The 243793-nt window shown below is 33.1% G+C and overlaps 3 protein-coding genes, 1 long non-coding RNA gene and 1 pseudogene across 14 annotated transcripts in view; 1 reads left to right on the top strand and 4 right to left on the bottom strand.

Moving 5' to 3' along the window:
- Window positions 1-776: 776 nt before the first annotated feature.
- Window positions 777-134963, bottom strand: NEK1 (NIMA related kinase 1). Of its 8 annotated transcripts, XM_039876326.1 has the most exons (36): window positions 134386-134962; window positions 127079-127132; window positions 126234-126388; window positions 125746-125842; window positions 119998-120095; window positions 111577-111660; window positions 108837-108904; window positions 108624-108710; window positions 105735-105789; window positions 103465-103665; window positions 99043-99103; window positions 95370-95521; window positions 87687-87746; window positions 87350-87409; window positions 87209-87256; window positions 86970-87044; window positions 81784-81944; window positions 75935-76037; window positions 67129-67164; window positions 57139-57222; window positions 56620-56703; window positions 56040-56117; window positions 55341-55436; window positions 45664-45792; window positions 43704-43766; window positions 43392-43620; window positions 33291-33443; window positions 30568-30744; window positions 27124-27244; window positions 25335-25423; window positions 24302-24552; window positions 17925-18076; window positions 14707-14915; window positions 13572-13702; window positions 13288-13420; window positions 777-7869 (listed from the first exon to the last, which is right to left on the bottom strand). In XM_039876326.1, exons 3-36 carry the CDS (start codon window positions 126348-126350, stop codon window positions 7856-7858), a joined length of 3756 nt encoding a protein of 1251 aa, XP_039732260.1. In that variant the 5' UTR covers window positions 126351-126388; window positions 127079-127132; window positions 134386-134962; the 3' UTR covers window positions 777-7855. The 8 variants fall into 8 exon arrangements, with proteins under 8 accessions (XP_039732260.1, XP_039732259.1, XP_039732261.1 ...); XM_039876325.1 differs by lacking the exon at window positions 127079-127132; XM_039876327.1 differs by lacking the exons at window positions 67129-67164; window positions 127079-127132.
- A 1560-nt stretch (window positions 134964-136523) lies between these two features.
- LOC120613385 (uncharacterized) lies at window positions 136524-144101 on the bottom strand. The gene is made up of 3 exons (XR_005655690.1): window positions 143534-144101; window positions 143127-143294; window positions 136524-136739 (listed from the first exon to the last, which is right to left on the bottom strand). It is a non-coding gene; the product is annotated as an uncharacterized LOC120613385 (long non-coding RNA).
- Window position 144102: 1 nt separating this feature from the next.
- Window positions 144103-220780, top strand: CLCN3 (chloride voltage-gated channel 3). 4 transcript variants are annotated; one of them, XM_039876123.1, is made up of 14 exons: window positions 144103-144621; window positions 153659-153834; window positions 191432-191589; window positions 194770-194869; window positions 195851-196038; window positions 196881-197003; window positions 198134-198340; window positions 201184-201264; window positions 202199-202744; window positions 205182-205368; window positions 206949-207347; window positions 212245-212461; window positions 215981-216056; window positions 217793-220780. In XM_039876123.1, exons 2-14 carry the CDS (start codon window positions 153675-153677, stop codon window positions 217949-217951), a joined length of 2601 nt encoding a protein of 866 aa, XP_039732057.1. In that variant the 5' UTR covers window positions 144103-144621; window positions 153659-153674; the 3' UTR covers window positions 217952-220780. The 4 variants fall into 4 exon arrangements, with proteins under 4 accessions (XP_039732057.1, XP_039732059.1, XP_039732058.1 ...); XM_039876125.1 differs by lacking the exon at window positions 215981-216056; XM_039876124.1 differs by lacking the exons at window positions 144103-144621; window positions 153659-153834 and adding an exon at window positions 178142-178369.
- LOC120613605 (uncharacterized) lies at window positions 165792-165910 on the bottom strand (annotated as a pseudogene).
- Window positions 220781-223989: 3209 nt separating the features above from the next.
- The window catches only part of HPF1 (histone PARylation factor 1), a 21520-nt gene continuing 1716 nt past the window's right edge, over window positions 223990-243793 (bottom strand). Inside the window, exons 2-8 of the mRNA XM_039876127.1 lie at window positions 241901-242060; window positions 239833-240022; window positions 238552-238650; window positions 232101-232251; window positions 228123-228210; window positions 226059-226231; window positions 223990-224225 (exon numbers count right to left, since the gene is read on the bottom strand). Of these exons, the coding sequence (XP_039732061.1) occupies window positions 224094-224225; window positions 226059-226231; window positions 228123-228210; window positions 232101-232251; window positions 238552-238650; window positions 239833-240022; window positions 241901-242060 (993 nt within the window). The 3' untranslated portion in view covers window positions 223990-224093. The remainder of the gene's footprint in view (window positions 224226-226058; window positions 226232-228122; window positions 228211-232100; window positions 232252-238551; window positions 238651-239832; window positions 240023-241900; window positions 242061-243793) is intronic.

Genomic DNA, 243793 nt, shown 5'->3' with positions numbered 1-243793 from the left:
CCCAAAGATAGGAGACAAAGAGCCCCAACTTAAAGGCTAGACAGATTTTTCAGGCTGCAGCACAGGGAGAGGTAACCTGCAGCCTTGCTGAGTTGAAGAGATGGATCTAGGAGCATAAGGCCAAAGAGGCTAGATCTCACAGGGCGAAGTATCAGAGAGGAGAGAGCTTTAGTGAGACAAAGCTCCAACACTATGTCAAGTGGCCTAACATATGTTAGGAGCCCCAGAAAGAGAGAAGGCAAAGCAAGAAAGAAAAACATTTTTAGAAATAATGGCCAGTTCATAGAGACAGAAAGTAGAATGGTGGTTGCCAGGGGCTGGGGATAGGGAAGTACGAGGATTTAATGTTTAATGAGCATGGTGTTTCAATTTGAGAAGATAAAAAAAGTTCTGGAGATAGATGGTGGTGATAGTTGCACAACAATGTGAATGCACTTAATGTACATACCTAATGTACCACTGAATTGTACATTAAAAAATGGTTAAAGCAGTAATTTTTGTTATGCATAAAGATAAAAAAAGTTCTGGAGATAGATGGTGGTGATAGTTGCACAACAATGTGAATGCACTTAATGTACATACCTAATGTACCACTGAATTGTACATTAAAAAATGGTTAAAGTAGTAATTTTTGTTATGCATATTTTTCCACAACGAAAAAGAAATAATGGCCAAAACCTTTCCATTTGATGAAAACTATGAACCTACAGATCCAAGAAACTCAACCCCAAGTATAAAAAACATGAAGAAAATGACACCGAAGCAAGTAACAATAAAAAAATTGAAAAATCAGTGTTATTCTTAAAAGAAACCAGAGAATAAAGACACAATACAGGCAGTCTGTTGGTAGACTTCTTTTCAGAAACAATGGCAAACCAGAAGACAGCCAAACAGCATTTTTACAGTACCAGAAGGAAAAACTGCCAACTAGAATTCTATAACCATCAAATATATCTTTAAAAAATAATGGCATCAAAAAAAGGAAATCCTGCCATATGCAACAACATGGATGACAGAGGACATTATGTTAAGTGAAATAAGCCAGTCACAGAAGCACAAATACTGTATAATTGCACTGATATGAAGTATCAAAAACAGTCAAACTCAAAGAAGCAATAAATAAAATGGTGGTTTCCAGGGGCTAGGGAGAAAAGGAAATGGGAAGTTGTTGTTTAACAAGTATAAAGTTTTAGTTATGTAAGATAAGTTCCAGAGATTTGCTGTATAGTATAGTGCCTACTATAACAATTATAACTGAAAATTAGTTAAGTGCATAGATCACATTAAGTGTTTATACCACGATTTTTAAAAAAGACTGAAAAATAAAGGCAAAAATATTTTGATACAAATGCTGTTAAAAATTCATCTCTAGTTGACCTTCCAAAAGAAATGATATAATTTTACATATAAAGATACAAATAGAGTAAAAGGATGGAAAAATAATGCAACATGCTAACAGAAACCAAAAAATAGCTGGTAGCCTGAACATGACTGACAATGTTGATTAGAGCAAGTCATTGGTCTTTGTCAATTCTGTAATCTGTTTCTCTAGAGTTAGTATATGTGGTCATACATTCACATGTAAGTGCCTTTGTAATCCTTTGGCTAAATCCAAGACCTTGGCTCACATTTAAGGCAGACTTTTATCTATCTCCCAACAGGGCAATTTCATGTGGCTTTCCTCAAATTCAGTAAGTCAAAACTTAAACACATCGTCTTTCTTGAAAACCTACTTGTACTCAAAATGTCTTTTTGAGCTGCTTTAACTGTTCTCTGCCTCCCAGTATAGGAACTTCCCTTACTCACTGCCAATCGTGCATGGCCACGTTATGTTCCATATAATGCATTTCTTTATCATAGTTGCTTGGACAGGGATGGATGCTCTACCTAAGGCCACAGGATGATCTGCAACATCTCATTATATTTCCAGGCTCAAGGCCAATTATATTCTCCCTCTTTAAGACACAGAATGAAGTAGCAATTATTTGTGGGTACTAAAGCTGAAGATTATGTATAATGAAGTACAAGGCAGCCTTTTTAGGGACTTAGGATTATACTTGATACCAGAGTTTCAGGAGCACACAGACCCATCTAGGAAAGCTTGCGCTACCCTTAGGTAAGTGCTGCATGTCACGAGATGCCAAGAGAGCACAATAAGATAACTAGAGGAGACTTCTGCTGACAAACATCTCTGCATTAGTAGGTTTATTCCTCTTGTCTTTCTGACACGAGAATAGCTTTATTGTTTTTCATGGGACAGGGATTGTTACAATAGTTATGTCCATGGGCAAGGAATATGTGGAATGTTAATGAAATGGGGTAATGAAAATACTGCAAAGTAAGGTGTTTTAAAACAAATAAAATGGAGCCGAAACTACTTTTTTAGAGTAGGGCTTAGGAAATTGCATTGCTTGTAGGAAGTTTCCCTAACCTTTTGCAAACCAGATTTCTCTATGGGACTCTGGTGACCCCATGAAGATGTTTCATGGGAACTGTAGTCCAGGAAGTGATAAGAAGCATTTATGTATAAATGTTTAACAAAAGGTAGTGCCTATCTAAATTAGTGCATTTTGAATGTTATGTAGCATCCTTTCATATGAACATAGTACAATTTAGCTATCCACTTTAATGTTGATGAACATTTGAGTTGCTTTCAATTTGAGACTCCTAAGAACAATGCTGCAATGAACATTCTCAGCCATGAATCCTAGTGAACGTGTGCACACATTTCTGTTGGTCAGATACCTAGGACTGAAATACAGGCAATAAGATATGTACACCTTCAACATTCTACAAGACAATGTCAAATTGTTTTCCAAAAACGATTATACCAATTTATATTCCCAACACAACATATGAAGGCTTATTTTGCCCCACAAAATTGCCAAGAATTGTCGTCAGCTAATTTTTGCTAATCTGATGTGTGTAACGGCTTTCCCAATTGTGGTTACTCTGCATTTTCTTATTTATCAATGAGACTGGCCATAAGGGAGCTCTTCATATATTCTAAATATCAGTCAACAATACTTACTCAGGGCCTTGTCTTTTCACTTTCATCATAGTGTCTTTTTTAGGAATGGCAATTCTTAACTTCGATGTACTTGAATTTATCAATCTTTCCTTTATGGTTAACGCTCTTGGACTTAAGCAATTCTTCCCTACACTGAGGTCCAGAAGGCATACTGATATGTTCACTTCTAAAAGCTTGAGTTTTATTTCTCACATTAATATTTCACCTAGAATTGACCTTTGTGTGGAATGAGTTAGGAGTCCAGTTTTCTTCCTTACTCCTACCTCCCTCCTTACCTTTTCTTCTTTTCTTTCTTTTCTATATACTCTATTGTCTCAGCACCATTTAAAAGACTTTTTCACAGTCCAGAAGTGTTAACCTGTGACATATCAAGTATTCACTTATGGATAAATCTGTTTCTGGGTTCCCTACTCTATTTCACTGGTAGAACTGTTTTTCTCTACACTATTACTTCATATCTTAATCAGTATAGTTTTATAATAATTCTTGATATCTGGTACAGCTAGCACATTTACCTTTTTATTTTCAAAACTATCTCCGCTATATCTGGAGTCATATAGTATCTCACCTTTTGTGTCTGGCTTTTTAAAAGAAATTATTATGGTTCTCTGGAGATTCATCCAAGTTGTTATGTGTATCAATAGTGTGTTTCTTTTTATTGCTGAGTAATATTTCATGGTATGGATGCACCACATTTGTTTAACTATGCCCTGGCTGATGCATCTCTAGGCTGTTTATAGCTTTTGGCTCCTACAAATAAAGCCGCTATGAATATTTCTGTACAGGTTTTTGTGAAAATTAAATTTTAATGGCTCCCTTGATAAATGCCTGAGATATCTGCATCATACGGTAGTTGCATGTTTATTTTATAAGAAACTGACAAACTTTTCCAAAGTGTCTGTAACATTTCACATTCCCATCAACAGTGCATGAGTAATCAAGTTTCTCTGTACCCTTATCAGCATTTGGTGTTGCCACTAATTTTTTACTTCAGTTATTCTGAAAGGTGTGTAGTGATATCTCATTGTGGCTTTAATTTGCATTTCTCTGATGACTAAGAATTTTAAACACCTTTTCATGGGCACATTTGATCCATGAGTCATTTAGAAATGTGTTTCTAAATATTTGGGGATCGTCTAGCTCTTCTGTGCAGCTCTCGCCTTTCTGGTACTTTGCCCTGCAAATTATGGCTCCTCTCACCTCTCTAAATTCTAACTTCTATCTCTTCCATTTAAGGAGAATTCTAGGTTTCATATAGGTCCCCTGACCCCCATGCTATTTCTGTGCAGTAAACTTGGGCAATCACAGGGCTTACCTCATCTGTTTCCCCTCTTTCACAGATCGCTGCTCTTTGTTGTTGTCCACTGTCTGAAAAACAGGTTCCTGTATTTTGTCCACTGTTAGGGATGTTAAAGGTAAGAAGGTAAATTCCTTCTCTTTTACTTCATCGCGGCCAGTATTGAAGGTCAGAATTCATTTTTATACATTTGTGAAACACAATTTTTGCTATATATGTATAATTCTGGATTGACAATGATTTTCTTTTGATCCACTGAAGATACCATTCCACTGTTCCATTATGACTGTTGAAAGGCCAACTAGTCTTTAAACATTCCTTTGAAGGCAGTATGCCTTTTTATCTTCAACTTCTTTTAAGACATTTTTGTCTTTGATTTTTCCAGTTTCACTCTGAAGACACTAAGAATGCATTTCTTTTACTTTATCCTGCTTGAAATTCACTGGGCTTCTTCAATTTGTAGACTGGTGCCTTCCAATAGTTTGGAAAATTTCTCAGCTTTCTCTTTCCACATAACTACCCAATTCTTTCCTCAGCTGTAGGACTCCAATTAAATATACATTAGACATGCTCACTGAATCTGTCTCATACCTTCTTTTTTTGTACTTTCCATCTTTTTCTCTCTCTGGACTATATTACAAATACTTTCTTCTAGTTTTTTAATTCTCTTTTTTGCCATGGATAGTTTGCTGTCAAGCATCTTCACTGAGTTTTAAATTTTTGGTTGTTGTTTTTTTCATATAAATGAATTTTATTTGGTTCTTCAAATCTACATCACTTTTTAGTAGTTCTTTCCTTAGAGATATTTTCAAGTCTGTTGATCACTTTTTAAACACAGTAGTATAATTGTTTTATAATACATCTCTGAAAATTCCAAACCTAAAGTCTGTGCAGATCCTGTTCATGCTATTTCCCACTTGTATGTCTTGATTTCTTGTATACTAACTTATCTTTGACTCTGTGTCCAACATTGCCCTTAAAATTTTATTTATGGCATTTTTCAAGACACAAAATAAATGTACCCTCCTTCAGAGAGGCACTGGAATAGTTTCTGCCAGGTTCATGAAGAACCTTCAGTCATGTTTGTATCTAAAGTCCCCCAGCCCACCGATTCTGGTGGTCAAGATACAAACCACGTAAAGGTTAGTCTATGGCCACAATTTCTCAGGAATATTTTGTCCTTTCTTTTACCTTCCTATAGTCCCTGAGTTTGAGTTAGGTTTAGTTTTAGTTCTCCCTTATTGTGAGGATGCAATTTTTTGGTGTCTCCTCTTAATGTAGGGTTTCTTATAGGATTCTCCAACTTGGATGGACACTTGGCCTTTTATCCTCTTTGCTCCACAAGCTCACTACACCAAAGTGTGAGGTACTGGACATACTCTTAGGTCAAAAGTGTCTTTTATCCAATATTCCACTAATATCTGAGTTGAAGCTTTCTCCAAAGCTTTTACCTTGCAATTCATCTTCTCACCTCTTCCATGTTTTTAGGTGTATATTAAACACACACACAGGCCAAATTTGAAAGCTCCATTATCAATAAAGGTATAACAGGTAGAGTAGATGTTAATTAATAGAAAAAAAACAACAACTTTATTTAGCATTTAAAAATTGTTTTCAGCAAGAAGGTTAATTAGAATAGCGTGCTGTTCCCAGAAACAAGAAATCTGTTGAATTCTTAATGCATTAATGCTAAATATACTTTTTTCTACTGATTCTATTCTTTTTTACTCTCTTGAGGAGATAAATTTTAAAAGAATGTGCATCTAATAGCACAATGTAACACCTTGAACTGGTCTGATTCTGGTCATTTACACAAGTGATTTCATTCATCTCAAACTCAGCATCCTTGCCTGTTAAATGAAGATAATACTAAATTACCTTGGCAGCCCATTCTAGCTCTAACATTCTTTGAATCTACAAATGCTTCACAGTTCACCTCCAAAGGTACAATCTTTCCATAAGAACACTCCAGAGCCACTCACTACCAACTGACTGAAGATGACACAAATCCTATTTGTCATTCCTATTCTTGTATATATGACATCTTCTGAAATATGGCTGAACAACTTTTTCTACTGTATAATACTCTTATTTGCTTTTCTAATAGTTGTAATTGGTTAAGAATTTAAAAATACCTCCCTCTCTCATATCATTCTTCTTCCAGGACAATGGAGAATTAAAAGACAGAATTCAAATATTCTTCCATAAAAAAAGAAAAGGAAAAAAGAAATGCATCAGGTAAAAAAAACGTAAGTGTCCTCAGCTCTGTGTAAAAGCATTCTATTGAGAATAGTAATAATAAATATATGACAATCAATAGTGCACTTCAGGTAGATAATAAAAATTTAATAGTAATATCACAAAATAGACAAACATATAAAAATCAAATATTTAGTTTTAGAATATACATAATAAATTTAGCATAGTACTGATAGTGCTGCAATTTAAGATTTTATTGTTCAAATTACAGATTATGCCAATAGGCTGCTTTGCACTCAAGTTTCAAAAATTCTGCTTTTATTACTAAAAGCATCTGGACTTCAGACATCTCTAATGAAATCATGTAATATCTGGCATATTACAATTGAAGCTGTGTGACTATCATCTTAACGATCTAACTAAATCCTCTCATAATGGAAATAAAAAAGCGAACATTTCCGCCCCTTTGGAATAATAGTTACAAAAACTGTCAGTGTCAAAATAGAAACAATTCCTTTCTCCTTTTTAAATCTCCTACTACCCGTGATGCACATGCATGAAAGTTAAAAACAAAAGGGCAATTTTATGCTCCATGCTAGATCAATGTTATAATTCTCAGACCAATTGTTAAGTATAATATTCCTAGTTCTGGCCATTAAAAACAAAAACAAAAACAAATAATTAACCACCTTTTTGAATATTAGGAAATATAATTTTGCTATTCTTTCATAATTAAAACTTTCGATGATTTCTAAGACTGTCTGTATAGCTTGTTTCCACTGAGCTAGTTCAGGAGACATACTGGTTGAATATAAACTTTAAGGCTAAAATTTCCATCTTCAAAATGTAAAGATTTAAATAGAGCCCTTGAGAAAGTTAATACCTAATTGCTGGCCATGAAAACAAGTAGAAAGAAAAAAGGCCATACTGAAATACTTAAATGAAAAACCACAGGCTTGTCTTTCTCAACGAAAGTAATTCTTTGAGCCTAAAGACATTTGCTGAAAGTAAAAGTTACCTTACTGCACGGTAAATCTTCTTCAGCACCATTCAGTCCAGTTCTGGATCAATGTCTCTTATGCTTACGTTGTGTATATTCTGTAGGAGGCAACTATAGAACGCAACAAACAAAATAAAATGGATAAAATACTAGAATCTCAAATGAAATATGGCATGTTTGTCCATCTTTTTCATGCAATCAGCATGCCTATCTTAAATGTGATATATCATTTATAAAAATTTGCTACATTCCCCACTGACGCCTGTTATTCTGATGAACCAAATTTAAATTCTTTCATACAGTTGAGGATTAAAGAATGTTCTGAAGATTATTCATCATTATCTGTAGAAAAAAGAAAAAAAATTAATTCACTTCATTGCAAATCAAACTATGTATCTACTTGAGAAAAAAACTCATTCTTTTTCATGCTAAAGGAAAAAAGCTTGAATGTACTTTTAAATGTAATTTTTATTATAATATCACATACTCAATATAAAACAGTCAGACAATACAATAAAGAAAAATGTGGGTAGCACAAGTCACTTGTAAAGAAAGATAACAAATGCTAATAATTTTACATAAATCCTCTCAGATTTTTTCCTAAGGTATATACAAATATTTTTTTAAAAATTAAAGCAAAATGTAGTTTTGAGATATGAGTTTTTCTACTTAAACACATAATAGAAAGATGGATTAATAAGTAATAATGCGAGATTATAAAATGTTAATGGCAGAATCAGGTGGTAGGTATATGAGTGATAACAGGAAAGTTCTTTCAACTTTTCCATATGATAAAAATTTTACAATAATTAATTATGCCATATTCATAAAATATGGTGCGACCATTAAAACTGACATAAATATATCTATGATATGTTATTTCTCAACATTTTATTGTAAATTTCTATTTACAGGCATTATGGTAATTTCAAATTTTTCTTTATTATAGAAAAACTCTTCAATGAATTAAACAGCACTTAATTTAATCTTAGATAACAATCACTATTTTCCACACTCTAGCAAAAGTGATCTTTCAATGAAGTCCAAGTGTCATCTCAAATCACTGCTCTGCTTAAAATCCTTCACTGCCTCGGGATAGAACCTGCACCATTACTTGGATTGCAAAGCCCTTCATTATCTGGCCTTATTTCTAGCTTTATCTACTTTCATTCCTTATCTTCCCTAAGCATCCACATAATTTATGCTTTAATAACACTGAATTGTTTATAGTTCCCCTAATACAATATTTTACATCTCTCTGTGTATAAGTACACATACTGATGTAGGGGTAAATTCCCATTGATCTTTCAAAATCCAGCTCTGATGTCTTCTCCCCTAGGAAGAATTATCCTGACACCTTTATTTCTTCCAATATGGCTGGATTATTACTTTCTGCAAACGTACATTTTATTGCTTTCAATGTTACCCTTATCACTCTGTGCTATAGTTATTTTTTATAATTACAAAGTGCTTCAAATAGGGAAGTATAAAAAACTAATGAATATACATGCACCTAAAATAAAAGTTAACTTGTTGCCATACTGGTTTGGATTATCTGTTAAGGAAAAACGTATTAGATAGGGAATACCCTTTTCCAATCTTATTGCCTTCTCTCTCTCCCCAGAGGCATTATCAGTAGCCTGAAACTGATGTGTATCCTTCCCTCCAAGATTTTTTTTTAACTTATATTACACATATGCACACAAAAATAAAATTGCTCTTAAGCATTATACAAATGGTACTATGTACTACTTATTCAACTGGTCATATTTGTGGGGCATATCCATATTGACAGATGAAAATTTAGTTCATTTGTTTTAACTGAATAGAATTTCATTATATAAACACACTATAATACTCTATCTAAAATAAATGTAGAATAAAGGTATGTACTTCCTTTTTAAGAATCTAAGATCAATGCTTTACATGAGGGTTTGGTGGTCTCTGCCATTCTACCATTGGCCCAGTTATACTCCTTCTAAATCTGGGGTCTAAGTATTACCAGTTAGAAAAGCTCTAAAATATTAGTTCTTCTAAATCCAATCATTGTCTAACATTCAGCTGTCTTACATTTAATAATATAAAACAACAAGTTAATTTATTCAAATAATTCAACATACAGTTTAAAAACAGTTTAGTGGGTTGATATATTGATAAGTCGTAATGCTTTAGGGGCTTTCAGAAGATTAAAAAAAAAAAGGTTTCCAGGGTAGGCATTTGGCTTTTTCCCTTTACATTTTTTCTAGGCTGAAGGAATTACTGCCAGGCTTTATGATACAGAACTTAAGGGTCCTCATCCCCTTTTCATTTGCATGGTAGAGAAAATCTGATATTGCTTCTTGAGGAATGTATGAGCCTCACCCGATTCTTGGTGCTTTGGAGGGGAAATGGCCTATTTAGGCATGCAGCTTTTTGAAGCCACTCAGCTTTCAAAAGAGGGTATCATGTCAATTCTACCTTATGGCTCAGTTGACTGTTAACAGTGTTCCACTTAAGGAGCAATACAAAAATGTTCCTCAGATACTTGTCAAGCAAAGTTGAACTCCAACCACACTGTTGTTGATTATTTATGAAAAGCTGTACTGAAACAATACTTATGGAAAACTGCCTGCAGGATGAAAATGTCTGAATATGAATTGAACTTGTTTGATATTGTCCACATATTTACTTAAATGGAATCATTTTCTAGCCTTAGGCCAGTAACTTACTGCATGCCATATTATAAGAGAACCCCATGAAATCCAAATATTGTAAAAATTATTGAGGATATTTTTCAGAACATTAAAATACTGTTCTATAAAATGGGTTCGAGATCACAATAAAATCAGAAATCTGAAAGTTCCAGATAATGTTTAAATTTTATACTTTCATTTTGATGATAATAATCTTTTAATACTTAGGGGAAAAAACATCTGTTTCACAGTAATAATTCACAACTGACATTTTCGACGACTAAGACTTGAGTTTTCCCCTGAGGTCAATTAACTTAGATTCTTAGAGTCTGAAAAAAAAAAATCATACCCTTTAATGGAAGTGACATGTTATCTAAGTTTGAGGAACACTGTATCATAGTCCCCTCTTTTTTAAGAATCATGGGAAAATTTTTCCTTTCTTTCAATACCAGAAATAGCTGTTCTCTGAATGATTGACATGTTTTGTCTCATGAACATTGTGACTCATTTATTTAATTAGGTTTCTTGCTTTGCTAAAAAGATCAGCACCAAACTTGTGATGTATTTTCACAAAATGTAGAGACCATTTGAACATGAATTCTGTATTCTTATTTCAGTCTTGGCTTTATATTACATTGCTTGTACTCATTTGCCTGATATGCTCGCTTTCTCAAATACTTGTTCTTAATTTAATCTTGTACTGTATATATTTTTCAATGCAATCTTAAATTTTTTTGGAACGAAATATAAATAAATCTTATGAAAATTTATATTGTTAAAATTAAGCAATAACATTTTAAATTTTCAATTTTAGTCTATAAATCATACCTTTAAAGTAATACAATTTGTGATAAATATTCTAGAAATAAATTCAAAATAATCAGAATCAGTTTATAAATTTATTTTAAAAACTTAGGCTCCTTATTTCATGGTGAGATACTTAAAAAGACCACATATTATTTATCTTCATACACTAAACTTGATTTTAAGTAACTTTAAACTTTTTCCAAGATAATTAAATGCTCCCAGAATAAAGACTTGCATCAAGAAGGACAATCCAAAGAATCCGGTATGTAAAGCTGTCAGTGGAATTTTGAAAAAGAACTTTCAAGATATTTTATGTAATGGAACATCTTCATTAGAATAAGTCTGTATCTCTATATTAACGAAACAAATACATATTTGTTCTTACATTTTCCCCCAAATGGTGTTATTTTATAGTTCTTTAACAATTTTTTTTAATACAAAAGGGCTCCCTTAAGTTTCTATTGATAGGTTTCATAGCAACCACTATAAATATGAAACCTTATATATATATATATAAAAAAATATGAAACCATATATATATATAAAAAAAAAATATATATATATATATATATATATTTTTTTTTTGCCTGTTTGTGATAATCTTAACTACTAAGGGGGCTAAAGAAAACCATAATGAAAAATAAAGGCAGCACTAATAACTGACTTATAAAAGAAAATGTTTGCATTCAATTCATTACTTGTTGCCAATGACCCTTTTTCTTGACAGTTATTCTATTAAGAAGAATAGTAATGAAAATATAGTGTTTTTTTGAAGCTATAAGATAATAGGACTTATTGTACCTAAATATTTTCTAGTCTTGATTAATAAGAACTGTTAGAATTTTACAAGACTTTTACTTCCATCAAACCAATTTAAAGAAGCATTTTTTTGCTGGGCTTTCTATCATAAAACTTTAGGAAAAAATGGTCAACGTAAATAAGTCTACATAACTGTAAAGCTGCTCCCCGCCCCTGCAAAATTCTTAGATTTGATTTTAGCAAACATAGTTTTTATGAGTCAAAAGAGCAATATTTTTATAAAAAGCATTGCTCTGAAATACTTGAACTGAATTCAACAGCTCTATTCCTATGAACACTAAATCCAGATATTCATCATCTCATATCCAAAAAGATCTATATGAAACAGATCTTCTTATTTTCATCTTTAGTACTCTCCAAACTATCTAGAATACTGCTGCTAGACTGAACTTTAACTTCAGTTCAAAAATCTTCACTGATTTCCTCTAAGTATTTTAAACACTCGCAGTATCTAATCACAAAGACTAATTCTCAACAAGAAGCTTCTAATATGCTCAATTTAATCCTAATATAGATTAATTACTGGTTCATTCTGCTTTCCCCACAAATTATGCCCTCTATATTTCTTTCCATTTTTCAAGGTCCAACCTCCCCTTTCTCTAATTCCTATGCACTGAAAAGTATTTTAGAAGGAGCATTTTTACACAGTTTTACACTTTCTCTCATATATTTATATCTCATCTCCCAAGGAAACTGTGAACAACATGTGAGCAAAGATTATGTGTCTTAACGTCCATAGTAATGAAGTGCTAGGCATGTAAGAAGTACCCAATAAACACATTGAAAACCAATCACAGTACATCAGATTGCAGATCATCTCTTTATTTTATAGCAAAGGAAACTAAAACTTAACACAAAATAAATCACTCGGTGTCATATTACTAGCTTCCAGCAAAAGAGTCAGGACTATAATACCAGTCAGTCTCTTGGTTTCATGTTTAGTGTTCTTGACTAAATTTAAGGAGGAAAGCCATTTTTAATTTTGATAACTTTTAATAAAGTCCTAACATATTTTGAGTGATTTTATAGGTAAACATTTTCCAAATATAAAAATGGTTTACATTCAAATCATTGTAGATAAATGATCTACTTACTCTGGAAGAGATTACATTGGTATTATTTAGGTGAAACTTTACATATTGCTGAAGCATATGTGTCTAAAAGTTTACTACTACATCCTTGATAAGAAAGTATTCTAAGTTCTAGAACTGTCCAATAATGAGCCTTTTAAAAAATCTCATTCAAATAAAAATATTGACTTAAAGGACTTAAGTCAATAAAAGTATATGCCAGAATCAATAAAAGTATAGGACACAATTAATTTTATAATTGCTTAAAAGTACTACATATAGCTCCAACATAGATTTCACCAAAATGCTTCTGATACAAGCTCATCAATTTACATTCGTTGCTTTGTTTTTTGCACATTTATTTAAAACATAGGACTGTGAGGAAATCTTACCTTCTTGATAGGCTCCATCTGCCATAACTAAATGAAGGATCTTGGCATAAAGATGTTGATGTTCATTTCCCAAAATATTCTGAGCTATTGTTGAACAAATCTCAATATTTTCATCTTCATCTTCATGAATAGACTATACCAAAATTCCAAATATAAATATTATTTGATTGGAGACTTTATTATTTATAATAAATCTACTGACCAATAAAGATCACTTACATTGTGCTAGTAATTCAAATAGAGTGTATTTCAAAATTAAATGTTTTAATTGACATTTTACTTACCTTTATTTTTTCATAAACCTCAAAGAACTTTTCAAAGCCTATTTCCTGCTCCAGGTGAAGTCTCAGTTCCTCTAAATGGTTAAAGACACTATCATATTCACATTCACTAGTTATCTCACCATCGCTGTTATCTAAAAAACATAAATAAAAAGATATTTTATGACTGAAAAGAATAAATAATTCTTACTCTAATAGACTAAAATTCTATAAGTGAATATCATTAAATAGACTATTTTGAACTTTAAATATAAAGTTTTTGTCACTATAATTTGTTATTTATATAGGTAATCAATATGTATATAAATCTGTTTTAACAAGAATGTTATTTTGGAAATCTTTTTAAATAACATAAACAGTAAATCAGGTAGGATTAAAAGCTTTCCTAGGGATGTCATCTAATTTAAGTATAAAATAGAAAAAGCACAACTATATGTTCTGCATCATGGCAATCAGTGTAACGAATATTTTTAAAAAGTTGATATTAAATATGAGCCAAAACATAAAAAGCACACAAAAGGCAGGCAACCTAAGATATATACTATAAAACTCTGGCAAAGCACCTAAAAAAGTATTTTAAGTGCTCAATATTTTATGTCTTATACATGCCAGACATACTTTGAAAAATTCTAGTAAAAGATAGAGTTACTGAAGAATTATTCTTTTTCATATTCGCTCCACTTCCCAAATACAGTTATTGAAATAAACAAATTTTCTCTGCATCTTAAAGGTAATGCTAAGAACGAAAAATAGTTTCTAAACAAAAAAAAAGTGTCAAGGTTTTAAAAACTGCTTTTAGTATTAACTCTGCTTGTTAACCACTCTGTGTGGAAGCTCTTTGCAAATATAAAGTGCTAAGAAAACTAAGTTATTATTGTTATTACTAGAAGAAATGCACACTATCCTGTCAAGAAAAAGAATAAAAATGCTACAAAAAAGCATTTCCATAATTCAATGGGAAAGAAATGGAATACCTGTGTGAAAAGAAAAAGAATGAATAAAAGGAAGACACAGAAGTATACTTCAGTTTTATTTAAAGCTGGAAATGGTTCGTATCAGATATCAGAAAAATATACTCTACTTAAGATATCTGTACACACTGAAAAATAAAAAAAGGCCCACAATTATTATCACACACCTGAGTGCCATTCTTCATTTAGAGCACTTTCACTACTGGGATTGTCATCCTCATCTGCCAGATCTGTCCCATTTGCAGTCTGCTCTATGTCACTGTTCTTTAAGACTGATTCTTCCTCCTCACTGTATTCTTCCCCAGGCTGTTCCCTAAGTAACTGCTCCATAGAGGCCTGAAGCTCCTGTAAATCTGTGTCAGTTTCTTCAAAAACACTGAAATTTAAAAAATTAAACCAAAAATTACCAAAACTTTACCTTATTCTGAAATTTGCCTTCAACTCAACATGCATACACTCCTTTCTTCTTAAAAGTACTAACGATGGATAGAAAGAAATCGGAAAAAAACCTAGTTTTTAACATGGAAAATGAAGATTAACACAATTGATAAATAAGGTACATGACATTTACTCTGGAGTACATAAGCCAGAAGAAGACTTGTTTAAAATGGTCCTAATTTTCCAAAAAGAATTATGTAACTATAAATATTATTAGTTGCTTAAATTTTGAAAGAAAACTTCAATATTTTAGGAGGCCAGACTAAAGAGGTTTTTCATTTGCTTTCCAAAACAAATACTTACTATTCAAATGTTTTCCTTTTATGTAACTTGGAAAGTTCAGCAAAATCTTGATGTGGATGTATAATAATAGTACACTATACAAAAAGCTTTCCATATAAATTCTCACTGGGCCTTTAAACTCTCAGAAATGAAAACACTTAGGGAATTACATGTTCAGGTTAACAGAATGAGCTAGTAAATAAAATGGTCACCAGAAGTCTTACCTTCAGAGGCTTATTCTTGAAAATATTTCTAAAGTACATAATAGGTAGATTTTACTGTGTAATTAGAATATATTAACCATAATAATCTTCACTGGGGAATCTTGTTTCCAAGGCATTGCTCAGGATATTAATTTTATTTTCATGGGATTATAGATGCTGAAATGAACTAATTTATGCAAATAATATTATACATTTACATAGTACTTTAGTTCATTAAGCAGTTTTAGCCTACTATTTAAATTTTATTCAGACGAAACTTACTTTAGAGGCATGGAAACTATGAATCAAAGTGTTTAAATGACTCGCAGTAAATAAATGACAAATACAGAATTGAAATCTAGGTTTTCTGACCATTTCTACAATACCCAAGAAATGTACTCATCAATGTTGTCTCTCTTAATTTGCTTCTTTCTCCTAAAGTGGCACGTTGATTAAGGCCTTTCTTAAAGTTTACATTCTAATCAAATAGACAAATATCTACTGAAGAACTAAAATATAAACGATATTGTGTAACGTTGAATAAAATTTCCATTAATGGAAAAATAAAATAATCTTTTAATGTAGAAATATCTTTATTTTGTACTTATGTGTACAAACTCCTACATTTTGACTTTGTAGCAGCTATAGAAAAGCAAAACATTTAATTATAATGAGAAAGAGAGACTTTAATTTTTTGGATCATCTTATGAGTAGCATCTAACTTATTTAATTACAAGACTAACGTACCAGGCACAGCTGCTATGTACCATTACTACAATTATTAAATATTATAACCTGTTGATGAAATCTTCTAGTTGCAAGCCTAGAGGAATTAATGTCCTCCATAGATGGCAGTAAAATAAGCAGGGTTGCTAAGTCTATCATTGTAAGAAAAATATAAGATTAAGATCTTTTAGGAAATGAACACTCAAAAATTTGTCTCAGGTGCTTTAAAACCTGGTCCCAAATTCACTTTTTAGTAAACTTTCTTATTATACAACCTTGAGTAAAGTTTGCATTAAAAAAGTTTTATTTTTCCCCAAAGAAACATCAAGTGAAATTTCCCTATATAGATATAATTAACTCTAAAAATAACAATTTTCAAATTTTAAAAATATTAAAGACTTCTAACTTTAATTTTTAAATAAAATACTCTCAACTTGTAATGAAAAGAATACAAGCCACAAATAAGCTGTAGTTCCCTCAGATAAAAACTCATGACTTTAAAAAAACTCTGAAGAAAAAACTGATACCTAGCACTTTGTCAACCATAAAGGGGTACCGAAATGTTGTATTCTCCAACAGGCTTAATAAAAACAGAAAGTTTAGTGCTTAATGACCACAGCCAAGCAGTTGAAAACAAGTCTAAAAAGGTAACTTTTCCTGCAAATTTTGAGGGCACCAGCAAAATTCTATAGAACTCTATGAAAAATGAGAAAAAAAAGGCAATCTTTAAAAGTTTGGTTAGAAATTTAAGAAGAAAGGGGCAAGGCTTAAGAAAAACAAAGACAAAATAAAATGTACCAGATGTAGTAGCCCTGGCTCAAATATTATAGAAGGAAAATCGTGAGACTGATACAACACTTTCGATAAAAGCAAAACACAAGTTCTTTCTATTGAATGGCAGAAGTAAAAAGAAGCAAATTAATTAAAAAAAAAAATCATACAAATTCTAAAATTTTGTAATAATGTATTTTCCTAGTGACTTGAACACACTGTACCTTCTCAAACACTTTATTCCAGGGTACTCTGGTTTTACTTTCCTAAAAAACTTTGTAACATTTGTCTGAGGGGCTGAGAAGGTTCACTGATATCAAAGGTGAAGCAGAATTACTGTTTAAAGGGCAATCACATCCCACCTCTCTCAAGTGATGGTTAAATTATTCTCCTTGATTTCATATTCCCCACGAATCATGAAGGAATTTTGTAAAAGCAATTAAGTTACATGCAGAATTCACAGGTAAGCACATACATACACATGCAAACCAAACAACTCATTCTATCTGCTAACTCCCCAGTGCCATGCTTCTGAAATCATTCGTGGCAGGAGACAGATATAGGTGGAGCTTTCAGATCATCTTCCTGGGGAATCGTAGAACAGTAAGTATTTCACAAATTTCCATTGCAATTCTTGTATCATGGTGTTGTTAACATTTATTCACGTAATATTTATTAAGTACCTACCATGTGCAAATCATTGTGCTGGACGCTAAGTGGTTTAATAAGACAGAGAGCACCAATAAAAACCATTTTCTTATATTCCTCAAGTGAAATGAAGAGGCAGATATACATATCAAAATTTGTATGATTACTTTAAGAATGTTGTAAAAAGGTAAAGGAGTAGTAAAAAGTTAGCTATGAATCATTTTTTAAAAACTGTCTAGGTAAATCACCATCTCTAGGACATACATAAATTCAGAAATTCTGTTAGTGTTACTATCTATTAATGACATCATGCTCACATGTCTTCAGAATCAGAAGGTCCTTCTTTAATGTGCTCATCTTCAATTTCATCTATTTCAAGATTGTCTTGATGTACATCTCCTATAGTAGGAACATCTATCAGTGTTCTGAACAGCTTTGAGAGATCTGGAAGTGAACATGTCCTTAGCATCTAAAACAAAGCCAACAGAATTCTTATTAAGAGTAAAATAATTAGAAAAATACAAACAAAAAAATTAGAAAATAATAATTTTGTATATATTCAAAGCTAGAAGCTTCAGGACTGACTTGTCCAATGTGAAAACCTAATTCTCTTGAATTTCAGCGTGAAACTAAACGAGTTATGCTTGCGTTTCAACCTATAGGTTTCAACAAAAAGTCCCCTTTAAAAGGTAGGGAAAGGTGTTTGGAGTATGCACATGAAACAGAACTGGAATGTGTCAAGAATCAGGTAGTGCTAGAAACTTCTAATTCACTCCTTCTCACTCATGGCCCATATTGTCCCTCTTTCATGGTTATCTCTACTGTCTTTCATTTTCCTATGGCCAATCCTCCCCATAAAGGTTTGCCCAAATCCTGGAGTTAATCTGAAGTTTGGCTAGGTACCACCATATATAATTGGTGTCCCTTTGTATCACTTTACCACTACGAGTTGCTGGCTAACCAACATTGGTTAATTCGGGGCCCTCAAATTAGTGCAAAAAAAAAAAAAAGCCTAATATTTATTGCTTCTTTGAGCAAGGGACTATGAGCATAGTCCTTCCCACTATGGAAAGCTATAAAGGCCAGATCTTTCATGTTCATATTGCAAATCATTTTTAGTAGCAGTATGAGAAGGAACTCAGCAAATTGAGCTGAGACAAAACAAGAATGCACAGTTGAGGTGTTTAAAATTTGAATTTGTGCTGGATTAGACCAGGGATAATAGGAATAGTTTGTGTCCACCAACATTTCAACAATTAGAATGTGATGGATAGATAGACAGGGCTATGAAATAAGTATCTATTACATAAGTCTCCGGGTTGAGTTAGCCCTAAAGGAATCTGTGAGATTTGAAACATGACTCCTAAGGCCCTGATAAAAACCATATACCAGATGGAAGACTGTGAAGAAAACACAATGTTTAGCATATTAATGAAAATTTATATACTTGGCCAATTTTATCGGTACAATTTGTTATTGAGAATAAAAAAGATAGATCTCTATTATTTGAATAGAATTTACATATTATAGCACTCAAGAGGGCAAAATATGATTACGAATTACAAGGTAAAGATATTTTGGTTGTTAAAATACTTAATAATGGTACTAAAAGTTTTTTTTTTTTGCTGAATCTCCCACTGTCAGCAAAATTTATGCTTGACTTGTTTATTATTTTAATGGTTTGAACCATGTGTATCGTTAACCAGCAGTATGCAAAATATTTGCCCAGTAACGGTTTTTCCAGATACGTTAATCAATAAAAATAAATAGCATATATGCACTACAAACCTAAATACAAGGGGGCTACACAAAAAGATGCAGTATTTTTAAAGCTGAGATAAATTTTAGCCCCAGAAAATCGTCTCGATTTTAATTTATTTCTTTCACTAATTAAAATAACTTTCATAACATAACATAAAATGACACAGAAATTTCATGTGGTATGTAATTCGACAACATTCCTCTTGGAATGGGTTCACACACCTATCAATACAATAGCTATTTGTCCTACATTAAAAACCCTTTATGTTCACAGTCTTCTTTGACAGACTGTTAAAGTTTTCAATAGGATATTCATCTTCAGTCAGAAAAATTTTATATAAGAAATATTCTATAGCTTTAACATTCATAGAAAGAAATCCTCCTGAAAATAGCTGCTTATCTATAACATGTTGCCTGAAATCTTACTTCATTTATAGTCAGATTAATTTTTTTCTAGATTCTTTGTAGTATGATTTTACACAGCTAGCATATTAGATGACACTATAATTCAAACAGAAGAGCAATGTTTTAGGAAACCTTAAAAGTTTTTAAAAAATATATGCTTCCTTTAGGTTTTTTGTTGTTGGTTAAGTTCTATTTTTTTTTTCGCAAAAATTAAGAGTCACATAAGAGGGTGAATAAATTACTATTTGCCCTAACAGAACTTCACATGAAATTCTACTTGGAAAAACTGTCAACTCATTTTCATTTGTAGTATTTTTCATACAAAATTATGAACTAGTAATACTCTGGTCAGACAACGAAACAGTTTATGATGAGCACATTTGTTTAACATCTGCATACTGCAATTAAACCATAACACTGTGTCTTCAAAATAGCTTCTACAAAAATCTGCTCACTTTGACCTACAAACTGGGTTAAAGAATAAATTTAAAACATTAATTTAAAATTATGAACATTTACCAAAGGCAAACATTATGGACATTACCTGAGAACTGATATTTTAGCAAATCAAAAAAAGACATTTAAGACACATCTGCTATTTGTGAATTGTACATTAATATTTTCCCTCACCTTGCATTTGCTATAACAAAAAACAAAATTCTCAAATTTTCAAAGAGATCAGTTTTTCACTCCACCCCCCAGATGAGAAAAGTATCAGTGGAACACATACAGTCTCTCTCCACCCATTATTCATTATCTCCTAAGGTGAGGATGGTCTAAGGGGAAGGACAAGTAGCTTTTTTCATTTGGCAACCTGAATTCTGTTCTTATGTAAGTCGGATCATGAGAAGATCACATCTTTAGACTACTTTATTTTAACCTACTACAAATTTATATTCAGTGATCTTTATTTTTGTGCTACTCTCAATTTTATCAAATTATTATAAATATCTTGTGAAAGTTGTTATACTGTATTCAGTGTTTCTTGTCAGAAACAACGCAAACCAGAAGACAATATAATTCTAGATCTGATGGAAATATCCTTTCAAAATGAAAATGAAATAAAAATGTTTTTATATAAATAAAAGCTGAAAAATTTATTACCAACAGGGCTGTACATGAAGTGATAAAGGAAGAAGTTCTTAAAATGAAAGAAAAATAATACCAGATAGAAGCTGGATTTTCAATTTTTACTCTGTAAAAGATAACTGAATGTTTAAAGCAAAAACAATAAAAATGTTTTGTGAAGTTTACAACATTTGCAGAAGTATATGACAACAATTACCACATCGGATAGGCAGGAGAGTGGAAATCAAAGTATACTGTTGTAAGGTTTTTATATGTGAATTGTTATAATATTTGAAAAGAGACTGCGATAAGCCAAAGATGGACCTTGAACACTAAGAATGACTGCTAAATATTTTTCTAAAGTCTACACTGTAAGCAAATAGTAGAGGTAAAATATAATACAAAAAGTATTCAACCCAAAAGAAGAGAATAAAAGTAAAATACAAAAGTGATGAGACAAACAGAAAATAGCGAAATAATAAGTTTACCTCAATGTATCAAAAATTACATTAAATGTAAATGGTCCAATCACTTTAATTAAAAAATTGGTTAAATAGCAAGACTTGACTATATAACTACAAAAAATCTCCTCTATAAAATAAGTTTAAAAGTAAAGGATATAAAAATATATACTATATAAACATTAAGCATAAAAAGGCTAGAATGGCTATATAGATAGAGTAGATTCCCAAACAGGAAAATATGAGTCATTTCATAATGATAAAGAGGTTAATTCATCCAGAAGACATAAAGATTATTAATTTACATTCAACTGACTGGAAATTCCTCAGTAATTGATAAAAAAAATCAGTAAGGATGTAGAGAATTTGAATAACATTACCAAACAGGAACACTTCATAACAATAAATGTATCAATTTATCTGGAACACATAACAATACTAAATTTTATACACTCAATATCAGAATTGAAAATACATTAAAACAAAATTTGACACAAATCAAAGTAGAAATAAATATACAAGTATGGTTAAAATTTTCATTCTTCTTTTCTCAGCAACTGACAAAGTAGACCAAAAAAAAAAAAAAATCAGTATAGACTTGAACAATTTGATTTACTTCTAGACATTTATAGAGCACTTCACCCAATGAGAGAAGAATACACATTCTTTTAAGGAGATTTGGTAGTAGTAGTAGCTGCCAGCTAGAAAATTGAAGAGCGACTAATGAGTGAGAGGAAAACTATGAAATTATGATATAAAGGAAGCCAACAGATAAAATGATTTTAAAAGGTATATATCAATTCTGTTTAAACAAGGAAAGTCAAGAAAGGTGAGAGAAAAAAGTATAGGGAATCTGATAACAGACTGGTAATTGATGATTTTGACAAGAGCAATTTTAGTCAAGAAGTAGGCTGAAAACCATATTGGAATGTAGTGGGAAGTGAATAGAAGTGGAGACTGCAAAAGTGGAAGTGAAAAAAAGTGGAGACATATTCAAAATGTTTGGTTGTAAAAGGGATCAGAGAAATAGGGTGGTAGCTAGAGAAGAACATGTGCTCAAGGGAAGTTTGCTACTTATGATGGGACTTATTAGAACATGTATGTTGAGGAAATGATTCCCTACAAAGAAAGAAGTTGATGATACAGGTTAGAATGACAAAAGTTAAGATGGATTTCCTTTAATTGAAAAAAAAAACACAAGCCGTATAACTTAACATTTTTAAAAAAGAACTTTTAACAAAAATCTTTGTAAGAGGTTAAATTATCCCATTTTCGTAAAGAGATTGATTATATGAATGCTTATAAATAACTTTTACCTTTTCTTCACAATTCAAGGCCACCATTATAAACAATGATTATTTATTATTTTGGCCCAGTGATGAACATTCATATTTCAGAGATTTATGGAATAGGCAGGTATGGTCTTCTGTCCTTGCTTGAAATGGTTAAAGATTGCTTTGATTTTCTAGTATTTTTTTCTTGCCTTTCCCTCTACATGAAATCTGCTTTGCTGTGCTTACCTCCAAAGTTAAGTGCTTTCAAAGAACTAATAAGATGAAACTAAGGTCATGAAACAAAATCAAATCATCAGATTTATTATGCAATGAGTATTAATTTTAGAAACAAGTTTTTTAAAATCTCTGGGCTAAAGACAGCTATACACCTTTACTACAAAAGAAAGTACATGAATTATATGATAGTCCTTGTCTGTCCCACGACGGATACACCAAGTTTGAAAGTCTAACTGCTCTTAGATAAGTTAGAGAATTTAGCAATATCTACATTTAAGATAAACATAAGAAATATTCCACAAAATAAAAACTTATCTAATTGGAAAATTAAACTGAAAATCAAAATGACATATTTAAAAAACAGTTGAGGAAAAAGAATTCAGGCAATTCATTCATATACAGACAAATATATATTAAAAAAAGCCCTACCACAGTGGTAAATACAGAAATAGAAATTTTAAAAAATTAACACCATTACTCATTCATTAAACACACAATTTCTAAGTAAATAATAGTTGGTGCTATTTCTTGAAGAGAAATTAAGCAATATGTAACTTTTTGACTTATATGTAACTTTTCACTTATAGAAATTTGTTTTATGGAAATAATTGTGAATATGTACAAATATAGAGATGTAGTTGGTAACCATAAGAAAAACTGAAATCTAAAGGCCCAACAATAGAAAAATATAATTTAAAAAAATATAATATAGCAGAATAAACAGAATTTGTGCACATTAAAGATGATGTGACAGAATATTTGAAAATATGACAAAATGCTATTTTTGTAGTAATATTATTTGTAATAATTTATAATACTAAACAGAAAAGCAGGTAACAGAGTATGTATATATCCTATTTTGGTAAAAAGTTATATACATGTAAAAATCACATATATGAAAAGTAATATAACGCATGATATGTGATTTATTTGTATTTTTAAACTTTCTATAGAGATAATGTTCTTATTTCTTAATAAGAAAAAAATTGGTTACATATTTTTAAAATAGCAAGTGAAAAAAGAGGTTTGAAAAACTTTTACCAGAAAGTACATATTAATCTTTCTACAAATTAGGCAATATGGCATTTCTATCCATTTAAGATGTATTGCTTAAGCTTAGTCTTATACTAAAAATGGAAGTTTGGCTGGGTACTGGGAAAGGGAGATAGTGTAAGAGGGTGTAAGAGGGATTTTTTGCTTAATAAAAGAAGGCCTATAAAAAAATTCTGCCCCACCCCTGCCACCAAAAAAAAAAAAAAAAAAAATTCCAGAACCGGGAGCCAATGAAGCAGTCTTTGTCCTAATTCTCAGTACCTCAGAAGAGAAAACGGAGGATTTTTTGATTTTTTTAAAATGGTTTTGATGTGTGTGTGTGTGTGTTGTATTTGTATTTTTAAGGGTTTAAAACTCAATATTTTGGTTTATCAAAGAAAAACAATAAAAATATTATCAAATAGATAACATTTTCTATGAGAGGAGTATACTTGCCTTTGGGTTATTTGCATCAAAAAGACCAGTTGAAAGTCCAATCAGCAAAGAATTCTTGTTTTTATTTTTTGGTGGTGAATCAGAGCGAGATCGAAGTGGCAAGGCTTCTTCTGGTGAACACAGAATTGACTGAATTTGAGAGACTACATTCAAGTGTTCGGAATGAACCACTTTATGGAAAAATGGTTCTGGTTGTATAGATTTGTCTGTATCACATTTATTAGAGTGCTGAGAATCATCTATTCCAGGTTCTGTGATACAAAAAAAAATTATGTAATAAGTCTATATAGTACTGGAAGAAAGTTCTAAGTTATATTGTAAAAGCACAGTATTTAATACAAATTTTAGCAAAAAACTACATATCTCTCAGAAAAACAAAATAAATTTTATAAAGTAAGCCCTCACTTAATGTCAATCGGTTTTGTGACTTCAATGTAACAACATATAACAAAACCAACTTCGCAATAGGCTAATTGACATGAACGAGCTAAGTTCTTATGATGTTGAACAAAATGACATTATTAGAGGACCTGCTGTATATAATTACATTATTTTATAAATAATCTTTAACAGAATATACTGTTTTATTTTCAGAAAGCAGATATAATTTATTATATATTTCCAATTACATTGGTAGTTGTAAAATATACACACAAATGCAAGGAGCTGTGAAAAATACTATTCGGATACTCATTTTAGTTTCAGTTTATCTTGGTTCCTTATAGGTTAGACAGAAAAGAGTATATGTCTTATATTTTAATTAATACTAGAGGGCAACTTATTTAATGTCCTTAGTATACTAGCTTAGTTTTGGCAAGTGATTCTTCTCTTTTCAAATATTTAAAGAACTGATCTAAAAGTTTTATTGTTCACATTGCCAAACAATCCAGGCTTATAAATTCAGAGTCCAGTGCTCTATCAATCGACTGAGGCAACTGATTAGGAATGCTCTCTATTAATATATTGTCCAAATTAAACAGGTTAGTGTTAACACCCTTCTATAAGGTAATTAGACCAATACGATGATGCTTACCTATGTGAACTTCACTAAGTTGTTCCAGATTCCTCAGAAATCCATCTTCAGAATCTTCATTTTTCTGACTAGTAATCCTATCTTCCAATCTGCCAGATAGAAAAACCAGTAAAACAACAACACACAGTTTACTAGAAATAAATGCACTCTCAAATATTTTTCTCACATATACAGATATTTTCTTTCATAAGCACAATGTATTTTTACCCCGTTCAGACCTTCACTGATCATAATCATTCACAACAACCAGCCCCACCATGTCTTACAACAGTGGTTCCCAAAGTATGGCCCCTAGACATCAGTGACACACAGAAACTTGTTAGAAAGCAAGTTCTCAGGCCCCACTCTAGCCCATTAATCAGAAACTTTGGGGACAAGCAATTTATTTTAATAAATCCCAAAGTAATCCTACTGTTTGAGAACAACTACTTTAAGCAATCTAAATGCCCCTTAATAGCAGAGGCTATAAAGCAATTATGACGTAGTAATACTATAAAATATCAGGAAGTTGTTTAAAAACTAGAAATCTGTAAGAACTGATATGGAATTAATAGTCAGGATACATTATTAAGAAAGCAAAGTACATTTTAACATAAATTTTATGTTATATAAATTTCACCTAAATTAAAAAAGTAATGTTTCTTTTAGGACTCCCCTAACCTTCCAAATCCCAGTTGACTTTGACATCATCAGTTTGGTGTACATCTGACCATACTTTAAATTTACATACATATATATGTAAGTACATATACAGTAATTTCTACATAGAATTATCATAGTGTTATTCTAATATATAAAAATGCTTTTTTATTTAATTTTGTTTCATTAATTATTCAATATTTTAGACATATTTCCATATAAACAGAGAACTCGCAAAAAATAGAAATGAAACTTAAATTTGAAAATTAACATATTTAATTTTGTTTCATTAATTATTCAATATTTTAGACATATTTCCATATAAACAGAGAACTCGCAAAAAATAGAAATGAAACTTAAATTTGAAAAGATGTGTTAAATTTTACCAATAATAAGAGATAAACTAAGACCCTAAAAAGAGATACTATTTTTTTACCTATCAGATTGGCAAAAATTGAAACTTTGAAAATAAGTTTGGCAAGATTGTGGGGAAAATAGGATTTCATACATTCTTTCTGAAAGCATAAATCAGTGTAACCCCAAGAGAGAACAAGAACTGAATTACAATTGCAATTTATAAAAATGCAATTGACCCAGTCATTATACTTCCACATATCTATCTTATAGATATACTTATATATAAGCAAAATGACCTTAATAAAAAGTTATTCACTGCAGCATCATTTGTAATATCAATTAATATGGAAGATTTATTGAGTTGTGGTATATCTAAATAATGGACTAAGTAGCTGTAAAAAAGAAGTTCTCTTTGTATTAATATAAAAGAATTCCAAAATAACCGACCAAAAGTAAAAAGGTAGAAAATACTGTGCATATTATACTAACGACTATATTTAAAAGGAAAGTGAACAGTATATTTGTTTTTGCTTATGTACATATTAAAAATATCTGGAAGGAGAAGAGAGTGGAAATTTGCTGAATGGAGACAAAGGTAGGAAAGACTTTTTACTGTATGTCTTTATATATTTGTTGATTTCTCAACCATATGAATGTAATATCTCCTTAAAAATTATTTTATAAGATATCATAATAGGATATAGTACAATATTAATTTATTACAGTATTTATTAAAAAGGTATTACAAAAAGGGACCCAGGTTTTGACATGTAAGGAGAAAGCAGTAACGTACTTAGTTTCCTTTGTTTCTTTTATCTCACTAATCCACACATCCATAACAGTGCGAGGCAAGCTACCATCTTTGTTTGCTCCACTTGACTCTTGTAAAACTTCTGTTTCCAAGTCATCACGTTCTGAAAGGCAAAAACATAACAAAAACATGTCTCAAAGCAAAATTCATTTAGAGAAAACAATAAATTTTTTATAAATTATCATTATCTGGTTTTAGGCTAATATGTTACTTATAACAAAAAAATTAAAAGTTTTATCTTTAGATCTTTAATCTCGTTATTGTGTTAACTATTCATTAGTATATAAAATTTTCCTTAAAATTTCAATAACATGTAAATTGCATTTAAGAAGGTATAAAAACTAGTTTTAAGAATAACAGTATCTGTAGTTATAATTATGGGAGAAAAGAGTGTAATATCATTGATTAGTAACTTACAGGAAAGCTCAATCATCAAAATCTATCTTTCAACCCAAAATGAAAAAAGAATCCTATCACTCAAACTTTTACAATGATATTGATAACATAAACGAAGCACACAAAATCTATTTCCCTAGATCATCAAATAATTAATAGCCAGAGTACCACCTCTATTCTGGCAGTGGCCCATTTTTTACCTGGTTGATATTTTCTGAAAGTAAACAGTGATAAGAAGAGTTTTTCTTCATTTGTTAAACTTTTCTTTTTCCTCTCCAATTCAGATATCAATACTATCTTGTTTAAGCCATCATCACCCCCTCTTTTTTCCTAATATCTAGATAACTTTTCCTTCCATATTTTAAGTTTCCAATTAGCTGTCCTATTTAGAAAAATAATTGATATTATACAAATCATTAAAGTTTTTATCTTTTATTTATATAATATTTTTGGTCACTCACACAAGGTAAGCACTTGGGGGAAAATCCTTTTTAATTTATTTTTTAATGAGTATTTGTTCCCTAGACGTTAGCCATATCAATATGAGACTTCCTACAAACTATATTTATGACTTTATTTTCTACGAAGTCAAAAATATTTACCATGTGTCTCTTTGTAGAAACAGCTTGCTGACTCCTGCACTAGGCTAGAAAGCTGCTATTATATACCTAACAGTTTTTTTTTTTTTTTTTTAAGAAAAGGCTCACAATACCTACTATGATTCTAATGAATAACACTAAAGTTACTGTGGTGAATCAAAGATGATCACACATATAGTAAGGTCTCTGACATTCCTTTCATCTAGAGGGGGGCTGTTTCTATCCCCTTAAATATGGGCCAGCATTATGATTGCCTTGATCAACTGAGTACAGTTGAAATATTGCTATGCCAGTTCTAGGTCTAGCCTTTAAGGGAACTGGCAGCTTCTACCTTGGAATCTGGAAGCCTAAGCCATCATGAAAGAAGTTTAACTATCCTGGAAAGACCACATGGCGAGGCCATGACACTGAAATGAAGGAAAGGAATCCAGCTGAACAGACCCAGCTGAGCCCTATGAAGATATCATACATGGGAGAGACATCATCTTGCATCCTCCAGGTAAGGTCAACAGAGAGCTGAATACCGACAAGTGATACCAGCTGATGCCACATAGAAGAGAAGAATCTTTCCAATTCCTAACCCAAAAAAGTGTAGATAAAATAAAAGTTATTTTAAGGCACTAAGTTATGGGAGTAATTTGTTTTGCATCAATAGATAACAGAAACAGAACTTCATACCTGAAAATAGGGTGCTGACATAACAAAAGCCTGTAAACTGGTTTTAGAACTGGACAGCAGGCAAAAGTTGAAAGGGCTTCAAGGAGAGTTTTGGTGAGACTGGCCAGCGGAAAAAAGTTATTGGAGACTGGAGAAAAGGTGATACTTGTTATGTACTCACAGAAAGTTAGTACCTGTGAAAACAAGGACTATAGAAAATATACTTAATAGATCCAGTGATCTAGCTAAGGAGCTAAGAAGAATATTGAAAGTGCCAGCGAACATCTTCTAGTGGCCACTGATACTAGAAGAGAGAGAGAGATTAACTGAAGAAAAAAACTGTTCAGTTTATACGGAGAATTTAGAAAATAAAGTCCAAGGTAATTCCTTCTAGCTAACAAAAGCTTCAAAAGAAAAGACATGGTCTCAAGACACACATGAAATTTAGGGCAGCCTTAGGAGAAACATGAGTCAAGGGTGTGGCCACAGATATTCTATTATGGCACAGGGAGATTTAAAGGCATGTCTGACAGACTGATGGACAAAAGGATTTCTATGAATCTCAAGTGCATTGTTTCACAGCATCTTCATAAGCAACTAACAAGGTAGAGAAGAGCCAGTCTCCAAACAAAACAAAACAAAGAGTGGTTTTGTCAAATGTAGTGAATATCAATAACATTCTTACAAAATCCACAAAATTATTAAGAAAATTCTACTTGCAGAAGCACCATCAGAAAAAGATGCAGTTTAGAAGAGTACAACCCTTGAAGACACCAACTCTTGATACAAGAGAAGCAAGCAGACAATGCTACTCCTGGCTGGACTTCAGAATTTCTATGAACCAATAATTGCTATTTATTTCCCATTTTCCTTGTTTTTGAAAAGGAGTCTCTATTCCTGTTTTACCATTATATGTTAGGTATATGAAAGGCAAGTAACTTTCTTTTTTACTTTTAGGTCTTCAGATTGAGAGAAACTATACTCAAAGAACTATACCCAAGGAAACTCATCTGTACACAGGCCTGACTTTGATAACCTTCAGACTTTGGGCCAGTGTCATAATAAGATGAGGCTTTGAGAAGTGGTATTTTTCATGTGGGGGGAATGAAAATGATTTTTGGTTAAATGGCAGACTATGGCAGAATTCAGATGGCTACACATTTTTAACACTCTTATCTCTGAAAGTTGGGGTCTGTTTTTCTTCTCTGTGAATCGAAGCTGCCTGTGCTTTGACCAATGAAGTATGGCAGAAGTGATACTGTGCCAATTCTGAGACTGGCTTTTAAGAATACAATCAGCTTTTACCTAGGTATCTGTGAGCCCTGGACCACCATATAAGAAATCTGACTACTTGCTGGAAAGAGTGTATAGAAAGGCCTGGAGACTACATGAAGGGGGAGAGGTGCCCAGCTTTAGCTCAGCTATTTAAGCCATCATGGTCCCATCAGACGAGCCTGGCAGCCAGCTGAATCCCACCAAGCTATCCCAGAGACAAAAGCTCATAGATTTAAAAAAATCACATTAATCGAGCCTTGACTCAATTCCTGACACACAACATCATGAGATATAATAAAATGATTGTTATTGTAACACTAAATTTTGGGGTGATTAGTTGCATGGCAATTAAAAAAATAGACAAGTTACTGAAAGTATAAACCTAATTTAGTGAACCTAATTTGAGATGAATTACCCAAACATTGATGATTTGTTTATAAAGAAAAAATTAAAGTATTACTAAATCAAATACAGCTAATTTTAACCCACTAAAACATACCTTCCAAATTTCCTTCTGGTTTCAATGACATCTGTGGAGATCCCTCACTCAGCTTTGGACTGCTTGTCTCAGCAGAAGAATCGAGAGTAGCTGATAGGTTCATTTCAAGTGAAATACATTTTACTTTTTCTTCTCCAGTGATTAAGGGTTTGTACTTCTCCCCTTCAGAAGAAATATCTGAAATAACAAAAATGAGAAATCATGCTGTTTTTAAAGTGACTTGAATTTTACCTATAACGGAATTTAAAGCAAAGTACAAAAACTGTATTCTTACAACAGGTAATTAATTATTGGTTAAGCTGTTATGCATCAGAAATTAATAAACAACTAAAGTATATACTACCAAATTTCATTTTAATTACACATAATAATTTCTAAGGTGTTTAACATATGGTTTACTTTCTTTTTTCCTTTTGGTGAAATGGTATTTTTTAAATTATTACCTAATTGTTTTTATTTGTTTCTAGTAATTGCTAGTTACTTGTAATTGCTCAGAAACATTCCATACTTTTAAATGATGCCAGGAAGAATGGATGTGCCTCAAAACAACTTACTGCAGTTATCTACAAGACCCCAAGAGGTCATGTAAAATGACAAAAGAGACACCGATGTAAGGATTGGAAGACTAAAGAACATCACAGGTCCCTTATATTTGTCATTTAATCCACAAAACAATCTTTGATAATAGTGTTTCCATTCTACAAATAGAGAAACTGAATGTCCATCAGAGGAACTTGTCCATGGTTTCTGGGCACGTTATGGAACCAGAAGTGGAACCAAAGCCCATTCTTTTTTCACAACATGTAGCTGCTCCCACATACACACTAAGTAACCTTTGTGTATTTGCATGTGTAGAATTGCATATTGCTTGGAATTTCATTCTCTCCCTTTTCTACCCAATGAGCTGTTTTATCTTTGGCAAGCTCAAAACCACTTGCTCTGTGCAGCTTGTCCTGATCCAAAAGGGCCACATTGTCATTAATGAAACTGTACAGCACTGATAACACAAAGCCTCCTCAACTGTGGCTCCACAGCATTTCACACACACTTCTAACATAGACTTTGCCAACATGTGATATCCTTGATGCTAAGAACTTTGACTTCTTTGTCTTAAAATCCCAGCACAAGGTATATTGTTCTAAGTAAATGGAACTAGGAAAAAAATTAAAAAGAGTGCAGGTGACAACTCTGGAAAATATTTAACTCCAAAATAAACTACTTAAACATCTCTGCACTGCCTTTTAACTTTGTGTATACTTTCATTCTTGCTCTTTTCATGCAATATTATCACTTATTTGTTTTCATTTGTTTTCTGAGAGCAAGGATGATCTTTAACTCTTTGCAGTTTTACCACCTAACAGATAACACATAACATATGAGTATTCAATAAACAGTTGGCAAACTGAATTTAAAAAAAAGAAAAATCAGAAAATAATTAAATTACTTCTCAGTTCCAATTCTATGGAGAAGAAAAGCTCTGCTTTCACATTGCTTAAGCATTATCATACGCCAATGACATATACTTAAGCAATAAAAATTTTATGTAAGAGAAATCAGAATCTGATATTTTTAAAGTCATGGGAATAAACATATTAGGACTTTCAGACTACAAAATAATCTGAAATTTTTATCCATTATTGTTGAAAATATTTTAGCCTAGAGGCATTTTTTTTTTTTTTTCTGAATGAAACCTGGAGCATGCTGAGAATAGGCTCAGATTGAGATATAAGAACATTGTTACTTTTTAAAATTAGTATGTGGCATACAACTGCACAATTTTCCAGACATTACAGTGTGAACAGATTAATTACAAATATCACACTTTGTGTACTTGTCCTTTTTTCAAATAAATGATCATATATATTTCTTTATTCAAATTGTTTTCCCCCTTCAGTATTAAAGAAAATGCAACAATGATTAATGGGTGGGGTATTCACCCATATGAGGAAACAATAACCTACTTTTGCCACTTTAGTAACATGCATATAGATCCATTTCACTGGCTGTTTATCAGCAACTCTCTAATTCCTTCATACATAATGTGAACAGCCTCATCCACTATGTTATTTTTCTGTGAGTTTTGGATATGAGTTTCACTCTAAGCTTCAAGGAGAGATAGAGAATGTATGCAAAAATGACATATATACATATTCATGCCTAGACACAAGGTAGAAAATACTATATTCAACTTCCTCTTCCTCTGAATAAGCTCTTAAATCTGAAAACACCTGTTTTATACACAGACACTCTTCTTTATGCATAGCTGTAATACCAAGACCCACAACACTCATGGGTCATAAATGTCTTCCTCACAAGAACTCATCCTTCCCAGTTCTGGGATAATGTCTGTGATACCTAACTACAGAAATCTTTTAGTCTTTTAATCAGCCTAATTACTGAATCCACATTAAAACATACACCACTCATCTCAATGCAATGCTCGTATATCCTTCTTTATGTAAAACATCGTTCTGACTATTCTACTTTTCCAGTTCCCCCACATAAATTTCCTTTTCCTTTTATTCTTAGATCCCATGCAGGTTATATCAGATCAAAACTCAAGACTACCATTTGAGACAATTCCCCAGAAAATAAAACCATTTACCATATCATTGGGAAATTATTGTAAATAAGTTCCTTAAAATAGACATTTCTTAAAAATATAATTTAATTTTTAATATAATATTACTTCTAGTATAGAAAAACAATTAGTTTTTCCTTACCACTTCTAATGGTTGTGTTTCCCAATAGTTCTGTCTGAAGTTGTAGTTCAGCTTCTCCAAGTATTTTTAGAACAGAATCTGTAGGGCTTTTCCCCCAGACTCTTCTTGGAGATCCTCCAGAATCTAATTTAATAACATCTCCCACTGTATGGTCTATAAGAAAAAGATACCAAAAATAATTTTCAATGACATAACAATAATACCACATTATGAGGCAGACTTAAGGTCTTCTATTCAATTGAGTGCTTCATGAGAAAATAAAAGGTTATATTGCAAAGAGCATATGATGATGATGAGTCTTTAAAAAAGACTTTCAGGGGGTGAATAATAAAAAACAGAACAGAAGCAACTAATACTAGTAATAAAAATATATAATTGCCTTTCTAAATACTTGGAATTAAACTCTAGTTTTAGGGAATATAAAAATAAAAAAATATAAATTATGTTTCTATAAAATTTTTATTTGAGAAAAAGAAAAAAAAATGGAAACCTAAGATAATTGAGCAATAATTTGGGGGGGTACAAAAAAAAAGATAAACTATAAATTAATATTTTTCTATAAATTTAAATGCAGAGAAAACAATCCTAAAGTAAATGAACTTGTGAATTAAAGTAGAGAAAAGCATTTTTTTACTACACTATACTTTTTATTGTCATTTTAGAGTATACTTATTCCGCTTATTAAAAAAAAGTTTGCTATAAAACAGCATGCTGCATTACACTGGCAGCAGTCTCATACATCTTGTGTTTCCTACATCTCTTGATTGCATCAGGAGAAAAGTATTTTTAAGAAATTTTGTTTTATTTTATCTTCTATATCTTAAGTAGGCAACTGACTCTTGTGATAGTAATAATTTTGGGTAAACTTTTAGAATGAAATTTAGGAAAGCAAAAACTAGAAAATTATCTATTAAACTATGAGTCTTTAGAATGTGTGTTAGTAATACATTTAGCACATAAGTACCGAGCAATAATAGACAGGCTATAACTTCAAATATTATGGGGTATAAATCATATAAACTTTCAGTGGTAACCAAATACTGATACAAATTTTTGTGTACCAGTTCCATGAAAGTAAGTAACTGCAATTTAGCAGGTAATATTCAGTCTGTACAGACAAAATGATCATCAGTGGTGAACTAGTTTTTTAAAAGACGGTTAAAAAGAGGAAAGAACCCAGAAATAGACCTATAATTTACAGCTACTTGGTGTCTGTCGAAGCTGCCAAAACAATCCAAAGTGGGGAGGTGGGGTGCGTCTCTTATCTCTTTAACAAACAGAACTATAAAACTGAATGTCCATATGAAAATATGTAGACTTCATCCCCTTCGATGCAGGGAGGGGAAAGCAGATGGACTGGTCTCTGAGCAGAGGTGCCAGAACTGAAAGTCTAGGTACGCAAAAGTGGCTACTGCTGGCAGGACAGAGTACTTAAGAGTAGAAAACTACTCAAAGAGAGAACTCAGAGAACTGTAAAGAGCTGCTTCAAGTCTTAAGCTGAATACTGATCAGCACATGTATGAGGAAATTACTGTAGTCCCCAAATAAAAAAACAAACAAACAAACAAACAAAAACACCCAAAAGGAATAGAAAGAGCAATACTCGGAATTTACACAGGGTCAGAAATAGTCCCTATTCCCACAGCTAGAAAAGAAAGTCTTATAATTCACAAGGCATCAAGTAGATTACTCAGAAAGGTTTTTGACTCAGTAAAGTGAGAAAATTTAGCCACAGACTATACATTGTTCTGGTTCCACATAACATAGCTTAAAAGCAAGACTTAAAAGGGTCAAGCTATTTTATAAGTGAACTATGTCTGAGAACAAAGATCAAAATATTTATAGAAACACAAAAATATATAATATAGCACTCTAAACGAAGTTTAGAGTGCTATATTATATATTTGGCCTCTAAACGAAGTTACCAAGCATGTATAGAAGCAGGAGAATTCAACTTATAATAAAGAGAAAAAAAATCAACCAATCAAAACCAACCCAAAAATGAGAGAGAGAATGTAATTAGTAGATAGGGACATTTATAATTGCCATTATAACTGAATTTTATATGTTCAACAAGTCATAGACAGATTGATAATGATAATTAGAGATAAGGAAAACATTAACAAGATCCATATTGAACTTCTAGAAGGGCCAACAGAAAAAAGCTGGAAAAAATAATGGCAAACGATTTTCTAAATTTAATAAAAACTATATACTTACAAATCCAAGAAGCTCAACAAAATCCAAGCAAAATAAACATGAAGAAAATGACACAAAGTTACATCATTATCAAATTTCCTAAAACCAAGGCCTAGGGGAAAAATCTAAAGAACACAGAGAAGAAATAAGACACATTATATACAGAGGAATAAAGAATAAGAATGACAGAAGACTCTCATCACAAGAAATGTAAACTAGAAGACACTGGAGTAACATCAGTAAATACTAAAAGAAAAAATTGTCAACTTAGAATTCTACACCCAGAAAAAATATCTCTGTAAAAGAAAGGCAAATAAACACTTTTATGAACAAACAAACAAACAAACAAAGCTGAAAGAATTCATCACCAGCACGATTGTATTATAAGAAATGTTAAAGAAGTCCTTTAGGGAGAAGATAAATAATACCAAATGGAAGTCTGATTTACACAAAAGAATGAAGACCACTGGAAACAGTAACTACATGGGTAGATAAAAAAACTGTTTATTATTTAAAACTCTTTATTGTAGAGTTTATAGCATAAATTTTTTAAAAAGCACAATGACTGAGAGGGAACATATCTAAGTATATGGTCATAAGGTTCTTACACTATATGTGGAAAGCAACAAATCATGTTAAGACAGACTGTAATAAGTTAAAGATGTATGTAACAGAACAATGAGCTAGTTAAAAACCCAATAAGAGATAAAATGGAATCATAAAAAATAATTCAAAAGAAAGCAAAACAGGAGGGCAAAAGAAACAAAAAATAGAACAAACACAAACAGCTAAATGACATATTTAAATAAAACCATATTAATAACCACATTAAATGCAAATGGTTTAAACATACCAAGTTGAAGTTATAAGAGCAAATCCAACACTATGCTGCCTACAAGAAACCTACCTAGACGTAAAGATACAAATAGATTAACAAGGGGAAAAAAAAGATAAAGATATACCAGACTAACACTAAGCAAAATTGGTAGAGTGACTATTAATATCAAAGTAAATTTTAAGTATTTTTTTTAAAGGAACAAACTATTGATAACCACAACACACACGAATCTCAAGAAACATATGCTGAGCTAAAGAAGCCAGACATAAGAAGATATCAAATGTTAGAGTCTGTTTAAATAATAATCTGGACAGAGAAACTTAATCTAAGAAAAAATTCAGAAAAAGCTGCCTCTGGGAGGCCAGCAACAGAAAATGATGGCAAGAGGCATGAAATTTTTTTTTTTTTTTTAGGTTGGTGATGGTCTATCTTGATAGGGATTTAGATTACGTAGGTACAGGCATTAGTTAAAACACAGCAAATGTACATTTAAGATTTCTGTACTTAAACAAATTTCTAAACAAGTATTGAACTCTGTTTAAAGATACGTATGCTGCAAAGTATTTAATGCAGAGTGTACCGATGTCTGCAATGAACTTTAACTGCATATAAAAATAAGATAGACTAATTGATGGACAGAAGGAATAATAGATATGTGATCAAACAAACATAGTAAAATGTTAATGGGAGAATATGAATGGAGGGCATACAGTGTTCATTGTGAAATTATTTCAATTTTGCCATGTTTGAAATTTTTCATAATACTATTGGGAAATGTAAATCATGTATAATCACACAAAGGAATATTATACAACTATAAAAAAGAACAAGGGAGTTTTTTAATGTAGTGAGATGAAAAGACCTAGAAGACATAAGTAAAACAAATAAATAATAAATAATGTACAATATAACAAATAATGTAAAATAGAGGGAGTAATAACACATATCTTTATTCATATATATGTACATACACATACACGCACACACACACGTAAATGAATTCTGGAAGGATACACAAACTAACATCAGTGGTTACCTGGTAACAGGAAAGGAAATGGTTTAAGTGTTAAGGTAAGAGAGAAACTTCAACTATACACTGTTTACACTGTGATTTTTTAATCACATGAATACTGCCTACTTAATAAACATTATTTTTGAATTCATGAGCTAAAACATTATTTGTTTAATAGTATTCTCAGTCTCATGCTAACTTTCCATATGAAAGTGCTTTTCATAAGGTAATAAGATATCTGATAGATAGTGTATTTGTCTCATATAGTTCTATATGATCATTCAAAATTACCTAATTCCCAACAATCGACAAAGTAAAAACATCTACAAAACTGACCAAATTATTTGCAAACCATATACCTGATGAGGGGTTAATGCACAAAATATATAAAGAACTCATACAACTCAATGACAAAAAGACAAATAATCTAACTAAAAAACAAGCAAAGAACCTGAATAGATACTCTGTCCAAAGATATACAAATGGTCAACAGGTACATAAAAAAGGTGTTCAGCACCACTAATTATTAGGGAATTGCAAATCAAAACCACAATGAGATATCACTTTATACCTGTTAGAATAGCGATCATCAAAAAGACAAGAGATAACATGCTGGTGAGGATGTGGAGAACAGGGAACCTTGTACACTGCTGATTGTGTGATAAACTGGTACAGCCACTATGAAAAACAGTATGGGGATCCCTCAAAAAGTTAAAAATAGAACGACCATATAATCCAGTAATTCTACTTCTGAGAATATATGCAAGGGAAATGAAAACAAGATATAGAAAAGATATCTATATTATCATGTTCATAGCAGCATTATTTGTAATAGCCAAGATATAAAACCAACCTAAGTGTCCATTTATGGATTAAATGGATAAAGATATTGTGGTACATATATAAATGGAATATTATTCAGCCACAAAAAGGATATCCTGCCATATGTAACAATGTGCATGGACCCTGAGGGCATTATTCTAAGTAAAATAAGTCAGACAGAGAAAGACAAAGATTATATGATTTCACTTACATATGGAATCTTAAAAACAAAACTCATAGAAAAAAAGATCAGATTCATGGTTACCAAAAGCAGAGGATGGGGGAAGGGGATCTGGAGAAAGTTGGTCAAAGGCACAAACATAAGTAAGTCCTAGAGATGTAACGTACAGCATGATTATTATAGTTAACAGGCTGTATGATACATAAGAAAGAGAGGAAATGCTAAGATTTTTCATCACAAGGAAAAAAATTTTTTCTCTTTATTGTATCTGTATGAGAGGATGGATACTAACAAAAATTATTACAGTAATCATTTTAAAATATATGTAAATCAAACCATTATGCTATACACCTTAAGTTTGAACAGTAATGTATGTCAATTATATCTCAATAAAATCAGGGAAAAAAGATTACCCAATTCTTGTGTTTTTGTTCTGCATATGACCTTTCTTCCTATTTTTAAAGAGAATATGGCAGAGATTTTTTCATCTATAAAACTTACTTATATTTCTCTACCTTTGCCTCTATCCCCGTCACACTGGCTCTAAATTATCTCCAACCCCGCCAACTAAAAGATCTCACAACATCAGGTGTGTTCATCCTCATATTTAACTATTTAATGACCACTTTATATGAATAAAATCAGTGCTACATGATATGGAACATACCACATGCAGTACAAGTCAAATGAATTTATTTAAAAAGATTATATTATAAAATACACAGACAAAAGATACTTAAATGAAGAAAATAATTACAGCAGGTGATTAGTTCCTTAAAAATAATAATAGAAGAGGTTTACTTCTAACAGTACAGAAAAGTGAAGAAAGAGTTTCAAGAAAAAGGAGGTAGTGAGTGTGGATAAAATTGCTATCGATACATAAAATAAGGATAGCTAAAATAACTAGCCTTTAAATTTACCAACATGACGGTCTTTGTTAAACCTGAAAAGAATAGTCTTCATGAAGTAGTGGGGAATAAAAGCTTGACTGAAGTAGTTTCAGGGAGAATGAAAGGGAAGGATCTGGAGTTGTAAACAGATGATACTCTGAAGAGTTCTGCTAGAAAGAGGACTTCAAAAATGGAGTAAAAGTTAAAGAATAGGGACAGAAAAGAAAAAAGCAGCCATGCAAAGGACTTAGAAAAGAGGGAAGGGGAAGTGCATTGTGAAAAAGAAAGCACTTGGCATGTTTCAAGAAGTGAGAAGTGAGTAGTTGGAAATAAATGAATAGTGTCAATACGCAAGGGAAAACCAGTGGAGAACCTCACAGACCATGAAAAGGACTTTGGATTTTTATTTAAATGATAGAGTGACATAATATATTTTGTCCTTCTAATTAGTATAAAATATTTTCAAGTCTCTTTTTTATAAGGTTACATTGACTCTACAGCACTACGAAGAAGCATCCTACATCTCTCTTCCCCTTTAAAGCTCAGCTTCCTTACAAGGTTCTAAACTCTTTTTTTTACTTTTCACTTTCCATTCACTTAATTCCTGGATTCTGTACCTGTCCCTAGCACTCTAATGAAACTGCTTTTATCAAGGACACAATGTCCCTTTCTGGACAAAACTAGTGTAAATTTTTTAGCCCTCAATTTGTCATTTCTCTTCCTGAAGTACTCTCATCTTCCTTTTAAATCCACGCTACACTCAGTTTTCCTAACTCTGATTGTTCCTTATTTTCTTCTCAAAGTTCTTCCTTTGACAAACTCTTACAAGCGTTTCACGTAAAGCCCTTATAGGTCTGTCCCATACTGTATCTTAAATATGTCCTCTTCTCTTTATTACTTTTTAATAACTTCGTTAAGGTCATCACAGTAATTTTTGTCTAGATTAGTACAAGAGCCTCTAAAGACTGCTCGCAAGGACTTCCTAATTATGAATAAGATGCAATAAGGTAACCAGAGTTATGCTATTACCTAAATAACCAAAACGATTTAATAAAATATATAAAATGACAGTTTCAAGACAATGGATAAGAGGTCATGATGAACATGGATCCCTGATAGGAAAGAAAGAAACAAGATGATCCCTATGATTGCCCCAGCTTACTTTCTTGTTAGTTTCCAGGCAGCAGCTCAGAAGGCAGAACCTAGTAAGAGTCTAGTACACTCTCCAACTTCAAGAGCTAAAGCTAGGATTCTTGGAGACCAAGGCAAGTAGAAAGAATTCCAGAGAATTCCAGAGATTTGCAGAGTAAAGCCCTTTGAGCATTCAGTGAAATAGTGCTCTGAGCAAATGTGTGAGAAAACTACCAAAGAACCACCCAGAAAGATTACAGGGAATGCAGGACATGAAATATTGCTTGGTCCCACCAGCTAGACTGGATAATGTCATAATTCATGGTGCACTAGGTACTCAGAAGGGTTTCATCTCTGTAGTGGGGAATAATTATCACTAAACATGGCTCCGATTTCACCTAACAAATATTAAAAACAAGACATAAATGGATCAAACTGAGTCTAACTTAACTGCATTCCAGAAAAAAAAGCTGCAGAATTACAGAAATAAAAATACCTAAGCACCCAACAAGGTAAAATTCATAATGTCTGACATCCAAACTAAAATTGCCAATTATGCAAAGAAGCAGAAGAATATGACCCATAATAAAGAGAAAAATCAAAAAATCAAAATGGACCAAGAACTGAGACATGTTAGAATTAGCTGGCAAGGACATTAACAAAGTTTTTATAACTATACAATCAAAAGTTAAATAGAGATATGGTAGATATATATATGTTTGTGAATATGAATATATACATACATATATATGTCCAAATCAAACTTCTAGAGATGAAACTCTAATATCTAGATGAAAAATACACTGGATGGGATTAATAGATTTGGCAATGCAGAAAAAAAAAAAAATAAGTGAATTCGAAGCTAGAGCAATAGAAACACAGAATAAAATAGAATCTAAAAAATGAAAAAAGTATCACAGAGTTACAGGATAACTTCAATCTGTTCAATATATATGAAATTACAGTCCCTGAAGGAGAGAAAGGGGACAAGGCACAGAAAAAATATTTGAAGAAATATTAGCAAAGAAATTTCCAATTTGATGAAAACTATAAACCCACAGATCCAAGATGCTTGACAAAGCCCAAGGAAAAGAAACATGAAGAAAACTACAACAAAGCACTTTAAAAATTGCTCAAAACCGATGATCAAGACAAATCATAAATGCAGAGGAAAACAGTGTGTTATGTAGAGAGGAACAAAGATAAGGATCGTATTTCTTGTCAGAAACAATGCAAGTCAGAAGGCAACAGAGTAACATCTTGAAACCATTGAAAGACAAAACTGCCAACCTAGAACTTGGAGAAAATATCTTTTAACAATTATGGTGAAATAGTTTTCATTATACAAAAGTTCAAAGACTCTATCACCGGCATTGCAAGAAATGTTAAAAGAAGTCCTTTATTCAGAAAGAAAATGATACTACATGGATATGTAAATGTAAACAAAGAAATAAAGAACACCAGAAATGGTAACTACATGGAAAATACAAAAAAGATTATTTTTCTTAGTATCTCTTTAATGATAATTAACAGTTCTAATTCCTGGGAAAATGCAGTAAGCACACATCAACCCATGTCTCCCATTGAATAAAGCTCCCATTGAACAAAATGCATGAAGCAACTATTTGAGAACTGAGAAGCAAACAGTATCAGCCAAATTAGAGAAGATGACAAAAATTCAAAGTACCATGAAACCAGTGGTGAGTTACCATTTTCCCCCTCCAGGATTCCCAAGTCAGAATTCAAGTATGTGGTGACAGAAATAAATCTAACTATGGAAGGTGGACATATAATGTAAATATATATATACCTTACTGTTAAAATGTACAGCTGAAACTTACTGGATTTCATTAACCAATAACTTATAAAAAAATAAAATTAAAAAAAAAAAGAATTCAACATGCTAGAAACTCAGAAGTAGGCACACTGTTTTAAGTCTCCTCTCTGCACTCAGAGTTATGTTCATACTGTTTGACAGAGCCAGTGTATAACATCCTTCATGATCTGGCCCTGCTTACTTCTTCTAAGGCTTCTTGCTTGCCATTCTTTGTCTTGAATTCTGAATTTTAGTTGTCCATGCTAAATTATATCCAGTTCTCTTTGCTTTGCCTGCTCTCCCACGTTTGGGTTCTAGTAATTCTCTGCTTAAAACACTCTGCTTGGCTTTTGGTTTAGATAACTTCTTATCCCTCAGCACATCACTTTTTCCAGAAATCATTTTCTTGGCTCTCTCAACACTGATTTATGCCCTGATACATATCCTTACAGTAGCTATTATTATCCCTAGCATATTATTTATCAACTATAATTAATGGCCTCTTTACTTGCCTCCCTTTCCACTAAACCCTAAGTACCTTAAGGTGAGAGACTATGTCTTAATGATTATTATATCCTCCCTGCTTAGGAATATGTGATATATAATGGCACACAATAAAGAACTGCTAAATAAGTAAACAAATAAATGCTATGGAGTCTTCGGGCTTTTCTCCAATGCAAGAAAGAATTCTACAAAAATAGTCCATCAAAAAAATTACTTGAAAAAAAATTAAAACTATTTAGTTAGTTGATGTTCAGACTTGCCTCTTTAGAATGTAAGTACAAATGTTTTTGCTCATTCACTGTTGTATTTCTAATGCCTAGGAAAATGCAAGAAAATAGTAGGCACTCAGTAATCATTGCTAAATAAATGAAACATTAAGTGAGATCTTCTCAATATCCCTGCTAAATCCCCATGGAAGCTTCCTGAGATTTAGTTAAAGTTTACTACTGTGGTTCTCATCAAGAATTATTCCTGATAATAGATTAGAGAGGGTTAAAGTAATACAACTTATGTATGTATCATTAGTTCCCTCTCTCACACTTCTCTCACACTAGCTATTTCTAAGAATGAAGTTTTTCTCATTTTTCACATATATATGAAATCCTTCCAGCTTCTTTCAATTCCTCTAAGTGTTCTTTCTTTCAGAGTGCCCATACAAGTTTATGTGTGTGTTAGAACAAAATAGGATATGAACACTTTTATACCCACTGTCAGTTGCAGAGAAGGATGCATCCCATGCAGACTCATCCAGAGGAATCACGAGCTGCCCTCCTGCCTCCCATTTCTTGCGATCAGATGAAACTGACTTTTCTTTTTCATGTCCTTTGTCATCTTCGTGAACGATTATCTCACAGGTATCAGAGTGACACTGCTTGCCTTTTTCATCTTCTTGAGCTTTAAGATTTTGATTTAATCTACGTAGTATTTCTCGCTTACTCTGAAACAGTTAAAACCCTATACTTTAATATGCATATGATGATTAAGTAATATGATAAAAAAAAAAATGAAAATTGCACCTACCGAAATAGCATTGTTAGTCTTTTGCATTTCTTCTGCGGGTTCCTGGGTACCAGTTAAACTGTCCTTTAAACACAGATAGTTACAAAGTAAGAAATAATGTCATTTTAAAAGTCTACCTTAAAATTTGTGATATTTTTGTTAAGTTTTATTTTTCTTTAAATTGCTCTTTGTGTATTATTTCATTCCTGTAAATGTCAACACCGCTTCCTTCATTATCTGCAGTGAGAAACAGTTAAATATAATCAAGTAATAGGCTTAATATATAGTAGAAGGGCCAATTCTCAATTATTTGTCATATTTTTAAATTACCAATCACGTATATAACTATACACTTTTCCTCTGTGGCATCTGATTTTTTGATAATTTTAAGTCAATAACAGAAATAAAAAAAATAATTCATATACTCTTAATTAAAACTAAGGAAAGTTTTAATGAATAAAGTAATTCAATATAGGCTGTGTTATTTTGAAGCTGTCTTTTGTTTCATGAACAATATGTATTCTTATTAAGCCATACTATTAAACATAATTGAGAATTGGTTTTTCTCTCTAAGCAAAGAAAGTAACAATAATGAATTTGAAGTCCCATGTACTAATAATATAAATTTTGTTTTCTGATTAGTAAAATCATAGCAATCTAGACTACCTAGAATTTTTAAATATATGAAAAGAAATTAGTAGTTATGAAAGCTATGAAAGCAAGGATAACTGGAAGACTCAGACTATGGAAGAGCAATTCTCAATTTTAAATAAGCACTACCTGTCAAGAAAACACATAAAGAAAAACCATTTATTTACATGGATTATCTCAATTTTGTACTATTTGAGAAAAATACAAAAGAGTATAATGGTCGGTTTTAAAGTAATTCATGAAATGAGACAAACAGTATTTTACCCAGTAAAGTAGTCAGGAATTAGCGTCACTACAATCAGAGAGATGAACAGCTATTTGAGATATGAGACTGAGTACCAGGAGGGGAACCCCACAGTGGTATCAAAAGCTGAAGTGAACAATATAGCACAAGCAAAGTCATTATCAAAAAGTAAAAGAGACTAAGCATACTTGAAGAACCATATTTTCTTATATGAAGTTCTTGAGAGTAAGCGAAAAACTAAGTCTTATTTTCAAAATAAACAAAAAGGCTGTAAAAAAATTGTTGTACCAATAACATCAGAGTTGTCTGCAAAAACTTAATGAAACTCAATAATTAAAAGGCACTGACATTAATTACCAGGAAAGGAGAAAATCATGTTAATGTGTTATATTATATGATTCGGTAGACTTTTTCCCTTCTTTCTGTTGAATTGTAGGCTGAAGTTCCACATCATGAGCCCATTTCCCTTAATCCTAAAACAGAGTTTTCACATTTTAGATGGATACCTGACACATACTTCAGAATTTAAACTATCTACTTGCCCACATTGCTATGTCTTACTATCTATTTGGCATGACAGAGATTTAAAAATAGAAGTTAAAAGAAATAATTGATGAATTATGTGCAATTATACTGAGTCCACTAACATCTGTTATGCCAAAAAAATTAAAATAGATGTAAACATGTCTTGGACTTTATTCTTAGAAGTAATTACTCTAAGTACCAAAAAGACATTATTTCTTAAAAAGTGCATTTTTGCTGACTGTGAAAGATGGAATATATAAATGTTTTTGCATGATTTTTAGTATATTTCTATATATATTTTTTATTTATTCAATATTAGTTTAAAGTTAAAGAGAGGGAGAATCATTCCAATAATTTTTATCTACCAGGTGGTCCTAGATATAAAACTTAAGATCAGCGAGGCCCCAATATTCAGAGTAAACATACACAAAAATCTTAAAAAGTAATTTTTTTTCCTAGGAAAAAACCTAACAGGACATTAGAAATTAATATAATTTCATTATATTTAATCTGTTTAATAATCTTTTAACTTTGAAGCAGTCTAAATTTTAGGAAACTTACCATACCCACTTCTTTCAAAGCTGAAGTGACAGAAATAACAGATCTCATCTGTTGCTTTGATGGAGAGCCACCTGAATCATGCTGTCCTGAAGGAGACATATCAGAATTCTTTACTCCTTTAGCCACCAACTGTAATAAAGAATTTAAACACCCATTGAGAAATGTATATTTGCATGAAGAGATTAAAAGGTACTTTTAAGATCACTGTTTGTTTATGCACTCTATCTACAAGTAGTTTTTTTAATTCTTCAATTGTCATAATGCAAGGCAATGTGCTAGATGCTAAAAGATCAGTGGATAAAGAGAAACATCTCTGGCTTCAGATGTAAAAATAATTATGTGTCATGTAGTACTAAATAACTCCTTTCCACTGCATTAACGGTGTTTCATAAAATGATGATAAAAAACAAACTTTCCTAAAAGATTAAATACTAGTACTTTCACTTTAGTTTTAATCCACTACAACATTTGGTGGGAAGAAAAACATATTAATCTTACACTTCAGAAAAATGCTTCTGCAATTTCTGTAAGTTCAGTACAATCTTCGTAAAGTCTGAACATCAGTCACACAACATAAGAGCTCTCATTATAAAAATGCCAACATAAATGAGAATGGAAGAACTGATATATACAGCTAATAAAATTTATATCACTGAGAATACATTTGTTATAGTCACATGTGTGTTCATTTTATCTTGCCATTTAGACTCTAAATTATGTAAATTAAGATTCTGAAGCTTTAATAAATATAAGGAAATGCCATTTACAGGTACGATCATAGTAACATGACAACAAGTCTTCTCCCTACTTCTGACTTTTCTTCAAACCAGTAAATAAGAATTTCTGGTGAGTATACATATCGAATGCAATCTTTACTGATCATCTAGTAAGCATAAGGTAGTAAAAGAATTCTAAATTTGGTCTTCTGGATTTCCTTTTACGCCAATATAGGTTGTTCGAAAGAAGATGGACATATTAACACAGCATTGAAGGAGAAGAACAAAGTTCAAGGAATGACACTACCTGGCTTCAAGCCTTACTATAAAGCTACAGTATCAAGACAGTGTGGTATTGGTGAAAGAACAGACATGTAGATCAATGGAACAGAACAGAACTCAGAAACAGATCACACAAATATAGTCAACTAATCTTTAACAAAGGAGCAAGGGCAATTTAATGGAGAAAAGATAGTCTTTATAATAAATGGTGCTAGAACTGTATCTAGACACAGACCCTACACACTTCACAAAATTAACTCAAAATCTATCGCAGACCTAAAAACTCCTAGAAGATAATATAGGAAAAAATCCAAATGACCTTGGACTTTTTAGGTAGAACACCGAAGGCATGATGTTAAAGAGAGAATATATAAAATAGATTTCATTAAAATTACAAACTTTTGTTCTGTCAAAGACGCTGTTGAGAGAATGAGAAGGCAAGCCACTGGGAAAAATCGACTGGGAAAAATTATTTGCAAAATACATAAACACAAAAGATTGCTAATCAAAATATAAAACAACTCTTAAAACTCAACAATAAGGAAACAAACAACGCATTTACTTACTGGCATATACATGGACATTCAGTGCTCAAAAAAAAAAAAATGAGCTATCAAGTCATGCAAAGACATGCAGGAAACTTAAGTGCCTTTTACTCAGTGAAAGAAGACAATCTGAAAAGCCTACATTCTACATGATTTCAACCATATGACGTTCTGGAAAAGGCAAAATTGTGGAAACAATAAAAGATCAGTGGAACCAGGGGCTAGCAGGGGAGTGGGGTTGGTGGGAGGGATGAATAGGCAAAGCACAGGGGTTTTTTAGGGTAGTGAAAATACTCTGTATGATACTATAATGATGAACATATGTCATTATACATTTGTTCAAACCCACAGAATGTACACCACCAAGTTTAAACTATAATGTAAGCTATGGACTTTGGGTGATGATGTGTCAAGGTAGGTTCATCAATTTTAACAAATGTACCACTCTGGTGGGGGATGTTCATAATGGGGGAGGCTATACCTCTGTAGGGGAAAGGGGTGTATGGGAAATCTCTGTACCTTCTTCTCAATTTTGCTATGAACCTAAAACTGCTCTAAAAAGTAGTCTTTATTAAAAAAACAAAAGATGAAGTACTGCTTTAATCCCATAGTTCAGTGCTGTGGAGAAAGTACACTGATGTTTAAAATATATGATAAATGACTTTTAAAAAATTCTAGAGCTCACACAACTATTATCTCCTTGAAAGATTATGTAGAAATATTCTGAAACTTTATAATTGTCTTACTACCACAGAGTATATTCAAAATAGGTACCATAACTTGAGGGAATAAATACAAGCTCCAATTAGATCTGAACTAATAGCCACATTTTTAGAAGAAATATGTTATTTCCCTAGATGGTTATTTTGAAGAAAACAAATTAATTTGGACATAAAACTGTGCCATTATTATTTAAATCAGTAATATCTTCCTTACCACATATCATATTTCTTAATTGTATTATACCAATTTACTTAAAAATGATTTCTGCTATTTCAATAAATAAATCTAATGTGATTTTTAGGAGAAGACAAATATACAATATCTGATTAAAATTAATCAACATATTCAAAGATATATTAAGTGCCAAGCACAGTGCTAGATCTACATGGTAACTATGTGAGGTGACAGATGTTATTGTGGTAATCAGTTCACGATACATACATATATCAAATCATCATGCTATGTATCTTATACTTACACAATGTTATTTAACAATTATATTTCAGTAAAGTCAGGGGGAAAAACTCAGTATATTATAGACTAGAACTAATGGCAATAAATAATTCTAAACCAAAAAAGTAAAAGAAAAACAAAACAAAATGAATGACAATGGTTTTTCTCAAAGGATTACAAAGTATAAGAGAAAAGAGAACATAAAAATCAATCAGTATGTTACACAGAAATAAAAGTAGATGTGTGCTAAATAATCTGGGGAAAAACAAACAAAATAAAAACTAGAGAAAGAACTGTGTAAAAAGCCAGGATGGGAGATGGTGAGACCAACTTTAATAAAGTATCCAATTTGAATGCCCATTCATTGTTTAAGAAGTTCATAAAATACAGTTGAAGTAGGAAAGTTCTAAACTCAAATTCCAAACGTCTCCCTTACTAGTCTCATGATTTTTTATTGTTTTTTATCCTCTCTAAACTTCGAGCTTTTTCTAAAATAGGAATGCTGTACCCATTGTCTCCTTGCTATAGGGATTAAACATGATAATTTATGTAAGGTGTACAGCTGTGAGGCATTTGTTGTACCTAACAAATGGTAGTAATTACTATGATTTAGCAAATATTTATTTAGCTTTCATTAAATAAGGTCATTTGGTTTAAACACTAAAAGTCTGGTTTTAGTACCTGACAAAATAAAGAAACTTGCACAAAGCAAAATAAAAACAACAGCTACTCATCTATGCAAAATCAAAATTTGAAGTTTTTGTAGTGTATAAGAATTGACACAGACATCAATAAGCAGCAGAAACCGGAAAGAAAATACTTTACATGATAAAATTTAAAAAAACGATATAGAGTAATTTAATTGTATGAATAATTAAACAAGAGAGATCATATAAACTTAACCAATTTCACTAAAGAGCACCAACTTCCCTTTTCAACCTATGATACGATTTGCATTTATGCTTATAAAGACTATCTCAAAAGTCATTTCCAAAATTATTGAGAAGATGACTATGATAGACATATTAAAGAAACTTTTAATAAAAGAAAAAGTCACCTATATAGCCACTGCTCTAATACTTCATTTATCTATATGCTTTTATAATGATTAATCACATACATACATAATTCTTATACAGTTTAAACAAGGAACTGGCACAACTCTCTGAAATTGTAGACATATGGCCTAAGAAAAATTTTAAACATTTTGGGGAATATTTAGCAGGTTATGTCCTTAAAGAATGATAAAAGTCACATAAAGGGATTGAAATTCTTTCTCTTGACCTTATATTCTTTAGATATAAATTATATGTAATAGAGATGTTTCTATATTAATCTCAACTTTAAAAGAAACCTAAAAATCTGTTTATTGATAAAGTGCTATGAGTTGAACAGTAAGAAACAAAAGATAATCAAATTTAGGAAAGTGTTGGGATTATTATACTAAGATATGGATGATCTCGACAAAATTCTGTTCACACTGCTTATCTTTGTACTTACAGAAGCAAATCTTTTAATGAACAGAAGCTATTTCAATGAAGAAAATACTTCACACATTACTATTAAAAACTTATTCCGTGTTGTACAAAAATCTGTATGACTGACTTATACATGGCTAATGACTGGTATACAGTCACAGGTATATATTTTATGATCTAAGATATCTGATCCAATGTTTAAGACACTGGCACTGCTGTAGTAATGACCGTCAGCAGCTTTCGGAAACGCTTGTGTTCTATAATAGAACACATGGTAGTTGCTCTCGGGGCTCCACTAAGCTTAAAAGATCAGAAGAAGCTGAAACAACGAAAAAGCAAAAAAACTCAGACATTTGAAATCTAAAGCGAAGAACAAAGACCAACAGAACATCTACTAATTCTTACAATTGATAATAAAACTAAGTCAGTTATTGAAAATTTAAAGGTAATTCAGTTAACTACTGAGACATGGTAATATTACTAGAAGCCAAGGAATACATATCACTAACCTATTAGTACAGTAGAACTTGGGCCTTCTGAGTAAACATCATATAACCTGAATGTTAAGGCTATTATTATTAAATGTTAACCAGATCTTGAGATAAAAGTTATCACGTAAAATTGCTTCTATTTTATCTGTCAATTGTACCATTTGCTGAAAATTAACCATCTTTGCCACTAAATCACAAAACTCAAAATTTCTCCAAAGAGACCAGGTTTATAAACACACGAACCTATCAGTTTACCTACTCTTGAAGCATACGAAATACAAATACTATTGCCGTTGTACATGCTGAATGATTAATAAGGATTTAATGGATGTTAGAAAAATATTATGAAATGGCCTGATTTCATATTTTTAATAGAGAGCAAATTCACATGTAATTTAATACAGTCTAAAGCATGGCCAAATTTTATCAAATTCATGCTGAACTTCTTAGAACTCTGTCTCTAAAAAACCAAAAATAGAAAAATATTTGTATATGAATAATTTTCTAGTATAATGCATTTATAAGAATGTCTAAGTGTAAGAACAGCACAAGGTCATCAGAAAGAGAAATGTTTCTGCCCTGGAGGAAGCCTACCTGTATGGCAGGTGCAAAGAACAGGACAAAGAGAGAAACAGAAATGAAATAACACAAAACAGTTAAATGCAATGAAATGGGAACTCATCATATTCAAAATACACTCTCTGATCTAAGAATTCCTCTAATTCCATTTTTCATTGAATTTTAATTAAATATGTTGCTATACTTGTTAAAAACTGAGTATCTTTCTTATATATTTCACTCACAATATGAGCATATATGCTGGCCGAGAAAGTAAACACTGTATTATTTGGGAGGAAAAATCTATCATCATACATTAAAATTATTTTTCATATTAAAGTCCTATTTAGTATTACAGTTCTTACCATTAAATATGTCAGAGAAAAATTTATAAAATTGGGTTATACATGCCAAAGAATTAGAATAATTATGGCAGTGATTTTTACCATTTGTCAGATCAAAGATACTTTTGAGAATCCAGTGAAAGATATATGGTCTTACCAAAGAAAACTACAATATACATACAAACTTTTAACAAACATTTCAGATCGTTTAATAATGTTAACTCCAACTCTGAATACCACATTAACGATTCCTGAGTTAGAGTAATGGCCAGCAAGTAAATATTACATTTAGATTATGCTAAATTAGACATTTTGTTGAAATAATTACTTGATAAAATAACTTTAACCCATTTTCTGTAGATTAACCTGGACTTAAGTACATACATTATGAAGAGTATTTTTCAAGGTAATTTAGACAGAGCAACATTAGACATAAAGCCTTTAATTTAGGAGATGAGGAAATAAAGGCCTGAAAATATTAAACCAGTTCTCCAAACAGGCAAATTAAGTGGCAGAGCTGAGAGTAAAAATCAAATATTCAGATTCCTAGCCTCATCCCGTGCACCAGTTTTACTGAGATATAATTGAAAATATCACTGTATGAGTTCTAGGTATACAATATAAAGGCTTGACTTACATATATTGTGAAATCATTACCACAGTAAGTTTAGTTAACATCCATCATCTCATCTATATACAAATAAAAAGAAATGGAAAAAGAATTTTCTCCTCTTAGTAAGAACTCTCTTAAGGTTTACTCTCTTAACAACTTTCTCATATGCTATATCATATAGCAGTGTGTGCTACAGGCATCACATTGTACATTACATCTCTAGTACTTATTTATCTTATAACTGGGAGTTTGTACCTTTTGACCATCTTTATCTAATTCCTTCTCTCCCAACTCCGACCTCTGGTAACCATAAATAGGATCTTTTTCTATGGGTTTCCCCAGCCTCATTTTTTTCTTCACTATACCAGGACACATTCAGTAAACATTTGTTTACTGAATGTAAACAAAAGTATTCAGTAAATATTTTATGCATAATTCTGAAATATCATGAGCCACAGAATTCCCAATTAATTTATTTGTATTACTATTCATCAGGTACCGTGCTGAACACTTTACATAGTGAATCAGTTAAAGTTTGTTGGTTGAAAGCAATAGAAACTAACTCTGAAAAAAGGGAGGAAGTGAAGGAAGGAGGAGGTGGCGGAACAGTAGCAAGTAGGATCACAAAAGCAAAAGGAAGCCCTCTTAAAAATCTGGGTAGCTTTATAGATCTAGGTGGCAGAAACTAATTCATGGTTTTCATGAGGTTCTCTTATTGGATTAAATAAACTCGAACTTCAAATCTTGTGATAGTCTGCTCAAGCTTCAAGTCCTGGGATAGAATTCTATTGGTCTACTTTAGATGACCTGCCTATCCCTCAGCTAGAAGAAGTCTGGACACCTTATTTGACAGTTTTACCAAAAGAATACACAATAAAATAATTCTCCCAAGTGAAAATGAGTTGCTGGCCTATTGGACCTCAAAATCCAGGCTCGCTACCACAGTTTAATGCTGCCACCATAAAAATATTTCTGAAGAAATGTGAGGAAATACAAAGTTTTACCATACTAGCAACTATTATTATCTATCAGTAATACTGTCATAAAACCTATCATTTGTATGCACTTTAGAACTGAGATATATCTACCATTATGAAGGAGAAAACATATACAGAGAAAAAAGTTTTACACTGGTTTTACATAGCTTAGAAAGTAACTTTTAAGGGAGCTTTTCTTAAACTGTACTAGAAGTATATGAATGTTCTTGAAAGTATGTTGCATGAGTATAATGAGGTCTATTGCAGCCTCTGGTAATAGAAAAGACTCCATTCCCACTGGTCATCTGAGGAAACAGAACAATGCTATTATGCAGGTACACAACTGCCCAGTAATAAAAGTATATAGTAAGAATGTAAAACACCTGCTCACAGCTGAATCATGTTGGACATAATTTGTAAAATGCATTCATTGAAATATAAAACTTAACAGTTATTCTAAAGGTACTCCCCCCTCCTCTTCTCCTTTTACCTCCTCCACCACCTGTGAAATTCTGTTCCTGATGCTTAAGGAAAGTTAACTCCATGCTACAAAGACCATCAGAAGAGCGGCTTTAAAATAGTGGCCATCAGCAGAAGTAGAATCCTAATTTTTTTTCATGTTCTTAAATCCTTTGATGTCAAATAAATATATCTTGCAGAGATCTCTGAAACTGTTAATGTCCAGTAATGCCTGGAACAAGGAGCACGATTCCAAATTGAACTCATGATATGTCTATTTAAATGGATAAGATTGGATGTCGAGGCTAAGGATAAGAACATTCTGAGGTAGACAGAAATGGGGAGTGTATGGCAGGTCCAAAGAACAGGGCGAAGACAGAAATGAAACACGCAAAAAAGAGTAAAATGCGATAAAGGAGGAACTCGTCATATTAAACCACAGTCTGCGACCTAACCACAGGAAAGATTTCCACAGATATGCAGCCTGAACTCTGGGGATTTCTTTCACTCGTTCTCACGTAGCTGAACGTTTCTTTTATATTAGGAATCTGGGAAGAGAACTTCCCTGAATATTACATCAATGGGTAGATTAAAAAAAAAAAAGAAAATCACATTAACGAATAAACAAGACATCTGATAAAACTCCAAAAGATATTTCTGATAAAATCTGTAAAATCTAGAGATAAAACTATAGTCCTTACTCTTTTACATACATAACAGAGACATGACTAAAGTACTTCCATTAAAGACAGGAACAAAATATTATCGCTATTCTTATTTAACATTTCCTAGAAGTTCTGGACAATGCGATAAGAATATAATAGTAATAAAAGGCACCACTTAAAGAAAGCAAGGGAAATTAAGGTGTGGTACATAAAAATAAAGACCTCGACACTGGGCAGATCCACATTCAAATATGTGTTCCGCACTTACTGGAAATGTCATCTCATCTAATTGTTTTACCCTTTCTACATCTGCTTTGTAAAGCTATAAAGGTTAAACAAAGCAATACATGTGCAGTAGTTATAATGTGCCTACCATACAATAAACTGTAGGAATTATTGTTATGATGTATATCATGACTACCTGTCAATGATACAGTCTCATGCTACAAACCTATAAAAATTTTATTAAAAATTGGTAGAATAGGTAAACTCATTGTAAAAGAGAGAAGCAAAAACCAACAACTTCTCCAAATATCAGCGATATTCTGTCAAGAAAAAAAAACCTATAAAAGCAGAAATGGAATTATAAACTATCAAGAACTAACCTTTACAAGAAATATAACCAGTATGAGTTAAAAATGATCAAAATTGTATAGGAGATATAACAGAAACAATGAGTAAATGTAGATATTTAGCATGCTCCTGGATAAAGACTTTATAAGCCTATCAGTTCTCCTTAAGCTAATTTGTAGGTTTAAGTTAGTATTGATAAAAATTCCAAAGGATTAAAAAAACACCAAAAATAATCCTAAAATGTATATGGTAAAGAGAGCAAATAACTAAGCATAAAAAATGTAAAAGAAAAATGAGGAATGAACATTATTAGAAATTAAATATTTTCTAAATCCATAATTATTAATGCAATATGGTACTGGCAGAACAGACAGAAAGAATGGAGCGGAAGAGAAACCCTGATACATATATGCTATAGGTTCATTCTTTAGTATATATAATAATTTAATATATCTTAAAGGTAGCACTATAGATCAGTGGCAAAAAGAAGTATAGCCATTAAGTGATGTTGGGACTTCGATTAGCTACTTGGAAATAATAAAAAAATAAAACAAATTAGGTTCTCACCTCAAATCAAACGCCCAAATAACTTTTATCCTAAAATTAATCATTCTAAAATTAAGAGAGAGAGACAGAGCAATAGAAAGAAGGAGAGCAGGGGAAGAGAAGGGAGAGGGAGAATGAATGAGAATTAAAAAATTTAAAAAAATAATTACAAAATTATAATGCCTAATATATACCCAGTAAGAGATACAAGCACGTTAACAAGACCAAGATTAAGAGTATGAGCTAAATCTTACATGCTCTTCCCATACTTTCTTTTCTCTCTCATATGCTTCCTTTCTCTTTCGTTCCAATTGTTCTTTTAATACAGAAGCACGTGCACTTGCTTGGGCCTGAAAATAAAAACAATCAACAAAATTAGTTATCAGGAAGAAGGGCGTAAGGTTTCTTTTTTTCAGGTCTCTAAAGATATTTACTTACTAGCCAAAAAAAGAAGTGTGTGTGTGTGTGCACGTGCGCTCGCGCACATGCAGTGTTCCAGAATAAAAACGTTAGCTCACTTCATAGCTCCAGCATCTAAACCAGGGCTCAGCACACAGCAGCTGCTCCATAAATGTTTGTTGAAAGAAAATAAATGCGAGTATATTCTAATGGAAGTACAAATGTAAAAATTTTAAACTATGATTATTATATACAAACTTCATTGATCTTCACAGAAATGAACCATTATGTTTTTAATTTTTAAGGTTACCTTTTTTCTTTTTAAGGTTACTTATGTGATGGTTTCATGCATTTGCAATGATTTCATCAAATTGATCTCTGTAATATGATATAAAGAGAGAAAGGCTATTTTTCAGAAACCAAAAAAGTTAGAGAAAAATGAGAAAGAAAAATTAAAGCAAGAGAATAAGATAATTTAACTATAAAAGACTTAAGAACATAATTCTCTATCTCAGGCTTCAATTTTCTCTAAGAAAACGATTTCTAGACTATACCTTAAGTGCTTCAACTTTTTTACGCCTCATGTCAGCCTCCTCACTTCCCTCTTGTCCTTCAGAATTATCCACTTCTTTCTGCAAAATAGATAAGCGAACCACTTAGGATAGAATCCCAAATTTAGAGCAGAGCTCTGTGAAGAGAATATGAATAAACTAAAATCTAAATATGTAAAATAGTAAACTGTTCAATTTCACTAATTTTCTCTCACAGCTACGTGAAAACACTTTACACTTACAAAGTCCTATGGACAATGGGAAAAAGATTATAAAGAGAATGACAGAAAATGTACCATTTTACATGCCCATGGGTACTACTTATATTTTACTCATAGAATTCCTCGGCAAAAAATGGTCTTACAAATTTTAAATCATATAAATAAGTTTACTTTATCCCCAAGTATAGTTTCTGGCCTTTGACTTTCACTGTTTTCATCAGATTTTATTTTTTGTTAGTGGCACAGCACTTCTTTTTTTATGGTGGTATGGTGGTGGTGGTGGGTGTGTGGCACAGCATTTTTAATCTTTACTTATTACAATGTCATTCAATTACTTTTTTAAAAATTGATTTTTAACCTGCCTTTTCACCACGAAGTTTGGCTCTAATCTGTTGGCGCTCATTGAAATTCTGCAATCTTATTTGTCTCAGCCTTGCAAGATAAACCTACAAGAAGGAAAAAACATAACATTTTAATGTAAAAGAAAAATTACCAATATTTTAACTCCTATATTTTTTTAAAAAAATTAAAATAAAGCAAAGTGTTAATCTGAATACAAGAAATAAAAGCTTTGAAATCTGGTTAATGGAAATGTAATATTAGCTTTCAAGTGTTTAATTTAGATCAACTTATTTCTGAAAAGAAATACATTATAATTACAAATTTTTAGTTTTATCAAAAGAAAAAATTAAACTCAGAATACTGAATAGCAGTTATGGGGCAAAATTATGACATAGATATGTCAGTCAAAATTCATTAACAGGTCCCTATACACCTACAAAATCTTCAAATAATTGTTAAGAATTTAAACCATGCAAGAAAGGAAGGCATTAAACTCAAAAATGGCTGTGACGGAGGTAGCGAACATGCGGGAAGCATACCTCTTCCTCTTTGTTTCTTGGCTTCCCTCCTCTTGAAGAGCTGGACCTGCCTCCATACATAGCTGCCAGGTTTTGCAGGAATCCCTGTTCATCATTTAATGTACTAAGTTTAAAGAATGACTAAGGCTACATCAGCATCTTACTTAGGAATATCCAGGTGCCACTTTATTTCTTTTGGCTTATACTGATAGTTCCTAGCTGATAAACTGATAACAAACCCTGGCATTTTCTTGTATCAATTTAACCAACAGATTCAGTGACAACAGAAGGAAGCAATTAAACCTCAAACATAATTATTCAAAACCAAGACCAGCTATGTTTTCATTAGCCACACATGTAAACAGGTTTTCAAAACTGTTTTGGAGGTTAGCTAAAACCCAAATCAAATTTTTTCTCTACAAAGGGCCAATCATTTCTCCATGTTTGTTTACACACAAAATAAAAACACAATATAAAATATTTGAGCTTAAACTCTTTTTATTCAGCCACATCCTGTTACTATACTACAAATGATCATACCCAATCACAAACTAATTCATCTTTTAATATAGTTTATCTTATTAAAAATTAATATTCTTTAATAAAAGTATCAGATTGTCAAATTAACCATTTTCTCTTCCTTCAGCACACAACTATGCTTCACGTTCTTCCTAATTAAAAAAAATCCTCATTCCCACTTTCCTGCCTGTCTTTTTATCAGCTTGTTGAGAGCACACCTTTTATGTTCATCGCCTCCAATTTACTGCTTGCCATTTATTTTTTAACCCATTACAATCTGTTTTCTGATCCCGCTATGACTGAAAATTTTCTAAGGTTACCCATGACCGTTAGTTCACAATACAAATTTTGCAATTAAGATTTCCACTGGAAATTAGTTTGAACTAAATCTACTTAATTTACATAAGTATTTTTCCCCTCATAAAAATCATGTATGTTCACTGTAGAAAATTTATGAAATGGAAAAATATGAATCAGTCATAATTCTACCAACTGAGAAACAAAATTTAAGATTACCTTCCAAATTTTCTTCTATGCATATGTATGGATGGATATGTACACATTTATTTTTACAAAACTGTAATTTTACTGTATTCTGATTTTTTCACTTAATATTAATCAACATTAATATTCTGAGTTTCCACATTCAACATTATTAAAAACATTACTCTTAACTGACTATATAAAATTCATAACCCACTAAATAGTGAATTATGATTCACACACACACACACATTCTTCTCTTTCAGTATTTAAAACAGCACTCTCTCCTGGGATCTTCCAATCTTCCCTATTTTTCATAGGCTTTTCTCTTCCTTGGCTCATTGCTAATGTCAATATTTTCTAGAGATTCGTTCTCTGGCCCTCCTTCCCTTTTCATTCTTAGGCTTTAACATATGTTGCCAATTCCCAAATCTAAACCAACCTTGCAGTCCTTTTCTCTTAAACTTTTGTATATATGCAACTGACACCTGAACAACTCCATTCTTACATAGCACAGCTTCCTCAATTTATAAACCTAACTTCATCATTCTTTTTGCTATATGATCTTACTCCTACCTCACTTACTGCTCACAATTGGCCTCCCAAGTCAGCAGGCTGAGAGTTATTTCGCCTCTCTCCCATCTGCCAAATACAAATGACAACTAACCAATTCTACCTTCTAATAACTCCAGAATTCATCTCTTTAGTTTCTGCTTTAGCTCAGGCTCTCTTCTTTTGATTTCTGGATTTCCAAAAGGGCTTCCTAACTTATTTCACCTCTGGTCTTAAATCCCTCCAATCTATTCTCTACAGTCCAGTCAGAGTAACCTTTCCAACATTCTCCTTCACATCTAGCCCCAGATAAATCTTTCAATGGTTCTCATTACATTCAGAATACAACTCGCATTCTGTTGAATGGCAGATAAGGCATTTCTAGTCTCACTTCTGCCACTGCTCATTCATAAAGTCTACATGCAAGCCATGACAACTATTTGTGGTTTGTGGACAACGCCATGACCTTACTCATCTTAAAATGGCTAAAAACACTAATCATTTTCCAAAATGCAAATCAACCATCTATCATCTGGAAAGCCTTGCCCAAGCATTCTCTAGTGCGCTAAGTGTGACCTACCCATACCATTTCTTATACAATTATAAGAAATATATTTTTATGTAAATGCTCCCACAGGAGCACTCATCAGAAGAAGTCTACTACGATAGTGGAGAATGTGGACTGTGACAGACTGTGAAGTCTGAAAGGTCACGTATTCATCAATGCCTCCTAACCACTGCTGACCTTCAGCAAAATTACTTACACTTGCTTTAAGTCTGGCATAAATAATACCACCCATTTTATGGGTGTACCAGAACAAAAAGTATTGTTACATGCTCTGTCTTTCTCCTGTCAGCTTAACAAAAGGCTTCTGCCCACTTAGTTTCTTCCCCTCCTCAAGGAGATCTTGGCATTAGCTTATCAGTTACTTGAGCTTTTGAGATATAGGTCACTGAGTGGGGGAGGTGAGGGAAAACAAGAAATAGGAATGGCTGGGCAAAGATATAAGGTAAACTCTGAAAAAAAAAATAGGAATATCTACAGAGTTACAGGAGAGTGGATGGCAAAATGAGTATTGCTATAGATTTTTATCTTCCCTTCATGGTATTTGAGAAATAAAAAAAAAAAATCTGAGCTACTCTGAAATAATCTTTTTAACATTTTAATATTTAACAAAAATCTTTTATCATTTTAGTTTGAAATATTATAGATTTACAGAAAGGTGAAAAGTAATATACAGAGAGGTTCTTTTATCCACCCTCACCTAATTTTATCATCTTGCATAACTATACTACACTATCAAAACCAGGAAACCGGCACTGGTACAAACCATAAAGATTGGTTTCACCAATTATACACGCACATATTTGTGTATCTGTATTAATGCAATTTTATCACACATATAGTTTTGTGTAAGTAACCACCGCCATAATCAAAAAACTAAACTGCACCATTACTATAACACTTTATAGCCATATTCACTACTCCGATCCCTAACACCCGTCGACTATTAATCTTTTCTCCATCTCTAATTATATTTCATGCATTATATATATATGGAATCGTATAGTATGTATCCTTTTGAGACTCACTGTTTTTACTCAGTATTATTTTCCTTGCAGTCCATCCAAGGTATTAGATGCATGAATCAATGGTTCATTCCATTTTACTGCTGAATATTATACCATTGGACGGATATAGCATAATTTGTTCACACATTCATCCACTTTAGTACATCTGGGTAGTTTTCAAATTTTTGGCTATTAATAGTAAAGGTGCTAAGAACATTCACATACAAGTTTCTAAATGAGTATAATTCTTTTCTCTGGGACATAAGCCCCAAAATGGAATTACCTACTCTTGATAGAGTAAATACATTTTTAGTTTTAAAAAGGACTGCCAAACTATTTTAGATAGTGGCTGTATCGTTTTATGTTTTTACCAACAATGTATATATAGGTGATCATTGTTGGTAAATGATCGGCCTCATCAGCATTTGGTTTTATCACTATTTTTTATGTTAGGCATTCTGATGTGTGTAGTGGGTACATTATTGTGATATAAATTTGTATTTTCTAAATGGCTAACGATGATAACCATCTTTTCATGTGTTTATTTGCCATCTGTATATCCGCTTTAATAAAATGTTTAGCATGTCTTTTGCCCATTTTCTAAGTGAATTCTTTGCGTTTTTAATGTTGAGTTTTGGTGGTTCTTTATATATCCTAGATACAAATCCTTTGCTGAATATAGGGTTTACAAATATTTTCTCCTAATCTGTAATTTGCATTTTCTTTCTCTTAACAGGGTCTTTTGCAGAGCAAAAGTTTTTAATTCTGATAAAAGTTCAGTCTATCAAGTTTTCCTTTTATGGATCATGATTTTGGTGTCAAGTCTAAGAACTGAATTCTAGGTTCTGAAATTTTCTTTCTCTAGAAGATTTACAATTTTATGTTTTATATTAGAGCACATCTGTTTCGAGTTAATTATTTTAATTATAAGGTGTGATGTTTACATTAAGGTTCATATTTTTCCCTGTATATGGATGTCCAATTTTTCCAGCACTATTAGAAAGACAACCCTTCCCCCACTGAATTGCTTTTGCTTCTTTGTCAATAATTGGGCATATTTGTAAGTATCTATTTTTCGTTTCTCTATACTGTTCCATTGATTTATGTATCTATCCCTCCACCAGTTACTACACTGTTTTGATTACTATAGTTATAAGTAAGCCTCAACATCAGGAAGGGTCATTATTCCTACTTTATTCCTCTTCAAACTTGTCTTGGCTGTTTTAAGGCATTTTTCATGCCATATAAATTTTAGAATAAGCTTGTCGATGTCTATAAAAAATGTTTGAGATTTTACTAGGAATTGCATTAAATATATAGATCAATTTAAGAAGACTTGCCATTTTTACTACATGGTCTTCCAATTCACGAACGTGGTATGATTCTCCAAGTATTGAGGTCATCTTTGATTTCATCAACATTTTGTCATTTTAATCATACGAATCTACATGCTTTGTTAGATTCTTTTAAAATTTTCTTTGGAGCAGATATAAAGGGTATTGCATTTTTTAAAATCAGTGTGCACTTGTTCTTTGTCAATGAATAGACAGGGAGGAGGCATGGGATAGATTCTTCCTCATAGCCCTCAGAAGGAACCAATCTTATCAACATGTTGATCTCGGACTGCTACTCTACAGAACTATGAGATAATAAATTTCTGTTGCTTAAGCCACTTTGTAGTGTTTTGTTACAACAGCCCTAGTAGATTAATAAACAGAAAATGCACATAAATTGCTTAACCTAATGTCTGACATTATACTCTTTCAACAAACAGTTGTTATTATTAAATTGTTTATTGTCTATCTCCTCTATTGGTTATCTTAAATTCTCTTGCTGGCACAAAATCTAATATATTAGAGTCAATAAATGTTTGTGTAATACTAAATAAATGCATGAATGAAATAATGAAATATTTACCATGTAACTGATCATTTTTAAAGGCATTTTTCCATTATAAATACAGAATAATTTGAGTTAAGTAACATTTCTCAAGACAAATAATACTTCATTATTTTTTATAAAATTCAGAAGTTAAAAAAAATTTTTTAATAAAATTTGAAAGTTTTTATGTTAAATTATTCAACAACAGCAGCAAAAAAACAGAGAACAAAAAAAAATCCTTGTACATGTGTACTAGAAGGTATGTACAAAAATGTTCAAAGCAGAACTGGAACCAACCTAAATACCTACTGTCAGGAGAATTAATAATTGTGATATATTCACCAACAGAATATTATATAGCTATACTTAACTACATGAAAGAATCTTAGAAAAATAATGTTGAAAGAAGAAAAGCAAGTCCCAATCTATATACAGTATATAATTTTTATAATGCTCAAAATAAGCAAAATAAAAAAATACATTGTATAGGCATATCTACATAAGAGAAAAAATGTATTGAAATGATTCCACAAAAATGAGAAATTCAAAATTTAGGATAATGGTCACCTCTGAGAGAAAACAGAAGAATAGGTTGGGACAAGGGTTGCCAAATCCAGCCTGCCACCTGTTTTTGTATGGTCCATAAGCTAAGTGTAGTTTTTTACATTTTTAAATGGTGGAAAAAATGAAAATAAATATTTCATGACCACATGAAAATTATATGAAATTCAAATTTCATTGTGCATTAATAAACTTTTATTAGAACTCAACCTTGTTAATTCATTTACAGTGTGTATGGTTATTTTTGTGCTACAATGTAGTTAGTAGTTATGACAGACACCTTATGGCTCTGAAAACCTGAATTATTTACTATTTGGTCCTTCACTGAAAAACATTTGCCAATCCCTACTGACCTTATATAGACTAAACTTCTTGTTAGTGTTTCACCTCCTAGGTATATTATTTTGCTTCATAATTTACACATATATTATGCATATTCTTTTCTATGTACCATTATATTTTAGAAGGATAATAAGGGAATAATTTTTAAAGAACTGAAAAAATAATCTTTTCAAATGAAGCAATTTAGTGTTACAGAACTAATTTACGATCAGGAGATTGTATAATAAGAGCCAGCAAACTATATAATCTTCAGCTGAAATCTAGTCTGCTGTCTGATTCTGTAAATAAAGTTTTAGTAGAACACAGCAACACCAACTTGTTTACCCTTTCACTACTATGGCAGGGTTGAGTAGTTACAACAGGACACCATATGGGTTGCAAAGCCTAAAATATTTACTATCTGCCCTTTTACAGAGAAGGCTTGCCTATCCCTGATCTACAAAATTATCGGGTCTACAAGTTTAACCTAAATTAAAGCAAATACTAACAGAGAATTTAAAAAGGAACAAGCAGCATAGTCAAACAGTTGAAAGCATAATTTTAAAAGTCAGACACACAAGGCTTGGCTTGGATCCTGCCTGTGGACATACTATGTGATCTTCAGTAAAATGCTAATGACTCTGAGCCAGTTTTAAACCTGTAACTTTTGAATAAGAATTCTCATTCTAGAGAATTATAGTCAGGTTTAGATTCTCAGTAACTTTAGTTAATTTTTATTAATACTGTTCAGACAAAAACAAACCACTTGGGCTAAAGCTTTTCTTATTAGCTTCCCTAATCTGTATTTTTAAAAATTTCAGTGTTACCCAAACAGGGAAAATTCTGAATTACTACACAAGCATATGAAATCATTTGTAAAATCCATGATTTCTTTAAATTACGATTCAATCTACAACTTATTTCAATTCTAAATGCTTATGCACAGGTCAGAGACTTCGATTTCATTTACCATAGAAAAAATTTATGATTCATTAGAATTTCCCAAAGCAGTTAATAAGATGAACTGATCAAATCATTTAACTACAGCAGTTAACCAATTACAGAAGATTAATCTTTAAGATTCAGAACTTAATTTTAACTGTTTAGGTTTGTTTATTTATAATGTGATTTTTAAAAGTATTAGAAAACACATATTAGGTTTAATATATCTGTCACAATCTCTTTAAGATTGCTTCTCTTCATCAGCAAAATGGAAATTCTGTGAGTGGTTATTAGGATAAATCACTATGTAAATGTATATACATTTGCAAACTGCACAAACAAATCATGAATATTAATATTTATCAATAGATAAGTATTATGTGCTGCCTTAAATTACTAATGTTGATGCATTTTTCTTCAAGAATCAGGGTTATTACATCCATCATTATAGTGTGCTATAGAAAGAGCTCAGCAGAGAAGCGAAAGTTGTCACAGCCCAAAAATACACAGTAATGACCATTATAAAATTAGTACCCACATATTATTCCATTCCCTCTTAACACCAGTTTCTATTCACATTCATCACATCAAAGTCTCTGTTGGTAAATCTCTTCCTGATTGTTGGATGTTGTAAATATCTGACAATATAACATACATTTAACACCAACTGACTGACAAAAATAAATTGCAAATCTTGCCAAAGATAAAGGATTTCATGAGGATGATGACAGTGATATTAGAAAATTGCTCAGATCACATGCAAAATCATCTACAAATACAACAGAATTAGAAAAGTGAATAAAAGAAAATTATGAAGAATTATGATGTTGGTCTTTCAAAATATTTTGGGTATTAAAAAATTAGGTCAAGTTTTCATTAACCAATGTCACCATAATAAATTTTTAAAAATTAAGTAAAGATCTTTGGAAAACTGCCAAAGTCTCTGCCAATTTTGCATAAAATAGCTCTCTTTTATAATATAGTTATGAATGTAAAATATATAAAAACAAGAAGTGAATTAGTGTAATTAGTACAATTACATTAAACACACCAGTTAAAAGACAGAATTTATTAGAAAGGATTTAAAATTATCCACACAAACCAAGAGAGATTCACTACAAAAAAAATCATTACAGGTAGATTAAAAGTAAAAGGATGAAAAAAGATATACCATGCAAACACTAACCAAAAGAAAGTTGGGATGGTTATATTAATATCAAAGAAAGCACACTTCAGAAGAAAAAAAAAATTAACAAGAATGTGACACAGAGACTCTAAGGTGGCCTCCATGATCCTTCCTCTTAAGATTTACATCCTTGTGTAATACCCATCCTTTGAGTGTGGGGAGGAGATGTGATTGCTTCTAACCAATAGAATATAGCAAAGGTAATAGGATGTCATTCCTGTAATTTCAGCAATATTATATTATATATCATTCTGTTTTGCTAGCACACTCCCACCATAGACTACCCTTGCTCAGTGAAGTACGTAGACATGTAGATAAGTCCATGTGGCAAGGAACTTCAGGCAGTCTCTAGAAACTGAGAGAAACCTCTGGCCAACAGCCAGCAAGTAGTTGGGACCCTCATTCATCAAGCCAGAAGGAAATGAACTGTCTCACCAACATGAATGAGTTTGTAAGTAAATCCTTCCTGAACTGGGTCTCCAGCCAAGTAAGACCTTACGAAGAGGACCTAGCTAAGCTGTGCCAAGACTTCTAACCCACAGGTAATAAAAAAACCATAGGTAATAAATGTCTGTTGTTAAAAGCCACTAGGTTGTGGTAATTTGTTATACTGCAAAAGAAAACTAATACAAGAAATAAAAAAAGAAATCACACACACACACCCACAAAAACAACCCTCAAAACTCTAAATGAACTCTTAAAAAAAAAAAAGGAAATATTTGACAACTGCAAGGATAAATAGACAAATTCACAATTATATTTGTAGACTCTGACACTCCTACCCCAGTATCAAACAGAACATAGACAGAATTTCAGCAGGGATCAAGAAGTACTGAAAAATGCCATCCATTAAGAGGATCTAATAGCAACTTATATAATACTCCATCTAACAAAAGCAGAATACACATTCTTTTCAGGTGCATAAAGAACATTCATGAAAGATAGATCCAAAGTACGAACCCTAACAAATATAAAAGGACTGAATGAAATTCTACAATGTATGTTCTCTGACTATAATAAAATAAAACAAGAAAACAATAACAGAAAATAGGAAAATGTGAAAACACTTGAAAATTAAACAATGCACTTTCTAAGTAATATACGCACCAAAGAGGATGCTTCAAAAGAAATAAGAATATATTTTGAACTGAATGAAAATGAAAACATAACATAGCAAAATTTGTGGGAGTGAACTAAAGCAGGGCTTAGAGGGAAATTTATAGAATGAAATACCAGTATTAGTAAAGAAAGAAGGTCTCAACTCTACTATCTCAGCTTCGACCTTAAAAGACTAGAAAAGAGCAAAACAGATATCAAAGGAAAATAACACTGACAATGTACTAATGCCACTAAATTATATATTTTAAAATGGTTAAGACAGTAAATTTTATATTATGTGTATTTTACCATAATAAAAACCTAAAGGTAAAAAGTAAAACTATAAAAAAATTTTAAAGAAAAAAATAGGAGAAAATCTTTGTGACTGTTGGATAGGCACAGAGTTCTTAAACATGACACCAAAGCAAAATCCATAAAGAAAACTGACAAATTGAACTTCATCAAAGTTAATACCTTTGCTTTCCAAAAAATACTAAAAGAATGATAATTCAAGCTGAAAACTTGAAAAAAAATTGGCAAATCACTTATCCAATAAAAGACTTGTATCTAAAATATAACGAACTCTTAAAGCTAAACAATAAACACCAAATGGACAAAGTACTTAAAGAGATCCTTCTTTAAAGAGGTTATAGGGATGACAAGTACATGAAAAGTTATTCACATCATTAACACTAAGAGAAATGCCAATTAAACCACAATAAGATACCCCTATACATGGATTAGAAGGCTAAAATAAAAAATACTGACAATACCAAATGCTGATGAGGCTGTGAAGCAAATGGAACTCTCATATATTGTTGATAAGAATACAAAATGGTACAAGTTCTTTGAAAAATGATTGACATTTTTTAAAATCAAGTTAAATATACACTTACCATACGATCAAGCAAACCCACTCCTGGGTATTTACCCTAGAAAAATAAAAACACTCATACAAAAACTTGGAAATGAATGATCAAAGCAGCACTATTCAACAACCCAATGCCCTTCAACGGATGAACAAATAAACTAATTGCAGCATATCCATACAATGGAATACTGTCTGTTACAAGTCATTGAGTTGGCTCTGACTTCTGGCTACCTTATGAATGAGTGACCAAATGGCCTCTTTTATGGAGTCAATCCATCTCATATTTGGTCTTTCTCTTTTCCTGCTGCCTTCTATTTTTTCCCAGGATTGTTGTCTTTTCCAAAGAATCCTGCCTTCTCATGATGTGCTCAATACAGGATAACTTCTGTTTTGTTATATTTGTCTTCAGCAATGTTTCCGGCTTAATTTGCTCTAGGGCTCACTTTGTTCCTCCTTCTGGTGGTCCAGGGTATCCACAGAGCTTTCCTCCAACATGATAATTCAAATGAATCAATTTTTTTCCTCTCAGCCTTCTTCACTGTCCAACTATTATATCCATACACAGCAATTGGGAATACAAGGATCTAGATGATCTCAGCCTTGGTCTCTAATGACATATCTTTGCTCTTAGTAATTCTTCCATTGCTGCCCTTCTACATCTCAGCTTTTTCTTCATTTTGGCTGCAGTCTCCATTAGAACTGATGACTGAAGCAAAGTATTTAACCTTTTTGATATCTCCACTGGCTATGTTAAAGTTGTATATTTCTTTGTAGACATGATTTTTGCCTTCTTGATGTTCAAATACAGTCCTACTTTGGCACGTTCTTCTTTCATTTTCATCAGAAGTCATTTCCAATCATTGTTATTTTCTGCTAGAAAGATGGTGTCATCTGTGGATCTTAAGTTATTGATTTTTCCTCTACCAATTTTCACTCCTCTTTCCTCTGAGTCTAGCCCAGTTTATAGTATATGTTCTGCATATAGATTAAATAAATAGGGAGATAAAATGTACCCCTGTCTATCGCTTTTGCCTATAGGAAACCATTCTGTCTCTCCATATTGTGTTGTGACAGTGGTTTCCTGTCACAATACAGGTTATGCATTAGGACAATCAAGTGCTAAGGGAAGACCCTTTCTTTCTGAGCAACTGATAGTTTTTCAAGATCCAGGCAGTTAAAAGCTTTATTGTAGTCTATAAAACACAGACTAACCTTCTGAAATTGTATGGAGTACTCCAGTATGCAACAAATGTTTGTGATTAGATCTCAAGTGTCTCTTCTTTTTCTGAATTCAGCTTGAACATCTGGCATTTCTCGCTCCATATAAGGTAGAAGAAATCTTTGTGGCATCACCTTGAGCATCACTTTGTGTAGGAAATAAGAGCAATGATCTTATAATTTTTGCTTTCCTTGACATCTTCTTTCTTAAAAATTGAGATATATACTGAACATTTCTAGCCTTAGGCCACTGTTTTGTTTACCATATTTGTTTCCATATAGGATTTTGACAGATTCAGTCTGACAGTCTCTGTAGCATGAAACAATGGATTACTACTAACCAATAAAAGCAACCAAAAAACTACTGATACGTGCAACAACTTTGCTTGAATATCATTAAGGTGAACGAAAGAAGCTAATTGCAAAAGGTTATAAACCATTATGCAAATGTACACATACATATAATGTAAGACATTCTTGTAAAGAGAAAGCTACAGTAATGAAGAATAGATCAGCGGTTCTCAGGGTGTTAGGGGTTGAGGGAGAGCATGACTATACTGAGAAAGAACATAAAAAGTTTTTGGGATGATGAAATTGTATCTTGATTGTGGCAGTGGTTACATGAATTTATGTATGTGTTAAAATTCATAGAACTGGAAAGAAAATGAAGTTAAATCTTCCTGTACAATAATTTTAAAAATAAAAAGAAATTTTTAGAAAAATGAAGTGCCAATGCAACATCTAGGAACAATGTTCAGAAGGCAGCTAGGTAAAAGTTAGGAGAGTAGTCTGAGTAACTGAAAAAGGTTTTGAAGTCATCAGTCCCTGGTAGAATAAGTGAGATCATCCCAAGATATTATTTACAGTGAGAAAATAACCAAGAATAGAACTCCAGAAAATACAGACATTTAAAGATTGAGACAAAGACAAGAATCCTATAAGAGAAGATATTAAGAAATAGTAATCAGAGAAGTAAAGAATAAAGAAATTTGAAGTAGTAGCTCATAAGATCAAATGTCACAGAAAGGTCAAGTAAGTTAAAGATTTAAAATATTCATTATATTTGGAAAGATGGATATTGGTGACATGTTTTTCAATATGACTATGTGGTGATAAGCTGTGTACATGAATGGAAAACTGAATAGTAGGTAAGCAACCAGAGACAGCAGATATTTCATTCATTTGAGGCGTCTGGTTATAAAGAGGAGGAAAAGGACAGGACAGTGACTACAGAGGAATGTGAGAAACATAAATATATTTATAGGCTATCGGGGGGTACTAGTAAAGAAGGAAAGTTCAGAAAAGAGAGGAAACAATTGAAGGTCCTTAAGTAAACAGAACTGCATAGAAGAAAAGGAAACAAAAGTGTGAGGTATTTAATATCTCTATACCTCAGTAAGATGTAAAATGGAAATAAAACAGAATGTACCTCAGGGCACTATTGTGAGAATTAACTGAGTTAATATAGGCAAAGAACTTAGAACTATGCCTGACACTTAGTAAGCACCCAATAAATGATGAATGTTAACAATTATCAGTATTCTAATTATCAAATTGGATGAAATGAGAAAGATTACTTTTGAACAGAGAAAGTTATGTCCTATGAGACTGGAGAAAATAAAGAAAGATTGGGTACTATGATGAATAAATTATAAGTATGGAGGCAGAAAAGCTGAGGAAATGTGAGTCTATTAAGCTTAATTTTCTCTGTAAAGTAATGATTATCTTTAAAGAGAATGAAGGACAAAATCATTGTGGAAAATTCCCACTGTGGGCAATGGGAGAAGCTTTTGACCATGAAGATACAAAAAGATTACTGAGTAGGACTGACGGCTTGGCAGAAACCAGAGACCATATACTGATCTGATATTAATCATCATAGCTTTAATTTTCCCCAGCAGTGTTCAGAAGCTTGAATATAAAAATGGTCACTAGTTAAGTTACACATAATAAGGAGGGATATATCTACTCAGTTAAAGGGCTACCTAGGGAAGATAGGCTAGTCAATTATAACGGTATTCATATAAATGAGTAAATTTAATTTTCAGGCTATTCTGATGAATTTAAAGACATCTCTTTTGGAAACTACACAGATATCCATCAACAGAGAAATGAATAAATAAATTGTGATACATCCATACAAGGAAATATGACTCAAGAATAAAAAAGAACAGACATTGATACACATCAGCCTGAAAAAGTTATATACTGTATGATTGATAAGTTTACATGAAATTCTAGAAAAGATAACACTATCTAGTACAGGAAGCAGATCAGTTGTTGCCTACAGTTAGTGGCAGACTGATTGTAAAGGGGTGCAAGGAATTCCTCCCAATTTTATTGATATATAATTGACATACGACATTGTATTAGTTTAAGGTTTTAGAGTACATGTATATGTCAAGAAATGATTAACACTGTAAGTTTAGTTAATATGCATCATCTCACATAGTTACAAATGTTTTTTTTTCTTGTGGTGAGACAAGGAAATTTAAGAAATGATGGAATAGTGCTATTCCATGATTGTAGCAGTGGTTAAATTACTATATACATTTGTCAATCATATTGTGACATATACTTAACGTTGATGAATTTCATTGTATCATATCATATCTTAATAAAACCAATTTTTTAAAAAAGTTCTTGTTTGGAGACCTGGGTATGTTCCACTATCATGTATGTTGCTACAGACAGCACTTAAAAGTAGCTCTTTCACCTTGCCTAGTCTACTGTCCCTAAATGTAGTCCCTAGAATTATAGACAAAGGGAGGGTGGTAGGCAGAATTTTAAGAAGACTCCCAAAGTTTCTTGCCATTCGTCCACATTCAACATGTTTACAAACCCTTCATAATCCCCAGGACTGTAGATAAGATGGATTTGACCCCCCATAATTATGTTATGTTAAATGGGATGACTGACATTAAAATAATGGGATTTTCCAGTGGGCCTGACCAAATCACATGAGCTTTTTAAAAGCAGAGTTTTCTCTTGCTGGTTGAAAAGTTATAGTCAGGAGTTTGAAACATGAGAGGAATTTGATACATGGAAAGTTCTTTGTTGCTGACATAAAAGAGGCCACCTGCAAAGACCTAAGAGTGGCCTCAGAATTTAGAGTGGTCCCAGTCAAAAGCTAGTCAGACAACAGAGACCTTAGTCCTACAGCAGCAAGGAAGTGAATCCTACTAACACTCTGAAGAAGCACTGAAGAAGATCTTGCCCTGGTTGAGCCTGCAGATGAGGATACCTTGAGTTCAGCTTTATGAGACCACCAACAGAAGACCCAGTTAAAACTTGCCAGATTCTTGACCCACAGAAACTGTGAGCAATAAATTTGTGTTGCTTTAAGCCACTAAATTTATGGTAATTTGTTATATAGTGAATAAAACAAGTAATATATGATGCACATACCCAAATATACTAAAAAACAGAAATTCTTCACTTTAGCCACATCTTTCTAAAGCAAAGTTTTATGTATACATTTAGTCATCTAGGGAATAAAGAAATTCTACATAGTTTAACAAAATTAATCTTGGAAACTCATAAAAAATCACTGTCAAGATGCACTGCTGATCTGTACTGCATATTTTTTTGAATGATAACACAACGAAATGAAAATACTAATTTCTGATTGCAAGATGGCAGAGTGACACTGTAGCCTATCCTCTTACAAAATCCTAGAATAGAGAAGTGGTCATTTTAAATGAATACATATCAGCACTCAAGAACAAGCAAAGCTCTTGGTAGTCTCAAGAACAGAAGAAATCCAGAGATAAGTACACAAAATCAGTTTAAAGTAAGAAGCTTTACAAGCAAAAGCATGTCAGAAAGACAAATACCACAGAAGGCATGAGCAACACAAAGCACATTCTAAGGCATGGTGGAAGCTAAGAGCATAAGAAGGCCTAATAGCAAACAACAGTGGTTACAATAAGAGGGTCACCTCCAGCACGCTATCTATCTCTACAAAGCAGAGTCAGTTCCCTTCAATAGAAGAGATAAGAAAGAACTTAAGAGTGAAAAGATAGGCCAATGATCTGGATAACTGGTACTACCTAGGAAAAATGAGAAACTTGTAAGTTCAGAAAATAAGGTCTCAAGGTATTTGCTTGGCAGAATAGCAATATGTCCTAGCCATCCTCTACTCTCACTGAAAATGGTACAGAGGGACAGATCGGTAGAGACCTGTCTCCCATTTTGTCGAGTGATCAAACAAAGGCAATGAATAATAAAATAGACACTCCCAAACATAAACACATCATCAAGAACACCAAACAGTTGAGGAATGCCAACACTATGAAATAGATAACAGTTAAAAATGGAAGAAACCGAGGTAACATAAGCAATAGCACACTAAGAACAAGATTTTACAATAACTTTGGTATCAGAGAAATGAGAACACGATCAAGGAGTTTTAGGGGAAAAATAACTAGAATTGATGGACATGAAGATACAAGTTTCTAAAATTACAAGAAACTCATTACATGGGCTGATCAGCAACAGAGTAGACAAAAACGAATATATTAGTGAGCTGAAATTCAGGCCTAGGAATCCTTCGGAACAGTAAAAAAGAAGATTAAAAAAGAATGATGTAAGAGTACAGAAAGAAGGACATTTGATGCAGAGGTTTCAATCTGTCTAGTGGAGTTCTCTTAAGGAGAAAAAGCAGCAGCAGTGTTTGAAGAAATATTGAGAATATACCAAAACTGAAGATAAGTACTCATGTTCAAAGTATCCAGTTAGAGCCTGAGTTAAGTCAATAAAAAAACCCTGAGAAATATTCAAGTGAAATTTTCAGAACATCAAGGATAGAAAAATAGTCCTAAAAGCTATCAGAGAGAAAATAAAAATCCCTTAGAAAGAAACATTAATCAGAACATCGCATGTCTTATTAGTATCAGAAAAAGAAGATAAGGCAGTATCTTCACAGTGGTATGGAAAAGAATTTCAAACTTATATTTCTTTATCCAGCCAAGTTATTATTTAAAATTTTCAACTGTAGCCATGATGGAGTAACTGGGACTAGATCTACTCTCCTACCTTGAACAACTAAAAGTCTGGATAAAATAAATGAAACAATGGTTTATCAAACACTAGACAACAGGCAGCACAGGACAGTGATCTTTGAGAGATAGTAACAAGTGAGGTCAGCCCAGTAACTGTCCAACTTACTGCCTGGAAAGAGTTTCCAGTGTGTAGCATGGGTCCCCAAACAGAACTGAGCAGTTTCCCTGAGCTCAGAAAACAGCAATCAGAGCTTGGGAAGTTGAAGATCACTAAAATTTGTAGGACGAAGTACCAAAGGAGAGTTGCATAGATAGTATAGTAGAGGGTATCCACTGAGTGTTTTCTCTGAGTCTCCTGATGAGTAACAAGCAGCATAATATCAAAAATACCTCAGGATCACTTAGGGCTAGGGATATTTCATTCTTCCAATAGTCATGGTAGAAAGACTTCCATATCAACAGGTACTGCCTCAGCAATGGGCCAAATTAGTTCTAGGCTAAAGGCTATTCTGGACCTGCCTAGTAAAGCTTAAAAGTAGGCCTTGAAAGACTCAAACTATTTCCAAGTAACTTAAAACTGCATCCCAGAATAAAAATCTGACATATTTAATTACCCCTCCTCGCCCCCTGCCAAAAAAAATAAAATAAAATCCACAATGCCTGGTATCCAATTACTAATTACCAGGTATATAAAGAAGCAAAAAAAGATGACCCAATTGAGGAGAAAAATCAATCGGCAAACACAGATTCAGAAATGACAAAGATACCAGAATTAGTAGATAAGGTCATTAAAACAGCTGTTATAATTATATTCCATATGTTTAAGAAGGTAGAGAAAAGCATAAGTATTATAAAGAGAAAGTTTGAAAGTATAAAGATGATCTAAATAAACTTTAACACAGAAAAAAGACTAAAAATAAACAAACAGAACATTAGTTAGCTGTTGAGGGAGCATCACATGGCCTAATATATGTGTGCTGAACATCCTAGAAGGAAAAAGAGAGAGGAGAACAAAAGAACACTTTTTGAAGAAATAATGGCTGAAATTTTATAAATTTGATAAAAATTATAAACCTTCAGATCTGAGAAGCTCAAAGAACTCCAAAATAAACACAAAGAAGACTACACCAAGTACAGAGTAATCAAATCACTTTTAGCAATGAAAAAATAATGTTAGAAACAAAGTTAAAAGCTATCAGAGAAAAAAAATGATATATAGAGGAAAAAGATAAGAATGACGGCAGATTTCTTGTCAGGAACAGACATACCAGGAGATAAGTGGAGACGTATCATTTAAGCACTGAAAGAAAAAAAACAACTTTCAACCTATAATACTATACCCAGAAAAAATTTTTCGAAAAAAGCAAAATGCTTTTTCAGACATACAAATGCTAAGCAAATTTGCCAACACACCACCACTACATATTATCATTTAACAGCAAGGACAATATGGACATTTCCCAGAAAATTTTGGAATGTTTCTCTCCAAAAGGATTACCAGAAAGTATTCTCCAGCATGAAGGAAAATAAACTGAGGAGAAATTAGTATGATGTAAGGAATAATGATGAGGAAAGAAATCTATAAATCTTGATAATTCTAGTAATTGCTTTAAAATAAGTTAAATTAAAATCTATAACTAAAATTCCAGATGCTATTAACATGGGAGGTATGAGTTAAAGGAGAATGCCGGAGGTTTTCTACTATCTACAGGAAGGATACAAACACAGATTAATTCCAGATTTAGAAAAGTAAAAACTGATCTGTGTTAAAAATATAAAGGGTAACCATTAAAAAATCTAGCCATCTTTCTATGACATTATTTCAAAGAAAAAAATATCCTAAATTGTAATAATTACATTAACTCACAAAGATATCACTTATGAACTTGTGTAGATATAAGTCTAATCAAAATATATTACCACATAATTGACCTATTTCCTATGTGAGCACGATGCTTTATGCGGTGCTGAGCTAATAGAAAAAAATATCAGTTGTTCTGTGGACAAAAGGTCAAAAAGCAGTTGTGCACTTCTATAAGTCAAAACTATTAAGAGTTTTAATTATTGAAATGATTATCTAAAAACTGTTAATATTTTCTTGGATACGTGACTTAATTTAGTTAACTGGCATAATTAGAGGCTTTAATACACACTTTGTTTCTAATTTGCTTTAAAGTAAATGTGTAATTACTCATATATTTATCCAAATGTTTATTTCTCATTTTTCTTTAAATTCTCTGCTACTTAAAAGCATTTAAAAACCAAAAGCATATGGGGTGGGAGGTGGGGAGAATGAGCAATGTAGGAACTTATTTATGCAATATAAATATCTTGATTGCCATACCTACTCCAACTTTTTTAAAGGAAAGATACAGCTGTGGACTTACTTCCAATGAACAAAACCAACAAGAAAATTTTACCCTTGATATAAAAGATATAGCAGAAGAGGGTTTAAATAAGTCAAAATACATCACAATTTTATACTCTAAATGTTTAGAGTAAATGTTTGGAAAAGATTACAGTTCTTTTCACTTATACCTACCTTATTCCAGACCTTTGCTTTGAATACAATTATGTTCAAAAACCTCAAAAAAAAAAAAAAAATCATACCATGTGCCCTTCGGCTCGAGCTTTGTTCTGCCTCGCTTCCTGTTTTCGCTGTAAGAATTCTTCCACTTGTTTAGCTCTTTCCATAGCTAGCTGCCCCTTTTGCCTAAGTAATGTGGAAAAGAGCAAAGTCAGAAATTTTGAACATTAAATATTCTAAAAAGTTACAAATTATACTTATTCTAAATACTTTCTTTGTTACAGAATAAGAAGGCTGATATGAAATAAAATATTCCTCTGGAATAAAGAATTACCTACATATATACTAGTATTTACTACCTAAATCAAATTCTTTGCTATTTTAAATACTAGTAAAATCTATGCTTCTATTCCAATCTGAACAAGAAGGTTACCCATACATTTATTTACTCTATTATACTTATAGATACATAAAATTATTTTAGACTAAATTACAGAAGAATCTCAATAGCTTCCAAGGAGTTAAGCTTATTTCAGAACTTTGTATAAAATATATCTAAGATTCTTCTTTAATCAGTATTGAAGTAAAATTAAAGCAGTATAAGAGCAATTTCAAAAATGAACAAAACAAAAAGTTCGTGAAATTTCAAAATTACAGTAAAAAGCAATGTCTGAATTCCTTGAATATTAAAACTATTAAAAAGTAAAATAGATACATTAGGTGAAAATTAATAGCTCAATTACTTCTTTTAATCTTTTCCAGTTATATTTCTGTATCTTTCACTGACAATTATGAACGGACGTAAATGTGATTCTAGACTAAAAGTAAAAAATATTAATAACAAACTTTTATTGAACATCTTTACATATATTGGTCCTATTAACACACTAAGTATAGGAGACACAAAAATAAATACAAGCCAGCCCCAGTAATCACAGAACTCATAGTATAGTATCAACTGCAGTTAATTTTGGAGGTAAAGAACAAAGATGAGCAAGTTACTGCCTCTGCTTCTACTTGGATTTTGGCTACTAAGGCACACAGATTTCTTACAGCCCTTCTTTCGGACCTAAGCTGTGCTCTAAAAAATACATGAAATAAATGCCTTTTGTCTTCCAGTAGGTTTAAACACTTCCTATTTTTATGTCTCAATCATTTCTTTTACATGTTTTACTAACCACTAACTGGGACATAAAAATATTTTAGAAAGGAAATTAAGCTGTAAAAACTTAAAATCTATTTCACCACAAAGCTATGAATGATTGTGCCCTAAGGTTTATTTACCTTTACCTTATGTGACACTTAAAAAATTCTTGTTAAATTTCCATCATTGGAATTTTCTAGGATTAGATAAATCTCTATAGCTGGTTAAGAGCTTTTTATATAACTCACAGATACGTCTAGGTAGCTAAATCTGAATCTAGTTCACATCACCAAATTCAGAAATGCATTCCAGTCAAGCCATGGTAGCTTGAGTAAATCAAGGATAATGAACAAGAAATTTGTTTATGCCTCGGTAGTGCACATGTGCTATCCTCAACTAGTCATATTCTGTACTGCATAATTCTGAGATTAATAAAGTACATCTGGACTGGATGTAACATATGTCCTTCATATATCCAAGCAAGGCTATATTCTGATCTGTTAGAGCCCCATTTATATAAAGCTGGGTCTGAAAAGGGCAGACAAACTTTCAGAGGGTACAATGCTCAGATATGTCATCTGTAACTATATGTCTAATGGTAAGGCTCTTTTGGAGGGTCCTAGAAGCTTACACCACCATCTATAATTAGATAAAATTCCAATCTCTCTGCTGTGTGTCCTGATTGTATCGACTTCCTTCTCTAACCTTTATAGAAGTAGCATGTGCTAGATTTCCCATCCTAAGATATTATGTCCAATGTCTGTCAGTCTGAACCTCCAATTAACATGTTAATACAACAGTTGCACAAAATTATGTTACTAAAAACCTGTTCATAGTATAACTGCTTTGAAATACAGATTTTTCACACCATTTATGTATACATAACACTACCTGTTCTATTCATTTATATTGTCTTTAAGTTTTGCTTCACTGAACAGCTTTTTCCTAAGCTGGCTTAAATAAGCAGGTTTACATAACTGGCTGCTTTCAATCACAAGCTTAAAACAAGTAGCAATTTTTGCTTAACATTATTTCTTTATTCCTGTATTAAACAAATACTGAGTGCCAACTATTTGACAATATTTATTCCCTTCTTCGAAAATATAAAGATGTATAAAATAGAGTTCTGGGAATGCGAGGTTGGTCGGTTCAACATACTAAAATCAATTGGAGTAATATACCTTATTAATAGAATAAAGGAAAAAATTAGTTTGATTCTATGACTTCTTATAATATGTAAAAAAAACCCCTATAAACTGTTTCTTTTTTTCGTGCATTTCTGTTTACTACTTCATAGATATCAAAAAGAAGAACCCATACTCATATTTTTATTTCTCTCTCAAGTAGTAAAACTGTGCTAAACTGTGGGTACAAACTATCAAGCTAGGCTCATGGGGGTAAGAGGAAATAGTCGATTTATTTCTTAAGAGTCATTCTCTTCATTAAACATTGTTAATTCATATGTACTTATTCTGTTTAATGCAAATTAAACAGAATATATTTTTGAGTTCCAAAACTATACAACTTAAAGTCAGTAAAACATAAACCCTATATATAGTAAGAAATTAGGAATTTGGAAAGTAAAATACAGAAACATTAGAATGGGTTAAAAAAAATAATTATTCTAAGACAAACTTTTTTTCATCTTGACAAGAGAAAAAAAAGGAATTATTTTCTTTCCTTTTCTTATTACAAATGCATAAATAAGTGGCAAAATTTGGGTAGGGTACCTCATATCCATGGCTCAAACCCTTTTCTGATAAAGGAAATTTAAAATTTTTGAAGGATGATTATAAATAAATTATTTTAAGAGGTGAAAACATAAACATAGGCAGACACCTAGATAGCAGAAATAATCTGAGAAATGAAAAATTAGTTGACATGGTTTAAAGTAGAAGAGGTGGGAAGTATAGAGTTAATGAGATGAAAAATGGATATAGAGGGTTTATTCATTAAGCTTCTTCCTCTGTTTAAGTGGCATAATGTCTAGCTGATAGAATGAAACTGTTGTCAGCTTTATACAAATTAAATGAAATTATATAGAGAAAATGACTTGGAAAAGCAAAAGCACTGCAAAACACAAATATTACAAGGCACTCAATAGTTTTATAAAATGGTCTTAGATGGCTGAAGTTCTAATATTAAAATGCTAATTGAATGTAAGTTCACCAGTTATAACAAACGTACCACTCTGGTGGGGATAATGAAGAAGGCTATGTATGATTTTGGACAGGGATAATATATGGGATATCTCTGTACTTTCTCACTCAAGTTTGCTGTGAACCTAAAACTGCTATAAAAAAAATAAAGTCTTAAAAAAAAAAGCTAACTGAAGAGGTGAGTTAAGATATGGATATAAATAAAGTTGAACTGGCCAGAGTTCCTGATTAGAAGAGAAGAGAAAAAATAATACCATAAATAAGGAAGAGGCAAATGTGGGTGATCCAAAATAGGAGGAAAAGAGAATGTGAAAGTGTTAGATAACTATAGGTTAGTTTGCTGATTCAGTTTGAAACAGGGAAGAGAACTGATCAGGAATGACAATGACATATAGACTACAGTCATCACTTGGTATCCATGGGAGATTGGTTCAAAGACCACCAGAACTCTCTCTCCACTGCAGATAACAAAATCCCTGGATGCTCCAGTTTCTTCTATCAAATGGCATAAGACAATGCATCCAGTCAGCCCTCCACATTCGTGGATTCCCAAATGCAGACTGGAAATACTGTTTTTGACTAAAGGTTGGTTGAATACACAGATGCAAAACCTAGGGATACACAGGGCTACTGTATTTATTGAAAAAAGTCCACATATAAGTGGACCCACAGAGTTCAAACCTGTGTTATTCAAGGGCCAACTGTATATAAAAGTTCATTCAGCATCTAGTATCATGTTTAATTCTTAAAGTACCCAATATTTTAAAATTTTATAACCAACTAAATCAATAACTTATTAGCCTGTTCACTAGTACTATCTCAAGAAGCTGAGAAATCTTCCTAACAGAGTATTTAAGGAGCTGAACTCTACAGTCAGATAGACTTAGTTTAAATCCCAGGTCTATCACTTACTAGCTGCCTGACCATGCACAAGTTTTAAATCTCTGTAAGTCCTAAAATCTCCATTGTTATTTAAAAAGTAATATCTAATTCAAAAGGTTGCTGTGATGAATCAATACAATTTGGTATATAATAAGTATTCAATAAATAATATCTATCATCAGAACAAGAAGAGCAACAACTTCAATGCAACGTAAGAAAGTGTATATACTATGCTTGAGTATTGCTAAGCCCACCAAAGTCGACAAAAATAAAATGATAAATGATCTTACAACCACAAATAGTTTAAAAACTGAAAATTAAAATAGGGAAACTCTATCTGATGCTCAAAAACTGAAAGGAAGGTGTGGTATAGTAGAAGAGGTAACTGAGATACACAGTCATTTAAAACAATCTGAAATTCAGGTAAAAATTTACGCAAACATTTCAAGGTTATAATAGGAGATTAATGTAAATGGCCCAAAGCAGTCCATTATTTGTCATTCTAGGTGTGAAGAACTAAGAAACATTCTGGAAGATGAACAATAGGAAAAAACATAACAGTTTTCCTATTTTCTTCATACTATACTCATTTTAGATTTGATTAAAATAAAACAAAATAAGGCCAAACCAATTATTTACTACAAAGATCAATAACACCAGAAGGTAAAAACCACACATAAATTTGCTTTGCCATCTCATAAAAGTATGGATATGTGTGAGTCTGTATAGCCTTCCTTTCTCAAAAATGGAGAAAATAAACAATTAGCTTAACACTTCAGGCAACTGTGTATAATTAATAATGCTAATTTATATTCAACTCAATTATTTACTTCTGCTCAAATACCTTTTGATCATCTTTTATAATTGGGGGGATCATAAAGATTTTTATCATACTCAAAAGTATTCCCTTTAAAATGACAAGGAAAAGGCAATGCAACTAAACTTTCACAAAATGATATTCTGATAACCAGAACGTTTTACAGAAGAAAGGGGAATGTCTAAGAAAACGTGTATGCATATTTAAGAAAAAAGGAATTATGCAAATTAAAACTATTGATAGCTATCATACCAAATGAATGCGATGGAAGAAAAGAAAAATTCTGATGAACGGGACCATAGAGAACCATGATTTAGAGATGTATGTGAAGAGAAAACAAATCAAAATAGACAGAAAAGGGTTCTAGGTGACGAGGAAAAGGAAAACAAAGAAGCATGCTTTGTAGTTCTCCATAAAGTGTGATTCCCTTTAAACATATTCTGATTTATTTAAAGAAACTGGATGATGAAGTTATTAAAACTATGTTAGCTCAAAGTTATCACACGTTCCTTTAAATAGTGCATTCAGACTATCACATATAAGATATAAAAATTTGGCTAAACTGAAGAGCTATATTTTTGTTACATTTAATCAAGGGCCAAATTTGCACAAATAGTCTATGTAATCAATGGAGAAAACAGAGTGTAGATACTGAGCTAGACATGACATAGGACAAAATTATACACAAGGATAAATTTACAGATCATCACAGTCCAACCTGTTTTCATTGGGTTGTTTAGGCAGAGCCCTCAATCTTTTCAAAGTTTTTCTAACAGCATCGGCATCCTGGAAATAGTGATGACCTGCTACCCCATTAGGTAATCCTGGATATATTCCAGGTGAAATTCCTCTGTAGATAAATATGCACAATAACTTTTGTTACTTTCTCTGAAGCAAAGCATAAATAACTTCTGCAGAACATGTCCATACCTCTCTGGAAGTCTTCGGCCACGTATTTCTCCTTTCCATTTAGCTTCATTATCTTCTGCTCTTTGTCGCTGCATTTGATCAAAAATAGCATGATAATGTTCATATTGTCCTCGAGAAGGAAATGATGGAGCCACAGCCCCTCCACCGCCAAAAAAGGTAGCCTAGGAATTAAACAAAGAGCTCTCACATGTTTATCTCATAATGCCTAAAAGACCTGTACTACTTGAAAGAAAAAATTTCAACACTTGACGTTTAAAAAGCAATTAAAGTTGAATATATTGATAAACATATAGCCTAAAGCAAAATGTCTCCCTACTATATTATAACCATTAATAATCAAAATAGTATATGTTGTTACTAACAATAAAGCATAATTGAATGTAACAAACAAAAATATAAAATGTCACTTAAATCATGTAAATATGGAAATATCTGGTCTTAGCAGGTTTTGAAACAAGTTTCTAATATACATTTTATGTGATGCCATTCTATTAAGTTTAAATATGTATCACTTTTAAGTAAAACAGAGGTCACTTTTGTATCGCTCAAAGCTCTATTTAACAAAACCATCTGCATATGATATTTAATATACTCCAAATCTTTCAACAAGCAATGAAGAGATAAACATCATTGAAACATACTCTAGGTGTAAATAAAGCAGCAAAACATATCTATCCTTAAGCAGCTTACAAACAGCTTGGAAAACAAAGCACAAAACTAGAAAAAAATTTCATGCCTGTGACAAATGAATGGTAATAGGCACATTCTAAAGCAGTAAGTACTGAGCAAATTCACAAAACAGAAAAAAATTTCCAGAAGTAAAAATCCCTAAAGATAAATTTTTTAAAAAAGCACTAAAGAAAGAAATGTAAAAAACAAAGATTAAATGATTAACTATGAGCCAGGGTATTAAAGCAAAAATAAGCAATTTAAGTATATATTTGGGTGTTGCCAGTAGAGGGAGGAAGAAAGATTAATATAATTGGAAGGAAGGCAAATAGGAACCATTAAGCTTGGTCATAAAATATTGGTGTAAGTAACAGCTATCAAGCCTGGGTATTTATAATAAACAACAGAAATAAAGCATTTATAAACTTTCTAGTAGGAATAGCATACCAAAAGAGTTTTTAAGAAGGTTAATAAGTCAAATTATGCAAGATAAGCAGGACTAAATGAGAGAATAAGGTAGAAGAATTAGAAGGCTTGTTGCCCTGACACCAAGCCAAGAAGCCTAGAATGCTGAAGGGAGTAGTGGGTTCTCCGAGGGAATGACAAAGGATAAAGGCAAAGACATAATAAGGATACAACCTCAGAGACATACGAACTCAAGTGCATAGAAAACTCACATGTAGAAATTAGAGATGTCAGAAAAGGGTAAGAGTTAAAACGAAATAAGTGTATAACGTTACAGAAGTCATGGTGGAAGAATTTCAATGAGATGAGGAAATCGATGATCTCACATGCAAAGGTCAAAGCACCGAAAATAAGACAAACTGATAGGACTAAAGTTGAGGGGTAGTGTTCAAAAAGCCTGTTTTTTTGTGAAATGATGAGAACAGAAGCCAGAAGACTGACTTAAAGGAAGAAGAGCTTCTAAGTGATAACAACTTAAGAAACAAAGAAGTCTGGCTAAGAAAAGATACTACCTACCTATCTATCTATCTATCTGTACATATATGTACTATATGTATGTACATATAAAAGATACTATATATATATATACATATATATAAAAAAAATTTTTAGTGTACTCAAGGAAATAAAATTTGTGTTAACATCTTGAAACAGTTGCACACAGTATTATAAGAAAGAATGATTTAAAAAAAAATCAACTCAAGATAAAAAAAAGATGACTGATCACAGTTGCTTGAATGGCAAGAGATGAAAAGTTACTAGAAACACGTAAAATAATTAATTAGGCAGGAAACTCTTTCAAGGTCACACACACACACACACACACACACACCCCTTCAAAATGTGCATCTCAAGGCAAGAATCAGATCTGATAAAAGGTAGTCACATCTCCTATGAGAAAGTTTACTCTGAATTTAGTCTGGTGCTAATATTTTCTTAACTTGAATTTGAGTGTTCAAATGTTTCTCATGAACAAAAACAAAAGTATAAAAACACCTCTGAAGATTCCTGTACTCGACATAATGTTGAAAATACTAAACCAGAATACTGAAGCAATATGATCTTTTAAAAATCACCTTATTCACCAATCACAAGCATAGGTTGTTGAGTTCTAATATATATACTCGTGTATTCACTATCATAATCAAAAACATATCCATCACTCCAGAAAGTTCCCTCATATTCCTTTGTAGTCAATGCTCCATCACTCCAGCAACCACTGATCTGCTATATTATACAGATTGGATTTGCCATTGTTATAATTTCATATAAATGGAATCATACAATATGTACTCTTGTGTCTGGCTTCTTCCCCTCAGTATAATGTCTTGATTGCTCCATGTTGTTGCATGTATTAACATCTATTTCTTTTTATTGCCGAATAGTATTCCAATATATTTTCAAACAATAGATATGCCTCTTACATATTATGATCACCACATGATCAAACTATACACATGGAATATTTCATAATATTTCTAAAAACACATATAAGTGACACATCAAAAATAAATAAAGCAAAAAATTTCCAGATTTTGCAGATACTAAATAATCAAAGACAGTTGGTTATTTATACTGCGAATAATGTCATATTATTTAAGTATGTAATAATAGTATTAATTTTGAAATATTTCCATTAATATTTAGTTTTTGTTGCATCTTTGTTTGGGGGATCTCCTTAAATTAATTCACATTATACTGAGCCTCCAAGTCCTTAACAACTGTACAGAAATAAAACAGCTTAGGTAGTTAAATATTTTAACCTCTATGGGGAATAAGTATAGAAACTAACATAGAATTTGATTTCAGTCATGGGAAATGAATGGTTTAATTAATGCTCAATGAAAGCATTATAGAATTTATAAATAAAGCAGAAATCTGTTAAGTACATTATATCTAACACTGTTGAAAAACTGTATCAATTATTTATCAAACAACATTGATAAAACTGGACTTTAGGATTGAACACAGCTTTAGACATCACAGGAAAAAGAAGATTTTATTGCATGGAAGATACATGCAAAAGGAGAAGAAAAATAATCAAATTCTCAACACTAATCATGGACTTGATATAAAATGTCTGACAAGATCTGAGGGCCTACACTTTAATTAGTAAGTTTTTATTTTCCAATCAGATAAGATATGGGGTTAGTTATTTTAGAATGGGCTAAAATCTGTCTGAGTCACTCCTTATCATTTAGAAGGTAATAAGTTCTATTTCATAGTAAAGCAGATAATACAGTATAAAAATAGGAAAGTATAATTTTAAGATAAAATTGTATTACTAAAAACTGTGTGGGTCTATATTAATATACAATTAGAAAAAGCGACTCTTACTAAATTACTGATATGTAACATAAAAAATTTGAGCATCAAGAAATTAATCAAGAAAGCCAGGATAGAACATATGTCTACATAAAACAGACAAAGCAAACCTTTATTCAAATCATAACTTTTGGAGAAAAGAAACAAGAGTGGCAATCAATTCAACTTCACAAATACCTATCGGGCACCTAAATTATCAAGTTTAATGAGTATGGGTCAAGAGAATTCAGTTTTAAGACATGCTGACTAATAGTTGACTGTATGGTACAAATCAAAATTATAATAAATAATAACAGTGTGTTCATTTGTATTGCTATGTGACAAATTACTACAGATTTAGCTTAAGACAATATTAGGTCACAGTTTCCCTGGCTGTGGAGTCTGGGTACGGTTAACTGGGTACCCTGCTCAGGATCTCACCAGGCAGAAATCCAGAAAGTTGCATTTCTCATCTGAGGTTCAGGTCCTCTCCCAAGCTCACTGGTTTTTGGCAGAATTCCTTTCCTTGGGGCTGTAATGGCTAAGATCACCATTTTTTTGCTAGTTGATGGCCAGAGATCACTGTCAACTCCTAGAAGGCACCCATATCTCCTTGCCACATGAATGTTTGCTTTTTTCCAGACCAGCAGAAGCATATCTCTGACATTCTTCTCCCTTTCCAGCCTGCCATAAGGGCGTCTTATAAAATGTTAACATAATCGCAGGAGTAACGGTCCCATCACCATTTGCTATATAACATAATCTAATCAAGGAGCTGCTTTACCACCATATTCACAGGCTCCATCAACACTTAAGAGGAGGCAATAATACAAGGTATGTACACCAGGGGTCAGAAATTTGGGGGGGGCCACCTCAGAATTCAGCCTCCCACAAGTACTAAAGAATGCTACAAGAGCAAAAGAGGAAATGCAAGGTAAAGATTGGCAGAACACAGAAAGGAATAGGAAGTTACCCTAGTTAAGCTCTAGGCACTGTTCTTGAAATTTTTCTTTTTTTTTTTAAATGAAGAAGTAAGTCTCAGAAAAGTTAAATAATTTACCTAAGGTTATATAGTCTGGTTCTATCCAAAAGTCTGAATTACCATATCTACATAAATGGTTAGCTAGGTAATTGCTTTTAATAACCAATTAATGGTTAGTTAGGTAGTTGGTTATTTAAGGTTGGAGATGAAAGTGAGAGTGAAGAGGGAGAAGGTACTATCAAAAAGAAAAAGAGAGAAACAATACAAAGACAAAGAGATTCATCAGACTACACACAGTAAGGAAACTACAGTATGGTCTTTAGTTTGACATAACTACAGCATACAATGTGTGGTAGGGAATGGATGGAGATGAGCTTGGAGAGACTGGCAGGGGCCAGATTAATATAGGTCTTCTGAAAACTTTATCTTTAATGCTATGTGAAGCTACAAAAAGATTTAAGGAAGAGATGTGACAAATTGTATTTGATTTTAAAGTGATTCCTCTGGCAGAAATGGTATATCACAGCCTTCTCATCAAACTTTTAAAGTAATTTTAACAGTGTCACATATTAGTTATCAATGCAAGTTATATATCAAATACACGCCGAAAAACTAGGAATTCGTAATAGATGCTGTAGAATTCTAAGTAAAAAGTAAATGTACACCAAAAAAAAAAAAAAAAGCCAATTATATAGATTTTAAAAAGCAAGGTGACACTAGAGGAAAAAATGGTAGCAGTGTAACTATATTGGTTTCGAATGCCTACCTTTACTTCACCACTTCCACCAGCACTTAGCACATTTCTCCATCCTTGTTCCCTGGCCCTATTTATTCTCTCCAACTTTTGGGGAAAAGAAACAAACAAAACACCATTTCAAGTATTTAATATGAAATACATGAAACACATTTAGTAATAAAACGAACATCAGTGTCTTCCTTTAAAATAAAAGTATGTGTGTGTGGAGAGTATGGAATATACCGTAGAAAAACGGATTATCCTCTTACCCTTTCCTTTTCTTGCCTTTTCATCTGTTCAGCCTTCATTAAACTAATCTGAAACAATTTTTAAGACAAACTTCTTAGAGCTCTTGAAACTATTATCATCTATAGCTTGGTAAGAGAAGAAAATTAAGAGCAAAAAACTACCTGATCTTTTTGTTTCTTTTCTTTTTCGATAAATCCCAACCTTCTCTTTCTTGCTCCTTCCTTAAATAAAAAAGAACATTTTTATCAATAATAATTTCTAGTGTTTTAGTTTCATCAGGAAAATTAGTATGCCAATTGTCGAAGTATGCCCAGGAAGGTAAAAAAAGAAAAAAAAAACAAACAAAAAACAAAAAACAAAGAAAAAAGAAAGAAGTTTAAGGTATTTGTTTGAAAGAAATAAGGAGGAAAGGTTTGGAGGTTTTTTTTTAATAGATTTTTTTTTTTCTTATAATTATTTTTGCAAAGCTTTAAAGTAAGCAGACAGGTTTCTTTATACCTCAAACATTTTCCCCCTTTCTTCTCCAGGATTCACTTTCTTCAATGGAGTTTGATGGGCCTAGACAAAAAGTAAAACTACAAATTAGATAAAGATTTGTTATCTACATTTGTTTTCTACATAGATATACTTAAGAAGAGTAGATTTCTAGCTTTTTTTAAAAAAAAGTAACCCATAGCAAGAAATATATTTCACATCCAGACCAAGACACACACACATACATACACACACATGTACACTCCCTAAATTTCATAAAATACCTTTATGTGTAACATAATCTGTCACTCTACACTCTATTACTTAAAAAAAAAAAAATCTCTGCTTGTCCTCCACTAAAATGATTTTGCCACCACTAACACAAAGTAACTCCCACTTTTAAAAGAGTCAAGAGAGAGCTTTGAGGGCACTATTACTGAAGTACATGTGAAAAACAACTAAAGATTACAAACACAAAGTTAACATTTCAAAGTATGTTCTATGTATATAGTTTTAAACTAGTGGGGAATGTTATCCAAGAACTTTGTAAAAATACATATTCCTTACACACAAAGGGATATTTCTGGCAATAAAACGGAAAACAATGACATATGCTAGAACATGGATACCTGCTACAACCTTGTAAACATTATGCTAAGAAGCCAGTCACAAAAGACCATGTATTGTATGATTCCAATTTTATGAAAAGTCCAGAATCGGTATATCTATGTAGAGACATAAGTAGATTAGTGGTTCCCTAGGGATATAGAGGTGGGTGGGTGGGGAATGGGGAGTGAATGTTAACGGGAAAAGAATTTTGGGGGGGATGATGAAAATGTTCCAGAATACTAAAGACCATTTAATTCCAAACTTTAAATGGATGAATTGTATAGTATGCGAATTGTATCTCAATAAAGCTGTTTTTAAACAATATATATCCCCAAGAGTTGCTGAAACATAATTTCTGAACCTGGAGCCCTGAATTCTATTTTTTTACAAGTTCCACAGGTTAACTCTTATGTAGCAAGTACAGCACTGGTTTCAAAATTTGTTAACCAGAACACCAAACAATTTAAAAATATTAATGCGAGTAATATAGCATCTTACTATAAATGACAAGCCTTTAAATAAATTATAGAATAATTTTGAACAAGAAGAGAATGTTTTAATAAGACACCTACATACTCTTAGGTGGTAAATTACATGAAGGCATAAGTTATATTCATCTTTCTATGTCCCGTATGTCCTTACATATAAGATACTCATATATTTGGGAAATAAAAAAAAAACAAAAAACAAAACTGTTTCTCTGAGATCACACAGATGTTTTCAGAGCACTATTTCTACACAGAAGAGAAGAATATGGTAACATAAAACATCAATACTAAGAGAAACGTTTTTTATTTCATTTTTAAAATCAGAGCCAAAATATTGAAACATATTCATGGAGCGCCCTCTAGTGGCTTAACAACCATTCCTTTGTTTTAGCAGAAGCCTTAAAAAAAAACCTGATTACAGGAAACTGGAGCAAAGAAAGTTTTTACGATATGCTGAGTAATAATAACTTAATACGCATTAGCTTAAATTTTTGTGATTGAAAAATGAAAGACAATATCATTAAGCAGTATGGTTTTCCTTATAAACTTCTCATGTTTAAACCTGATAGGAAGTTAAAAATTCCAAAGAGTCGTTATGAATTTGAATCTAAGAGATGCTTTAGATTTTTGGGGGCGGGAAAGCATTTTCAAAAAAAAATAGTCACGTAGAAACTAAAGGAAAAATTGATTTAAAAAATATTATTTAAAATAATTTAGATATTTCAATTATTTCCTTCAATTCCATTGTTAGATTTGAAAAACTTTTCAGACATTTGACTGCCGTTTCTTTTTTTTCCTATTTATCTTCTTCTTAAATATTTTTCTATTTTTTCCCATTGTGGTAAAATACTCATAAAATTTACCATTCTAACCATTTTCAAGTATACAGTTGTGTGGTATTAAATACATTCACACTGCTGTACATACAAATGTAGTTTTAAATAAAATATTTTTAAATAAGCTACATGATATTTCAAATGCTGATTATTATTTAGTTCTCATTGTTCTGGCTTAGAAAATCATATCTATTTGCCTAAAAAAGTTTAAGGGCAACAATCCTGCCTAAAATCCAGAACACATAACTATCATCTGAACCATTTATCTGTCATTCAGAACATTTGATAAAATATTATTTAGAATATTATCAATAGAATCTTAAAATTCTATGACATGCTGCTCTTACATACTGAATAATATTAACTGAAAATGAGGGAAACATTAAGAAAACCAACAATTATTTAATTCTATCAGCCATATGAAAGAATAGATTATACACTTGGCTACAATTCTACCCAGAGGTAACGGGCCTTCTGTTATATCATTAGTTCAGTTTCACCAAGAGTTCTGACCTCTCAATTCAGTCAGGTTAAAACCTGGTTAAGAGACAAGACAATAGCATTTCTATAAGTCCACCCAAGTGTACATTCCTTATTGAACAACAGACATAAAGATACTCACCCCCCAAATGATAGTTTAATTCCCTGGTAGGATAAAGATTCTGCATGTGTATAGCCAAATGTTAAAATAGATTGTAGTTGTAATAACTACCATTTTGGAATAAACATCTCAAAAACTGCCTACAAAATATCTTTACTTTGGAGTCCATATTTCACTGAACTCCATTAGAATAAATAATACACTTCCAAAACAATTTTAATCTAGGCCATGATTAAAAAAAAAGAAAAGACAGTTATAAGAATGTAGTCAATCTGATTTCATATCAATGAAATGTAATCACTGATGATAAATAAAAATGTACAGAAAGCATATATAACATTAAATAAAAACATCAAAATACAAAATCATCTGTACACGATCCTAGCTACATTAAAATATATATATCTGAATAAAAATTGGAAAAGCCTACAACAAAATTAAGTTAAATTAAATGCAATGTTTGAATACTGAGAGTATGTTTCTTCCCTCTTCCATTATATAAAACTGTCGACAATATACTAAAAGACTACGGCAAATTTGTTAAAATACATACTATACAGAAAAAAATTTCAGATCAAAGTTATAGTACTTAAATTACTTCAAAGAACTAAATAACTTAATAGAAATCAAGTTTCTATCTCAAGAATTAGACGTATATAAAGGAACAATTTCAAATGCTCTAAAGCTTTCTCTTCATGATCTCACGCTGAAGTATTAATTGTCTTTAAGCATTAGGAATAAAAGCTCAAAAGCATTGGCCTTATGACTGTGCCTGCAAGCAGGGTTTTTATTTAACCTCTAAACCTAATAACTGCTGTTAAAATATTACTTTACTGACTTGGAATTCACTTTATTCAATCATTTATTCACTCATTAAAAAATAAACTGACTAGATGCTTACTTTGTGCAAAGTGTATAAAACATGGTCCCTAACTTCAGAGAACTGACATTCTACTAAAAATAACATTAAGAAGATGAGGTGCTAAAGCAGTTTAGATATGGAAATTATTTATCTGCTTTTTGGCAGGGGGGCAGGAAAATTAGGGAAGAAACAAAAATCTTATAGAAAAAAAAAGTATTTGAGGTATTTCCTACCTCCCTTAGATCAATGGAAGACTGAAAATCAAAGCCACACTGCCAATGTAACAGTCTCCCAGGCCATAATGCCAGCGTTATATTTTTTAATCTAGAGCTAACAATGTAAGCAGTCATCACACAACTTGATCCTTTTGACTTTTTTCAGGACTTTGCCTCTTTATTTGGACTATAAGATTTGAGAACAGAAGAAATATTGTCTTTACTTTGCACTCTAAAGATTTACAGAATAATCCAATATCAATGTGACATGTACCTACAAGGAAGAGAGACAAAGAAAAAAAGAAGATTTAAAAAGGAGTGGGTACATATGAACAAAGACAAGAAAGAAAAAGTACATGCAGGACATAATCAGTAACTGGCGCTAAATCCAATTTAGCTAAGACCCAGAATTTAGGAGCATTATGGGAGAAAGGTATATTGAATGCAGGTTCGAATCCTGGAAGGTCTTCAATACACAAGCACGAGTATGACGTTTATTTGGTAGGGCAGTATTTTGCCATTTTTTTCTCAATGAACATACCTTATATGTTTTTTATGACAATAAGCCTGGCTCTAAGGATCCTTAAATTTGAAATTTTGGGTTATAACAGAAAGTTGAATGAATTATATTAATTTTTAGTATCTTTAACACTACTATCATTAATAATCTTAGCAGACTGTCTTTCTAACTAAACAAATAGTTACTAAAACTATTTTTTCCTACTATTGACCTTATGAAATAAACACATATTCCAGTGTTCTCAAGAGACTTGATTGTTATTATTTCTCTTGAGGTTTTATTTTTTAAGTTACCCGTTTGCTTAAAAAAAAAAAAAAAAAATGGTTTTTGTAGAGAGTTTTACTAAAATTTTTGGTTGTTATTCATTATTTTAAAAAATTAACATTTGAGTGATTTGACAAAGTCTAAGCTACTACTCACTAATCCATTCATTAATTCATTTATTTGGTAAATATTTACTGAGTACCTACTACTTTCCAGGAACTATTTTCTAGGAACCAGTGAACGACAACAAAAATTCTTGCTCTCATGGAGCTTTTACACTGTAATGGAGGAGACCGGTAGTAAGCAAATAAATGAAAAATACACAGTTCATTAGATAGTGACAATCTGGGGGCGAGGTGCGGGGAAGCAGAATAAAGAGGATAAAGTTGTGGGGGCTATGTGGAGAGATGGTTGTTATTTGGTATACTGGTGATCAAGGATGAAGAATCTACTCATAAACTAGGTAAGGAAGTAAGGAAGAAAACTACAGTTTTCTCAAGAGAAAAATCCTTCAGGAAAAGAGAATATCAAGTACAAATGTGTTTGTGCAGATAAATGCTTGGTATGTTTGAGGGCAACAAGGTTTAGCTAGCATGGCTGGACTGGGAATAGCAAAGAGGGAGTAGAAAATGAGGCTTAGAGAGGCAATAAGAGCATCAGAGGGCTTTGTGGGCCATTTTAAGGGCTCTGGCTTTTACTCTGAGTGAGATGAAAAGCCAGTGGAAAGCTTTGTGCTGGCAAGTGCAATGATCTGACCTTCATTGTAAAGGAAGCATTTAGGCTGCTCAAGTGAGAATAGACTGAGAAAAGTGAGTTTGACAACAGTGAACTAATTCAGGAGATTACTATGATAACCCAGGTGAAAGATGAGGGTGGTAAGACTAAAGTGGTGACAAAAGTAACAAGAAATAGACTGTGAATATATTTTGAAGGCAGGGTTATTAGGATGTGATGTTGAAATGGTAGTCAATGATGACTCCAAAAGGTTCTGATGAGAACAAACGAAAGGATAAAGTTGTCATTTACAGAAATAAGAAAGATCAGTTTGGGGAGAATGTGGAATCTGGAGTTCAGTTTCATACGTTAATTCTAAGACACCTTTTAGAAATCCAATTAGAGATATTAGGATGGAAATGAGTCTGGAGTTCAGAAAAGAAGTCCAGGATGGAGATACCAATTTTAGTGTCAGTTTACAGATGCTGTCAATTAAGAAAGTGAGTCTGGTACAAGAGGGAAGACATCCAAGGACTGAGATCTTAAGCACTTTAATATTTAGAGGTCAGGGACATGAAGAGAAACTTGCAAAAGAGACTGAGAAAAGCAATCGGGTAGGGGGAAAATCAGAAGAATGTAATACTTTGGACTCAAGTGAAGAAAATGTTTAAAGAAGGAAGGGGTAATCGAGTGAGTCAAAAATTGAAGTAGAGAAAGAAGACAATTGACTCCCGGATTGAACGATATGGAAGTCACTGATATCCTTCCCAAGAGCTCTTTCCTAACAGTTATAAGATAGAAGTCCCTGAGTGGAATGCGTCCAAGAGAAAATGAAGAGAGGAGCTGGAGACAGCATAGACAAGGCTTCGGAAAGTTTTGCTGTCAAAGGAAATAGAGATATATGGAAGTAGCTAGAAAGGAGAAAGGGGAAATAAGGTTTGCTTGTTTATTAAGGCTAAAGATAGAACATATATGTTTGCTAATAGGAATGACTCAGTAAAGAGGAACAATATAATAATGCAGATGAGAGCACAATGTCCTTTAAGAGGCAAAAGTAATAATAATAACATACATAAATGGCCGTGTTGACTCTATGAGAATAGATCACCTAAAGTAATAGGAAGAAAGGCAGAATATTTATAAACATATATGACTGACTAGCAGCAGTAGTAGTGTTGAGTATGTGGGGAAATTTTCTTCCAATTGCTTCTATTTTCTCAATGAAATAAGAAGCAAGGTCATTAGCCTTTAGTAAAAAACAAGGAGAAGGCAAAGATAATCATCTATAAAATGTGAGAGTAAATGGACTCAGGAAATATAACAGGGTGGCGAGAGATTCTCACTTGACATTGTTGGTGATAAATTTAAAGTGAGAACAGTTAGAACAGTCATATGTTTTTTCAATTACATTCCATGACCAGATTCAGACATAAAATGGTAGAGAGTTGGATTTCACCAAATTAAGTTTTTGCCAGGTGATTTGTAATAGTGGAAAATAGGGGCAAGAGAGCTGATGTTTTGGAAATTATTATTATGTGAGAACATGGATTTAAGCTGGAAAAGAAAAAGGAAAACTAGGAGGAGACGGGCAATGAAAAACTGGTAAGATCAATGGGTCCAAATAAGACAAAGAAGTTTTGGAGGCAAAGCCTTTGAGGAATGAGCAGGAAACAGAGGAAGTAGTGGTCAGGGAGTGGGATGGTTATAATTGAGACTACAGAATAGATGCTATTATTGATAATATCAAATTTGATAGCACAACTACAGGTGAGCATTCTAAGGTATGGTGGGAGGCAAGATCATTAAAAGAGAACAATTAAGAAAACAACAGGGCCATGTACTATTGGAAGGGTCACTGTTTTGGATACTGGACTCACCAAGAATGGCAGTTTTTAGAAGAGTGACAGTGAGTCAAGTATTAAACTCGTCAAAAACTAGGGTCTGCAGATGACCCTAACATGGAGTGGTAGCAGGTGACATAGTCTAATGACAAAAATGTCAAAGCTTGAGGGGGTGAGTTAGGAAACAGGGAAGAGTCTGGCAATGAGAAGTAAGGAAAACATCTGCCTTATCCTACCCAAGGCTCAGCGGTATAACGGGATTAGAAAGAAAACAATCACACGTTAAGAGCTCCACAACAGTGTGTTCAGCGATAAGCCAGGTTTTAGGATTAAAAAAAGTAAGGACAATCTTTAGACGTTTAGAATACAAGGGCTTTTGTTGATAACATACTGTAAGAGGGCTTTGTGGATATATTTATCTGATTACAAATTCTTAAATACAAAATTTTCCCAGGTTTTTATCAAATGGATCAGACATTTACTTGTTTTACGCACAAAAATCATTCTGCTTAGGCTGTTAAAAAATGATTTCATTTATAGCATCACTTTCTTTTTATAGCACCAACTACTTTACTTAATGTATCTACTTAATGTTAAGGCTTCTTAGTTTTAGAAGACTGATAAAGCAGAGAACAGCAATGTTCTTCAGTAACTAAATAAAAATCATTCCATTAATATCAAATAACTAAATTGAGTTGCAATAAAATAAGATCGAAATTGAATTTGTTACTAATAACAGTTTGCATCATAACCATACCTGCTTAAGTTTTTGGAGTGGCTTCTTTTCCTGCAATTTTTTATCTCCATGTTTCTTATATGCCACAGGCACGCCATATTTAGCAGCAGGCTTTGTAATTTTCTGAGCAGACACAACAGAGGCCAGGCTTTGTCCTGAAGCTGGTCTTTTAGCTGCATGAAAAGATAAAAAGAATTTCTTACAGAATTCTTTATGCTAAATCTTTAATTTCAAAATTCTTCAAGATAGCCATTTTTCATTTTCATAATCGTTGACAGCATTTAGTTTGAAACTTTTTATTCGAAATCTTATTCACTCCTTAGCACATGTCAATGCTTTCATTATAATTATTTCACACTAAAGACATTTCTTCAAAGAAGCAAAAGCCACAGTCCTATAAGATGTTAAAATCTGCCATGATAAAAAAGCACTACCCTAAAACTGACTGTGTGTAATGACTGCACAATATCTGTGAATATTCTTGAAAGTACTGAATGGTAGACTTTAAATGGGTGAACTGAATGGTATGTTCATTACATTTCAATAAAGCTGTTAAAAATAAATTTAAAAAAATTGTTTTAGAAATTACTTGCAAAATCAGAACATAAACTTCAAGAATAACTGTTAAACATTAATTCCATCGCTATGAGCTACTTAATATTTTCTTCATATACAGTCTGAACGTCTATACCTATAGACCTATTGAAGGGCGAATATCTCAGAACAATTGTTATAGCTAAAGATCCCATGAAATAGGTACCTTTAGATACTCCTGGTGGGAATATAAACTGGTCAAACTTTCTGGAGGGCAATCTATATCAAGAACAATGTTTATGAACTGATTTTAAAGACTAATCAGAGAAACAAAAATTTATAGACAAGGATAAACCCTGCAGCATTATGTATTAAACTCTTACTGAAGCCTAGACAAGGTTCTGTGTCAGAAAAATTATAAATTCAAGAACAAACAGTTAAAGGAATTAAAAGTCTGCTATTTACACCTCTCAAAGATAATAAAGGAAGTCAAAGAGTATAGTCTGTATCAATTCTTATCAAAATCCTCTTTCCTCTAACTATTCTCCACATCTCCTAAGGTGCCTCTCTGCCCAAACTGCCCCACAGTCGAAGTAAGAGCTTCTTTCTGCCTCTTCCAGCCTGCAGTCTCAGGATTTTATAAGTTAAATCAATTTAAATCCATCTCTTCCAACAAGTGTTATTTGTTTTGTTTTGATTTTTTTTAGAAGGGGAAATGAAAAAAAAAATACTAACTGGTAGTTCACAATTAAATACTAACATTAAACCCAGTTCTTCAAAGAATATTTGGTTGTATTAGAAAATGATCATCATATAATACTGTGAATTAAAAGAAACAAACCTTTGCTTATAATGCAATCCCAATTTTCAATCATTGCACATGTGTTATCACAGAAAGAAAAAATAAATATAACAGTGTATGTTAAGATTAGAGGTTATTTTTTTTTTCAATTCTTATAATGAACACATAGTATTCACAAATTTAGTAAACTCATATAAAAATAAAAATAATATTATCCATTTGATTGACAATTTAGAGATTCATAATTTGAAGACATGAGATACAGTATTTTGGGATAAGGTTTTCTGAACATATACTCCAACAGTATCCTGACAGGAACAAGAAAATGTGGAAAAAAAATTCTCTTTGAGAGTTAAACTATAAGATCAATCCAGAATGCAGACATACAAAGCCACGACATTGTGATCTGGCTACATGTATTAACATAACCAAAGAAACAATGTGGGCCAGAAAAGGGGCAAAAGGCACAAAAGTATACAAATGAATAGTCCAAAGATACAGATATAAATAGTTCCCACTGACTTTCTAAAGAGAGAATTACTTATCTGATTTTGAACATTTCTCTTGCTCAGAGGCAAGGCTACCAGTAGGATAAGCATAATATAGGGAGTAAGAGCCCACAAAATATTTATAGGCCAATCAGTAATACAACTCGTATTTAGCCACATGCTATTAAACATTTCATTCATTCAACTCTTCTTATAGCAAAATAACTTTCTAATTCCTAGATAGGCTTACTTGTGTGGAAAGAATGTGCTGAGATGGGGTATTTCTGGCCTTATGACAATGAGGCTTTTAATTAAAGACTGGCTGCTGGTGCTGGTGGGACTGCAAATTGGTACAGCCACTATGGAAAACAGTATGGAGGTTCCTCAAAAAACTAAGAATTGATCTACCATATGATCCAGCAATCGCTCTCCTGGGTATTTACCCTAAAGACTTGAAAACCCATATCCGAAAAGATATTTGCACACTGATGTTCACAGCGGCCAGGAAATGGAAGCAACCGAAGTGTCCTACGACAAATGACTGGCTAAAGAAGCTGTGGTACATCTATACAATGCAATATTACTCAGCCATAAGAAGAGATGAAATACTGCCATTTGCAACAACATGGATGGAACTCGAGATAATCATGCTAAGCGAAATAAGCCAGATGGAAAAAATTGAAAATTATATGATATCACTTAGATGTGGGATATAAACCTACAAGCAACAAAGGAATAGGACAGAGACTCATGGACATGGACAATAGACTAGTGGTTACCAGAGGATGAGAGGGAGGGTGAAAGAGGGAGGCAGATGGGATAAAAGGGGTCAAATACATGGTGACAGAAAGAAATCTAACTATGGGACAGGAACACACAATGCAAAATATATATGCCTTACTGTTAAATTGTACACCTGAAACTTACTGGATTTCTTTAACCAATGTTACCAAAAAAGTAATATTAAATTAAAAAAAAAAGAAGAAGAAGAAATGACTTCTCATGAGCCTTGACTTTGCCAAGAGAGACATGCTGATTCTGTCGTGTGTCTGTTTCTGGTGAATTTTGTTTAGAGTGAATTGATTTCCCAGGGACTAATAGTCTCTGCCCACTGAGAAGACAAGTCTAAGAATCTTTAAGAAAACCTAAGTATAGCTGGCCTTCCTGAGAATGCACTGCCACACCACTTCCAGCTTATATGGACTCAGTTTTATGATATTTTATTTTTATGTACTCAAACTCAAAATGGAGTAGAACGTGCAAAACACTATGTTTGGAAAATGATATACTTCTCAAATCTCGAATAATTTCCACTGATTTTAAAAATCCATTCTGAAATCATTCTATGTAGAAATAACATAATCTCTTTCACACAAATATATGCATATACATACATATAGTATATGGATATACATACACGATCCTATAAATATTCTATTCTTGAGGGCCACATTTAAAAGACAATTATCCTTGGCAAGATATCTAACTTCACATTAATTTATTTTTTTAAATTATACAATATAAAGTATTTCTCAAAGAAAAATATTTTACATAAAAATATACACTTAATTAAGATATAACATTCTATGACAATGTTCTCAGAATATCACCTAAACATTTGATAAAGATAGATTTCAAGAAAGATTTCATTTAAATAAGGCAGACAAAAAAATGGAAAATTTTAATTTATCAGAACATGTTATATACCGTCATATATCATAATTTAAATGTGCATTTCTTCTAAATTAATTTTAGGTACAATTATCCCAATTTATTATGTACATATACTTCTAGTATAATAGATATTATTAGTATAATAAATAAATTGATTATGGCAAACAGGTGAAAAAACTCATTAAATTTTATTTACCTGGTATAAGTTGAGGTCCAAACTTGGAAAATGTTTTTAGACAAAATTCTTCTGCAATAAGCTTAGATTGAAAGAGGGAAAAAAAAGTTAGAAAAGATGTTAAATTTCCAATGTAAAAAACTTATCCATTAATCAGAATACATTTTTTTCCTTTTTCAGTTACAATTACGCTGCCAAATAAACTATACTAATTAAATCCAAATAATACATTCACCAAATTCCTCTCATGCTAACTCCCTCCCAATCTTTACTAATTAAATCCAAATAATACATTCACCAAATTCCTCTCATGCTAACTCCCTCCCAATCTTACCAATTTATATTTATGACCTTCTCAAACAAGCATTCTTCTCAAATTAATCTAATGTATCACAAAGGCCCACACACACTGGTTGCCTGTTCTACCTCAGCAATTTAACACAACTGCCTCCTATCCAGAATAATCTCTATATTCCATGTGTATCCATATCCCTCATTCACTTCAAAACTGATAAAGAATCAGTTCATTAACTCTTTCTCAGATTAACTTCTCAGTTATTTCAACTTTACTCTGAATCTTTTCAGCATCTCCAATGAGCTTTCACTCTTATCATTATATAATTATAAACATATTATTGGATAAATATTTGCATATTCTTAATTTAACAAGTGTCTCTTTTTACTATTACTAAAACTATATCAATTCTTCAACATTTATGAACATATTTTCAGAAGCAAGAAACAAGTACTTTGTGCAAGTAATTTTTTCTCCCAACTCACTATATATTTTTTCTCTCTTTCAGTACAAAACTGTAATGTCAATGAAGATTTAACTCAATTGAAGCCTGCTTTCTTTCATACTGGGTGGGGAAGGCGAGAGAATTTTTCCACAGTGGAGAGAATATTTCCACAGTGACAGTGGACCAGAAGCTCCAACAGGCAAAAAAAAAAAAAAAAAACCCACACAAAAACAAACAAACAAAAAAATACATATGACGGAGTTGGTCATCTTTTCCATCAAGAAGCCCTTTACAGCAGTTCTCAAAGTCGCATATAAGAAGAATCAGCATCACCAGAAAAGTATTAAATATACAAATTCTCAGGCTCCACCTAAGAATTACTAAAATAGAAATTGTAGTGGTGGTAACCAGCAGTACCCTTCAAGTGAGTTTTATGTATGTTAAAGTTTAAGAACCACTGAACCATAAGATAAATGTAAGTGAAAGTCTAGTTCACAGGCAATTCAGAGCAACCGTGTCAAAGCGTTTTCTCTTCTAAACATCTGCATTTCTCCCCTTTCTTTTTCATGGAAGAAAATGAGTGTTTTATGATCTCCAGCTTGCTCCATATTGGGTAATTTCTTCCATTGTTTGAATGTGAGTCTTACTTTTCCCCTGTGTGAATGCAAATATGAATTGAGAGGTATAGAATCCAAGAAGATTCTGGAATCCCTATGCCACCCATATGTAGCTATTTGAATTAAAAATTTAAATAATATAATTTAAAATTCAGCTCTTTAGTCACACCAGCTACATTTTAAGTGCTCAATAACCACATGTAGTTAGTGGCTACAATTTGGGCCATGTAGACATAAAACACTTCATCATCACACAAAGTCCTATTGGACAGCACCTATATTCCTAATGAATCAGAGCTTATTCATGATTTGTCAAGCCACATCCAGGGAGAAGTTTCCAGAGGGTGCAAGATTGAGAACTAAGCCCTATTAACCTTGGCTGACAGCACTGAGGATTAGTGGAATAAAAATTATAGTGACACTAAAAATAATAGGTCAGATATTGAAATAAAACTCACAAATTGTTTCAAAGTTAAAGCTTTAAAAAATATATCACAAAATTTCTCATTAGAATACTGAACAAGTGATAACACAGTCATGCGCCACATTACAACACTTCCGTTTCAGCCAACTACAGATCACACATATGACAGTGATTTACCATACATACTAGGTGAGTAGTAGACTATACCATCTAGGTTTGTGGAAGTGTACTCTACAATGTTCACAATATGATGAAATTGCCTAACAGTGAATTTCTTAGAGCGTACTCCCACTGTTAAGTGGTGCATGACTATGTAGCAGAACATAAATCTTAAGAACAAAAGATAAAGGTTTTTGTGAAGGAAATCTAAGTGGTGCCAAAACAGCAACAAGGGGCTATGTATGTACTAAACATGTAATGATGAATACCCCATTTGTTAATAATTGTAGTCTTTTTTCTTTCCATAAGCTCTGCATATATCAGGCTTGACAATTTTCTACCATGGCTGGCTAATCGAATTCCAGTGCTTCAGCCTTGAGACGATGGTATGCCCTAACTGCTGCTCTAGGGTTAAAGGAATCTCAGCAAAATTAAGTCATTCTCTCTCCTTTAGTACTTGCCAAAAAACAATAATATATTGTATCATAAAACTGTCTTTGAAAATGTTATTTATAACAAAGGAATCTTATAAATAAGACACCGGCATTTCAGAAATTGTTGCTATGTCTTATACGAGTAAATTTTAACCCTTGACTTTTAATTGACTTCCTTGCTTATTAATGTGTTCTCCTGGTAGTAATAGTTAAATACTCATTTCTGTTTTCTGAAGACTACTTGTTCACATAGATGTTCTGTTAAGCCAGAAGGTATATGACACTCCCCTCTCCTCTCACAAACATATAAAAGTAATAAAACTATGATTTTGCTAGATGTATGATTGCAAGAAGAGTTTAACAGTGATTACTTAAACTAACAAAGACCACGCAAAACATATAATGGAAAATAATCCCAGTTTCAGGTGATCATATAGTTTATGCTAATTAATTTGATACAGATTTTTTATAAGTTCTGTCAAATTAAAATTCATTCACCTTAACATTTATTATGCATCTATATGCAAGTACGAAGGAAAAATAATGAGTCAACAATTATATATATAAATCCCCATAGAACAATGGTTTCTAATCATTTTCTATAAAACAGAATATAATTAAAGATATAAAATTATAATATATTTAAAGTAACATATTGATAATATTCTATATATTGAATATACTGAACACATTATGTGCTAGCCATGAAGCACTTTACATGCATTATTACTTTTAATTCTCATAACAGCTTCATGATGGAGTTATGTTTATAATCCCATTGTTCACAGGTGAGGGAAGTAGGGCACAGAAAGGTTTAAAAATTTTACAGTTAGAAACCTAAGAAGGTAGAAAGGTGATTGCCAGTATGTGTGGGAGGATGGATAGTTATTAGTTAACTGGTATACAGTCTGCTCTACAAGATCAAGAGTTATAAGAATGGATGGTGATGATGTTTGTACAGCATGATGAACATATTTAATATCACCGAACTATATACTTAAACATAGTTCAGATAATAAGTTTTATGTTATATATATATTTTATAATAAAAAAATTAGAAAAAAGAAACCCAAGAGACAGAGGAATGATTCTGTGTTATTGTGACTTATAATAAGAAATATATATTTGATCTTCGTCAAATTCCTGACATATAGTTTCTAAAACATACCTGAATTTATATTAATAAAGTGACTCTGGAATGCCCCTAAGGATGGAGGCTCATTGCCAGAGAAAGTAACAAGGTGATTAGAGGGCTAGAACTTTTAGTCCCACTCCCTTCCCCTCCAGGAGAGGAAAGGGGCTGGAGGTCAAATCAACCACTAAGGGCCATTAATTTAATTAATTATGCCTCCATAAAAAACCCAAAGGAATGGGTTTGGAGAGCTTCTAGGTCAGTAAACATGACAGGAGGGTGGTGCACCCCAATTCCACAGAGACAGAAGCTCCTGCACTTGGGACCCTTCTGAACTTTGCCCTATGTACCTCTTCATCTTCATCTGTATCCTTTATAACATCCTTACCTAAACTGGTAAATATAAGTAAACGTTTCTATGAATTCTGTGAGTTGCTCTAGCGAATTAATTGAACTCGAGGAGGGAGTTGTGGGAAACTTTGATTTAAAGCTGGTCGGTCTAAAGCAAAAGTGACAACCTGGAATGTCGATGGCTTCTGAAGTGGAGGCAGTCTTGTGGGACTGAGGGATTTGATGCTATCTCCAGGTATAGTGTCAGAACTGAATTGAGTTGTAGGACACCCAGCTGGTGTCACAGAATTGCCTGTGTGAGAAAAAGCCACCATACATTTGGTGATCAGAAGTAACAAAAGTTAAGAATTAACTGTTAAAAAGAGACACGGTTGTAATGTTTTCCCTCCAACAGATTCACAACTAGAAAGCAAAAAGGAAGGGGAAGAGTTATACAAGAATGGAAAGAAAGGTGACTCTGAAGTAATTTGAAAAGAGCACTTCATTCCTCAAAGTTCTGAAGAGCTTTCCTCAAAACAGGAGTGATATCCTAGTTAAGCACCATAACTCTACTGTTCAATTTTAATTCTAAAGTATAAAAACATACCTGAGGTGAGAGAAACTTTTCAATGCGTTTGGCTATAAAACCTTTCTCCAATATGGAGTTGACGGATGGTCTATCCCTAGGATTTCTTTTAAATAACTGAGAGAGCAAACTGCGGAGATCATAAGAATAATGCAAAGACACAGGTGGAAAAGACCCAGATATTATCTTCAGTACCAGGTTTTTCATACTGCCAGCTTCAAACTAAAATCCAGAAAATAAATTAACATATAAATTAACAAACATAAATTGAAAATGGGAATATCGACAATGAGCAATAGTTCTTTTATCAATATAGAACAGAAATACAATCCTCTTCCAAATATTTTAATCAGCATATGTTCTCAAGAGAAAGGCTCACTTGAACATATTTAAAACACAGTATCAGTCCTCATTAATGTTATAACTTGCTATAAAATTTTTACGTATTCAGAATATTAAAAGATATAGGTATTAATTAAAGATTTTATAAAAACATGACAATAATAAGATGGTAAAACAAACAAACTTGGTGGCCTTTATTTAAGACCTGCTTTCTTGTGCCCTGTTGTATAACTAGAACAAGGAATTAACTACAGAACTAAAGCATTTTGGGGAAAATATAATAAATAAAAGTGCTAATTACTTTCCTTGTAAACACTGCTGCTTATTATTATTGTTATTATTATTAAGTGTGTGATGCTCCCAAAAGCCATGGAATGAACTACGTGGCAAGTAGTCCAAAGGAGAATATATAAATGGGAATACTGCATATTTTAGAATTAAACACACTATAAACTCTAACTGAAGTAAAAACAACAACGACAACAAAAAACGTGGGGCGGTTTAAAATCTGAATATTTCAATTTGAAAATAAGTAAAATTAAGCTTTGACATCTCAGCTAAAACAGTACAGAACAGTTGTACATTGTCAACATGTTCATAATACACAGAATAAGTCCTGGTATAATTAGGCATTGGTGATTATTCCAATTATAAAAGAGTTCTGTTCAATGTTGAATTCTCCTAGCACATTTAAAATATGTCACTCAAGTTATTAAAATCTGAATTCAAGTCAACTGCTACAGAAATAGCTACGTACTTAAGAAAGAATCTTAAACGAAGAAAGATATGTTACTCTAGTCCTTCATTTATTTGTCAACTGGCAAACTCTTCATAAGCAAAGGTTAGTGAATTACTTAACTTCTCATGTCCACTTAAGAGTAAACATTTACAAAATACAGAAGCAACAGTGACAGTTAAAAGTAAATGAAAACATTTTTAAAAAAATACACTAATTTAGACCTAAGATGACTGTGTCACAGAAAAACTGACCAATTCCCTCAAATACAGATGTTATAACTACCATCCCATGTCAATTTGGCAGTCTATATATTTTTCCTTAAGAAGAAAAAAATCTAAAGCAATACAGTAGGAGAGTATACAAACATGAAAAAAACACAACGAAGGAAAATACTCCCCAAACAATATCAGGCAATAAGAAACCAACCATAAAACTGCTTATAAAATATAATTAAACTTTTGAGGAAAACAAAAAAACAAAACTCGTTTTATAAATTATTCTAGAAGAAATCCTAGAAGATGACAAAATATTACAAGTAGTAATTACTGGTTGAAAGAATTACTCGATATTTATTCACTTCTTTATATTTTTGTGTTATATTTTCTGTAATGAAAATACTGTTGTTTAATCAATGGGGGATTTTTAAAATGCCAATTCCAAATTCCAAAATGGAAAATGATTAAAATTCAACCTATTTAGAACAAGAACTGCCCCTTTTTGGTGTATATGCCATCTCAAAAGAGTTTCAAAAGTGAAAATTAAAACTGAAGAGCATTTAAACCAATAAAATCCCTTGATAAATATGTTGAAAAATGTTCCTTAGATAATCTCAATTCCAAACTCAAATAATTTGGGTGTTTTTAGAAAAATTGCTAAAATGAAACTAATAAAATTTAGTAAGCTAGAATATCAAATTAATATATGAACTTAACATTTAAAAGATAGCAAATTTATTTCTGTCTTTAGAAATAATTTTCTGGAAAAAGTATATGTGTATTATAACAAACATATAAGATGCATATGTAATATATGCATATATATTAAGGGAAAGTCGATTTAAATTTATACTTCTTACAAGAAATTTAAAATTGACATAAGAATTTCTACTACAAGAGGATTGTCTGAAAGGTGACATGATTTTTTTAAAAAAAGAAATATTATAACCACTTTTTGACATAATTTTAAAAACACTTCAGAAATGTCTACTTACTGCATGTTTAAGTGTGCACATCTCATAAAGGACACATCCAAGAGCCCAAATGTCACTAGAAAAGAGAAAAAATTTTTTGTAAGTATCAGATTTCACTTGAAATTTTTTCATTTAAAGGAAACAATACCTGCATGAAAATGCTTTGCAAAAATATGTGATCCACAAAACATGTCCTTTAAAACTTAAAATGTCATAACCAAATGACAAAAACAGCTATCTCAGATTAGAAAAGTAATGGTTGCTCTAATATTTTAAAGTTTCATTAAGGAAATTTAATATTTTAAAAAACAGAATCAGCAAATTTCATAGATATGCTGTTGTCTCACAAAACTCAAACTACTTTATTCAATTATTTGCAAAATGCCATAATTTTTAACAAAGAAAAATACTACATTAAAAGACAAATACTATTTTAAAAGAAAAATACTACTTTAAAAACATGAAAATATTGATTTACTAAAGTTTTGTCTCAAATAAACCTGTAATAGCCAATTGAAATATTAGGTAAGAATATTTATTCTAATTTAAAGACTTAGTTACACTACCTCCTTTGTATATGATCTCTTCTATCTTAAAATAAACAGATATTTTTATAATAAGAAAAACTACCTCTATTTTTAAAAAGGAAAAAGGAACTCATAGTTCAGAATGATAGTGGTCCTTAGAAGTCAACAAAAGTATAAACCACTGCTCCTGAAAGCTGAACTTATTAGAAAAGAATAAAATCCATTATTGAAATCTTGGGATTATCCATGTTGTTTCAGATGGCAAGATTTCATTCTTTTTTATGGCTCAGTAATATTCTATTATATGTAATGAAATCATTAATTTCAAGATTCAGCTGGGAAAAAATAAAAATGTAACTGAACTATTTAGTAACTTGTACATATTACAAATTAAACAGTATGAACAAAAACATTAAGCTAATGATGCTATTAATAAAATACTTTAAAATACATTTAAAAAAATATGAATTTCAAAGTATAATTGATGATGCTCATCCATTAAATTTTTAAAGCATTTTCCCCATCAAATATATATATATATATATATATATATATATACACACACACACCACATCTTCTTCATCCATTCATCTACTGATAGACACTAAGTTGCTTCCATATCTTAGCTATTGTAAATAATGCTACAATTAACACATGGATGCATATGTCTTTTCAAATCAGAGTTTTGGGTTTCTTTGGACCTAAAGAAGATTATTCTAAGTGAAATAAGTCAGAAAGAGAAAGACAAATACCATATAATTTCTTATATGTGGAATCTAAAAAAAACAACAAGAAAACAAGACAAACAAGCTCATAGATAAAAGAACATGTTGATGGTTGCCAGAAAGGTGGTGGGGTTCAGCTGGGAGAGATGGGTGAAAGGGGAAGGGATTAAGAAGTACAAACTGGTAGTTACAAAACAGCCATTGGGATGTAAAGTATAGAATAGGGACTATAGACAATATTGTAATAACTATGTATAGTATCAGATGGGTACTAGAGTTACTGGGGTGATCGCTTCATAAGTAATATAAATGTCTAATCATATGTTGTACATATGAAACTAACATTGTATATTAACTATAATTGAAAAATAAAAAAATGATTAAAAAAAAATCCTAAGGTTATCTTAACCTTACCAAACTCTAACAAATATCTACAAATATAAACTTGTAACTCCAAAAATCTATTTAATTTTAAGATTCAGCTGGGAAAAGAATGTGAATATAATTAAGCTTTCTAGTAACTTGGACGTGTTACAAATTAAACAGTACGAACAAAAACATTAAGCTAATGATCCTATTAATAAAATACTTTAAAATACATTTTAAAAAATATGTATTTCAAAGTATAATTGATGCTGGTCTGTTACATTTCAAAAGTGTTTTTCCCACAAAAATTGTATATAAAATTCTTTAAAGGATGATTAAATCCATTCCTAAAGATTGATGTATTTTACAGTTGACTTATTGACAAGAAACAGAGGTAACATTAACATGTAAAATTACTTTAGTTCAAAGAAAATGCTATTATCCTTTAGAATATCCACTACTACTGATCATTGTAATATAAATTTAAAGATACATTGTTAGGATAATCAGTTTCTATTGCTCAAGTATAAAATACAGTTTCCTCCTCATCTTCAAAAAAAAAGGGGGTGTGAGGGTGGGGAAGGGACAGATAACAATCATGAGTACATTCATTACTGCCAATTACCACTGTCTTCCTTTTAGCTTCTATGAGTGCTTTCAAAATTAAGTCCATGGTTTTCTGGTTGGGACTTTTCTATTAGAAAGAGTGAGAGAAAATAAAAGATAATTGGAATCCAGTGGCAGAATTCCTCTTCCCACCTATATATACAATCTGGTAACCACAGTATAGCTCAGTAATTAGAAATTTGGAGTTGGAAGCCAAATGCCTGGGACTTGGAAGATAGTTTACCTTTCTCTGCATTTGATTTCCTTGTAAGGAAAGGAGGAACAATTGTTCACGGTTAATACATAAAACTCACAAGGTCATTGTAAAGATTAAGTGTTAATACACAGAAAGCATACAAAACAGTGCCAGGAACAAAAAAAAAATGTTAAAAAAATAAGTATTATAATTCAGTAGGAAGTTTCAAAGAGAATAATAGAAGAAAGCAGTCTATTTCCAAATATAATTTAAACAATAAAGTGATTCTATAATTTCTTTAGCAAGATAGTAAAATAGCCTCTTTACAATTCCTCTTATCATATACTGAAGTGTGTGTGTGTGTGTATGTATTTATATACATATGTTTACATCTGCATATTATTGATTTTAGAATAATATTCTGAAGGCTAATAAATATAATAGAAAGATTTAAAGAAAATATATATATAATGAATATCATTTTAAAAACCTTTTATTGTTGTAAGGTTTGTTTTCACAGATTTCAGGTGACAAGTAGTATGGGGTCCCTATGCAGGTTCGAGCAAGTTCTACGGTACTGGAAGAAAAAGAATTATTGGAGAAGTTTAAAATACTTAAAGATATAAATTACCACATATACATCATCATGAATTAAAATTTCACTAAAGATATATCAAAATAAAGTTTACAATGGATATATTACCTATTAAGAACTCTAGCAATTCCAAAATCTCCAAGTTGTATTGTCCCATCTTTGGTTAAAAATATGTTCTGTGAGAGAGGGAAAAAAAAAAAAATGGAATTATTATTACAGTTCAGTTCTGGTTCAGCAACTTTTTTCATAAAAAATGAATCGGTTGAAAAAAAATAACTGGATAACTGAGATAACTGGATATCCACATGCAAAAGAATGAATGTAAACTCCTATCTCATACCGTACATAAAAATAAACTCAAAATGGTTCCTACACCTAAATATAAGAACTAAAACTATAAAATTCCTAGTGGAAAATATAGAAGTAAATCTTCACACCTTTGGGTTAGGCAAAGATTTCTTAGATATGACACCAAAAGCACAAGCAAAAAAAAAAAAAAAATGGATTTCATCAAAATTAGAAACTAATGTGCATCAAAGGACACCATCCAGAAAGTGAACAGACAGCCCACAGAGTTGGAGGAAATATTTGCAAATCATATATCTGACAAGGAATTTGTATCCAGAGTAAATAACACTTACGACTCAACAACAATAAAAAACAACTCAATTTTAAAACAGGCAAAGGCACATATTAGATGATTCCATTTATATAACATGTCTGGAATAGGCAACATAAAGACAGAAAGTATTTTAGAGGTTTCCAAAATATAAGTGGAGGGGGAATGTAGAGTGACTACTAATAGGTACAGAGTTTCTTTCTGGAGTGATAAAAAATGTTCTGAAATTTGAGAGTGATGATGGTTTCACAACTTAGTGAATATAATAAAAATTACTGAACTTTAAATGGATGCATTTTATGGTTTGTGAAATATATCTCAATAAAGCTTTTAAAAAATGAATCTAGACCTCCTCCTCCATCAAAAAAAAAAAAAAAAAGGCCTAAAAATTCTAATTAGCCTAAATGTAACAAGTTAATATTAAAATTTTCCAATAATGGTGGGGATGAGTTGAGGGGCAGGCAAAATAGGTGAAAGAGAATTAAGAGGTACAAACTTACAGTTATAAAATCAGTAAGTCAAAGAGATGTACTGCACAGCATAGAGGACATAGTAGTATGTAATAACTTTGTAGTGATAGATGGTAACTAGATTTATTGTGACCATTTCATAATGTATATATCAAATCACTATGCTGTACACCTGAAACTAAAATGAAACTGTATGCCAATTATACTTCAATAAAAAAAAAGTAGAGATCCCTGAAAACCATCCAAAAAATAAAAAATAAATAAAACAGCATGATGAAGATTTATTTATTTTAAAATTTCCAATAATTTATGCAATTATTTTGCATTTATAAATACACGACTCCAATACTCTATGAATAAACATTGAAGCCGGGAGTTTGTGGAATAACATGAATTAAACCCCATATCAGCCAGGAGACTTGAATCAGGCACATGCTCACAATCAAAGATGACACAAGGTGGGGTTGACAGGGATAGAGTGAAATGGGGTGAAATAGGATTAGCTGGAAGGGGGTTGAGGGACAGTTCCTCTTCTTCTTATACAGACTATTAGGCTATATAAGAAGTTTCAGGCCTGATGTAAGAGACAGACCCTTGGCCATGACACAAGGAAATGAACTTCCTTGGAACTCCCCACTCTGGGAACTGAGAGAGCATAAGTGAAACATGAAACCTCTATGAAACCTCTATGCAAAGATGAGTGAGTTATAGAGAAAAAACATACATATGAATAAATATAATGCAAAGAAAAGCAGCCAAAATATCATCGAAACAAAAATTCACTCCAGATAGAATTTTATAAATCAGTCCAACAAAAACTTGAAAGTAAAGATGTTTAGAAAATGCAAAAAGGTAAATGAAGGAACAGATATCCATTTAAAAAGAACAAGACATTATGAAATAAGAACCAATAAGAAACAAGAATAGATGTGAAAATCCATAAAAGTCTTAAAGAGAAAAAATCATTAAACAAAAACTAGATGAGATAAGCCCTAGTTTGTACAAAATTAAAAAGAGATTTAGTTAACTGGAAGGTAGGTCGAGGAATTCACTAGAATGTAAAGAGACGAAGAGATAAAATATGAAAAAAATAAGATACTTGAAAGGATAGATTAAGCACCTCCATCATACGTCCAGAAAAAAATCTAAAAGACAACCATGAAGATAATGATAGAGAAATAATATTTTAAAAAATATAGCTAAACATTGTCCAAAACATTCCTGAGGAAATATACATTCTCAGATCAAAAGTATACAATATAATGAATAAAAACTGAACCTCACCAATGCATGACACTAAAATTTCAGAACAATGAGATCACAGAAAAGATCCTAAAATCTTCCAGAGTGAAGAAACAAGGATAAGAAATCATAATGGCTTTAAATTCCTAAACAGCGACACTAGAAGCCAAAGGACAGATGAACCCTATATTCTAGATTCTGTAGGGAAACAATTTCCAACCTAGAAATTTATATCCAAAGTATCATTAAAGTAAGAGAATGGAATACAGTCATCTGCAAACATGCAAAATCTCAAAAAGTATAAGTTCCACACTTCCATTTTTTGGATATTTTCTGTTATAATGAGAAAGTAAATGAAGAAAGAGGAAGATACAGGAAGTAGGCAGGAGATCTAAGGCAAGATGCTGATGAAGACTTCCAGGATTACAGTGAAGGGAGAAAACAGATAATCTGATGTAGATTAGACTGGGGTCAAAAATTCCAGTTCCATGTCCATATCCATTTAGACTAAACATACCTGGGATTTTATGTCTCGGTGAAGAATTTTTCTATCATGTACATGTTTCAAGGCCAAACATATCTGCACAAACCAGTCCAAAATCTAGGGGGGAAAAAAATCAGATTTGTCATGTCTTTTAAAATTTGCATTTCACAGTACTCTTTCCTTGACTACTAAAGGATTCATGAATATCTGGGGCTGAAGGGAAATAAATCCTTAAAGAAAACTTACGCTGTAATTTATTTTTAATTTGTAGTCACTAACATTACATAGCTATTCAAGCCTAATGACACATATGCACATACTAACTTTAAAATGTAAGAGACTGCTACTGAAGCATCTCTTATAAATCACAATAAATATGTTAAGAAAATTTCAAAGAGTGAAAAATGGAAATAATTTATATTTTATGATAGTATGATCATAAAATCATAGATCATAGTGGGTGTTTTCTTTTTAAATGTATCTTTTTTTTATAATGTTTTTTACAACGAATAAAAATCATAAGAAGAAAAAAAAATCAGGCTGGAAATTTGGATGACATCTCTTGAGTTTTTTCTCTCCCCACATTTATCATGTATAAATACACTCTGGAGCTGGCCACTTGAAAGTAAAAAGGCTTCATTTTTTTCTTAGCCCTAATACCGAAAGAAATAAGTCAGACAGAAAAAGTTGAGAACCATATAGTTTCACTCATATGGGAGATATAAAACAGAAAGCAACAAATGAACAAGACAAAAACTCAAAGACACAGACAACAGTTTTAGTGGTTACCACAGGGGAAGGCGGAGGAGATTGATAAGGGTAAAGGGGGTCAAACATATGGTAACAGAAGGAAATTTAACTGTGGGTAGTGAAGACACAATGCAATATACATATTACTGAACTGTACATACATTTGAAACCTATACAATTTTATTAATCGATGTCACCCGTTTAAATTTAATTAAAAAACAGAACAAAAACATATAAAAAGAATTCCAAGTAGATGGCATTTTGAAACATAAAAATTAAACTATACAATAATGAAAGAAAACATGGGTTAATATTCTCCAAGTAGATGGCATTTTGAAACATAAAAATTAAACTATACAATAATGAAAGAAAACATGGGTTAATATTCTATAATTTTTTATTGAAGCGGGACTTTAAAAACATAACAGAAAACCCACAAGTCACAAAAAACACGAGTGACAAAGTTGACTCTATAAAAGTTAAAACATCTGCATGACAAAATATATAAAGTTTAATAATAATTTGAGAAAATATCTGCAACACAATTGATAGATTGCTAATTCTTTAATGTCCAAAAGTGCTTCCAAATCATAAAGAAAAATAATGGCAGCCAAAATGAGAAGTGGACAAAAGGCTGGAAAGGCAAATGACAGAGAGGAAAAAAAGCCAATGAACACATATATAAAATACTAATCTTCCTTCAAATTAAAAAATTAATAATTAAAACAAGATACCGTTTTGACTTGACAAAAACAAAATAATAAACAGTGTTGGCCAGAATGTGGGAAATAAGCCTGCACATACCCTATCTGTGGGAAGTTAATTACAGTCATTTTACAAAGTATGTAAAAAGTTTAAATTCACATACCATTTGAAAGAGCAAACTGCAATTTCCAATTTATCTCACAGATATAGTATCACAAATACAAAAAGATGTGTACAAGGATGTGTACTTCAGCACTGTTTGTCAGAGCAAAAAACATAACCTAAATGTCCAAGAGGCCTGATTAAATATACTGTGATATCACTGTACTAGAGATACCATGCAGCCACTGAAAAGAATGAAGTACTTCTATGTACACTGTTAAGTGAAAAAAAGAAAGTTGTAGAATGGTATGTATAGCATACTCCTATTTTTTTAAGTATATGTTTATGTATATTACATACCCGACTCTATATAATTATATATGAGCATGTGGTGTGTTTTAGAAAGAAAGAATAAAGGAAATATAGATGGATAACTACCAGTTAACAATGTTTACTTCAGGGAAGAAATTTTTCAGAAAACAGAATGAAAGGTAAGTAACAAGCTTTACTTTTTATTCTTATCTCTTCAGTATTTTTTCTAAAGAACAAATATTGAATTAAAATAACCTAAAATTAATATTTAAAAATTTATTTTCTTAAAAAAGCAAGCCTCTCAGTTCAGTTCAATAGATTATTACTAAGGACTACACAAATTTTTAAGTTCCTTTCCACATTTGCATAAGGCACTACAAGTAGAAAAGTGAAATACAGTTGTGACTTTAAGGAGTTCATACAGTGGTAAAAAATAAACAAATACCTATAATAATAATAATTTGTAATATGAGTAATAAATAATACATACAACAAACTTTACACTGAGAGAGCAATTAATTCAACAAGAGAGGGATCAGGAACAAGTACAAAAAGAAGATGAAAACTTTAGTTAAATCTTATTGTTACGCAGTCTACCTGTAGAACTGGAACACATCTAGAAATCACCTACACCTCATTCTACAGATAAGTTTTTTTGTTATCATATTTCCCATACCTATACTCCTTTATAATTTGACAAAAAAAGTATTCGCAGCAATGATATACCTGGATAGGTACAGGAATAGACAAAAATGTAAAGAAAAGAGCTCAAAGAACATGAGTCAGCAAATTTATTCTGCGAAGTAAATATTTTAGGATTTGCAAGCCATATGGTCTGTCTCAACTCAACTTTGCCACTGTAATATAAAAGCAGCCACATATTACATGCAAACAAATAAATATAACTGTTTTAATAAAACTTTATTCACAAAACAGACAACAGACTGACGTCAGCCTACAGGTCACTGTTTGCCAATCCCTAGCAAAGACTATTGGGGAAGATGAGTAAGTTAACCAGAGTGTTGAAGAAGCACAAAGGTGAGTCAGCTCAGCTTGGAAGTGATAAAGTTGGACAGATGTGACTCCAGAGCTAAGTTTGGATGGAAGGTATAAATAAAGCTAAGGAAATCACAACTTGTACAAGTAGAAAGGCTAAACTTCCATCCCTTGTCCATCCTAATATAGACTCATTATATTAGTGTTTGATTACTTGGAGTTGGGATTAGGGAAAAAGGAAAATTCTTAAATTAAAACTCTGCTTCTAATCTCTCCTTTTTATTCCTTGTATATATTAGCTCATAATTTTTACAAAATACTGTTGGGATAATGGCATTCCCTTTCTCAAACGGCTTTCAAATTCAAATGTTTAGAAATGTTGAGCCAGTCCAACCAAACACCATATGGTAGTACTTATACACTTGTCTGAATTACAGTTGTGTGTGTACATCTTATTTTTACTGCTCGAACTGCCTTAGAGCACCAAAACAATACTCCAAAACTCGGGTTCCTTTGCACGATGAAATGTGTCAAAATTTTACCAAAGAATACAGTTTTAATGGGTTTAGTCATTAAGAAGAAAAAAAAGCTTGAGAAACTTTTACTAACAAATATTAATAAAATTTCTCTGAGAACAATAAATTGATCTTAGAGTATCTAAAAAAAGATAATATTTTGCTTACTATATACCTTCTGTGTAATTTGCCTAGAAAGCAGATATTCCATTATAATAATATCCTCTGCTTTATGAAAGAGCTAAGGATCCTTATAATTATATAACGTTCATGTATATTTTTTCAAGTTTTTAGTTGTAGTAAAATACACACAACACAAAATTTACCGTTTTAACTCTTTATAAGTGTATATGTGGGTGTTATTAAACACATTCATATTATTGTGTAACCATCACCATCTATCCAACTTCAGAACTCTTTTCATCTTGCAAAACTAAAACTCTATACCTATTAAATAAGAATTTTCCATTCTCCCTTCCTCTCTAGACCCTTGAAATCACCATTTTACTTCCTGTTTCTTATGATTTTGACTACTCTAAGTACCTCATATAAGTGGAATCATACAGTATTTATCTTTTTGTGACTGGTTATTTACATAACACAATGTTTTCAAGGTTGATCCATATTGTAGCATATGTCAGAATTTCCTTCCTTTTTAAGGCTGACCAATATGAAGAAACTTACTTCCGTCATGTTCCTATTTGTTTTCTATACGTTTTGTAGCTTGTCCGTCCCTCATTTCCTACACTACGGTCTTCTTTTGTGTTGATTTTTTGTAAACATTTAAAATCATCTCTCATTTCCTTTTGTATATATTCTGTATCTATTTTCTTTTCTGTTACCATGGGAATTACAGTTAATATACTACACTTATAATACTCGAATTTGGATTTGTACCAGTTTAACTTCAATAACACAAAAATTCTGCTCCTTTACATCTCCATCCCACTTCTTTCAGTTGTTGATGCCACAAAATCATATTTTTATATAATTATACCTTTGTGTGTCCAAAAACATAAACAGATATTTTTTAAAAAGCATTAGTCTCTTAAATTATGTATAAAACAAAATATGGAGCTACAAACCAGTTATAATACTAGCTTTTGGAATAATGGTTGCTTTTTAGAAAATGTGTTAGTTTCTTAAGTCATGCAGAAAACAAAAAGGAGAGTTACAAACCATCATTACAATATTTAATAACTGCTTATGTATTTACCTTTACTGACCTCCTTACTTCCTCATTTGGCATTAAGTCACTGTCTAGTGTCTTATTATTTCAGTCTTCAAGACTCCTGTTAGCATTTCTTTCAGTGCAAGACTAGCAATAACAAATAACCTCAGTGTTTATCTGGGAATGTCTTAATTTCCCCCATCATTTTAAAGGAGTTTTACAAAATGGAGAATTATTGGTTGACAGTTTTTCTTTCAGCACTTGAATATGTATGCCCCAGCTTCCTGGTCTCCAAAGTTTCTAAGAAATCTGCTGATAATCTTATTGAAGTTCTCTTGTACAAGATGAGTCACTTATCTCTTGCTGCTTTTAAGATTCTCTGTCTTTGCCTTTCAAGTTTAATTATGTCTTGGTGTGAGTCTCTGAGATTAACCAATTTGGAGTTTGTTAAGTTTTATGGATGTTTATATTCGCGTCTTTCAATAAATTTGGGAATGGAAGTTTTTAAACATTTTTCAAATATTTTCTCTGCCCCATTCTCTCTCTCCTCTCTTTTTGGGATTCCCACAATGCAGATCTTGGTCTACTAGATGATGTTTCACAGGTCCCTTACGGTCTGCTTACTTTTGTTTCATCTTTTTCTTTTTTCTGTTCTTCAGACTCAATAATTACCACTGTCAAAGCTTTTTCACCAATTCTTCGAGTTCCTCAAATGAATTTTTCATTTTAGTTATTGTACTTTGTACCTCCAGAATTTCTTTCTGGTTTCTTTTTAGGCTTTCTCTTTATTGACATTTCTATTTTATTCATACATTGTTTTTCTTGACTTTCTCCATGTTTTTTTTAGTTCTTAGAGTATTTTTAGGACAGTTGTTTAAAGTCTTTGTCCAGTAGATGACCATCAGGTCTTTTTCAGGGACAGGATCTATTTTTTTCCTTTAAATGGGCCATACTTTCCTGTCTCTTGTATGCCTTGGGATTTTTTTGTTGTTGAAAATTAGTCATCTGAACCTAATAATGTGGTAACTATTGAAATAAGTTTCTCCTCCTTCCTCAGGGTTTGCTGGTTTTTTTCAGTGCTTTTTGTTTGTTTGTTTGTTTTAATTTTTGTATGCTGACTCTGAGCTGAGGATCAGTCTGAGTATAAATTTAAAATCTTCTCAGGTCTTTTCTAACCCTGAATCTTTCCCTAGGTATGCATGATGACTTTCTAATTTCCTTTGTATATGTGGTTGCTTTTGAATGTAATGTCTGGAAAGGAACAAAGCAGAAAATAAAGGGGCACTGGCCCTTTAAATCTCCTAGAAGTTACTTTAGCCAGAGAGATGGGACTGGTTACAATGAGGTGAAAGTGCAACAAGAATGAGTGCGTAGCTCTTTATCTGTACTTTAGAGATGAGAAATAGCTCAATAATCAGAGCACAGAACAGAGCACAGATCCCCGATATTTGGAGGACAGGGATCTTATTGCCCACTCTAGTTACCACGAGGTGCATGCAAGCTGCCCTGGGAAAGTATACGTGGCTGGCTGCCTTGGGACTTGAGGGATGGGTAGCTGCTACTATAGAGCTAAGGGCTGAAATTAGCTGACATTAACCACAATTTATTATCCAAGCCTTTCCCTGGAAGCTACAAGCCTTCAATAGACTCCAGAGATGCAAAACAGTTACATCACACAGATTCTGCCACTGTAATTGTTGTGCTGGGAGGAAGATGGAGTCCTAGTGCTTCTTACTCTGCTATATTCCCAGAAACCTCTCCACCTACATTTATTTTAAAGTATTTTTACTTTGCCGTAGCTTAATCGAGTGAGCAAATCTCTGACAACTCTTTAGATTTTCACCTTCCTAAGTTTAGATCCTAAATTTAGAAAAAATAAAATAAAAATTTTGAGTTACCTCCATATGTACTAATGAATTAGCTCAACACTGTTATAAGAGCTGCAGTGGAAGACCTGGTTAACATAACAATTACTAAGCTGACAAGTAGAACAAGAACTCAAATTCAAATTTTTTTTGATTTACTCCAAGTTCTGTGCTCTGTCTAGTAGGCTTAATTATGGAAAATTTGAGAATTATAACATTAAATACTTAATAGTACTTAATTAAAATATAACCCAAGATCTCACCTTACCAGATTTCAAGTTACTGCTAAGAACCTAAAAGTCCCCACCTGTACGCTATTACCAATCAACTGCTTAGTTGTGCCAACTTGGTGTCTACCATAGACACAAGTTTCCTAAGCAACCTGATATGACATAAGTAAAAGCTCTGCTCTACAGTAAATTATGACCTAGTTGGAGATATAATTCTGATGTGAAATTATTGGAATATATTAAGAAGGGTACGTGATGCAGGAAAAATAAGTATAGACTTGGATAAATACAATGCAGCATCATATAGCAGTTAGAAGCAACATATGCACACATAGCAAAACGGATGGATCAGAAACATAGCACTTAGGGAAAAGAGTAAAAATAAATAAGCTATTATACAATAGATATGCACTTAAAAATACATGTATACAAAACAATGTTAGCCATTTTGCAAAAATACATAGGGATATTCATTAAAGACACTGGAATAGTAGCCTATGGAGGGGAGGGAAACGGAAATAGAGTACAAAGATAAAAGAGTAGAAAGAAATGAAAAGCACAGGCTTTGCTGGAATGAAATATAATGCAGCTATTAAAACTAATATAACTGATCTATATGGACTAATATGTAAAGATAATCAAAATAATTTTTAAGTGACAAAAGCAAGAAAGAGAATGGTATGTATAATGTTCCATTTCTGAATATGTGTTTCTCAATATTTACATGTACATGTCCAAGTATGAAAAAGAAACTCTGGAAGAATACACCAAACTAAAAACAGTGGGGAAAGACTTTCTGAACTTTTTAATCATTTTACAATTAATTTATGTTTGTAAAAAGAAAATTTTATAAACTTTGGCATTAGGCAGAAGTAAGTTCAAACACCGACTATGTGATTTGGGGAAAGTTACTTAACCTCTGTTAGATTTCTTATCTATTAAATAGAAAAAAATCCACTAATTTGTGGAGGAGGAGTTATAAGAATTAAAAAAGACAACAATTAAAACACTCTTGGCACAGTGTTCCCTCCATTCCCCTAAGTTAAAGCACCCAATTAAAATTAAGAAAAGGTGATAATGAGAAATGCAATTTAGAGAAGGAAAAGATCACGAAAGATTAGACTTGAGCTGAGCTTTAAAGAATGGTAGAATATTAGTAAGAGAGAGGTAGGGGGTAAGTATTACCAAAATAAAGAGACAATCACAATAAGAACATAAGTAGAAGAAAGTGATGTATAAATACGCGCTCAGTGCCTACCACACAATGCATCCTCAATAAATCTGTTAAATAAATGAAAAAAGGTGCACATTAGGAAATAATAGAAAAAAATAAGACTACTTAGGTAGGATAGGGTCATAGTTTAGAGATCCTTGAAATCAAAATAGATATTAGATGTAATGCAGATACCAATGCTAAGCTTCTAGAGCTGGAATTACCTGGCAAAGTTACATGTTAGGAAGATATGGTCTCGTAGCAATAAGCCAGATTGACAGGATATAGATTAACCAGTTATAATAAGTTATTAAGTTATATCCATAAATCTAAGTATTTTATATACATACACACAGGATATAACGTATATTACACATATAACAGTATTACAAACAGGAAATCGCATAGAGAACTAAACTAATATGGGAACTAATTAGAGCAGAAACATGACTAAGATATTAGAATATGATACCAAACTCCCATAGTAATTATAATTAGCATTTGCAGTTATAAATAAATATGTATATAAACAAACCTAGCATTATTTCTCAATAACATAATGGAGGAAGAGTCAATCGCCTAAATGTTAACTCACCTGATCCTCTTGAAACAAAATGCCTTTCTGAGCATTTATTCGTTTAAACAGATCCCCTCCTTCGCAGTAATCCATCACTATGTAGAGAGAGCCATTTTCTGCAAAATATAAATATTTCATTCCATTTTTAAAAATTTGTATCAAAAGCATAGATAAATTAAGAGTACCTAACGGTTTACTAAAAAGTAGCATAATTAACTGTGTCCCATTAAACCAAAAACAGAATCAAACTCAAAAAAATTAGAGTACAAAGTCAAGGTACACTGGTTATACAGACTACAATAACTTGGGTTAACAGGCATCTCCATCATTAATGAATTTTTCTACTAAGAATACACCATCCTATTGGATAGCAGTGTCCACATTGATCCAAACATCTCTGGAATACAGACAAAATGTAGACAGATATACAGATATTCCTTGACTTATGGTGGGGTTACATTTTAATAAACCCATCGCAAGTTGAAAATATCATTAAGTTGAAAATGCATATTTTTAATTTTAACTTATGTGTATAATTCAGTGGCATTTAAAGTATAATATTGGTAATATAGTCAATAATATTGAAAATGCATATTTTAATATTTATTATTAATACTTTCATGACTCATTCCATGGGTAGACAGGACTAGAAAACATTTCTTAGTTCTTCTCTTCATCCTTATTCTTATATAAGAATAAGACTATGCTTATTTGTCTCAAGTAGAGTGACTGACATTACTTCCAACATTTACTAAACCACTACTCACTAGTGAAACTATTGCAACTCAACAGCTTTCCCAGTTTTCACTTCTCTCATTACCCTGTGCTTATGGCCTTATCTCCAGCAGTACTTATTTCCTGCACCTTGTGGCGATGTTATTACTGGTAGTGCTCATATCTCCTTCTGATATACTGCTTCTAATGTAGTATGATGTGCTATGGATTGGGAACCTATATGACTGAGCTAATAAAGAATCTGTTATAAGTTTTTTTGATATGAAAAGATTACCCAAATATATGTGAGAAATCAATGTTAAACAAAATAACTGTAGAATCTATTACTTATAAAAATGTGTATAGGATGTTAATATTTATGTAGCATAAGGGAAAAAAGCAAAAAATTATTTACAGTATGCTATCATTTAATGTATGCTTATTAATGCTTAGAATATTTCTGGCAGGAAACACAAGACAGTGGTACTGGTTAACTCCAGGAAATAAAAATAGGTAGTTCAAAGGTAGGAATAGAAGGCAAACTTTTCACTCTTATGTAACATTTGAATTTTATATAATATGCATGTATCAAAAAAATAAAACCATCAAAACATTGAAAAAGAGTGTGTGTGTATGTGAAAGAGAGAGAGAGACAGGGAGACAGAGGTTAAACAGGGCCTGCCAAAGAGGTGGAGAAGTAATCCTGAAGTAACATGCTTGAGCTTTAGTACATGAACTCTGTAATGTTTGCTGCTGCTTAAACATTTATTATTTATTTTGAGGGTAAATACCACCTAAAATGTAAGGTTAACATAAAAGCCTTTTCTCCATGAGGTAAGTACTAATCTGTTTTGTATCCCTTCAAACACTTAAACATCTGAGTGTCAGCTATGTGCCAGGCACTTTTGCACATGATGTTGGGAATACAGAAATATAAGATGCCACCCATATCACCAATGGGCTCACACACCAATGGAGAAATCGCTTTAAAAAAAAAACGAAACGCAAAACCACCACCACCTAGACACTGCTTGAAGTTGAGGCAAAAAAGCCTGTAAAGCAAGTGATAAATCCTCAATGCATGTTAGAAAACAACCAAGGCTGTAACAGAAAAAGTAATGAGGATGCGAGCTACAATCCCTCAGCAATGCATATGCTGTTAGATGGCTAACCCAAAGCCAGTTCTAACACTCTTCTCCCTTCATCACCTCTCACTTTAGAAGCTGGGGGAGGGAGGAATAACAGATTTTCTAATTTCCAGTCTCCCCTATACTTAGAGGTGGTCACTGACCCAGTTTTGGCCAATAAGATCTAAGAGGAAATCTGAACAGTGGCTTCTGAAAAAGCATGTGCTTATCTGATTACAGGAACAGATCCAAAAGAAGAGCTGCTGGTGCTACCATGCCCCTTCTTTTTGCCTTGGAGGCAGACACGTGCCTAGAATTGCAAGGTTAAAAGCATTAGGCTGAAAACTTATGTACTAAGGATGGCAGAGAAGACAGACAGAGCCTGCATCTTGATAAAACTACTGAACTGTCACATATACCCTATTACAGGGCTGCTTATCTTTAAGAATTAAATATTTTTCTCATTTAGGCCATATTGGTCAGATTTTCTGTTACTCGCAGCAAAAAGGAATCCAAATTTAGCCTCAAAGAAAAGCTTTTTTCAAGTAGATAGAGAAGCTGGATTTGGCAGTACCAACAGGAAACGAGTAGTGCGCCAGCACCTATCATCATGTATGAGATTGAAAAGCTTTCTGCTGAAAGATAGAAACACTACTTTAACAGATAGCTATAGACATCCAAAAATAGTGATATATGAATAACAAAGTAAATAAAAATGTGTAATAGATACCCAAATATACAATGATACAAGACAAACTCCTACATTCTCAGTAAGATCATTTTCTTTGAATTTATAAATGTTTGAGATGTAGATGAAATAGTAAAGTGTCTAATTATAATATTTAAAATTATAATCTAAATATACACTTACATACCTAGAAATGGTTTTTCTCTATTCTTCATATATGAAACAACTTTACCCAAACTTTTCAAGTCTATCTTTAATATCAATATCTTTTATTAATTTATCTATCAGTTTTTCCATATACATGATCTGTATTTCCTTTTAAGCCGACTGAAAGAGAGCACTTTTTAAATCTGTTTATGTTGTCACTGGAATTGGCTTATGTGCACGATTGTCAGGATGTAACGATACTGCATTTTAACTGATTTTAGAAGACTTACTATGATATTTAATAAAGGCAATTATGATGTCAATGTTTAATTTCTTTGATGCTTTTTAAACTAATTTTTCTTGAGCACCTCTATAAGCACTCAAAACTAACTCAGTGATGTCTGCTTCCCCAAAAGGATTTTGTTATTTAGTGTATTAAAATTTTTTGAGAGCATATTGTACAATATGAGACTTTATAAGAAATAATTAGTTTATAAGCTAAGACAACTTCCTGGTAAACACATTTTGGAATATTTTCCCTAATATTAAATTATATGTGGATTTTTTTTATAATAGTGAAATGAAAACTTTCTTGCAACAAAGAAAAACCTGAATCTGCACAAAGAAAAGGTACAAAATATTTCAAGAGAAACAGATTCAGAATTATTAATACAATATCATATTCCAGTGAATTTCAATCCTGAAGAAAGAGTCTTTGGGCATCAAAGAAAGATAAAGCAAGTTACCTCCAAGAGGAAAAACATTACACTGGATTCAAATTTTCTACAGAAACATTCAATGGCGGAAGACATAATATGCTTGTAAGAAGAAAAGGGTTATCAAAGGTACTTATTCACATATAAAACATGTCAGAAACTCTCAGAAATACAAATGTTAATTGTACTGCAGGAATATAGCATCCATAAGCTCTTCACGAAAAAAAAAAATTGATAAAATCTAGCCAAGCGAGAGATGAATTCAAATAACTCAGGAAAGGGGATGCTACAGTATAAAAGAACTAACAATAAGAACTGAATCTGTCTAAATATAGGCCCAAGGCTAAACAACTCTAAGAATTATAATTTCAAAACTAAAGACACATTATTATTTTACCATGTCAAGATGAACAAAAATCATTAGTAGGGAGGAACTGTAAATATACTAATTTCTTCATCTTTCATGGCAGAACTAAAAATAATGTCAAAAACTGACATTTTTTTAAACCGATCTGCTTATTTTTTTAATTGACAGATTTAAAATGTTTACATATGTAAGTTATTTTTAATCATTTCAGAGAATAATTAAATATCTGTGTTTTAGAGTTCCCAAAAGCTCTGTGAGAAACTAAAGCGGTCCGAAGAGTTACATGGATTAAAATTAATGAAAGATCATTCAGGTAAGGCAGAAATAGGGACGGTAACCAAATATACAGAATCACCAGATAAAGTTATACCATATAAATTTTAGAATGAACTTATAAGCTAGAGTTAGAGAGCTTGTGAGACATAGGAACGCTCATTCTCTTTAGTTTACCAATTCCATTCATACAGAAATATTGCTATAGCACACAGGTATCTGTACAAGATGTTCAGTGTAACATTATCTGTAATAGTAAACAACTAAAAACAACCTAAGCATCCACAACACACAACTGGCTAAAGAAATTATGATAGAGACATAAAAATGCATACAAGGGATATACTACAGTTGTTACATGAAAGCTGTAAAGAATGAGGTGCATCAATAAATAATGATATGGAAAGATATCCATGAGATATAAAGTGAAAAGAACAAGATGCAGAAACACATACATATGATCCCACTTGTTTTTAAACATCGAAAGCTATATGGACGCTCGTCTCATATAGGCACAGATAATACAATAAAGAATAAACACTGATGTATTAACAATGCTTACCATCAGGGAATGGGAATGAAGGTGGAGTGGAACAGAGAACTTAGGGTTCATGCATGTCTGTACTTTTTGAGTATGTCTACCATGAGCATTTATTCCTTTAAAATTAAATAGTAGTAATAATAAAATCTTAAAGAATGCGCTACCCCTCTTGAATCATTCAGATGTTTCTATGTGAAGCGTTCGACAAATACAAATATTTGCTGACATATATTTAAGTCTCTTAACTCGAGATATTAAAATTTTGCTGATGAAAGAAAAAAAGAAACTAAATGATAGATGCTATGGGGAAACATAAAGGAAATTCAAGGTCCAGGGAAAAAAGAGATGGTTAACACTGCACTCTTTCATATAAGATATAAATCCTCATTTTGCTGCCATAATAAAATAAATATAAATAATCTGGGTATCTTATGACATAATGCATTAATTGAGTCATATTTTTTTTAAGTATGTTCTTTTAGAAGATACCAAGTTTATCTGGGAGTAAGGATACTTTAGCTCTAATTCAGACTCGGAATCTAGCGTTTGATGTGACCCTGAAACAGCCATCTAAACAATCTTCTACTTTCAATCTAGATTATCTTTTTGTTTTGTAATTTATAGTAATTTTTTATAATAATGGGAATGACTTTGATAGGACTTTGATAAACCACCCTGATCTGTCTTCAGAGAAGCTTTGCCGAGTTTCTGCATTAACAAATATAATAGTATATATTTCCAAAACAGCAATATAGTTATGAAATTTAAGAACTTGAGAACACTTTCAACATACCTCAATATTATAATAATAAAGTATGCAGGAGAGCACTAATGAGTAAGATACTTTCTGAAGATCAGAACATTTTCTCAGTAGTAACACTGGTAGCACTTAAAGGGAGTTTAGTTTAAAAAGATGTAAATTGCTCTTCTTGCTTTGTCTAAATTCTTGTACTTACCACATTGTTTCCTCTTAAGTGATAATAGTACAGTTAGCCAGTATTACACTACACAGAGACAATGTGGTGTATTACCCTAAAATCAGACTGATACTCATATGTATATGTATTGAAGAAAAAACTATATACTTTTATTCCTAAGAATACATTCACAAGAAGATTCCTTGTAAGGAAAGGATCCAAAAGTCATCATATGGCTTAGAAATTTCTGTAACTCTCTTGAAAAACTTATCTGACCTTCAAATGATTCTCTGTACTGGACAATATTTGGATGCTTCATGTTTGCCAATACTGCAACTTCTCTCCTTGATTCTTCCCTTTCTTTATTGGACATCTTAAATGGGAGAGAAAAAAAGTAATAAATTAAACATCAATAAACAACCTAAAAGTCCATCGATAAGAGTGGTTAAAAAATAATAGTAACAATAAAGCACAGTCCAAATAAGATGATATGCCCAGAAGTTAAAAAGAATTGAACTGACAAATAAGAACACTTTCAGATGTTTAAACTAGATTAAGTTACAGGAGACATATAAACACGAGCACATATTATAGAAAAAAATATGAAAAGATATACAGGCTATTCTGAAATTAGTGGTTCTCTCTGGGGTTATGGCAATCTTTCACTTTAGGTATGCACTGCCATATATTTTTTTATTCTCTAACACTAAGACTTTTTGTAACCTGGCTATTACTTGAATAACCAAATGAAAAAATATACTTACTCTTGAAATGTTAATTTCCTTGATAACATACTGTTTTCCATCTTCTGTAGATTTAACAAGAATGGCTTTTCCAAATGAACCTTCTCCAATCTTCTGTAGTCTGACATATTTATCCATGGTTCTTTTTCTAAGTCTAAGGCATCCTAACTAATATGCTAGAAATAAAAAAAAAAAATTAACGGTTAACAGAGATAAGCATATCTTCCATTCAAATTCTAATTCCTTAGTGATTTGCTTACTTAAAAAAGATATTTAATATCTTTACTGAAAGTTAAATAAACTTTATCTCAGTTTTACTCACCCAACCTAGTTATGACTAAAAAGAGAAAAACAGTGACATTTTAATTTTATAAGAATGCTTCATAAAGTCACACACTATATATACTTAATGTATATGGAGAAGTATACTTTTTCCTATATGAATTAACTAACAGCATTACTTTATTATCTCCAATAAGAACACAGATTTAATAAGACTATTTTCCAAAGTTATTTAAGTAATTACCTCTTAGACATTTAAATTGTTTACACTGTTTGCTATTAAAAGAACTTCAGACAAAATTTCCATACTTACATTTTTACGTACATATTATAAAAATTTCCTTAGGATACAAGTTCAAAAAGTATGCACATTAAAGCTTTCAAACACATTGCTTAACTGTCTTACAGAAATGTCTAACTTATATTCTAACGAGCAGTGTCTAAAGGTGCCTACTCCTAGGTAATCTTTTAACACTAGTTATTATTTATTAAAATTTTTGAGAGACAATAAAGGGTAGTAGCTAAAGAGCACTGAAACCTTGGAGTCAGAGAGCCTAGGCTTAAATCCTGGCTTTATCACTTACCTGTTATATAACCTTGGATAAGTTACTTATCTTTATGTGTCTCAGTTTGTTCATCTGTAAAATGTGGATAAAAATGATATGCATTTATAGAGAACTGTTGGGGGGATTAATTTCAGTAACATACTGAGAACAGTGCCTGCTACACAGTGAGCACTATGTCACTAGTAGTTGTTACTCATTATGTTTCATGGAGGAAATGGTGCCTCATTTTTATTTTTGTTTTGCTTACCAGTGAATTTGAAAACTTCCATGTTTATTGAACATGTTGTATTTCTAATCTTTTAAATTACTCATTCATGTTCTTTGTCCATTTTCTACTGAGATAGTCTCTTTTTATATAAATTTGTAAAAGTTCCTTTAATGAAGATATTAGCCTTTCTGTCATAAATTCCTTTTTCCTTCTAAGCTATCTGCTTTTCAATTTTATTTAAATATAAAAGTTTATTTTGATATGAACAAGTTTATCAATCTTTTCTTTATATTTCTGCCTTTGGTATAATGAGACCTTTACCATACCATTTGATTAAGGTCATTAGTAGCTTTAGCAATAGTAATCTCAGGAGACTGGTGGGGACAGAAGCCAGAGTACAATATGCTAGGCAGTGAAAGTTTTAAAAAGTGAAAGGAAGGGGAAAGGGAAGGAGAGGAAGAGAGAAAGAATCACCAAAGCAGTCATTAGCATTGCCTATTGGCAAGATCAGCATTACTATGGAGATACATGCATTCACTATGTTAATCTAAAACTAAGAAATATTTAATTCACCAAACTTAGTCTTTTATATTTCCATTCATAGCAAGTAGGCTTCCTATGTATGAGTCCCTTCTCAGAGAAAATGGGTTTCTCATGAAGACTATATTAAAATTTCTCTAACAGTCTACTACATTTCTCATTTTAAATTAACAAATCCATGTTCTCATTTCATTTATCAATACTAAAATTTAATTTTATTTTGCTTCTATAAAAATGATCTATTTTTTTTAAATGAAAGAATTCATATTCTGGGCTCGTAAGACTAAAGGCCAGAACCTAGCCTGTGATAAAAATCAATGGGATAATTATATCTTATGAAATTTTGTGAGAAAGACTCTTCTTCTACCTTAGAAAACATTATGTAACTATTTTCCATTTCAAAATTTCTGTATGACAAAACTTTTAGCAACCTCTAGAGAAACAAGAAATTAACTATTATGATAGCACTACAGCATTATCAGTGAATTCAAGTAGAAGTCATTCCTAACATATTTTCAAGTCCAACTTTGGTCAAGTGGCATAATATAATGGCTCTCTGGACACCAGCCAGAATTTAATGATTTCTCCAGGGCACGAAAGTATATTACATTACTATGCTCCTTAGAAAAAATACCAATAAACTTATCTTAGAAAACTAAATTTCATCAATCAAATTACATTAAATAATAATCACATGAGATTATTTCAAAATCATCATTATTCTGTAACTTTTGCCCAGAAAGAAAAACACAATTAGTCAATTAAGTCCTGCCTCCAAATTTGGTTGCCAGTTCCTTCTGAAGGACCACGCTAACAAGATGGAAGCTCCGAGTCCCTAGTATTTGTTCTGTTGTCTACCTTATTACTGAGCATTGTGGTTCCAACAACTCAGTAAAGTGGAGGACAATCTACTACTCTGGTAGAGAACAATGATGACTCTAATTGCCATCAAATAATGTCAAGTGCAGACACCTTATGAACAATGACAGACTTGTGGTAGATGAGTCTCAGAGGAACTGACAACTCCTCCTTTTCTACAGAGTCCACACTAGACTAGTGTAGTACACTAGAGGAAGTGAAAGGAAAACATGAATGACAGATTACTTTCTATCTTTGTATTTAACATATTTAACCAAGTGACTTATTTCCTTTTTATGAGACTTCTCAGCTGAATTACAATCCTAGAAGACTTTCGGACCAAATGAAATAAAAGATAACAAAACGTACTATAGGCTTACATACCTCAAAAAATCATCATACTGAAGGAACAAAAAAATTCTATTCTAATTTCATTATTGTAACAAACTCAAATTACAAATAAATGTATTTGCCCTTTATACGCTTCAGGTTCCAACATCAAATGAAAATAACTACCAACTTGACAGCATTCTTAAGGTCTCTAACAATTATATTACTTTAATCTCTATAATACTTATCTTCCATTGAAGATATTTAAGGCACAAAATCAAAAACGTTTTTGATATCTGAGCTTTCCAAAGTTTTATGATATGACAAATAAAGCATGGATTTGGAAAAGAAAAGCTACGAGACCAAAAGCAAACCACCTGACTTCTCTGAGCCTTAGATACCTCATCTAAAAACACTAAAGAATAAAACATAATGCTCTTAAGGGCTCTACCAACTCTAATAGTCTATGACTCAAGGAGAAAAAAATAAAAGAATTAAATGAGTCAGAAAATAGGAAACTTCAACACTGTTTAGAGCTGTACAACTAGCCACACAAAGAGTATAGCCAAAACCTTTCATTCAGAAAAAATAAAAAGCCACAGGAGTAATTTCTTTAGCCTAAATCTTTAAAAAGTCAAAAAAAAAAAATAAACTACAACTTACAGTTAAACATACCAGACGGAACATATATATTCACCTCTACATCTTCCTCAAACACAATTTTAAAGGGATCACAAAGTAGAACATGAAAGAAAGCAACAGCAATAAAATTCTAGAAGCTGACAAACACAAAAACAAGCAGTAACTGACTTGGAAGAAGAGAGAAAGCTGGATCTTACACCGACAATGGGAAATAAGTCAATTCTTTCTACAGACTAACTCAATAACTGAAAGCACCAGGTGTCTCTGAGAGTGAGGATATTAGGACTAAAATAAGATTCGTTGAAAGACTGTGTGAAAGGCAGTTAGACACTCAGTTTGATTCATCCACCTCCCCCAGTTAGGTGGACTACCCCTCTTCTGGCTTGGCAGAAGACTAGCGATGTCTCTAGATTGGGGCCCTTCTCCCAGCGTGGCAGACTAGCGAAATCTCTAGATTGAGGATCCCTGACACAGCTGAGAATGGAAATATATACAGGCATGCTTCACTTTATTGCACTTCTAGATGTTGCATTTTTAACAAATCGAAGGTGAGACCCTCTACCGGTAAAAGGATTACAACTGGCTTTATTGCAGGAGTCTCAAACGAAACTCACAGTATCTCCCAGGTATGCCTGTACAATCTGGGAGATTAAGTGAAAGTCTACATAATAAATTATGAGACTCTGTTCTGATCCTAATGTTATAGCTTGTATCAGACGACCCCACTTCCTAAAACAATCATAAAAGCTGAGTAAAATACATAAAACAACAGATAGCAATTGAGGGGCTATAATCACTGAAAAGTAGGAACATGCTAATGAGTTCCACATTCACCCCAGGCTTTTCCCTGAAGACATTTTCCAAACTGTGGCATAGCAGAATGGAGTGTAAGTGGAAAGCAGTCTTACTAGGCTGAGGAGAGACAGGTCAGAGTTTAGGGCTGCCAAAATCCTGGAGAAAAGGAAAAAGAACACAAGAAGTCCAAAAATCTGCATATAAATTCCTTACCTCTCAGTTAACCCATTGCTAAATTGCATATACACAGAGCAAGACAAAAACAGGTTAGTCCTAACAAAGCCTAAAACTAGTCCTTGACAGGATCAAGGATTCCTGCTGATACTCCATCAGCCTGCCCAGAACAAAATACAACAATTTTTGGAAGAAAAGTGTTCCAGAAACTCTAAGACTTTTCATTTACAACTTCTAGCATCCAATCAATAATGATGAGGCATATGAGTAGTAGGGGAGAGGGGAGGATGAAGAGGGGAAGAGGGGAAAAGGAGAAGAGGGAAGGGGAAGGAGAAGAACCAACTAACCAAAACCAAAAGAGAAAAACAATAGAAATAGACTCACGAATGACTCAAATATGGAGTTACCAGTAGGGGACTTTAAATAACCATAATTAATATGTTCAAGAAAACAAAGGGAAAAGATGAACAAAAGTGACTTTTTTAATTACGGAGAATTTCAATAAAAAACTGAAATTTATTAAAAATTAAATTAACATTCTAGAACTAAAATATCTGAAATTAGGAATCCATTCCATGGGTTTTACAGCAGACAGGATACAAAAGACAGGATTAGTAACCTGAAAAATGAACCAAGAAAGATTTCATCAAAAGAATAGGAAAAAAATTAAAAAACAAAAACACATGAAAGAAAGAAAGAGGGAGAGAGGGAGGAAAATACATAAAACAACAGACAGGAACTGAGAAAAGGAAGAAATAAATTAGATGAATAGATGGATAAAAAGAATCAATATCAGAAATATTTTAACTCTTAAACTCTAAAATTAATGCTGTCCTGATAAAAACAAAAGCTTTGGGGATGAGAGTAATGACATAAGCTGATTTTAAAGTTAATATGAAAAAAAAAGCAACAATGAAGACTTGTTCTACTTGACATCAATACACGTTATAAAGCTGTAATAATTATGAAATTGGAAAATCATAGAAAGTCCAAAATTATATTTTTGAAAAAGTTTTAACTTGGTGGATGGCCCTGGTGACATTTCAAATTGGTAGGGAAAGATGGATTTGAAAGAAATACCATTTAGACAACGAGGTAGCGATGTGGGAAAAAAATAGTTATATCCATTTTATTTCCTTTAAATCAACACGAATTTCAGATGGTAAAATATATAAATGTAAAAAATAAGAACATAATAGTAATAAAATAAAACATGGGAGGATGATTTTTATAATCAGAGTAGAATAGCTTAGTATGACAAACTCAAAAAGCCCTAAGGGATTAATATGACTACATAAAAATCTCACATAACAAAAAATAGTATAAGTCAAAAATAAAATAAAAAAAGAAAAAAATTATATACTTCAGATCACATCACCAAGGACTCATTTTTCTAATAAGTAAAAAGTTCCTACATATTCATAGAAAAAAAAGATCCAACAGAAAAATGGACAAAAGATATGAAGTTAAAAGTTAATAAAAAGGAATATATTTGATGTTACTATGTGTAAAGGTATCCAATCTCTCATAAAAAAATACAATTTAAAAGTACAAAAGAAAAATTTTATTTTACCACACACACACAAAAAAGTACAAGAGATAGTATTTTTACCCATCAGAATGGAAAAATTAAGAAAGTTATACTGTGTTGGCGGGGAATATAAGGAAACAGAATATGGTGAGAATACAAATTGATATAAATACCAAGGCAATAATTTGTAGATATCTACCAAAATTATAAATGTTCAGACACTTTGGCCCAATGATTCCATTTCTAGGAACTTACCCTATAAATATTTCCAAGTGTATGAAAACGAAACATGTACAAAGCAATCCTCTGCAGCACTGTTCAGAATGGCAAAATATAAACATCCATAAACAAGTCAAAGTGAAAGAAGCAACATTTATATTGATATGGATTGATTTCTAAGTACCAGAATAATAAATGTCATACTCCCACTCATGTATTTAAAGGAAATGTGTGTATATTTACACTTACATTTAATTTTATACACACATGTATATTTATATATAACCTTTACATGCACACACACATAATTGCTTATATATGTAATATCTCTGAAAGAATACACAATAAACTGGTAATACTGACTGCCTTCAGGGAAGAGAACTTAGTTGAGAGGATGATTTTTCAATCCCTTATATCTTCTAAATTTTATATCTTCTATTCAAAACAATGAATTAAATTTAAATTTAAAAACAATAATAAATACTGATAGAAAAAACTAGGAAGAATGCTACCTAAATCAATTTCTCTGGTTAAAATATTGAAGAGTTCCCCATTTCCAAACTTCTAACCCTGACATTCAAAAGTTTTTCTATATGGCATCACTATTGTTTTCAAGTATGTATCCATGCTCCAGAAAAAATATCTTGCCTCTAGTCAAATTAGTCATCTTTCCTCACAAAAAGCCACAAATAAGTAATGTTTAGCATAATAAAATTTTGTGCACGATTATGAAAAAAGTCAGAGTATACGAATGAAAAACTTTATCCTCAACAATATGGGACATTAAGTCTCTTCAGCTGTATCAGCTATTTGGTGTTCTAAAGGGAAACATTGGTAAAGGAATGTCCACAGATTTCAAGAAGTCTATGGTACTCTTTGCACCTACAATCTATATATATAGTTCTCTCAAAATAATAAACACTATTTGGAATTGAGTGAGGGAGTCAATTTCTCTTCTCAGTAAGGAAAGTCCCTGCCTGATTGCTCATTACTCAAAAAAGCAGAAAGCAAAAATGGGATTCATACTACTTTTTTTTTTTTTTTCAAAATTTTTGTTTCTTTTCTCTGAAAGTCTCTTCAGGCAACAATTAATGGCTTCCCTAATGGAAACTACCAATATGTAAATAATTTATATTCATGAAATGGTGTCGTGACCATGATTTAGAAGATAGATCAGAATAAAATTTACCTGGAATTCAATATCCATGTATTATTAAAATGACCTCAAAAGAACTCCTGTGGCCAAGTTCCATAACCCTTACTAAACTTCTAATGGTGACTTATTGTGCAAAAACCTGCTTTCCCACAAAAAAGACTCCTTACCTTTCACCTAGAACAATGCCCAATTTTAAACTAGGTAGAGCTGTGGATCCTCTAATACCAGACAAACCTAAACTAGAAACAAAGGACTACTTCTCCCTATATTTGGCTCATCTCCATTATGTCTACAATATTGCTGCATCACAAGAAAAGGCTATTACCAGCACATTTTGGATATTACTTTTAAGCCTTCATAAATATTTCTGATGTTATTTAGAATGGCAATAAAACATTTTTCTGCTTCTTGTAGGTGGATCTTAGAGAATAAAAAATTAGGCCTGCATAAAAAAAAAGTTATGATGAACTGTGAAAATAGAACTTTTAATACTTTACATATGGAAATTTTTCAACTTATGGAAACTGAAATATAAGATTATAGGCTATCAGCTGCTACTCATTTTCTAATTAAAATGTATGTGTAATTTAAGATCAGAGACAACATATAAGCGTGTAGATGCTTATCCACACCAAGATTTCTATTATTTTAATTCCATTATCATTCTAGCTTTTTAAATAATGTCCGAGGATTGCTTTGTAAAACATGCTGTTCTTTGGAGAATTAACATTCTAATGAGAAAAGGATATTATTTTTCCGTGCATTTAAGGTAGGTATCCATGCAATCTCTACGTGAACGAATCTAAGGTTTCCTCATTTACAATATGACTTTACTATTTTGCACATCATTGCTTCCCCCAAGTGCAACTCACCTCAACGACACAGGGCGTTAGTAGGAATGACGGTGACGATCGATAAGCAAAAGTCTAGGTGTGGCAGTCTTCCTATTAGGCTTATTGAGGCAGAAGCATTATCCCGCATTTCGAAAATAACATCTTGAAAGAGAAACTAAGTCTGTCTAACCCGGAGCTCACAGCCCAGTATGAAAGGGGGCAGTGACACTCCCACACCTGACACTAGCCTTTGGCTGACTGCTCAAGCTTGACTCAGTCCTGCCTCGGGCAACGCCCCGTGAAACAGGTATACACTTCCTGGACGAAACAAACTGGTTGCTGAGTCCCTTGGAAACGGCGGGCGGCAGCAGGGGGAGTGCCTCAGTTACCGCCTCTCCAACTTCAGAGGTGGCTGCTAGTGGCCTCAGCGGAGTAGGGGTCGGGTGGGATTTGAGATTGGAAGGCTACCTGCCTGCCACGTCCTCCTGCTTCGCAATGCCCGCTTTAGACTCCGGGTTATGCGGAGAAATGCTTGGGACCCCAGACTGACTCAAACCCTACCGCCCCTAAACCCTTGAGTGAGTACAGAACGTGGACAGGACGGCGCGTCACTGGCGCTGGCGTGTGACGTCAGCGCGCGCGCAGCGGAGGTGGTCGGGATACAGCGGCGGGGCGTGACCAGGGCACTGCTCGCGGTAGATGTTCAGTAAGAAGATGGAAAAAAAAAAGAGACGTTTAAAGGATTATAGCAGAGCGAGATAAGGGCGAGAACTCACTACTGGAAGTTGATTTGGAATAAAGTATATTATAAACTTGTCTCACACATAGATACTGCACAGAGAAAAGGACTTTTTTAAAAAGGGCTATTAGGGGTGCCACATTTTAAAGTAATTTTGCTTTAAAAAGCAAGCCTTTATCTAGTATATTTTGGATGATTAAAGAACTTTTAAGTCTTGAAAAGCATTTTTTTTTTCAAGGTATATTTGTGGTTTCCTACAACTTTACATCTAATCTGTGTATAAATTACTTGCCGGTATATTGAAAGGTTTAGTAATCCAAGTACCTTTTTTCATGGCAGAGCTTTCTAAGAAACAGATTTTTCTGTAATAAGGGAAAATCTGGGTAGCCTTACTTGGAGATGCGGGAAAATCCAAACTTGAAGCTGAAGCGGGATGGTATGGCTCCAAGTTGTACCAGCTGTAAACATGTTGTATGTAGCTCGGAGACCATAGATTTTGCCAGAGATCTCAGGGGTCAAATGATTCAACTTTTTCTTCAAAGAAATCAGCTTCCTTCTCTCTCGACCCCTCCTCAACACACCCAACACCAAGACCTCTGGGTTTTCTTGCCAGTCTTTGGTTTAGTCTTGTTTTATAAGACCAACTTTATTTCTAGCATGGAAATTAAAAGTTTTGGCTTCTTTGCCAGAAGATGGCAGTGCAAGTTATTCAACCTGGCAAACTGGAGAAAATCTGCTTTGTTCATTTATTCCTCAATCTCCAAGCAAGACTTGTTTTCCGCATTTTCTTACTGCCAGCCTAACCTCCTTAGACCCTTCCACCCCCAGTCAGTCAGTAGGAATTTTGGTGTCTGAATGCACAATAACCCTAGTTCTACCCACATCCCTTTATACAGAAAAGCAGCATGAAAACATTGACAATTGCTAATCTAGCAAAATCTTTTTTGCTGCTTTTATAAAGAATGGTTAGTCAGATATCTCCTTTGACAATTCCTTAGGTTCCTGTCATAAACTGTTAGTATGAATATAAACTGCTAGTCTTTGTAGAAAGCATGCTGTTTTCAGAACTCACCCCACGCTTACTCCTCCAGGAGGACAATGTTAACAATTTCATGAATATTATCTACATTTTTCTCTATGCTCATAAAAATATAAGTGAGCATTTATTTATATGTACTTGTTTTAATATTTAAAAATGAGATTATAGTATACATGTTATTTTGCAACTTGCATTTTAACAGTATATCATGAGCATCTCTCTAGAGATCAACTATTCCTTGTTAATGATATCAATATTCCATGTTATGAATGTACCAAAATCTTTTAAGTGAGTTTGCTGAGTCAAAAAGTATGCTTTTTTTCTCTCTCTAACAGGTATTCCTGTGCTTTGGTTATATATGGCTGTGTAACAAACCATCCTAAAACTTAGTGACTGAAAGCAACGATTTATTGTATTATTTCTCACAGTTTTGTGGCCAGGAAATTAGACAGAGTTCTGCTGAGTGGTTCTTTTGCTCCACATGGCTTTGGCTAGGCTCATTCACTTAGTTTCATTGAGCTGGCAACTGTGCTAGTCTGGATGGTCCAAGAAGCTTTACTCACATGTCTGGTGCTTTGGTACTCCTCCACAATTCTCTTTCTCCACATGGGTAGCCTGGGTTGCACAAAAAATTATGGTCTCAGGACAGTCATTACCCTTAAAAGCTGGCTTCTATTAAGGAAGAAATTGAAGGTGCCAGTCCTTTTAAAGGCTAGGCCAGAAACAGATATGGTGTCACTTCTGCCACATTCTTGGTGAAAATAAGGTTAAAGGCCAGACAAGATTTACAGGCGAGGAAGGAATCAATAGTGGTCATATTTACAGACTATCTACTACACCTGGATTACTTTTCAGAAGTTCAAGAAATTCACACTCCCAACAGCTTTATACAAAAAGTGCCTATTTCTACCACCACTGGATGTTTCTTAATTTTGCAAAACTTTTGAATTTCTTCCTCAGTATCTGCTTTTTATATCCCTTGCCCTTTTCTATATATCTTTTCATCATTTTGTGCTGTTTGTAAAATATGGAAATGACTTTGTCATATTATTGAACAAATATTTTCTGGCAGTCTCTCACCAATGTTTTAGTACTTTTTAAGATATCTTTGGCCATGCAGAAATTTGCAAATTTGTATGTGGTCAAATATGGTAGTCTTTTTGTCATTTAGGCTTCTCAATTTGCCAAGCGAATATTTCTTCATCTCCAAAATTATCCAAATAATCTCAATGTTCTTGTTTAATTGTTTAATAAGTTTAATGCATTTGAAATTTGTTTTTGTATGTGATTAACACATAGAGACTAGCTTTATATTCTTTTGGAAGAAAGCTAGTTATGCCAAAATCATTTATTAAATGTGATTTCCTTCTCTACTGATTTGAAATGTAAACTTTATTATATTTAATTTCCTACTTATATTTATATCTATTAATGGATTTCTCTTCCATTTACCTATTGGTCTCATGCTCATGTTGTCTATTAAAAAAGAAAAAGTTTGTTTTAATAATCGAGAAATACTATACCAATATTTCCATTTTGAAAAAGAAATATCAATGCTAAATTAATTTTTAAAATTATAGTAATTATTTGTAAACTTACATGTAAAGTTATACTTGTAGGCCTCCTTTCTAGTAGGAAAATAATAAAATAGTAGTATATAATATGGCAAGTGGAAAGGGACTAGTTATATTACTGAAGTGTTGTTCTACCTGAGATTTTTCAGAAATATAATTTATTAACAATGGACTAAGCACTATGCTAGATGGCAGGAATAGACATATTCGAGGCTCAGACATTTTTATTTGTTCTTTCTAGAAAGCAGGTTACAAGATAAAACAAAACAGAGGATAACAAATTAGAGCAAATAGTTGATAGTAGAATTACACTGAATATTTTCTTTTGCGAAGTTATTAAAAGACTACACATTTATGTAGGTGCATATTTTCGATCAAACTATATGGCCATACAAGCAATCTTTTGTGATTGAAGAAAAAGCCTTAAAACCTTAAGTATGAGGAAAAGGATTCTCTTAAAATCTAGATCTCTTGCAGACATATGATATTCACATCCAAGAGAGAGAAAAAGTGTCTTTGCATTTAGGGCTCTTTCTACCTTCTAAGAGAGGAATTTTTATTTTTAAGCCAATTCCTGAGAGCCATCTCTATCTAGGTGTACATAGTTTGAGCTAACCATTAGCTACGTATAGCTTAGGTTTAAACAGTAACAGCCGGCTGAATTTCTGGATCTTAATCAGGTAGAACTAGCTCAATACAAAGATAAAAGTTATCTTATCAGTTCTTGAGTTTCCAGCTTTCTGGGTTAGGTTACCTGCAAGAGCCCGTAGAATTGTCAGCATTCCGAAGAGGCAGATTTAATCTATTTTTAGTTAGGAAGAATAAAGCAAAACATTGAGCCCTTAGCTGTGCAGAGCCTGAGAAAGAAGTCACATCCTGAGACTGAACTGAGAATGTACTTGGTTGAAATAGCTCAGAGTGTATCAAGTTCCAACGAGGCTTAGACAGGAGTTTTGTAGGAAAGAATCACATGAAACTGGAAGATTGATTGCAATGTTGAAGGCTTCAAATGTAATCAGGGGTGTAAATCTACTCGATAATTTCATGTTCTTTCTTAGGGAAAAAGGCAAAGGATAAGACAAGGTCATTTTCAATTACTTCCCCGATGAAGATGGAATCAGAAGAAAATTCTAGATTAGAACCATATCACTATTTTCCTAGTAGAACATCTACATCCCTTTCACTTCCTCTTGCCAATGTGTCTGAAACACAAGTAGTAAAATCAAAGTTCTTTTTCTGAAACAACTCAGAAACACATGAAATGATCTATACAGCCTTGCTCATTTCCCTGATTTTCTGTATAACTGTTTTTCAAGTATTTAAGTTGTTAACGGGATATAATCCTACCTCTAGATTTTTTACTTCAAAGAAAACTTACATTAACTTGACAAAGGCCAGGGAGTAAGAATCTAAAAGAAACTGCAATATGATTCCTAGTGCTCTTTTTCATTTATTTTGTTAATTCTATAAAATAGCACATTATAACCTGCCACTCCCTAAGTGGTGGAATTGCTGGCAGAAGGCAATGACTTACATCGCCTCCACTCACTGGTAATGTCTACCATCTGTTTGTGTTTATACCTGCCAGGGTACCAGCAAGACTAGTGAACAAGCAGTCCTAGACTTGGTTGGAATAAGTAAACACTTACCACTGTGAATTCTTTCCTTAAGGGCTTAAAAGTTTTGTTGGTTGGTCTGTGGGCGAGCTAATTTGAGTATTGGTAGAGTTTTGTTATTACTGCTTCAATTCAATTCTAACCCAAAACATATGATTTAAAGTAGAATAACCTGACTTGACTCACATAACTCATTTTTCGATGTTTCTAAATACTTCCTGAGAACTTATTTATTTTTGTTTGTTTGTTTCATTTTGTTTCCAGTTTTGAGATGTAACTGACATACAGTATAAATTTAAGGTATACAAAATAATGATTTAACTTATATATAATGTGAAGTGATTACCACAGTAAGTTTGGTTAACATCTATCATCTCATAAAGACATAAAAAAAAAAATTTTTTTTTTCTTGTGATGAGACAACTTTCAAATACAGCATACAACAGTGTTACCTACAGTCATCATGCTGTATATTATATCCTCGGTACTAATTTATCTTACAACCTTTGAACACCTTTAACCAATTCCCACACCCCAGTGAGGGCTTTTTAAAAATGCATATAACACCTATGGTCAAAAGGTGACTTAAGCAACCTATGGTAGGCAGAATGATGGCCACCCAAAGATATCCCTGCCCCCTAATCCCTGCAATCTGTGAATATATTAGGTTACAAGGCAAGGAAGAATTAAAGTTGTCAATCAACTGACCTTGAGATGAGCCTAGATTATCCAGGTGGGCTCAATGTAATCACAAGCGTCCTTAAATTGAAAGAGGAAAACAAGAGAGTCCGAGGGAGATGTGGCTATGGAAAAAAGTTCAGAATGATAGGATATGGAAAGGATTCAATCCATCGTTACTGGATTTGAAGATGGAGGAAGCGGGCAATGAGCCAAGATGTGGCCTCTAGAAGCTGCAAAAGACACAGAAACAGATTCTCCCCTAGAACCTCTAAAAGGAAATATAACTCTGCCAACACCTTGATTTTAGCCAGTGAGATTTATGTTTGACTTCTAACCTACAGAACTCAAAGATAATAAATGTGTTGTTTCAAGCCACTACATTTGTGGGAATTTGTTACAATAGGATACTAATACAAACTTTTATTCTCTTATGCTTCCAGGAGCAGAATATGGAGATCAAATTGATTGATATATTTTTATTTTGTGGGAAAAGCCCACCGCTAGATCGATAAACACTTCTTGAGAATTATCTCAGCCCTAGAAAACTCCCTCTTTATCATCCTCCTCAGTGTAAAGGATCTGTTAAGAACCCCAATCAACAGGATCCCTTCTGTAACACTTGCTGAGAAGAAATGAGATCCAGTTGAAAGTACTCACATTAGGGCACATAAAGGAAATGTTCGAAGGATCTAGCTATAGTCCTTACCATCTGAAACACCCAGATTCTCTAACAGCAATACCAGAGGAATTAGGGAAAATTCTTCCCTAGATGGAATTAATTGTTTTATCACCAAACTATCACATAAGACTTTGTTTAAATAGATTATCCCATGTCTAATGTACTGCTTCTGAGTCCTGCTTATTAACTGGGAATAATTAAAAATATAGATGCTCAGGCCCAAACTTGGAGGAATTAAAACAGAATTTCTGAGAGTGGGGCCCAAGCAAGGGTATTTTTTTTTTTTTGAAGCTCCCTAGATGGTTCCAATGCAAAGTGAAGGTTGAGAACTACTGACAATATGGTTATTTATGTCAGAAATCAAAGATTTTAAAACAGATAAGTTCTCATAAAGGAATAAAGTGGTGCATAATATAAATAATATTACAAAACCAAATATGCAAGTAGACTTCTACTTGCCCACTTATAAGAGAGCCTGGGATAATCCCCATGTAAGAACTAATGCACTACCATAAAAGGATTTAGGATTTATAAAAGGATCATAGAAAGCATATATAATTAATAGACTGACTATTGTCTATTATTCTCAGTCTATGCGCCTCTTTCCAAAATTACGCTACATATGTGGAATGAGAAGAAAACATATAATGTCAATCTCTTGTGAAAAATTCCACTTAGCTAAGAAAAATTTTTGCTTGATTTTCAACATTTTTCTAAAAATTAATCTAAGAAATTCATCCAATAGTTTCCCAAGTAAAAGAAAAGAATATTGTGCTTGGATATTATCATGGCTCCACAAAATATACCTTGATAAAAGTAATAAAAGAATCATAAGAAGTTTGACTACATCATCACCATCACATGACACCAGCTTGAAGCCCAGAACTGTGTTGTTTGAGAATATTCAATTCTGCCCTGGAAGAAATAAATAGGATGGACAAAACTCATGTGTTAAACACAGATAAGTAAGTTACTAACTTGTGAGACATGGTGGACAGATAAGAGGGCATATATTTGTGAACATAGATAGAAAAGCCTGGAAAGACCAAGAGATGCCTAATATTCATGAGGCACTACGAAAGGCACTGATATTCATTAAACACTATATATTTATGACACAGTAAATATACAGGAGATAGTCAACATTCACAGGTCTTAATTCTGCCACCCAGTGGTGACACTCATATTGTGTCCCACCCAAGAAGTATAAAACCTGTACCTGCTCAACAGGTTAATTGGCAAGCTACTGCTGTGGGTAGACATTCTTGCCTTGCATCTCTCCAATACAGCCAGAGTATGTCATTGGCTTAGGTACCTTTCCACCTTCCTTGGACTTCTGCTCAAACATCAACTCTGGTCCAATTACCATTCTATCAACAAGAAAGCTAATGTGCTAAAAAGAGAGACAGGACATATATACATTTCATAACCATAGGTTTCCATTTATGGGTCTTTCCATCTCTCTTGTACCCTATCCTAAGTGTATTAGTTTTTTCTCCTTTGATTCTTTTGGTGTGCTAGCCTTTCTTTCCATGACCTCTGGGATAGCTCGCCTGGTAATGTATTTGGAAGGTATTTCACACATGAAGCAGGTCATATCTGGGTATTATTCAGCAGTGTAAGTTATGAAGAATTAACAGAGTGAAACTCTTTTGTCTGATAGCCCATAATTTCCAATTCCTTGCACTCAAAAGACTGCCTCTCCTTGAGAGAGGATTTACCTGGCACTGAGAGAAAATCTCTAAATTTGGAAGGTTCTAAGATACATCCTTAGAAGACTTTTTAATCTTTAGGCTTTCCAAATAAACCAGATTAACACTTTTTAGAATATTCATTATAGTAGGGTGTAGTTTAATTGCAAGAAGCTGAATTCCTTGATCCTACAAAGGTCACTTGAATGGTCCTCTAATTACTGCACATGTTGGGTGACTAGACCTCATTGTTCAAGGATCAGATAGCAATAACTTTCGGTGTTTTTTGGCTGCTTGTTTAAGCGGCCTAAGATTCAGAGTTAAGGAACTCTGCATAAACGACTATAATTTTATGGAAGGCCTAGTGACAGGGAAGGGAAAGGGATTCTGAAATAAAGTGACAGAGATACCTGATTCATGGGTTGGTGCTGGCACTGAATCAGAAGTGAACGTGAATGGGTGACCTAGCCTGTGAGGTTTGTCAGCTGGTGGAAACATACATATGAGCTGATAAAGCTGGTGTTCAGGCCTAAGGAATAAAACTTTTTTGAGTGAGGGTATCACAAAGGGGATTTTGGGTGAGGGTATCACAAAGGGGATTTCCTTTTCTCATAAAAAACAAACAAACAAAAAACTAATGTAATGAGGAACAAAGAACTCTTTCATTACCTGTGGTTGTGAAAGGTGGCTGTGCATTTGTGCATAGTGACTCCTATCTTTCTTTCTTCTGCTTTTTGAACTGGAATACCTACAACTCTTACCTTATTCCTGTCCAACCATTGGATTTTGGGTGTTGAGGGTAGATAACTTGGCTCTTTAGTTTCACACGTGATAATGGCATTCTGATTGTGTTGGAGAAGTTATTCTTAGTAGATACATGTTCAAGTATCTAGGTGTGAAGTATCATACCTGCTTCCTACTTTCACATGCTGCAGGGAAAAAAATATATATACCTAAATATAAATGAAGCAAATATAGCAGAATTTTTGAATCTAGGTGACTAAGTCTGTCATGCCTACGATTAAAATCCTTCAATATCATATTCAACTGTTTTGAATAGGTTGAAATTAGACTTTAAAAACAAATTTTTACATATTTTCTTAAAAATACTTAACTGCCAAGCAGTTTTGAAAACGAGTAATGGCTACGAGTTAAAGATTTACTTTACATGTATGTTAGGAACATAACCGGCAGCGACAAATAAAGTGAGGTGACCCTTTTGCATTTCCAGCCGATGACCTATTAGCACAGGTAGCACTGTGTATTTGGTCTAAATTCAACGGCCCACATTTCTCTCGATTAACGTTTTAGTTAGTAGCGCCCCTCGACGGCTGCTTTTGCTTCTCCGTTTCGGAACCGATGCTAGCCAGCATTTCACGTGCTGCTTCGGGACGCTGTCTTCGCTCGCCGGCATGTAGCGGAGCTTCGCGATGACGCCGGGGGCGGCGCGCGCCTGCGGCCTGAGACTGCTTCCCCCGAGGCGGCCGCCTCCCGTCCTTTAGCGAGGTCACCACAGGGGCAAACAGCAAAGCGAGAGTGACGCGAGCTGAATCATAGGAAGGGTTTCACAGCCAGCTCGGCCCCTCGGTGCTCGCCAGCACGCCCGGCTCCTCCTCGCCCCCCGCGCCCCAGCCTCGGCCCGCCCACTGTTTCAACATTGCCCAATAGGCGCCTAGGAGGAGGGTTGGGGCGGCCGGACGCTGCACGGCCGTTCACGTCTACGCGGTGACGTCACGCGTCGGTGCACCTGTCGGACTCCGGATTCCTGCTGCTTTTCTTCCTCTTCCGCGGCTTTGGTTCGGAACGTACAGCCTCTTTCTCGTAGTGCAAGTTCTTCCGCGGCCGGAATTGGGCTGCGTGATGAGGAAGGAAGGTGTGGTGGATTGAAAACCGTTCTACTTCATTCCCGAGTTAGAGCATGGGTCAGTTTTAGTCTTTTAGAAGAAAAGTGAGGTTGGAGGTTTTTATTTTCAAATTTGGGTAGAAACAGGTTGACTCTAGGGCCCAAAGCAAGCGGATCTAACTTAATGCTGCTCCCGTGTTTGAAGGAGGCCAAAAAAAGTCTCACTTGGTAAAATTTCCGTAACCTTTTCGGTAGAAAACTCCAGGTGTCTTAAATTGCGGTAGTTTCCGTTGTGTGTAGCTTATTCAGGTGGACCTCCCAAGGTAGCTAGGTTTTTAGGCTTGAAACAGATGCAGAATCCAAAGGCAGCGCAGAAAACAGCCACCGATTTTGCTATGCCTCTGACCTGCAAGGTGAGTAGCTTTCTGAGTGAAGATTTGTTAGCTGTCATGTTCCCGAATTTTGGGTCAGCTGTGATGCCAGGGCTGTCATCTTGGTTTATCTTATAACAAATTTACTTACACGAGGTTAAATTTACCCCGTTCAGGTATATACCCTTGAACATTCTCTCAGATTTCACCTATTCAGGAAGCGTCGAAGGACCTTTGAACAGAATGGAAGTAGGTTCCAGGAAAAGATTAAAATTGAACTCAGAATGGAGTTTACTTTCGCTAAATTTGCCCAAATTTAAAGTAAATATTGGGTTTTTCTTTAGTTTAGACTTACATGTATATCAAGATATAGTTTGTGTATATATAACGTTTTGATCTGAGAAGCTTCCCTAGAATCTCCGTATAATATGCTTAATTTTCCGTATAATATGCTTTATTTGTATAGCATTTAAAAACTGGAGCACGTATAAGGTAATTGCATATACATTATGCATGTTTATGAGAATTGAATCAATAGTGACCATGCCAATCTTTTTTTGTAATTCAGAAGTTCAATTTTGCAAACTATAAACTTCTTTGAACTATGCAGTTTAGTTACTACAGCATCACTGTGGCTTGTGTCATTGATTGTTGAATCTTCCCAGAAATGCTTTTAATCTTTAAAGAGTTAATTTTGAAGATTTTTTTCTTGATGAGGTCGGTATGGAAATAATTTAACCAATGTCAATTTTGGATGCCTTTATGAGTAATGAAAATACCACCTGTGTAGCTCAAGAGTACATACTTACAAGAGTTAAAATGCTAAAAGGTGCTGCTGCTGATTGCACCGAATGGCTAAAAAAAGCCCAGATATGCGATCTACAGATAATTTCTCAAATTAGGTACGCGTTTATGATCTCTGGTTAATAGTAACAGCCATTGTTGGCAGAATACATGACAGATTTCATCCCGCTCCCACATTTTACCTTTCACATTCTTCAAAGACTGATTTTTTAATGGTCTAGTTGACATACAATATTATATTTCAGGTGTACGACGTAACGATTCTACATTGATATATTTTACCATGTGATTACCACATGTTTAGTAACTCGAAGACTGATTCTTTGCTTGAAAAATGAGTCAAATTATTTGAAGAGGTCAATGTGAGTGTTTAGTACCTACATTTTTACATAGAAATTGTGTTTTAGCATGTGTTTTCAATCATATGTAGCTCATAAGGATGTAAATATTTAACTTGGTTTTGGATATATACACTTCAGAGGAACAGAGTGACTGAGGTTATTATTTTGTTAGTATATTGGCTATTTTCCAGGTCATGTTGGTGATAGGCTTTCCATTTCCTGTTGTGACATGTTGGTAATAATTTTCAGACTGCTCAGGAAGCCAGATTTGATCTCTGTGGTGAGTCGGATATCAAAGCAATATCCTATGGGGTTTGGCCACTATCACTGCTTTGTAGAACTTTCAGCTAAGTTTCTAGTCAAACTTGTCAGCAAGAATTTAAAATGTATAATATGACATAATGTGCATTAATACTTATTGAGTGAATTCTATGATTCAGAATCTTTCCTAAGTGTCTTTTGTGAATTATCTAAATTTCACACCAACTCCATGAAGTAGGTAATTTCCAGTTTTGCCATTATACAAATCTGGAAAGTAAGGCATAGGGGATTTAAACTTGCCCAAGGTCCCAGAAAGTGTCAGAACTGAGACTGAAGCCTGGCAGGATGATTTCAGAGTTCTTGCTCTGAATGGCTGCACTATATTGTAGATAAGACTAGTCAAAATGCTAGAAGGAAAGATAGGATGAGGGAGATGGCACCATAGGTTCATTTGTTTTTTTCAACTATAAAAATAATGTAAAATTACAGAAACTCTGAAAAATCTTTTTTTTTTTGTCTTTAAAACTCTTATCCTACTACTATAATGAACTCTTTCTTGGTGCTTCTTTAACTATGAAACCTTTTACTGGACTTGTGTTCTGTGCGCATACTCACCATCTCCAAATGTATTTGTTGCCTTTTTGGTTCCATAGTTTGATTCATGCCTGTACTTTTGCTTCAGTTAACCTCTTCTCCCATCTCCGTTCCATAAAATCTCAGTTACCTTTTAAGGTCCAGCCCAAGTGTGTCTCTTCCAAAGAAGGCTTCTCATCATCAAGTACAGCGGGAGGTAGTCTTTTCTATGAGCTTTTATAACAATTCATGTGTCTTCTGTGACATCTGTCATGTATTGTCTTTTATTATATAGGTATTTAGTAATTTATAGGAAAACATCTCTTTCGAGGACAGTATATGAAGTAACTTATACTGAAGTCTACTGAAAGCTGTTAGCCCTATAGAAATATGGTGTCATTAACCAATAAAAATTATGTTTTTTTAACAATTTCTGGTACATTAGTAGCTATCCTATAAGTATTAATAAATTAATGATCATTAAAATTTATTGTCATTTTAATCTCAACAGTTCTTAAAATATTTATGTGAAAATGTTTTTTACAAAGGGCTAGATCAGTTTCACTTCCCTGCCATTATTGCTTTTGAGACTTTTGTCCATCTCTGTATTTGCTGTTATTTGAGATTTTCGTCTCTTTTTTCACTCAGATTGTACCTACTTTTCTGTCAGCTCACTGGCCAGCCAGATAGCTGACAAACACACCTTTAACACTTAGTCATGGTCCTCAGCCCTAACCAGTCTTCTTTACGAGAGAAGCAAAACTTTGTTGGGAGCTATGAAAAATCAGTGTACTACTTCAGGCTGTCAGTCCCTTATTCACCCATTTCCAAGGTCTTCCTATTTCTATTCCTCACTCCTCCTACCCCCTGAATTCTGGTGGTGTATTAAGTGTTTGCAGTTTGGAGGCTAGATTGGTGTACTGAAGTTACGTTCACTTCGTTGTAGTCTGGCCTTGAGTAGGACTAAACTTGGATGTATAATCCTGCGATTGGAAAGAACACTCTGTTTCTGAGCCTTTTAAGCTATGGGAGACTAAAATTTGTTTCTTCCACCTGTTTTGAATTAACTAGTCATGTCAGAAACTTAGTGGATATCTTAGATTTCTTCTTCACTATTCCCCACGTTTTAAATGTTGCTTCATTTTAAATATTTCTCAAAACTTTTTGTACTCCTCCGTGTTGCTATGTCTTAGTTCATTGTGCCTTCACTATCTTATATTTAGAATTGTTCAAGCGTCTACTAATAAGGATCACCTAACTCCTCTTCCTACCATTAGCCTTTCAATCTCTTGCCCTTCTAATCTATCTTCCACAGTGCTGCTAGCACAGGCCTGCTTAAATTCATATCTGATTATGTGGTTTCTCTTTTAAAACTCTTAATGGTTTCCCATATGTGTAAATGAGATAATAAGTTCCTTAGCATGACATACGAGCCCCTCCCTTCTTGATCTGCCTTATATTCACCTCTCCAGCTACTCTCTAGTACCCTACCTCTTCCATTAGCTCTACCCAATCAGGTTTCGTTACTATGCTGCTCTGTTTTTGCACATATTTTTTTTGACTGTATTGACTTTTCACCTCATAGTTAGCGTAGTCAACTCATCCTAATCATTCAATACTCAGCTAAAACCTTCCCTCTATTACAGTGTTTACAGACTTTCCTAGACAATGTGCTTATTCCTTTTCAGTATTATAAAATACCTGTGTATACCTCTCCCATGGTACTTATCATACCATATTGTAGTTATTTTTATGTCTTTTTTCTTTTACTGCCTTGGGAATAGGGATCATATCTTATTCATTATCCTAGCACATCACTTTGTGCCTGATATATCTAGGTGCTCAGTAAATGTTTGTTGACTAAATTAATAAGTGACTCTGAAAACTAACATTGGCTATTAGGTAGATGGTGATTCTGTAAACTCATATAAGGAGAGTAGGAGGACAAGCAGGTTTGGAGAAAATATTCAGTTTCGGTCTGTTTGAATTTAAATTATTATACAACCTCCAAGGAGAAATGTAGCATTAATTTGTTAAGCATTTGTTATTCATTCATACTATAAATATAAATTTCATAGATATAGACAAGATTATTCTAAGATTTATATGGATAGGTAAAGGAACTAGAATAGCTAAAAGAGTTTTGAATAATAAGAAAGTGTGAGAAGTCAATGTATCCAATTTCAAAATATTATAGAGCTACAGTAATCAAGGCTGGTATTGCTGTAGGTATAGACACATAGATAAGTGGAACAGAACAGAGAATTCTGAAAAGGACTCACATAAATATGCCCAACTAGTTTTTGATAGGGGCACGAGAACAATTCAGTGGAAGGAAGATAAGCATAGTCTGTAAAGGAATAATTGATAAATTGAACCTCATCAAAATTAAATGCTTTTGCTCTGTTATAGACCCTGTTAAAAGGAAGAAAATCAAGCTACAGACTGGGAGAAAATATTTACAAACATCTGACAAAGGATTAGTGTCTAGAACATATATTCTAAAATATCAAACAGCATTTAAAAAGCCATCTAATTAGAAAATGGGCAAAAGATACGAACAGTCATTTTACTGAAGAAAATATGCAGATAGCAAATAAGCACATAAAAAGGTCTTCAACATCATTAACCATTAGGGAAATGCAAATTAAAACAATGAAACATCACTACCCACCTATCAGAATGGCTAAAATTAAAAATATTGACAACACTGAGAGCTGGTAAGGATGTGGAGAAACCAGAGCACTCATACATTGTTGGTTGTAATGTAAAATTGGCAGTTTTTAAAAAAAACTAAACGGGCAGTTACCATATGGCTCACCTATTTTACTCCTTGTCTTTTATTCCAGAGAAATAAACACTTACTTTCACATACACATACAAAACCTGTAAGTGGGTATTTATAGCAGCTTTATTCATAATAGCCAAAACCTAGAAAAGAGCCAGATATTCTTCAGTGAGGGAATGGTAAAAAAAACTGTGGTACATTCATACCATTCAACACTACTCAGCAATAAAAAGGAAGAAACTATTGATACCATAAACAGGATGAATCTCTAGAGAATTAGTAACATACTGTATGATTTTATTTATATGACAGTTTTCAAATAGCAAATTTATAGAAATAGAAAGGATTATGGGTTACCAGGGAATATGGAAGGGCTGGGACGGGGCTAGAAGAATGTGGGTGTGGCTATAAAAGGGCAACAGGGGAGATCCTCCTAGTGATGGAAATGTCCTATGTCTTGACTGGATGTCGATATCCTGATCAAGATATTGTACTATAGTTTTACAAGTTATCATTGGTTACTGAATAAAGGGTACAAGGATCTCTCCATTATTTATTATAATGCACATGAAATCACAATTTTTTTCAAAATAAGTTTAATTAGAAAAAAAATTGAACACATAATATGTGCCAAGTACTGTGCTAACCATCGAGTATCTATGTTGAGCAAAAATTGATGCAGTAACAGACCTCATGATGCCTTCTAGAAGCAAAGGTGGATGCTAATGAAATAATCACATAAGTATAATATTACAACTGTGATGAGTGCTTGAAAGGAGAAGAGATGTAAAGACTAGTAATGAAAATGTGACCTAGTAGGGAAAGATTCACCCAGATAGTAAATAGGTCAAGGGAGGCTTCCCTTCCTAGCTGCATGACTTCGGACAAGTTATTTAAACACTTTGCGCCTCAGTTTTCTGATCTGTTAAGTGCGGATAATATTACCTAAGCTTTAGAGTTGAGATTGTGTTTAACACAGATATTAAATGAGTTAATTTGTTACATGCTTAGGGTAGTGCCTAACATATAGTAAACTCTGTTTAAGAATTTGTTAATGGAAGGGAAGGGGAGGGGCAGGGGAAGGGGAAGGGGGGAAGGAAGGAAGAAAGAAAGGAAGAAGGAAAGAAGGAAGAAGAAAAGAAGGAAGGAAGGAAGGAAGGAAAGAAGGAAGGAAAGAAAAATGAAAAAAGAAAAAAGAAAAGAAAGAAAGGTATACTTGATATGAGATCTGAAGAACAAGTAGGATAGTTGATTAGATGAAGAGGAGAAGGTATGTTCTGGGCCCAGGGAGCAATAATGGCCCTGGGGCAGGAGACAGGAAAGATCCTGGTAAGACTGAGAGGAAGATCAGTGAGTCAAGAGTGCTGCAAGAAATACACACTACAGAATGAAGCGGGAGAAGTAGGCAGAGGCCAAGGCTGCATAGAGCTTTGTCTGCTAAGGGTGGTGAGAAATGGTTAAGACTTTTAATACATGAAGCGGGGAGAGATTACTGATCAGACTTGCTTTTAGAAAAGACCATGCTGGCTGCCCTATGGAGATCAGATTAGAGGCGGTCAAGGTGATTCCACATAGCTCATTTAGGAACTTACTGAAATAAACCAGGCTCTACCTTTGGAGATTTTATAGGTTATCACACTAATCTTCATAACTCTGCAAGAATATATTTGCAAGCTACTGTATGTCCATTATAATCTTTTGAAATGGTTTTAAATATATTTTTGACAATTAAAAAGGAAAAGGTGACTTTGTACTATTTTAATTTTTTTAATATGCAAAATTTCAGCTGTTATGATGTAAATAGCCTTTTGTGGGCAAGCCTGGAAATTGAATTTAGAACCTAAAAAGATTTAACTTTGGTATCCAGTGTTGTATTTCCTTTATGCTGCCATAGAATTTTGAATACTTCATAGCAGTGCTATTCGATAAAAATATTTGTGCTACAAATGTGAGCCATATATGTAATTTTAAATTTCTTAGTAGCCATATTAAAAAGGTAAAAAGAAAATGGTAAGATTAATTTTAATACTATATTTTATTTAATCCAATATATCTAAAATATTATTTTAACATGCATCCATATAACATTAATGAAAATTTTTTTTTCTTATTGAGTCTTAGAAGTTCAGTAGGTGTTTTACCTTAGAGCACGTCTCAATTTGGACTGGCTGTGTTTCAAGGCCAGTGGCTACTGATCAGACAGTATAGCTCTGTAGGTTTCTGGGTTAAGAGGAGGAAGGGTTTTCTTTTGTTGTTGTTGTTAATGTTATTGAATTTGTAGAAATGGTAACCCATACAGGCCTGAGCTTAAGCTTTCGGAACAGAGTTGGTCACTCTCGTTAAAAGAAAGGTGTGGAATCTAGATGTCTCAGAGGCATTCGTGAAATTAAGTTTTGTAAACATTTTGAAAGGAAGTTACCAGTTAACACTTATGTTTTTTGAGGGACTTTTGGGGATAGAATAGACGACATACGTTGGGACTTGCTGACTGAGGTCCTAGTATACAGAAAGTTCTAATTGTTTTAGAGCAATTTCTCAGTGATGTGTAGCCCTGTAACTATTGTTGTATGTTGTCATATGTATTAAGCCTGTCTAGTCTAATTATTAAAGAAGTGAAGAATAGAATGGTTTGCATTCTTTGCAGAATCTTAGCATATATGCTTTGATATATCAAAATTAAAATTATTCTTGAATTATTAATGCTTTTTTTTTTAAGCCTTTGATTATTTACTCAAGAGCCACAATATTTAATTTGGTTGCTTCTGTGGACACCACAAAGTTCTTAGCATAAACAGTTATTTTCATTCTATTCTACATAAACATTTACCTTAAATATAAAACTCTAATTAGTACATTCTAACAAATCTCAGTATGTTATAATAGCCCATTTGGTAGAGGTAACCATAAAACATAAAGTTGCAAAGCCATACACATTTGAATTTTTCTTTATAATTTATGTGCTAGTATTTGGTTATTTTCACAAGACCAGATTAATACTGTTGTATAGAGTATTTGTTTATTGAACACTGAACACATTTTTATTTTTTGCCTCATTGATCGAATAAACAGTATGACATTCGACATTTATTATCCATATATTATGGGTGGGTATATTATCCATACCAGTCACTATGCCAGATATTGAGAATACAGACTCGTTCTCAAGGAACTCTCAGAACTTCTCTAAAGTGCTCTTTATGTTAGGAAATTTATGTACTAAATCTTTTAAAAATAGTAATATTTTTCTAGAAAAAAGTATAAAAAGCTTTACAAATAATTTTTAATTGTTATAGTTCTTTGAAGTTATTTTTCCATGTGGAAAAGGAAAATTTTTCGAGGACAAGAGATTGTCTTAAAACATTCCAAGTCTTCAGTATTAGAATTCAGCACTAGAATTAGAGTATGCTTAATTCCATTTGTCTTTTGTTTTCTTGATGTACTTATTTGACACGTCCAGTAAGTCTTGTTTTACAAGGCTTACTGGCACTACTTTTATGACAATCTTTCAACTCCCACATATGAACCTTTCAAGTTTGTTGCTAATGTCTGCCACACTTACGATGAACTCTCATTTTGATGTTGAGCAAGTAGATAGATGTATTTTTAAAAAAATCAAACTGTGTAGGAGCAATACTGTTTTTAAAATATAGAGTAAGAACAATGAAAATGTATGCTTATTTGGTATTACCTGCTTTGAATAAAACGAAAATTGTTATCATATTTTCCATGGCTGATATTTCAAAGCACATGTTTTGAAAATTCAAATTTAAAAATGATGAAAGGAGAATGAAATTAATATTAAAATTTAAATTACAGTGTTTAAAATTAGTTGTACTTATATCTGCTGAAATATTCAAACGAGACAGTCTCACTTTCAGACCTGGTACTTCAGTCATCTTGTTCCTTTCTCCGATGAGCAACTTTCTTGGAAATAACTCCAGATAGTTCATACACGCACAAGCAATTACACACTGTATTTCCCCATACACACACTTTTTGCGAGGAAAAAACCCACATATATTGTAGTAGACTCTAAACACTTCTCTGTACTTTGTTTTTCAACTTAACAATTGATATTAGAGATTGTTTGATATCACTACACAAAGAAATTCTTCATTCTTTTTTACAGCTGCATAGTAAAAATAGAATTATTAAATCATACCAAAAGACTTAACATAATAGATGTTTAGCTTACAGTGAATTTAGTGTTTTTTTAATACAGAGATCAGAAGTTTCCTTTTATCCTATTAAACTAGATTATTTTATTATATGTTGAGAAAATTTTTAAACCCTTTTTTTCCTTTTTTTTCAGATAACCAGCCAGCTCAATGGAGTCTGAGCAGCTGTTCCATAGAGGCTACTATAGAAACAGCTATAACAGTATAACGAGTGCAAGTAGTGATGAGGAACTTTTAGATGGAGCTGGTGTTATTATGGACTTTCAAACTTCTGAAGATGACAATTTGTTAGATGGTGACACAGTAGTTGGTAAGTTTGGCATTGCAAGTCTTAGAATTTGTAGTCATGCATATCTACTAATCAGTATATATATTGTTTTATTGAGGTTGCATTTTGGGGTAACTTTTTTTTCAGTCGAGGTGATTCATGTAATATAAACTTAGCTTTTGTTAAAGTGTACACTTCTGTGGCATTTAGAACATTCACAATGTTGTGCAACTGCTACATTTATCTAGCTCTAAACATTTTTATTACCCCAGAAGAAAACCTTGTATTTGGATAAATTTAAAACTTAAATATAATGTAGAGAGTTGTAAAACTGTAATTGAAGTTCTCAGAGAAACAGAACTAATAGATATATATTGAAATATATAGAGAGATTTATTATGAAGTATTGGCTCATATCATTGTAGAGGCTGAGAAGTCCTTCAACTTGCTATCTGCAAATTGGAGGCCCAGGAAAGTTGGTGGTATAGTTCTAGTTCAAACTCAAAGGCCAGAGAACGAGGGGAACAAATGGTGTAAGTCTTGTCTAAGTCTGAAGGCCCCAGGTCCAGGACTACTGATGTCCAAGGGCAAGAGAAGATAGATGTCCAAGTTCAAGCATAGAGCAAATTCACCTGTCCTCTCTGCCTTTTTGTTCTATTCAGATCTTCAACTAATTGAATGATGACCATTTTCATCAGTGAGAGCATCTTTTTTCAGTTTACTTTACTCTCTTCTGGAAGGCCCTCACAGACACATACACAGAAATAATGTTTTACCAGCTATCTTCGGATCCCTTAGCCCAGTCAGGTTAACACATAAAATTAACCATCACAACAGTCATCAAATCATAAATGTAGAAATTGATGAATTTCTACAAAGCGAACATACTCATATAACTACCCCTCAGTCAAGAAATAAAGTATTACCAGTTCCTCCAGAATACACTCCTGTTTCCCCTTCCAGTTTCAAAGGTAACTTTATTTTGATTTCTGTTACTGTAGATTAGTTTTGCAGGTATTTAAACTTTATATAAATGGAATTACACTTTCGTGTCTGGCATCATTTACTTAAGTTTTGAGATTTATCTATGTTGTTGCATATAGCAGTAATTTGTTTCATTGCCATTATATAAACATGTTGCAATCTATTCTATTCATCATATATTGTTGATATTCAGGTTTTTTCTTTCATATTTTGGCTATTAATAATGCTGCTGGGAATTTTCATGGACATGTGTTTTTGTGCACATTATATACATAGTTCTGTGGAATTGATATCTTAAAATGGAATTTTTAGATGATAGGGTATGTGCATCTTAGTGTTACCAGATACTGTCACAGTTAATTCCAAAATGGCTGTAATGGACAGTCTCTCAGCTGTGTGTGAGAGTTCTAGTTGCCCCACATCTTCACCAATACTTAATATTATTAGTTTTTAAATTTTTGACTACTTTAGTAGAGGTACAGTAGTCTTGAATTTTGATTTTTATATTTGCCCGGTGGCTTATGAATTTAAATGCTATTTTGTATGTTGGCTTTTTAGATTGCCTCTTTTGAAGTGCTTGTCAATCTTTTTGCCTATTTTGTAAGAGTTCTTTTTTGTATTACATACAAAAAAAGTTATAGATACTCTGGATGATGATATTGCCACCATACTGTTCTGTTTAATTTTTTTTTTTTCTTAGCCTACAGGTAGTCTCGAAGCAAATTACATTGATGTCATCAAAGATTGAGAGAATTGCAGCATGGTTTTAGACTTTCTGAAAGTTAGTCTATTTTTGGCTCACTTTATTTTTAGGGCACAGCCCTTTAGGATTTTAGTAGAAAGCCTAGTGTGTTTACCAAGACTCTTTCTCTTTGGTGGGCACTGAAATTCAGATTTTGTCTCCCTAGTATTTTGAGACTGCTGACAGCTCTGCTTGTCATTTTAGTCTCTTAACCACTTCTTTTCGCTTAGTTTCTCAGTCTCTCTCATGAAGATTAGGGATCATAATATTTTTAAGGGAAAAACATGATAGAATAAACTACTCTCTTTTCTCCAAGGTATTGGCCCATTCAAGTGCTTATTGCCTTGGTGGTTCTGAACTTCAAATTTTGGCTCCTTGACCTCTTGAAACCGCCAAAAGCTCTCAACTTTCTCTTTCTATTGGGCCCCTCAGTCACTGTACTTACCAATCAGGAAATAGCTCAAGGGCAAAAAGTGGTTGAGACTCTTTATCTCTTACTTTTTTTTAGAATCTTGGCACTTCAAGTTCTTCCTGACTTGTATACCTCTGGATCTTTTGGATGTTCTTTGATTTAAAAAAATATACACAGTATTTTGCTACTATTAGTAGTTTGCTCTCTTCATCACTGGTGGGATTATCCTCCTAATTTTAATTACCAGATAAACACATGTGTTATAAACCAGATAAACACATGTGTTCATAATTTGAAAAATCAGGTGAAATTTAACAGCGTACCCATTTTTCTGTGTTTGGGCAGTTCCTTGGCCCTTTATGTGAGGCAGAGAATTAACTCAGAGAAGTAGAAAGACAAAGGAGGAGCTAGCTCTTTTTTATCTTTACACACTGCCATTAAGTATTGGTGTTGTCTTCATTTGTGGTCTTTAGTAGGGTAGAGTGCCAAGTGGGAAGAAGGAACAAAGATATGAGAAAGGATCTTCTTTTGTTGCTCTTTTTCTTATTAAGATAATTTTCCTAGAACCTTATCAATAGACATCCTCTTTTATCACTGGCCAGAATTGGTTACATGTCCACACCTAGACTGACTGATAGCTGACAGAGAGGGATGGGATTACTGACTGGTTAGAACCATCATGATTCATTCCCTGGAGAAGAATTTGGAATGACTGTAGGGTAAAGCAACCATTGGTATTTTCCATACAGATTCTGTCCTCAAGTTAGTCTAGTTGAAAGTACAAGATGTGAAACAGCAGTCGACAACAACTATTTAAGTGTTAAATTGGGTGGTGCAGATTCTGAATGTTACACCTCGAAAAAAAAGGATATTATTTTGATACCCCTTAGTATTGCTCAGAGTGTTCTGGAAGGGGAGATAGTTCATGAAGGCTGAGCAGTAGGAAAAGGTATCATGTTGTGATAGGGAACGTCCTTTCCTAAGATAGTGATATCCTTTCTTTCAGCAAAGCTGATGTGGTCCTTTTAACAGTAGTTGGAAGTGGAATGTCCTAGAAGTGGGGGCCTCAGATTAAATCTGCCCTCATGGGCTGGGGCAGATGTCAGCTGAAGACCTCATTTCTGTGTCTGTATGTAGCATCCTTAGCACAGTAACTGGCTCATGGTAAGGACTCAGTGTATGGTAGCTGCTTCTATTTTCTTCTATGTTCCTTCCCCTTTGGATGTATTAAACTCTGACATCCATCTTAAGCGATTTTCTTTTACGTTAGCATTCAAGTGAGATGTGAGGAATATTTCCAGTAGTATTGAAAAAGGATATAGATCTAAAACTCAACTATGACATCTGCAATAAGATTTAGGTTGTAGGGATAAACCACTTTGGACTCCACTGACTCCACTAGGTAATTGAGTTTGTTGTTGTTGTTGTTTTATAGCTCTTGTTTTCTCAAATAATTTAAAAAGATGGACCTACTTATTTCAAAACAGAATCAACCTTATCCACTCAAAGTTTATACTAAGTAATCCAGAATACACTGTGATTAAAAAAAAAAATAGAAGTTAACTCCAATAATGATGACTCATTAGTAATATCAGTTAAAAATTTAAACAAGTGAAAAGCTGAAAAATTGGACTTGATATGTATTTACATTAAGTATATCTAATTTGAGTGATTCACTTTAGGTCTATAATTCAACTTCCTTGGAAATGCAAAACTTTTCATTACAGGTAGCAGGAAGAGAGGGCCAAAATTTTCTTGTCAGAGTCATCATTATAGAGAACTGTATAGTTCTTGGCTTCATTGAAAATAAAACATGTGCGTTTTCATCAGTACAAGTTTACTATTGTTCTTAGATAGTACAACCTTTATTTGAATTAAGAAAACACTTAGATTGGTAGGGTGAAAACTGGTTAGCCACTTGTTTAGCAAATTAATTTTCAACAATTACATTAATCATAATAATGAGTTCAAAACTTAGATTATTATATCCCTTTTTATCATGTCTGAAATGTGAATAATATGGTTATCAAGAATCACTCCAGGCTTCTAGATTGTGTATAAATGATAAATCACAGACTGAGAGAAAATGTGAGAGGAATGATAGGGCTCACTCCTAATTTCTTCAAATTCCTATCTGTAGATAACCTTAAAAAAAAAAAAAAAAAACTTTGGAAATATTAAAATTCAAATGTAAGGTGTTATTTTTTTTCCAAAATCTTGGGACATGTGGTAACAGGGAATGGAATACAGAGACATAACATAGATTATTATGTTTCACATATGTATCTCATCCTGAGCCTCAGAACTCACAAATCACATAGGGCTGCATAGCATGAGACTAAGAGGTAGGTTGTTCAGTTCAAGGTCTTGTAATCCTTCTGTCTCTGCTAAAATTTACCTTCTCAGGTTCTAGAGATCCAGCATTTTCATTTGAATATCTGTTTTTAGATTTAGCTTTATTCAGTATGTTTCTGATTTTACCCAAACATCACAGATCAGTTCAGGGTTCAGTCTTTAGTTCAGCAGACACAGGAGTATGAATTCATCATTGTGAAACTCAGCTGTCTCTTATTAGTAGTTCATATTAACCAAGATTTTACGTGTTAGGTAAAAAAAAAAAAAAAAGCAAACATATTTACAGTGAGAAATATGCTAATGCTCTACTTCATTTGAAAGAAGGTATGTCAAGCAGCTTACAAAGACACAAAATCTCATAATTATTTGAGAAAGATGAAGCAAAGGGAAAACAACTCAAAGTGACATAGAATGTAGAGATGAATGAGGCAATAAAAAAATATTAACAATATAGTTTCTAAGGAGAGACTACAAAACTTGCCACATTAAAAATTAAAAGAAAATTTTTAATACTTTAATTCATTTAAAAATAACAACTCATTACATTGTAACATTAATATTTTTATGAATAATCATATTTTTCAAAATAAATTTCGGTAAGAAGAGTGGCATTGTTTCACGGTTTTGTAAATACCTCTAACATCTGGCTTAATAGAAAACCCCTAGAGTCTCTGCTGCTTCTCCATTCAATCTATTGTGATGTGTTGTTTGGTTGAAACATAAATATACATTTTTATGTGTATATACATACATACATACAGTTGACTTTTAAACAACATGGGTTTGAACTGTGTGGGTCCACTTATACACAGATTTTTTTCAATAAATATATTGGAAAATTTTTTGGAGATTCTAAAAAACTTGCAAACTATATGCCCTAGAAATATTTAAAAAAGAAAAAGAAAAAATGTATGTTGTGAATGCATAAAAAGTACGTATCTTCTTTTTCTTATGATTTTCTTAGTATTTTCTTTAGCTTTATCAAAAGAATACAATATATAATACCTATAACATTCAAAATATGTATTAATTGACTGTGTTACTGGTAAGGTTTCAGTCAACAGTAGGCTATTAGTTGTTAAATTTTTGGAAAGTTAGATGTTATACATGGATTTTCAACTGCTTGGGTGGGGAGTTGTCTCTGCCCCTACCCCTAACATCCTATGTTGTTCAAGGGTCAACTGTATAAGAATATATATCCTTATGTATAAGAAATATATAAGAAAATTTGGCCTTAACAAATATATAGTTAGAAAAGGAAGACAATTTAAATAACCTTTGATATCATCGCGATATTTTTCTTTGATACTGCACCAAAACTTGACAAATGATAATTTCTTAAAGATGAATTGCACTGTAGAAGCTGAAACCATATTAATGAACGTTTTATCCTGTCTTAAAATCATTGGCCTATCTTGTGCTTCGAATGGATCTACTACCCATGCATGATTTTAGAATATCACGAATTAGTCCTTTGGAAATTATTCACTGATATAGTTTGCTAGGGCTGCCATAACAAAATACCACCTATTAAGTGGCTTCAACAATAGAAATTTATTTTCTCACAGTTCTGGAGGATAAAAAGCCAATATCCAGGTTTGGGCAGGGTTGATTTCTTCTGAGGCCTCAGCTTGTAGATGGCTGTCTTCTTCCTGTATTTTGACATGGTCATGTCTATTTGTGTCCTGATCTCTTCTTATAAGGATACTAGGCAAATTGGATTAGGGCCAATACTGGTGGCCTCATTTAACCTTAATTACCTTTTTTAAAGCCCTATCTCCAAATAGTCACATTCTGAGGCACTTAGGTTAGGGCTTCTATCATACCAGTTTTGCTGGGACACAATTTAGCACATAACAGATCTTGCTAATGTTCACACATTACACAAAATCAACAAAGCCTCATTTTTTAATATGGCCACCAATCTCAACCCTATAAGAAATCTTTAACTATTGGGAAGCTGTCACACTCACAGTTGTGAATACAAGTTTTCCAAATTTAATTTTTGCTTGAAAGTTCAAATTTTATTATTGGCAACAGATACTGTTCATTGTTTTACTTGAAGAGACAAGTTCACTTGGTATCTGCCAGATACCAAGGTCTAAATAATTATAGTTTGTATATCAGTTGTTTGAGTAAAAATAGTGTTCCATGATAAAAGTTCACCCACAACTCAAACATTTAGATAAGTGCTTTTCCTCAAGATGGAACCATTGTTCAATAGTATTAGCAAAAGTGCTGTATTTATTCTTCCCAGTTCATCACAAAGGATATTAAAAGAATGTGTTTTCAAGGGTTCAATTTAGTAAAATGAATTAATTTTTACTTTTTTATGAAGGATATTTGGAAGTGAAATAGACCTTTTGTTTTCTGGGAGTACATGGGGGAAAGAATACAATGACTACTAGTACATTTTGTGCCACTGCTTTGATTTGCACTAGATGCAAGCCATTTTACCTACTGTTGCATTTGTACCACATAATAGGATGGAAAGGTAGAGAATGTTGTGTAGGCTGAATAATGGCCCTCCACATTATAATTTCTGGAACCTGTAAATATGTTATTTTAGATGATGAAAAGGACTTAGTGGTTTTGGTTTACTGAAGAATCATGAGATGGTGAGATTATTCAGGATTATCTGGGTGATCCCATGGTAATCATGGGGTCTTTAAAAGAAGGAAGCAGGAGAATTGGAGTCTGAAGCAAGAAGTTGAAGTTGTAAGAGGACGGGGCCACAAGCCAAGGAATGTAGGTTGTCTCTAGAAGCTGACAAAAGCAAGGGAACCACTTCTCTCCTGAAGTCTCTAGAAGGAACCAGCCTGCAGACCCTTTGATTTTAGACTTCTGACTTCCAGAACCATAATAGATTTGTATTGTTTTAAACCACTAAGTTTGTGGTGATTTACTACAGTAGCAGTGGGAAACGGTTAAAATATTTATTTTCATAATAATACATAAACATATTATGTAATACATAAATGTATTATTATGAAAATATTTTAACCTTAAAGATCCCCTGGAAAAGATCTTAGGGATCTTCAGGGGTCTGTAGAATACACTTAACCACACCTTCAGAGCTGTTTGAAGATGAGGTAGCTGCAAAGTGCATATTGAGTAAATTGAATGAAGTGACTTTCTGTATTGTATTATAAGCTATAAGAGTGCAAATTGAATAAAGTGACTTTCTGTATTGTATTATAAGCTATAAGAGCGGAAGGGCTTATATAAAAAGGATAAAAGCTGTATATATGTTATGATCCCAGTTCTCTTAAAATGTTACATGTGCGTGCACATACACACAAATTTAGAGGGAAATACAAGAAAGTAATGATTTTTCTCTTGGTGGTAGAATTTGGATGCTTTTTATTTTTCTTTATGCTTTTGGAAGTTTTTTCTAAATTGTCACTAAATTTTAAACCTGCAGATTTATAAAACTTAGCCAAAACTTTCAAGTCATTATAAGGTATATTTGTCAATGTAGGAAGCCAGAACATATTAATAACTTGTTAACTTGCTTTATAACTTTTGAATATTTAGTGATATGGAAAATGTGACTGTATTTGGAGATAGAGCCTGCCTTTCTGTTCTTGCTCCGAGCCTTTTAAATGTTAGGTTTGGACTTGCGTCTGGTGATCATATCTCCAAATCTTTGTATGTGTTTTCTTTGCCTGTAATAGCAATTATTACTTGTACATTGCTTCTAAGATTAGACCTCACTTCCTCTAGAAAGCCTTACCTGACATTTCAGGTTTGCCAAGTTGGGGCCCCTCCTATGTAGTAAACTGTATTGCTTCTGTTGCGTTTGCTTTTTTGACTTTCCTTATTTGTTTATAGCCTGCCCTCCTCCTAGATTTAGCTATATTATCTTTTAGTATAATTATCCTAGTAATTCTTGTTTGTAAGTCACTTATTTTACGGTCAAGTTCTGTTTAGAGCTGACCCATTATGTATTGATTACATATTTTAGCTCTTGATGAGCAATCTTATTTTCCTTATTTCTAACCTTTGTGGAGAGGGGACATTAGTATATCATGGACAGCCACATATGCTATTTATTTCATCTTCCCTTCTTATAACGTCTAATATATTGGCATGCACACAATAGAAGCTCATTAAAAGTTTGCTATTCTGTAAAATATTCATCTATTTAAAATATTACTAGTCATATTTTATAATTTTTAGGAGTCTTTTTTTCTTTTTTTTAAATTGAACTAGGATGGCTATATAGAGAAAAGTTTGGGCTTAACTGGACACGTATGAAGCTGATAGAGTATACAGTGGGGTAACAGGAACTGTGTCACTCACCCACATTATTACAACTGTATTGCAGTGGGGCCTATGGAAATGATAGTGTCATCAGGAGGAAGAAGGCACAGGATAGCAGCTGTTGGCTGTATTAACATCTAGCTCCCTGACATTAGTCAGTGTCATTACTCTGTTTCTCAGTTTTCTTATCAGAAAAATGAATGCAAAATATTTATTCCACTCACCCAACTCAGATTAGTTTTGGAAACAAAAGGATATAGTAAATAAGAGTATAGGAAGTGTTACTGTTGTACATGAGAGTCCTTTGTGGCAATCTTGGCGTGGGTGCTTAAAGTTTAAACTTATTTATACTTTGTGTATATTTTGTATAATCAGATTACATCATGATATTCAGATAGATTTTCCTGGGTTCATCTTATATGGTTAACTTCAGGACTTAGAAATTACTTGAATTGTCTTGGAGAAATGCTGATTCTAGAACTGGGGCAGAGAAAATACAGCATGATTCCAGGGTATGTGTCATATCAGAAGTAAGGAAGTATACTCAAAAACAAAACACAACAAAACAAAAAAAGATGAGGGACTGTGAAAGGAACATGAGAACTAACCTGAAAAAGTTCCTAATGGCAAAAACTGGAACAGTTTGAGCAACAAAATAAATAATGTAGAATCAAATTATAAACAAAGTATAAAATAAATATAAATGAGCACACATATATGACATAAATGATATAAACTAATATAAATGATTGAACATAAATAGAGACAAGTCCCCCTTGTAGAAGAATTCCAAAAATTTTGTTTATATTCCACCCTCATGGAGAAGGAGCATAATTCCTTCCTCCTTCTCCTTTGAGGGTAGACTAGACTTAGTGTTTCAGAGAAAGAGGGAAATAGTAATTTTGCAGTGGAGAAACTTGGCAGACACTTCCATAACCAGGTAATGAAGGTTAATATTACCAGTGATGTCATATGGATATCATATACCCCTAACAGATAACAAGAAGGGCACTTTATCTTTGTGATACTTTTGCAAAGACCTATAACCCATGTCTAACCACAGGAAAAATAATAGACAAACCTAGACTGGTCAGGACGGGGCGGGGTGGGGAGCATTATACAGGATACTTAACCAGTCAAGGTATGAAAAACAAGGACAGACTGAGAAACTATTATAGACCAGAGGAGTTTAGGGACACAAGTTAACTAAATGCAATGTAATATCCTTGATTGGAACCTAGAAGAGAAAGAAGACCTTTATATAAAAACCGTTGAAATCTAAATAAAGTCTGGAGTTTCCTTAATAGTAATGTATCAATATCTGTTTCTTAGTTTAGACCAGTGTACCATGGAAGTGTAGGATGTTAACAGTTGGGGAAACTGAGAAGTATTCGGAACTTCTTTGTACTATCTTTGTAACTGTAAATATAAAATTAGTCCGAAATAGTTTATTTTAAAAAATAAGGTGGAAAGAGTTAACTTTTAAATAATAAAAGCAAATGTGCTTATTGTGGAAAAAATGATGAAAATAAAAGGAAGTAAATGAAAATTGCTCGTAATCTTACTACCCGTAGATAACTGATTATTTTGGTATATATTTTTTTCTAGATTTAATCCTATGCATATTTCATTCAGCACATAAGGCTCCTTTCATGCTCTATCCTGAGCACCTAGCCAGACACCATGGTAGGTGCTCAGGATAGAGCAATGAACAAGAATGATGTGAGTCTTTCTCTTATGGAGTTTATACTCTAATGAGAGAGAGAAAACCATTAAAATAAATAATAATAATCCCACAAAAAAAAAACAATTACAGCTGTGCTATAGTAAGTCCTGTGAAGAAGTTTGGGTGTGAGAACATATAAGTGGGGGAATCTAAGATATATCAAAATGTAAAGTCTGGCAGGTGAGGGTAAGGGTAGAATGGGAGTGCTAGGAGCTTGGGTACAGGGTACAGCTATGAGCAGAGGGAACTGCTTGCAAGAAAACCCTTGAAAAGGAGCTTAGAGCTTCAGAACAATGGCTGGAGTATAGAGAATGGAGCTAGAAAGTGGAGAAACAAAGACTGAAGAGGTAATTAAGCAAGTCAAAATCATGCATTTTAATGTTTTGCCACTTTTTTTCCTAGGAGTTATGAGAAACCATTAAAAGGTTTTAAAGCAGGAGAGTAATATGATCCTTGTAATTTTAAGAGCTCATTCAGCCTCTGAGCAAATGGATTGGTAGGAAGGTAAATGTAACTAGTTTAGAAGAGAGATGATAGTGTCTGACATAGTGACAGGGCGTATACTGCTTCCAAATAGATTTAGAGGTAAAATCAGCCTGACGTGCAGATTGTTTGGGTGTGGGCTGGGGTGGTAAAAGAGAGAGTTAAGTGTTAATATTTCTAGCATATGAAGCTGGTAGTGTCATTTACCAGGTAGGGAGTTTGTTACTTAATGAAAGCATTGCCTTATGGTACAAAAACCTATCTTAATTATTTTTTTTTAGCATTGTGATTTTTAAAAATTTAATTTTGATTAAAGTTGACATATTAGTTTCAAGTGTACAACATAGTAATTCAATATTTTTATCCCTTATGAAGCAATCACCACAATATAGTAACCATATGTCACCATACAGTTATTATGATATTGACTATATTTTCTGCACTGTACATTGTATCCTCATGACTTATTTTATAACTGAAAGATTGTACTTTTTAATCTCGTTGCTTTTTTTCCTCATCTTCCCACTCCCCTCTCTTCTGACAACCATCAGTTTGTTCTCTGTATCTGTGAGTTTGTTTCTTTTTCATTTAGTTTTAGTTTTTTAGATTTCATACATAAGTGGAATGATAGGTTATTTTTCTTTTTCTGTCCAACTAATTTCACTTAACAATACTCTCTAGGTTCGTCTGTATTGTCACAGATGGCAAGATTTCATTTTTTTGATGGCTGAGTAATATTTCATTGTTTATATGTACTACATCTTCTTTTCCCATTCAGCTCTCTGTGGATACCTAGACTTGTTCCATATTGTGGTTATTGTACAACGCTGCAGTGAACATAGGAGTGCGTATAACTTTTCGAATAAGCGGTTTTGTTTTTTTGGACGAATACCCAGAAGTAGAATTGCTAGGTTGTATGGTAGTTCAGTTTTTAATTTTTTAGAAAATTATTTTAGGTGAGGCAATCCTTGGTTGACCTCACAGATTGCAAGGACCTTGTCAGTTTACAATCCCTTATTTTTTATTTTTTATGCCTACAGCACCTGGTCTTCCTAGGTGGTCTCCCATCCAAGTGCTAACTAGGCCTGGACCTGCTTAGCTTCCGAGATCAGACGGGATTGGGCTTGTTCAGGGTGGCATGGCCATAGACAATTTTTAATTTTTTTGAAGAATCTTCATACTGTTTCCCATAGTGGCTGCACTAGTTTACAATCTCAACAGTGCAACCAGAGTTCCTTTTTCTCACAACCTCGCCAATGCTTTTTGATAATAGCCTTTCTGACAGGTGTGAGTGATCTCTCATTGTGGTTTTGATTTATATTTCCTTGATTATTAGTGATGTTGAGCATCTTTTCATGTTTCTGTTGGCTGTCTAAATGTCTTCTTTGAAGAAATATCTATTCAGGTCTTTTGCCCATTTCTTAATTGGATTGTTTGTTTTTTGATGTTAAGTTATATGAGTTCTTTATATATTTTTGATATTAACCTCTTATTGGATATATAATTTGCAAATATCTTCTTCCATTCAGTAGATTTCTTTTTCGTTTTGTTGATGGTTTTCTTAGCTGTGCCAAAGCTTTTTAGTTTGATATAGTCCCATTTGTTTATTTTTGCTTTTGTTGCCATTGCCCAAAGAGGCATATCCAAAAAAATATTAAGAACGATCTCAACGAGTTTACTGCCTATTTTTTCTTCTAGGCTTTTATGGTTTTAGGTTTTATATTTAAGACTTTAATCTGTTTTGAGTTTATATTTGGATATGGTGTGAAAAAATGATCTTTTATTTTTTTATGTGTATCTGTTCAGTTTTCCCAGCACCATTTATTGAAGAAACTGTCTTTTCCCCATTGTTCTTTCTTCCTTTGTCATAGATTAATTGATTATATAAGCATGGTTTATTTCTATGCTTCCTATTGTGTTCCATTGATCTATGTGCCTGTTTTTGTGCCAGTACCATACTGTATTGATTACTATAGCTTTGTAGTATAGTTTGAAATCAGGACACATGATACCTCTAACTTTGTTTTTCTTTTTCAAGATTGCTTTGCCTATTCGGGTATTTTGCGATTCCATATAAATTTTAGGATTGTCTGTTCTAGTTCTGTGAAAAACACCATTGGCATTTTTATAGTGATTTCGTTGAATCTGTAGATCGCTTTGGTTGTTGTGGACATTTAGGGATATTAATCCTTCCAATCTGTGAGCATGGTGTATCCCTCTATTTATTTGTGTCTTTTTCAGTTTCTTTCACCAGTGTCATGTAGTTTTATGCATTGATCCTTTACCTCCGTGGTTAACTTTATTTCTAGGTATTTTATTCTTTTAATGCAATTGTAAATGGGATTGTTTTCTTAATTTCTCTTTCTGATTGTCGAGTAGTTTTCTGTCTGGATGATCTATCCATTGATGTTAAAATGGGATGTTAAAATACTCTACCATTATTGTAATACCATCAGTCTCTCCCCTTTAAATCCGTTAATATTTGCTTTATGTCTTAAGTGCTCCTATATTGGGTGCATGGATGATTATAAGTGTTATATCTTCTGTAGTTTTATCCTTTTTTTAATTATTATGTAATACCTTCCCTTGTCTCTTGTTACAATCTTTGTTTTAATGTCTCTTTTGTCTAAGTATTGCTACCCCACCTTTCTTTTCATGTTCATTTGCCTGAAATATCTTTTTCCATCCCTTTACTTTCAGTTTGTGTGCGTCTGTCTGAAGTGGCTCTTTGTAGGCAGCATATGCATGGGTCTTTTTTTGTTTTTAATCTGTCCAATCACCCTGTGTCTTTTCATTGGAGCATTTAGCCCATTTATATTTAAAGTGATTATGGACAGGTATGTACTTACTGACATTTTTTAAATTGTTTTCTGAGTTTTGTTTTATTTTAGTTCTTTTCCTTTCTTGTTCTCTTCTACATTGGTGACTTTCTTTAGTGATTTGTTTGGGTTTCTTTTTCTTTATTTTTTGTTTGTTTATTATAGGTTTTTGGTTGGTGATTACCATGAGATTCACATATAACAAGTTATGTTGATAGCGGTCTATTTTAAGATGATGGTTGCTTAAGTTTGAACTCATTCTAAAAGTACTACATTTTTTACTCACCTCCCCCCCATATTCATTTTTGATGTCATATTTTACATGTTTTGTGCATGTGTGTGTTCCCTTAATTTATTATGCATGCCTTTTAACCTTCATACTATCTTTATAATTGGTTGATTCACTACATTTTCTAAATGTTTGCCTTTATCAGTGAGGTTTTTTCTTCTTATGTTTTCTTATTTTTACTTTGGCCTTGTTTTTTCTGCTTAAAGAAGTTGCCATAATATTTCTTATAATGCCATTTTAGGGGTGATGAACTTCTTTAGTTTCTGATTGGGAAACTTTATCTCTTTTTTAATTCCAAATGATAGCCTTGCTAGGTAGAGTTATTTTTGGTTATAGATTTTTACCTTTCATCACTTTGAATACATATTGCCAGCCCTTTCTGGCTTGCAAAGTTTCTTCTGAAAAATTGGCTAATAGTCATATGGTGTGTGTGGGGAGGGGTGGGGAGAGGAGTGTTCCTTATATGTAACTAGCTGCTTTTCTCTCTTTGCTTTTACGATTATCTCTTTAACTTTGGAGTTTTAATTATGATGTGTCTTTATGTGGGCCTCTTTGGGTTCATCTTGTTTGGAACTCTGTGCTTGTTTCTTTCACCAGGGTAGAGAGGTTTTCCACCATTGTTTCTTCATATAGGTTTTCTGCCCCACTCTCTGTCTCTCTTCTCCTTCTGGGACCCTGGTGATTTGAATATTGGATGCTTGATGTTGTTGATATTGTTGATGTTGTCACAGAGACCCATTAAACTAGTCTCATTTTTATTAAATTCTTTTTTCTTTTTGCTCTTTCAATTGGGTGATTTCTATTACCTTGTCTTCCAGCTCTTTGATTCGTTCTTTTGCATTATCTAATCTGCTACTGATTCCCGCTAGTGTATTTTTCACTGCGGTTACTGTACTCTTCAGTTGATATGTTCTTTTTTATATTTTCTGTATTTTTGTTGACATTCTGAGTTCATTTGTTCTCCTGTTTGTTTGGGTTTTTTTGACCATCTTTATAAGCATTGTTTTGATCTCTTTATCTGGTAGATTGCTTGTCTGCATTTCATTTAATTGTTTCTCTGGAGTTTTGTGCTGAAGTTATCTCTTTGTCTCTTAATTTTGACTTTCTCTTTATGTTTGTTTCTATGGATTAGGCAAAACAGCAACCTCTCCCAGTCCTGAAGGAGTGGCCTTGTGTAGGATCTTCCCCTTTGTAGACTGCATATGCTGGGTGTCTTTGGCAAGCCAACTGGAGATGGAGTTGGCATGAGCCGCAGAGAGACTCAGAGCAAGCTGCACTGGGGCCACCTTGGAAGACCAGTTGGTGCTGTAGCTTGTGGACGCAGGCCTGGGGCATCCCTAGCGGGGAAGCCTGCCCAGGACTGCCTTGGCAGGCTGGTTGGAGCTCCAATGGGAAAAGGCTTGGGACATGGGAAGTTCTGGGGGCAAGCTGCATTGAGGCCGGGAACTATACCTGAAGCATGCAGAAACTGAGGGAACACCTAGGGGCAAGCCTTGCCAAGGCTACCTTGGCAGGCTGGTTGGAGATATAGTTGGAGTGGGCTTAGGCCATGGGGAGTCCTAGGGACAAGCCAAGCTAGTCTGGAGGTATAGTTGGGGCTATGTGAACTGTGGGGAGTTCCAGGGGCAAGCCTCGAGAGGACCATCTTGGCAGGCTGGTTGGAACTGTAACTGGAGTGGGCTTAGGCCATGGGGAAAATGGGACAAGTCGCACCAGGGCGAGAGCTATAGCTAGAGTAGTGTTGAGCCATGTGAGTCCTGGGGGAAAGCTGCATCTGGGCCACCTTAGTGGATGGGCTAGAATCTGGATCTGGAGCAGGCTGCAAGAAGTCCTGGGGACAAACTGCTTTGGAGCCTGGAACAGTTGCTTAAGAGGGCATAGGCCACAAGGGATCCCAGAGGCAAGCTGTGCTGGTGTGGGTCTGGGGCCTGAGGTGCACTAGGATGACCCTGCCAACTGGCTAGAGCTCCTGCACCATGCTCCTGCCCCTGAAGTCAGGGTGATCAGGGTGGGCAACAAATGGCGCTTTGTGGTGCCTCCGAAGCCAGACTTTCTGCCGTTCCCCTCTTGTTTGGCAGATGCTCTTGGGTTAGTAAATGGATTTCCTTCTTCTATAGATTTGATACCCTTTAAACCGCTGTGGTTTTTTGATTTTGTTATTTTTATTTTTATTTTTTTACTGTGCCCCAAGGCAGGCAAGTCCGTGCAAAGGCCCTTCAGCAATCTCTTCCTACTACAGGTCAGGGCGTTGGGGCTGGAGCTCCCTCGATGCTGTATCTCTTCCGTCTCTCCTACAGATTTCTATGTGGCCTCTCTTTCATTTGTTGTGCAGAAGCTATTCAGTTCTTTGGGGTGGATTTTTCAGTCTCTAGGTGTAGATTCGAAGTGTTCAGTGGGAAGAGGTGAGTTCAGGGTCTTCTCATGCCACCATCTTGGACCTTATTTTAACAATTTTTATTTTCATATAATAATTGAATACATGAAAGTATTCTAAATTCCTAGAAAAAATTACTGGGAGGAAAGTATTTATTAATATCCATTAATGTGTAGTAAATACAATGTTTGGAAAATTGATGGTAGAATTGTTGCTAAACAGTCTAAATGCTCCTAAGACAGTTGGAATTGGTTGATTTCTGTCAAGTTCTTTGATATCAACTGCAGGTAGAAACTTTAATAAAATGATCTAAGAGTAGTAAACATTTTTCTTGCATGTGTATTTATAAGCAAAAAGTAATTAGTGATAGTGTAAAGTTGTGGTGTAATGCAGAAATCCAAGAAATGTATTGAGTTAGGATAACTTGACTTGATGATTAGTTAGGAGAACTAAACCTGATGATTTATACCTACAGTGTTTCATAGGTTCTGTTTATGTGGGTTGTCTTTAGTAGATGACAAGTTAATTTTAGTCTTTTTGTTTTATCTGGTATTTACTGGTGACATTGGTGGCATTATTCTGATGAGCGAGGCATTTGGCTCTAAAGTGGAAATTGGAAACAAACTCATAAGCCTTTAAAAAACATGAAATGGTTACATCACGAATCTTCAGTGAAGTGTTTTTTAGAAATTCTTAAAATTAAGTTAAACAAAACATCACCATGCAATAGCTGGCTGTTGGAAAAAAGTAAAAACTCTTTCAAAAGATCATACCCTGAATTATTTTTAGAAATAAATAATTCTAAGGTTCATCTAATACTTATTCTGATTGGCGTCATGTTCTTGATAAATTTGACACCCTTCACCCTTTGTTGCCAACTACCTTGTAAACATTTTCTGCAACTGCACCTTAGATCACTTCAGTCAGATTAACTTCCTTAACCTTAATATGTGTGGAATAGGGTTCTTCCCAAATTTAAGTATTTGTATAAGAGTAAGGTAATGCATTTAGAGAAAACTAACCCATATTAAGTTTATGAAATACTGTAATTCAAGATGTCACTAAAAAACTAGGAAAAAGAACATGGTATTTTAAAGTGATGCCTTGATAAAATTAGCCTAAAATACCAGTGGAAAGCCAATCAGATACTGTATCAATATCATCAGAAAGCTTATTAGAAAGAAGTGAGCTTAGTTTTAATTATTATATATAGAACCTGATGATTTATACCTCAGCTATTACTCTTAATTATTGTCATTGCTCTGCAAAAAGGATTAAATTATTTTTTTAAAGTCCACAGAAAGTGAACTAAAATTATTAAGTCAATGAATAATTTTATGTGTACTCTACTTCTTAGCCTAATGTCATGAAATAATGAATTAACTTTTCTCCTATGCATCTAAGACATACCTGTGAACTATACTGGGAGAATTGAGAAAATAGTTGGTTAAATCATGGTTTGTGTTGTGGTTCCAATTAAGAATTTCTGTTGAAAAAGCTTCAGTAGTTATGAGCTAAGCCTATAAAATAATAAGCTGAAGTAAATACATAAAATCACAGGGAATCTATGGATCCATTAAACAGTTCTAAAATACTAACATTTAGAGGAAATTCCTTGGGAGAGTATTTTTGAATATTAATTTTTAAAAGTTTACAACCTTGCTTAACTCGTACTAATTCTAATAATTTATTGGTGATAGCTTTTAAAATATAGTCATATCATTGGCAAATAGTGACGATTTTGTTTCTTCCTAATCTTTATAGCTTTCTCCTCCATAGCCTCCCTTGCTTTACTGCACTTGCTAGGACCTCTAGTAAACTGTTGAAAGGAAATAGTAATTGTAAACATCTTTTATCATCTATTCTAATCCTAAAGTATTCACCTCAAAGTTTAATCTGGACTTTTTGTGTTACCTATTATTAGATTAAACAGGCTCACATCTATTCTTAGTTATTTAAGAGTATACGATTTGAAATTATCAATGGGTGTTGAATTTATCATTTCCCTACCATCTTTTGAAATGATTACCTGATTTATATCTTTTTTCTGTTAATAAACTTTAGTCGCTTCTCATCCTTATGTGAATCAATTTGATCATTGATATATTAATGCATTTTTACTTTTTTATAAATTGCTGAATTTGATTTGCTTATGTTTTGTTTAAGACTTTTGAATATATATTCATCACTGAGATTTGATGATAGTTTTCTTTTGCCATACTGTTCTTATTAGGTTTTGGTATCAAGATTATACTCCCTTCATAAAATGAGTTGTAGTGATGGCTTCTTTTTCTAGTCTCTGGAAAGGTTTACATAAGGCTGGTATTATTATTTCTTATATTTTGGTAGAATTTGCCAATGAAATGCTAGTCTTAGATTTTTCTTTATATTAAGGTTTTAAATTATGTTTCAGTTTCTTTAATGGTTATAGCACTATTCTGAAGTTGTTTCTAAATGTTTGTTAAGTTGTATTTTTCTCAAAATTCATTCTTTTTATTTAAAAAATTTATTGGCATAAAGTTGTTTTAATGACTGTAGGTTTTGTAGTCAGGTCTCCTTTTCCATCTTGATAATATTTGTGTCCTTTTTCTCCTCTCTCCTGTCCTTCCTCCTCTCTCCTCCTTCTGCCCTTATAATCAGTGTCAGTGTAGATTTAGCAATCATTAGTCTTTCCAATTAATTAGTTTTGCCTTTGTTGTTCTTTTCTATTATACATTTGTATTCTACATCATTAATTTCTGATCTTCTTTTCTTCTACTTTGTTTGGATTTATTTTGCTGTATTTTTTTCCCTTCCAAAAAGTGAATGGTAAGTTACTTAATATTTAAGGCTCTTCTCAGGCGAATCCATTTAAAGCTATAAACTTCTCTCCAGATACTTAGTATTATTGTGACTAATTAAACATCATTTCTAACTTCCATAATGATATCTATGTAGATCTACAGGTTATTTAGAAGTGAGGTTCATAATTTCCAAACATATGAGAAATTTCAGGTTATGTTTTTAATTGATTTGTAACATTATTGTAGTGTTGTCAAACAATATATATTGTGTAATATCAACATGTTGAAATTTTTTGAGACTTACATTGTGGCCTAGGAAAAAGTTTATTTTTGTAAATATTCATATGCTATGGGAAAATATTTAACATGGAGTTTTTGGTTAATGGTATTCTCTGGGTGTCCATTAGGTGAAGTTCGTTAATCTTCTGTTGAACTCTTTTTTTTTTTTTTCCTTACTATTTTTCTCCTTGTTTGTTTCTATCAAGTATTTGATAGTGTTGCAATACAATTTTTCACTTTATCTGTAGACTCACCTACTACTATTTCTTGACATTCTGTAGGTTTTTGCTTTATATACTTTGATCTCATGTTATTAGGTTGTATCTTCCTGTGAACTGAACCATCTTACTTTCATTGTGAAGTGAATCTATTTCCAATTATACTTTCAGATCTCCTTCGATATAAGTTTAGCTCTCCAATTTTCTTTGGGTTAATATTTGCATGCTCCATTTTTTAAAATCCTTTTATTTTCAGCCTTTCCGTGTAGATGGGGTTTTTGTGACTTTTTAAACTATGTTGTTGGACTTTAAAAATACATTAATATTTATCTTTTATTTGTAGTGTTTGGTATATTTACACTTAATGTAAATATTAACATATTTTTACCTCAATATTTCAGAAACTTAGAACTATTAAAGTAGTCTTTTCCTCAGCTCTTATACCAGCTTGTGATCATGCATGAGTATATTTGACAAATTCTTTGAAAAGGAATTGCTTAGCCATTTTTGGTTCTGATTTTGAAAAAGTGATCATTGTGTGATGCTTATAAAAGAAACTTTTTCATGTTTTAATTCTCTGATACATTATTTGGATAACCAGACAGCCCTGTTGATAGCTAAAATATCCTATGTTTGTGAATATTGCATTCTGTTTTTTAAATTTATTTTCTGGCTTATCATTTCTGAGAATTTCTAGGTCCTCTTTCTTTTGTGTTGTAGAAACTGTAGCATGAATTGATTGTCCTCCTTGGAAACTTTGCTGTTTCTTTTTTTCCTTTCCTCTGATGCTTTTGTTTAGGGAGGAGAACTGATAACTCAAGTAAAAATTTCATATTATATAATGTGTCCAAATGTAAACGTAAAACAACTATACTTAATGAGTAAACTCAGTTAATCTGACACTTTTAGTAGTAATATATTTAGTTTTGAGAGTAAAGGTTGTAATTTTTTGTTAATGCTTGTCTCATAAAAATGATTTTATTTATAAACATTTCTTTCAAAAGAAATATTCATATTATAGAAAATTTGAAACATATACAAAATTATAGGGAAGAGTATTATGTGTCTTCTTAGTATCATCACTTAGCTTAAATAATTACCAACTCATGGTCAATTTTGTTTCATTTCTGCTTCCTTCTCCCAATTATTTTGAAATAAATCTGAAACATTATATCATTTCAGGTAAACAAATATGCTGATAAAGAGTTCCTCTTTGATTAAACTTTAGTCAGGCTCCTCTGAAATCTCTTCTGAACTAGGTGTCTCAACTTTGGACTGATTTGTTTTTGTATTGCTCAGTTTTGGCAAGAATCCTGTCAAGTTGGTTTAGCCTGATACCACCACCACCCACATACCACCCTCCCCCACCTTCTCATCCTCTACCATCCTGCAGGTGATAGCTCATCATCCTGGCCTGCCTTTAGCAAGAATACTGTTAAGTCTCTTTAGCCAGAGTATCCCCTTACCCCGAATATTTCCTTTTAGTAATTCTTCATTGACCAATGCCCCCAGTCCCCTACTGGGCTATAAATTCCCTCTTCCTTGTTGTATTGTAAATTGATCCAAGTTCTATATTGAGGTCTCTTTTACAACACACACACATTTCATTTTGTATCTCTAAAAGATAAGAATTCTTTTAAGGCTATTATCACATCTAAATTATGAATAATTTCTTAAAATCAAATATCTTGTCTCTTTTACATTTCCCCAATTGTTTAGTACAAAATTGTATGTTGAAATTGATTGATATATCTTTTAAGTCTATAAGTTCTATACCTCCCTCCTTCCTTTCTCTTTTTCCTTACTATTTATTTGTTGAAGAAATAGGTCATTTGTTTCCTAATTTGGATTTTCCTAATCATGTTTCTGAGCTGTCATTTAACATGTTTCTGTGTTTTCTGTATTTCCTATAAATTGATAGTTAGATCTAAATGCAAAAAAATAACATTTTTAAGTACTTCTAATGTCATAGATTTCTTGGATCATATGTGTTAAGAAGGACTTAAAGTTTGAACGTTATAATACTATAGTCACAATGTATGTTATATATAGTTATACATGCATTGTTATATAGTTATACTGTAGTCATCTGTAATCATCTATTCTACCTGCCTGCAATACACCTCAGAGAGGTTATGGCGTGGAGTTGAGGTTATAATCTAGGGTGCATTTGGAAGTAGAAATATCTTCCCTTTCTGAATTTAAAATTTGTGTGTGTGTGTGTGCTGCCACTTCAGTGTTTTTGTTCTTCAGAGGTTCCATTCTGAGCATTCCCCCACCAGCTGTGCCTAGGAATTCTTGAATTTGTCTTCTATTATCTTTCCACTTCAGCCCCACTCTAATTGTAATTCAGTTTGTTAATCTGGTAATACCTAATCAGTGTCAAAGTCCTCTTTGGCTATACCTTCAAATCTACTTTATCCTTTTCTAAAGTGGAATTGGAAAGCACTTAGAGTTTGAGTAATGATTCTTTTAAGAGAAAGTGGCAGCCATGGATCCCATAAGCATGAGAGATTTGAAATTAATATTTTTTCAAACTTATTATTTAAAATAATCTATTTAAAAATTAAATATGTAATATATTTGCTTAAAATTTTAAAATAATGTGGAACTATATAAAATAAAAACTAAATATACCATTATTCTCCTCCCTCCACCTCATTTCTTCTCGAGTGATAACAATTGTTAGATTTAGTGTGTCTCATTCTGAACTTAACTCTATAAAAATATGTTCAATTTATATATTGACTTACATCACACAAATACAAAAATTTTGTTACCTAAAAATAATTTAAAACTTTTTATTTATGATACAAAACTTTTACTTATGCAATATTGTGAATATACTGTATAGGGAATATACTCTTCCCCCTCTAGTTAGTGCTAGCTAGCTATCATTTTCATTTTTCCATTATGATCAAGTTGTAAATCAAGAAAAACAAGTTAAGAGAGTATCTACAAATACCAGGAAAACTCATAGATAAATTTCCATTTTATACAAAGGCGTGAGACATAAACAGTATCATAAACAACTAAAGTATTTATGAATGCCATATAGCATATATTTCTTAAAGGTCTTATAATAGTAGAACTTAGTACCAGAGGACCACAAAGAACCAAATTTACATTTAGTTAATTTCGTGAAGTTAGCTCTCTGTGAAACCTTGTTTAAAAAAATTTTTTTTTCAAGAAAATTGAGAAATAGAGAAAACAGAAAGAAAAAATCACACATGGTTGTATCATAACAGTTGATAGCCAGAACTATAATTAGAATATTCCTATGGCAGTAATTCTAGCCTGTGTTCATTTCCTGAAACCTTTTTCTACCAAATCCCAGGTGCAGTTTTATAAGAAGGTCTGTCTTTCTGAAGTTCAAATGTTTTGAAGTATAAAAACTTTATTCAACCTAATTAAAAAAAAAAAACCCTTAAGTAACTTAAATGTAGTAGACAAATTGAATAGAATTTCTTTTTTACTGCCATTTGAGTCTTCTTTTTTTTCATTACCTTCAATTCTCATATAAATGTCTTGAATTGGAGTGAATCTTAAATGTTGGCTCATTCAATATTTAGGAAAACAGATTTTACATAACCTCTTGAGTGTTATGGAATTGCTTCTAATGAATAGCACATTTTAATTTAGTGACACTGCAACAAATATTATTTCAGAAGGAGAATCTCCTGGTCTAGAGGAATCACTTTAGGGATAAGCTGTAAAAATTATGAACATCCGTTTATTTGGGGGGAGGGAGGAATGAGTTAGAAACAAAAAGAGTTGCTTTATTTCTGAATTTCATAAAAATTTCTAGCAAAGAGACTCGAAGTACCTTTTGGGACATTTTACTAAAAGCCTTTTTTAAAAGAAAATAAAAAGCACAAAATATTTGTGAAGTAGGAAAAGTAGAAAGATAGGAAAATCTCCTACCTAGTCAGCCTTTTTTGCATTGTTTCACAAACAATAACTAAGTTACTTAATGTTGATAAGTTTTCTGTCTCCTCCAAAGGTAATGTATTACTAGGTGGTTCTTTGAAAGAAGGAAACAAGAGTCTACTGAAGATTAGTGAGATAAAATACTACTAAACTGCTCAGTTACTAAATTTTTTTAACCCACAATAGAAGTCTGGAGTACATTTTAGATAATTAAAAATAGACTTTTAAAACCAAGTCCTTTGAAGCCTTTGATATGTGTTAGTTCTTTATGACTCACATGACATTACTATATAAAAAATAGTACATCTATATTATAAAATCACACAACCTCATTAGAGTTGCTCCCATTTTTCTACACTGAAAATAAAAGGTGCTTGTCTACATCCAGAATTTCCTTTTCACGTCTCTAAATTACTTTGCTCCCAGTATATTTATCTTAAAATAAAAAAGAAATAATGTTTCTCTTGTCTTACTGTAGTTGCCACTGTTACCACAGAAGCTATATTGTGAGTGTTTTAAAATTCTCAAACCAGTTTTGTCAGTTATACTTGGAGCTTAGTCATCGTCATACGTAGCAGGTCCTGATTAAGTAGGCTGTTCCGCCTCTAAGCCTTGCTAGATTGTAGCCACTAGCAACCAGGCTGCAATAATTTCCCTTTGATGACATCATCCACTGTGGAAGAACACAGTTGCTTCAGCGGAGTCGAACTACATACAGTTCTAGCCTTCATCAAATATGGCATCTCCCTTGCCTGCTACAGCAGGGCTGAAAGAAATGCCGCTGTCTTTTTAAGCTAGCAAGCTTTTCTTTTTCTTTTTCTTTTTAAAAATTCTAATCATGGATGCTTCTTCTGATCCCTATTTGCCTTATGACGGGGGAGGAGACTATATTCCCCTGAGGGAATTACATAAAAGAGGTAATACCATCCCCTTGCTATGAATCTTCTGTTAGTATGTTTTGCATGCAGCTGGGCGGTTCTCTAATTTAAGCAGGTTCTCGATTGTCCTTTAAATACTGCAATGTGTTGTTTAGTTGTCCTGGGTCATTAGTAAGGGGCAAAAGTAAGGGGCAAATGCAACCTTCTGAATGTTCTGTAGTCGTCGTCTTTGATTGTTTTCTCTGTGCAGATTAGTACTGCTTCAGATCACACTGGACTCCGACTCCATCTTCTGTGTGAAATCCTCTTTCTGTTTAACTGCGAAAATGAATTAATCCGCTTTTACAGTTGGATTACTTTTTAGATGCCAATCGTGTTGGTTGGCATCTAAAAAGTAATGTTTTTCTTCCTTTGAAAAACTTATGTTTCTTTTAATTTACACAGAAAAATCAAGTGTGTATCTGTGTACCATTATATTTCAGCTGCTGCCAATTACCGTGTAGCTTTCACACCACAATGTAAATTTGTAGTAAAAGCTCTATCTACATTTTAGAACACTGTGAAATGGCGATAAGGATGAACACATTTTTATATTACTATTTTTCATTTAATATGCATTTCAACTGGTTAAGATGAGCTACATTGTCTTACACAGGTATCTTGTAAAAATTGATATGATAAAAACATTTATGGTAATTTTTACACGTCAGAAAAAATAATAGTTAATAGTTTGTAAAAACCAGAAAAGCACCCAACATTTATGCAAATCTTTTGGCAGGTACTGTCAGGGTCTTCTTAAAACTAATTACATGTTAATTAAACTGCTTTAAAAATTTTTTTAACTGATTATTCTAAAAATAGACTGGCAATTGTTCTAGAAAAAAAAATTGAACCTCAAGGAAAATCTCTAAACTAGACAACTTCATTTATGAGCCACATTAATTGAATTTCTGCATAGTATTATAAATTTATTTTATGGTGTAGCCCAAACTTTTATTTATGAAGTAAAGAAGTCATGATTTTTCTGAGCATATTTAGCCTGTTTTATTTAAAATATAGTTTATATTCTCACAACACTTTTTAAGTGTTAAGTTCCATTAGAATTAAAAAGTTAATATAGTCAACAAATATTTGGTTGCATTGGGTCTACTAGACACTATTTTAGGCTTTGAACAGTTATAACATTATATATCCCATAGTATTCTGTTGTTAGTAAAAGCTCTCTATTCAGATTTTGGGGCAAACTATGGAGGTCATATTACATATACAGTATTGTGCTTCTCTTACAGAATTGCCCTCCTAATAAAATTTGTATACATAATTTTATGTGTATATTATATATATAACATGTATATATAATTTTAGAACATTTGGGGAAATTCCGAAAAGCATAAAGAAGAAAAGAAAAATTTCTCATAATCTTACTACCCAGATTTGTTGGGGAATTTTCTCTCCCAATTTTTAATGTGTTCATAAACTCTGCTTTTTCCTTATGTTCCCATCATTCCTTTGCTGGTAAGGATTTCTTTAAACAGGAAGCAACGTGGATGAATGGTGACTGTTCAAATGTCACAGTATTTGCTAATTAGTAATTAAACTGCAAAACAAGACAAACTGTTTTCTCTGAGCTATTACAACATCTGTTTGTTGGTGATAATAAACCAGAAGACCTAGGCTTGGGAAATTTAAATTCTCAGTGTTGAACTTGACAGTCTTCGACAGAACTTCCTTGTATACTCCTTCATATGATATGAAAACAGTAAGAAATAAGCCAAAGCTTATGTGAGAGTAGGCATGGTTAATAATATGGTTATTACTAAAATATAAACTATTTTTATTATATTTTCATAAATAATCCTTTAGGAATCTTGCTTAAGGTCTAAATTGGTCTAATCCTTGGCAGCCCAAATAGGTTCCTTGTCCCTTGATGAGACTTATAATTAACATAAACCAATGTTATTTGAAAGCAAAATTGTATCTTTGCAGTACCGATTAGTCAGTTATGATGCTTACTTGACTATACTGTAGTATTTTAGTATCTGTGGGTAAGAAGCTATTTGTTTTCCATAATTTATGATCTATTGTAGCCATGGGTCAACACAAAGAACTGGAGAGGTAGAGATAAGCAGCTAACATAAATCAAGAATAATAAATCAGCTTCTACGTGAGGATAAAATGATAATGACTAGAAATATCTCTTAAAACTGATAAATGGTAAAGAGGCAGATAATCGAAGTATGAAATTGTGAAGGATACCAATAAAGTAAACATAAATCTGTCTACTGAAATCCAGGATGTTAGAGTTAGGGATTACCTTTGTGGAGTAAATTAAATTTAATACTACTTTTCTTGGTGAGATGGTAAATAATGTAGCTTCCTACTTTCGTGAATAATACAGAAACTGGAAATGTCAACATATTAAAAATAGAATTAGTTAATATATTGTTGATAGGTTGAAAATTAAAATGACATTTTAGAAATAGCCATTTTGGGGGAGGAGTGGGTAAATTTCCTATACAGAAACTATCAAGTTTTTTCATAAGATGTCTCTTCCCTTTTTATCAAGGAAAAAAAATATTTATTTAGATTATCAGTTTTATACTTTCTTAATTTGTTCATGAATTTTCAGTAGTTTCAGGGTCCGAATTCTTTTTTCTGCTAAATCCTGTCATAGACTTGATCTTTTGGGCCTTGAGTCTCCATTTATTCCAAGGGACTTTTAAAAATTACTTGAATAATAATTGTTTCATTGAAAGAATTCATTGAGCTGTTGTGTATATAAAGCACTATTAGGTGCTGTGGAGAAAGATGGTGGTAGTAATAGTAATATTAATAATAGCTAATACTTTGTATAGAAATTACTGTTTGCCAGATACTGTTTTAAGTCTTTTAAGTGTATCAGTTAATTTATGTGTAACAAATAATTTTAGTCCTCATCACAGACTTGTAAAGTAGGTACTGTTTTAATCATAATTTTCCTGTTCACAAAACTTCGGTAAAGAAATGTTAAAAGTCAGGATTTGATCCAGATGATTTGGCTCATACTCTGTAATCATGGGGGTATACTGTGTCTTACTATATATCCCTGTAATAACTTGGCATTTTGAGTCTGGAAGAGGCATAAGAAGGCTTCCCAAGTTTAAAAACAAAGTCTTCAGGAAGTTAATAAATTTGTAGTGAATGGTATAGACTGCATATCCTCTGAGACTTTAGAGGAGGAGGAGATCAGTTATTTTGACAAGTGGTATCAAACGAAGTAGGCCAAGTCTTCCAAGTACACGAGGGAATTTGATAAGACATTCCTGGGGGAGAGGATAGATTGAGTACATGCTCTGGTAGAGTAAATTCCTTGTACGTTGTTCCCGGGTTAGTTTTGTTGGATCCTTGGGTGAGTAAAAGGAGTAATATAGAAAGGTAGAAGGTAGAAGAGTGCCAGATCCTAAAGGAAGCTTGAATACCAGACTAATAACAGTCTTAAGCCCCAAAACATGTGGCCTTCCCATTGAAATAAAAGTTTGGAATCTTATTCTTTTTAAGTTTCTACCTGAAATCATTTCTTGACATTCATTAGCTCAGAGATATATTTAAGTAAAGCTATTTTGTTGCTATTATAATCGATGAATTTGTTCATTTTTATTTCCTCCTAAAAAATATCAGTAGTTAGCATTTTTCACACATTATTTGGAAATCCCAGATGTTAGATATATATTTTTTTTCTGTAGGCTCTTTGTAAAATGATTTTAGGATTCACATTGTTATTGCATTTCTATCACCTTTAATCTTTTAACCAACTAGAAAATTAAATCTCCTCTTGCAAATTAATTCATCTAAGTGTCTAAAAATTAAAAGAACAAATAGAGATTCTTTATTTGATGTCAGAAACTCTTTGTATTCTAAAACAATAGTATAAAACAAAGCCTGTCTTTAAATTTATTTGCCACAGTATCTGATTTTAAAATCTAGTAAAATCTGGTTCATATTACTATCTCTAGCTCTGTTTTCTAAAAATAACCTACACTTCACTATGATTAATTTTATACCATCTCGTGGCTTGTTGTAAGTCCAAAATGCTTTGTGTACCAGGATTTCATAGTGTGAGCAGATCTGCCACATAGATTAGGTTTGCAAATTTGGCTATTTTTTTTTTTTTTTCAGCATTGAGGTCTCTTCTTTGTGCCTGAACAAAGCCACAGGAGATTGGTAGATTAAATTGTATTTTAGAGTTTTGTTTCTGTTTTTCAATAAACAATTCTAATTTGTAATTTTTCGTAGTCCTTTACAACCATAATTAGATTAAAAGTGGATTTACTTTAGTTTCTATCAATTTATTTCTCATGTCATTTAAGAGAACAGATTTCGTGAATTTTTTTATTCTTTTAATACGTAAATCATCTTATATGCAGAAATAGTAAATAAACATGGGACTTGTTTCCAGTTATACAGATGGCTTAACATCTACTGCATCATATCTGCCTAAGAATGTGCCTTTTTATTTCGAGGTGGCAGTAGAATAAAGAAAACAGTGGACTGGTCAGCATTGCTACTGACTGGTTTTCATCAACTTTTTTGGGATTTGGTTTAATTTCCAAGTCTCTGCAGTTTAAATAGATGGCAGTTAAATATGACCACGGATGGCAGAACAAATTTAAAGAGCATATGCTTCATTTATCCTATTCTTTTATCCAACAGATATTTAATTGACCACCTGCTAAGTACTATGCATGGTACTTGCCTTTACCCTTTTAATATTTCATTTGAGAGTCTACTAACATTCTGGAACTTCTACTATCAACTTACAACATTTACTTTCCCCTCCCTAATCAGGATGACCATTTCTTGTCAGTAAGGTCACAGAGGGAAGGGAGAAAATACATTGAAGATTAGAATTCCTGCTCTTAATAGACAGAAGAAACTGGGTAGTCAGAGAATATGTAGAGTTTTAGATTTCTTTCTGCTTTCTTCCATAATTAAAAAAATTGTACATGTTTTATGCATGTGTGATGGGACAGTTACCTGCATTATGAGCTTAAATGATAAAATCAGCACTGTCACATCTTTTGAAATAACTCCAGAGGTAATAAGTAATAGTCTTATAATAAATGTAATAAATAGATACCTATTATTTCATGTAAGACTATTATTTGGATATTCCCCTTTGATAAAAGACTTAGGCTGCTGAAGATGTGCGACTTTGAAATTTACTAACAAGCTCAGCCTAGGGTGCAACAGTTAAGTACATTTTTAAAGCTCAGTTCACCAAATATATATTGAAGTCTATAAAGGCTTTTATTTATGAGAAATATAATTTCATTAATGTTTATATCCTCCAGTTCAATGTTTCTCAGATATCAGGTTTTAACATTTTTAGTTATGAAATCGATTGGGTTGTGACCAATATCGAGGAGGCGGGAGGGGAAGGGCGGGGAGAGAAGGGAGGGAGGGGAGAGGGAAGGGAGTAAAATATTAGAGTATACGTCAAATAGTAAGTATACTAAACTTTGGTTTTAGGTAAATATTTGTATATTTACCATATCAAGAAATGTTTCTTGCTGTGAGCCAAAGTCAAATAAGTTTGAAAACCAGTTTCTAAATATACACCTGGAGGGGCAGTTAGTTCTTTCTGGGGGAAAGGTAGGCTTCCTGTGGCCTAAATGAGTCTGGAACAACCTGAGTATGAAAATGGATGTGTTATTGTCATAGATCTCTGCGAAAGCATAGGAACGTGAATGCTATTGCAAAGCAGTGTCCATGACTACTATTGCAATGTTTTTCATTGCAACATTTTAAGTATTATAGGAAAAGTGGTCTGGAACCAAAGGCCAAGACAGATGATGATTGGTGATGGGTAGGATTGCATTAATCGTCTGAAAGATAAATACATATGTACAAGTGTTTTGGAAGAAGGCACCACCTAACAGCTCTTAACCTACTCGGAGAAAAGAGTGTCCATGTATCTTAAAATATACAGGCAAACCATGAATTATCTTTTAGGCAGTATTGCATAGTGCTAAGAAATGCCTTAGAATCAAACTGCTTGAATTTGAATTCCTGTTCCACTACTTACTAACTACATGACCTTGGGCAGATTTCCTAACTCTCTGTGCCTTGTTTTTCTAATTTATAAGATAGAGATCGTAATACCTTCCTCATCATTGTTGTGAGGATTAAATGAGCTAATATTTGTAAAATGCTAAGAACAGTGTCTGGCACACAGTAAGTACTCAATAAATGTTATTTTGTTGTGTTTTTTTTAGACACTAGATAGATAACAATGTATGATCTCTAGGTGGGAAAGACTTTTTATTCTGATCTAGTCTGGTTTATCTGTGTTTTCTTTTTTCACAATATATGGTTATGGTGTTTTATCTGCACAGCCACTGCCTAACGCAGGTCACAGAACTTGCTCCTGTGTTTTATAGTTTTAGCCCTTAATTTTGGTCTGTGATCCATTTTTAGTTAATTTTCATATATGGTGTGAGGTAGGGATCCAGCTTTATCCTTTTGCATGTGGATAGTCAGTTGTCCAGCATCACTGGTTGAAAAGACTGTTCTTTTCCCAGTTGGTGAAAGTATTGCTTTAAATAATAAAGTATAATTTAAATTTTTCTATAGATAATTTAAAAACTTTTTTGTATAGATTACAGCCATTAGTAAATAATGAATTTGTGTTTACATAGGTATGCATGAATTTTATAAAATTCTGTGGGGAAAAAATAAGTCAAAAAGTCTTCTTATCAATGAAGTTATTTTTGCAAAAAAGCTGTATTGATTGGATAATTTTTCCTATTTGCTGCAGTATTTTAGTGTTGGTGATACTTTGTGAAATATTGTTGGTTGCACCTGATTTTTAAAAATGTTCAATTATGGAAAGGTTCATCATTTACCATGCATTTTAGAAATTAGTTTCTGTGTCTGTGTCAGGCATACTTATTTGTTAAAAATATACAGGATTTTCCCTCAATATACAGTTGTTTGTAGAAGAACTCATTGCTCAAATTTGTAAGATTCTTGTTCCTCCCTTTGTAATGTCAGTCTTTTGGTTAAGATTAATACCATATGAGTAATATAATGCAGCCTGATGAAATTTTAAATACTGAAATAGTTCAGCAGAGACAATAGCTTAAGTTTATTGATTTCCTAATGTTTGTCAGATTTATTATATGACTTATCTCCAGTTCACATACCATACTCTAAAAGTGGGTGAGAAACCCAGATACCTCTAAGAGGTTAGGAAGTAACCTGTGCTGGATCACATAGCTAATAGGTGGCAGAGCTGGAATTTGACTCTAAGTCTTTCTGGTCTCAAAGTACATTAAGGTCATGGAATTTCTTTACTAGAACACTCTGAAAAGAAAGTGATCTTTTTTCCAGTCTTTTTTTGTTACTGTTTTTCAGTGATTTGGTAGTTGAGGGTAGTCATTGGCATCTAGTAGTCAAATCTCCAGAAAAATTTTTGATTGGTTTCTTGTCTTAAACTTGGGAGCTACTACTTTCAGATCATACTTTCTTACAATCCAACATCTGGTGATCGATGTAGCAGGAACTATCCTATATCTTTTTGAAGTTCTGTTAAAATTAACAAACTCGTTCTATCATTACTTCACTGCTCAAGATTTACATTTCCAGGAGATAGAGCTTGATTAATGTAACTTGGATCACGTGCCTTTTTTCTTGGCTGGGGAAGGGAGGATACCTTGATTGACACCCTCATCAAGACTGCATTCAATGAGGAGTAGAAATTTCATAAAGATAATTGGGTTCTGTTACACAAAGCAGGAAGAAGAGTTACCAGGTGGGCAGAAACAATAAGGGTCCATTACATGAATAATAACTCTAATCCGAAGACAATTACTGGACAATGTGTTTATTTTAAGTTTGGAGATTAACCTGGTTTTTAATATTGAATATCTGGGCATGGAAAAAAATTAATTTAAAAAATTAATTGGAAAAGGTACGATATACATATGCTCATTACATGTATTGTTTGTAAGGCAAACTAACCTAAAGTTTTGTTTATAGTGTCACACCAGTTAAATATAGTAATCTGAAATACATCAAAAGTGATGTGCATATGCATTTAATGATATAAGATGGTTTTAAAACATATACTAAGTAATGAAAATATACTAAATAATGAAAAGCTTATAAATAAGTGTGGCTAGTATGAGCTCATCTATACTTTTGGCTTGTAGAAAATGGTAAAGGCTGAAGCCAGTCTCCAATTTAACTATTATAACTCTCGTTTACTCAATGTCCTCTCCTTACTTCCCCAGCAAACCTTATGTAGCTATGTAGAATTGGTTCTTCAACTTTTTTTTTTTTTTCCCCAATCCATGGCTTATTGTAGAATCTTTAATAAGCCTTTTTACTTAAAGCCTTTAAAACCCAGAAGCCCATCGCTTACAACTCAAAGGTATGGGCTTTTAAGATTTTGCCTTTTTTTTACATGAGGTTCAAAAGCCTTAATTTGAAACTCAGAAGCGACAATACTGAGTCTTGTTCTCTGCTGTGTGTTTCTTTTCCTGTGGCACTAGCTTTCTCACGGAACTGGTAGGGGGAATAAGTGTGGCGAGGACAAGGAAGTAGTGTTGAATGAGGACACTTGATTAGTAGTTTGAAAGATATTCTGGTTCTCTCTACTTCCGTCTTCACAGGTAAATAAACAAGAACTGCATATGCTTTGAGAAATAGGAAGTCCATGGTAAATCACATCATTTTGTGTTAATAAAATACAACTATAAGAAGACCTTTTACTGAAAACAAAGAAAGGCATAATGAGGGAAGTGCAGCCTTACAACCTCTTTTTCATACCATAAACCTTTTGGTCTTCTAGAGCTCCCTTCCACGTATTTGTTTTAGGGAAGCCTTATTATAGTTTCCTAATTAACCAACCCTTGAAATATTTAATGAAAAAGAGAGAACTTCAATTTGCGCTTCTGGCATAACCTACAAGATATATGCTTCACTCATGAAGATAAAGTTGAGAAGTGAAATTGCATAACTTATACTGTTCTTATAAAAATTTTATTAACATGTATAATTTTTTTTATTTCATTTTAACATATGTAAGTTAAACTTTGTATAAACCTAGTTTGCAATGAACTATACATGGAGAAATGATATATTAGGAATATTTAAACATTGTTACTGTTAGGAAATATGATAAATTTAAAATTACTCCTAATGCGGGATATGTAGGCATTCCTATGATCCCATTAGAAAATTTAGAGTAGAACAGAAAAAATTTTCAATTTCTTCCTCTTTTTTATTTTACTCAGCTTTCCATGTTTCACAGAACAAACTATAAAAGAAAATATGTGAAATGTCACATACATATTAAAGTAAAAGTCTGAATTTTTTTAAATGGCCAACCTATTCTTACATTTTATATACTAATTCTTTTGCAATAACAAACTTTAAATTTTAAAAAAAATATTAATCGATTTCACATTCAGTGTGATATCTTTCAGTTGTCAGTAATAGCTCTGTACAATGGAGAAGAAACAAGATAAAAAGAGGTTAAAGATAGATTGATATATCTGCCTTCTTCCTCCTAGAGATTTTGTTTAATTATATTTATTAGAGCCCAAGAAATATCGTAATTAGCTCTGTCTTAGCAAAAAGGTTTTATTTTATTTTTATACCAAAATCAATCTTGTTTACTATCCAAGCCAAATTGATAGCAAGAGTCACAAGAACCCAAGGCTCTTTTAGAAATAATTTTGGGGGGAAACATTGATCTGTTTCTGTGGGCTTTCCCGAAACCAAGACAACCAATCAGTATTTCCCTCTATACTCTGCTGTTTTCAAACACCATTGCTGTGTCAGATGGAAGCAAATAGGCATGAGAGGCAGACCGACTTTCAAATAATCTGTTGGGGACACAAACCACTGTGGCTAATTCCCACCCTAACATGTACAGCGACAGTCCTAGAAATTCTAAGGGACACACATAAAAGCCTCCAAACACAAAACATTGATCCATAGGGTCCTCTGGTTCAAAAAGTTTGAGTCCTTTATTTCTGGTGTTCAGATATTTAGAATTATTGTATATGTTAACCTAGCTGAATGAGAGCTCAGTTGTCCACAGGTGCAGATGAAAAGAAATATACGAGCAGAAGCTTGCAGTGGAGAAAAGAGTTAGTTTATTAGTATTGGGTTCAATCCAGAGAAGGGTGAGCTAGTGTTCCAGAATACCTGACTTCTCCATAGGCTGCAGACATCATGTCATCAAGAGTAAGGGGTTTGGGGTCATGGGTGAAACTGATTGGTCAAGGGCGAGGTAAGGAAAGTAAATCATGAGGTTAGGTCTTGAGGTCAGCTTCAGAGTCCCTCAGTCTGGTTTCAGGGGGTCGTTTTGCTTTAGGGCTCAGGAGCTGAAATACAATTTAGGGAATGATGTTATCTTCAGCTTAATGAAACCCATAGCTGTGTCCATTAGTTAGGGCCTGGCCATTGTTTCTTGCTGCCTCAGTTAGTAAGTGTCAGGGAACGGGCTGAGGCTTATGGAGCATGCTGTGAAGAAAGTGAATTGAGTGCTGGGGCTACATGTTACATTAAAATCATGCATTAAATCAGAACCCTCGATTTCACATAGTTTTGTTAATTGCATGTCAAAGTAGTTTCTACAGACTGAATTATTTGAAAGTCACTGAAGGCAAGGCATATGGCTAATATAAATGTTTATTATGGTGCTGTACCTTTTGCTGCCTTATAAAATAATAATAGTCTTTACTTTTCTACTTCCTACTTCATAGATCTGTTGGAGGAACACCTGTCTCGTTAGCTAATTATCTACGTTGGTGCAAACAGCTTGGAAAATCTTATCATGGGACTGATGACATTGTGTTAGATACATGTTGTGGCAGAGAAATTTTGCTTTTTTATTTTTTTGCATGGAAGAGTAGTAATTAAGATCAGTAGTCCATCTATTCAACTCTACATAAGGACAACATAAGAGAGAAAGTTGGCAAAATATATTATAGTATGCTTTAAAATTTTTTTTAAAAAATTTCAGACTTATAGATGTTGGATAGTGTAAGAATCCCAATTCACCCTTTAATTTCTGAAATGTTAGCATTTTACCACTTTTGTTCATTCTTTCTCTTGCTGTTATATATGCTATTATCGGTGTAATGTAATAATATATATTAATAAATACACACATATACACATTATTTTTTTCCCGAACCATGTAAAAGTCAAATGTAAACATAATACACTTTTACTCCTAAATACTTCAGTATTTCCTTATGAAAAGACATTCCCTTATACATAACCATAGTATAATTTTCAAAATCAGAAAATTGACATTGATCATTAGTACTGTTATCCAATCTACAATTTTTAAATTTACCAATTGTCCTACTGTATTCTTTAATATAAAAGACATTTTTTCTTGGTCCAGGATCTAATAATCTAATATTGTTGCATTTAGTCATCATGTCTCTTTAGTCTCCTTTGAGCTAGAACAGTTCCTCAGTCTTTGTCTTCATGACTGACATTTTTGAAGAATGCGAATTTTCCCCCAGTTTGAGTTTATCTTGTTTTTTCCTTGTGAGATTCAGTTTATGCATTTTTGGCCAGAGTACAACAGATGTGTTGTCATCTTACCAGAAGTCTAGAGGCCTTTGACACTTCCCTCCAAAAACTGTTTTAAAATTCTCTTTTAATATTATATGGAAAGCAGAGTCAGAGATTCTCAAATTTGTCAAACTATTATAAGTGCTCTTACTAAATTTATTCTCCAGTGCTTTCTCTTAGGAAAATTTGTGGCCTTTTATTTAGCTTTTACAAGGTGGAAATTACTGAATAAAATCAGGATAGAGAGAGGAAGAAAAAGCTAGTGTACTCAAAGTTTTAAGTATAAGGTTTAAAGTATAAGTTTTATGTGAATGATCGTGAGTTATTGCAGGGATCGGGCCTTTAAACTCTCGGCCAAGAATGGTAAATCATTCTTGGAGTACTGCCAGAACACTGAAATCAATAAACTACTTTCCTTTTAGGAGTTTTACACCTTTCCAAGGCAAACATTCAAATGTATTGAATAGAGAGATAAGAGAGAACCCTGGTAGAAGTAAATAGACATTGAGTTTTATTAGTACAGTATTTAATATTATGTTGTTTAGAATATTAACCCTTTCTGTATTCTAGTTCCTACTACGTCTTTGAATTATTGAGAAAGAAAGAGCTTGGGACTTAACAGTATCATTTATTTGGCTCATAACAGTAATAAAAGTAGTCCTTAATATTGGCATGGTGGCTCTTTGTACACTTCTGCCTTCCCGTTCATACCCCCCCCAATTGATTTATGATAATCTCTTGCTCTAATGTAGGCAGTGTTTATAGTGATTGGCGATAGTTCAGATTCTAGCTTTGCCAGAGGATAGTTTTGAGAAGTGACTTAACATTTATGATAGTTTATTTTTCTGTAAATACAAGAGAATGAGTCATTTTAAATCATCAGGGTGCAAGAGTCTTAAAGTCATAGAATAAAAAAACAGGTTTCTGTGTTTTATTTTTACAGTGTTTGTTTAAACATTAGGATAGTGCCACTCTTTATATTCTATATCAACTAGTTGCGTTTGCATTAAAATGACACACTTCTAGATTAGTATTTTTGATATAAAATCTATATTACTACTACACAATTTGAAGGTGTAATTTGTAATCACTATGCTAAAATCACCTATTTGAAATTATGTACCAGCTTTTCTAAATTCTTAGGGCTTTAGAAAAATTTCAAATGCTTCTTTACCTTATATATCTTAATTATAAGGTGTAGCACCTATCGTATAGATATTTAATATTTAAAGATGACTTGTCGAAAGTTACTTCTCTGTATAGAACTAGATCTATGAGACAAGCTTATTGTTGATACTGTAGTGTGAGTTTAAAAGGACAGGCCATAATCATTTTGCCTTATTTCCAGATATTATCCAATTTTAGATAATATTTCTTAATTTGGATAATGTTCTTCATTTCTTCTATTTTATTGTAATTATTTCAAGTGATACTATTACTAATGAACTTCAAAGAAGGTTGCATAGTTCACTATTGTTTCTCATAAAACATGCTCATTGTTCGTCTTTTGCTTTGCAGGAACTCATTATACAATGACAAATGGAGGCAGCATTAACAGTTCTACACACTTACTGGATCTTTTGGATGAACCAATTCCAGGTGTTGGTACATATGATGATTTCCATACTATTGATTGGGTGCGAGAGAAATGTAAAGACAGGGAAAGGCATAGACGGGTAAGTGTTTTAAGTAAACTTTTAAATCTGGTACATAAAGAGATCATTTAGTAATATATTTCTGCCAGTGATCTCAGGCTGCCAAAATATATATTATGCATTAAAATACATTTAAGCATTTTTTTGGTTTATTTATATCCCATATCTTTCCAAAAAGGATTTAGAGTTGCTTAAAATCAAAAAAGTGTATAATAAGACGAAATAGGAAGGAAAGGGAAAAGAGGGCACATGCGTTTGAGCCAAGTTCAAGATTTGCAAGTCAGCATGATTTTTGGCTAGGATCAGCACAGCAGCTGAGGCAAAAGAGAAAACTTGTTGCATGATTATTGTTATTCAAAAAGAAGAAACTTACTTGGAAGATAGTTTTATGGAGTTTTATTGTTTTCTTTTATCACTTTTCTTGGTTTTAAATCAAGATATTTCTCAAATTAAGTCCTGTATAGGACTTATTGAGTATTGTAATGCATCACTAATTTAAAAAACTGCCTTTTACAACTTATGGATCTTTTTTTGTTGTTGATTATGACTTGTATAATGTAATTCAAAAATAAATTAAAAAAAAAAATCTCTGACAAAGTTTCAAATTCCAAATGTCCTTTTAAAACTTTGCAGTTTAAAATTTACTTGTAAATGAAAATAACTGCTTCTACAAATTAGTTATAACATTTCATATTAATGTATACATGGATTTTAAATCTGAAATTGGAATTAGATTATATCGTTTATGAAAAGTACAGCTTCTGCAGTTCATCAGTCAGTATTTACCTTTTCTGGAAACATATAAATAGAATGTCACTGAAAATAAGACTCAGGACATGAAATTAGTGTTCTAATCCAGTGATTCTCAAACTTTTTTGTCTCTGATCCCTTTAAACTATAAACAATTATTGAGAATGCCTGAGGAGTTTATGTGGTTACATTAATTGGTATTTACCATATTAGATATGGAAACAAGTTTTAAAAATATTCATTTAAAATAATAACAAACTCATTTCATGTTAGCATAAAACATTTTTATGAAAAATAACAGTATTTTCCAAAATAAAAAAATATTTAGCAAGGAGGTGGCGTTGTGTTACTTTTTAATCTCATTGTCTGCTTTAATAAAAGACTGCTGGGTTTTAATATCTTCTGCATTCAATCTAAAACTGTATCAGTGAACATTTTGTCTTCTGTTACATGAAAATACATTGGTTCACCTTGAACTTCAGATAATTGTAACATCATGCAGTAATTGACCATTTGGGAACTATTGAGTCACTCCTTTGTGCAGTTCTTTCAACTGTTGACATTTTTCATTAGTATTTAAAAAATCACACTTGTTAATTTCAACACTCATCTCTTCAGAACAGTCTTTATTGGGACTCTGTTATCCTTACAGTGATGGATATAAGTTTTCCAAAATTCTGATTTTTACTTGAAAGCTCAAATTCTATCACTGGAACAAACGCACATTTAGTTTACTTGAACTGACAGGCTAACTTTTTTTTTTTTTTTTTTGAGAAAATACCTGTCAGATTCCCAAGTCTGAAAAACCATAGTTTGGTATCTTTTTTCAAGTTAAAATGGTGTCCCATATAAGTGTCTAGTTGATTTGCAATTCAAATAAATCACACAAATGGATTTATTTCCTTGAGACATAACCTTGTATCTCACTATGCATCAGAAATGATTTACATACATGTATGTCATTACACATGATATTAAAAAGACTCGGTGATCGAGGCATAATAATTTTACTGCTTTGTCAAAGACATTCTTAAGTGGAACTGGCATTGATTATTTTTACTGGCCTCCATGGCAGTGAAGTATGTAATGACTTCCAGTACATTTGAAACTCCTGCCTCGATTCATACTGAGGAGCCAGCAGTTTTGCTGTTGCTTTCATATCTGTGAAAATGTCAACACAGCGAAAAAGGCATGTTATGTTTTACTATTATTATGAAAATAGATTTGACCTTGAAGACCCCTTGAGAATGTCTCAGGAACCCTTGGGGTGTCTGTGGTCCATACTATTTTAATCCGATGTACCTAAATCAGACACACTATAAATCCTGTATCTTGTTTGATTGTTAAGTGACTATAACTATACTTCGAAGTGTATACATTTATGGAGTCATTAACATATTCAGGTTGGGGTTTAAAAGTGAGACTGTGCGAAAGTATCCATAAGATACCATGTTCATAAAATTTTAAAGAAAATTGAAACTAAAAGAAACCAACAGCACACCTTTTTTCCCTCTGATTATAAAAGGAGTCTACAGTTCTTGAAAGCATTTTAAATAATGTAACAATATAAAGTTAATCATGTCAATCATCTCTTTCTGGATAAGTCAGATATTTTCAATACTTTCAACTGTGCTCATATGTATTAACATAAAATCTTATAAAGCCGGGAAACTCTACACATAAATGTTCTTACTCTGGTTCTAAAACATTAAATTACAAAGAAAACTATTTCAGTGCATATACCTAATTCCTTTTATCCCTAAGCTTTTTATTATACGTGTAGCCCTCCTACCTCCAATTATTTTGAACCAAATCAACATTATTATATAATTTTAGATATTACTTCGGTATTTTGCAAAGTGGTCGTAATCTAATTATCAGTCCTCTTTTACTTAATAGCTTGAATATTTCTATAAAGAGAACCCTATGTGCATTATCTGGATTTCCTCAAGTCAAATTCTAGAGAAAAGGAGAAAGTTTTAAATCATATAGTTCCCTAGTATCCTCAGAGTTCACTGATGAGGTTTTTGTTTGCTTCTTTGGTTTTTGTTTCTATATGTTTATGCACGCATGGATTTAAACTTATTCAATATATTTTAATCATCACAGTTATACCTATTGATGTCCGTGTTATTCCATTTTGATTCGTGGGAGTTTATTTTGGTTGGTGCATGTGTCTTTCGACACATCTTTAGTAGACTTACATGTATTCTGGAAAAAACAAGATGATTTTTATCTTATCTTACACATTTCTTGCACTAAACCTGGAGTCAGCCATTCCTCCAAGAGCTCTGGTTCCTTTGGAGAAAAATCGTGTATAGGCAGTCTGGACATTGGAGATACTTATTCTTTCTGGGTTGGTCATTGCTAGCCTGAGAAAAATTGTTAGATTCTAGAATTGTGGCTTCTGTTTTTAATTTGAAAATGAAGCATAAACATTTCTAATTTCAGATCAACAGCAAAAAGAAAGAATCAGCATGGGAAATGACAAAAAGTTTGTATGATGCGTGGTCAGGATGGCTGGTAGTAACACTAACAGGTTTGGCATCAGGTAAAGAAAACTTATAATGCAATCCTTTTCTCCTTAACAGAACAATAAATATATCTCCCCTCTTTCCCACAGTTTTTTTTCCAGGTACTGTTGGATTTTTAAAAGTATTTTTTGGTTTCTTTTCTTCAAAAACTCTTCTTAAATATAACACTAGAAGGCAGGAGGCTTCCGCATCTCGTCTTAGCTCTGTCACTTTAACTGTCTGTCCAATTATTATTATTATTTTTTTATCTTTCTGAGCTCAGTTTCTGTATCTGTAAAGTATGTGGTTTGGACCAGATGATCCATAAAATATTTTCTAGTGTTAACATCATAATAAATAGCTAATATTTATTGAGTGCTTCCTATGTGTCATGGCCTATTCTAAAAGCTTTACGTATTTGTAAACCTCATAACAATCCTATAGTACATGTGTTGTTATTAATGCCATTTTATAGATGAGGGGACTGAAGCACAGAGATGTTAAGTATTCTGTCCGTAAAATGATCTTGATATATTTGATTTTTATTTGAGAAAATGAAAACTGATCACAGTAATTCATTAATGGTATTAGTTTCACTAATTATTTTTAATGAATATTAAATTTAATGAGATTGTAAATCTATTGTTTTAGATTGATACATACTAGTAAAAACTCTGACTTCAGTAACCAGATTTGTGAACCTCCTGCAGACAGCTGTCTTTTGAAGATGTTTTAGTCTTTTTAACATCTTTTTTTAAAACTCACAATTAATTTTAATAATATAACTAGTTTTAATCCCAAAGAGAGTTTTATTTTCAAGAATAGCTATTTACTATTTTTAAAAGTAACATAAACTTATTGATAATTAAGGTTTGACAATATTAAATTCATATAATATTCCTTATGTGACCTTTTTTTATAGAGAGTCCCCTGCTTTCCTTGATCCTTTTAACTTGATAGTTCTTAATTCCCCAAAAATGGGCTTAATTTTTTTTGCCACCTCCAACATGTTTTTTTAGGGGCATTGGCTGGACTAATAGACATTGCTGCTGATTGGATGACTGATCTGAAGGAAGGCATTTGCCTTAGTGGGTTGTGGTACAACCATGAACAATGTTGTTGGGGATCTGACGAAACAACATTTGAAGAGAGGGATAAATGTCCACAGTGGAAAACGTGGGCAGAGTTAATCATAGGTCAAGCAGAGGTGAGTCTTTCTTTGTCTCGAGATGAATTAATAATCAGTATATTAATAATCAGAAATGATCATTTAAATTATTTAATTATAGAATTAATGACATTAGATGATTGCAACCTTAATTAAAGGAAAAAAGAAAGAAATGGAATATGATAGAATGGAAAACATGAGAATACATTGCAGCAAGTAAAATATAAGTATTTCAAGAAGCTCTTGTTTTAGTTACATAGTCACATACAAATTTAGTGGGTTATGACATAAATGTTATTTCTTGTTGTAGAAAAGTGCAATAGGATCTGTGTAACCACAAAAAGTTATGAAGTCAAGTTATTAAACTGCTGGATGTATTACATTGTGATTATTCAGGAAGTATGAATTATCAAAACACTCAGTAAAATAAGCCTTCTGACTAGAATTACCCATAGATTTTTTTCATGCCATTATAGTATTGCAATGATTATTTTACTGTTCTTGATGTACTGTAATGAACATTTTAGAAGTTAGAATATTACATAATATATACATATATTATTACATGATTATATATGGATATGTTTTTTAAATTTTGTTATAGCTAAATTTTAGAGATTGAAGTATAGCTAAGATTCTGGACAAGTCTTTAGGGATCAGGAAAAAGTCAGGAAAAACTTCAAATAGCTTAAGGCTCCTTGGTATGTATACAAATATGTCTTTTGATTCTACTTAAGTATTTTATTCATGTAAAGCTTTTATTATCGTGGAAGTAAACCAGGAGCCTTTAGACGTTTTACGCAAGTTTCTTATGAGGCAAGCATTTGCAGTATAGGTACACTGTAAATTAAATTCATCCTATTGAACTCTTTGCTTTTTAGGGTCCCGGTTCTTACATCATGAACTATATATTGTACATCTTCTGGGCTTTGAGTTTTGCCTTTCTTGCTGTTTCCCTGGTAAAGGTATTTGCTCCATACGCTTGTGGCTCTGGAATTCCAGAGGTAAGCCATGCAATATTTAGTAGTTTTAAACATTTAGTAATTGTTATGATGCTGATCTTTTTGCCTTGGGGGGGTGGGAGGATGTTTGTTTTTCTCGAGAAATTGTTTGTAATATGAAAAAGAAAAGTTAAAAAAATGTAAGCTTATTGAAGACATCATTGAAAAATTCTTCCCTGTAAGTCATTTCATCATTTACTATAGAGGTTGACTTTTTTTTTTTCCCTCACCACTAATTTAGCACATGACTAAACAAATATCAGAAGACTTAGTTAAACCTTAAGAACCTGGAAAAATATTCTGTGGCCTAAAGTTCTTTGATGGATTAGTTGATGTTTTGCTGTTAGGAACTCAATTTAGTTACATTCATTTGCTTTCTATAACTATCTTTTAATTAAATAAGTTAATAAATCTTGAATTTGGAAGATAATATTTACAACCATTTTATACTTTCAAATAAACATTTGATCATAGCAGGTTAGTAGCACAAACTCTTGGGTTATACTGTTTATCAACAATAAAGGAGAATATAGTTTGAACATAATGTTAACTCATTGCTTTCCCCTTTTTATTTTTGTTCTAAATAAGTTACCAGTTTTTCTTAGTTCATTTATTTTAACATCTAAATAGTAGTAATTTTTAAAGCTTATTAGGAATGTCATTAATAAGGAGCGATATCATGCAGTATTTAGCAGTTGTCACTCATCCTTGATGTACAGGAAAATATTACACAAAATTGTGGTACTCTGAGAAGGCATAATATCTTTATTTCTGACACAGAATTCTGAAATGTACCTAACTATATTATATTTCTGCACAGAAATATTCAAATTTACTTTTATTCTGGTTATGTACTTATGACCCTTGTATTAAGTTCTGTCCTGTAATGTGACCTGATATTTTAGTTTTGCTTGTGAGATAGATCGTTTCCTATTCTTGCTTGGGAAGAGAATTAGAATATGAAATAGGTTTATTATAGATATCATAATAGTTAAAGCTTTTGAAAAGTTAATTGTGACTTGTTCTATAGTCCACCAACATTTACAAGGTAGTGTTGCGAGTTAAACAAGAGAGTAACTTAAGTTTGCATGTTTCTTAAAGGACATTAAGATGCCTTAATCTTTCCTTTGTAGATTAAAACTATTTTGAGTGGATTTATCATCAGAGGTTACTTGGGAAAATGGACTTTAATGATCAAAACCATCACGTTAGTACTGGCTGTGGCATCAGGTTTGAGTTTAGGAAAAGAAGGTCCCCTGGTACATGTTGCCTGTTGCTGTGGAAATATCTTTTCCTACCTCTTTCCAAAGTATAGCACAAATGAAGCTAAAAAAAGGGAGGTAAGTGTCTTTTGTAATTTATTTGACATATACATATCCGTGATACAGACTTATATCAGTGAAGAATTTCTGAGTGTAAAGATCACATTTTACCCTATTTTTTTGGATAAATTCTATATTCAGATGAAAATTTAATGTGAAAATTGCTTCTCTTCCCTTTGCCAAATAATTGCTGATGTCTTTCTAGAATCCATCCCCAGTGCTGCTCAGTTACCTGCATATTTTCGAGAAGTTTTAGATTGACTTCTGGTGTTCATTGGTTTCAGTTGAATTTCACAAAGGTCTTTGCATTCGTTTTTGCTTTGCCTTACATCTCTCCTCTGAAATGTTTCCAAAATGTGGCATTATTTTTACTCTTCTCACCTTTGGTATTTCTCCAGGGTTGAGAAATCTTAACAACTGTGTTTTCCTCTGGAGCAAGTGTCTAATGCCAGTGCGAGTGCTGTGTCATCTGCAGAGAGCTATCTGGCACCATGGGGAAGTTCTAAGGGCATCTAGGATCTCCTAAGGTTTAAATCAGAGATTCTCATTAAAGGGGGTTTAGAAATTCTTCTTTATTCAGCTGTTTAGGGCAGTTTCTTTTACCTTTTTTTTTTTTAAGGCCAACCTAAAACCATCTAGATATTTAAACTTTATATATTATAGAGTTTCCTTGGTGTTCTAGATTGCTTTGGATATTTTCTAAAAGGAAAGCGAGCCCTTGAGATCTTCTGTGTTACCCCTAACTTTGGAGGCCCAATCCCTTCCTGTTTTCCCTATCTAATCTTCAGCCCTAGATGATACAGAGCTCTTTGAGTTTGTAAGGTATGATATTTTTATATATCATTAAATGCTGAGTACTCAGGAGTCTCTGGGCTTAAGACAGGACCTTTTATCCTGTTGTTTTTATAATACAATGAAAATGTAAAATATTTTCTATCAAATTATTTAATTCCTCAATTGAAATAATTCTAGTTTATTTTAATGTTAGCTCTAAAACATTGGCAGTAGATAGTCTTAAAGTAGAACATTTCAGAGCATCATTGTTCTATCTCTGAATGACAATTATGATTCCAATATTATCCTATAAACAAAAATAACTACTGTTAATTACTATGTATCTGGTTCTGTGGCAAGTACTTTACTTGAATCTTAAAATTTAATTCCACAGTAATCCTATTTAACTTGGCACTATTATCTTCATTTAAAGAGAGGAAACTAGAAATTAAAGTGGCTAATTTTTGCCTAAGATTACAAAGCAGAGTGTCAGTGTGGATTAAAATTTGCTTTACTCCAACTTTAAAGTCTATACTTTTAACTATTATACTACTGCTACTATGTGTGGATATATCTTTGTGTGTGTTAAAAACAAAACCAAACCTAAAACTCTACTATAATGTGGCAAGTTAGTGGCTAAGATGGAACTATAACATTTGTCTCCCTAGTACAATTCCTTCACTTGCTATTGTACCTTGACATTTTTGGGATAAGATTTTTTTTAATTCACTATAAGTGAAAAAATGTAGTTTATTAGAATCTGTTATAAAATTTAAATTCACCTAAATTTTAACGTACACACTATGATGATTAGTAAGATTTATAACATTAATTTTATTCTGTCACCTTAGTATGTACATGTCTAGAGTTCACTTGTGAGTTGAAAGCAGTAAGGCCTCATATTTTGGCTTTCTTCCTGTGCTCACTTCCTTGATGTTTTTTAATTAAATGATTCTTAGATGCTTATAAAACAGATTAAAACGTGTGTGAGTTATAGGCACATGGATGGGTGTTAGCTTGATTATAAAATTCTATTATATTAAATGTAGAATCAGAGAGTTAAATCTGTTGTCTACAGTCCTATTAGTGGGAAAATACAAAATAGTAAGTTAAATTTGCTCTCCATCCTTCCCCAAGTAAGCAGTCTGCATTCTTAAAGCCTAAAGATACTATTTAATTAGAACAAATATTTGTTTTTTTTTAATATCTCAAACAAAGCTTTGTGCTCTAAACCACTTGTAATTTAATTCTGATGATTTCTAATTTCTCTTTCAGAATGTAAAAATTTACCAGTTGAGGAAATGCTTTGGTAGCCTCAGATATTTCCTGGAGTAAAGTAGTGAAAGGAATAAAGACTCTTAGAAAAGTAGTTACACATAAATGCCCAGTGGATTTATATGTGTAGCTGGCTTCACACTGGCAGGAAGTGGGCAATGTCCAAGTGAAAGCCCATGGAGTTGGAGAGAGGCTCCATATGTGCGTTTGTGGATTTTTTCTCTTCCTTGAACTTTCTTGTTAGGGGTTCGCGTTGGTGAGACTGTATCATAAGGAGTAGCCTTTCAGAGTGAGGCTCACTGTATTAGCAGTGCCAGTATTTTCAGAGGATTTAGAGTAGTGAAAATATAGGGAAACAAAATAGGTTTTAAGGTCCCTGGATATTTTTGTAGGATATGGAGTAGAGTAATTAATGATGATGCAGTTCTAAAATCTGAAGAAGTAATGTCCTATTTAAAAATAAGTAAACAACTCTCCCTTCAAACCCCGGTTACTTCTCTCCCTACTAGTCTTCACAAACATCTTGAAAATTGGCTGTATTCATTGCCTCTTCTTTATATCTCATTTACATTAGTTTATCCCGCACAAATGTTTTTTGACTGAATACTGAATATATGAATGACCTTTTAATTAAAGCAGAAAAAAAAATATTTTTAGAAGAAATAAATATTTTCCTTTGCCTGCGGAGGAGGAAGACATGTGAGATAAATTCAGAAGAGGCATTTTGAAAATTAAATTAACACGAAGAATTTTTATTTGGTATAATTTTGAATTTATAAGAACATATGAAATAAGCCACTTCCTCTTTTTAGGTGCTATCAGCTGCCTCGGCTGCAGGTGTTTCTGTAGCTTTTGGTGCACCAATTGGAGGAGTTCTTTTTAGCCTGGAAGAGGTAGGTAAGAAAAAATACAGCAGTTAAAATGATGTATAATTACTCTTACAAATATATTTTGGCACACTTTCCAGTTTCATAGCTAGTGTAATGTTAATAGCTACAGATTTTGTTTTTAAGATTTCAAATTTATTTTCATAGTTATTTTTCACCCTTACATAAAAAATGTAGTATACTATATAGTTCTTTACCTTGGGAAAAATCTTTTTAAAAATATTATTCATGTATAAATATTAGTGATTATTTAAAATTTAACTTGGATGTATTTAAAAGTAACTAGATATGAATTCGACTTGGAAAAATACTTAAAACAATCTATCTCTATTAGCTGAGATATAACCTGTGTTTTTATTTAAAAATTTTTTAAGAATCCTAAATGGTCTTGTAAGTTTTTCTTGTGTGACTATTTCTGTTGTTATTATTGATGTTTAAGGAGATAATTTTAGTTGCTTCAGTGGAATATTTTATTTTTCTTTTCTTTTTGGTCCTTAAGACTTTTATACTTTTACACAAAAATATGACTAGAAAACAGAAAAAGTTTTCTTTTCCAGTTATTTGTGCTCTTTTCTCTTTTCTACTTAAATAGAAGAGGTAAATTAAATAGTTCTTTTTGAGCTAACATGAGTTGGTGCCAGTATATTTATTCTTAACTATTATGATTGAATTGGAATTGAAATTCATGTTGAAAATAAAACAATGCTAGGTATTTTAAATAATTTTTAGACATTTATGACCAGTTCATATTGTGAATGTATACTGGTATGATAGTCAAGTTAATAAAAACATCAGTATTTTTCTTTCCATGATAAAATCCATTACATTTAAATTCTATTTGCAGCAAAATTTAGAGCTATACTATTTACCATCCAAGTTATAACCTGTCAGAAATATCTTATAAAATTATAGCATTAATTTTTCTTCCTTTTTTTTTTAGGTTAGCTATTATTTTCCTCTTAAAACTTTATGGAGATCATTTTTTGCTGCTTTAGTGGCTGCGTTTGTTTTGAGATCTATTAATCCATTTGGTAATAGCCGTCTGGTCCTTTTTTACGTGGAGTATCATACACCATGGTACCTTTTTGAACTGTTTCCTTTTATTCTCCTCGGGGTATTTGGAGGGCTCTGGGGAGCCTTTTTCATTAGGGCAAATATTGCCTGGTGTCGTCGACGCAAATCCACCAAATTTGGAAAGTATCCTGTTCTTGAAGTCATTATCGTTGCAGCCATTACTGCTGTGATAGCCTTCCCTAATCCATATACCAGGCTCAACACCAGTGAACTGATTAAAGAGCTTTTTACAGACTGCGGTCCTCTGGAATCCTCTTCTCTTTGTGACTACAGAAATGACATGAATGCCAGTAAAATTGTTGATGATATCCCTGATCGTCCAGCAGGCCTTGGAGTATATTCAGCTATATGGCAGTTATGCTTAGCACTCATATTTAAAATCATAATGACAGTGTTCACTTTTGGTATCAAGGTAAGTGCTGATGTGGGGTGATATGTAAGTAATCTTGGCATATTCAAAACATGTAGAATGAGAAATGAAATTTTTATCTAAAGGTGGTTTTATAAATGTAGGCTGGAACATTTTTATCTGTTGGGTTTAATTTTAAGTAATGAAAAAAAATTCCTTAGATTATGTTGTCGAGCATGGTATCTGTTGCTTTGTAACAAATTACCCCAAAACAGAAGCTTAAGATAACTACTTATTTTGCTCTTGATATTGGTCAGTGATTTAGGAAATACTTAGCTGGGCATGTTTTGTTTGGTGTCTAGTACAGTTGTCATCAGACACAGCTAGGACTGGTCAGCTCATAGATGTTCATTTGTCTGGCACCTGGGCTGAGAAGATTCAAGCAATCGGAACTAGAACATCTGGGCTCCTAGAACATCTATTTCTCTATGGTTTTTCCAGCATGGTGGCCTCAGGGTAGTTAGATTTCTAACATGATAGCTCAGGATTCCTAAAGCAAGTATCCCAAGAGGACCATTCCTAACCTAGCCAAAGAAGCCATGCAGCTTAACTTCTGTTGCATTCCATTGTCTAGGCAGCCACAAAGACCACCCAGGTTCAGGGGGTGGGGACGTACACTCTACTTCTTAGTGGGAGGAATGTCAGAGAATCCATGATTATGCTTCAAAACCATTTATGTTCGTTTCCTATTCCTGCTATAATAAATTACCACAAACCTAGTGGCTTAAAATCACACAAATATAGTTCTGGAGACCAGAAGTCCAAAATGGGTCTCCCTGGGCTAATATCAGGGTGTTCACAGGGATTTATGGAGGTCCTAGGGGTAGTCCACTTTTTTTTTTTTTTTTTGCCCTTTTCAGCCTTCTATAGGCTAGTCACATGCCTTGGCTCATGGCCCCCTTCTTTCATCTTCAAAGCCAGCAATGGCTGGTCAAATCTTTTATCTCATCATTCTAACACTAACTCTTCTAAATCGTTCTTCCACATTTAAAACACCTTTATTATTACTCTGAGCCCAGCCAGGTAATCTAGGATGATAATCTGTTTGAAGGTCAACTGGTTAACAACCTTCATTCTGTCTGTAACCTTAATTCCTCCTTGCCATGTAATGTAACAAGATATATCTTTGGAGAGCCATTATTTTGCCTTACCATATCCCTGTAGTGTGTTAGCTTGAAAAGACACTTGAAAAGGCCCATGAACACCAAAGATTTAAGGCCTTATTGCTTCTTTTGAATTTACAGAAGTGAGAATAACATTTGTTAATTAGTGTTTGCCAATAAATATAATTCTAGTATATGAATCTGTCAGTGATATATGTAGGGAATCAGATGTCAGCTAATCCTTGTTCTTTAAATTATTGCACTTATAGTTCATATAATAGTTAATGTTCTCTAGTGATAATGTACTTCACAGATGTACATTATGTGGAATAACTGCTTAATTTCAATGAAATTGGGTGGTGTTTTAAAATATGATCTTTTTTTCAGTCATCCTTCATGTTTAGTTCACTGTGTATAAGAGTTAAATAATAGAAAAACCTTGAAATTTTACTTTTTTTCCTTTAATTTATTTAAAGGATTTGTTAAAGCTCTCATTTCTACAGTAAGTTTTTTTTGTAAAGCCCAACTTTGTCACCATTGGGTGAACTATAGAAAGCCAGAGGCAATTGGCAGACCTTTGTTAAGTCTCCCATTACCTTCCACTCTGGCTGAGGGATCCTGGTTGGCAGGAGAGTGTAAAATGTTCGATTACTTCTGTTTGGATATGCATTTAATGATCCTGATACACCTTCAGTGTGCCATCACTTTGTGCTAGGCTTGTTTCGTATCCAGAATGGTTTAGAGCTGTTGTTAGACTTTTAATAGTCTTTAAATGATCTTGTATAAGATGCTTACTATTCCCATTATCTTTATTAAATTTGAGATACACACACACACAATCACTAAGAAATTATTGGGGGACCTGATAAGATCACTCACTTTACATTGTACCACTTAAGAGGAATACCATCTACTAGTTCTATCATTTGATGAACAACAAATACGTAGGAAGGACATAAACTTGGAGTAAAGGACATTTTTCATAACTAAATCACTTTGAATTGAATTGACTTAGAGTTATGAAAAATGCTTCGTACTGTCCTTTTATTTTTTTTTTCTTCCACAGTTCCCCATGGACTAATGAAAATTTTGTTAGGGACTATCATTAGGAACCCCTGAGTTAAAGGATAAAAAACTCTATTTATTTTCTCTTTGGCCTAGAGAATGTGGTTTGTTACTTTGTAACCGAAGTCATGGAATTGTTAAAATATTATTATGACATGATTTTGGTCAACTTTTAATGTACTAAGATTTTGATATGTATAAAGACTCAAAAGTGTTAGAAAGAATTCCATTTTAAGCATCCTGCCTTATTAAACACTCTGTTTTCGTTATAGGTTCCATCAGGCTTGTTCATCCCCAGCATGGCCATTGGAGCAATCGCAGGGAGGATTGTGGGGATTGCAGTGGAGCAGCTCGCATATTACCACCACGATTGGTTTATCTTTAAGGAGTGGTGTGAGGTTGGGGCCGATTGCATTACCCCTGGTCTTTATGCCATGGTTGGTGCTGCTGCATGCTTAGGTAATGTCACTGTGTCTGGATGCTCGTGTATCTGAAAGAGAAAAGAGTGAGTGAGGGAGTGTTCATGCTTAATTGTTAGGGCGAGGTGAAGGGGAAGAAGGTACAGGACAGAGGAAGAGAATGTTTTAACAGAAATAAGACAGTGCTACTATTATATTGTATTACACAGTGCTAGTTTTCATTTTACCTGTCTCTCAACATTTGTTAATGCAAAAATTTAATAATAGCATCTTTTTAATGTCATGTAATGCTTTATGATGGAAAACATCTCATAGGCTTAATTTGAATCCTGTCCAAGGAGATTTTTGGTTTTTTCATTGTCAAGGATCTTGACTTACCTATACCAACTGTAGCCTGCTTCCTAAGATTGGCATTCTAGCAAAGCTGCAGAATAGCTTTACTTTGGGCTCTGCGGTGATTTGTTTTCAGCCTCAGTAAAAGACTTCTTTACCAGCCTTCCTGGTAAATCTCAGATGCATTTATAGCAAAATGAGAATGGTAACTACTGTTTTAATGAAAAGCAAAATATCTGCATTGAATAGTGAGCCCTGGTAAGTTCTTGAGCTAAGGAGCAACATGATGAAAGTATCACTTAGGAAAGAGAAACCTGGAAACATGGCTTAGATAGTGGATCGAACGTAATGGGGCCTAAAGTCAAGGAGGTGAGATAAAATAGTATTAAAATTAAGGACCAAAGTCTCGAGGGTCTTGACTAGGTTGGTAATGGTGTGAATACTGAGAAAGGGACCCATAGATAGATATTTTGCAGAGCAAATCAAATAGGACTGGGTGAGAGTCTAGATGTTAGGATAAAGTGAAGGGTTGAAGCAAGAATGATGACTACGAGGTTGTCAGGAAGAATGTGGTACCTAGTGTTGCAGTCAGGGAAGTTGGAATGGGGAGCCCTCTGGGAGAAGAGGAGGAGTTTGGTTTTAAGTGTGTGGTGTGTTCTGGGACAGTGGTCATCTGAAGTCTTTACAGGAAAAAGAGACAAGCACAATAAGACAAGGCGTGCATAGTCGGAGATGTGGGGCAAATGTAGCGGTAGCTGGAGAGCTGTGCGGGAGGCATCCACACAGAGATGATAGTTCAGAATGATGATTTGGGTAAATGAGTAGATGAGTTTTCTAAGGGGGATGAATATTACACTGCTAACAAATCACAAGGTGTCAAAGTATTTTACCCATTTTGAAAAAATTTAGAGAAGTGTGCTAAATTAATATTCTACCCACATATGAATTTAATTTGTAAACTGATAGTAAAGAAGATAACTGTGATGTGCTTCACCAAATTCTTTAAGAATTAATGATAAGCTTTTATATGGGTGAAATGTCTTTGCTATAGCAATAAATCGAAAATGGCAAACTTATTTTAGCTGGCCAGTTGTGCTTTTTTTATATGAAGCAAAAAAGTCTTCTGTGTTATAAAAAAGATTGGTGTTTCTCTAGATCTTATTAAAATAGTGATAATTTGCTAAGTTCTCTTTACAAGTTGTTTTCAACTGCCTAGTGCAAAATGTTTTACTAGCATGTTTTGATGAGGATCCAGTCTTTCCTGACCAATGATGCTTATTTTTTCAGGTGGTGTGACAAGGATGACTGTGTCCCTGGTGGTTATTGTTTTTGAGCTTACTGGAGGTTTGGAATATATTGTTCCCCTTATGGCTGCAGTAATGACCAGTAAATGGGTTGGAGATGCCTTTGGCAGGGAAGGCATTTATGAAGCGCACATTCGGTTAAATGGATACCCTTTCTTGGATGCAAAGGAAGAATTCACTCATACCACTCTGGCTGCTGATGTCATGAGACCTCGAAGGAACGATCCTCCTTTAGCTGTCCTGACACAGGACAATATGACAGTGGATGATATAGAAAACATGATTAATGAAACCAGCTACAATGGCTTTCCTGTCATAATGTCAAAAGAATCTCAGAGATTGGTGGGATTTGCTCTCAGAAGAGACCTGACAATTGCAATAGGTACCTTTTTAAAAAAAAATACACACCTATCTATATCTATCAGTATATATCTAGGTAGATAGATACAGATATAGCATAGATTTCTGGAAGAAAGGAAAGGGATAAAATTTAGTTGGTTGTGTTGAGAGGGACACAGGGTGTGTTTTATGTCCCTTAAAGTCTTAAGTTCTTTAGGAAAGGAGTTTATACTTCCATAGATTGTTTTCCTGCTGAGCATCGTTTTATCTTTGCTTTGGCATTGTTATAAGAGACTGGAGTCAGAGTCTTCTTTTCCCATTCAGATAAGCCTTGTTAAGTTGATATTATTCCTAATAGCATGTAATATAAAGCCTTTGCAAGTGCCAGGGCATCCAGCTAATTGGCTTATTTGAATGCAAGTTATTGAAAATTCAATCTTTATTGGTCTGCTTCATATCTGATTCACACGGTTTTGCCTTTTTAGTTTTGGGATTTAGGTTTGCAATATTAACTTGTAATACATAGTTTAAAGTGAAAAAAAAATCATTGAGATTTTATTTTTGGTCAAATCCCAGATTGAAAAAGTATGTAAGTCCTGTTGTATTTTGTGCTGACATTCCTGAAAATTCCTTTACAGGCATTAACCATGATGTGATATTTCTTGGAGATAAACTTCTTCTGAGAAGGGAGCAATTGTGTTCTTCCAAAATTAATGTTTCCCCTTACTTTCTAGTCCTTCAATATGAGGAGGCCAGTAGTCCTTTTCTATACAATATGACTGCTCTTCCCAGCCCCCGAAGGTGGTAGAGGATATTTTCATTAAGCCATTTCTTTGACTGAGCTGAAAATGTCAGGCATTTGGCCTGTCTCTGAAAGTCACTCCTGTGAGCTTGTCGTTTCCTTTCCAAGTTATCTCTGCGGCCACTGCAAAAAAATTGTGAAATATTTCAATTCATGTGCCATTTGAAGAGGGAAGACTAGACTGTGTAGATGGGGGGAGTATTTACCAAATCAAACTGGAAACTCTCAATTTACAAAAGCTTAATATTAAAGCAAAAAGAAGGAAAGGAAATATTCTATTTAGTTGGCAAAGACTAACAATCCTGTCATTCCAAGTTTTGATTTAGGTGACAGAACAGTAGTTGCCAGAGTGGGCAAAGCATGTGGACAGATTTGGCTCTCCTCAAGTGGTTCAGCTTCTAAGCCATTACCATGGCCAAACCTACAGTCAGAGAAAACTTTTATTGTTTAGATTACCATTATTTAGGTTTTAATTATAGCCAGGTAAGGAAAAAGATCAAAATTTTGGAACTGACATTGACATTTAAAGGAAGAAGGCCAGGTTTTAAAAAAGATTAAGGAAGTGGTAAAGTTAGGAATTATTCACGTTCCCACTGACTCTGTGGATATATTATTTAGTTTTGTTACTCTCTTGAGAAATAGATTATTGGGTCAACAGATATGTCAATTTAAGGGAACAGTGATGCTTCAGATATGTGAGATATCAAGTGACGTAATCAGAAATCTTGGTCTCATGATGACTTTTGAACACATCTTAAATAGTTACTCACTTATTTTTGTAAAGTTTAAGTTTTTGAATGGGGAAAAAAATATACCTGTACATTAGGTTTTCTATATGTGTATAATATGTAAACAACTTAAGGACAAAAAAGAATGCTTTTGTAAGTGGCGAGCTAGATACCATATTCAGAGATGGGAAAACAAGATTTTAAAAGAACATTTTTCCCCAAATTTATTTATAAACTCTGCATTTTAATGTTATTTCATTTTTAAAAGAGGTTTAGTTTTAAAAGAGGTTTTTGTGTGGATGTACATTCACATAGTTCAAATTCAAGTAAAAATACATAATGAAAAATATCACCCATGACCTCTTTAACTCTCTGTAGGTAGCCATCTCCATGGTTTCTTATGTATTTTATTGTCTTTGCTTACTTATATGTGTGTGTGTTTGTGTGTTTTCCTCTTTTTAAACATATTGTATCATGCTATCCATTACCTGTGCTATACCTTGGTTTTGTTTTTTTCACTGAATAATGTCTTCCTGGATATCTTCCCAAATCAGCCTGTGGAGTTTCTTCATTATATATTTTTTATGGCTGCATAGTATTCTGTTGAGTAGGTGTACCATGGGGATACATCATGATTTTTTAAAAATCACTTCCCCAATGATGGACATTTAAGATATTTCCAATCTTTGCTATTATAAAAATTGCTGCCTTATATATTTGTATATTTGATGTTTCGCCTATGTGAAAATTTATGAAAATTATTAGAAGTGGAATTGTTAGATCGGAGAGTAGGCACATTTGTAATTTTGTAAGACATTTTCAAATTGCACTGAGTAGTGGTTAAACGATATATATCCACAAGCAGTGAATGACAGTTTACTATGTTAAAGTTTAGTCAAAATGGAGAGACATTTCCTCCTGCACTTTTGAGTCAGTATATAAAACTGAGGCTGAATGTTCCACAGATTTATTTAAAATGAAGCATATTTCATATTATATTAATAGCGTGAGTTGAATCATCTTTCCTGTGTTCGCTTCTGCAGTGCACATATACTGAAATTGAATCATCTTTCCTATTTTCCACCTTCAGGTATAAAAGTATACTCATTCGTTTCTAGTTATATAATAAGAGCTGTAAGTTTTACAGGGTGACTCAGTGTATGAAAACATTAATGTCATTGACATATTGAAAAGTACATGTCACAAATGACAGATTTTTTTTGTTTTTTTTGTTTTTGCTTTTGTTCTTTTCTCCTATCCCCTCAAGATCTTTCATTCAGAATAAAGTACCTAGGAGAGTTAATTTGCTTAAAGTTTCCCCTCCTATAACAGTATTATCAACTTTAGACCTTGAAATAGAGTTTAAATTACTTAGTAATACAACCGTAAGTGGACTAGCCTTTGGTTTATCTGTTAGTAGTAGTTAAACTTTATACCTGCTCACTTAATTGAAATACCATTTTATTAATTTAGAGACTTTTTTGCTTTCTAAAACTAATGCAAGTGTTCTAGAACCCTGCGGAATGTTTTTGGAATCTGCCACTACCCGGTTTCACACGGTCAAAAATGAAGGGGACAGCCTTTGTGTCTTTCTTTTTTGATGAGTTTTGAGAAGTTAAGCCCTTGAGAGTGTATTAACACAAATAGGAAAGATGAAGCCTAAAAATTTCAGAGGAAAAAAAAAGACTTAATATTGTATTAAAGATTAGAGGTAAAATTTATTTTTACTTTAGGAAATTTTATGTTAGAAAAGAACCATTCCCATTCTCTGGAAGTATAACTCTATGTCTGCATGCATACTTTAAAAAAGTGAATCTTATCAGAAAATGAAAATTAGGATGTTTTCTGCTTCAAAGGCCTTTGAATGAATGACATTCAAAAAATTGTTTTTTCAAAAAAAAAATAAACTAAGTGCAAGATGTCCTTGCACTTAGTAAGTGTTCAATAAATGATGCTTGTTAAAATAATTATTGTATTTATATAAAATTGGTAGTCTTAAAATGACAAATTTAAGTCAAGCCAGGTGTTCACAAGCCTTGTGCCTTGTATATCAAAGGAACGTTCTAATATAAATAAAGAAATCAGGTTAATTATTTTTTCTAACATTTTCTAAAATTGTCTTGCCATTAAATGCTTATTTAAAGAGTCTCAGCATATTTTCATTGATGATATAACGTGTTATTTTAAGGTGTTTAAGACTGATAATTGGAGTTAGTTTTAACTCAGAACGTCTGTCCTACAGGCTAACAGTATTTATATTCCACCATTCACAGCATTTTCCAAAAATCACTTATGTCAGTTGCTAATGGATTTCCTTCTTTTCCATGTTTTGATCATGCTTTTAAGGTGATTTAGTAAGTTTTAACCATTAGAACTTCACTTCGTGCCTTCCTACTTGAATGTGTTACAACACAGTTAAATAAGGCTTTGGTGGTCAGAAGTCAAAAGCATTGCAGTATTTGTTTATGAGCTGTATGTTTATCTGTTTCTCAGTTTAAGGCTGATGCTTATTCTTTTGACTTAACTGTTTTTGTAGCCAAATTCATTATTGTTCAAAATATGTTCAATTTACCAAATTCCATATTTATACACACAGTTTTGAATACTTACTAAAAATAGAAACATAAAGCTGACTATTTTATTTTTGTATTTTCTCCATTTAATGATTTTCCTTCTTGTTTGTGGTCTCTATTCTTTCTTTGCAGTTTTCTGCATCTTTGCCACTTCTTATTTAGCACTTTCAAAGGCGGAAGTAGGCAGGACAGAAGGATTTGAGGCAGAGCACAATAGAGAGCACACTTAGCCTTTAGAAATAGAATCTAAAAGTCAGTCTGTTCCCATTATGTACATAATTGTAGTTTCAGCCCACCTGTTAATGCTCATGACTTACCTACAAAATTAAACTTTAACATTAGAAAAGAGGAAGAACTAGCTAATTCATAGCAGTAGAGTACAGAACATAGTCAAAGAAAGGATGAAGCTCTCTTTCATGCCGCCTCTAATGCAGAATAAGTGGCAGTACAGGCAGGTGTTATTCCATGATGGATTCCTGTGATGTGTGCAGGTTTCAAGATCCCACATCCAAACATGCTTCCTTATCCCTCAAAGTTAGAAAACAACTTAAGGCCCAGTAAAGAAAAGTGTACCATGATATAATTATACCCAAAATAACATATTTGCACGAAGATGATTTGTTGCTGGTGGATTCTAATTCTGTCAAATATAAGAAGTTGCTAAATGACTTTCAGTCGATTCCTTTCTTGATTAAGAAGATAGGAAAATATGAAAGGACCGAAAGTCCTGGGATACATTTATTTATTTTTTTAATCTCTGAATAAGAAGGTTGCCTTTAAAACACCTAAAACAAACCTATCAATTTTTAATTTTTGGCCTTCTCTGTCTCTTTTCAGAAAGTGCCAGAAAAAAACAAGAAGGTATCGTGGGCAGTTCTCGTGTGTGTTTTGCACAGCACACCCCATCTCTTCCAGCAGAAAGTCCTCGGCCCTTGAAGCTTCGCAGCATCCTTGACATGAGCCCTTTCACAGTGACAGATCACACCCCAATGGAGATCGTGGTCGATATTTTCCGAAAGCTGGGTCTGAGGCAGTGCCTTGTAACTCACAATGGGTAAGTTTGGTCAGAGAAATCAGTTCACTTACCAGAGTTTTTTATCCTTTTTAGTGGAATTCATATGCAGTTATTAGAGAAGAGTGTAATCAGCTCCCAAGAGGGAAAGCCTGTCTTTTAGTATGGTTATGAATACAGGATCAGTCACCCAGTTGCACACTCACAAAGAATAAGAAAAAAGTTAGCTGCCCAGTCTTTGCCAAAATATAAGGTGACATTTGTCGGCAACACTTCAAAATTGGCAAAGAGATGCTGAACATCTCCCGCACGCGGGCCTCACCTGGAGGGAGCACTGCAAAGACCTGTTCCCGTTTGTAAGTATTTCATTTTTAGGATATATATTTCTAGTGCAGTAATAACTTTATAGATATTTTGCTATTTACTGTTTCGGCCATTATTCATTTTATCATGTAATGAGGGCATTAACATAAGATTAAATGAAATTTGTGACAGCTGAAAACCTCCTTTGGCAAATTCTTTGTTTTCTACCTTCTGCATTCACAAATCTTTTACATAAACTGCTAATGACAAATAAATACTCATGTATTTAAAATAGATAAATTGATGAATTTATTTTTCTTCCCCTTACACATAAACCGCCAGTGTTTCTCCAAAAAAGGAGTTGAGGAAAGTTTTGTTTGGCTGATGTCACAGAGATTGTGGAGACGTAATACACAGTATGCCTTGACAGACATGCCCCTTCATTGCCACTGCTCCCTCCATTCCTGGTCCTGGGATCTGTTTCCCCACCTGTTCTCTCTAGTCCCTTTTCCCCCAATTCTATTGCTGTTCCTAGTTGACATAATTAAGAACATTGTTTCACCTAAAAGCTTATAACAGAAAGGCTTGAAATGAGAAACGAAGGGGGTTTTTGAATTATGCTTACACTGCATGCACAGTGTGAAGCTGGTTGAAATACCAAGAGACATACTTAGAGAAATACTAAGAAACACTTAGAGAATCATAGCAAGTTTTTTAAAACAATATTTTGTACAAAATACATGGCCCCTATCTAGAGAAGAAAGGAGGAAAGAACAGAAAGGAAGCAAATTTATTTATTGAACACCTTATCAATGTTTCTAATTTAACTTTGCAGCCCCTTCACAGAGTAGGTGGCAGTATCCAGACTTGACTGATATAGTAATTGAGCTCAAAGAGGTTTAATAATTTGTCCACGAGGTTAGTAAGTCGGATATCAGGGAATCAAATGTGTTTCTAAGTTTAAAACCCAATAGCTTGCTACTGTTTTACTCTGTAATTGGCTGAGAGAATATATCTTCCTTTGCGATTTCTTAAACTACTGCCATTTTCTTAGACAATATTAGACTGTATTGGGTTAGAAATAGAAATATAAAGCTAGAGTATTAGATCCATTAGAGTAAACGTTTTTGCCGTGCTAACCAGGTAAAATAACTACGTAATAATGAAATAAATCATAAAAGGGTTAAAGCTCTGGATTAAGGGCAAGGAGTTTGGAATTATTTAATAGTATAGATATTGACTGGAAAAGAGATGTATGTAGTAAAACATTTTTTTTTTTTTAGTTTAACGTTTAATTTTTTAAAAAATGGTACCAAACTTCACTGTTTAAAAACTTAATAAACACATGTTAAATGGAGCAACTCTTTGTGAAGCTTTACTTGTTTTTGGGCTTTTTAAATTATAAATGGCTCAGTTGGAAGCTAAGCGGAGGTGTTATAAACTTTTACTTTCTTTGAGTTATTCTCATTGCCTGGCATAGTTTGTTCTTTTATGTACTACCAAATATAAATGTCATTCTCTAGTTATGATTATCTATGATCACAAAGCTATATAGATTAATTACCATATTTCATTTTGCTCATCAGTTCCCAGGTTTTGGGCAGCACAGATATTGGAAAGGAAACTACTTAAAAGAAAGTATAAAAATAATGAAGCGGGGCAGGGAAGATAGTTAATTAAAATCTTACCTGATACAGCCTGTTTATAAGCTTGGGTTGATGGGTGCCTCCATTATAGTTTGCTTATTTCTGTCCTATAAAGAAAATAGATCGATAGATGTAGAAAGGGAACAGATCATTTGGTGTGGCGGCTTTTGGAATTTGTTCTTTGAAGTGTGTAAGGAATGATTTAAACCCAGAAAAGAAATCATATCATCAGGTTTTTAGTGTGGAGTATGAAGTTCTGGGCAATTGCTAATATTTAATAGTTTATACTGTGTCCTTAGAGGTGGGAAATAACTGGGGAAGGAGACAGAACAAATCTAGTACCTTGGATGCAAAGAGAAAATGAGAACAGAGAGATAAGGGGAAAGTGTGTCTGTAAAATTTAATGATGTTACTATTAGATGTCCCACATTTTAATTTTAATTAGAATTTCTCAAAATGTTTCAGTCTTGGTAGAACTGGTAGGATGTTAATAGACATTGCTCAAAATGAGTTTTGTGATCATTTAAGTTAGGAAAGTATCAGATTATATACAGTTGAGGTTTCTATACTGTGGAACTTCTCAGAACTTATAAAATGTTCATGTTATTTTATTCTCAGACAGGATAATAGGAAACATAATTTTCCAAACTTATTTGAATATGAAACCTTTTTTTTTTTTAATGGAGGAAAGAGGGAAAAACTTTTGAGACTAGTTTCTTGGAGCATAGTTTGGGAAACTGTTGGGTCATGCTCTGTTAACTATTACATAATTATTTGTTAGCCTACAAGGAAACAGCAAATTATTCTTTAAATGAGTCACATTTCACATTAAGTTTATTTGTACTTCCTGAAATTAATAAAGCGGCACTGAATCTGGCTTTATTATTCTCAAATCACTCTTCTTCATTAGCTAGAGAGAGAAAATATAAGTATGTCCTCTTTTTTAGGGCTGTTACTTTGTAAATATGAACATTGCTTTGTAAATCTTTAAAATTGCCATTTGGTCCTTAAAAAAATTGTCTTTTTTCTCATTGTGTACCTTGTGATTTGGCAGAGCTTGCTAATACAGTAACTGAAATTAATTTAGTGCACATTACCTTTAATTTTAATTCTAAATAATAGTAAAATCCAAGGGATTTCTTAAGTCTCCTCATAGGCAATAAAGGCTAAGCCTCCTACTTTTCCACTGTTGAGGTAGATCTAGATAACAGCTGCTGCATTGTGACATTTCAGGTATTAGAAAAATATTTTCCTCGGAGGAAGGAACACTGAAAGTGAAATTAAATTTCAGAATTTTATAGTTGTGTATTAATATTTTTTGTACTTTATAGTCATCTTCATTGTGAACTTTTTTTTTTAATTTTGATTTTTAATTTAAAAAGGAAAACCACTCACCAGTATTTTAAAATAGTAGCTTGTCACTTTTGAAAGTCAGTAGAATTTATGCAAATGGCACCTGGGACTTCAAATCATTTTCATTTTTATTTTTCTGAGGTTCATTAAAAGCATTCTTCTGGTTCATGTTTTTATTTTTTTCTCTCATTTTTATTGTTATGATTGGAACCTCTTTTAATTTTATTTCTCACAGTTATTAGCATAACATCTGTTTCAGGATTGTCTTGGGGATCATCACAAAGAAGAACATATTAGAGCATCTCGAGCAACTAAAGCAGCACGTCGAGCCGTTGGTGATTAGATATATCAGATCTCCTCATTAGATACCTTAGAAGTCAGGAAGCATGAAACTTGTGAACTGTTCAGTTCTCTCTTTCCCAGATACCTGCTGAACAAAAAATCCTACATGCTGCCAATTACATTTATGTCTCATAAATATATCTGTAAGAAAAATTTAGATATATGTGAAATTCTTTCATAGGAAGTAAGCAAAAGTTGAACTCTCTCATCAAAATCATTAGGTGCAATTTAAGAACTGTAAAGAGTTTAATAGTTGAATGAGTAAATATTACTGGACATTTTTAAAGTAAACACCATATATCTGTCTCTACCTTAGCAGTTATACTGGTCTCACAAGACACTTGACTGGTTAAAATGTCTACCCTGTCACCCCAAACTCTGTTTTTTTTTAATGTTTGCTAACTGCGTGGTAATCTTGTGATAAATCTAAGCTCATAAATGATCTTAACCGAGCTTAGCAATGTTCAAATTGCTGACAGTTAAATGGATTTTTTTATGGGCACACTAGAGTGTAATGTGTACATATGTATGTGTGTATATATGTATATACATATATATGTGTGTATGTATGTGTGTGTGTGTGTGTGTGTGTGTGATCGTAGCTTTAGTTCTTTTTATGCTATACCCTGCATACTTTCAAAGTCAATAATGTATGTCTTGCCATTTCATTAGGAATCGTTCCTAGAATATGTGATATGTGTGCCCATTTTGTATGATGCTTCTAGAATGCTGTAAACAGCTTTTACTGGTCATATGCATTTGTTTTAACTGGCTTAATGTCCTAATGGTTTCATGACTAAAGATAAATTTTGAATTATAACCTAAAAATTGTCTGGCTCTAGCAATTACTGCCTGTAATTATTTTGCCCTGCAATTGTCATACCTATATAAAACCTGTCCCAGTTTATTTAGTACATAACTGATTATGTATTCCTGTTGTATGCTAATATTTCACAAGTGTTTCATGCATCCTTTTTTAAAAAACTACTAACCAGAATAATAAGTAGCTACTCATTCATTCTGCTTTGTGCTTCTCCTATAATAACCTTTTAGGACCACTTCTTGAATTTTCATTTGTCTTTTAATGTAAGCATTAACAACTAAGACTTTCATAAAAGCACTGTATCTTAACTTTTTTTGGCTAAAATCAAAAGAGGAAACATTGATGAGTGTACTAGAAACTTGGGTTATCCTATGGTTCTTGAGGTTCTGAAGTTTGTGATTCAAGTTCTGTGTTGACCATTTGATCTCAATTGTATGTGCTTTCATGAAGCTTCTGCATACAACTAGGTAATCCCTAAATTATTTTTTTAAGTTAATTTTCATTTTTAATAAGTAGAATATCGAAGGGATTTCGTCATCAGACATTTTACTGCTTTCTTGATGTGCTGGGAATGAATTTTCCTTCTCAAACAGGATCAGCCTCATTTCTTGTTCATATATCCTCCCATTTTTTTGTTACTTTTTTGTTGGCATGCAGTAATCAAAATAGCTCTGCTTCAATGAGAGTCAGCGAAAGGACATAGTACTATTATTAGTGACCATAATAATTTTTATATCAAAAGATGGTTGCTGGATAATTTCATTATCTTTACCAATAAAATACTTTTTGAAAATACAAAATCAGGCTGCTTGCTTTGCTCTATTCCTGTCAACAAAAGGATTTAGCTATAAATTTACTTTTTTCCCCATTTTATTTTAATAGCTGTCTTCTGTTTATCCCTTTCAGGCGCCTCCTTGGCATTATAACAAAAAAAGATATCCTCCGTCATATGGCCCAGACGGCAAACCAAGACCCCGCCTCAGTAATGTTCAACTGAATCCCGTAGATGAGGAGAGGGAGGAGGCAGAAGAGGAAGTTCATTTGTTGCATAGCACAACTCTGTAACCTGCAAGAGTCGTCTACTTATTTTTCTCCTAAAAAAAAAAAAAGAAAGAAAAGAAAAGAAATATAAAAGCCAGGCTTTTGCAACACAGTTTGCAAATAATGCTGGTGGAATGGAGGAGTTGTTTGGGGAGGGAAAGCAGAGAGAGAAGGAAATGAGTGAGGTATTTCCCCCTCTGAGAGCAGCCAATCAACTCCTGTTCTGCACTGGATGCATTCAGCTGAGGATGTGCTGTGATAGTGCAGGCTTGAGCTTCAAAGGAGAGGACACCGGAGCACCTGGCCTGTCACTCCAACATCGCAAAGACACGTTATCAGTCCCTGTTTCTGGAGGGATTACTTTGAATTGAGCCATCTATAAGACTGCAAGGTCTTGCCCTTTTTAAATCAAAACTGTTCTGTTTAATTCATGAATTGTATAGTTAAGCATTACCTTTCTACATTCCAGAAGCTTTTCTTTCTCCTTCACCCTCCCTCTCTCTTTCTCTCTCTCTGTAACAAAGCCTCTTTAAATTGGTGAACCTTTTTGAAGCAGTCTTTCTCATATTGAGATGTACTGTGATATTACTGAGGTTTTATTACAAGAAGGGAGTGTTTCTCGTGCCATTAACCATGTAGTTTGTACCATCACTAAATGCTTGGAGCTGTCACATGTGCCACAACAAAGGCTGATCAACTAGGTAAAATCTTGAAGTGTGAATGAAATCTCTCAGCTTGTGTGCTGTGTGGTTCAGAATCTACAATGAAACCTGACTTGTAAGGATAAACATCTTTTTGTTTTTTTTTTTTCCTCTCAGACCTTATGAATAATGTTACCTGGTCTTATGCATATTTTGTACTTCTAAAACTACTATGATATACAAGTACTGTTCAGCATACGGAAACAAAATGCTGATGCTTTGACAGTGAAGAGAAGGAAGTATTCTGTTTAGCAGTATCTGGTATTAATTGCATGTTTAAACACTGGAATTTTTTTCTTGAAGTTAGATCTTTTTTTTTCTCTTTCCCCAAAATATTTTACTGCTGACACTGAAGAAGAATTGTAATTCATAACTTGCACTAAATGTATATTTCTTTTCTTAAAAATTTACCATTCTTATTTATATTTTTATGGATTAAAGTTTATAAAATACAGATCAGTTAATATCTCACTTAAATAATTTTACCTTTTTAATGTGTTTTTATAGAGTAATTCAGACTTACAAATACAGAGGTGTAAACAAAGTTTACAGTGGGAAAAACAAGGGTGTTAAAAGAAGTCGCGATTATTTCTCTATGATCCAGTGTGTACACAAACCTTTTTCTGATCTTTCACTGCCATCCCCTGGATTATGTCTTCTGACCTGTCCATTTTGACTCATTAACTGGAAAGTTGAAATATTACAAATCACTTTGCAGATTAAAACCAAAAGTTAAATAAGAGTTAACCTTTTTTGAAAAAAAAAAATGAAAACAATAAAATTGCAAAGGTAGCTGTTAAAATTTTAATCTGAACATAACCTTTGAGTCTTTGGGTATGTCACATCCATAAGTGTTCAGTGATTGATTATTCACGGTACACATTTTTACAGAATGAGTTGAAAATGTAATGAGGTATGTTTGGGATTTTTTGGGGGGCGGGGGAACGTCTGTCTTAAACATGGTCTTAATCGGCAAAGGCAGTTTACTTGAAGGACTGGCCTCAATATTCTGTGATTATGCATTTTGGTAGAAAAATGAATTTTTGCAGACAGGCATTTTCTGAAACACTGGCAATGAGCTGTTTTTACATTCTGGAAGTGATTCTTCACTTCATAGTTAGTGATAATGTATCTGTAAAATCCCATAAGATCTGTAAGATCTTGAAGATTTATAAGATCATGAAGCCATATTAGAATGACAATTGAAAGCTGAAAAAATTTTAGGAGTTTCTTGGAACATTCTTAGTTTTGCTATCTGCCTAAAATTAGTATTTTGTTCCAATTACTTCCCCACCCTTTAGCAGACTTCACATTTTCTTAATGACCTCTTCAAAGTTTATTTAACCATCCAGAATGAAATTTCTAAATGATGGTTCAATATATCTTATCTCCAGCTTGTCTTACGTATATTTTCATTGTGCAAGGCACTTTTAGAATATGAATTCCTCAGCATTGGCTATTGAATATTGAATTGCTTGGTCTTCAGTTACAAGGCTTCAAAGAGAAACAAAGTTCTTTGCAGATAGCTTTAAAACATTAAAGTTCTCATGGGTTTCATTTTTCATGTTTCCGTTTTGATTTCAGGTCCTCTTTTCATTGCCCATCCTGCTTCAGAGACTGACATTTCAGGGTGGATATTCAAGGTGGCTATTAATTTTCTTGGTATATTTCTATCCCTGATGTGTCTTACTCAAATACAGGACAAGTGCCGTATTTTTATGCATTCAGTGATTTTCTTTGGTATTACTATCTGGTCCACTTTTTCTTGATACAATGAGGTGTGTCTGCTTTTTAATCAAACTGTGAAATAGTGGAGACCATGAAATATATGTGCCTGGCTAATTGGCAAATTAATTGACCAATATAATAAGTGGAGCGCCTTATTTGAGTACCCTTTTTTGAGGAGGTATGATGAGAATGGGCAAGGGTGTAAGGTGTGAAGGGAATGGGCAAGGGTGTCAGCATCTCTTATTAATTACTGTTTTCAGTTTTGGTTCATGAAGAATGCTTAGTTTGTTAATCTGTGATGTTGCCTAGAGCTGTATTTATCTGTTTTTATTTATACTAGTGTAGTAAAGCTGCATATCATTACAGTAAAAATGATTACTGTGATGAGTTAATCAGAATATCTATTAAAATCTATATGACAATGTGTGGTTTGGCCTTTAATTATATCTGTAACAGTCTTCTCATTTTTACTGCTGCTCTATGCAGTGTAGGCCAATATGCCTGGTACATGCAGCCTCAAAGGGGTGATATATATAAAGCTTCCCTCAGGTTACAAAGCCATTTCTGTACTTTGCAAGCAAGGAGCAACAAAGAAATAGATCTGGATTGAACAGGATGCACATACTACTAGCAATAGTTAGAGCCTCCAACTTGTCAGCTGCAGGTTTGCAGAAAAATTTGTTTACTTTCAAACACATGATTTTTTTTTTTAATTTAAAAGAAAAATTATGCTATTTGCATGAAGGGAAAATGTACATTATTTACATTTTTTAAAAATACCTTGGATATTTGCTAATAGAACTGTCTAAAAGGAGGTGGTAACATTTGAATTGTTAAAAGATTTTCATAATATTCTAATATTAAACTTTTAGTAAAAAGGAAAACACTTGACTAAAAAATTCCAGGATACATCATTCGTTTCATTTGATCATTCACTAAGTATTTATTGAACACTTACTGAGTGCTAGGCATTATTCTATGTTCTTGAAGCTTACATTCCAGTAGTGAAAGAGACAGATACATAGTATGTCAGATGGTGATAAATATAAAAAATTAATTCAGCAGATTTTTAAAAATGATTCCTATGTGCCACACATTGTTTTCGGCATACATGAAGCAGACAAAAATTCTAATGGAGAAAAAAAAATAAGTACTGGGGAAGATGCTGTTTTTTTTTGGAGGGTGATCAAAGAAGGCCTCAGGGATAAGATGACATTTGAGCAGAAACCTAAAGAAAGTGAGGGAATCATACAGTTATCTGTGAAAAGAATTCCTAGAAGAGGAAATAATATAGGCAAACATCCTGACAGGTACAAGGAACACCAATTCGGTCACTGTGGCTGAAGGGGAAAAGGGTAGAAGATAAAAAGGTTGGGAGTGTAGGAATTTGGCTTTTATTTTGAATAAAATGGGAAGCCAGTGAGGCAGAAAGTGACATAATCTGACTTACCTTGATTTTTCTGGTGGTTTTGTTGGGAGTAGATAATAGGAGAGTTAGGGTGGAAGCAGGTAAACTAGTTGGATGGCTCTAGAAATAATCAAGTTAAGACATGATAGGGGCTTGAACCTGACTAGAGCTGGTGGAGGCTGTGAAAGTGGTTGGATTCTAGACTTTTTGAAAGTGGAATAGACAGGATTTGCTGACGGATTGAATGTGCAATGAGAGGAGTAGGGATGTCTCCAGGGTTTTTGGCGAGTAACTACAGAACAATGGAACAGCCACGCCTGAATTGGGAAAGACTTCAGGAAGAATAGATTTGTACAGAGGACTTTTGGTTTCAGACATTAAGTTTTAAATGCCTTTTAGACTTTCAGGTGGGAAAATCAAGTAGGCAGTTGCATATATTAGACTCAAGTTCATGAGAAGCTCTCAAGTCCAGCCTGAGAGATCAAAAAATTATGGGAGGTATCATCCTGGGACAGGATGAGGTCACCATGGGATCAAGTGGATGGAAAAGGACTGAGCATTGATGCATATGTATGTTTAGACTTGAGATGAGCCAGCATGAGAGCAGCCAGTGAGGTAAGGTGGAGGGAGAGTGGTGCCATCTAGAGACAGGTAGTCCCCTAAGCCAAATGAATAATAGTTTAAAGGAGGATCAACTGTTAGGTGTTTCTGATAGGTGAATGAAGACTGAAATTTGGCTAACATGGAGATAACATAACTTTGATCAAAGTAGTTTCAAAGGAATCAAGCAAAAGTCTGGTTAGAGTATGTCTGACAGAGATTGGAAGGAATTGAAGGCAGCTATTATTCTTCCTGAGTTTTTCCAAAAAGGGAACTGTGATAATGTTTTAAGATCCAGGATATTATAGCTTTTGTTGCTGATGGGAATGCTTAAGGAAAAGTTGACAATCTGAGAGAGCGGAGAGGGGTGGCATCTCGGGCACAGAGTGAAACATTAAGCAACATTCATAGGGATGAGGAATGGGTAGTTAGTAGTGTGGTTAGATTTTGTGGAAGTTATTTTGATTGCTTCTGTTTTCTCAGAATAAACTGAGGATGGGGGAAGGTGTTGCATGTTTGAAGAAAAATGTAAAAGTAGTAGGATTGATGGGCAGCAACATGACCAACTTGAGTTAAAATGAAACCGGTCTTCATGGTTGTATATTTTCTCCAGCACACATATATTCAATGGTTTATGTTACTGAGGGGGACATATACTCATATAAAATAAATGTTCTTAAAAAGCTTACAGCGTAACTGGAGATGAGGCATGCTACTCAAAAATCTTAACTAGAAGTGTTTCCTTTTAATAATTTACTCATACCTTTTATCAAAAGGATTCAGTATCTCAAATCTGTTTTAAGGACACAGCTGACAAAGTAAGTAATTTTGGAGACTATTCAAGAGTTACTTGGGTAAGTCAAGTCAATCTTCTATAAAATTTGAGGGCTAAAAATAGATGACTTGAGGGCATTTCTATCTTGAACTTCTTATGAAGGGGAAAGAGCTTGTAGACTCTTAAGTCTAATCCACAAAGTTTGCTATTTTGCATTTCATGCTTTGCTCTTTTTAAGGTAAAGGCCATTTTGTCAGATTTAAGGAGGACCTTAATCTGGTAAAATACAGCTATCTACAGATCTGTACTGGAGATCCAGTGAAGTAAATGAAAATGGAAAATTAAAATCTAAATGGTATACTGATTCATATATTATATTAAACTATATATCAATATACTATATTAGATTGATTAGCAAATATAGACTGAGTCAAAGGAGAATTGTTTTAAAGAATATTCCTAATGGGATAACTGGACTAGTTGTGGGGAGAATACCAATGAGTCACCTGGAGATATTGTTAAAATTAAGTTTTGTTAGGTCCGGGGTCAGACACTTTGGGAAAGTGCTGGGTACAGTGTCATGACTTGCCTTCCCCATCTCCCATAAAACCAGTCCTTAAAACTACAGCTGTTATTAATTCAGATTCTTAGTTGCCCATCTTAAATACTGAACCATGACTCCTTGGGAGGAGAGGACAGTCTAGTTATCCACAGGCATTAGGCAGTGGCTTCCTGTGACCTATTAGAAGATGACTTTGTTTTGAATGTGTTTAGGGCCTTACTATTTAGATGATTTGACTGCCATTTATTTGCACATGAAAAAGAAAACCAGTCCAGAAGAGAGAAAAGGTTTAGTAAATGTTTCCATCAATTTATTTTCTGTATTCCTTTAAAAACAAATCCCAAGTTTAATACTAATGCTTTAAAATACTGTATACCAAAGCCAACTCTCACTCATGCTGCAAGTTGGTCTATGTCCTCTTTACTTCTGTTTGCCAGATGATCTTCAATAATTTCTGCGAAGAGATTCCTCTTCAACAGATTATATGCAAGAGGTAAAAGCTGGCCAGCAACTTTATGAAAATACTGAAAAATAAAAATAAATATTAAGCAGAGAATACAGCAGATGCTCTAGTAACAGAAAATAAATTGAAAAAGCACTTGTTTAAGAAAGCATACTCCCCAAATCATTTTAGCTGCTTTCTCAATTGATTAGGACAGTGAATTTTGAGACACCTGGCTTTCTGTCCAAGGGGTAATCTTGTAGCTCTAAAAAACGGTATATCGTAAAGAAAATTCAGAAAAAAAAACAAAGTTATGCTTCCCTATATCCTTAGGTAAGGGTTAGCAATGTGTTTTTTTTTGTTTGTTTTGCTCCTAATGCTCAAATGCTTCTTCAATATATCCCCACCAGTTTTTAATCATTTTCCTTTGTTGATAATGGGAGCTTTTAAATCACTTCTCTTTATCTTCAAATTCCTCCTCTCTCCCTCCCACCATCTTGTAACCCCTTCATCCTTCAGTCACTGCCTTAGGTTTATCAAGTGACTTAGACTACTGCTCTTGCATATATAGTAGAAGAAAAACTGGCAACGCTTTTGTTGATAAACATTTATTAGCACTTACTATGTGCTAAATACTGTGCTAATAAACCTTTTCATATATTCTTATTTAATTCTCAACAATCCCATTTCCTATTAAGCTGGTTCATATTTTCTGGCAGGCAAAGCAATATTCTGGCTGGCCAAGGACTGTCATTCGGGCTGTTAAACATTTTGATTATTCTGATAACCATATATGAGAGAGGCAATAATGTGGTTTAGAGCAGAGTTCTCAGATTAGACTGCCCTAACCAGTGACATCAGCCCGACCTGGTTATCTTGTCAGAATGTAAATTCTCAGGACCCACCCAAGAACTCAGTCAAACTTGCAGGGGTGCACCAATCTGTGTTTGAACAGCCCTGCAGATGATTCTGATGCAGCTAAAGTTAGCTGCTGGTTTAGTCTTGCTTCTCAGAGTGTGGTCTGTAGAGTAGCAGCATTACCACCACCTGGGAACATGTCAGAACTGCAGCATCTCAGGCCTCACTTCAGATCCACTAAAACAGTTTTCATTTTAACAATATCTCAAGTGATTCCTATGTACTTTACAGTTTGGGAATTCCTGATTTAGACACTGACTCTAGAATCAGACTGCCTATATGAGCCTGAGTAAGATGGTTTACCTCTCTGTGCTTTGTAGGTGACGTCGTAGGTTAAATAAGAATTAAATGGTCTCTGTGCATGTGTTCAGACGTTTTATAAGTAAGGAGACATACACAGGTGTTGGGAAAATTGCCCAATCATACACAGCTTTTTAGTGTATGATTTAAAACCAGTTTAACCCAAGAAACACACCTTATTGCTTCTTTGACCTTGAGGCAAGTGCAGTTGAATAAGTACTGACTTAACTGTTAAGCAGGTTTTCCCTATTTAATGAGCAAATAGTTAATGATACAGTAGCATCTCGTATTTTAAATAAAGTCAATTTTAAAATAGTATTTACTCTTCATCTAGGAATAAACACAGGCAGAAATACTCCCCCCCCCGCCCCCCAATAATAGAAAATGAAATGGAGCCCTAGGAATAGTGTGCGGACATACTCATACACATGTATATCCCAATAATATGTCTAACAAGTAAAACCACTTTAAGGTAAACCTGAAGGCAAATAATCTTGGTTATTCTCCTTTGCCAGAATACAAGATGAATGTCAAATAAATATTTATAGAACATCTGCTTAAAAATCACTTCAAAGAGTTCCTTTTAAAATATATCTCCTATCCTAGATATGTTAGAACTTGCAGATATAATGTGTGTGCATGAGTATGTGGGAGTGGGGGACAGGAGGGAGGGTTTGGTGGTGATTTCTTTACTTACGTGTGAACCATAACAGAAGAGGTCCATTCCCAACTCAAGCCCCATGCCATAATCACATTCATCATTAGCAAACTGTACAAAAGTTATCATTTCCTGAATGGGAGCGAAAGATTTTAGTCTCTCCTCATCACTTGGTGCCTCAACAATTGTCTTGCAAATTCTCTTGAGGTTGGCTAAAAGGAATCAATGATATTAAAAGATTATAACCATCTTCAAGGTAAAAAGACCATACGCTGGTTTTTATCTTCATAGAACTCTTCATACAGCTGATGTAACCATGGCTGGCACTGTAATTTAGAACAGCAGTTTTCCAATTTTTCTACTTAAGCTTCAAGCATAACAATGGCTTAACAAAGTGATTTCTTGCATTGGCAAAGTGTGACTATTTCACAATGGATCTAGTTGGAATCTTGATTTTATTAATTTTCAACAATGTTCAGTAGGGTAGTCCAGGGACTAGCAAACAATGGCCAAATCTGGCCCACCCGATTTTTTAACTTCCCTTAAGCTAAGATTTTCTCCAGTTTTAAATAGTTGGAAAAAAAAGAATATAGCAGCAGACCACATGTAGCCCACTCCTGGGCTAGTCTACATTAGGAGTTGGATTTTTTAAAAAAATCCAAATAGACAAAATTCACTCTTTTTTACCCTGTTCTACATTATTAAGATTCATATATATAGTATAAGGACTATCAAGGGGTGGTAAAGACATACTAGGGCTTTTAACTTTGGAATATGAATATCGTGATTTGCTGAAGAATGTCACGTATTAACAAACCACCTGTCAATTATACCTCCAGCAAACAACACTGGCAGGAGCAGGATGATGTTAGGTCCTTAACTTTGTCTTGCTACCACTACTCACTCAAAAGTAATTAAGCCAGAGAAGGATCTAATATGCAGAACGTTAGAAAAAGCAAAGATAAAAATGATCTTGGACATAAAACCCTAGAACCACAACCAGGACGGGATAACAGGGTTTATTCCAAAGCACAATTTAATACCCACCATCCCTGAAGTTTGAGAGACTAACAAGTATACTCAGCCTTTCTCAAACAAGAGTTATTCTGCTTGTTAAAGGTTCGAATGGACTGGTATGCAGAAGAGGAGTATAAGCAGAAGACTGAACAGAAAGCAGCTAGAGCCTACCCACTTTTCCCATGAGAATGATTACCTCTGGCTTCAGGGAGGAGATGTGGGGCAGTGGGACAGATCAGCCTGTCTAACAAATAGAATGTGGGCTACATATGTAATCAGCCGAGGCTGGTTGATTATGTTTTAAAAAATGGATGGCCAAATATTATATATGCTGGGCAGAAATACTTGGTTATTCCTTGAGGAAGTGCTAATTTTGACTTCTAAGTTTTATCCTCCCTGGAACAGGATGGTAAATAAGGGAATGCCAACGGGGATAGTCAAAGGAAGAGGGAATAAAGGGGTGGGGAAAGAGTTGAGAAGTAATTTTATTCTTTTCTCACCACAGCAGTAATTAGATTTTGTGTACGAATAGTCCGTTTTCAAAGTGTTTTTATACTTAGATGAAATAGTTCAGGATCTTGGGCTTCTGAATGCTAAGCAGTCTTGTATACACACGAAAAAATTTTCACAAAGGAATATACAAAAACATACTATTTCAATAATTACTATTTTGTATGTTGCCTAATGTCAAAGGTTCTGAAATAGTTTAGAAAAAGTAACCTAGGTTAAAATTCCTTAAGCTTTTATAAATACCATATTTTAAGCACTATAAAGCAAGCACTGCACTAAGCACCTTACATAATCTTACACCCCAAACACTTCTATAAATAGTATTCACCATTATTAACCATTTTACAGATAAAAAAAGACAAGGTTTAGTGAGGTTAAATAATTTGCATAAGGTTACAATAGCTACAAACCCAGTTTTAATTCAGGCCTGACTGACCCTAAAACCTTTATCACTAGGTCTGGTGACTCTCACAAAAGGCATATGTATATACCTAATTTTCAATATAAGAAAAACCTTCCTTCAGATATATAAGCACATAGTCACATATGCATGTGTTTGCATAAGAAATATATTACCGTCTGTTTCAGGGAGCTCTCTGTACCCAACATCATTTTTATCTACTGGAACAACCAAGCCTGCACCATGAAAGGTCTTTGTCACAACCTAAAGAAAAACGTAAAATTTTATCATGGTAAACAGACAAAACAAAAGCAACATACACAGCCTCAACATTTCTGCCATTTTAGTAAATTTGTACACCAGGGAAAAATTTAATGTTTCTATCCTTTAAAATTACCTAAAAGTCAAGCACTTTAAGTAATTCTAAAACTGAAATAATTGGCTTTTACTGTGTCAGTCATTTAGAGGTCTGCATCCTGATTTGTGAAGGAAGAACACCAATGCACCATATTACAGGAGGCAAGCCAGAATATCAGTTTCCTCTAAAGTCAAAGTATTTTTATTATTTTTTTTTATGTAGAAAGAGGAAGGAACTGGGCCTAAAAGAAGATAGAAGGACTAGCAGGAAGATGTGGTAGAACATAAGGACATAATTCCTCTCATCCATCTTGCCAAAGTCAGGCCCACTATTTTTACCTGGAAAATGCAGGCTTGTGTGCAAACTTGCCAAGAGCAGGGCAGTGTATAGTTTTGTAGTGCTCTTTATGGAGGCAAATGACATAACTAGTGACTTTTATCAAGTGATAATCTTCAAAGACAACAGACATAATCACAACCATTGTCATAACCCTTCCAGTCTATATTCTTTTTCACACTAGTGATGTTGTTCTTAGGCCTTTCCTTAACATCTGCTTCAAATATTCCACTTCCTCCAGTGAATATTCCTGAGGAACCAACCCCCAAAATAAACTATTAAAGTCCTCTCCACCCAAGTCTTTGTATCTTATTTTATTATTATGTTCTCAGTATCTTGCTTTCACTACCTTTATTAAGCTACCAGAAGAGACAGATTATTCATCAAAAGACATTCATAGACAACTGCTCATCATTTGGGAAAAAACGAAGTTATATTTAGATTCTCTTTATGCCAACTTGCAGTTGGATTTCAGGATTAAATGTAAAAATAAATCCATAAAACTACTAGTAGAAAAGAAAGGCACATTTTAAAAATAATTTTGGATTAGAGAAAGAAAAGCCTTATAGATTTAACTACATAAAACCTATCAAGAACAAAATTAAGAAAAATTGATAAAAATATCTGCAATATGTATAAACAATAAAATTAATAAAGATGTCATTAAACTATAAGAGAATCTTAAAATAGTAACATCCAAAGTAAAACAGGTTAAAAAAAAAAAAAAAAGGACTAATTCTAACCCTGATAGAAAAATGGGCAAAGTTCAGATAGTTCACAAAAGAAAAATGACTAACAGATAAGTGAAAAATATTTGATGTCTTTTATAATCAAAGAATTAACACTAATTAAAGCTAATTAAAAGAGGACTGATAATACCCAGTACTGGCAATGAAATGGAGAAAACAGGCACTCACACTGCTGGTAGAACTATAATTCATATAGGGCAGTTTTGCAAACAAACTCCCCAAAATTAAAAACAAACAAACATGCACACACAAGTACAATCACATTAAACCACTTCAGACCTGGCAATACTATGTCCAGGAATTTCTTCTAATATTTAGATAAGTGTGCAAATAAAGGTTTAAAAGAATATTTATGGCAGGGTTGTCTGAAAAATTTTAACCTAAGCACAATGCTCTGCTGCCACTCAAAATTATGAGATCTTAAATGTAGCAATATCAAACGATAATCATAATATACTTAAGTATAAAAAAGGTCATAAAACAGTATTAGTAATGAAAGAAAGGACTGATGTATATACTGACATATTTTCCCCCACTTCAGCTGACACACAACAAAAACCAGGGTATGTATTTTCATATTTTTCAGATTGTCTATAAAGAGGTATCAGTTATTAGCAAAGCATAAGAATTCTAATTTTATTATGAAGAATTACAAATTTAGGAAGACCGTGTACAAGGATGGTGATATTCTAAGGCATTAGAATCAAAGGTGGATGAAATGATATACCCTCACTTTACAATATCATTAAATCAAAGTTCACTTTTAATAATGAAATATAGGTATAAAAAAAGTCAAGTGGAATATAGCCACTTACTAAGAAGAGGTGGAAAGAATGCTAAATAAGGAAGATGTGAATTTAGGTCTCAGATCTGTCTCACTTAAGGACTTTGTACAAGGAACAAAGGCTCTAAACCTCAACTGACTTATCTTTAAATCAGGATGATAATTCCTACTTTGCAGATTTGTTTTAAGGGTCAAATGAGGTAACACATAAGGGCTTTGCATTCCAAAGCACTGTAAGTAAAGTATCAGTATAAAAACATTGATTTCTAGTGTATTAAATAGTGCTCTATTATACTAGAATGAATATTAATTTTATACATAAAGACAAAGTCACTCACATACACGAGAACTAAATTTTTCATGACTAAAAAAATATAGATCTCACAATAACAAAGAACAAACATACATAGAAAAGGATCTGAAAGCATAATCACCAATGTTTTGTCTTTGGGAGGATAAAATCATGGGTGTCTTATAAGTTCTTTTTTGCTTTGTATTTGTTTTTACTAGCAGATTCTATAAAAAGACTACTAAAACAAAACAAAACTCACAGGGGATGGGGCCAGGAGAAATATTCCTATGAAGTTTAAACCCCAATCACAGCTTATTTATAGGTACAGGGGAGAATTAAGGAAATTTCATCTGAAATAAATGATAGCTGATGGTAAAAACAATAAAACGGCTCTGGTGAAAGAATTTGCTAACAGCTAGCTATTCTGCACATAGAAGCTCAGTCTTTAAGACACATAAGGGAGTGTAAAATGGTACCCTTCCTATTCATAGAAGAGGCTCCTTATGAAAACTAAAAAAGTAAAATGGCAACATAAATTCTTAAAGTAATTTTAAAATGCCCTATTGCAATGAGTTTCATTCGAATGTACAATTTTACAAACTATTTCTGGTCTTTAGGACTAAAGAAAGAGAACAGCTAACACTGCAATTTAGTGACTATAACTTATCAGAACATCACCCTGCAGTTGAGTCAATATCAGAAAAGGAACTAAAGTAGGATTTTCAATAACTAGGTATGCTTAAGTACTTAGTCACCAGTACTAGTTTATTCAAGAATAACTAGTACTTCATTTGGCCTAGAACGTTCAGATCAATCAGCCACAGGAGGCAATGGTGAGAGGCTAGAAGAGGTGGCTACTCTCATTCCACAGTGGCAAACTTCCTTCCTCCCCAAAGGTTTTAAGAACAAACTCCTGCAGAATTCTCATTTACCCCAAAGCAGAATTCTAGCTTGTCTGTTAATTTACTCTGAAATTTATAAATGAAAAACCAAAAGGTTCCAAAACCCAAAAGTATTGGCTGTTTATAAAACACTCCATACAGTCCAGGCATTAGGAGAGATGTAAAAGGAATGCTGATGGGATCAACAAGGAAAACAAGAGGACTGCTTAGACCCACTTACTGGAGGAAATTAGCAACTCAATACACAATCTCTCAAAAGAGAACCACCTTTGAGGCCCTTAACTAAAGCACTCTACAGTGTATTTTTATAAAACTCCCCCTCCCTAAAAATACCTTGCACTAAATCAACAGATCTCAGCCATTAAAAAAAGAAATTTAAGTAAACATTACATACAAAGCTGCTTTCACTCAGTTCTGTAAAATAACTGGTAAAACAAGATTAAAAGAGTCGGAAAGACTGGCATGAGTTATGCAACCACAGCAGTGATATGTCACATGACTCGGCCTAACAACCTACAAAGCCACTCAAGCCCTGCTCCAGTGTCATCCTTCTGGCAATCCAGGTACTGGACAGCCCTGTAGGGAGCCCCTGAGGGTGGCGTTTAGCTCTCCTTGGGATGGGGCAGGAGATGAGAAGGATAAGTGCCGGCGGCGAGGGGGGGGGCGGGGGGAAGGAGTCAAGAGGAAAAAACCCTATTAAATAGCAAAATAGTGACTAAGATTTAAATCATACTTTCTTATCTCTCCGTTTCATCTTCATGGTTCTCTGCTCCAGTGAATACCCCAGTTCTCTGGCTGCTTCTGTGAGTTTTTCATCTATGTTTTTCAAGAGACTAGTTTTCTTTTTATCTGTTACTTCTTTAAGTTTTTTCCCCAAAAATAATCTGAAAAAGAAGTAAAAACACTCGTTATATTACAGGCCACTGTACTTAGTACACAGACCTTGGGAAGTCAAGGGAGCTAAGTTAAAAAATATCAAATTCCATACAAGAAAAAGACTATAGAATAATTATAAGTTTTCTCATAATCCCTAACAGATTTCTTCAAACAAGGGAAAGGTAATATTAATAAAAAGCTTTCAGCCACAGAACAGCAAACGTGAGTCAAATTTGTATTATATCTTAATGCCTACAATAAAGACATAAAGGATATTTTAAAAGCTGAGATTAAGCCAAGTTTTAAATTCATTAAATGAGATTAAGATATGGCACACTGCTTTCGAGAAGCCTGGCATAAGAGAAAAAAACAGTATGTAGACACAGAAAGGATGTTTTATTTTTAAAGAGCCAAGATACACTGTTACAATACTTAAGATCAGCTGCTCTTTTAAAATATTACCTTCTGAAGGGGAATAAGAAGTTCTAAGTTCCAGTTATAAAACAAATAAGTCATGGGGATGTCATGTACAGCATAGGGAATAGAAAAAAAATGTTACCTTCACATTTGTCTTAAGATGAATTTGGAAAATGTAAAAGGAAATCAAAACTACAATTTATACAAAAGCACAATCCAAAACTATTTTTAAAAGTATGCAAATAGTACAACATACCAATGCCAGTTACACAAATAATTTTATGTTTTTACCATAAGCAGGTTAAAATTTTCACCAGCAGAGCAAATCATGAATAAAATGAAGAGCTGGAAGAAGCATCAGTGAGGATACAGCCAACCCCTTTCCTCTGTAGCCACTGCAAGACTCCCGGGAGGAAATACACTTTTATTCACTACTAACATTTGACAATTTGCTTTGGGCTGGGCACTGTAAACAGCTTAGAACATTTATAGTGTTCTTATCCCCATTTTATATATCAGGAAACTGAGGCAGAGAGAATAATCAGTTTACCCAAGTTCACAGAGCTAGTAAGGGTAGATTAAAGTGCTAGAGAAACCAAGGTCACCAAATCATTGTTTTCTGATTACAGCACACATAACTTACACTAAATGTTACCTTCAGTCATATACAATTGTGTACCAAGAAAATATATGAATCATAAAAAGCAAACTGATGGCATTGATGATTAATCAATCTTTATAGTCCTCAACCTCTCTGGCATGGCATACAGGCCTTCAAATATTCTGCCACTTGTTTTCATACTTTCATGCATATACTGCTCCCCTGCCTAGAACACCCTTCTTCCCATTCTTTCCAATAAGTACTTATGCATTCATCATGGCCTAGGTAAAGTGTCTCTCTGAAGATTTTCACCACTATTTAAGGCACCTAATAGCTGTCTTCTACAAGTATCATTATGATTGTCTTGGTACCAGTGTATTAAGCTTTTGTCTCTCAGCTTCAAACTTACTCTCTGATTTGCTTTCTGATGATTAAAGTTACAAACTGAAATAATAACCATGAACATTCTGTACTTTTACATTACCATCCATTGGGATACCTTGAACTTTGAATGACTCCTGCAATGGTCATTTGGAATATATTGGTTCACTAAGTTATGCAGCTCTTCCAAATACTAAAACTTTTCATTGTACCATATTCACGCCAATATTTCACAATATGAAAAAAATCACTTTCATTAATATTACCACCAGTCTCATTAGAAAAGTCTTTAGGTAGTGAGAGCTATCAAGCTCACAATGGTGGTTACGTTTCCCCAATTCTAATTTTTGTTTTCGAACCCTCGAATTTTAATCACTGGCAACAAATACAGTCAATTGTTTTCTTTGATTCATTTGAGAAAATGTCTGCCAAATACTCATGTCTGAATAACTGGAGTTTGTCAATCACTCAAGAGTGAAAAAAAGTTCACCTCACCACTCTTATCACTCAAGAGCTTTTTCCTTGAGACGAACCAATACTTGAGTGTGCAGAAGTGCCTTCCGTGCCCATTCCATTTCATCACACAGCATGTTAAAAAGATCACTGACATTCTTAAATGACACTTGCATTATTTTACCACCATGAATAATACAATGACTGCTAATTTGGTGCCACTGCCTTGATTCCTGTCAAGGTACCAACAGTATTACCCACCACTTGTTACCTTTCAGCCAGTGGGGCAAAAATGACATAGTTTCATGAATAGTTTTGACCTCACGGGCCTCCTAAAAACGGTGTCAGAGACTCATAAGGGTCCACACACCATTCTTTGATTAATTGCTGTTTAGTTAATGGTTTTAAATCTGACTGTATTTCAGAACCTCCCGGGAAAAAATAAAAATTAAATTTTAAAAAACCTCCTGGGTTACTAGTTAAAAGTACTTTACCTTGAGCTAGTATTTGAAAAATCATTGCCTATGGCAATAATTCCACAGTTCTCAGTACAGTGAAGTAGAGTGGCAGAGAAAGTTGTGGCAGCAGGCAAGAGAAAAAAATTATTTAATAGGTTCACTCGAGATCTAATATATTGAATAAAACAAAAAACATTTATTCCTTTAATAAGTACCAAATCTGCTTAAATAATTTTGGGGCCCTGCACAAAGTAAGCATTCATTAAATGTAGGGTAAATGGATTTTAAAAATTTAAGTATCAAAATTAGAGAAGTATAATTTTGTGTTACATTCAGACATACCTGGAATGTGTATTTTTAAAAAATATTCCCAAGTCCTGTTTTAGATGTATTAAAAGTGAAATCTCTAGAGGTAGGACCTATAGAGTTCATGATCAAGTACTTTAAACCATTAACCCAAGAGGTTCTGATATGAAGTCACATTTAAAACCATTAACTAAATAGCAGTTAGCAAAAACAGTCTGTAGATTGACCATTGGCAGTCCCTGAGATCTTTTTAGGAGGTCCATGAGGTTAAAAGTATTGCTAAAGTTATTTGAATAAAAATAAAAAAGAACAGAACAGGGAAAAATTCGCTAATTTTGTTGTCTAAAGATAAAACTAGGTAATCTAGATTTTTTTTCTATGTGTATTAGACAATATGAAAATGGAATCATTCTATACTATTCTATCATTTGCCCTCTTCCTATATCAAATATCTTTCCAAATCAACAAATCAGTATCCTGGCATTATAGTGTATGGACATTCTATTATTTATTTAAGTTTTCTTATTGCTGGATATGTTGTTTCCAATTTTTCATTTTTACCAATCTGTAGTAGACACACATATTTGTGTAAAATATCTTTAGATAAATAGCTGGAAATGGAACTGCTGACTTAAGGGTAAAAATGTTCACTTAGCACAGTACCTAACAATGTTAATTATCTGTCATGAAATTTTGTAATAAGGTTGTTTAAATATTTTTCAAACTGCTCTCTATAGAGGTTGTATCAATTAACAGATCAGTAAAGTTTTTTATACCCTAACCTAATTGGGTATTACCATTCTTTAATCTTTAATAATCTTTATTGGCTGAATTTATATTTCTTTGACTACTATTCAGCCTTGCACAAAGCAAACTAGTAGTTTCCCTAGGCATAAAAATAATTAGTTTATAACAAATGGTCTGCCTTAAAAGACCTTACTCAGGCTGACATAGAAATAAACTAAATTAAGTATTCTGAGCAGCTTTTTAAGTAAAGAAAAGTCTCGAAAAACTAAAATAGTTGTCATACTTGAAAAGTATTATAATCTTTTCACCTCTACGTTTGAGAAAAATTATTGGAGGTAGAAAACATCTGAGTGAAATAGGTACTCAAGTACTTACTTGCTGGTCTTCACCTAAATTATAAATTTATCATCAATTTTTTCTTTTTCTTTTTCTTTTCTGTGTTCTCTAATAAACTTAAAAAAATACCAGAACAATCTTGGATTATTTTAGATAACCACTAAAACTTTCTTTTTAAACAAGATTTTTAATAAGACTAATGAAAAATTAGGTGTTTTTGCATGCCAAAGTATTTGTAGAATGAAGAAATTTATGGAACATCTACTATGGGGCAGATATTGTACATGAGAAAGCCTCTGCCCTCATGGAACTTACATGTTAGTACAAGAGACAGACAATAAGCAAGTAAAGAACTACAGTTTCTAATAAAGATGGCACCAATTTCAACAGAACAACGAATCTGAAGGGCTTAAAAGAACTATATCAATTATAAGTTCTATATAGATTATAAGAGATACTCTAAGGGCTATTTAACAGAGACAAGCAACATTTTAGAAAACTCAGAGCCATCAGAAGAGAAAAAGCCTGTTTTGGATATCTATAACGATCTGCCCTGTAAATACACCAGTATGTACGTAGCAGTCTAAGGAATACCCTAGGTTGACTTAGTTTGAATTGTTAATGCAAATTTGCAACAATTAAATCACAGGAAATAAAAGTCTTTTTAAAAGTAGGGTATTTAAAAGAAGAGGTCCCACAAAACATGATCTACTTATTGTATTTAAAATGATAAAGAATGCTTTTTTCATTTTATTAAACTGCATAGCTGCTGACAAATGGCTTCCAATTATGTGTGGCTAGTACACTGTAGACAGGCTCACTCAGCTCCATTCCATGCCCCTTCCACATGAGACTGATGCATTTCCCATAGTATTTTTCTGCTCAGACTCCACATGGGACCTAGCTTCTCTCAAGGAGATGCAACTTTGTGTGTGTGTGTGCGTGTGTTCTAGCATTATTGTTATATAGACCAGTGATTTTTTAAAGTAAATTAATTTATTTAAATTAGTTTCAAGTATACAGTACATTGTTTAGACATTTATTGTTCACAAAACGAATCCCCCAATTACTCCCTCCCTCCCTTGGCCCTCCACTTAGTCATCATATTAATGTTAACTGCATTCCCCCTGCCATGCTCCCCATCCTTGCACCCAACTGTCAACTACTAATTTGTACTTCTTTAATCCTTCACCCCATTCTCCCAGCGCCCCTCAACCCCCTCTCCTCTGTCTGTCACCAAATTGTCCACTATATTTGTGAGTCTGTTTTTGATTGGTTTGTTCTTTTTGTTCCTTAGATTCCACATATAAGTGAAATCATATGGTATTTACCTTTCTCTGTCTGACTTATTTTACTCAGCATAATAACCTCTAGGTCCATCCATGTCGTTGCAAATGGTGGGATTTCATTTCTTTTTAATGGCTGAGTAATATTCCATTGTATATATGAACCATAATTTCTTTATCCAATCATCTGTTGTTGGGCATTTAGGTTGCTTCCATATCTTGGCTATTGTAAATTGTGCTGCCGTGAATATTGGAGTGCATAGATCTTTATGAATTACTGTTTTAGTTTTCTTTGGATAAATATCCAGAAGTGCAATTGCTGGGTCAAAAGGCATATCCATTTTTAATTTTTTGAGAAACCTCCATACTGTTTTCCATAGCAGCTGTACCAATTTGCAATCCCACCAACTATGTATGAGTGTTCCCTTTTCTCCGCATCCTCGCCAACACTTGCTGTTTTTTGATTTATTGATGATAGCCATTCTGACAGGTGTGAGGTGATATCTCATTGTGGTTTTAATTTGCATTTCTCTGATAATTAGCGACCTTCAGCATCTTTTCGTATGTCTGTTAGTCATCTGTATTTCCTCTTTGGAGAAGTATCTGTTCAGGTCTTTTGCAGGTGCAACTTTGAAAGGTAGAAGAGATACCAAGTGGAAGCTGTGCTTCTGCTGTGTCCACCAGTGAGCACAGTCGTTGAGGCATCTGACTGTTGTGTAGAAGCTGCAGCCGAGATCTCAGCACCTGGTCCTTAGTTTCATGGGGGTGGAGAGAAAGAAGGCAGGGCATCCATTTTACTGGCACAAGTTACATCAAAGACAATGTGGTCCTGAAGCCACGCGTTGTGGCGGCAGTTCTCGATTTTCCAGTTTCCTGATGGTGGCAGAGACATAAACTCCATTGGTGAGCCAGTTCTGCCACACAACTGTCATTTCTGGAGGCTCGGGCTGCTCCATTAGCCCTTCCAAGGATGTTATCAGCACCTGCTTTACTGTATTAAATCTTTGTTTGAATTATATACAGTGGGTTCTTACAATGAATTCTTAATGATGGCGTTTAAAATAAGATGTCTAAAAAAATCTTTTGATTTTGTCATGGGATAACTGAGGTCAAGATTAAGTAATATTTTCATTAAATAAAATACATATATAACAGGTATATTTTTTTGATGAACAGTAAAGAAGTATGGCTAAGACTCTGCAAAAGTCAGAAATGATTTCTAGAAATCTAAAATTTTTAGGTTACCTTAATTTCTCTTATAGCACAAAAATTATAAACAAATATTATAACTAGAAAAGGGATTGAAATAAAATATTTTCTTACCTGACTGCAGCAAACACATTATCTCCATTTTGAACAATTATACAGTTTTTATTTGCTTCATTTGTACCAACATACACAGGAAGTTCATCAGGAGAATCCCTGTTTAAGTAAAAGATATTAAAATTTTAGCTGCCCATAATTTATATTATCAGGCAAGTAGAATTTTAGGTCTATAGACAACAATTTGTATCCACATTTTTTAAAATTGGAATTAGCCAGGTTTAGCTCTAAATTTCTTAGAAATATCTATGACAAATCCTATTTATATAACAAAACCTAAAATTAAGATTCTTAGGACCTAGTTCCTTTTATACCTAAATACAAAGGGGAATAGGCCTATCAAAAGAAGTAGAGATGATTATATGCCATCTTCTCAACCCCAGTTTTATAGTCTGTGAAAAAAATTTAAAAATTGGAAAAACAGAATCAGGACTGACCAGAATATAAAACATTAGAGATAAAAGGATCTGATTCATATATATAAATCTTTTTTGTACAATTGAGGGAACCAATACACAGAGATGAAGTGACTCAGCCAAGGTCCTAGTAACTTAATGGTAAAGGCAGAAGCAGAATCCATGTAACTAACCCAATGCCCGGCACTATGTGCATTTTACTGTACTACAACCTCTCCCTGGGCATGCTTCCTCTACTCCCTCTAGTCTATTATCTTGCGGTTCACCTTCACTTTAAATAACAGCTTTACTGCTCCAAGTGCATGAAGTAGTTTTCCCCTCAACCTACTTCTATTTAACATTCTCAGTATCTTGCATATATCCATCTTATCCCCTTAATATTCCTATTAGGTACGTACAATTATTATCCTCATTTTTACAAGAGAAGAAACAGTCACAGAAAGTCACAGTCACTACTGACTGGAATGGGGTCACCCAGATAATAATTAGTAGAACCAGTCAGACTCCAAAGCACATTCTGAATTTCAGGTTGATTCCACACCCCCTGGAAGCAGATGGCTAATTTAAGTCACAGCAGCTACTCTAAATTATCTTTCTTGGGCTAAAAGAACTCTTTTGAACCCAAAAGAAAACAAAAACCAAAAAAGGTTTATAACCATGAAGGTAAAACCAGTGAGGTTAATTAAACCTAGGGTTCACCCATCCTTGGGTAGGTTAGAATGGCAACCACAGAACAACACGAGGCTCATGCATCACTCATAAGGGGAAAGCATGCCCTTCACCTTGGGTGTGACTAGTGAATGTCTATTTATACTCATCAGAAAGATAGTAACTATATTTTGGAGGAGAGGAAAAGCTCCTTTACCTGAAATACCCCATGTGGAATTGAGTTTTATTATCTCCAATAATAATTGTCTGGAACTCAGGAGGATCATAGTAGAATCTCCAGTGAAGATTAAAATTCAGGCTTGCTGGGTTTTTTTTCATTTTATGTTTTCCAGCAAGGATATCATAAGGACCCACTAATCGAAGTCCAAGGCTTGCGAAAAGTGAATCTGTAAATTAAATAAGTTTGCTTAGACAATAAATTTCTGGAGGCAGATAGGACATAATGGATTGTCAATTGAAAAAAAAAATAGTTTTGTTAGTAAACTATTTCTAAGCAATTGTCTTAAACAACTTTCTACAGTAAAATAAAATAAATCTTTAGTTACATGTGAATGTGAGTTATAAATACTCAAGGGGAAAAAAATCAGAGCAATGAAAATTCAGGATTTCCTCTTAAACTTACCACTGATTACATTTCAAACATTCTTGCTGTTTCTTAGTTTGGCCAAAGTAAGACTTTTGTATTTATATGGTCATATTAAAGCTGCAAACACTTACTCTGTCTTATTACTATGCAGTTGTGAGCCCATAAAATTCTTGGAGCACACCCGGATGAAGGGAGAGACTAGATAACAAATGAGTGTGCATTAAGGAAGTAAATAACTTAATTAAAAATGTATTTAATGAAAACATTTCCTTCCCCTTCTTTCTTCCTCAGCTAATTATCACTGTGGGATTCCTTTGCCTCTTTGACAATCTATTTGGCCAACACTAATACTGGATGATTCCTCCTTTCTCCATTCACAGATCACAGAGAGAGAGTGAAAAATAAAACTAGTCATGAAGTCTGTTCGAATGTACACTTTTACAACATCAGATGGGTCCTCATTGCTTCTGGAAGAAGGAATTAAGCACTCCAGGCAGGATTTGGATATGTAGGATGTGGGGATGGAGAAAGAAAGAAAATTCTTGGAAGACGTAACGACGTGAATAATAGCCAGTTTCTTTGAAAGGGGACAAATGTTCATCTTAGCTGGAGCTTAGGATACCACACACAAATTTTTAAAGTAATATAAAAACTGAAACCACCCATCTCACTAGCCACTGATACCAAGGCAAACAGTCTGGTATACAGTAATAACATTTCCCCCCCTATGAACAGTTGTAAACACATATATTTTAAAAGGAGACTATGCTGTTTTAGATTTTCTGAATATTTTTTTGTTATTAAATTTTCTTACATAATTTTAAATGCCTGCATAATATTCTATTATAGATACATATTCTAGTACTGATACACATCTACTGTTTAACTCTTCTAAACAATGCTTCAGTAAACAGCTTTGTTAATACTTGTACACAGCCAAGAATATTTTTAGAGAAGTTGCTACACAGTTTAAGTATTATGATATACAGCCAAAATTCAGAGTTCTCTACCAATATACATCTCCATCAATAGGATACAAGAGTGCTTCTCTCCACCAATCTCATGCTGAAATATTTAAATAATACAAAATGGTAACAGTGAAAACTCCATCTCAACCATAATCAGTTTTTTGTGTATCGTTTCAGAAATAGTATACACACACAGAAAGTATATAGGGATGTGTGTGTACCCCCTCCTTTTTTATAATACTAATGGTAACATACCCTAACACTTTTCCACTTAAAATCTTTCCTGCACGATACCTTATCATTGCCTAAAAAATCTAACTCATTCATTTAAAATTATGAATATTCATGGCATAGATGCAATATTGATGGGCATTTAAGCCATTCATTTTCCATTTTTTGTTTCAATAAATATCATTGAACATAATCTTTGGTTCACCTATTCTATAAGACAAGTTCCTAGATATAGAACTGCTCTCATTAAAAACTACTGCTATATATCAAAGTACTTGTTTTCCTTCAAAATCCTCATCAAAGCATGTCTTGAAATTATTTAAGAGGCGATAGTGACGTATTATTATAGCATTATTTTATATTTCTCTTATTAGAAACATGTTTGAAAGGTTCCTTTTCTATGAAATGTTAGCTCTTTGGTCCAGTTTCCTACTGTCTTTTCCATTGGTAGAAACGGGAATGATTCTGAAGGAACTCACCAGCTGGCTTTTCAGGATCAAGTTCTTCACAGAATTTCCAGAAGTGATAGAAATCTTCAGGCAGAGAAAGCTTATAATGATTTTCCACTTCTTTTCGAAGGTCACTGGAGACATCAGCTTCACAGGATTTACTCTTCTTCACGTCAACTGTTTTTTCACACTGTAAATTGGCATACAGACTATTGTTTCTTCAAAAGTCATTTCAATAACTTTCCTTGCATAACAATATTGCTCATTTTTATTCACCCAACTCTATGAGATACATGTGTTTTCTTTAAAACTTTAAATGGTATTTCTGAGTAAAATATGGGGGCAAAGAAAAAAGAACAGTTTATAAATATATAGTGGTCAAGAGGGACCCACACAGCAAGTCTTCAAATATATTTCTCTAAGATAATGAAAACACAGAAAACAACAACAACAACAAAGGAAAAGGTAAAGAGCAGGAAAGAGGAATAAAGAAAAGGCAGGTTTTGCTTTCTTGTGGTAAACAAGATGTCATTATGCCTTTTAAGATTCAGTAATCACACCAGATGCAAACTATCAGAAATAACTGGATACAAGGAGAGTCACTAGTTACAATTATTTCATGTAAGGCCCTTTAATGCCAGGACTAGGTTGTAAAACTTATCTCCAACATCTCTGCAATATAGGTTCATTACATAAGTATGCCAGGTTTTATAATGTATATTAGATATTTGATAAATTTCTATAAAGATAAATGCTTAGTTGGAGGTTACTTAACCTTTAGTTTAAGTAGCAATCTGTTTGTTTCTAGAAACCTAGATCCTTTCTTTTGGATTAAGTTCCTCCTTCCTTCCTTATTCTTCCTTTCTATCTACATCAGTTCTTCTCAACTAGGACCGATTTTGCCCCCAGGAGAATATGTTTAGTAATGTCTAGAGAGCTTTTTGGTTGTCACAAATTTGGAGGGTGGGTGTTAATGGCATTTAGTGAGGAAGAGGCTAGGGTCGCTGGTAAATATCCCACAAAGCACAGGATAAGCCCCCTAAACAAACACTTATCTGGCCCAAAATGTCCATTGTGCTGAGGTTGAAAAATTCTAAGCCAAATGTTTCTCATATTCACATTCTTCCGTTTTCCCAGTAGGCTCAAGTTTATTGATATTATATTGGGTAGTATTGAAAGTCTACAAAATTTATGAATCAGATGACAGAAGGATATTCTTGATAGCACTGTTTCTAAGAGCAGAAGACAATAAATGAAAACGCCTACTGACAGGAGAACAGTTACAGGCCTTCAAAACAGAATTTACACTGAGTCAAAATGAAATACAGCTATACACAATACGGATCAGTCTTCATAACAGTATGTTGAATGAAGAAAAAAGTCCTTGAAGATTATATGCAGCAGATAACCTTTTTATGAAATTCATAACAACAAATATTGTTTAGGCATACACTCATAGGTGGTAAAGCTATAGAAGGCAAGGGAAAACAAAATTCAGGATGGTAGCTATATTGAATGTGGGTGATAGGAAGTTAGGCAGATAAAGTGAGGAACTGTATAGATGTAAGGTTATTGTCAGTATTTCAGTCCTAGTCTCGGGCAATAGGTTCACAGGTGTTTGTTATATTATTAATAAATAAGGTAAAAGAGGACCATGCATTGGCCAATGACAACAGTTTATTATGCCAAGGATTATGATGTGTCTGAGGTAACAAAAAAATCAATTTTAACAAAAAGGCTTTTGAAATATAGATCCAAAAATGAATGCTCTTAAGAGCAAACGATAACAGTAATAAAGATAATAGTAAAAACAATATGTAATAAAAAGTAATTATGCGTTTTCTATGTGCCAGGGCACTGTTCTAAGCACTTTCTATGGATTAATTCATTTAATCTTCACAACTACTTTATGATCTAAATACT

This window comes from Pteropus medius, unplaced genomic scaffold (assembly GCF_902729225.1).
Source record: "Pteropus medius unplaced genomic scaffold, Ma_sr-lr_union100, whole genome shotgun sequence".
Classification (NCBI taxonomy): Eukaryota; Metazoa; Chordata; class Mammalia; order Chiroptera; family Pteropodidae; genus Pteropus; species Pteropus medius.
The sequence above is the reverse complement of the archived record's forward strand: the minus strand, read 5'-3'. Positions and strand labels throughout refer to the sequence as shown.

Bases quoted from the DNA above. Each gene is read 5' to 3' on its own strand.
- NEK1 (XM_039876326.1), bottom strand. From the start codon at position 126,350: ATGGATAAATATGTCAGACTACAGAAGATTGGAGAAGGTTCATTTGGA. The intron at 25,424-27,123 runs GTACGTTACTGC...TCTATCTGGCAG, and splicing joins AAAGAAACAAAGGAAACTAA to ATTGGAAGATAGGATTACTA. The intron at 24,553-25,334 runs GTAAGCATCATC...TTTGTATCACAG, and splicing joins ACTTAGTGAAGTTCACATAG to AACCTGGAATAGATGATTCT.
- CLCN3 (XM_039876123.1), top strand. From the start codon at position 153,675: ATGGAGTCTGAGCAGCTGTTCCATAGAGGCTACTATAGAAACAGCTAT. The intron at 197,004-198,133 runs GTAAGCCATGCA...TTTCCTTTGTAG, and splicing joins GTGGCTCTGGAATTCCAGAG to ATTAAAACTATTTTGAGTGG. The intron at 198,341-201,183 runs GTAAGTGTCTTT...TCCTCTTTTTAG, and splicing joins ATGAAGCTAAAAAAAGGGAG to GTGCTATCAGCTGCCTCGGC.